The sequence below is a fragment of the Euprymna scolopes genome, chromosome 46, assembly GCF_053919585.1.
Source record: "Euprymna scolopes isolate OS-2025 chromosome 46, ASM5391958v1, whole genome shotgun sequence".
NCBI classification, from domain to species: Eukaryota; Metazoa; Mollusca; class Cephalopoda; order Sepiida; family Sepiolidae; genus Euprymna; species Euprymna scolopes.
Genome location: NC_136527.1, coordinates 38,472,894 through 38,721,507, shown reverse-complemented (window position 1 = coordinate 38,721,507; position 248,614 = coordinate 38,472,894). Strand labels below are relative to the sequence as shown.

Here is a 248,614-nt window from a genome sequence, read left to right as displayed (position 1 = left end):
AACGACACCTCCCAGAGCTTTTATGGTGTCGATCCTTAGAAGTAAGTCAAACCCCAGCAGTTTGACATGCACCACCAACACATCGATTCTGGCAGACACACCTTCATTAGTGGATACAGAGACCACTCTAACACCGCATCACGCATGGGATATTCCACCAATTGTCTTGACATTCACGTTCGTTTTTCTCCAAGACCGGCACTGGTCTGCATATAAAATCCTCCTAGAGCATCCGGTATCAATAAACGCCAAGCATCGCGTCCCGTCAACATGAATGCTTATCACCGGGAGCGTTGTGTTCGGATCTTGGTGGGGAAGGGGATTGGCGTTTATGCATCCTCCCTTTGGTCATTTCCCTAGAAGTTCCGAGCCCAGTGTCCACTCTCACCGCACCAGTAACACCGTGTTCCGCGTTTTCAACAGTCCCTTACAAGGTGGCCTTTAAGGTTGCATTTGAAACAGGTCACACTAACAGGAATATTCTGTGCCCTGTTGTTGGGTGAGCGTGTGGCCGCAACCACGTCCGGATTTTGTTCCCCAGTCGTCATCAAAATTCTCGCTCTAGACATTAGCTCCTATATGGTCAGGGCTTCGATGTTCGGTACCTGTTGAAGAGCAATTGAGATGGCGTCAGGGAAACAAGTGACGAAAGTCAATTTTATGAGTCTCTCTAAGCCATCTCATGTGAATCCAGCCAATCCAACTGCCTAAACATCCACACGTTCGCCTGCCCATCTAACCATAGTTATTTTTCTGTATGCTGCAAATGCGTCGTCGGTAAATGCCTTCTTTAATCGGGCCTAAATCTGGTCTATCTTCTTTTGATCGTCCTCTCCCATTTCCATGTAGAGGGCCAGTGCATTACCTTCCAGATATAAAGGTAGCAGACACGCTACATTATCCACCTGATGAAGTTGTGCGACAAGTCTCACTTTTTCAGCCTCGCTACGTCTCCCTCGCCAAAGAATGTCTTGATAATAGCACTGCTTATCCGTATATTCGCCATAGTCGGGCCAAAATAGCTTAAAGAAAAATGTAGTAGGCAAAAAAAAAAAAAATCAGGAACACAGATAGGAAATAGTCAGTATCGCCCAGCTCTAGAAGAGAGGGATTTCTTGGCTGTAATAGCTGTAGAGAAAAAAGCAGAAAAAAACCTTGATTCCAGTAAAGCAACTAACCCTGACGCCGTTCCAATTATAGTGTTGAAAAAGCTTCAACCAAAATTACCCCCATACTTACAAAACTGTTTAAGCGTTGCCTTAAGGAGAAGTGCTTCCCAACACCCTGGGAAATCTCATCAGTATGCCTTGTATTTAAGAATTCAGGTTATAAGACATCTCCCTCTTAGGACAGACCAATAATCTCCTGTGTGTCATGAGTAGGTTGCTGGAATCCATATTAAATAGAGAAGTAGTCAACTATCTCAGCAGAAATAACCTTCTTAGTGACATGCAATATGGTTTGCGTTCTACCAGGTCTACAGCAGATGTACTAACGGTTATATATCATAGGATTAGAGAATCTTTCGATAAAGGCTTCCTCTAGGCCAATTGCTCCTGACATATAAAAGGCCTTTGATAAGGTATGGTATAAGGACCTATTTCACAAAATTTCCAGCTACGGTATAACTGGAAATGTTTACTCGACCATTAAATCATTTCTCTCTGATAGACTCATTAGAGTAGTGGCTGATGGGCAGAAATCAGAGGCCCTCGGTATTAAGGCTGGAGTCCCTCAGCGGTCTATACTGGGCCCACCTCTCTTCCTGATATACATCAACTATCTCGCCAAACACATAAATCATTCGTTGGCATCTATGCTGATGACACGACCATCTATGGCGGCACATCTAAGGCCGTAAATGAGAAAGTTCTCTGATTTTCAGTGAACGCTACAGTGGGGAAAAGGTGGCTGGTTAATTTTAATGCATCTACAACCAAGCTTCTATATTTACATCATCAATGCTCTGACCCCCATCTGGCATCCATTAAAATAGATGGCTCTCGTTTTTCTTGATAAGCTTTTGGGACTGATCTTTACTCCTGACCTGAAATAGAACACGTACATCAAGTCTGTTGCCAATGAACTCTCTTCCGTCTGTTTCCCACCTGACTAGAACATTGATGTCTCAAGTCCAACATAAACAAATTCCTGATAAACCGCCACCTTAACAAAGTCACTTTATCAATTCTCCAATACTAACTGTGATACTATCCCATTGATTACTGTACACACAATAATCCTTATCCCCAAGTGGTGACCTCCATGTAAAAAATATGAATAGATCGAAATATAAATTGAATACGATTATAAAAATAATAACTAGAAAATCGAAACAAGTAATTGTATCAAGAGAAGAAGCATTTCTATTTAAAAAATTAACAAGGATTAAAGATAGGAATTCATTTGTAACATTATTATATTTTAATGGAATTTGTCTTTCCGTTTCAATTAAATGTCTTTATTCTTTTAGATCATCATGGACACATGTTTCGTCATCTCTAAGTCTTATGATTAAAGACGGAATCTGCAGTTGCTGGCACATAGCTTTCTACCGGTTGCGCTAAAAAACTGCTTGTGCTTTCTACCGGTTGTGCAAAACAAAGAAACTTGAATGAAGCTTTTCATCTTATCCTCTTATCAGAATATTAGCAATGATTATAATAAGTGATTGATGGCCAAAGTCAAGTATATGTTTTGTTCAAGAATTCATTATCCCAGGCATTATCTACTTATTTTGGATAGCAAATTTTATATTATTACTGTGAGAAGTATAACGAGGGTACAAAGAAGGTTGTTTACAGCTGAATTAATTTATTTCTAAGAGGTTAATTCTAAATATGAATTGACCTTGTGTCTAACTTAAGCCATAGAAAGCATATGAACAAATCAGACTTTCGTGGTATTATTTCAATGAAGTGTTTGTTCTGTCCTAGAAGGATGTGCTCGCAGGTAAAACCTTTGAATGTGTGATTTTTCTATTGCAGCATTTATTCAATTTTCGGAAAGATAGATTCCAATTATAAAATATGCAACTCTGTGAGGCATGTGAACAAATGTAGATTATGAAATAGAATTAAATTGTTCTATGTTGTTTGTGCAAACGGTTTTAGCTATATATTAGCTATTTATGATGAATCACATGCAATCACAAAATTATAATCAAAGAGTTTATTAAGGTGATTAAATTTCTTTTTGTGTGTACGGATGAGCATGCTATATTTGAAGATTTCAAAACAAACAACTTAGCATAGTACTTATGTATACTTTGTAGTGGTGATTAATTCCTTTCGTCATTTTCAAATGCAAGTTAGTTCTCACAAGAATTTATTAACTCAAAATATAACTGTTGAAAATTATTTTAAACTAGAAAAACCACACTCTTAATCTTATGTATTGAGAAAGAACGCCTATAACAATTTTGTTAATTCGTATGAATTTTGGTGAGGGTTACAGTCGTACAACTCATGATAACCTGTCGTTAACCTGAAATATACTGAACGTGGCGTGATTAAACCTTTCACTAGATAAACATATAAGAAATGTGTCACATGATATGGCAAAGGAGTATCTCATGTGTTTGAGGATAGAAAAGAGTTTCCAATCTGAATCTGGAAAGAATCTTGAAAGAAGAAACACAAATTTTAATGCCAAATTACGTGAATACATGGGAAAAAATAAAAAAATGAAGAATAAACTATTTAATCCAAAGTTAAATTAATAAAATATTAATTCTAACATTTTGTTAATTTTATTTCACGTTTTCGCTCCCCCACCAAAAGAAAGAAGTTAAGAAATGATTTAATACCAAATGTCATGCCATATTGATGGTGGCTTGGATGCATACGTTTTTACATGATTTAGACACGATAAAAGTGTGTAAGTAGCTCAGTAGAAGTTCACCTCATACAAGGTATTTTCATCGGATGAAAATACATCAATTATTCTAAGTAGAAAGATTCGTTCACATAAATATGAAACTATCCTACAAAATAAAACTACTACACAACTTACTAAGTCAAAACTGTATATGGCTAATCAGTTTACAATTGTTGAATTTTTATCGATATCTGATGCTGCCACAGTAAATGATAATCGAATGTTTTTCAACACTCTTCTTTTATCGTATGATTTGGAAGGAGAAACTGTCGCTGAAAAATGTTGGCAAACAATATAAAATTGATGTTATGACAGGTGTTCAATACATAATGCCCTGGTCTAATTTCTCACAACGAAAATTGCCAGTTATTAGTAGGGCTGTGACAACAGAATATTCTTTCCATTCATTTGAATAGTGAGTATGAATCGTTAATATGTGTTTCTATATAGACTGTGGTTCTTGGTTTATTAGCTGAGTGTAAACGTCGAAATTCAAAATACAACACTATTTCAAGTTAGCTTACACACATGTGTGTAGCACGCCTTGTTCCAACTCGTCCTAATTGAGTATATGTTTTAATCGTTTTTCTTTATGTTAATAATTTTCTCTTAATAAACAAAGTTTTTATTCTCAAAGTTTCATGGCATTATGAAATTCACAAGCAATTTCCTGTTGTTTCATATCATGAAACTTTGAGAATAAAATCTTTGTTTATTTAAAGAAAATTATTAACAAAATAAAATGATTATTTTATTTTGTCTGGTTAGAGAAAAGCCACATACATTACAAAAATATGGGGTTTTGGTTTTTCTTATGTTACTTTGTCATAAAAATCAAAATATACTTGGCTAGCATGTGTGCATGCTTCAAAAGGTCAGTCTTGTAACAAAAAGAGAAAAAAACTAAAACAGTTCTTCAATGGGTTTTATATTAGATGGTCACTTAAGCGACGTAGACTGTCACATTCTTATGCAAATGATAAAGGTGAATAAAAAATGTAAGCAGAGGACGAGTTAGAACAAGGTTTGCTATGTGTGTAGTTGCGTGTAAGTCAACTTGAAATACTGTCATGTTTTGAATTTGAATGTTTTGACAAGAGGGTTTTGAGTTTGTCAGTGGGAAGTTTTCACAACAGAATGTCGAATTGACCTGATAAATTGTTAGTTAAACCATATACTTTAGTTAGTTTGAAGAGATCCTCTTGGAACTCACATGTGATTTTATTACGATATGAATTCATATCCAAGGGCAAATTTATAGACAGTTATTATCCCTGTTATTGCTTCGTTGCAAAAGTTTAGTGTTCCAAGCATTGTGTTAAAAATATTTCTAAGGATTTGTAATGAGGCTAGCTTGTAGATTTCATATAGTTTTTCTTTTGTTTCAATTTTCTTCAAACTTCACAGAAATCCAGGGGCTCCCTACCTACAATAAATCTTCCTTTTTATTCAAGGAACCACAGAATGTTGTTTGTCTCTTAATATAATATATTTCAATCGAGAAATAAAGTCTCATACATTTCAACCGAGAAATCATTTCACCAAATATATTTGTCAGTTTTTAAAATTCTTTTGTCTAATTCAGTTGCTCTTATAATTACTAAAATAGGAATTTTCCGAACATTCCAGCTTTTATTCTATCCTTTTAAGAACAGCGTTAATCAAGCTTTCATTGTGAGCAGTCATTAGAATTCTATCCTGATCATAGTGAAGAAATCCTCTTTAAAGCCAATCTATAAAACCTTCCTTACTTATATAATAATAATAATTCCAGAAAATTGTTAGTTAAACCATATACTTTAGTTAGTTTGAAGAGGTCCTCTTGGAACTCACACGTGATTTTATTACGATATGAATTCATATCCAAGAGCAAATTTATAGACAGTTTTTATCCCTGTTATTGCTTCATTGCAAAAGTTTAGTGTTCTAAGCATTGTGTTAAACATATTTCAATGGATTTGTCATGAGGCTAGCTTGTAGATTTCATATAGTTTTTTTTCTTTTTTTTAATTTTCTTCAAAGTTCTAAGAAATCAAGGGGCTCCCTTCCTACAATAAATTATTTTTATTCAAAGAACCACAGAATGTTGTTTGTCTCTTTTTTAATTTAATACGTTTCAAATCGAGAAATTAATTCTCATACATTTCAACCGAGAAATCATTTCACCAAATGTATTTGTAAGTTTTTAAAATTCTTTTGTCTAATTCAGTTGCTCTTATAATTACTAAAATAGAAATTTTCCAAACATTGCAGCTTTTTTCTATCTTCTTAAAAGCAGTGGTAATCAAGCTTTCATTGTGAGCAGTCATTATAATTCTATCCTGATCATAGTGAAGAAATCCTCTTTAAACCCAATCTATAAAACCTCCCTTACTTATAAAATAATAATAATAATTCCAGAAAAAACTTAGCACATTATTGTTTGGCACATTTTTCAATTTTTTTAATACAATGTGTGGAGTATTTTTAACTATTATTTTGATTTCTGTTAAGTCCAGCATTATTAGGAACGCCCTGTCTGTATTTTCATATGCCTCAACAAATTTCAATCGGATGCAAAAGAAGAACCACATACTTAACAAGAATATGGTTTCTCTCCTGACTGACTCAACAAATGTGATTTAAATGAATGCGGTTTGTCTTCCGTATGTGTTTTCATGTGACAGAACAAATGTGACCTCTGTGCAAAAGAAGAATCACATACTCCACAAGAATGTGGTTTCTCTCCAGTATGTGTTTTCATATGATTCAACAAATTTGACTTCCATGCAAAAGAAGAACCACATACTTCACAAGAATGTGGTTTCTCTCCTGTATGTGTTTTCATATGACTCAACAAATTTGACTTCCATGCAAAAGAAGAACCACATACTTCACAAGAATGTGGTTTCTCTCCCGTATGTGTTTTCATATGACTCAACAAATTTGACTTCCATGCAAAAGAAGAACCACATACTTCACAAGAATGTGGTTTCTCTCCCGTATGTGTTTTCATATGACTCAACAAATGTGACTTCAATGCAAAAGAGGAACCACATACTTCACAAGAATGTGGTTTCTCTCCCGTATGTGTTTTCATATGATTCAACAAGTGTGACTTATCTGCAAAAGAAAAACCACATACTTCACAAGAATGTGGTTTCTCTCCCGTATGTGTTTTCATATGACTCATCAAATTTGACTTATGTACAAAAGAAGAACCACATACTTCACAAGAATGTTGTTTCTCTCCCGTATGTGTTTTCATATGACTCATCAAATTTGACCTCTGCACAAAAGAAGAACCACATACTTCACAAGAATATGGTTTTTCGCCTGTATGTGTTTTTATATGACGCAATAAATGTGACTTCCATGCAAAAGAAGAACCACATACTTCACAAGAATGTTGTTTGTATCTCATGTCTGCTTGCATCTGATTCCACAAAAAGTAGGAATGTAATGAGGTGTGTGATGATAGGCACGCTAATAAATTTGAACTTTGGAAAATTTATATGAAGAAATTCACAATTATTTCAACGATTTTTAAATCAACAATGCAAGAGGTGCTTCTTATCCATTAATGAATTTCTTTTCATTGTTGCAAATTCTGAAAGTATAAAATAAATTTGAAAAATTACATTTTATGTTGTAAAATTCAATTTATTATGTTGGTATTTATTAAAAAATATTCAAACATCTATTAATAATGAAATTAAAAAATAAAATGAGTATAGTTTTATTCAATACAGGTTTGTTTACAAAAGTAATGTGTTTTTATTTTTCAAACTGAAAATAATCACGTTTTTTTATTTTAGAGGTGAGGATTGAGTCTTCATATTATTTGATTCTTCAGAATACTGTTCTCCACTTGGGTGTTATTTTCATAACGTTTCTATGTTACCTCCGATCTTATTTAGGTGTATTTTGTTTAACGTGAGAACCTTTCTCTTGAACTCAAAAATCTTTACACAATTCTGAATAGAACGTTTTAATTAGTACATGAGATTAGCACACTCTCGTATTGGTAGCGATGACGGTAAAAGTTCCTAAGTAATTTTTAATTCTATTTTCAATCTCACTGAGGATAAAAACTTCTCGCGTTCAGTATTATGTAACCTACCACTTAATTTTACCAAGTACTCTAACCATAGCAACATATATTTGCATTACGGGTCCTGGCAGAAAATCCTCATATAAATTTTAAGAACTATTTTGTTTCTAGATGTTATCAGTATTTATTATTTCATATCATATCTATATCTATATATATATATATATATGTTGTGGTGGCAACCACTTATTTGCATATGCGAATAACATAACACTATAAATGGCAAGCCTAGGTTGGCCTTGGTGTGTCATACTCAAATGCCACCAGAAGTGACGCTGAAGAGCGTATATGTCCTCCCACCAAGACTCTCTGACTCGACACCGTCATTTGTACATATTGTAAATATACCTTTTCTTTAATACACTTATTATTGTATTATCTTGTTGTTTGCGTCTTCATTTTATTTCCTTACTAATTATTGTTCAACTTTGCAACCACAACAGTTGGCGACGAGATATGAAGCGTCAAATATAACAGTTTGACGAAGAACTATTTAAAAAAAAAATAGTACAACGCAAAGGTTGGCCATTTTTTTAAGGAATGCAAAGTGTTGACGAGCAAACGGATTTTACGCTAAAGAGAAGTTTCAACTCAAGTGAAAAAAAAAACTCTAACGTGGCAAAAGCGACAATTTACGTCGTTTCTGGGAATCCGACTTGCAAACGAATGTAAAAGTGAATTTTTGTTTTGTCGCTACACGACAAATCTTACTAAAGGACCAACTTGCAAATGAAAAGCGAACTTTGTTCTGTCGCAAAAACGACAGGTCAGACCCGTATTACAAAAAGCAAGGAAGTAACCTACGAAAAAAGTTCACCAGTAGATTCTAATTACTGTTCTCCGTAAACAAAACAACAACTAAAGGACTTTTTAATTAATGTGTTTGTTGACGTCGGTACTAAAAGGAAATACCACAGCTAAAACTAAAATTCAAGGAAATGATTTTTTTTCTTGAAGTTGTCACTGAATAACGGATAATACAGTAAAACGTCACGGTAAAAAAGGTAATCTCAATTTAAGAGGTATTTTAATTACTAAAATACGAGAGAAAAAACACTCAAAGAACTAAATGTACTGCATACATTTATTCAATTGTGACTCGATTAAAAAAAAAAACCCAAACTTTTATTTTGTGGAAAGAGTTACTTATTAGTAAGTGCCTAAAAACGGAAAGTCAATTCCATTTCGTGATTCCAGATAAACCTGTTTTATTTTTTTTTGCAGCGTGACTCGCAAAAAGAATATATTATTGCAAGCAGCGATATTATTATTGAAAACAGGAGCTTACAGCAATTTGCTTTTTTGTTGTAACCCAAACCGGTGTATATGGTACATTGGTACAATATTTTTTTAACTACACGCTACAAAAAAAAAACATGGAAGACTTATCAAAAATGTTCATGCAATTTTTACAAGCACAGGCTGAGCGGGATGAACGCAGACAAGCTACACAAAACGAGCTTTTGCAAACACAACTACAGGCACAGGCTGACCGCGAGGAAAAGAGAGAGGACAGATTATTGAAATGGCAGCAGGAACAAGAAGAAAAGCAGAAAATGGCGCAATTAAAGCAGAAAAAACTGCAATTGGAACAGGAAGAAAGGCATAAGAAACTACAATTGGAATATGAAGAAAGACAAGAGGAACGTTTTGCTAAAACACTGGAACTACTAAAGAGTAATCGAGAAAATGTCGATAGTGTTAATTTCTCCCATACAACTATTTTTAATAGCATGGACACATTTCATTATGTGCCTGAGGAAGAGAAGAATTTTGAAGCATACTACACAAGATACGAGGATGTTTTTCAACTGGACTGTAAAAATTGGCCAAATAGTCAGAAAGTGAGCCTCTTACTCAGAAAATTGGGTACATCAGAACACAGCAAATTCGTAGATTACATATTACCTAAAAAAACTGCGGAATTAGAGTTCATGGAAGCTGTAAAATTACTAAAAGAATTATTTAATCCAAATATATCTCTTTTTCATAAAAGATGGCTGTGCATGAATCTAAGAAAGATGGACAACCAAGATTATTTGACATACGCATCAGTTGTCAATAAAAACTGCGATAATTTTAAGCTTGCAGAACTAACGGTAGAAGATTTTAAATGTCTAATCCTCGCTCAAGGGTTAGTTTCCACGAAAAATGCAGAAATACGCAGACGAGTGTTGTCTAAGCTGGAATCTGAGCAAGATTTAACCCTCCAGAAACTAGCAGAGGACTGTGAAAGGGCCATTACACTAAAAAAGGATTCAAAAAATATAGAAGAATCCGGAGTGGCATATGTAAGAAAAGTTAGAAAACCATACGCACCAACCAAGAACTTTACAAAGAAAAGCAATGGAACGGGATATTCCAAAGATAATAACAATAAATATAGTACAGAATATAACAAGCCTCTTCCTAGATATAACTGTAAGAGATGTGCAGAAAAGCATTGGGAATCAGATTGTCCTTATAAGAAGAAAAAATGCTACATTTGTAAGAAGGTGGGACACAAAAGTGATTGCTGCAGATATAAAGATTACACCAGAAAGAGAGTACAGCAAACAAAATCAAATACAAAATTAGACAAAGATCGGCGAAAATACGTAAAAGTGGAAATATTTAAAACATCAATAAAGTTACAACTCGACTCCGGCTCCGATGTTTCTATAATAAACCTGAATACGTGGAAAAAGTTGGGAAAACCGGCCATGATGAAAACTAGTAAAGCAGCCCGGACGGTAACTGGTGGGGGTATAAAATTTAAGGAGAAGTTGTCCTCCCGATAAAATTGAAAGGGATTTCGAAGAAATTAAAAATATTCGTACTAAAAAATAGTGAAAATCTGTTTGGAATAGATTTAATTGAGAAATTCGGACTATGGGATAAGCCAATCAATACATTCTGTAAAAAATTAGAATGTTTTTCTCCAACAACAGTAAATATAAAAGACGATTTAAAAGAATTATTTCCTGAGGCATTCACGACTAACTTAGGTCGCTGCAATAAATTCAAGGCCTCGTTTGAACTTAAAGAAAACGCCAGCCCAATTTTTAGAAAAAAGCGAAATGTTCCGTTCGCTGGGTTTGAAAAGATTGATAAAGAATTAAATAGATTGGAACAGACGGGAATTCTATCAAAAATAGAACACAGCGAGTGGGCAGCCCCCACCGTATATGTAAAGAAAAAGAATGACGAAGTTAGAGTGTGTGCAGACTTTTCGACCGGGGTCAACTCCCTATTAAAAGATCACCATTACCCCCTACCAAGCCCAGAGGAAATATTCACGAACTTGAATGGGGGTAATATCTTCTCCAAGATAGACTTGAGCGACGTGTATTTGCAAATACCGGTCGAGGAGAATTGCTCAAAAATACTATGCATCAATACGCATAAGGGATTATACAAATCCAACCGATTGTCTTTTGGCATCAAAGTAGCGCCTGCCATCTTTCAGCAAGCGATGGACACCATGCTAAGTGGTATTGAGTGCGCATGTGCATACCTGGACGACATTGTTGTCAGGAGCAAATCCCTAGAAGAACATAAGGAACATTTGAAACAAGTATTTACTCGAATACAAGAATTCGGCTTTAAAGTAAAAGAAAGTAAATGTGACTTTTGTATGAGCGAGATTAAGTATCTTGGACACATAATAAACAAACATGGACGACGTCCAGACCCAGACAGATCTGCGGCAATAAAAAATATGCCAGCACCCGATAATGTAACAAGCTTGCAGAGTTTCTTAGGACTCGCAAATTATTACCAATCTTTTATTGAAGGAATGCATAACTTGCGAGCCCCCTTAAATGATCTGCTTAAAAAGGATACACCGTGGAACTGGACGTAAGAATGTCAAACCGCTTTTGACAAAATAAAGAGCGCACTAACATCCGAATTATTCTTAACGCACTTTGACACAAACTTAAAAATAGTCGTCGCTAGTGATGCCAGCTCCTACGGCTTAGGAGCATGCATTCAACATATTATGCCGGATGGGTCTAGAAAACCAATAGCGCATGCTTCAAGAACGCTGATACCAGCCGAAAGGGCATATTCACAAATCAAAAAAGAAGCATTGAGCATAATCTTTGCCGTGACTAAATTTCACCGATATTTATATGGTAGACAATTCATACTTGAAACCGACCATAAACCGTTAGTCACGATCTATGGATCAAAAAAAGGATTGCCGGTATACACCGCAAATAGATTGCTGCGCTGGGGTACAATACTACTTAATTACGATTTCCAGCTACAACATCTAGCATCAAAAAAGATTTGCCATGCGGATGGACTGTCAAGATTGATACCACAGAAACACAATCTGGAAGAATCAGTCATTGCAGCAATTCGGACAAATGTTGAAGTAAAAAATATGGTAGCAAACATCATTAAGGAACTACCCGTAACTTTGTCGGACATTAAAAGGGAAGCCGAGAAAGACGAATATATAAAGGACATAAATGAGAAAATTATAATGGACACAAAGGTGCAGGAAGTTTTCTCCATATGTGACGATGTGTTACTGTACAGCGAGAGAGTGGTAATACCCAAAACATTGCAGAATAGGATGTTAAGAGATTTCCACACAGGACATCCGGGGATAAATCGAATGAAGTTAGTGAGAAGCTACGTGTACTGGCGTAACATGGACACTGACATAGCAGCAACAATTGATAAATGTAAAGGATGCCAGTTAGCGGCAAAATCTCCACCTATAGTACACAAACCTTGGCCGAAAACCGACCAACCATGGTCGAGAATCCACATGGACTTCGCTGGTCCAGTAGGTGAAAACTATTATTTAATTGTAGTGGATAATTTCACAAAATGGCCGGAGGTAATGCGTTGCAGGAATCCAACAACAAACAACTCAATAGGGTTTCTACACGAGTTGTTTGCAAGATTCGGTGTACCAGACACACTGGTCACTGACAACGGAACGCAGTTCACATCCGCAGAGTTTAAGGAATTTTGCGACACGTTCCAAGTGAAGCACATCACGACTCTGCCGTATCATCCAAGGTCGAACGGCCTCGCGGAAAGGTTCGTGGACACGCTAAAACGAGCGTTAAAGAAATCCATTGGAACACCAACAGAAAAAGCTTTGCAACAATTCTTGCAAGTATATAGGATTACACCACATCCTAGTACACCATCAAACATATCACCAGCTGATCTAATGTTTGCCAGAAAGGTAAAATCAGCGTTTGACAAACTATTGCCAAGGCAGGCAATTATCCAAAACACTACACACACGAGAAGAAAGAAATATAACTCGGGAGATCGAGTATATTTTAAGTGCTACAGAAATAACACATCTTACTGGGAATGTGGAGTAGTGGATAAACGCATTGGTGATTGTTGGTGATTGTACATACATGATTAAAGGTCCACAGAATATACATAAAAGGCACCTAAATCAGATAAAAAAACGTCATATCCAAGATGATGATGATACGACAACAGTCGAAGAGGAGGACACCATAGATATCATATACGAATCTTTTAATTTGGAACCGCCTCAAAATGCACCTGAACCCCGAAGATCAGGTAGGAAAAGAAAAGTGAATGAACCATTAATGGTAAACCCAAAAAGAAAAAGATATTGAAATCTGTGTGACTTCAAATCTTGGGAGGGGGGTGTTGTGGTGGCAACCACTTATTTGCATATGAGAATAACATAACACTATAAATGGTAAGTCTAGGTTGGCCTTGGTGTGTCTTACTCAAATGCCACCAGAAGTGACGCCAAAGAGCGTACATGTCCTCCCACCAAGACTCTCTGACTCGACACCGTCATTTGTACATATTGTAAATATACCTTTTCTTTAATACACTTATTATTGCCTTATCTTGTTTATTTGCGTCTTCATTGTATTTCCTTACTAATTATTGTTCAACTTTGCAACCACAACAATATATATATACATATGGATGTATAGGCAGTTTTTATTACTGAAACAAAAATTAGTATTATTTTATTTAACATTTTAATATTTACATGAGAGAGAACATGAAACAAAAATGTAGTAGGCAAAACAAAAAAAATACAACTAAAAACAGACAGAACAAAAACTCGCTTCTTGCAGACACGTGGGTCAAAACAAGCACAATCTACTCGCCAGAATAACCTACACACACTGTGCAGAATGCCCCCTCTCCTTTCCAGTGTCCTGCCTTTATAGCGGCCGGGAACGACATATTTGCATAATCTCGCGATAGCAGATGCGATTCAATGATAATCACATTGGGTAAGCGCTAATAAAAGCCCATGGACGCCATCTTGGAAATCTCTCTTTCGCTCAACCCAAAACAGACGTATCTGAGGTAAGCTCTATTTCTCATTTTGGTTATTGCTAATTCTGCTACACTCCCCTGATCTCATGATCACAAATGGGGCATGGGGGCAGTCTTCTTTGCCAGGCGCTTTTCAAAGAACTGGAGGCAGCACTTCCTCCCTGTCATCTTCCTCATTACCACCGTTATTACCGCCAGCTGGTTCCATAGGCAGTGTTTTACAATCAGGGCAGGGACAGGGGGGCAGTATTCGTCTTTGTCGGGTACTCCTTCATAAAGGCAAGACAGGTGGTCCCTTTTCTGCTTCTTCTGTATGTGCATTATATGGCTCTTCATCGTCCTGCATCATACTCTCTGCTCGTTCAGAAGATATTTTACTGTCTTCCTCTTCCTCTGATGTAACAACATAATGGCGAGGGCGCAGATCTTTCACATGGCGAGGCACACCGTTCACAAAAATTGATTGAGGGCTGATTACCTTGGTCACCTCACCCTTGCTGAACCTCATGGTACATCGATTTTGCGGTCTTTTGACCCCATGCAATCTCCAACCTGGTAAGAGCTGTCTTTGGGATCTCCTTTACTCGAACTTCATATCGATAAATCCTGTTGGCAGGCGCAGTGAAGGGAGATATGTCGTCTCTTTGTGTGATGTTATACCAGTAGACAGCCTATTGTATGGGACAGCGCATTCTAGCCACTATTTGTTTCACTGTACGGTGACATCGCTCTGCTATGCCATTCCCGGCTGGAGCGTACGCACAATGGAATCGTAAGAGAACTCCCCATTTGCTTTCGTCGTGGTTGGGCAACTTCTCCTGACAAGGTAGGTAGTGCGTCGCACCCCCGGATGTCCACTACCTTTGTGAATAGCCATGATTTGACTCTCATCCAGAACGTCCGTGTGAATCGCGCCTATCACCAGGTCAGGCCCGTTTTTCTCTTTCATTGCCTCAAACCATGTCTGTGGTACTCGTGTCAATCAGTCAGCAATGTTTCGTGCTGAAGGAACTAGCGTCACGTCCACTGTCAGCCCGTACTCTTTCACAAGCTCTTTTAGAGTGCTTAGTCGCCTCCTAATGAGCATCTCGCTTGCTGCTTTGGTGCGCACTCGTGCCTTTCCAGTTAGTGTGTCCGAGACCCAATGGTATACGCAGATAAAATCTGTCTTTATGTGTTACACTTTGATCTGCCACTGTAGAGCCAAATTAATACCTTTCAATACGGCATCCAGTGGCTAAGTATATATGTTGAGAGTCACCTTCAGATCGCAGCCAACATGCATCCTCCAACACAGTTTCATGCATCGACCCATACATTCAGCTCTTTGCCATCCACACACCAATTTCCCCGGACCGGATCGTTCCACTGCACAGATTCCAAGGTTTCGAACATCATACAATGCAGTACGGCATCCCTTGCTTCATCGTCCCAGCCCTTCGTTACCGAACTTACTCTCCTTCTGAGTATTCCACAAGCCGTACGAAGCCAACCGCACACTGGAAAGTGCCCGACAAGTCGACCACACAGGGAAAACATTGTCCGTCGCGTAACAATGCTGGGAGCTTCTGGAATTGCATTTCCTTGCTTCCACCGTAGTTCACTGTGTTCCCTCCAGACCGCCAATCCCAGCACCCGTGCACCGTCCTTCAACTGCTCCGGGTTCTTGCACTCTAACCCAAACTGCGCTAGGTGTTCTCTTACATGGGTCGCGGGTACCATGTCCTCGTTGACAAAAATGTCATTGATATAAGCAGATGCTGCACGGCTTACAACTTCTTCCTAAGACAGTACTTTGCTGACAATTGCTCTCATGATCAGGGGAGCCACATTCAGACGGGTCAGGCAATATTTTTCCCATCAATTTCCAGTCTGGTATGGCCACAGTGTCTCATGGACCCAGACTTGTAGGTATGCTTTCCTGAGGTCCAGTAGAGACACGTTAGCACCTGTTTGTCTCCATTCGTGCAGCTTAGCTGCACAAACATCTGTGTTGGCCGTAAACGCGTCTACGTAATGATTTAGCTCCCGGTAGTCCATTACCGGGCGCACTTTGGCTTTGTTCTGCTGCATCACAGCCATCAGGGGAATTAGGCCTTTGGGAGGTCCCAATTTATCCTCTGGCTATGGCATGAGCCAACCATTAGCTATCCAGGTGCGGAGCTCCTGCATGTATTCTTCACGGATTTCCGCTAGCACTGGGTATTCTGACACTCGATTGTGTAGTCTTTCAGCGGGGTGGTCCTCAGACCACTTCCACGATGTGGTCCACTTTTGGTTTTGATGATCAAAGGTGGCGGTGAAATCTGGTTCATTAATAGAAATGGCTGCGCATTTAATATTTTTCCTGTCGCCCAGCCACACTGATCCTGTAGGGTTGACAACGACACCGCCCAGAGCTTTTATGGCATCGATCCCTAGAAGTAAGTCCAACCCCAGCGGTTTGCAACGCACCACCAACACATCGATTCTGGCAGACACACCTCCGTCAGTGGACACAGAGACCGCTCCAACACTGCAGCACACATGGGACATTCCACCAATCGTTTTGACATCTACGTTCGTTTTTCTCCAAGATCGACACTGATCTGCATGTAAAATAGTCCTAGCGCATCCTGTATCAATAAGCGCCAAACATCGTGTCCCATCAACCTGGATGCTTATCACTGGGAGCGTTGTGCTCGCATCTTGCTGGGGAAGGAGACTGGCGCTTATGCGTCCTCCGTGCTCGTTTCCCGAGCAATTCCGAGCCCAGTGTCCACTCTCACCGCAACGGTAACACCGTGTTTCACATTTTCGACAGTCCTTTGCAAAGTGGCCTTTCATATTTCACTTGAAACAGGTCACATCAACGGGAATATTCTGGGCCCTGTGGTTGTTGGGTGAGCGTGTGGCCGCAACTACGTCCTGATTGTGTTCCCCAGTCGTCGTCAAACTTCTTGCTCTCGACATTAGCTCCTATATGGTCAGGACTTTGATGTTCAGCACCTGTTGAAGAGCAATTGAGATAGCGTCAGGGAAGCCAGTGACGAAAGTCAATTTTGTGAGTCTCTCTAAGCCATCTCCTGTAAATCCGGCCAATCCAACTAACTGCCTGATTTTGTTGGCGTAAACATCCATACGTTCGCCAGCCCATCTAACCATAGTTATTTTTCTGTATACTGCAAATGCGTCGTCGGTAAATGCCTCCTTTAATCGGGCCTCAATCCGGTCTATTTCTCTTTGATCGTCCTCCTCCATTTCCATGTAGAGGGCCAGTGCATCACCTTCCAGATATAAAGGTAGCAGACTCGCTACATCATCCACCTGCTGAAGTTGTGTGACAAGTCTCACTTTTTTCAGCCACGCTACAACATCTCCCTCGCTAGAGAACAGCTTGATAATATCGCTGCTTATCCGCACCTTCGGCATAGTCAGGCCGAAATAGCTTGAATCAAAAATGTAGTAGGCAAAACAAAAAAAAATACAACTAAAAACAGACGGAACAAAAACTCGCTTCTTGCAGACACGTGGGTCGTAACAAGAACAATCTACTCGCCAGAATCACCTACACACAATGTGAAGAACGCCCCCTCTCCTTTCCAGCGTCCTGCCTTTATAGCGACCGGGAACGACATATTTGCATAATATGCAGACGAGAGCAGACGTGATTCAACGATAATCATATTGGGTAAACGCTAATAAAAGCCCATGGACGCCATCTTGGAAATCTCTCTTTCGCTCAACCCAAAACAGACGTATCCGAGGTAAGCTCTATTTCTCATTTTGGTTATTGCTAATTCTGCTACAATTACATATTACTATATATACATATTATTTATTATTAATAGTTCCTTTATCATGTTAAATAATATATAACCTAGCTTACTCTTCATTGTTCTTCTCCATTTATAATTTTTACTTTATTCCATAATGGTAGATGATTTCACTTTTCCATCCATATATATTCTGCCATAACTGATTTTTCAATCTCTCCACATATTACAGCTTTTCAATGTTTTTATAATTTTACTGTTAGTGAATGACATGACTCACATTTGTATAATTTTCCACATTTACATGGAATCTCGTAGTCATGAGTTTTTCATAAGTGGCTTTCCATGAACATGTTTCTGTAGAATTGAATCACTCTTGAATACTATATAATATCTAGCTCTCTAATGGAGTGTTTTCTTAAACTTTCCACCTTATTTTGACATGTATTTTTATCAGTAGCAATACACATGAACGAAAAAGTGCTTTGGATAATCACAGATTCCAAGGGGATTCTGCTAAAATAGTCATATTTTACAAACTGAAGCATTTTAAGTCGTCAATATACCACTGTTTTGTTTTTTCAAACGAATTCATAAATAATAATGAGCAGTATATATTTTTAAAGTTTTAAACAAATAAATTTATAAATAATAATAGACATTATATATTTTAAGAGTTTTAAACAAATAAATTTATAAATAATAATGTACCTTGTATCTTTTAAGAGTTTTAAGCAAATAAATGATAAATAATACTGTACATTATATAATTTAAGAGTTTTAAGCAAATAAATTTATAAATAATAATGTACATTATATGTTTTAAGAGTTTTAAACAAATAAATTTTTAAATAATAACGTACATTATATATTTTAACAGTTTTAAACAAAAAAATTTATAAATAATAATGTACATTATATGTTTTATGAGTTTTAAGCAAATAAATTGATAAATAATAACGTACATTATATAATTTAAGAGTTTTAAACAAATAAATTTATAAATAATAATGTACATTATATATTTTAAGAGATTTAACAAATAAATTTATAAATAATAATGTACATAATATATTTTAAGAGTTTTAAACAAGCAAATTTATAAATAATGTACATTATATGTTTTAAGAGTTTTAAACAAATAAATTGATAAATAAAGATGTCTATTATATATTTTAAGAGTTTTAAACAAATAAATTTATAAAAAATAATGTACATTATATGTTTTATGAGTTTTAAGCAAATAAATTGATAAATAATAACGTACATTATATAATTTAAGAGTTTTAAACAAATAAATTTATAAATAATAATGTACATTATATATTTTAAGAGATTTAACAAATAAATTTATAAATAATAATGTACATAATATATTTTAAGAGTTTTAAACAAGCAAATTTATAAATAATGTACATTATATGTTTTAAGAGTTTTAAACAAATAAATTGATAAATAAAGATGTCTATTATATATTTTAAGAGTTTTAAACAAATAAATTTATAAAAAATAATGTACATTATATGTTTTATGAGTTTTAAGCAAATAAATTGATAAAAAATGTTAACATCATAAAATGACGTTTTCTGTAAAATTTTGTAACAACTCCCCCAATTTCTAAATGCTCGTACTGCGCTGGTATGAAGAATTTTTTCATGAGATTTAGAATCTAGCCAAGAAAAGATGGCACTTTTAATAGTTTCGCCTGTCTGAAATAGATTTGAGCACTCGTTTTTCCGTTGTGTAAAAATAGATTTCAACATGAGTATGGAATTCTTTTGTTTTAATTTTATTTGAACTATCATGTTAAATAAAACAATCTTTTTACTGTTTTAATCTGTTAAAATAATAATTGTATATGGTTTTCTGTTGTGGGAAATAGCAATTAAAAAACATGATATCCGTAAAAAATCGTTTTGATTCTGAGTGTAGACTGTAGCATTAGGAATAGAATCATAACCAGAAGCAGCGATAGCACAGCCACTGTAAAAGGACGTTTTTTGTTGTTGATTTTTATTCCAAATCGATTTTTTTAAATTAAAAATTTGATTATAAAAAATTTTCTTACATGTTTAGTTAGAGCTATTTTGTTATCAAGCATATATATATTTAAAAACGTTGACTACCGGTCAAAATTTTAAATATTGTGTTTTTTGTTTTGAACAACCAAAAATAAGACTGAATGAGCGGTACAAGCACACTATTTTTTTTAATTTTCGTCCTTTTTTCCAATGTTTGCAGCGAATTATTATTGAATAGAAACTAATGTGCCTAATTATAAAAAAAAATGCAAAATCGATATTTAAATATTTGTAGGAGGTCTTCAGTTAAGAAATAAAAATGATAGAAAAAGTCAGGAAATGTAATAAAAAATAAAAAGCAAATTCATTCAAAATTTGTGAACAATTTTTCAGCTTTAACAAAAACTTGTTTTTTTTTAAATATATATATAGGTGGGTAAAAATACTTGATGCTTTTCCAAACGTGGCGTTTTCTGCTAGAGTGACGTCACTTGTTTTAAATGACATTTATTTTGTTTGTTTGTCGTTATTCTTGTATAGTTTCATAATGGGTGTCAAATAGCCTCGTAACAAAAACTCGCTTAATCCTTCGACTAATCCTAGGTATGAGTGGCAAGCCTACTTCTAAAACCTTCAGCCTTTACAATAACGCTAAGTCCAAGTGGTAGAACTCCCCACTAAACAAAATTCTTCGGTAAGCTACATATAAAGGTAAAAAAAGATCTTTCCTTAAAGAAAAGTGCAAATGATTTATCTCCCATAAAAATTAAATTGGTCAGCTGTCCTAAGACGCTAGAATGGTGTTAAATGCGAAATCATTTTACATTAAATTCATGCGAATCCAACCCCCACTCTAAATTCTAAAATTCCTTTTTTCTATCAAATATTCAGGATGTTCACATAATTTCCCTTAGCTCTATCATTAACCCAAAGTCGGAGTGGCAACCTCCACACCGTCTCATAATAGTACAAAGACCCTCTTAAAACCATACATAATCGCCTTTAAAAAAACGCACAGGATTTATCTACCATAAAAAAAAAATCGGTTAACTGCCCTAAAACGCTGGAATGGCTCAAAATGTGAAATCATTTTACATTAAATTCTAAAATAATTTTTATCTTTCATTAAAGTTTTTCAAGGTGTTCACACATAATTGTCAAGAAAAGTAGAATCACATATTTTGGAGTTTTTTTTATTTAAAACTTTTTACACTTAATTTTTTGCTCACTTTTTCATTTTTATTAAAATTTATTTTTAGTTGTATTGTTATCTTGTTCTTTCGTCAGTAGTATGCCATTGCTATAATGGAGAAGAAGCTATTTTTAAATAGAAAAGATGGTTTAAAACTTTTTACACTTAATATTTTGCTCACTTTTTCATTTTTATTAACAAAAATTTATTTTGAGTTGTATTGTTATCTTGTTCTTTCGTCATGAGTATGCCATTGCAGCTATTTTCAAACAGAAAAGACGGTGGCTGCAGAAGGTGGGTTGATGATGTAGAGCATTTAGTGAGGTGGGCAGATGATGAGGTAACAGGTGCAGTGGATGAGGAAAAATTTCAGATAGCTCATGGGGCCTGGTCAAACAATTAATGAACAGACTCATATATAACAATGAAAGATTTAAATGGGCAGAATTGAAAAGGTACTGGGATTCTGTATAGCAGAATAGTCAAATAACAGGTACTGGGATTCTCTATAAAGGGCCTCAGGGATAGGAAGGTGAAGATTGTTGCAATGAACCATGAGCCATAGGATGTTCAAGTGGCTTATCAGAAATCCCTAGCAAAAGTTAATGTAAGCCAGGCGTATGAAGACGAGCCCATGAAAGTTTGTCACATGATAGGGAAGATTCTAGTTGAGGCTATAAATCCAGACGGTCCCCTAAGATATGGAGACATATGTAAAAGAGGAAACCAGGTAGAGAATAGGGAGCTAGGACTTTACTCTAGAGAGAAGGAAAGAGGCAGGTAATTAAGTGTTACTATTTTGTTAAGATTGGCAACAGATTCTGCAAGAAGCATATCCAGGGAAACCAGGGATGCTCCATTCCTGCAATTCCCAGCGAATGAAAAAACGGCATACCAGTGCACATAGTCTGTAACATGGCACATCAAATTCTGTTTTGATTACAATTGAGGGAAAGAATTATAGAACTCTGGCTGATAGGGGCTCAGAGGTGCCAGTAATAAATAGCAGTGTTTTAAAGCACTTAGACAGGAACCTGAACTATGTGATAAAAAATTTAAGAATAGCTAATTAGTCCCCATTAATTGTAGAAGGGCTTGCTCGATTAAGAGTAGGAATAGAATGTTAGTGTTTCCGTCATGACTGCTTTGTTGCAGAGAATCTGAACACATGTGTGATAAAAGCCATGGGTTGCTTAAGAAAAACGAGATGAGGATGTACTTCGATTTAGGTGTTAGTAATAATTAGCAGTGTTTTTAAAGCACTTACAGGAACTTGGACTATGTGATAAAAATGTTTAAGAACAGCTAATGGCTCCCCATTAATTATAGAAGGGCTTGCTCGATTAAGAGTAGGGATAGAAAGTCAGGCTTTCTACCATAATTTCTTTGTTGCAGAGAATCTCAAAACAAATGTGATAAAAGCCGCAAGTGGCTTAAGAGAACTGGGGAGAGGATGTATGTCAATTTAGGTGAAATGATGCAAGCAGATGTAATTGAATGATCGAATAGTCCATGGAGTTTTCTGATTGTGTAAGTAGAAAAGAAGGACGAAAAATAGATAGCCATATAATAGATGTAAAGGCTTTAAATACAGTCATGAAGAAGTTTAGTTAAGTGTTACCGGTCATTGATGACATATTAGCCTTACTTGGGTCGGCAAAATACTTTGTAAACTTAGATCTGAAGTCAAGTTACTCTCAGGTTTAATTAAATAAGAATGATAAAGAAAAGAACTTCATTTACCTGCAACTGAGGTTTATTTCACTTTAACATTATACCATTTGGTCTCGCAAACACCCCAGGATGTTTCAGCAATTAATGTCCATAGTTCTACAGGGACAGAACGATTATGCATTACCATATTTGGATGATATTTTTATATTCTAAGATACGATGGAAAGTCACTTAGATCACATAGATAGGGTACTACTAGTCATTTTACATAAGCAAAACCTCAGGTTGAAAGTGATGTAGTGTGAGATTTTAGGAGAAGTACAGGATCTGGGGTTCAAAGTAAGTGAACAGAGTATATAGCCAGACCTGGAAAAAGTCAAAATCAATAAAATCTCGACTCCAACTACTGTGAGACAAGTCAAGTTTTTCATTGGTATGACGTCATATTATTGTTGATTTATAAAAAAAATAATTTCTGCCTCAAATGATCTATGATATGATCTTTGTTAAAAATAAATTTACTTTTTTATCTCATAATCTTAGTGATATGCAAGAGAGATGGTAGGTGAAATCGTTTTGTTTGAACCAAAATAGTTTTCATTGGATAAGAAAGTTGAGGGCTTATTGCTGTCATATGTTATGTTTTTATCAAATTAGGGAACAAAAGCAGATAAGGAAATTTTTAGATTTAAAGATGCGGATGCAGAACAAAAAGTTCAGAGTGATGGGCGAGATAGTGTATTACTTGTCCCAACCTGACAATGAACTATTGATAGGGTAACATGTACTGTTGCATCCTAAAAAAAAGAGTGTTAGTACAGTACCATGACAATAATAGTTATGGAAAAGACTTTTCATGCTATTAAGCAAAAATATTTCTGGTCGTGTTTATTTAAGGAGGTGAATGAATATGTAGGAAATATATCAAATGTGCAAAACAAGATATCTGAGGAAGCAACAACCTAGGATGCAGAAGTGCGATCAGCCTTCTTTTTATTTCATAAAACTGGTGTTGGCTATTTTGGGCCCTACCAAAGACACTTTTGGGTAACTAGTAGATAGTGACTTTCATGGATATGTATGGAGGTTGGCTGGAGGCTTTTGCGGTTCCTAATAAGAAGGCAGAAACGGTAGTGCATCTGTTGTTGGATAAAATTCTCCCCAGATTCAGAGCACCACCCCAGCTGTTAAAATATAATGTCCGGAAAATATTAACAAAGTCATGAAGAAGGTGTTGAAGGACCTCAACATACATCATGTGATGACGTCATTTTATTACCAAACAAAGAAAGAAGTGGAAAGATTTCATAGGATGATGCATGACAGTTAAGCAAAAAACATCAGGAACAATGAACAGTCATGGGATTTATACATAAACCAAATGTTGGCAGCTGTCAGATTTCATGTGAGTGAAACAACAAAATTATCACCATACTACTTGCTATACAAGAGACATGATCCTGTTAAAAGATAATATATTAATGCCTTGTAGAGTAAACTATGGTGATGAGCAACACAAGATCACTCTAAAAGAGATGCATCAATCTTTTACTTTGATAAGGAATAACATTCAAAAAGTTAGAAAAAAACTGATAGAGAACAAGAATAAGAAAATAAAGTCAGTAGATTTTAAGATTGGAGATCTGGTTTTTTATAAGAACCACCAGAAGGCGCATGTAGAACAACTGTGGGCAACATTGATTGATGAAAGTCCAACAAGTTGGATAGTGATTCAGCCACAGAACAAGCTGATATCTCAATATGGAGAAATGAACATCAACGGGAAAAGCCGTTAATGGATCGTGGAGTCATGACATATAGCATGACATCAAAAATTGCAAATGTTTAGGTTGGGTAAAATCTATATTGCGGATGTCAAAGACAGTAATAGGATCCATTTGAAATGGCCTAGGGTTGGTTCAGAGTTTGGAAGTGGGGAAGAGGAACCAGAGAGAGGGATTCATTAGGTTGGGTAAGATCTATATTCTGTTTTTAATAAATATTCCTTTCTCGGGATTCGTTTTATACGTGACGCTTTGAAAGATGATTTCAGCTAACCATTTTGACAGAGTATGTGAAGCGTTAGGAATGAGTTATGAAAGAACAGATTATGAGAAAGACAAAATAAATTATTTTTTTCTTGTTTATAATCTCAAGCATGGAAGTCATCAAGTGTCATCTACCGATGTTAATTTTAAATTATCAGATGATATTAACCATGCATCAGGTGTTCCCCATATTAAGACATTTAACAAAACAAGAAGAAACTTATTCTGGGAAAGAAAAAATTGAGTTAACAAGACAATAACGAGTTTTCCAAATATTAAGCAATGTAATTCCTTATGTTATGAATGGTGGCCACCACTGGATACATAAATAATTACAGAGCTTAATATCCATACTACTTGTTTACGGCAATTTTAAATGTGATATTCGTTTTCAGCATGCCCGAAAACATATAGAATTCGTCATGGTAAAGATGACTATTAAGGTTGAAAGTAAGTAACAATTTACCAAAACGGCTTTCAGGCAGCCCCTCCCCCAAATATCGCCCTGTGGCCACCAAGCGGGTGCTCATTTTACATTAAATTTATATAGAAATGTGATCCTCACTTTTTGAAAAAAATAATTTCCTCGTGTCATGAAAATTAATTCTCTCCGCCACTTTTGAAGTATTTATTCATTTTCAGCATCCTTAAAAACCTATTAAAGTTGTCATTGTAAAGAATATTTGTAATTTCGAAAGATTTTAGAAATATATCTTTTTATGCTTAAGTCAGTATCATTAATCTATTATTTTATTTTCAATACTTCAACATAAAAAACAACGATCAATGTCTAGAATCTGACTTAAAGCAAAAAAAAATCTTTACAATGAAAACTTTTATAGTTTTTCGGGTGTTCTGAAAATTAATATATACTTAAAAATGGTGCAGAGAATTAGATTTCATTAGGGTCTGCCAAACGATTGTAAAAAATGGACTGCATGTTTCCATCACGTCAGATTTGTGATAAGTATGTGAATTATGGAAACCAGAAGTGACTTAATGATTTTTAAAACCTTTGTTTATCTTCTTCAAACTGCAATTAATAATTAATCTTTGTTATAATTTTGTGATGTTTTAATATTTACACAGTTTCACGATTAATAATGTTATAAACATTTGTTTATTAATTTGAAAAACGGTTTTACTGAATGTTCATTTGCTTACCTACGGGGTTCCATATTTTGTTCACTAAAAAGAGACGAATATGAGGGTGGGTTCTAAAAAATGCATAATATTTGTGCAATAATATTTTCAAATTGCTTTTAATCTGGCGATAAAAAAGCTGACAAGAGTTATGGTTATATTAAAACTTAATATTTAAAAAAATTAAGCACAATTAATTAAAAATCTATGTTGTAACGGAACATTTTGAAATAATGGAGTTTTAATCGTTTTAATCTTTTAAAATTATTTAATTTTTAGTAAGTTTCTTTTTCTTGGCAGTTATACTGATTATAGTATATATTAATTCGAAAAAAAACGCTATTTAAAAAAAACAATAATATTAAATTTATATCATTTATTAATTGCCACTTCAAGGTAATTTTTTGTTCAATATGTGTACTTAAATTTTTTGTTCAATATGTGTATTTACTTTTTTGTTCAATATGTGTATTTAATTTTTTGTTCAATATGTGTATTTAATTTTTTGTTCAATATGTGTATTTAATTTTTTGTTCATATGTGTATTTAATTTTTTGTTCAATATGTGTATTTAATTTTTTGTTCAATATATGTATTTAATTTTTTGTTCAATATGTGTATTTAATTTTTTGTTCAATATGTGTATTTAATTTTTTGTTCAATATGTGTATTTAATTTTTTGTTCAATATGTGTATTTAATTTTTTGTTCAATATGTGTATTTAATTTTTTGTTCAATATGTGTATTTAATTTTTTGTTCAATATGTGTATTTAATTTTTTGTTCAATATGTGTATTTAATTTTTTGTTCAATATGTGTATTTAATTTTTTGTTCAATGTGTATTTAATTTTTTGTTCAATATGTGTATTTAATTTTTTGTTCAATATGCATATTTAATTTTTTGTTCAATATGTGTATTTTATTTTTTGTTCAATTTTTGTGTATTTAAATTTTTTGTTCAATATGTGTATTTAATTTTTTGTTCAATATGTGTATTTAATTTTTTGTTCAATATGTGTATTTAATTTTTTGTTCAATATGTGTATTTAATTTTTTGTTCAATATGTGTATTTAAATTTTTTGTTCAATATGTGTATTTAATTTTTTGTTCAATATGTGTATTTAATTTTTTGTTCAATATGTGTATTAAATTTTTTGTTCAATATGTGTATTTACTTTTTTGTTCAATATGTGTATTTAATTTTTTGTTCAATATGTGTATTTAATTTTTTGTTCAATATGTGTATTAAATTTTTTGTTCAATATGTGTATTTAATTTTTTGTTCAATATGTGTATTTAATTTTTTGTTCGATATGTGTATTTAATTTTTTGTTCAATATGTGTATTTAATTTTTTGTTCAATATGTGTATTTAATTTTTTGTTCAATATGTGTATTTAATTTTTTGTTCAATATGTGTATTTAATTTTTTGTTCAATATGTGTATTTAATTTTTTGTTCAATATGTGTATTTAAATTTTTGTTCAATATGTGTATTTTAATTTTTGTTCAATATGTGTATTTAATTTTTTGTTCAATATGTGTATTAAATTTTTTGTTCAATATGTGTATTTACTTTTTTGTTCAATATGTGTATTTAATTTTTTGTTCAATATGTGTATTAAATTTTTTGTTCAATATGTGTATTTACTTTTTTGTTCAATATGTGTATTTAATTTTTTGTTCAATATGTGTATTTAAATTTTTGTTCAATATGTGTATTTTAATTTTTGTTCAATATGTGTATTTAAGTTTTTGTTCAATATGTGTATTTAAATTTAAAATATTTTTTTTTTACTGATTTGAACTGTTATGCTTCATAATAAACAGAAATTTCGATAGATTTAAATATATTTTTTTCGGATTTCGAAAAAAAAACATAGGGGGTGGACACGCACTAAAAAATATATTTTATGAAAACTGCATTTTATATGTAATTGCAGTCTAAAATGGATAAGTATCGAACATTTCATGAAAATCTGATCATTAGTTGATTTTTGCTAGATTTATTAAACACAGGCATGTTTTCACGTTCGAAATGCTTACTACATTACAATATTTTAAAGCACTAATTATGTAAACACGATTTTCGTCTCGCAATTTCATTTTTTTTCACATGATGAAAAAATTTCATTATTTTCATTTGATGAAAAAATTTCATTATTTTCGTTTGATGAAAAAATTTCATTATTTTCATTTGATGAAAAAATTTCATTATTTTCGTTTGATGAAAAAATTTCATTATTTTCGTTTGATGAAAAAATTTCATTATTTTCATTTGATGAAAAAATTTCATTATTTTCGTTTGATGAAAAAATTTCATTATTTTCGTTTGATGAAAAAATGTAATTGTTTTCGTATGCTGAAAAAATTTCATTTTTTTCGTTTGATGAAATTGAAAACAAAAACAGTCGACAGCGAAATATTTTCAATGATAAATCAACATTTTCATTAGGATTATTCGCTTTTTTTTTGCTTTTTTTTCTGATTTCATGTTTCAATAAAGACACAGGGACATTAAAGAACAATTCTGTACGTGAAAACGCATAAAGAATTGGCCACCACTGATAACGTAAAGAATTACGTATTGACCTTTTTGTTTATGTTTAAGTCAGTATTAAAAACAAAATCTGATAGATTAGTGACCATTCGATAATAATTCGATGAAAAAAAGATGAAAATAAAAAATACACATACGTGCGTGCGCCATGTAGTAATACTTACGCTTTTGTTTTATAATCTGACTTCGGTTAACTTTATCTGCTTTTATAAAGGAAACGATTTTTCAAATGTGATTGATTTTACAAGCTCAACTTGACGTTCAAGATGACGAACGGAAGAGCAAGTTCGCAGAAAAGAAAATTGAAGAGGAAAATAAAAAAGATCATTTCGAAATAGAGCCGATCTATTTGGTGAATATTACGGATAAAATTAATATTATTTTATTTAACATTTTAATATTTACATGAGAGTGAACAGATTACAAGTTTAATTTTTTTAATTAATTCTCTAATTCGTTGCACGTGCAATTTAATGGCGGAAACTCCTACTTTTTAAAGCCATATTTTCGTATTTTTATCTATTTTTTATTTTTATAAAGATTTCCGATCATTTCTTGATTGTGTTTAGAAGATTAATCTTAAGTTAATCTATACGAGAAAAAGATAATTAAAGAGATATTATGTAAAAAATTACAGGTGAAAAAATGTTATAATGAAAATGAAAACTGTTATCACGTCGGCAGAAACTGACAAATTCATCTAAATTAAGAAGTTAATTAAATTCCTTGTAAAACCCAAAAATCCCATTAAGAATAAATACTAGTTTTCTGGGACTATTTCAAAGATAATTAATAAAATAAAAGGTAATTGACAGGTTTCTTAGCGGCTTCCGCAACGAAAAATAGTTCGTCCTAACGCTGTTTCAAGAAGCGGAACTTGATGTAAGAACGGAAACGAAACGAAACTTCTTCCGTTTTTTTTGTTGCAATAATTAGTTTTAATTATTTTCTTCTATGTTTCTTCTATGTTTTCACTTTTCACCGAAACATAAAATAAAGTAGAAAAATATTTTGTAATAAAAAAAAGTATTAGGTGCATTCAAAATAATTAAAAATAACAATTCACCGTTTTTGGGAGTTTTGTTAAGAGAAGCCAACAAATAAAAAAAAGTGACAAAGCAAGATAAGTTACTCTTCTACCTACCTGGATAAGTTATGTATTTTAATGCTTTTATTCGGTTCGATAAGTTACTCTTCTACCTACCTGGATCAATTATGTATTTTAATGCTTTTATTCGGTTCAATAAGTTACTGTTCTACCTACCTGGATAAGTTATGTATTTTAATGTATTTTAATGCTTTTATTCGGTACAAAAATCGCTTATGGCCGCCGCGTTACATTACATGAAACATGCGGAAAAGTATCTTTTCAGTAGCGTGAACATTTGATTTAAGAGTAAATGTATCCATTATAATGCCTCGATAGTTCGAACTGAGTTGTCTCCTTATTCTACAGAACCCACAAATGTCAGCAAGTCCATTATTTTTTAATTTATAAAACAATTGAAATATTATTATATTTTAATTTTTGTATTTTTAAAGATTATAAAAATATTCATTAAATTATGTAATTTTATTTTGTGTTAAAAAAATATTTCTTTTATGAAAATATTCATTTATTTTTTTACCCGATTACTCGATTTATTCTCAAACGTTTTGTACCGATAAATTAAATCACTCCTGCACGTAAAAGTGCATTTTAAATGTGAAATAAAAAGTCAATAAAAATCACTGATTACAATTTATTTATTAAAAAAATAACCGAAACCAATTTATTAATAATTAAAGATAATACTGTGATTGGGATGCATATCCTGTCTGTTTTCATTTTTTTTTCCTACATTTTTTGCGCATCCGTATTTGTCTAAATTATTATTAAAATTAATACCATCTTCTTTTCAATTATTTTCCTGGATTTGAATTAAAAAATATTTTTCCTGGATTAAATAATAATCCATACGCTGATGTCTACACCATCATTCATACAAGAAAAATATTATAATATTGCATTTGAAATTTTTGTGATAATTGTCATCATTAAAATCACATTGAACATTTTTATAATTATATTATTTTTTTGTGAAAATATTGAATGAATACTGCTTATTGCAATGCTCTTGAAATATTAGAAAAATAGTTTTTAATTGTTACTGTGATACTATGAAGGTGAGCCATGATTCACTAAGTGCTGAGGGGGGGGGGACAATAGATATGAAGTGTCATACAAATGTACAAATGAAATAGGGAGCAGCAAACAATGAATTTGTAGGTATTTTTAGATCGAGCCTTTTAGATTTGACAATGACAATACAAGCCTACAGACTTCAAGGGAAGGGCAGCTTCCTGGTGGCCAAGGGGTGGGTGGCGACTTCAGATATGGACGCAGATAAGGCAGTTAGTTGACAACTAGATGCCGTTCGCGGCGGATAGCAGCTTATAACAACAATGGTTGGACAGTTTTCAGAGTTGACTGTGAAACAGAGATAGAGCCGGATTGCGACTAACAGAGAAACATAACATCGATGTGAGAAAAATGACGATCAGGCCATAAGAAACACAGTGAACTAAAAATACCACGGACGGCACATACGACGTTGGGGGTCGACGGTTTGTCACATTACAATGCTTTATTTTATATATAAACGCAAACAAAAATTCATGCGTTATTTTTTTTTATACTTAAAACTTTAACTTTAGCAAAAGTGTTTTTTGTTTACAAAAATTGGCACCACTGTATTGGTTCTCATTGATCAAATAACATGAAAAATAAGTAGCACACAAGTTGTTGTTTTCCGAAGAGAAAAATATTTGAAAACAAGCATCCAAAGAAAGGAATATCCCATCTAGTGTCATCTATGCAAAGGATATGTTCGTAAAAATCACTATGAAAATGTGTGCTGCAACAAAAATAGAAAGAACAACAGCCACAAACATCACCAACATCATGCAGTCATGCACTGAACATGAAGTAGCCGTTTTTTACATCCTATGTGTGAAATCCAACTATATTGAACGCCGACACACATACAAATTTGACCTTGAACCACCATGTCTAAAATCAGCTGTTCAACGTGTGGACCAAACATCATAGTCAATAGTATTTTATCAACATCACGACATAAGTCACCCGTGAGGACTATGAACAACTCTGTTTTGGCCCAACCTTCATATCTCAGCCTAAAACGGCTGTTGTTGCTGCCATGGCTAATCTGGTTATCAAAGTTGCATAGCCAGTATCAAGGTGATCGATCAGTTGGGACTCAGAAATCATTACTCCATTTCTGTCCATGTGTGGATGCACGCTGCCAACAGTAAAGTTATCAACATCTTTGGCGAAAACATACTCCAATTGTGGTGAATGTCAAATACGTTTTGTTTCATGACTCCATTATCCCAGGCATTATCTACTTTTTTTGAATCATAAATATATTAAGCAGGGCGAGGGTACTAAGACGATTGTTTGCAGCTGGATTAATTTAACATTTTAGAGCTAATATAAGCTAATCAGACTTCTGTGGTAGTATTTCAGTGTAGTTTTTGTTCTGTCCCAGTAAGATCTACTCGCAGATAAAACTTCTTGCTGTCAGAGGGCGACTGTTTCTCTTCTATCACAGCATTTTCTTCATTTTTGGAAAGCTAGAAGTTTTAACTATATATTACCTATAAAAGATGATTCACATTCCACCACAAAATTATTACCAATGAGGTTTTTTTAGGGTGATTATTTTTTGGTGTGTATATGGATGGACGTACTATATTTTAGGATTGCAGAATAAACAACTTATCATACTACATACGTATACTTTGTAGTGGTGACTAATTCCTATCGTCATTTCCAAAGGCAAGTTAGTTCTCACAAGAACGTGTTAATTCAAAATATTTCTAACGTTGGACAATAGTTTTAAACTGGAAAAATAACTCTTAATGTTATATATTGGAAGCGTACGTCTCTAACAAATTTGTTAATTTGTATGAATTTGGGCAAAAGTTAGTTGTATATCTCAGAATAATCTGCTGGCAACCAGAAAGATGGCGGGTCAATAACCAGGAAAAGGTCATGGTAAATCAGGGACAATAATTAAATTGACAACAAAACAAAGACGTTAATCGCTTGAAGGCAAGTCAGAAAAACAATGATTTTATAAAAATTTTGTGCATACGAAATTTTGTTGAACATTAAAATGTCGCATTAAGTTAAATTAACCAAGCCTATAAAACTAGTACCCTGTGTAAAAAATCAGATTTCTTCAAATTTCTCAAACTGGTTTGGCCGAAATACCCAAGAACGTGTGCCAAACAACAACCCTCTCTTTGCCTTTTGCCGGAGGAGACAAAGAGGCAAAAAGCAACCATCCATAACTCACATCCTTGCCTTCATCTCACGCTCATATTCTTACAATTTAACGTGTTGGAAAATATTACCGCTCTTTTTGGTTGAATGGGTCGACATAAGGATATCAATGACAAATAGCAGCTGAGAATTCTACCTTCAAACTCCTCGACCTAATATTTGCGGGCAATATGAACTGGAACAAATACATATAGGATATTGCAAAGGCTGCTGCAAAGAAGGTGGATTCCCTCTATTGAGCTAGAAGACTACTCACACCTGAGAGTATGTTGTATCTTTACAAGGCCACCATTTGCCTATGCATGGAGTATTTTTGCCATATCTGGGCTGGTGCATTTAACGCTAATCTCTCCATCTTAGATAAAGTAAAAAAAAAGAGTTGTCAATCTAATCGGTATAACTATATCAACTAAGCTCAAGTCCCTGTCGCATCGCCACAATGTTGCATCACTGTGCCTGTTTTACAAATATTTTAATAGAATGTGTTCTGATCTCACCTCTTCACTATTGATATCCCTAAATGCCAGAAAGCTTTCTATTCTAATAGTTTCTTTCCCTCGAACAACTGGACTTTGGGATTCCCTTCCTGCTGCCTGCTTCTCTGGTTGTACTGATATGCAGAAGTTTAAATGTAACATAAACGAATATTTTGTTAATCTTTCCTAGACATGGCCCCAAATAGTAACCTCGTACGTCCAAGTGGTGATATACTTTGTAAGGGGTGAACATGAGTAAAAAAAATGACAGCAGTTGTTTTTTCTTCTGTTGTTGTTATTTGGATTTTTTAATTTCTTCCCTCGGTGAAACCGATCACTATTCTCCTGTTACCTAACGAGACCTTTCATGCACCGAAGGATCATAGTATAACCATTCTTGCAACACTATATATTTGGACTACTAACTAAATAACGTTGCTTGGGTTGACATGAAGTTCCGTTTGAAATACACCTGTTATACTAAGGATATTAATTATTTTAATCATGAGTAACGTCGATACCCCCACAACAATTTCAAAAATAAATAAACGGATAAAAACGTAAATGTAATCGCCCAAAAATAAGAAGTATGTGATACCCTCTCCACCAGATATTTCGACATAAGGGATACAAAGAGAAGAAACTATTCTCCAGATATTGAGCACTTTTTGTTGGACGTGTGCTAGAAATAAAACTCCTCCCAAATTAAATAAATAAAAAAAACAACTTTAGTTTCAATAAAAATAGTAGCGAGTGCCCGAGTGACAAAAAAAGAAAGAAAAATTAGCCAAGTAGGCAGGCTTGAATTTGAAATACGAATGAAGGGAAAAGGTAATTTGAAAACTATTTGTCAAGATGACTTATGATTTTATGAAAAATAATCTTTATAAACATTTACGCATGTATGACTTGCCGTTGTTTTTTATTTTTGTACCTTTTTCACTGTTTTTTTTTTCAAAAAGGAAATTTTCGATTTGCATTTTTTGTGATTTGGCGCCAGTTTTCGTCTGTAAATAAATAACAACAACTTTTGTTTCAATAAAAATAGCAGCGAGTACCCAAGTGACAAAAAAAAAGAAAAATTAGCCAAGTAGGCAGGCTCGATTCTTAAATACGAATGAAGGGAAAATGTAATTTGAAAATTATTTTGCCAGACGACTTATGATTTTAGGATACTGACAAAATAATGTTTATAAATATTCATGTGTTTTTCATTTTTTGTAAAGACACTTCTTTCAGTTTTATTTTAAAAAAATAAGTAAGCGATATCCTCTCCACCAGATATTTCGACAGAAGGGACACAAAGGGAAGAAACTATTCTCCGGATATGGAGCACTTTTTGTTGCCTGTGCGCTGAAAATAAAACTCCTCCCAAATTAAATAAATAAAAACAAAGGGTGCCAGAGTGACAAAAAAAAAAGAAAAAGATAAATTAACCAAGCAGGCTCGAATCTGAAATACGAATGAAAGGAAAAGGTAATTTGAAAACTATTTTGACCAATGTTCAAAGACGACTTATGATTTTATGAAAAATAATCTTTCTAAATATTTACGTATGCGTGACTTGCCTTTGTTTTTATTTTTTGTACTTTTTTTTCACTGTTTTTCTTTTTTTCATAAATAAAGGAAATTTTCGATTTGCAGTTTTTGTGAAGGGGGACTTTGTTTCTAAAAGTTTGGGTGAAATTTTAGTTCCCAAAGCGGCTAAAGATTCTTTATAGCCGTTTCAAGAATAATAAAAACAAATAAAATCTATTCAATTTATTTTTAAGTTTTTTTTTCTTTTGAATATTAAAAAAAAGCCAAACACTTTCTGTCTAAACGGAATTATTTATTCAAGCTAGAAACTTATTGAGTTAACTAAATTATTTTATTTGTTTTTTTTTATGTTTTAAAGTATCCAGGGGAAATAACTCTATATCCGTTTTTAAAAAGGTCAATATCGGAAATAATAATTGCAAATAAATTAAATTAAATATATTATCAATATAATTGTTAAAGTTGATTAAATAAAAATTTTAAGTAGAATACTTAAAACAATTCTCTCACTAGAAACGTTAACATACCGCTTTTTAGTAAAATTGATTTTCCTTAAGGAAATATGCAAATGAGGTGACCTCTTAATTGAATATTTTGCAAGAATCATACTATAGCAGAGAAATAAACCGAAAACTAAAGAAACGGACCTTTTGTCTATATTAATCAGATTGTGAACAAACAGACAAATAAGTTAAATGCGAATTTATATGTATATATATATATTAGTTAAATGTAAAATGGACTCTGTCAAGTGTCATGCAGTGATCATATGTCTTATTTGAAATCATGCACACCATGAGAAACTTTTGATGAAATTAAGAGAAATGATGTCACATCATATTATCCTTGTAAAACGTTGTCATGAATATATATATATATATATATATATATATATATATATATATATATATATATATATATTTATGACAATGTTTTACAAGGATAATATGATGTGACATATATATATATATTCATGACAACGTTTTACAAGGATAATATGATGTGACATCATTTATATATATATGTATATATATATATATAAATTATATATATATATTATTGACAACGTTTTACAAGGATAATATGATAATATAATAAGACATATGATCACTGCATGACACTTAACAAGGTCCATTTTACATTAAACTAATTTCAAACACTTGTAAATCAGGAACAACAATTAGTTCATAGTTGTAATTTGCTACATGACCCATAGAGATATAAATCATTGCATATGTAACATTTCTTCTAGATCAAACAAACGGAAATGGGTCAGGGTCATTGCGTATGCACGACCCCATATATTAAAAACATTGCACAATAAACATATGAAAACCACAATGATAAAAGGTTAAACGCTTAAGTAGATATTTAGACATGAATACTCGATATAAAATAAACGTTTTATGGAGATGTAGTAAATTTATAAAGTAAAAACACTTAAGACGTGACCTTGGCATAAAATTGTTTTTTTCGTTTTAAAGATTTACATGAAAATAAAACTTTTATTTAAAGAAAATTATTAACATAATCAAAGGATCATATTATTTTCTCTCGTTAGAGATGACATTACAAAGATATGGCTTTGCAGTTTTTTTTATTTTAGTTTGTAGGTGTGCTACCTATGTAGTCTTGTGCAAGTAAACTTGAAAGAGTGCCGAGTTTGGGAGTTGAAAGTTTTGACAAAAGAACATTGAGTTTTGGTATTAAAAGTATTGGCAACAGTGTCGAATGTTTTTGCATATGACACAACACATCTTTATTTTTATGCAAAGAACCACAGCATGTGATGTATCTCTTTTATAATTTTATTCTTTTGCATAAGCTGGTAATGGCGCATTTAAGCGGATTCCAAACATTCAACATTTATCTCATACAATTCAACTGAGCAATCATTTTAAGATTCTAAATATACATTTTTTGTGAATTAAAAAAAATCTCTCTTGCACTTGGTTCATAAGGTATATTTGCCAGGTAGATTTAAAAATTCTAGTCTAATTTCAGTTGCTCCTATAATTACTGCAATAGAGATTTTCTGAAGATTCTGTTTTCTTTTCTGTATTGTGCATAAGACCCTGGTATTTCGTTATTTTTCCCTCTCATTCTGTTTAACCCAATATTATTGAAGACATCACCTTCTACGGCTGTTCCCTTCTCCTTCATGAAATATTTAGACATTGAATCGTATTCCATTGTATAGTAGCCATCCTCTATCAGAACGTGAGAGATCGATGTCAAAAGGCTCACACTATTTCTGTGTGGTACAAACTGCATTTGTCATTGCTGAGATTACTCATCTTCTTAGAAGAATTGCTCATCAAACTTTGATCGTGAGCTATCATTAAAATTATGTCATGATAATAGTGAAGACATCCTCTTTTAAGCCAGTCTATAAAACCTCCCTTACTTATAGTCATGGTTGAATAAATCCAGAAAACACTCGAATAGAGACCAGCCGAGCACTTGCCATGAAAATAACGATAAAACAGAGACAAACTCGCAACATCTCTTCTGTGAGAAAGGTTGCAGAGCAGAGAAAAGGACATCCCCTACAAGGCTACGAAGTCTATTTTGAACTCTATCAAGGCAGGATAAGTCCTTTCTAGCAGCTTCTGCCCAGATGTGGAAATAGTACTCCATCCTTGGACGTACCTGGCTCTTATATAGATAGAGAATTGCATCAGCAGTGAAATATCTACTCGATCGATAGGATACCATCATTTTTCCAGGGGCCTTAGCAATGGAGTTAATGCATGTGTTCTATTTAAGATCAGGAGTAAAGGTCAAGCCCAGAAGCTTGCAAACCATGAGAAACGAGAGCCATTTATTTCAATTGATGCCAAATGGGGATCAGAGCGTTGATGATGTAAAGATAAAAGCTTGACTTTCGATGCATTTAAAGTAACCAGCCACTCCTTTCCCCATTGTACAACGTGATCAAGATCAGAGGAGAGAGAATCGGAGAGAACTTGGTCGTTTACAGTCTTAGATGTGCTACCATAGATAGTAGTGTCATCAGCATAACTGTCTACAAATGATGTAAGGATGTGATTTGGAAGATCATTAATCTAGATCAGGAAGAGAGTTGGGCCCAGGATGGTTCCCTGAGGGACTCCAGCATAAATACTAAGAGCTTCTGATTTCTGCCCATCAACCACTACTCTTATGAACCCATCAGAGAGAAATGATTTAATAATTGAGAAGACATTTCCACCTATACTCTAGCTGGAGATATTGTGAAGTAAACCTTTATGCCATACTCTATCAAAGGCCTTTGATATGTCAAGAGCAATTGCCCTAGAAAGGTAGCCGCTGTCAAGAGATTCGCTAATCCTATGAGATATAACTGTAAACACATCTGCTGTTGATCTAGCAGAATAGAAACCATATTGCATGTCAATAAGAATGTTATATTTTCTGAGATGGCTGATTCTCTATTTAACATAGATTCCAACAACTTACTCATGACGCACAGGAGACTTATTGGCCTGTACTGGGAGGGAGATGAACGATCACCTGAATTCCATAATATGGGGCATACTGATGAGATTTTCCAGGGTGATGGGAAGCAATTCTCCTTAAGACAACGTTTGAACAGTTTTGTAAGGGTGGGCGCTAGTTCCGGTTGAAGTCTTTTGAGTACTATAATTGGAATACAGTCAGGGTCGGTTACTTTACTGGAATCAAGGTTTTTGATTAGGTTGGCAACATCACGTACATATATTTGTATATCACATAGCATGTTTTGCATTGTATAGTAGCCATCCTCTATCAGAACGTGAGAGTTCGATGTCAAAAGGCTCACACTATTTCTGTGTGGTACAAACTGTACTTGTCAATACTGAGATTACTCATCTTAGAAGAATTGCTCATCAAACTTTGATCGTGAGCCGCCATTAAAATTCTGTCATGATAATAGTGAAGACATCCTTTTAAGCCAGCCTATAAAACCTCCCTTACTTATAGTCATGGTTGAATAAATCCAGAAAACACCCGTCACTCTATTGTTTGGCACATTTTTACCATTTTCTCAAATAGAAGTTCTCGTGTATTTTTAAACAATTCTGTGATTTCTGTAGTTGACATGTTTTCTGATTCTGTCATACTGGTCTGGTATACATTTTTGAGGTATGGAAATCATCAGATATGTTTCCCATATGTGTTGTTTTTGCTGGGGATGATGCATTCTACTGGATGCCAAACATTCTGCTATTAGTTTAGTTACTCCAATCGAAGGTCTGTTTAAGATTCTAACCATCCCTGTAAGTGCAATTTTTATTTCTCTTGCACTTGGTTCACTAGGTCTATTTGCCAAATAGTTTTTGAAATTCTTTTTTAATTAGCACGGTTTCTCCTATAATGACTTGTATGATTGATACCTTAAGATTCCAATTTCTTTTTATGTCGTACATAAGTCGTTGGTATTTTGTTATTTTCTCCCTTTCTGTCCTGTTAAGACCAGCATCATTAGGGACGCTTACTTCAACTAGTGTTGCCACTTTCTCCTTCTTGTCATCATTATCATCATCATGACGAGCTTCTTGCCCGGACCAATGTGACTCTTCCTCTCCAGAGTTTACTGTCTTCCATCAACTGCCTTAGATCTTCAGGTTCACAATTGGTGTCATGTGCTATTTGTTGGATGTACGTGTATCTAGGTCATCCTTTACTTGCGCGTCTGTGTTGTGGAGTCCATAGCAATACATCACTCACCAATTTATGCTTGCGCCTGGGATAATGACCAGCAAATCGTAGGCATCTATCTTTGATTGTATTAGATATGGCAGGTAGGTTGCCATAAAGTTGCTGCTTTGTGCGATGATTTTGCCAAGATATATTTAATACTGTTTGTAGCATACAGTTGTATGTGCCAACTAGTTTTCTTTCCAATCTTTTGTTGAGTGTCCAGATTGTAGCACCGTAAACAAGGGCAGACTCTACCACTGCCCTGAAGAACTGCCGTTTCAGTTTGTTAGTCCCAAAGTCCATGCTGATTGCAGCCCATCCAATGCGGCCCATGCTTTTGAGATGCAAATTTCGATATCTCTCTTTGTGGAAACTATGCTATTGCCCAGATACGTAAACTCAGCGACTTCTTTCAGTGTTAATCCAACCAGAGCCCTGATCTCTCCTTTCAGATTGAAAGTCATAAACTTTGTCTTACCCGCATTAATGTGGAGACCAATGTCATTTGCAGACTTTTCTAGCTATTCCCATATCACTATGTCCTCCTGAATTGCCCCATTGTCTATGTATGCAACTGTATGAATTTTATAGTCATAGTGGATAATGTAGGACTTATTTCCAACCGTTCTTTCTACTACATTGGATATTCAGGGTTTTACATATTTTCCAGTAGAGTTATTTCCACACTCCATTGTGCCCCACTGTATACTAGTCTCCATAGTATAATTGTCTCCCATATTTGTTTTCATATGATGCAACAAATTTAACTTCCTTGCAAAAGAACCACATATTCACAAGAATGTATTTTGTCTCATGTATGTGTTATTACATGATTCAACAAGTTGATTTGTGCCCAAAAAGAGAACCACATACTTCACATGAATGTGGGTTATCTCCCATGTGTTTTCATATGATTCAACAAATTTGACTTCCATGCAAAAGATGAACCACATACTTCACAAGCATATGGTTTGTCTCCCGTGTGTGTTGTCATATGATTCAACAAAATTGACTTTTGAGCAAAATAGGAACCACATACTTCACAACAATGTGATTTATCTCCCGTGTGTCTTGTCATATGATTCAACAAAATTGACTTCTGTGCAAAAGAGGAACCACATACTTCACAAGAATGTGGTTTGTCTCCCGTGTGTCTTGTCATATGATACAACAAAGTGGACTTATGTGCAAAAGATGAACCACATACTTTACAAGAATGTGGTTTTTCTCCCGTATGTCTCCTCATATGACGCAACAAATTTGATTTCTGTCCAAACGATGAACCACATTAGTCACAAGAATGTGGTTTGTCTCCCATGTGTGTCGTCATATGACTCAACAAAATTGATTTCCGTGCAAAAGATGAACCACATACTTCACAAGAATGTGGTTTTTCTCCCGTATGTGTCCTCATATGACGCAACAAAGTTGATTTATGTGCAAAAGATGAACCACATACTTCACAAGAATGTGGTTTGTCTCCCGTGTGTGTCCTCATATGACGCAACAAAGTTGATTTCCGTCCAAAAGATGAACCACATACTTCACAAGAATGTGGTTTGTCTCCCGTGTGTGTTGTCATATGCTTCAACAAAGTTGACTTTTGTGCAAAATAGGAACCACATACTTCACAAGAATGCGGTTTGTCTCCCGTGTGTGTTGTCATATGATACAACAAATGGGACTTTTGTGCAAAAGATGAACCACATACTTCACAAGAATGTGGTTTTTCTCCCGTATGTGTCCTCATATGACGCAACAAATTTGATTTCTGTCCAAAAGATGAACCACATACTTCACAAGAATGTGGTTTGTCTCCCTTGTGTGTCCTCATATGACGCAACAAAGTTGATTTCAGTCCAAAAGATGAACCACATACTTCACAAGAATGAGGTTTATCTCCCGTATGTGTTGTCATATGATTCATCAAATTTGCCTTCTGTGCAAAAGACGAACCACATACTTCACAAGAATGAGGTTTGTCTCCCGTGTGTGTTGTCATATGTATCAACAAAGTTGACTTCTGTGCAAAAGATGAACCACATACTTCACAAGAATGCGGCTTGTCTCCCGTGTGTGTGTTCATATGCCTCAACAAAGTTGACTTCCGTGCAAAAGATGAACTACATACTTCACAAGAATGTGGTTTGTCTCCTGTATGTGTTTTCATATGATTCAACAAATGTGACTTCTGTGCAAAAGGAGAACCACATACTTCACAAAAATGTTGTTTTCCTGCCATGTTTTCTTACGTCTGATTCCAGAAAAAAGTATATTCAATGGAGTGAGGCTTATAAATTTTCACTTTCAAAATTTGAAGAAATTTGTTTTACATCATTTTAAATCACCAATAAAGAAATGTTATTCTTTTCATTGTTGTAAATTCTGGAAATATAAAATAAATTATAAAGCAATAAATTTCATGTGGTGAAATTAAATTTCTGATGTTGAAATTTAAAAAATATTTATATTATTATTCATGAAATTTAAAATAAGATTAGTATAATTTCATGCAAACTTGTTCACAAAATTTTGTTGTTTCTTTTTTCAAATATTTTATTAAAAATCTGCATTTTTTAGATGAGGATTTATTATTCATATTATTTTTATTCTTGGCTGTTATTTACACATTTCTATTTTACCTCTGATCTAATTCAGGTATATTTTGTCGAACTTTGAAACCTTTCCTTTTAACTCAGAATTCTGAGTGGAACCCTTTACTTAGTACATGAATAGCACGCTATTGTGTTTTTAGAAATCCAACTCAAAATTCTGTTTTATATCTCAACGATGATTAAACCTTCAATGTGCAGGAGTATGTAACTTACAACCGATTTTTACCAAGTACTATAACCATAGCACCACGGGTTCTAGAAGAAAATCCTAATACGAATTGGAGGAACTATTTTTCCTAGATGTTTTCAATATTTATTACTACACAAAGAGGCGCTAAAAAGAGAGTCTTCACTTGTCATTTTAATACCGGAAATTAAAGCTACATTGAATATAACTGTCTAAACTATTTATATCTATTTTGATTCATCTTTCATTACTATAGAATTTTACCTATTCCTATTTGACTTTTTGCATTTAAATATAATATTAGCACGTTAATGTAAGAAATACAACAGAAACACAATGAACTAGTTTATATTTAGTAGCAGAGTCCTTCTGATATTTATCAGTCTGCAATCTTTTGGGCATTCCTTGAATGAGTCTGAGACAATACTCCGGTGAAAGTCGTACTTTACTTTAATTTTTGTCGAAAGTTCTTTCAGATTTAAAAAGTTTATCATTTCGTGTGTGTTGCTGATGTAATTTTTTATAGGATTGATGGCTGAAGATTGTGCAGGCCAATCCAAATACAGAATATCGTTCTCTCCAAGGAACCTCTTGACATTTCCAATTGTGTTAATGGGAGCATTATCCTGCATGAAGATGTGATTATAAATCAAATTCCAGCCAAAATAGGGTAGGAAATGCTCAGTCATCATAATAATGTTCTCGGGCGAATTAATTCGAAATTTCAAGCGAACTACAGGCCCTGGATCATTGGCATTAATAACGTCCCACACCAAACTGAACCTCCACTAAATTGTAGCATTGAAACTCTTCACCTAGGATTAAATTCTTCATCCTTCCTTTGACTGATGTACTGCCTGTCATCACTGCTTACCCAATTGAACTTGCTTTTATTGCAAAAAAACAATTTCAATAAATATGATCAGCAGACTTGTTGGATTTGAGGAGTCATTTCAAATGTGTTTCTGAGGCTGTGAATCTTGATACCATTGATATTTATCTTATTTATACATTATTTATAATTAATGATTTCCATATTGTATATTGTGTTAAATACAATACCAGGTATGCTTAGTAGTTGATCATTATCCAGATGATGCATTGTTTCCTTAAGTCAGCTTTGTCTATTAAATCCAAATTTGTACAATTTCCCATTTATAAGCACTTCATTCATCATCTAAAAATTCAGAACTGTAATATTGTAATTTGTTTAAGAATCATGATTATTTTTTTAATTTAGTCAAAGCTACCTGTAAGGTTTGTTATTTTGGTCAATGTCTAGAATCTTTCCACCCTGATCTAAACATTTACAATGACAATTTTATAGATCTACTTCAAAAGTGGCACAGAGAAATAGTTTTCCTAATATGAAAAATGTACTTTTTCAAAAAGTGAGGGATCACATTTAAATATAAATTTAACATAAAATGAGCATAAACTTTATGGCAACCTGGGGAGAGGGTGTTATTTTTTTATCTTTGTTTTTTTGAGCGAAAAGTTATTTTTTGTTTTCTCTTCAGATTTCATCTTTCAATAAAAACACGAGAACATTAAAGAACAAAAATTAAATACAATCTGTATACAGATACGTGTCATTCCTTACGTTATCATTGGTGAACATTTTTTTATATGCAAGTGCGGACATATATTTGCAGCAAGCAAGTAGTTGTCACAATAATAAGCAATGTAATTCCTTATATTATCAGTGGTGGGTAATTCTGTATGTGTAAGTGCATACATAAAAAGGAATTCTCTTAACTTTTGAAGTAGATATTTGTTTTCAGCACACCACAAAAAACAAATAATTACAAAATAATCCACTGAAAAAGAATGAAGAATAAAAGACATTTTTTTTTACTTTAAACTTCTGAAAATTTTAAAAAGGAAACGATTTTTCAAATCTTATTGACTTTACAAGCTCAACTTAACATTCAAGATGATGAACGGAAGAGGAAGTTTGCAGAAAACAAAATTTAAGAGGAAAAAGAAAAAAGAAATTATTTCGAAATAGAGTCGAACATGTGAAAAAAAATTTATGATGAAAAATGTGTTTACGGTGGCTACAGAAATTGAAACATAAATATTAGTTTTCTGGGAGTATTTCAAAGATAATTAGTAAAGTCCTAAGATATTGAATTAAAAAAGATACCTTGTTTTTAAATTAACAAATAGCATCATTAACCCCCTTCTTCCAGAAAATTGAGAGTTTAGTAACAGATCTAGCTTCACACAATAAAAAAGAGACAATACATCGCATATAAATCCCAAAAATGTAAGAAAATCCATTTTATGTTACACCTAGAGGGAGAGAGGGGGAAAGCCCAACTTTGGCCGGTCGTTAAATATGCTTAAATATAATATTTTAATAACAGATTTTGTATATATTATTACAAATTCATGATAAAAAAAAGTACTTGGGTGTCATCAGCTAGAATAAAAAAAACTAAACTGAATGTAGAATGGAGTCACTAACTTCTACGTGTGTGAATCTGTGTTCACCCATTTATAATCGGGATATATTTTTAAGACGCCACACAAGACGATTTGAAAATCACCCCTTCTCAGGTACATGCTATTATAAAAAACAACCTAGACACCTCAAAAGCATGTGGACCAGATCTCATCCTGGCTGTGCTATTAAAAAAATGCTCTGCCAAGGTTGCTCCAGTTCTCTCCAAACTTTACAATAAATGTCTTAACAAAATCTTGCTTTCCCGACTGCTGGAAAACCGCTTCTGTGGTACCAGTCTTCAAGAATTCTGGTGAAAGAACTGACCAACTAAATTATCGCTCCATTAGCTTTCTCCTGCTTTTCGCCAAAACATTTGAGTCCTTAGTTAATCAAGCCCTAGTCCAGCACCTAACAGCTACTAAACTCCTGACTGACAAACAATATGGATTCAGGCAAGCCCTTTCAACAGCAGATATTTTAACTGTAGTTTCTGAACGTATATACCATTCACTGAACAAAACAGGGGAGGGTAGAGCGGTAACCCTTTATATATCTAAGGCTTTTGACAGGGTATAGCACGATGGTATTCTAAGGAAAATTAGATCATATGGAATCACTGGAAGAATTCATAATGTAATTAAATCCTTATTAAGTAAGAGAAAAATCCAAGTTGTCCTCGACGGTCGTACATCCAAACAATATGATATAAATGCGGGAGTACCTTAGAGGTCTATACTTGGACCTCTATTATTCCTGATATTTATAAATGACCTCCCTGATAAAATTGCTTCGGAGATGGGTAAATTTGCCGATGACACCACTCTCTATAATAGGTATGAGGGGAAAACAAATGAACACATATCCAAGGAAATGGCAGAAACACAAGAGGATGACCTCCAATATGTAGTGGAATGGGAACAAAAATGGATGGTCACATTCAATGCTGCTAAGACTAAGCTTGTTTCCTTCAATAACTACAAGAAATCTTCTCTACCACCAGTAGCCATGGCCAAGAACACATTGCCTGAAAGTACTTCTTTTAAACTCCTCGGCCTAACGTTTACAGGGTATATGAACTGGAATAGATACATTGAGAGCATTGCCAAGGCTGCTGCAAAGAAGTTTGGCCCCCTCTACCGTGCTAGAAAACTACTTACGCCTGAAAGTATCCTGTACCTCTATAAGGCCACCATTCGCCCATGTATGGAGTAATGTTGTCACATCTGGGCTGGTGCATCTGCAGCTTGTTTCTCGCTCCTGGACAAAAAGAGAGTCGCCAACCTGATAGGTCCTGAACTGTCATCTAGGCTTCAGTCTCTGTCCCATCAATGAGATGTTGCATCCCTCTGCTTGTTTTACAAATACTTTAATGGTGAATGCTCTGACGAACTGCAAACACTCGTATCTCCTTGACGTAATTACCCCCGACAAACCCGACAAGCTACTAAATCTCATCCCTTTACAATAGAGATCCCTAGGTGCAAGAAAGCCTTTTACTCCAATAGTTTCTTCCCCAGAACTGCAGGCCTTTGGAACTCCCTTCCGGGATTCTACTTTCCCAACTGTATTGATATGCAGAAGTTCAAGTGTAATGTGAACAAACATCTTTCTACTCATCTCCCTTTATAATGCCCCTGCAAATTAAGTCCCTGATAGTAGCCCCCTGCTTCAAAGTGGCACTGTGCCTTGGTTGGGGTGAAAATTGAAAAAAAACCCCGAGGTTGCAGGTGCAGGAATCTCTAGATGTCAAAAGTAGTAGAGTATCTGTAGGACCGTTAAAGATACATTTAACCAGATCACCAATTAATAGGTCTCCACCAAGTCACATCCTCACAAACATTAAATAAAAATATAGAAATAACTCCAGAAAATAACGACACTTGACAAAGAACTCAAAATCACTGTATTAAGATGAAATAACATTTATTTACATGTTAGGAATATTAATTCAAATTGTTCAAACGAAAATGTTTAAAATTCCAGGAAACAAGTACTTTCCTGGATATGAAGAAATGCATTCACTTCATGATTTGTTTGTTTTTGGAACGGGGGACTAACTGTTTTTCGTTCAATTATAGGACTTGCATAGTTTTTTAACAGGTGCTTATATAGTTTAATTAACCGTATTAACATAAATAACGTGCCAACATTAACCAAGCAGAAAAAATGTTTATTATTTAACAAAAATTCTGGAGGCGGTGGAGGGGCGGGGGGTGTTTTGGCGGCCCCCCCTCCACCGAAACAGGTTATTTTAAAGGATTTTCCGAGGGTAGAAAGGGGCCCCCAAAAAAATGGGTGATCATTTTACGTTAAATTATTATAGAAAAGTGATCCCCCACTTTTTAAAACTAACATTTCTTCATATCTTCGAAACTACTCGGTTGCCGTAATTTTAAACATTATTTTCGTTTTCGGTGACCCCGAAAACCTCTACGAGTGGTAATTATAAAGGAATTTTCGAGGGTGGAGTAATTCTTCATATTTACCCAAAATATATTTAAATCTATCGAAATTTCTATTTATTATAAAACATAAGAGTAAGTAAAAAAATATTTATTTTTAAAAATTTAAATACACATATTGAATAAAAATTTACCTTGAAGTTGGAATTAAAAAAATGATATCAATTTAATATTATTATGTTTTATTTTTAAATAGCGTTTTTTTCGAAATTTTTCGAATTGCCAAGAAAATAAACTTCATAAAATTTAACTAATTTTTAAAAGATTAAAACGATTAAAATTCCGTTATTTCAAAATTTTCCGTTACAACATAGATTTTTAATGAATTGTGTTTAATTTTTTTTAATATTAAGTTATAAAAAAAGCAAACAGAAATTTATGCGTTATTTTTAATCTAATAAGCCAATAATATGCGATTTTAGTCATCATATCGGTTTCACTGGACACATGTATCCATAAAAATAAAACTGAGTTTTTAAAGAAAAGGAAATAATAAAATCCATTCAATAATTGATATTTTAAAGTTTATTATCCATTTTCATATTAAGTTAAATGAAATGACAAAACATAAGTAAACCACGATAAAATATTTAGTTTAAAATACAAATAACGATTTACTAAACCACGTTTTATTTACTGGATTTTTTTTCCGGCATTCCCCGGAAGTTATTACCTCCCTTAGTAAGTTCGATTTGTTTATATTAAAAAAAAGCAACAAACCAATAAAAAAATTGTTTAAAACACAAAGAGAAAAGATAAGAATCAAGAAGTTATGCGTAAGGAAATGAACAATACAGCTAGAAATATGGGGGACGGACATGTGGGTAAAACAAACAAAAAAATAAACAAAGTCCGTAGTTAAGATGAAATAATATAACATTTTTTAAATAACGTTAAAAGTATTAAAAAGTGTTTTTAAGAAGGAGATATATAATGTTTCTTACCGGAGATGACTTAAAACGGCGAAGGACAACAGAAGATAAAAGACAGTGACATGTGGGTCTAGAGAGGTCGCAATTACGGAACAAAACATCGGTCAACCTGCCGGTGTCGAGTCAGAGGAAACTCAAAGAAAATTGTCCGGCCAAGGGAGATAACTGTTAAAGGGAGATAAGACATGGAATATCATGGAATTATTTTAAAAAGAAAGGTTTTTATAATTATTGTAATTTATTTATATTTAGAAAAAAAAACAAAAAAAACATGTTTTTTTTAATTGAAAAGAGAGTTAGGAGGTAATCTTGGAACTTAACTCTACTGTTTTGTTAAATAACTACTTTTAATGCCAGACCAAGGGAGATAACTGCAGAAGGGACTAAACTAAACGACAAAATACATGCAAGATAGATAGCAATTTAAAAAAGAAATCTACTTTTATGATTATTTTAATTATTTATATTTTAAAAACTATGTTTTTTTTTTAATTGAAAAGAGGGTTTAAGATTTAACCTTGGAACTTAACTCTATTGTTTTGTTAAGTAACTACTTTTAATTGAATTGATTTTGAACTTTAATTTCACTTTAAAAAAATTCGTGTTTTTATGAATATATGTGTGTGTGTATATATATATATATATATATACATATATATATATATATTTATATATATATATATATATATATATATATATATATGTATAAATATAAACATATGTATACTGCTAAATTCTACACTAAGTACAACCGTTTGTCCCATATAACTAATTACTGTAACATCTACAAAGAAACAAAAAAAACCCTCCACCTCAATTTTCCTCTACCCTATCCCATCTTTTACTGCTTTATCCTCTCCCTCCTCCTCACAGAATAACTTATATCTCAAATTTATTTTTAATCCCATTTAACCCTATTCATCCACCATAAAATTATTCACTGTTTTATAATCTGTTGTTCCACTTAGTTAAATTTACCTCATCAATTATAATATTAATTTCTGTCCTGAATATAATTCAATTCTCCATTTCCTCTTTCACTAATATTATTAAGTGCCCGACACCCCATATACTCCACCCCTTGTGTATATATATATATATATATATATATATATATATATATATATATATATATATATATATGTGTATATACTAGACTACCCGTGACCCGTTGGGTAAGTATGTTATATAAGGTATGGAATTATTGTACAAGCGTGACTAGGTGTGCCAGAATTTTGGGTGGATTTTTGACACCCCTAACTCATGCAAAGAGTGATCCGTGCTGAAATAATAACGTAATTTGTAACAATAAAAATAAAATAAAATAATTTTTACAGTAACATTAAAAATCGGTAGCTCGAGAGATTCATTTTTCCTCGAGTTATATCGAATTCATTAATACGGACTTTAGGGGCTTTTTTTATAATGTTACTGTAAAAATTATTTCATTTTTATTTTTATTGTTACAAATTACGATGCTTTCTTTCTATAAAAATAGATTTTTTACTAGTGAAAACCATAACTTTAGTAAAGGTATTTTTTGTTTAAACAAAATAATACATTTGCACTAAGATTTAAATAAAAATAATGAGTTCCTTATATTCCTCGATCAGTATTTTATAAATAGTGAAAATTTAATTAAAATTGGTTAACTCCCTGATTTTTGGTGAATTTTTAAGTAACGGGAGGGATCAAAATGTTTATACATTTTGAGCATCGGCATTCATTTTGCGTGTACTTAATATTGCCTTTAACCTTAATAGCTACCGGTTTTGAAGAACTGTTAAGATTTCTGACCAAATTATGTGCGAAATTGGAAAAGATTATCTCTTTTCGAGGAATCAGATTAGGAGCAACTTTTTGTTGAGCTGGATTTTTTTTTATATAAATTGAAGTTGTGTCTAATATTGCTGGTGTGGTAGACATGTGTCAAAAATCGGATCTTCATTCTGTCAATAGAACTGTTTTATTATTTTATATTTCCACCGAGTTATTACTTTGTTTTAAATGGGCATGCTTGTGTTTTGAACGTATAAAAATATATGGAGGTGTTGTCAAGCGTTCAAACATTTATTGTGCCATCTGAAAACTTTCATTTTTTTTATCTTTTATTGTCTTAACAAGTCGGATATTGTGCCCCAGGGGTCTATCCTTGAACCTCTGTTCCTGATATTCATAAATGACCTCCCCGACAAAATTACTTCTGAGGTGAGTATATATGCTGAGTACACCACACCACACTCTATAACAGGAACAACAGGAAAACAAATGAACACATATCTAAAGAAATGGCAGAAACACTAGCGGATGACCGCCAATCTGTAGTGGAATTGGGACAAAAATGGATGGTCACGTTCAATGCCGCCAAGACTAAATTAGTTTCATTCAATAATTACAAGAAACCTTCTCTACCACCTATAGCGATTGCCAACGACTCTTTATCTGAGAGTATATCTTTCAAACTCCTTGGCCTAACGTTCACAGGAAACATTGAAGGCGTTGCCAGGGCCGCTGCAAGGAAGGTGGTCTCTCTCTATTGTGCCAGAAAACTACTAACACCTGAAAGTATCCTGTACCTCTTTAAGGCCACCATTCGCCCATGTATGGAGTATTGCTGTCATATTTGGGCTGGTGCATCTGCTACTAGTCTCTCGCTCCTTGACAAAGTTAAAAAAAGAGTCGCAAATCTGATAGGCTCTGAACTGGCATCTAAGCTTCAGCCTCTGTCCCATCGACGAAACGTTACATCCCTCTGCCTGTTCTACAAGTATTTTAGTGGTGAATGCTCTAACGAACTGCACACACTTGTGCCCCCACGACGTAAACACCCTCGACAAACCCGACAGGCTGCTCAATCCCACCACACACTGTAGATATCCCTAGATGTAAAAGATCTTTCTACTCCAGTAGTTTCTTCCCTAGAACCGTTAGACTTTGGAATTCCATTCCAGGCTACTGCTTCCCCAACTGTACTGACGTGCAGAAATTCATGTGTAACGTGAACCGACATGTTGCTGCCCAAATCCCTACATTACATAAACTGTTACTACCCCAGTAGTTGTTGCTCCTGATAGTAGCCCCCTACAACAAAGTGGCAATGTCCCTTTTTGGGGGCGAAACTGTAATTTTAAAAAAATATATATTAACACTATATACGATGAATTGTAATGTTATAGAAGGCGTTATTATTTCGTTCTTCCTCTCGTCTGTCGATCCCATCGAAGTGCAGAACAAATAATAGAAATAATTTTAACTTTTTTTGACATTTTTTTTCCTGTGCTTTCCATTATATACGACACATCTTGGCAGAACTGTTACCGGCTGGCGGGAATTCATTGTCGTCTGCTCTCTTTCTCCTACTGTTCATGCCGTCACGTTTCTCCCACTCACAGAATTACATTCCACCACAAAATTATTACCAATGAATTTCTTAGAGTGATTAAATTTCATTTTGTGTGAATGGATGTGTATGCTATATTTGAGTATTGCAGAATAAACAACTTGGCATTGTAACTACGTATACTTTGTAGTGGTGATTAATTCCTATCCTCATTTCCAAAAACAAGTTCTCACAAGTACGTGGTAACTCAAAATATTCCTAACCTTCGAAAATTGTTATAAACTGGGAAATAAACATATATATTGGGACCGTACGCCAGTAACAATTCTGTAAATCTGCATGAACTTGGGCGAGGATTAGAGTCATACATCTCAGTAAAACCTGTTGGCAAATGAGAATATGCCATGCTGCAGGTGACATAATTGAAAATTTTGTTCCCTAGAAAAATGCATAAGAAATGCAAGTTTCACATGACATAATAAATAAGTATCTGACATGTTTGAGGATAGAAGAGAATTTCCAGGAAGTCTGAATCAAGTAGGAAGACAAACAAGATGTCTGGCCGTCTGTGTCTCTCAATTACTGTCCTTAAGACTAACGATGAAAAACTGATTAAGAAGTAATTAGTTAATTTGATATTGGTCTTTCTTTCTGGCTTGTGAAGATATTAGCAGCAACCATTAAAGCATGTATACAAATTAGCAAATTTTCTTTCCTAGAAGGATCTGCACGCAGGTAAGACTTTCTTCTGTGTATAAAGTTTTAACTATATATTAGCTATATAAGATGAATCACATTCCATCACAGAATTATTACCAATGAATTTCTTAGGGAGGGTGAGTAAATTTATTTTTTGTGAATGGATGGATGTGCTATATTTGCGGATTGTAGAATAAACAAGATAGCATAGTATCCACGTATACTTTGTAGCAGTGATTAATTCCTATCTTCATTTCTGAAACAAGTTAGTTCTCACAAGATCGTGTTACCTCAAAATATTCCTAACCTTTGACAATTGGTATAAACTGAAAAAAAAAATACTCTTAATGTTATATATTAGGACCATACGCCTGTAACAATTTTTTTCATTTCGTATGAATTTTGGCAAAGAATTAGTCGTACATCTAAGGATATTCTGTCGGCAAACGAAAATATGTCACTCTACAGGTGACGTGTTTGAAACTTTATAATAAATATGCACGTCACAATGTATTCTTCTCCAACTAATCTAGCAATGGTTATTGTAAGAATATTCATTGGAAAAAAGAAACATTTTTAATGCTAAATTATGTGTACATGGTAAAAACAATGCAGAATAAAACTATTTAATCCAAAATTAAATTAATAAAAATATCTATTCTAACATTTTGTTTAATTTATTTCATGTTTTCGCTCCTTGAAGAAAAGAAAAAGGTTAAGAAATGATTTAACATTTCATGTTGTCATATCACTGGTGACTTGGATGGGCGCATTTACACGACTGGTTTTGTTGATGTTTCCAAGCCAACTGATTTAGACACGAGAAAAGTGTGTAAGGAGGTCAGTAGAATTACATTTCACACAAAGTATTTTCATCTGATAATAATAGGTCAATTATTCTAAGTAGAAAGATTTATTCACAAAAATATAAAATCCCTCCAAAATATAACTACTACAAAACTTACTATCTACATCGAGGCTAATCAGTTTATAATTGTTGACTAGCTTTTGTAGAAGTGCGGAAATTGGGAAATAAAGCTGCATTATCTGGAAAACGTTTTCCTTTCAAAATCATGGTGAGTGTTCTCCATAGGCGTCAGTTGTTGTTCCGATTCCTCTGAAGACATCACATGATTTTAACTTGGCAGAATACATGGATGGGTGGCCATTACCTTTGACAGTGCAGTCGAATCTGACACGCCTGTTTGTCACTGTTCTTAGATCATCTACATCAGAGTTACCTTCTCCTAGATCAATGTATTTACTAAGACGTAAGGTGGATCTCTACCAGTGAATTAATGCAACACCAGATACCAAACTGGAGAATTTTTATGACACGACACAGTAAATACAGCAACCAGCCTTCCCAAATGGTCACTCATCTGGTACTGGCCAGGCTCATCATTGCTTAATATCAGTGATGTGGTGGGAACCGGTGTGTCAACATAATTGTGCTGTATAATAATAAGCTCCTGTAATTGTAGTCATAGAAGAATGCAAGCATTTTTGGATGTGTTGGGTCCAAGTGCTTTCAATACATTAACTGGGATTTCACCATGGCTTATAGTTTCCTCATCAATGACAGATGGAGGGCAACCAGATTTAGGTGCTGCTGCTACAGATTTCATGACATATTGGAATTCACAATGCTAACATTTTGCAAGAATATGATGTGACATCGTTTCTTTTCATTTCATCAAAAGTTTACTGTGGTGTGCGTGATTTCAAATAAAACAACTGATCACTGCATGGAACTTGATAGGCTCCATTTAACACTTATTTCAAACACTTGTAAATCAGGAAGTATTAGTTTGAGTTGTAATTTGTTACATGATCCATATAGATATAAATCCTTGCATATGCCACATTTCTACTAGATCAGAGAAACGGAAGTGGACCAGGGTCATTACTTATTTAACGTCTCTTGTATTTCCAATATTTTGCAGAATAAACATTTTTATGAAAACAATAGTAAAAGGCTAAAACCTAAAGTAGATATTTAGACATGAATACTCCATATAAAATAGACGTTTTATTGAGATGTATTGAATTTAAAAAGAAAAGTGAAAATCTGTTTAAACGTGACTGTGGCATAAAAGCGTGTGTGTACTTTTGGGTGTTTTTTTTTAGATATTTAAATGAGAATAAAAACTTTGTTTTTAAAAGAAAATTCTTAACACAGATTTGAAACACAGTTTTTAAGACAATAATACCAACACACATATAACAAGAATATAGTTTTTAACTTTTTGTAATTTTATTATTTTAATTCTCATTATGGCTGGAACATACTACCAGATGCTATAAAATTACTGTTATGACAGGCGTTCAATACTTAATGCCTTGGTGTAATTTCTCATATAAGCTGATTTCATAGAAATAGAAAATTAATAAAAACAGATGTCAGACATTCACAAAATATCAAACAATACAGAAGAGCTATATTAAAAAAATATTTTCATTTTTTTAAATTTTACTTTGTAGGAAAAGTCGAAACTCACTTGGCTAGCATGTGTGCGTGCTTCAAAGTGTCGTTTGTAAAAAAAGGGGAAAAAGACTAAAATAGTTTCATCCAGTTGGTTTTATGGGTGATTGTCATGAGAGCCATGCAGAATGTCGCCATATAGGAAGACTATGTACGAAAGAGTGTCGAGTTCAATGCAAAGAACCAGAGACTTCACACTAATTTGGTTTTTCCTTTTTATAAATTTATTTTGTTTAAGCTGATGATGGTGAATCCTACTGGATGCCAGGGATTCACCATTCATTTAATAAATTTAAACCTAGCGATCTTATTCAAACTCGGTCTCTTTTTATGGAATTGTTTCAATCTTTCCTTCACTTGGTTCACCAAGTATATTTGCCAGGTAGTTTTTGTCTAATTTCTATGTCGTACATTAGATCCTGTGATTTTGTTACTTTTCCTCTCACTTTGTTTAACTCAGTTTTATTGTGCACATAAACTTCTAAGTTTGCTTCTTTCTCCTTTTGTTGACAGGATTTGTGCAGCATTCAATATTCAACATTTTACAAATCATCATGTTGATATATTTACACATTCAATATTCAACATTTTACAAATCATCATGTCGATATATTTACACATTCAATATTCAACATTTTAAAGATCATCATGTCGATATATTTACACATTCAATATTCAACATTTTACAGATCGTCATGTCGATATATTTACACATTCAATATTCAACATTTTACAGATCATCATATCGATATATTTACACATTCAATATTCAACATTTTACAAATTATCATATCGATATATTTACACATTCAATATTCAACATTTTACAGATCATCATGTCGATATATTTACACATTCAATATTCAACATTTTACAGATTGTCATGTTGATATATTTACACATTCAATATTCAACATTTTACAGATTGTCATGTCGATATATTTACACATTCAATATTCAGCATTTTACAGATCATCATGTTGATATATTTACACATTCAATATTCAACATTTTACAAATCATCATGTCGATATATTTACACATTCAATATTCAACATTTTACAGATCATCACGTCGATATATTTACACATTCAATATTCAACCTTTTACAAATCATCATGTTGATATATTTACACATTCAATATTCAACATTTTACAGATCATCATGTTGATATATGTACACATTCAATATTCAACATTTTACAGATAATCATGTCAATATATTTACACATTCAATATTCAACATTTTACAGATCATCATGTTGATATATTTACACATTCAATATTCAACATTTTACAGATCATCATATCGATATATTTACACATTCAATATTCAACATTTTACAGATAATCATGTCAATATATTTACACATTCAATATTCAACATTTTACAGATCATCATATCGATATATTTACACATTCAATATTCAACATTTTACAGATCATCATGTTGATATATTTACATATTCAATATTCAACATTTTACAAATCATCATGTCGATATATTTACACATTCAATATTCAGCATTTTACAGATTGTCATGTCGATATATTTACACATTCAATATTCAACATTTTACAGATCATCATGTCGATATATTTACACATTAAATATTCAACATTTTACAGATTGTCATGTTGATATATTTACACATTCAATATTCAACATTTTACAGATTGTCATGTCGATATATTTACACATTCAATATTCAACATTTTACAGATCATCATGTTGATATATTTACACATTCAATATTCAACATTTTACAGATCATCATGTTGATATATTTACACATTCAATATTCAACATTTTACAGATCATCATGTTGATATATTTACACATTCAATATTCAACATTTTACAGATCATCATATCGATATATTTACACATTCAATATTCAACATTTTACAGATCATCATGTCGATATATTTACACATTCAATATTCAACATTTTACCGATCATCATGTCGATATATTTACACATTCAATATTACGACATTTTACAGATCATCATGTTGATATATTTACACATTCAATATTCAACATTTTACAGATCATCATATCGATATATTTACACATTCAATATTCAACATTTTACAGATTGTCATGTCGATATATTTACACATTCAATATTCAACATTTTACAGATCATCATGTTGATATATTTACACATTCAATATTCAACATTTTACAGATCATCATGTTGATATATTTACACATTCAATATTCAACATTTTACAGATCATCATGTCGATATATTTACACATTCATTATTCAACATTTTACAGATCATCATGTTGATATATTTACACATTCAATATTCAACATTTTACAGATCATCATGTTGATATATTTACATATTCAATATTCAACATTTTACAGATCATCATATCGATATATTTACACATTCAATATTCAACATTTTACAGATCATCATGTTGATATATTTACACATTCAATATTCAACATTTTACAGATCATCATGTTGATATATTTACACATTCAATATTCAACATTTTACAGATCATCATATCGATATATTTACACATTCAATATTCAACATTTTACAGATTGTCATGTCGATATATTTACACATTCAATATTCAACATTTTACAGATCATCATGTTGATATATTTACACATTCAATATTCAACATTTTACCGATCATCATGTTGATATATTTACACATTCAATATTCAACATTTTACAGATCATCATGTTGATATATTTACACATTCAATATTCAACATTTTACAGATCATCATATCGATATATTTACACATTCAATATTCAACATTTTACAGATCATCATGTTGATATATTTACATATTCAATATTCAACATTTTACAAATCATCATGTCGATATATTTACACATTCAATATTCAGCATTTTACAGATTGTCATGTCGATATATTTACACATTCAATATTCAACATTTTACAGATCATCATGTCGATATATTTACACATTAAATATTCAACATTTTACAGATTGTCATGTTGATATATTTACACATTCAATATTCAACATTTTACAGATTGTCATGTCGATATATTTACACATTCAATATTCAACATTTTACAGATCATCATGTTGATATATTTACACATTCAATATTCAACATTTTACAGATCATCATGTTGATATATTTACACATTCAATATTCAACATTTTACAGATCATCATGTTGATATATTTACACATTCAATATTCAACATTTTACAGATCATCATATCGATATATTTACACATTCAATATTCAACATTTTACAGATCATCATGTCGATATATTTACACATTCAATATTCAACATTTTACCGATCATCATGTCGATATATTTACACATTCAATATTACGACATTTTACAGATCATCATGTTGATATATTTACACATTCAATATTCAACATTTTACAGATCATCATATCGATATATTTACACATTCAATATTCAACATTTTACAGATTGTCATGTCGATATATTTACACATTCAATATTCAACATTTTACAGATCATCATGTTGATATATTTACACATTCAATATTCAACATTTTACAGATCATCATGTTGATATATTTACACATTCAATATTCAACATTTTACAGATCATCATGTCGATATATTTACACATTCATTATTCAACATTTTACAGATCATCATGTTGATATATTTACACATTCAATATTCAACATTTTACAGATCATCATGTTGATATATTTACATATTCAATATTCAACATTTTACAGATCATCATATCGATATATTTACACATTCAATATTCAACATTTTACAGATCATCATGTTGATATATTTACACATTCAATATTCAACATTTTACAGATCATCATGTTGATATATTTACACATTCAATATTCAACATTTTACAGATCATCATATCGATATATTTACACATTCAATATTCAACATTTTACAGATTGTCATGTCGATATATTTACACATTCAATATTCAACATTTTACAGATCATCATGTTGATATATTTACACATTCAATATTCAACATTTTACCGATCATCATGTTGATATATTTACACATTCAATATTCAACATTTTACAGATCATCATGTTGATATATTTACACATTCAATATTCAACATTTTACAGATCATCATATCGATATATTTACACATTCAATATTCAACATTTTACAGATCATCATGTCGATATATTTACACATTCAATATTTCGACATTTTACAGATCATCATGTTGATATATTTACACATTCAATATTCAACATTTTACAGATCATCATGTCGATATATTTACACATTCAATATTCAACATTTTACAGATCATCATGTTGATATATTTACACATTCAATATTCAACATTTTACAGATCATCATGTCGATATATTTACACATTCAATATTAAACATTTTACAAATCATCATGTTGATATATTTACACATTCAATATTCAACATTTTACAAATAATCATGTTGATATATTTACACATTCAATATTCAACATTTTACAAATCATGTCGATATATTTACACATTTAATATTCCACATTTTACAAATAATCATGTTGATATATTTACACATTCAATATTCAACATTTTACAAATCATGTCGATATATTTACACATTCAATATTCAACATTTTACAGAAAATCATGTCGATATATTTACACATTCAATATTCAACATTTTACAGATCGCCATGTCGATATATTTACACATTCAATATTCAACATTTTACAGATCGCCATGTCGATATATTTACACATTAAATATTCAACATTTTACAAATCATCATGTCGATATATTTACACATTAAATATTCAACATTTTACAGATCGCCATGTCGATATATTTACACATTAAATATTCAACATTTTACAGATCGCCATGTCGATATATTTACACATTAAATATTCAACATTGTACAGATCGCCATGTCGATATATTTACACATTCAATATTCAACATTTTACAGATCGCCATGTCGATATATTTACACATTAAATATTCAACATTTTACAGATCGCCATGTCGATATATTTACACATTAAATATTCAACATTTTACGGATCGTCATGTTGATATATTTACACATTTAATATTCAACATTTTACAGATCATCATGTTGATATATTTACACATTCAATATTACGACATTTTACAGATCATCATGTTGATATATTTACACATTCAATATTCAACATTTTACAGAAAATCATGTCGATATATTTACACATTCAATATTCAACATTTTACAGATCGCCATGTCGATATATTTACACATTAAATATTCAACATTTTACAGATCGCCATGTCGATATATTTACACATTCAATATTCAACATTTTACAGATCGCCATGTCGATATATTTACACATTAAATATTCAAGATTTTACAGATCGCCATGTCGATATATTTACACATTAAATATTCAACATTTTACAGATCGCCATGTCGATATATTTACACATTCAATATTCCACATTTTACAGATCGCCATGTCGATATATTTACACATTAAATATTCAACATTTTACAGATCGCCATGTCGATATATTTACACATTCAAAATTCAACATTTTACAAATCATCATGTCGATATATTTACACATTCAATATTCAACATTTTACAAATCATCATGTCGATATATTTACACATTCAATATTACGACATTTTACAGATCATCATGTTGATATATTTACACATTCGATATTCAACATTTTACAAATCATCATGTTGATATATTTACACATTCAATATTCAACATTTTACAGATCATCATGTTGATATATTTACATATTCAATATTCAACATTTTACAAATCATCATGTCGATATATTTACACATTCAATATTCAGCATTTTACAGATTGTCATGTCGATATATTTACACATTCAATATTCAACATTTTACAGATCATCATGTCGATATATTTACACATTAAATATTCAACATTTTACAGATTGTCATGTTGATATATTTACACATTCAATATTCAACATTTTACGGATTGTCATGTCGATATATTTACACATTCAATATTCAACATTTTACAGATCATCATGTTGATATATTTACACATTCAATATTCAACATTTTACAGATCATCATGTTGATATATTTACACATTCAATATTCAACATTTTACAGATCATCATGTTGATATATTTACACATTCAATATTCAACATTTTACAGATCATCATATCGATATATTTACACATTCAATATTCAACATTTTACAGATCATCATGTCGATATATTTACACATTCAATATTCAACATTTTACCGATCATCATGTCGATATATTTACACATTCAATATTACGACATTTTACAGATCATCATGTTGATATATTTACACATTCAATATTCAACATTTTACAGATCATCATATCGATATATTTACACATTCAATATTCAACATTTTACAGATTGTCATGTCGATATATTTACACATTCAATATTCAACATTTTACAGATCATCATGTTGATATATTTACACATTCAATATTCAACATTTTACAGATCATCATGTTGATATATTTACACATTCAATATTCAACATTTTACAGATCATCATGTCGATATATTTACACATTCATTATTCAACATTTTACAGATCATCATGTTGATATATTTACACATTCAATATTCAACATTTTACAGATCATCATGTTGATATATTTACATATTCAATATTCAACATTTTACAGATCATCATATCGATATATTTACACATTCAATATTCAACATTTTACAGATCATCATGTTGATATATTTACACATTCAATATTCAACATTTTACAGATCATCATGTTGATATATTTACACATTCAATATTCAACATTTTACAGATCATCATATCGATATATTTACACATTCAATATTCAACATTTTACAGATTGTCATGTCGATATATTTACACATTCAATATTCAACATTTTACAGATCATCATGTTGATATATTTACACATTCAATATTCAACATTTTACCGATCATCATGTTGATATATTTACACATTCAATATTCAACATTTTACAGATCATCATGTTGATATATTTACACATTCAATATTCAACATTTTACAGATCATCATATCGATATATTTACACATTCAATATTCAACATTTTACAGATCATCATGTTGATATATTTACATATTCAATATTCAACATTTTACAAATCATCATGTCGATATATTTACACATTCAATATTCAGCATTTTACAGATTGTCATGTCGATATATTTACACATTCAATATTCAACATTTTACAGATCATCATGTCGATATATTTACACATTAAATATTCAACATTTTACAGATTGTCATGTTGATATATTTACACATTCAATATTCAACATTTTACAGATTGTCATGTCGATATATTTACACATTCAATATTCAACATTTTACAGATCATCATGTTGATATATTTACACATTCAATATTCAACATTTTACAGATCATCATGTTGATATATTTACACATTCAATATTCAACATTTTACAGATCATCATGTTGATATATTTACACATTCAATATTCAACATTTTACAGATCATCATATCGATATATTTACACATTCAATATTCAACATTTTACAGATCATCATGTCGATATATTTACACATTCAATATTCAACATTTTACCGATCATCATGTCGATATATTTACACATTCAATATTACGACATTTTACAGATCATCATGTTGATATATTTACACATTCAATATTCAACATTTTACAGATCATCATATCGATATATTTACACATTCAATATTCAACATTTTACAGATTGTCATGTCGATATATTTACACATTCAATATTCAACATTTTACAGATCATCATGTTGATATATTTACACATTCAATATTCAACATTTTACAGATCATCATGTTGATATATTTACACATTCAATATTCAACATTTTACAGATCATCATGTCGATATATTTACACATTCATTATTCAACATTTTACAGATCATCATGTTGATATATTTACACATTCAATATTCAACATTTTACAGATCATCATGTTGATATATTTACATATTCAATATTCAACATTTTACAGATCATCATATCGATATATTTACACATTCAATATTCAACATTTTACAGATCATCATGTTGATATATTTACACATTCAATATTCAACATTTTACAGATCATCATGTTGATATATTTACACATTCAATATTCAACATTTTACAGATCATCATATCGATATATTTACACATTCAATATTCAACATTTTACAGATTGTCATGTCGATATATTTACACATTCAATATTCAACATTTTACAGATCATCATGTTGATATATTTACACATTCAATATTCAACATTTTACCGATCATCATGTTGATATATTTACACATTCAATATTCAACATTTTACAGATCATCATGTTGATATATTTACACATTCAATATTCAACATTTTACAGATCATCATATCGATATATTTACACATTCAATATTCAACATTTTACAGATCATCATGTCGATATATTTACACATTCAATATTTCGACATTTTACAGATCATCATGTTGATATATTTACACATTCAATATTCAACATTTTACAGATCATCATGTCGATATATTTACACATTCAATATTCAACATTTTACAGATCATCATGTTGATATATTTACACATTCAATATTCAACATTTTACAGATCATCATGTCGATATATTTACACATTCAATATTAAACATTTTACAAATCATCATGTTGATATATTTACACATTCAATATTCAACATTTTACAAATAATCATGTTGATATATTTACACATTCAATATTCAACATTTTACAAATCATGTCGATATATTTACACATTTAATATTCCACATTTTACAAATAATCATGTTGATATATTTACACATTCAATATTCAACATTTTACAAATCATGTCGATATATTTACACATTCAATATTCAACATTTTACAGAAAATCATGTCGATATATTTACACATTCAATATTCAACATTTTACAGATCGCCATGTCGATATATTTACACATTCAATATTCAACATTTTACAGATCGCCATGTCGATATATTTACACATTAAATATTCAACATTTTACAAATCATCATGTCGATATATTTACACATTAAATATTCAACATTTTACAGATCGCCATGTCGATATATTTACACATTAAATATTCAACATTTTACAGATCGCCATGTCGATATATTTACACATTAAATATTCAACATTGTACAGATCGCCATGTCGATATATTTACACATTCAATATTCAACATTTTACAGATCGCCATGTCGATATATTTACACATTAAATATTCAACATTTTACAGATCGCCATGTCGATATATTTACACATTAAATATTCAACATTTTACAGATCGTCATGTTGATATATTTACACATTTAATATTCAACATTTTACAGATCATCATGTTGATATATTTACACATTCAATATTACGACATTTTACAGATCATCATGTTGATATATTTACACATTCAATATTAAACATTTTACAGAAAATCATGTCGATATATTTACACATTCAATATTCAACATTTTACAGATCGCCATGTCGATATATTTACACATTAAATATTCAACATTTTACAGATCGCCATGTCGATATATTTACACATTCAATATTCAACATTTTACAGATCGCCATGTCGATATATTTACACATTAAATATTCAAGATTTTACAGATCGCCATGTCGATATATTTACATATTAAATATTCAACATTTTACAGATCGCCATGTCGATATATTTACACATTCAATATTCCACATTTTACAGATCGCCATGTCGATATATTTACACATTAAATATTCAACATTTTACAGATCGCCATGTCGATATATTTACACATTCAATATTCAACATTTTACAAATCATCATGTCGATATATTTACACATTCAATATTCAACATTTTACAAATCATCATGTCGATATATTTACACATTCAATATTCAACATTTTACAAATCATCATGTCGATATATTTACACATTCAATATTACGACATTTTACAGATCATCATGTTGATATATTTACACATTCGATATTCAACATTTTACAAATCATCATGTTGATATATTTACACATTCAATATTCAACATTTTACAGATCATCATGTTGATATATTTACATATTCAATATTCAACATTTTACAAATCATCATGTCGATATATTTACACATTCAATATTCAGCATTTTACAGATTGTCATGTCGATATATTTACACATTCAATATTCAACATTTTACAGATCATCATGTCGATATATTTACACATTAAATATTCAACATTTTACAGATTGTCATGTTGATATATTTACACATTCAATATTCAACATTTTACAGATTGTCATGTCGATATATTTACACATTCAATATTCAACATTTTACAGATCATCATGTTGATATATTTACACATTCAATATTCAACATTTTACAGATTGTCATGTCGATATATTTACACATTCAATATTCAACATTTTACAGATCATCATGTTGATATATTTACACATTCAATATTCAACATTTTACAGATCATCATATCGATATATTTACACATTCAATATTCAACATTTTACAGATCATCATGTCGATATATTTACACATTCAATATTCAACATTTTACCGATCATCATGTCGATATATTTACACATTCAATATTACGACATTTTACAGATCATCATGTTGATATATTTACACATTCAATATTCAACATTTTACAGATCATCATATCGATATATTTACACATTCAATATTCAACATTTTACAGATTGTCATGTCGATATATTTACACATTCAATATTCAACATTTTACAGATCATCATGTTGATATATTTACACATTCAATATTCAACATTTTACAGATCATCATGTTGATATATTTACACATTCAATATTCAACATTTTACAGATCATCATGTCGATATATTTACACATTCATTATTCAACATTTTACAGATCATCATGTTGATATATTTACACATTCAATATTCAACATTTTACAGATCATCATGTTGATATATTTACATATTCAATATTCAACATTTTACAGATCATCATATCGATATATTTACACATTCAATATTCAACATTTTACAGATCATCATGTTGATATATTTACACATTCAATATTCAACATTTTACAGATCATCATGTTGATATATTTACACATTCAATATTCAACATTTTACAGATCATCATATCGATATATTTACACATTCAATATTCAACATTTTACAGATTGTCATGTCGATATATTTACACATTCAATATTCAACATTTTACAGATCATCATGTTGATATATTTACACATTCAATATTCAACATTTTACCGATCATCATGTTGATATATTTACACATTCAATATTCAACATTTTACAGATCATCATGTTGATATATTTACACATTCAATATTCAACATTTTACAGATCATCATATCGATATATTTACACATTCAATATTCAACATTTTACAGATCATCATGTTGATATATTTACATATTCAATATTCAACATTTTACAAATCATCATGTCGATATATTTACACATTCAATATTCAGCATTTTACAGATTGTCATGTCGATATATTTACACATTCAATATTCAACATTTTACAGATCATCATGTCGATATATTTACACATTAAATATTCAACATTTTACAGATTGTCATGTTGATATATTTACACATTCAATATTCAACATTTTACAGATTGTCATGTCGATATATTTACACATTCAATATTCAACATTTTACAGATCATCATGTTGATATATTTACACATTCAATATTCAACATTTTACAGATCATCATGTTGATATATTTACACATTCAATATTCAACATTTTACAGATCATCATGTTGATATATTTACACATTCAATATTCAACATTTTACAGATCATCATATCGATATATTTACACATTCAATATTCAACATTTTACAGATCATCATGTCGATATATTTACACATTCAATATTCAACATTTTACCGATCATCATGTCGATATATTTACACATTCAATATTACGACATTTTACAGATCATCATGTTGATATATTTACACATTCAATATTCAACATTTTACAGATCATCATATCGATATATTTACACATTCAATATTCAACATTTTACAGATTGTCATGTCGATATATTTACACATTCAATACTCAACATTTTACAGATCATCATGTTGATATATTTACACATTCAATATTCAACATTTTACAGATCATCATGTTGATATATTTACACATTCAATATTCAACATTTTACAGATCATCATGTCGATATATTTACACATTCATTATTCAACATTTTACAGATCATCATGTTGATATATTTACACATTCAATATTCAACATTTTACAGATCATCATGTTGATATATTTACATATTCAATATTCAACATTTTACAGATCATCATATCGATATATTTACACATTCAATATTCAACATTTTACAGATCATCATGTTGATATATTTATACATTCAATATTCAACATTTTACAGATCATCATGTTGATATATTTACACATTCAATATTCAACATTTTACAGATCATCATATCGATATATTTACACATTCAATATTCAACATTTTACAGATTGTCATGTCGATATATTTACACATTCAATATTCAACATTTTACAGATCATCATGTTGATATATTTACACATTCAATATTCAACATTTTACCGATCATCATGTTGATATATTTACACATTCAATATTCAACATTTTACAGATCATCATGTTGATATATTTACACATTCAATATTCAACATTTTACAGATCATCATATCGATATATTTACACATTCAATATTCAACATTTTACAGATCATCATGTCGATATATTTACACATTCAATATTTCGACATTTTACAGATCATCATGTTGATATATTTACACATTCAATATTCAACATTTTACAGATCATCATGTCGATATATTTACACATTCAATATTCAACATTTTACAGATCATCATGTTGATATATTTACACATTCAATATTCAACATTTTACAGATCATCATGTCGATATATTTACACATTCAATATTAAACATTTTACAAATCATCATGTTGATATATTTACACATTCAATATTCAACATTTTACAAATAATCATGTTGATATATTTACACATTCAATATTCAACATTTTACAAATCATGTCGATATATTTACACATTTAATATTCCACATTTTACAAATAATCATGTTGATATATTTACACATTCAATATTCAACATTTTACAAATCATGTCGATATATTTACACATTCAATATTCAACATTTTACAGAAAATCATGTCGATATATTTACACATTCAATATTCAACATTTTACAGATCGCCATGTCGATATATTTACACATTCAATATTCAACATTTTACAGATCGCCATGTCGATATATTTACACATTAAATATTCAACATTTTACAAATCATCATGTCGATATATTTACACATTAAATATTCAACATTTTACAGATCGCCATGTCGATATATTTACACATTAAATATTCAACATTTTACAGATCGCCATGTCGATATATTTACACATTAAATATTCAACATTGTACAGATCGCCATGTCGATATATTTACACATTCAATATTCAACATTTTACAGATCGCCATGTCGATATATTTACACATTAAATATTCAACATTTTACAGATCGCCATGTCGATATATTTACACATTAAATATTCAACATTTTACAGATCGTCATGTTGATATATTTACACATTTAATATTCAACATTTTACAGATCATCATGTTGATATATTTACACATTCAATATTACGACATTTTACAGATCATCATGTTGATATATTTACACATTCAATATTCAACATTTTACAGAAAATCATGTCGATATATTTACACATTAAATATTCAACATTTTACAGATCGCCATGTCGATATATTTACACATTAAATATTCAACATTTTACAGATCGCCATGTCGATATATTTACACATTCAATATTCAACATTTTACAGATCGCCATGTCGATATATTTACACATTAAATATTCAAGATTTTACAGATCGCCATGTCGATATATTTACACATTAAATATTCAACATTTTACAGATCGCCATGTCGATATATTTACACATTCAATATTCCACATTTTACAGATCGCCATGTCGATATATTTACACATTAAATATTCAACATTTTACAGATCGCCATGTCGATATATTTACACATTCAATATTCAACATTTTACAAATCATCATGTCGATATATTTACACATTCAATATTCAACATTTTACAAATCATCATGTCGATATATTTACACATTCAATATTCAACATTTTACAAATCATCATGTCGATATATTTACACATTCAATATTACGACATTTTACAGATCATCATGTTGATATATTTACACATTCGATATTCAACATTTTACAAATCATCATGTTGATATATTTACACATTCAATATTCAACATTTTACAGATCATCATGTTGATATATTTACACATTCAATATTCAACATTTTACAAATCATCATGTTGATATATTTACACATTCAATATTCAACATTTTACAGATCATCATGTTGATATATTTACACATTCAATATTCAACATTTTACAAATCATGTTGATATATTTACACATTCAATATTCAACATTTTACAAATCATGTCGATATATTTACACATTCAATATTCAACATTTTACAGATCATCATGTTGATATATTTACACATTCAATATTCAACATTATACAGATCATCATGTCGATATATTTACACATTCAATATTCAACATTTTACAAATCGTCATGTCGATATATTTACACATTAAATATTCAACATTTTACAGATCGCCATGTTGATATATTTACACATTCAATATTCAACATTTTACAGATCGTCATGTCGATATATTTACACATTCAATATTCAACATTTTACAGATCATCATGTTGATATATTTACACATTCAATATTCAACATTTTACAGATCATCATGTTGATATATTTACACATTCAATATTCAACATTTTACAGATCTTCATGTCGATATATTTACACATTCAATATTCAACATTTTACAAATCATCATGTCGATATATTTACACATTCAATATTCAACATTTTACAAATCATCATGTCGATATATTTACACATTCAATATTACGACATTTTATAGATCATCATGTTGATATATTTACACATTCAATATTCAACATTTTACAGAAAATCATGTTGATATATTTACACATTCGATATTCAACATTTTACAAATCATCATGTTGATATATTTACACATTCAAAATTCAACATTTTACAGATAATCATGTTGATATATTTACACATTCAATATTCAGCATTTTACAAATCATCATGTTGATATATTTACACATTCAATATTCAACATTTTACAGATCATCATGTCGATATATTTACACATTCAACATTCAACATTTTACAAATCATGTCGATATATTTACACATTTAATATTCAACATTTTACAGATCATCATGTCGATATATTTACACATTCAATATTCAACATTTTACAAATCATCATGTCGATATATTTACACATTCAATATTCAACATTTTACAAATCATCATGTCGATATATTTACACATTCAATATTACGACATTTTATAGATCATCATGTTGATATATTTACACATTCAATATTCAACATTTTACAGAAAATCATATCGATATATTTACACATTCAATATTCAGCATTTTACAAATCATCATGTTGATATATTTACACATTCAATATTTAACATTTTACAGATCATCATGTTGATATATTTACACATTCGATATTCAACATTTTACAAATCATCATGTTGATATATTTACACATTCAATATTCAACATTTTACAGAAAATCATGTTGATATATTTACACATTCAATATTCAGCATTTTACAAATCATCATGTTGATATATTTACACATTCAATATTTAACATTTTACAGATCATCATGTTGATATATTTACACATTCAATATTCAACATTTTACAAATCATCATGTCGATATATTTACACATTCAATATTCAACATTTTACAAATCATCATGTCGATATATTTACACATTCAATATTCAACATTTTACAAATCATGTCGATATATGTACACATTCTATTAGATATCATACTAACTACTTTTGTGTGATACAAATTGCATCTGTCATTGCTGATATCACTCATTCTTAGAAGCATTGGTCATCCAGCTTTCATTGTGAGCTGTCGTTATAATTCTGTCCTCATTATAGTGGATACATCATTATTTAAGCCAGTCTATTCTTATTTATATAGACCTGGCTGAATAAATCTAGAAAATACTATATATACTATTGTTTGGCCCATTTTCTGTAACGGAAGTTCTGAAGTACTTTTAGCGCATATGGGTGATTTCTGTACATGTTCACTGATTGTCATATTTGTAAGACAGTCTTGGAAAAAATAGTTGGCCGGTTTTCTGATAGAGGCTGTCAAGCTGCCTCCTGTTTCGTGGTGTTGGTATACCATGTTGTGGTATGGATATCAGAAGCTCATCAGATATTTTTCCCAATGTAGTAAGATATGACTTCTGTTCAAGCAGCACATAACAAAAATCTAGTTAGCATGTGTTTTTATATGATGCAACCAATTCGATTTCTGTGCAAAAATAACAAAATACTTAACAAGAATGTGGTTTATCTCTTCTGTTTTAGTTTCGTATCACGTTGGTTTTGCTTTGTTTTTCCTGAAAGTGGGGAATTCTACCTGGTGCAAAACATTCTCCCATTAGTTTAGTTACTCCAACCGAGAGATCTTTTTCAGAATCTAACCATCGCTATTGTTTGTATTTCTCTTTCACTTGGTTGACCTACTATATTCGCCAGATAATTTTTGGAATTCTTTTTCATTATCGTGGTTGCTCCTATAATAACTGGTATGATTCATACCTTCTTAAGATTCCAGTTTTTTTCATGTCGTATATGAGTCCTTGGTATTTTATTTTTTCCCTGTGCTCTATTAAGACCAGCATCATTACAGACACTTCAACTAGAGTTGCGACTTTCTCCCTCTGTCAGAGTAAATAACTCCATTTCCTAGGTATGTAGCTGTAGGGCCCCAAAAGGCTGAAAAATGTGCAAAAGAAGAACATATACTTAACAAGAATTTAGTTTCTTTCTTTTTCATTTTTCTTAAACTTTTTCTTCTAGGGGATGGGACATCCAACCAGATGTCTGACATTTACCCCTATTTTAGTGAGTCCAACCAAGAGATCTTTTTGTTAACGAGCATCTCTCCCCCCCTCTGGCTTTCTTACTCTTTCTATTTTCTCTCTCTGTGTCTCTATAAGAGAATAGAGAGGGAGAGAGAGAGAGAGGTGAGTAAACGTGGAGGTAGACACGTTTACCAGAACCAAAGGTCAGCTGACCAAATTACGTATGTGTGACGTGGTTGGCTAGATCTGGGAGATTTGATTTGAGCTTTGAAGAAGACGGACGTTTTTCCGTGGTCTCCCCCTCTTAACTGGGGAGGGGGGAGACGAACGCTGACGTGTGTGAAGAAGAGCCCACACAAGCGATTTCACTTCCACTTCTGCAGAACCTCTGGGGAAAGTGAAATAAAAACTATAAAACAATTTCATCGTCTTGGAGTGATAAATCTTCGTCAAACAGGTATCAAGTCTCCCTCCAGGATGAGAAATTTCCAGATGGTTCAACAGCGAAAAGAAACAGAGGTAGGTTCAGAAATTACATGTCACACACACGATTCCCTTTATGATAATCAAACACACAACCATTTATATTAGAGACAATCACACGGAATCTTTCTTATGTTATATAGAAAACGTAAAATGTGCCCCTAAATGAAGAACTCTATATAACACATTCAAATGTAATGAAAGCTCAATTTGGTACCCCTCAAGGATAACCTCGATGATAACGAATATATAACATTTTCAGGATTCTAGCCGTCCCTTTCAGTGCAATCGTTAGTATTTCACTTGCACTTGGTTCACCGGGTATGCTTGCTATGTACTTTTTAAAGTTCTTTTTCATAAGCCCAGTTGCTCCTATGATGACTGGTATAATTGAAACGTCTTTTAATTTCCAATTTCGTTTCATATCATACATAAGTCCTTGATACTTTGTTATCTTTTCCCTCTAAACTCTGTTAAGCTCTGTATCATTGGGTACACTGACCTCTATTATGGTCGCTTTTTTGTTTGCTCTGTCACAAATCACTATATCTGGTTTAACAGCTGCGTTTTCTAGATATGTAGCAGTAGGGATTATGTAGTCATAGTGAATAGTGTAGTTGTCATTCCCAACTGTTCGTTCGGGTGTCTTTCTATATGTGTCAACAAATTTGACTTCTTTGTAAAAGAAGAACTATATACTTCACATGAATATGGTTTCTCTCCAATATGGGTTTTCATATGACGAAACAAATTTGATTGGCATGCAAAAGAAGAACCACATACTTCACACGAATGTGGTTTCTCTCCTGTATGTGTTCTCATATGATTCAACAAAGTTGACTTCAGTGCAAAAGAAGAACCACATATTTGACAAGAATGTGGTTTCTCTCCTGTATGTGTTTTCATATGACTCCCCAACTGTGACTTCTGTGCAAAAGAGGAACGACATACTTCACAAGAATGTGGTCTCTCCCCCGTATGTGTTTTCATATGCCTCAACAGAGTTGACTTCTGTGCAAAAGAAGAACCACATACTTCACAAGAATGTGGTTTCTCTCCAGTATGTACTTTCATATGCCTCAATAAAGTTGACTTCCATGCAAAAGAAGAACCACAGACTTTACAAGAATGTAGTGTCTCTCGCATATGTGTTTTTATATGATTCAACAAATGTGACTTCCGTACAAAAGAAGAACCGCATACTTCACAAGAATGTGGTTTCTCCCCCGTATGTGTTTTCATATGATTCAACAAAGTTGACTTCCATGTAAAAGAAGAACCACATATTTCACAAGAATGTGGCTTGTCTCCCGTATGTGTTTTCATATGCCTCAACAAAGTTGACTTCCATGCAAAAGAAGAACCACATACTTCACAAGAATATGGTTTCTCTCCCGTATGTATTTTAATATGATCCAACAAAGTTGACTTTCGTGCAAAAGAAGAACCACATATATCACAAATATGGGGTTTCTCTCCCGTATGTATTTTAATATGATTCAACAAATGTGACTTCTGTGCAAAAGAAGAACCACATACTTCACAAGAATGTGGTTTCTCTCCTGTATGTGTTTTCATGTGATTCAACAAATGTGACTTTTGTGCAAAAGAAGAACAACATACTTCACAGAAATGTGGTTTGTCTCCCATGTTTGAATTGAGTGTATGATAATAAGCTGATAAGTTTCAACTTTAGATCATTTCTATGAAGGAATTTAGAATTATTTTCAAACTTTTTCAATCACCAATGAAGAAAGGTACTTCTTCTTTGTTAATGGATTTCTTTTCTTTGTTGCAAATGCTGGAAATATAAAATAAATTTGAAAAAATAAAATCCCTGTGATAAAATTGTATTTATTATGTTGATGTTTATTAAAAATATCCACATTTATTATTAATTAAATTCAAAATTAAATGAGCATAATTTTAGGCAATACTTGTTAGTTAAAATTAAATTGTTTCTATTGTAAAATATTGAAGTAAATTTTTCTCATTTCTTCATTTTAGAGATGAGGATTGATTATTCATATTTGGATTCTCATTTCGTATTGTTAGTGATGGCTGATTAAAAATTCTATGTAATTTGAAATTTTATTTTCAATCTCACTGAGAATTGAAACTTCAACTTAATTGATTGAAACTTTTACGTTGCAAGTAAGGTTAGTGATGTCTGGGTAAAAATTCATTTTTTGACTAGTTATTCTAACAAAGAATAAGGAAAATAAACAAAAATTTTCTGTGAAGGAAAAATGTCCACAAGGAGCTAAGTCGGACACTTCATGAACAATGAAAGTTTAACATGGGTAGACTTGAAGAGGTCCCTAGAGGACTACTATCGAAGACTAGTCAGAAAAAAGGTACTGGGATTCTTTACAGAGGATCTCAGTGATAGGGAGATGAGGACAGTTGTGATGAGACATGAACCACAAGATCTATCAGAAGGCCACAACAAAGGTTAAATAGATGATCTGGCTCGACATAAGGCAGGAGTATGAAGAAAAGCTCATGGAGTATTCTAGTTAAGACTATGGGTCCAGTCAGTCCCCCAAAATACGGAGACAGACGTAAAAAAAAAACCAATTAGAGAGTTAGGTACTAGTATATAAAACTAGAGAAGTAAAGCTGCAGGTAGATAATTAGGTATTAGTTGAGGTGGCCATATACAGAGATTCTGCAGGAAGCATATCCAAGGAAACAGGGGCGTTTCATCCGTGTGATGCCTGATAAATGATACAAGGGTATCAATGCACATAGTTGTTAAAATGGGTGCATCAAACTCCTTTTCAATAAGAATTTAGAGAAAGAATTATAGAGCTCTGGTGGATAGAGGAGCAGAGTTGTCAGTAATAATTTTTTTAAAGCACTTAGACAGGGACCTAACTATGTAATGAAGACCTTAGTTTAAGAACAGCTAATGGGCCCCCATTAATTGTAGAAGGGTCCGTTTGATTAAGATTAGGGATAGGAAGTCTGTCTATCCACAAGGACTTCTTTGTTACACAGAATCTCAACACAAGTGTTATACTAAACTGCAACTTAAGAAAAATGGGTTAGGATATACTTTGATTTAGGAGCAATAAGACTATTTGACGAGTATATCACTCTAGAAGATTATGCCCATCTTTCATCAATAGTTCAGTTAGAACAGAAAATTACATTAAAACACCAGCATCTGCATACATACTTGAGAAGGAGCTGCAAAATAACTAAGTGTAGTGTGACTGGTAACATTATCGAGATTACCATGAATGATGAACAAAAGAGAAAAAATTTGAAGGGAATAAAAGTACCTCAAGAATTCAAGTTGGAAGTTGATATGTTGCTGAAGTAGAATAGAGATTTTTCTTGGACAGAACCAATATGCTGGAGAAGTGTATCAATACTGGAAGGCATGAACTCATACTGAGACGCCTGTATTGAAAACCACTAAAGCAATAAAAGTTGGTACACTTACAGAATAGACAAAATGATGTGGACAGGTGTCATTGAGACAGTGAATAGCCCGTGGAGTTTTCTATTAGTGTTAGTAGAAAAGATTTTGTGTATATTTTCGGGCTTTAAACAAAGTCACAAAGTATGCCTGAGCATTACTGGTCATTGACGATATACTAGCCTTGCAAGGGTCAGCAACCTATTTTGCACATATTCCTTTTCCTTTTTAAAAGGGCTGAGTTTTTTTTCTTCTTCAACATTTCGTTACTAACAGCTATTGCGTTTACTGCTGCTACCTGCTCTTTACTATTTGCTCTTACGTTTATTATTGGCTGTGAAATTAGTTCGGTAAAGCCTAGTAAAGAGGTTTTGCTGTCTTCAGTTCTTTGATAAAACACCACAATGGGTCCGCAAGATATTTCTCAAAAATAGATCTAGATTCAGGGTACGGGCAGCTTAAAGTAAGTAAGGACAATAATAAGAAAACTGAGTTCATCTGCCACCCAGGTTTATTTCAGTTTAACGTGATGCCGTTTGGACATGCAAATGCATCCAGGGTCTTTCAGAAATTGATGTCCATAGTTATACAGGGACAGGAAGATTATGCATAACTGTATTTGGATGATATTTTAGATTCTCAGATACGATCACATAGATAGATATGTAATTTACTTAATTTTCTCAGATACGATGGAAAGTCACTTAGATCACATAGATAGATATATAATTTACTTAATTTTCTCAGATACGATCACATAGATCGATATGTAATTTACTTAATTTTCTCAGATACGATCACATAGATAGATATGTAATTTACTTAATTTTCTCAGATACGATGGAACGTCACTTAGATCACATAGATAGGGTACAAGCCAGTTTACATTTAGTTTGCTTGATGCGGAAATATGCAAGGTTCCAATGGGAAAACACACGCCTAAAAATGAAGCTTGCAGATATTGTTATACTGGCTTATCTTGATCCTGAAAAGGATAACCGACTGTATACAGATGCATCCAATCATGCATTTGAGGAATGTCTGTTGCAAATTTTCTATGATCAGAGGAAGAGTAAAGAGGTTGAAAAACCAATTTACTTGTTATGACAAAGTTAGTGATATGCAGACGAGATGGTCGACTATAGAAAAGGAGCAACACGATACACTACACCCTTAATAAGTTGACTCACTATTTGCATAGTGCAAAGTTTCTTATCTATACTAATCACAGACCTCTAGAATATTTATTCAACTTGCCTATACAGAATAGGAAAATACAGACGTGGGCTTTTTTAGTATGGCTGCATACAACTGCACGATACAGTATTTGAAATGTAAGAAAAATGTTTCTGTGGATCAATTGTCATGCACCGTAGAAATAGATGGTAGTGCAAAGTTCTATCTATTTATTCATAGGGAAACGTGTGACTTACCTAACTAGCACGTGTGCATAATTCAACAGGTCGGTCGTGGAATGAAATTAATGAAGAAAGAAACAAAAATGGCTGCCTTATCTCTTTATATGCCTGCAATGTGATCACCTGATATGCAAATGAGATGCTCCTGGTTGGAGATAAAAGAGGGTTGATTTTTTAGAGGGACGTTCATTTTGAAGTTGGATTTCAAAGAAATAAGTTGAATTAGAAGTTTGTTTGGAGTTGAGAGAAGGTGCGTTACGTATACAGAAGTTTGGAAGTTTGGACAACAGTGTCAACCTTACCCAGGAAATTATTGGTGTGATGGGCGGAAGAAATAACACTCAAGTTATTGAATTATATTATCACAGACTGCTAGAATATTTATTAAACTTGTCTATACAGAATAGGAAAATACAGATGTGGTATTTTTTAGTCTGGTTGGATATAACTGCTTCATACCGTACCTGGAATGGAAGGAAAATGTTTGTGTGGATTCGAGCTGAGACAATGACGTTCCCCGGTAGAAATAGATGGTAGAAATTATTTGGTAGGTGCGATAAACTCAAATCGTTTGGAGCCAAAATAGTTTGCGTCATATAAAAAGGTTGAGGGTTCATCAGTATCACCTGAACCTCCTATGATTTTGAGTGTACATTTAAGAGGAAGAGAAGGAAATTTTTAAATTTAAAGATGCGGATGAAGAATAGTAAATCGTCTAAAATGGAACAAAAATAGTTCACAGTGGTAGACGAAATAGTGTATTATTTGCCGAATCCCAACGATTAACTATTGATTAGGTTATATGTATCGTTGCATCATAGAAAAAGACTGTTAGTGTAGTATGATGACAATAATGGTCACATAGGTTTGAAAAAGACGTTTCACACCAATAAGCAAAAGTATTTCTGTCTGTGTTCATATAAGGAGGTGAATGAATACATAGGCAAATGTATTTCATGCCAAACCAGAAACCTGACAAAACCTATTGTTCTCATCTTAAATGTTATTTTTACAATGTTTGCACGATAACACTCAAGATGAGAACAGTAGTCTTAATAATCCAAATAATACAAAGAATCATTCCTCATCTAAAAAATTCAGAACCGTAATATTGTAATTTGTTTAAGAATCATACTTTTTAATTTAGTTACAGTTATTTTTAAAGTTTGTCGAATGTGTTTTTGAGAGAACTTAAAAAGCACAACATAATAAGTTTCTTTAATTATCAGTATCCTTTAAACAAACGAACAGAAAATTTAATAATTGCATTTCCAAATAAATTAACAGGAAAACCCCTTAGTATACTTACGTGTGTGCACAGTTTCTAATACATTGATCCTTCATATTGAAATCACTCGACGAGAATACAAACACTTAATTTTAAATAAGGAGAATACAATAACTGAATGTCAAGAAAGCTAAAAGAAAAGAAGCTTAATTTGTTAAATTAGGCTTAAAAAGTCGATGTTTCCAAAATGGGGGTTCGATTTATTAGAGTGTTGTATTAGAAACAGAGTACACCTTAAAAATGGTAAAAAATGGTAAATATTGAATTCTTTTTTATATATAATCTGGTAGATTATAGAGCATTAGACTTCGTGGGAAAAAAAGATGACAATAAAAAAACACACAGTGAGAGGGTACAACTTCCATACGTGCATCGTCATCGAGCATTTTTTTCTTTTTTACTTTAAACATATGAATCAGTGAAAAACATTTAAATTTAAAAAATTGAAAAAAGAAAATTGTATAAAAATTTTCTTTTTCTTCAGTAAACAATAAATAAATTGTTTTTGTCCACATCTAAAATCTTTCCAACTCCCCCACAATCTTTACAATGACGACTTGTTGAGGTTTTCAGGAGTTCTGAAAACGATTATATACTTTAAAAATGAGGCAGAGAAATAGTTTTCATGATATAAAAAATTTACTTTTTCAAAAAGTGGGAGATCATTTTTCATTATAAATTTAATGTAAAATGAGCACCCACTTTATGGCCACCTGGAAAGGCGGGCATTTTTGTTTTAATTTTTTTTTTCTTATTTCATGTTTCAATAAAGACACAAGGACATTAAAGAACAAAAAGAAAGAAAAATGTTATCAATTCTGTACGTGAAAACGCATGTATAATTGGCCACCACTGATAACATAAAGAATTACGTATTGACCGTTTTTTTTATGTTTAAGTCAGTATTGAAAACAAAATCTGATAGATTAGTGACCATTCGATAATAATCCGATGAAAAAAAGATGAAAATAAAAAATACACATACGTGCGCCATGTAGTAATACTTACGTTTTTGTTTTATAATCTGCTTTCGATTAACTTTATCTGTTTTTATAAAGGAAACGATTTTTCAAATGTGATTGACTTTACAAACTCAAGTTAACATTCAAGATGACGAACGGAAGAGCAAGTTCGCAGAAAACAAAATTGAAGAGGAAAAATAAAAAAGAAATCATTTCGAAATAGAGCCGATCTATTTGGTGAATATCACGGATAAAATTAGTATTCTTTTATTTAACATTTTAATATTTACATGAGAGAACAGATTACAAGTTTCATCTTTATTAATTCTCTAATTCGTTGCACGTGCAATTTAATGGCGGAAACTGATAGGGTAACATAGATAAGTGAACATGGTTTTGAAAGCCGCTTCATCGTATTTTGTTTTTATTTTATAGAAACAGATTTATTTATTAAACTGATAGATAGAAAGCCGCTTTTTCGTATTTTTATTTATTTATTTTTTTTTTTTAGATTCCTGATTTTTAAAAAATTTATTATTGTGTTTTAAACATTTAAGCCTAAAGTTAATCTGATGCTTATGCAGTTTACCAAACACATTAAAAATGAAGATATTGGTTAACAATAGTTTATCATATTTTTTTTATATAGATTTCCTATTTATTTATCGTGTTAATTTTCTAATTTGTTGCACGTGCTATTTAATAGCGGAAACTGATTGGTGAACATAGTTTTGAAAGCGTGTATCATACTTTTTTAATCGATTTCCGATTATTTTTTTAATTTTTTTTATCGTGTTTTAAAGCTTAAAGTCAATCGATAATCTTGACTGGTTACTTACCATGAGTGTAATTCAGCTCAAGGAAATAATTTACCCTGAATTCCAATTAAGATAGCACAACATCCGACCAGGAATGTAAATATGAATCGAAATGTTTCGTTTTTTTTTCTCAGTTTATTTTATTACCATGAGTGTATTGGGACTAAAGTAAAGTCTTAAGATATTGGATTAAAAAAAAAAATTGTTTGTACAAAAAAAAAGCTTGATTGCCCCCCCCCCCTCCCCCAAGCAGTATAGATCTAGCTTTCCACAATCAAAACAAAAGATAACGTGTCGCTCATAAGTTCTACAAAAGCAAAGCAAAAAAAAAAAAAAAATGTCAGAAAGTCCATTTTATTTTATAACTAGGGCTTTGACAAGAGAATATTTTATCATTGTTTTGACTCTCGAGTATATATCCGACACAGTCAATCGAGAACCACATCCACATCACTCTATCTAAAAACATATAAGATATTAACTGATATATACTTTTTTTTTTTTTTTACAAAGGCATCACCACATTATCAAGGCCCAGAGGCCACTCAAGGATAAGGGTTAAAGAGTGTACAGTAGAAGTTGGTCAATATAGTAATCATTAGTAATGAAAATTTGGTAAATTTAATAACTTATATGGAACGGCTCATCAAGAACTTATTTACTTTAGACTTGAACAAAACCATATTGTAGTCAGCCGGAAAGCAGGAAAACGGAAGACAATTCCACAGGCGTGCAGTTCTAAGAAAGAAGCTTTGTTCATGGAATCTACGTTTAGGTTTAGGCACAGATAAAGAGTGGGGGAAATTATTGATAGTGTTTACAGCTAGACGAGTGTTTCTTGTGAAAGTTTGGCGAGGGGGGACCATAGATTGAAGCTCAGTTGAACACTTTCCATGAAAATAACGATACATCAGAGACAAACTCGCAACATCTCTTCTGTGAGATAGAGGTTGCAAGGAGGAGAAAAGGACATCTCCTACGAGGCTACGAAGTCTATTTTGAACTCTATCAAGGCAGGACAAGTTCTTTCTAGCAGCTCCTGCCCAGATGTGGCAACAGTATTCCATCCTTGGACGTACCTGGCTCTTATATAGATAGAGAATAGCATCAGCAGTGAGATATCTACTGGATCGATAGAAAGATCCCACCATTTTTCCAGCGGCCTTGGCAACAGATTTGATATACGTGTTCCATTTAAGATCAGGAGTAATGGTCAAGCCCAGAAGCTTGTCAAAACTTGAGGCCTCCTGAAGACGAGAGCCATTCATTTCAATTGATGACAAATGTGGATTAGAATGTTGATGATGTAAAGAGAGAAGCTTGGTTTTAGATGCATTAAAAGTAACCAGCCACTCCTTTCCCCATTGTACTACGTGCTAAAGATCAGAGGAGAGAGAATTGGAGAGAACTTGGTCGTTTACTGTCTTAGATGTGGTACCATAAATGGTAGTGTCGTCAGCATAAATGTCTACAAATGATGTAAGGATATGATTTGGAAGATCATTAATGTAGATCAGGAAAAGAGTTGGGCCCAGGATGGATCCCTGAGGGACACCGGCATTAATACTGTGAGCTTCTGATTTTTGCCCCTCAACTACTACTCTTATGAACCTATCAGAAAGAAATGATTTAATAATTGAGAAGACTTTTCCAGCTATACCATAGCTAGCGATCTTATGAAGTAAACCTTTATGCCATACCCTATCAAAGGCTTTAGATATGTCAAGAGCAATTGCCCTAGAAAGATTGCCACCGTCGAGAGATTTGCTAATCCTATGCGATATAACTGTAAGGACATCTGCTGTAGATCTAGCAGAACGGAAACCATATTGAGTGTCACTAAGAAGGTTATTTTTGTTGAGATGTTTGATTACTTCTGTATTTAATACAGATTCTAGCAACTTACTCATGACGCACAGGAGACTTATTGGCCTGTACTGAGAGGGGGATGAGCGATCACCTGAATTCTTAAATACAGGGCATACTGATGAGATTTTCCAGGGAGATGGGAAACTATTCTCCTTAAGACAACGTTTAAACAGTTTTGTAAGTATGGGCGCTAGTTCAGGTTGAAGTTTTTTGAGTACTATAATTGGAATACCATCAGGGCCAGTTGCTTTACTGGAATCAAGGTTTTTGATTAGCTTGGCAACATCACGTACAGATATACGTATATCACATAGCGTGTTTTCTGATACAAGAGGAAATATTGGGGGTTGGCGGTCTTGGTCGCAAAGGGTAGAATTAGCTGCAAAGTTCTTGACAAAGAGTTTGGCTTTGTCTGATGCTGACGAGATTACCTCAGATCCATTGATAATAGTTGGGATGGAGCACACGCTTCTGTTCAGGATTCTGTTTGCTATTTGCCAAAACTGGTGGGAACCAAGCCGCTGCTCAGCTACTTTGGACTTAACAGATTGAGCATACAACTCTCTTGCGTTCCTTATTACTTTCTTACAATGGTTGCTGGCAGTCCTGAAAACGGCTTTAGTTTCCATACATCTATTACGTTTGAAGCAGTGGAAAAAGTGATTTCTGTGCGCAATGGCAGCAGCACATTCTGGAGAGAACCATGGCTGGCTGTTAGGTTTTTGCTGAAACTTTGTAGAGGGTATGAAATGGTCAATACCTACAATTAACCATTCAGTTAGGTCTAATACTATAGAGGACACATCCTTTTTAAACATGGAATGCAGAGGTAGATCAGATATAAATGTACGGAAGCTATCCCAGTCAGCCTTAGTGTATCGATATACTGTACGATGAAGAGGTACGTCTGGGGACTTATTACATTTCATTTTTATCTTAATTGATACAACAGAGTGGTCGGAAGATCCAAGAGGCGACAGAACAGAAACTGAACATAGTTCAGGGCAAGTTGTGAGAAAAAGGTCTAGTAGGCTCGCATACTGGCCGTCATTATCGGGTACACGGGTAGGTTCCTGAACAATCTGAGTGAGGTCATAGGCAATGGAGAAATCATGACAGAACCTCCCCTCATCATCGGTCTTGTTTGAGTGGGTCAACCATTCGACGTTGTGAACATTGAAGTCTCCACATACGTGAATGTTAGCTGAAGGATAAGTAGAAAGGACTTGGTCAATTTTCTCAGATATGCTTTGAAAGATAGTAACTCCGCTGTTGTGGGGGCGATAGAGAGTAAATATAAATGCAGTAGTGTGAGCTAAAGCAACCCGGAAGCACATATAGGGTAAGTTAGGATCTTCCCTGGAGATGTCCCTCCCACATGGAAAGCTATCTTTAATATAGGCACATATTCCATGCCCATGGCGATCTTGGGGGTCAGATTTAGAAGTTAAGTTAGAGTATCCTGTAATTGCAAACTCATCAAGGGAAATAGCCTGTCCAATGCCAGTTTCACTTAAAAATAAAAGGTCTGGTTTAGTCTCCTGTAATTGGGTTTCAACCTCTGGAAGGTTAGAACGTAGACCCCTGATGTTGGAGAAGGAGACATGGTAGTAGGGGTCTACGTTGGAAGTTGGAGAACCGGGTTTAATCGTGTATTTTTTCTTGAAACTTGTCATGATGAAATTTTGGAATTTGTGGACTAGGTCGACAGATTTACTTAGAGCAGGACAGAGAGGGGAAACTAAGAGAGAAAAAGAAACGAAGAAATTTTTTTTTTGTACCACATGATAAGGTAAAGCCGTAACAATTACCCACTAGTATGGCATCGAGAGGCCCCACCAGAAGCTACTGCATGGTCCAGATTCCATTCACCAAATGGCAATACAGCAGCCCCAGTACTTTGCACCTGCTGATAGGACAGCCTCCTTAGTGGTTAATCCAAGGTTCGGGTCCCTGACTATCAGGCGGATAACGTCAGCCCAGACAAAACGTTTACCTCCAGCACCCTTACTAGTGACATGGCTACAAGGATAGACATAGAAACAGAAAATTTCCACCAACTCTGCCAACTGTTCGCGCAAAAATACTGCCAACCTAGAAAACAGCTTTTTCTTCTCCCTTTGTCAGAAAAATCACTCATTTAAAAATGAGGACTGAGGGACAAATAAGAAGAAGCGAGAGTAACAGGAGCTGCCGATAACGCATCCACAATGCGTTTTCTACTCTCCATTAAAAAAAAAAATAAATAAAATAACTATTAAGTATTGTACTTAAAAGTCCAACGGACCTGTTTAAGGGAAAGTATGGTGATAGATTCCCCTCCCACGAACTAAAAATGAGTACAATTAGGTAATCTATTTTTGCAATCAACTCGGTAGATAAATAAACATTTATGGACGAGAAAAAAAAAAAATTAAAGCTAGCATTTAATACAACAGAAATACATAAATTAAATACTGAAATAAAATGTAGTTATTAATATTTGAATCTTAAAATAAAAAGTGCGAATTAGTAGAGAAAATCACTTATCACAACAACGCATTCCGTCTCCATACTAGTGAAGAATTTAACTTTTAATAGCGTTCAGAAGATTTTTTTTAAAAATTAACCGTTAAGAGAAAGCGTGATTTTATTCTGAACTTTAACTAATCACGTTTTAAGCAACTTATGATATAAAACAAAATCGGATGGGGGAGGGGTTCTTCCGAAGTTAGTTGGTGACGTTATAAGTAATTGCGAGATAAGATGGGAGCCAGAAATTAGGGGTGGGGGACTGAAAATGATAATATAATGGATTGATTATACAATATTTAAGATCAACTTGGTAGATAAACATTTATGGACGAGAAAAAAAAATTAAAGCTAGCATTTAATACAACAGAAATACATAAATTAAATACTGAAATAAAATGTAGTTATTAATATTTGAATCTTAAAATAAAAAGTGCGAATTAGTAGAGAAAATCACTTATCACAACAACGCATTCCGTCTCCAAACTAGTGAAGAATTTAACTTTTAATAGCGTTCAGAAGATTTTTTTTAAAAATTAACCGTTAAGAGAAAGCGTGATTTTATTCTGAACTTTAACTAATCACGTTTTAAGCAACTTATGATATAAAACAAAATCGGATGGGGGGGGGGTTCTTCCGAAGTTAGTTGGTGACGTTATAAGTAATTGCGAGATAAGATGGGAGCCAGAAATTAGGGGTGGGGGACTGAAAATGATAATATAATGGATTGATTATACAATATTTAAGATCAACTTGGTAGATAAACATTTATGGACAAGAAAAAAAAAAAAAAAAAAATTAAAGCTAGCATGTCAAACTAATGAAAAGAATATTCTCTTGTCATAGCAATCTTTATAACTAGCAGATGGGAGGTACCCAGCTTTGCCCAGTCGTTAAATACGCTTAAATATGATATTTTAATTTGTCCAGATTTTGTATAGATTATTATAGAGATAATAAAGTCGTGATTTCAAAAGTAAAAAAACAAAAAGTATTTGGGTGTCATCAACTAGAGTCGAAACCAAAATCAAAACTGTAACATTCAAAGCTGGTGACGTTACCACTGTACAAACGTGACATGTATATGAACTGATTAAAAATAAATCACGATTGTATAATTAAGAGGGAAGGACTTCACTCATAAGGGAAAGACAACAAGACACAGTAGTTAGCCTCGATAAGCGACGTACGTGTGTACCTTTATTGGGTCCGCCATGACAGTCTCCTTTTCTCTCTCCTTCCTGGAGAGCTCGGGTTAAGGGTACATAACTCAGTGTTATGTTTACATGTTATTTTTATTTATTTATTTTTTTTTTTATTTTTTTATTTAAAGTCTTTTTATTATTATTATTATTATTATTATTATTATTATTATTATTATTATTATCATCATCATCCAAGCTGGAAGTCCTTAAATCTAGACGGTAATCGTCTGTTACGGATAGGTCTAGACCTAGCTTCAGATCTTTCATTCTGCCCTGTATCTGTCATTTTCAGGGATTCATTCTTTATTTGAGTACCTGGTGTGGAAGGTGGGGTTGGTGTTATTTGTATTTGAGGGTGTTGTTGGCTGTCTGGGCGTACTGGGTTTGAGTTTGTAGGTGACTGTGGGGAATGGATCCTGATTCTGTTTGGTAGGTCATCTGGTAGGGTGTCATCATGAGCCAGGTTGCGGCTATCCGTGCTTATTTTGCGAAGGTAACGGCGGTTTCGGAGTGTGGTTCTTCTGCTGCCATCAACTGATACACGGTATTGTCTGTGGGGGAGAGTTTCAACAATCGTGCCGGTGTTATCCCAGCGCAGTGGTTTGTGTCCATGTTGGTTTTGAATTGACACATGTTCCCCAATTCTTAGTGGATTGAGTTGTTGCCTGTTTTCAGTGTGTTTCATGTTGTTGAGGAAACGCTGGTTAATGGCCCTCTCGCGCATGTCAGCGAGTTCCAACCATTCACGGCGAAATTTTGTGGGGTTTGGTATGTGGTCATTCAGGGGACGAGCGAATAGAAGTTCTGATGGTGACGTACCTATGTCAGGTGGTTGTGTGTTGCGATGGAGTAGCAATGCTTTTGCCACTTCATCCGTATCCAGTGAACCGTTGGGGCTAACATTTGTTGTTAATATCCTCTTCATATGCTTGACAGCTGCCTCAGCTCTGCCATTGCTTTGTGGGATGAATGTACAAAATGTATAACTATTTTTTTCGAATGTGATCCCATAGGACTAATTGAATTGGTGCAAATTCGTAGGAAATGGCTGTAGTGTCACTAACTTGTTCACCCATTCATAATCGGGATCTATCAATATTTGAGACCGAGGTTGCAGGTGCAGGAATCTCTTGAGGTCGAAAGTAGTAGAGTATCCACAGGACCGTTAAAGGTAAATTTAATGAGATTACCGATTAATAGAAGGTTTCCATCAAGGCACATCCTTACATACATAAAATAAAAAATATAGAAATAACTCCAGAAAATAACAACACTTGACAAATAACTCAAAATCAAAGTATTAAGATGAAATAACATTTATTTACGTGTTAGGAATATTAATTCAAATCGTTCCAACTTAATTGTTTTCTTGTAACGAGTGTTCATTATGCAGGCTTAGCTAAAAGAGGATCTCGTGAAGTTTAAGATTACTGATTTTTTATGAACAGAGTGTCACGAATTTAGGAAAACTCGTCCCAGGAAAACTCGTCTCGGGAAAACTCGTCCCAGGAAAACTCGTCTCCGAAAAACTCGTCCCTTTTCGCTAGGTAGGAAAACTGGTCCCTTATTGAATAAATATCGATTGAAAACACATTTTGTGATCGTTCTTGAAGGAGATATTGTTTTTTAAAATAGACTATAGCCCCCATAATATTTTTTTAAAATATTTTTACCTGTTTAATGTTTTTTTTTGTTTTTTTTTTAATAAAATCGATTTTCTAAGTGTCCGTTTTCTATCTAACTGGTTAAGTTCTTAGTGGTTTCACTTCTTTTAAAGCGTTTATTATGTTCATAAACGAGACTGCATTTTTTTTATATTAATATAAAAAGAATTTACTTATTTACTGTTTTTTATAAAAGGGTAAAATCGATTTTTCTACCTCGCCGACTATGTTGTTTAATTTATTTGGAATCGTTTATTCGGTAAAGAAAAAAAAACACAGAAAACAAACAAAAAACATGTCGAGTGTTATGTGAGAACGAGAAATAATGTCCGGTGTATCACATCTTAGGGGTCTTGATAATCGCTAAAAAATAGAAAATTATAGAAATTACTGAGGGAGATTTGGTTTTAAAAAGAAAATAATAAATTTTAATATTTTTAAAATATAATTTAGAGAGAGAGAGAGAGAGAGAGAGTGGGGGGGGGTAAAAACTATATCTCCCTCCGAAAAACAACCAACAAAAAATTAAATTAAAAAGATTCTTGATAAACGATAGCAGAGTTTTCAATAAAATTGATTAATAAATTTATTTAGTGATTACCTTTTCTCTTAATGATTTATTTTAGAATTTTGAAGTAAAAATTTAAAAAAATTAAAAATTAGTTAATGAGAGATTGTTAGCACATAGCATCTCTCGCGCCAAAAAAAATATTTCCTTTTTAATTTATTAGTTAATTTTTGCAAAATTTGACAGGACGACAATAAATGTTGATAACTGATAAAATCATAATTTTAAATAACGCATGAGTGCATTTGGTATGAGAGAAAACAAAAACATAACAACAAAAAAACTATCATAATTAAAAAACCAAAACAAAAAAGTAACTAAGAATCGAATCGCTCCCTGTTTTTTAAATTTTTTGGTTTTGTTTTTTATTATTGTTTTTATGACTCCAAAAAACATCGTTAAAATAAGAACAACAAAAAATTTGTAATTAACTTTGTATGAACATAATAAACGCTTTAAAAGAAGTGAAACCACTAAGAACTTAGCCAGTTAGGTAGAAAACGGACACTTAAACAATCGATTTTATTTAAAAAAAAAACAAAAACACATTGAACAAGTAAAAATATTTTTTAAAAAAATATTATAGGGGCTATAGTCTATTTTAAAAAACAATATCTCCTTCAAGAACGATCATAAAATGTGTTTTCAATCGATATTTATTCAATAAGGGACCAGTTTTCCTACCTAGCGAAAGGGGACGAGTTTTCCGGAGACGAGTTTTCCGGAGACGAGTTTTCCGGGCACCGAGTGTCACACGTGGCTTGAAATGAATGTGATTTTTTTGAAACCATGTAAGCGACATTTTTTTTAGAATTTTTATCATTAAACCACATTAATTTTTGTAATTATATTATTGTTTGTGAAAATATTGAAATGTCTGTGTTCCTGTTCCACTGTTCTACACAAGAAAGCAGTAGTTCAAAATAACATTAAAATGATTAGTTGCTTGTTGATATGAACGTCGCTATCTGATGAAATTTTCTTTAACACCAAAGCCATGAACCTTGAAAAATTCAATCATTCAATAAAAATAAATTTCGAACATTTTTTAAAATTATAAACAGTTAAAAACTGTCAAAGGTAAATAATTGTTTTAATTTTGTAAAACTTAATTTTAATTAATTTCCAAATTTAATAATTTTAATTAATTTTCAAACTTCTATTTTTCCGAAAAAATCGATAAAAATCGTATAAACCGGCAACGTTTTCGACCCAAAATTTAATATATTTTATTTCATCATTTCAGTATATTTTCATATGTAAAACTGGAAATTGGAAAACTGCTTCTGTGGTACCAGTATTCAAGAATTCTGGCGAAAGAACTGACCCATTAAATTATCGCCCTATTAGCCTCCTCCCACTTTTTGCCAAAATATTTGAGACCTTAATTAACCATGCTCTAGTCCAGCACCTTACAGATGCTAAACTTCTGGCCGACCAACAATATGGATTTAGACAAGCCCGTTCCACGGCAGACATCCTCACTGTAATCTCTGAACGCACCATTCACTGGACAAGGCGGGAGAGGGCAGAGTGGTAGCTCTAGATATATCTAAGGCTTTTGACAGGGTATGGCATGAGGGTCTCCTCAGGAAGATTAGATCATACGGTATCACTGGTAGAATACTTAACATAATTAAATCCTTCTTAGATAAGAGAAAAATCCAGGTTGTCCTCGACGGTCGTACATCTAAACAATATGATATAAATGCGGGAGTGCCCTAGGGATCTATCCTTGGACCTCTGCTGTTCCTGATATTCATAAATGACCTCCCCGACAAAATTGCCTCTGAGATGGGTATGTATGCTGATGACACCACACTCTATAGCAAGCACGACAGGAAAATAATGAACATATATCTAAAGTAATGGCAGAAACACTAGAGGATGACCTCCAATCAGTAGTGGAATGGAGACAAAAATGGATGGTCACGTTCAATGCTGCCAAGACAAAACTGGTTTCATTCAATAATTACAAGAAACCTTCGCTACCACCTATAGCAATGGCCAACGACTCTTTATCTGAGAGTACGTCTCTCAAGCTCCTTGGCCTAACGTTCACAGGAAACATGAGTTGGAACAATTACATCGAGAGCATTGCCAGGGCCGCTGCGAGGAAGGTGGGCTCTCTCTACCGTGCTAGAAAACTTCTAACACCCGAAAGTATCCTGTACCTCTATAAGGCCACTATTCGCCCATGTATGGAGTATTGCTGTCATATTTGGGCTGGTGCATCGGCTACTAGTCTCTCGCTCCTTGACAGGGTTCAAAAGAGAGTCGCAAATCTGATAGGCCCTAAACTGGCATCAAAGCTTCAGCCTCTGTCCCATCGTCGAACGGTTGCATCCCTCTGCCTGTTCTACAAGTATTATAATGGTGAATGCTCTGATGAACTGCAAGCACTTGTGCCCCCACGACGTGAACACCCTCGACAGACCCGACAAGCTGCAAAATCCCACCCCCACACTGTAGAGATCCCTAGATGTAAAAGATCTTTCTACTCCAGTAGTTTCTTCCCCAGAACTGCTAGACTTTGGAATTCCATTCCAGGTCACTGCTTCCCCAACTGTACTGACATGCAACGTGAACCAACATCTCGCTGCCCTAATCCCTACATAGTTCCCCTGATAGTAGCCCCCTACACCAAAGTGGCAATGTGCCTTGTTTGGGGTGAAAATGTAATAAAAAATTTTTAAAAAATGTGAAAAACTAAGATGCGAATCCCCGCCCTAAATAAAATTCTGATATGATCACGTGGTGGTGGTGGTGGGGGGCAAAAAAATTTTAATTTTTTTATATTATCTCAGTTCATATATAGTTCGGCTTTTCTTTTTAAAAATAAGTCTGCAAAAAATTAACGAAATTGATTGTTTGATTTTTGATAGAATTTTAAAAATCACGTTATTTTCATTGTAGAAATAACTCGCGGTTCCAATTTTCCTGTTTTTAGATTTTTGTGGAATTCTTTGAAAATTAAACGATTTTACGGAGAATAATAAAATATGAGATTTTTTTAGATTCTTTTTTCTTGATGAGAATACTGTACAAATTACAATGAATCAATTTTATTTTACAAGTTTTTACTATCATTATTGTTATGGTGGGGTCGAAATTTCCGCCTTTATTATGGTCATACCTAGTTTCTAATAAAACGTTTTAGTAACTCGATCCCCAATATTGGAAATATTCTCATATGAATGGATTTTCATCTATTAATCTAAGGTTAATGATATTGTCATATTTATAGGGTGGAACGATAAAATTGTCACACACAAAAAAGTTAACTTTTATTGAAAAAAATCAATTAAGATAACTTGAGTATGTAGTAAAGCTGACTATTCAATGTAGCTGCCTTCAGCCTCAATCACTCGCTCGATACGAATCTGGAACTGGGAGCATGCATTTTCCACAAGCGCCAGCGGGAGCTCAGCAAATATACGGCGGATGGCGGAAATCAGGCTGGGTTTTGTGTTTTGGAAAGTTGAGGTTTCGGGAAGCTGTGGATGTTTCTCGTAAACGACCTCCTGTTTGCTTAGCGTGTAAAATGATAATGTAGAAAATGTCGAAAAGAAGAAAAAACAATTTAAAATAATTTTGTAGGTCGCTGGTTGGTGAACGTATGTCATTAATTTGCATATGTGTTCACACTTGATAACTGTTAAAAGGGACGAATTCTAAAGTATATGAGGGTCGAGTTTTGTGGTTTTTGTTGGACAGTTTGGACGGAGAACGAACGGTGGAAGAAAATATTGAAGACACGAGGAGTTGTTGCAAGTTGAGGAAAGAAAGGGGGAAAAGGACTTTCGTGTGTTGTTTCAACAAGAGGACGTTTTAATAATCGTAACTTTTTCCCTTTTTTTCATTTTATAATCTACCTTTGATCTGTCTATTTTTATTTTATTTTCAAGTGATAAGCAGTGACAACAAAAAATGGACAGATTCGACATTCTTTTAATACTGGAATTTGATGAATCTACTGCTGGGCCGTCTGTTGTCGAATGGGTTGAGAAGGCTGACCCTATTTGCAAATTTTGCAAAATAAAGAAGTCATCAACAGTCATTCCGTTGAGGTTAACTGAAGAGGCCTATGCAGTCTACCAGCAACTCGAGGATGAACCTGACTCGGAAGAAATTAACCAGAGCTTATATACAGCATTTGGTACAGATCCTTTTGTTGCATGACAACAGTTTACTTTGCGGCGACTATGTCCCAATGAAACGGTGGGCGTTTACTCAGCTGATTTACGGAAGTTATCAGCACCGTTTGGTGGTGTCAACGACACATCTTAAGCTGTGCCATTTTTGGTGGGCTGATCTGAGGATGTCAGTAGACTTTTGCAAGTGTCACGTATATAACAACGGACGAGTTATTGGCCCAATGTGAAATATCCTTAAGGAATCAGAACCAATTACAGCAGCAACCGGCACTAGTCGTGCAACATCTAAACCCTATGGAGACAATGTGGATTCCCTCCCAGTTAATGCTATGCGTGAGAGCCCTGTCTGCTAAAAATTTTGGGGCGCTAACCATTTTGCTCAGGAGTGCCGGGGTCAAAGTGGTACGATGAAGGTTTATCCACAAGCACACAGAACACTACAATGTTTTCACTGCAATTATTTGGGGGTCACATATCTCGTAACTGTTCGGGAAACTTAGTCTAGGACAAGATACTGTCGTCACCCTTGCCCCTTGCCAAACAATGAACACAGTGTTGCCTGTTCTCGGTGTCAACATTAATGGTGTGCAATGTTCAGCACTTTGAACTGAGAACATCTCGTGTCTACTAGTTAGCGCAGATCGCTGTCAGAGATGGAGTTTGCAACAAGTGGAGATCATGACCATTAATGGCTTATCCCAAGCATGTTGGGGTATAGGGATTGTCACAATCTGCACTGAGAAAGGTGACACAGCTGAAGTTGATGTCCTGCTGATGCAAGAAAAATCCCTTGGATACGACTTATTATTTGGAATTGACGCCAGAAGAGCTTACGGATGTGTCATGATTAGAGCAGGCGGAGGTATATTGCTTGGAAGAGGGAAAGAAGTGCAGTTTTTCTATGATGTAATCGCCAGATCTGTTATGCAATACTATTCCAGAGTATCCCGTGACTACCAAGAATCGGGCTTCATCTGAAGAACTTAAGACGTGGATTGATAATGGTTGGGTAATACCATACTCACAAGAACGTCTAGGACCACCCAAATGATTAATTCCGCTCATGGCTATTGACCAACCGACTAAACACAAAATTCGACCCGTAATGGATTATCGAGAATTGCATCAGCATGTTGATGCATTTACCGGAAATGCAGATGTGTGCGCTACTAAACTAGGAGAGTGGTGTCAGAAAGGGAGTAATGTAACACTGCTGGATTTGAAGAGAGCCTAACTACAGATTCGGGTCCATAAGTCACTGTGGCCATTTCATACAGTGATAATCAAGGAAAAACGATACTATTTGACACGCTTAGGTTTTGCCCTAAACGTAGTACCTTAATAATGGCGTTAATATCATTAAAACTGTTTTGATGTAAGATGAGACGACAGTGAAATCTACTTCAGCTTACATTGATGACATCTACGTTAATGAAGACATACTATCTACAGATACGGTTAAAATAAAACTGGAATCTTTCGGATTAATCAGCAAGGACCCTACGCACTTGAAGCATGGCGCATATGATCAAAGGAAGTAGTTCAGTGACTTCAGCTCGATATAGGAGGGGGCAATTATTAAAGGGTGCGAAGCCAAGTCTGGGTCTTTTGGAACTTCTAAATAGTTTTTACAGAATAAATCTAAGTTTCACGATATCTATTTTATTAAATTGCTAGAAGGAAGCATAGAATAGTTACGAAAGAACCACCTTACATTGTAAAGAATGGCTTTCAAAATAATAATGTTCCAAAAAATACATAAGTACCGGATTTTTTTTTTCTGAATCGGAACTCCCACAAATTTTAGCCACGAGTCGCCAGAGTGTTATTATATATTATTTATTGTTGGGTATATAAGTACGGGACTGTGGTTTGAGTTGTCCCCCTTTGCAAATTGGCTGTTTGGAGAAATGGAAAACTAGATGGCTCTGGTTGATAGTCAATTTGCATAAGTGGAGAAATGGGCAGCATATAAACGGTACTTTTTTTAGCAGGCGAAGAGCGCAGAGAGTGAAACAACGGTTGGAAGAAGTGACGGTGAATTCTTTTTATGACGGTGAATTATTTTTGGACGTTGAAGAGCTCGACCTTTTGGAAGGAACAGCTGTGGCTTATATATTTTTTTTATTTATTTTTTTCTACTTCACTACAGGGACAAACATACTAAATAAAACCACTGGTGAATTTAGACAAATGTAGGTTTAATGCATTAACATTTTTTTCTTTTAAATGTGGATTTATTTTTCTTTTTACTTTGACTTTCTCATGTTTTCCTTTATGTATTCTTTATGTTGATAAACTTATTGTGTGATTTTTATCTATTTTTTTCTTTTGCAGCCAGATTATCGCTCCCCTTTTGTGAATCCTACTATAAACTGTGCGTAATCTTTCTGCTATGAAATGCATATAAGCAACTCATGTATTAAGCTTATTACCGGATTATATTATTTGTTCATGTTAGGGAAGTTATCATCACAAACATTGCCTCGATCTTACAGAGTGTGGTTGAGTTTATTGCCTTTAACCTTAATAGCAACTTGTTTTGAAGAACTACTAAGTGTCCCGACCAGGCCATATGTATAATTGGACATATTATTACTTTTCAGGTTATCAGATTAGGGTGACCGTTTTTATGAATCTGGATTTTTTTCTAGAAATTGAAGTTGGGTCAAATATTGCTGATGTGGGAAGCATGTAAAACATCGATCTTTGTTTTTGTCAACAAAATTGTTTTATTATTTTACATTTTGCAACCGAGTTATTTCTTTGTTTTACATGTTTTGCATGCTTGTGTTTTGAACGTATATAAACATATGGAAACGTTGTCAAGCGTCTAAACCATTATTTTGTCATCCGAAATCTTTAATTCTTGTACAGTGGCCGTTATCATCTTGCTTTACATAATGATGTGTATGGTATTTACTTCCGGGTATTGCATCATTCTTTTGGAGAGTGGACGTCTTTGGGTCTTACCATCTTAGATGCTATCTGGTTTAAGGGAGTGCCAACAGTACCACCCAGCTTATGACAACGTGATTGTGTGAAATTGGCACTTTTCATATGCATAGATCGAAATATAATTTGAACACAATTATATGAATAATAATTAGAGAATCGAAACAATTGTATTAAGAGAAGAACATTTCTAACTAAAAAAAATTAACTAAGATTAAAAATGAACAAATTCATCTCTGGCAGTTATATTTTAATGGAATTTGTCTTTTCATGTCTATTAAATGTCTTTATTCTGTTGGATATCCAGGGACACATGTTTTGTCATCTCTGTCACATGTATGACTAAGCGTACATGAATTAAGGGCCAAAACTTCAGAATGGGTTAATGAGACGCGTGATTCAGAAAGAGGGATTTAAAGAGTCAGCGTCCACATGGAAGAGCACACTAGCCTAACATAATTGTCTGGGAAGCCCCGTCCATAGACCACAGAAAAGGTTTCTCCTATTATTAGCAATAATTATAATAAGCGATTGGTGAAGGTCAAAGACAAGTATACATTTTGCTTGTAAATCCATTATTCCAGGCATTATCTACTTATTTCGGATCACAAATTTTACATTATTTATTGTGTGAAGTATGGCGATACAAAGGAATTCATAATGAAAATTAAAATTAAAAATTGCGTGTGGAGGCTTAACAAATCACTGTATGGTCAAACGCAAAGCGCCCAGTGTTGGAATACAGTATTTCACGATTATGTTTGAACAAAAATTTAATTAATGACCAACTGACCCGTGTTTATATACCAAAAACAAATGCGATAAATGCTGCTTTTGGTTTTATGGGTCGATGACATTTTAATCGCATCAAATTGTGATATAATGTTGATCGATGTTAAGAACTGATTATATAAAAATTCAAAATCACTGATCTTGGCAAAATATCATGGTTTTGGGGGATAGAATTTACTCATAAGAAAAACTTGTTACGATGAGTCAATTGAGATACATTGACAAAATACTATTAACATTTGAAATCGGAGAGTGCAAGAAACGCTCTAAACCGGTAAAAATGATATTAATACACAGAGAATCCGAAACAATAGACGATAAATTATACCGAGAAATTATAAGAAAGTCTTATTTATTTAATGACTGCTACGAGACCCGACATATGCTACACAGTAACAAAATTATCACAAAAATGTTTTTCCCTTTTCTACACACACACACACACACACACACACACACACATATATATATATATATATATATATATATATATATATATATATATATTGACATTTGAAAAAAATTTAAAAAATGGTTTATTTTTACATGCTCAAATTTTAAGATCCAAATGATTTCTATTTTTGTTATGTATAGTTAAATATTAAAGGTTATATGCATTTTTGCACAGAATTAAAAATGAACGAAAATGATTTCCCTATTATATAAAAAATAGAAGGCGCAATACTTTTTTATTCATAATAGGGTATGGTCCCTCACAGTTGGGAGATTCTACTTATAAACACTGCAGCAAGGAACTGACGAATCAAATTAATTCACGTTCTGATACCAACCAATCAGAAAAATTAATCCTTTTTAGCAACCTTAGAAGAATCTTTTGTTGTTTGGCTCTAAAATCATAAAGTCAGAAACCTATACAAAACAACTGTCTACTGAGAACAACTAATTGTCAGAAACTGTTCTGAAACTAAACATGCTTCCAACTCAAGAGAGTAATACATCTAAGACTAACTTGTCAGCAAACGGAAAAGCTATAGGTGGCGTTTTAATGAAAGTGTCACATGATATGACAAAGAAAGAAGTCTTAATTGGGAAGGAGGACAGGCAAGATGTGTCTGAAAATATAAGAAAAAAAACTCTCGATGTTTGGTCGTCTACATCTCTCAATTTCCATTGTTAAGACTTACTTTGAAGAATTGAATAAAAGTAATTAGTTAATTAGGTATAAGTTTTTTCTCCCATGAACAATTTCTCTTTAAATAAAACATTTGAAAACCAGATAATCTTCATTGTGTTTTACTACATGTATACTTTTTGTTCGTTAAGTTTAATCAAAGAGGTCAAAAACGACAAGTTAGGAACAATAATTAAATCGACTATAAAATAAAGAACTTGATCGATTGAAGGGAATAACACAAGTGAGAAAACACTATGCATTTATAAAAAACTGTATAAACTTTTGTTGAACATTAAAATATTACGTTAAGTCAAATTAAAAAAGCCTATATAACATGTGCCTTTGGTAAGAGGATCAGATTTCTTTATCGCAGTGATAGACCAATGAAAACGTTTGACTCATAATCTTAGCATATCTCAAAATGCATCCTAGAGCAACCGACACATACATGTCATAATCACGTTGCACACCAATTTTCGTTATTTCAGTCAAGTTAAGCAACGTTTAGCATGGTCAGTACAAGATTAGTAACTATTTGGGAATACCAGGCGCTATATATAGAAAGACTAGCAAAAACCTAATGTCGTCATTTCTTCTACGAGGGATATACATGCAAAAGGAGGATGCTTGTAAATTAATATTACCATAAAACTTGTTTTTCTGCTGAACACATTTAGAGTCAATACTGCTTCCACACACTATGATACTCGATGCGGGTTTGCTTTTGGAAAGTCGTCAGCAACCTAGGAATCCATCAGATAATGTAAACAGACCCTGCACTATTTATGAACTTTTCGACGATTTAGTGAATAGTCAAGCATGGATCTTCAAACAACGTCGCCTCATCATGGCTTACAGTTGCCTACTCAATGACAGATGAATAGTAACCAGATGAAGGTGCTGCTGCTACAGACTTCATGACATATGTGAATTTACAATTAGTTCAGAGTTGTAATTTGCCACATGAACCATAGAGATATAAATCATTGCATATGCAACATTTCTACAACAAGAAGTGGGTGAAGGTCATGATTTATTGAACGTCCCTCGTAATTAAAAATAATATTGCACAATAAACATTTTTATGGAAATAAAAATGATAAAATGGGAAAAACTTAAGTAGATATTAAGACATGTATTAAATTTTTAAAAATTATTAAGACATGGATAGGTGATATAAAATGTTTTATTGAGATGTATTAAATTTTTAAAAATTATTAAGACATGGATACGTGATATAAAATGTTTTATTGAGATATATTAATTTTTTAAAAATTATTAAGACATGGATACGTGATATAAAATGTTTTATTGAAATATATTAAATTTTTAAAAATTATTAAGACATGGATACATGATATAAAATGTTTTATTGAGATGTATTACATTTTTAAAAATTATTAAGACATGGATACGTGATATAAAATGTTTTATTGAAATATATTAAATTTTTAAAAATTATTAAGACATGGATAGGTGATATAAAATGTTTTATTGAGATGTATTAAATTTTTAAAAATTATTAAGACATGGATACGTGATATAAAATGTTTTATTGAGATGTATTAAATTTTAAAAAATTATTAAGACATGGATACGTGATATAAAATGTTTTATTGAAATATATTAAATTTTAAAAAATTATTAAGACATGGATACGTGATATAAAATGTTTTATTGAGATGTATTACATTTTTTAAAATTATTAAGACATGGAAACGTGATATAAAATGTTTTATTGAGATGTATTAAATTTTTAAAAATTATTAAGACATGGATAGGTGATATAAAATGTTTTATTGAAATATATTAAATTTTAAAGTAAAGCTTTATTGAGATGTATTAAATTTTAAAATAACAGTAAAAAACTGTGAAGGCGTGATCTCAGCTCTTTTGGATGGTTTTGAAGATTTAAACGAGAATAAAAACTTAGTTTTTAAACTAAAATTATTAACATAATCAAAGTATCGTATTCGTTTCTCACGTTTTTGCATGACAGTTTTTTTTAACACAAGAATGCCCATACACATAACAAAAATATGGTTTTTAACTTTTTAAAATGTTATCATTTAACTTCTTGCTGTGGATGGACGTGTAAGAAGAAGGAATGCTTTATACATAGTCGTGTGCAACTCAACTTGAAAGAGTGTTGAGTTTTAGAGTTTGAAGTTTTCAAACAATAGTGTCGAGTTTTGGAATGGGAAGTTTAACAACAAAGTGTCGAATTTTCCTGAGAAATTGTTAGTTTAACCATACATTTTAGTTAGTTTGAAAAGATTCTTCTGGAACTTACACGTGATTTTATTAGAATATATAGATATTTATAAGTTATTATTTCTGTTATCGCTTCATTGATAAAGTTTGGTTTTCTAGGAATTGTGTGAAAATATTTCTTAAGGTTTTTCATTAAACCAGTTAGTATATTTCACACAGTTTTTCTCTTTTGTTTCAATTTTCAACAGTCGAAGTTCTCAGAAATCAATGAGGCTTACATTTAACTATATGAAATACATAGATATTTGAATGTTCTATAAAAGTTCTTTTGTCTCCCGTATGTTTTTATGACACAACAAATGTGCCTTCTTTGCAAAGAACCACATACGTCAAAGGAATATGGTTTGTCTCTTTTTAATTCATCATTTATCTCATACATTTCCACCGAACAATCATTTTAAGATTCTAACCGTTATATTTGCCAGGTAGTTTTTAAAGTTCTTTTGTCTAATTTATAATTAAAAAAATAAAGATTTTTCAAAGATTCCACTTTTTCAGGTCGTACATAAACCAGGTATTTTATTTTTTACTCTCACTTTTTTAACCCAATATTATTCAAGACATTAACTTCTAAGGTTGTGACTTCCTACTTATTGTCTAATACAATTATGTCAGGTTTTACAGCTCCGGTTACATGCACATAGTTTTAGGAATTGTAGCGGATGAAGTATAAGTGTTGTTCCCATGACTTTCTGCAGCATTCAATATTCAACATGTTATAGATTGTCATGTGGATATATTTACACATTACATTGTATTCCATTGTATAGTAGCCGTCCTCTAGAAGAACCTGACAGCTCGATAGCAAATGACTCACTCGCACTATTTCTGTGTATTTCAAACTTATATAGTCCTGGGTGAATGAATCCAGAAAATACTTGTCACAATATTGTTTAGCCCTTTTTTCCAATTTTCAATAATGGAAGTATTTTAACAACTCTTTTAGGTGCTTTCTGTAGCAGACTTGTTTTTTTTAATTCTGTCATATTTGTAAAATAGGCTTGATTAAAATGGTTGCCCACTTGCATGATAGAGGTTGTTCTGCTCTTGTTTCATAAGACTGGAATACAATGTGGAGGTATCTGTGCAAAAGAAGAACCACATAAGAATCACAAGAAGTTTATTTCCTGTACACAACTGGATGCCAAACATTGTTCCATTGGTTTAGTTCCTCCAACTGCAATTGTTTGTATTTATCTTGTTCTTAGTTCCCCGGATATATTCGCCAGATATTTTTTGAAATTCTTTTTCATAAGCCCAGTTGTTTCTATTATGACTGGTATTATTGAATCATTTGTAAGATTAAATTTTATTTTTTATGTCGTACATAAGTCCTTGATATTTTCATAAGTGATGCTTACTAAAACTAGGGTTATCACTTTTCCCACCTGCATGTGTTTTAATATGATGAAACAAATTGAACTTCCATAAAAAAGTAGAACCACATACTTCACAAGCATGTGGTTTCTCTCACTTTCTTGTTGATTTTTCTTTTTCTTCTAGGGGGTGGGACATCCAACCAGATGTCTAACATTTACCCCTATTTTAGTGAGTCCAACCAAGAGATCTTTTCAGGATTCTAGCCGTCCCTTTCAGTGCAATCGTTTGTATTTCACTTGCACTTGGTTCACCGAGTATGCTTGCTATGTACTTTTTACAGTTCTTTTTCATACGCCAGTTGCTCCTATGACGACTGGTATAATTGAAACGTCTTTTAATTTCCAATTTCGTTTCATGTGTTTTCGTATGACTCTCCAAATGTGAGTTCTGTGCAAAAGAAGAACCACATACTTCACATGAATGTGGTTTGTATCCCATGTGTGTAGTCATATGCCTCAACAAATTTGACCCCTGTAAAAACAAACAAATCCTAAAAAACATAGGGTTTATTTCTCTCTATTTTTTCATTTTTCTTATCATTTTGTTTAAGCCAGGGATGGGGCATCCTACCAGCTGCCAAACATACACCTGCTATTTAAGACACTCCAACCGAGAGATCTTTTTAAGATTCTAACCGTCCCTTTAAGTGCAATTGTTTGAATCTCCTTTGCACTTGGTTTACCTGGTATTATTTCCTGTATGTGTTTGCATATGACACAACAAATTTGACATTGGTGCAAAAGCGGAAGCACATATTTCACAAGAATATTGTGTTTCTCTTTTAATTTTCTTTCTTTGAAGATTGTAATGCTGTGTATGTGGCAGCAAAACCAACTGCCAATATTTCCCTGCCTTATAGAAAAACAAACCGAGAGCTCTTTTTAGTATCCCTGCTAAGAATTTGACTCCCTGCCAAAAACGAAACGCATACTTCACAAGAATGTGTTTTTTTCCATATCTGTTTTATTTGACTTTTGTACAAAAAAACACATATATTACAAGAATAAGGTTTGTCCCCCGTACGTGTTTTCATGTCTCAACAAATGCAATTTCTGTGCAAAAGAACAGCAGACTTAACAAGAATGCGGTTTGTCTGCCGTATGCGTTTGCATATGCCTTGACAAAGTTGACTTCTGTGCAAAAGAAGAACCACATAAGTCACAAGAATATGGTTTGTCTCCCGTATGTGTTGTCATATGCGCCAACAAATGTGCCTTCTGTGCAAACAAAGAACCACATATTTCACAAGAATGTGATTTGTCTCCCGTATGTGTTGACATATGCCTCAACAAATTTGACTTTAGTGCAAAAGAAGAACCACATACTCTACAAGAATGTGGTTTATCTCCTGTATGTGTTAGCATATGCCTCAACAAAGTTGATGTTTGTGCAAAAGAACCACATACTTCACAAGAATGTGGTTTGTCTCCTGTATGTGTTGTCATATGCCTTAACAAAAATGACTTCTGTGCAAAAGAAGAACCACATACTTCACAAGAATATGGTTTATCTCCCGTATGTGTTAGCATATGATGTGAGAAATTTGCCTTCCGTGCAAAAGAAGAACCAAATACTTCACAAGAATGTGGTTTCTCTCCTGTATGTGTTTTCATATGACACCACAAATTTGACTTCACTGCAAAAGAAGAACTACATACTTTACAAGAATGTGGTTTGTCTCCCATATGTGTTCTCATATGCCTCAACAAATTTGACTTCCATGCAAAAGAAGAACCACATACTTTACAAGAATGTGGTTTGTCTCCCGTATGTGTGTTCATATGATCTGACAAATTTGATCTCCGATCAAAAGAAGAACCACATACTTCACAAGAATGTGATTTGTCTCCCATATGTGTGGTCATATGTCTCAACAAATCTGACTTCTGTGCAAAAGACGAAGCACAAATTTCACAAGAATGTGGTTTGTCTGCCATATGTGTTGTATATGTTTCAACAAATGTGACTTTCATGCAAAAATACAATCACATACTTCACAAGGATATAGTTTGTCCCCTGAATGTGTTTTTATAGGATGCAACAAATGTGACTTTTGTGCAAAAGAGCCACATACGTCACAAGAATCTGGTTTGTCTATTTTTCCTTAATTTTCTTATCACTTTGTTTTTTTTGTGTGGATGGAGCATTCTACCGGATGCGAAAATTTTTCTAATTATTTTACTTAGTCCTATTGAGAGGTCCTTTTTAAGATTCTAACCATCTTTTTTGTATATTTTCCTCTAGGTTTACCGGACATATTCGCCAGATAGCTTTTGAAATTCTTTTTCCTTAGCCTTAGTATTATTGATACACTCTTAAGTTTATTCTTATGTCGTACATAAGTCCTTGGTATTTTGTTATTTCACCTCTACCAGATGTTAACGCCAGCGTCATTACGGACACTTACTTCAATTAGGGTTGCCACATTCACTTTCGTGTCCTATATCACTATGTCAGGCTAAATAGCCCCATTTTCTAGCTATGTAACTTAGGAAATTCGAAGTCACAGTGGATAGTGTATGACTTATTTCCAATTTTTCTTTTTGGTAAATGTTCCAAAGATTTGCTACAGGCTTGGATATTCATGTTTTTACAAATTTTGCAGTAAAGATATTTTCCAGTAAATTTTCATATGTTTTTTCACAAATTTGATTTCTATGCAAAAAAAAGAACCATATATTTCACAAGAATATCCTTTATCAGCCATGTTTGATTACATCTGATTCCACAAAATGTATATGCAATGTAGTGTAGGATCAAAGGCAGGTTAGTAAAATTTATATGAAAAAATGTAAAATTATTTTAAACATTTTTGAAATTACCAATGAGGAAAAGTCCTTCTTATCCATTAACTTTTTTTCATTTTTTTTTCATGGCTGCTAATTCTGAAAATATAAAATAAATTTGAAAAATGATATTTCATGTGGTTAAAATGAATTTCTCATGTTGATTTTTATTTAAATATCCAACTCATCTATTATTAATCAAATTCAAAAAAGAAAATTAGTATAGTTTTATGCAATACTGGTCAGTCAACAAAATTATTGTTAATGAAAGCAAGGAATATGAAGATAACTCCATGGGGGTTTGTCCCACGAGGCAGCAGATTCTAGTTAAGGTTATGATCCAGCTAGTCGCCTAAGATATGGAGACAGATGCCAAAGAGGAAACAAAATAGAGAGTAGAGGACTAGGATTTAAAACTAAAGTAAAGAAAAGGCAAGGTAGATAATTAGGTTTTATTGAACAAGGGCGTACCAATGCACATAGAATTGATTAGAATTGATAAAAAATTATAGAGGAGCAGAGGTTTCAGTAAGAAATATGTGATACTAAACCATTACTGGCTTAAGGAAAATGAGGTGAGGATGTACTTTGGTTTAGGAACGATAAAAATATTTGATGAGTATATAGCTCTGGAAGATGATGCCCATATTTAATCAATAGTTATGTCAGCACAGAAAATTATGTTAAAACACCAGCATCTGCATACATGCATTATTTTTATTGGTTTTAGAAATTGCTGTAAGTTTGTAAGTTGTAAGTTTCGATTGCATATAATGAACAATACCAACCAATCATCTTGAGAATGGGTTGCCAAATAGCTAAGTGGCTTGTAACATTACTGCGATTATTATGCTTGATGAACAAAAGAATTATATGTATGAAATGATAAGGGTTTATTGTTTCCCCCTAGCACACTGCTTAGTCATTTTGAACGAATGTCAAATTGAATCTCTTCCGTTTTCCATCATTCTTCTTTAACTTAGTTTTGAAAGTGTAAATAAGATAGCAGACATCAGTTTGGAAGGATCACAGAGCAAAACCGTACATGACAACTTTAAAGTCACCTCGAGTTGGCTCGAGTATGTTTCCAAATATACTGACACTCAATACTTGCAAGTGCCGACTATTTTCCTAATTCATAGGAGCTGATCTGAGTGCTATTGAGTTGGCTTAGAGTATCAATAGCATATCGTATAGAAAATTGGCCCATTATAACAGTGATCAGATCACGCTAGGACTGACCACCAACGTGTATAACGGGTGTCAATTTTAAAGTTTTGTAAAAGTAGTCATGTATTTTAATTAGAACCGAAGAGAATTAGTCAATTTGTATTTTTGATTGCATATTCTTAATTTTCTTTCCCCCATCTTGCTCTTCCTTTTTGAAGAAAGCCATTTAACCTATGCAGAAAGTTGGCTGTGAACAGAGGGAGGAAAGACAAAGAATTTTTGTTAGTTTCTCATGATTTCAATTTGCATTTTTTATTGCATAACATGACATTCAATGAGTAAATTTTAAGGGAATTTTTTACACCCCTAACACAAAAAAGTTGGCTGTGGACAGAGGGAGGGAGGAGAAATCATTTTTGTTAGTTTTTTATGATTTGAGAGGAAATTTTATTTTTGTTGGGAGGAAACCAGAAACCATTTTGATGATTTTGCACATGTCAGAAAATGATCAGCTTCTTCTCATGCTAATCCGAGAAATGATGCCTTTTTAGTACGTTTTTTCTTTCAAAAATCGAAACAAACATGATTGCACAAGTGACTGTCAACCATTTTAGGCTTTCTTTCCTTTCTTTTTTGTTACATGACCAATCCTTTGAAGCACACACACACATGTGAGCCAAATAACTTCCTTTTCATCTATCACAGTTAATGTCCCCAAAATACAAAAAAAATTAATTTTATGTCATCTTCACTTTTCAAAACAGAGTTAAAATTAAAGGGTCCTATCACAATCCCGTAAGTGATTATGGAATCTCCATTATTAAAAGGAAAAATAAAAATAATTTTTCGACATGTAAAAAATATATGTAAAGAAAAAATGTTGTGATTTATTTGTATCATTTGGATTATTTTTACAATGTTTGCACAATAAATAACACTAAAGATGGGAACAGTAGTCTTAATAATCTAAATAATACAAAGAATCATTCCTCATCTAAAAAATTCAGAACCGTAATATTGTAATTTGTTTAAAAATCATGATTATTTTTTAATTTAGTCAAAGTTATTTGTAAGGTTTGTTGAATGTATTTTTGAGAGAACTTAAAAATACAACATAATAAGTTTCTTTAATTAGCAGCATTCTTTAAACAAACGAACAGAAAATTTGATAACTGCATTTCGAAATTAATTCACAGGAAAACTTTTTGGTATACTTAAGCATGTTTCCAAATTAAAACTTTTTGGTATACTTAAGCGTGTACACATTTCGAAATTAATTCACAGGAATACTTTTTGGTATACTTGGGCGTGTACACATTTCGAAATTAATTCACAGGAAAACTTTTTGGTATACTTAGGCGTGTACACATTTCGAAATTAATTCACAGGAAAACTTTTTGGTATACTTAAACGTGTACACATTTCGAAATTAATTCACAGGAAAACTTTTTGGTATACTTAAACGTGTACACAGTTTCAAATACATTTAATTAAAGGAGAAAACAACTAAATATCAAAAACGCTTTTAAAAAATTGGGTGAAAAAAATCGATGTTTCTAAAATGCGGATCGATTTACTATAACTTTGTATTAGAAACAGAACACAACTTAAAAATTGTAAATATTGATTTTTTTTTTTATAATCTGGTGGATTAGAGACAAATATACACTTCCATGCATGTGTCGAGCATTTTTTTTTTACTTGAAACCAGTGAGAATCATTTAAAATTCGTAATTTTTTCATTATAAACTATAAAGTTTTTCTGGTCAATGTCTAGAATCTCCCCCCCCCCCGGAAATCTTTTATGATTACGACTTTTATCATTTTTCGGGGATGCTGAAAATGAATATATGCTTTAACAGTGGTGCAGAGATATAGTTTTCATGATATGAAAAATGTACTTTTTAAAAAGGTAGCAAATGTAATGTAAAATGAGCTTCCAATTATGGCAATCTAGATATTATTATGGAGATAAAAGTTGTTTTTTTTTAAAATTTCATCTTTCAATAAAGCCCAAGGACATTAAAGAATTGAAAAAAGAGAACAATCTATATACAGATACATGCCATTCCTTATGTTATCAGTGGTAACCATTTTTGTATGTGTAAGCATATGCATATTTTTGCTGCAAAGTAGTTTTCTGATTATTAAGCAATGTAATACCTTATGTTATTAGTGGTGGCATATTTTTTACTTTGTGTAATATTCGGAAAACAACTTGTTTGCGACAAAGTTTAATGGGATATTCGTTTTCAGCATACAAAAAACTATAGAAATCGTCACTTTTAAAGTGATTTTAAGGTTGAAAGTAAGTAACAATTTACCAAAACGCCCGCAAAAAAATTATCACTGTGTGGCCTGAAAGTGGGTGCCCATTTAGTGCTAATACACTTATTGATCTGCACTATTTTTTAAATGGATTTTCAAGTTCAATTAAAGTTTTATGATATCTGTTTTTATTAAATTGTAAGGTTTAATATAGAAATTTACAAAATACCCTCTTCTCCCCATGTTAAGAATGGCTTTCTAAAAATAACATTATTTCAGCAGTGATCAATATGTGCACTGCACTACTAGTACCACTCATTATACATTAAATTTATATAAAAAAAGTGATCCCCACTTTTGGAAAAAGTAATTTCCTCATATCATGGAATCTAATTCTCTGCGCCACTCTTAAAGTATGTATTTGTTTTCAGCACACCCGAAAAACTAAAAAAGTTTTCATTGTAAAAACTTTTTTTGTTTGCTTTACGTCAGATTCTAGACATTGATCGTTGTTTTTTATGTTTAAGTATTGAAAACAAAATAATAGATTAATGATAATAATCCACTGAGAAAATTGAAAAAAAAAAGGTGAAAACAAAAACATTAAACAATGAAAAACATTTAAGATTTATAGTTTTTTGGTAGACAAACAACATTAGTTAAAAATATTTAAAATTCATACAATTATTTTTTCTTTGTTAAACGATAAAGAAGTTGGGTTTTTATGTGTAAGTCGATATTGAAAACAAAAACAATCAACATTGAAAAATTTTCAACAATAACATTTTCATTAGGATTATTTGTTTAGTAAATGTAGTTATCTCCCTTACATTTTTAACGCATTCTGCAAATGCACAAAAATCGATACTACTTACGTTTTTTTTTTTATAATCTGCTTTCGATTAACGTTATCTGCTTTTATAAAGGAAACGATTTTTCAAATGTGATTGACTTTACAAGCTCAACTTAACATTCAAGATGACGAACGGAAAAGCAAGTTCGCAGAAAACAAAATTGAAGAGGAAAAATAAAAAAGAAATCATTTCGAAATAGAGCCGATCTATTTGGTGAATATCACGGATAAAATTAATATTATTTTATTTAACATTTTAATATTTACATGAGAGAGAACAGATTATAAGTTTCATCTTTAGTAATTCTCTAATTCGTTGCACGTGCAATTTAATGGCGGAAACTGATAGTTTTGAAAGCCGTATTTTCGTATTTTTATCTATTTATTTATTTTAGATTCCTGATTTTTTTTTTATTGTGTTTGAAACATTTAAGCTTAAAGTTAATCTGGTGCTTGTCCGTTTACTAAATTTAATAGCTATACGGGGGAGAAAAAAATTACACGTGGCGAAAGCTATAATTAAAAAAAAAAGTAGAAATATTTTTTGCAATTATAATTTATTTTTGTGAAAATATTAAATAAACAATGCTTAATTCAATGGTAATATCGGTAGTTCGAGAAATACATATTTCTTCGAGTTGTAATAGAATTCATTAATATGGTCTTTAGGGGCTTTTTTGTAATGTTTCTGAAAACATTGTTTTATTTTATTTTTATTGTTACAAATCACGATGCTTTATTTATATATAAAAAAGCAAAAATAAATCCTTGCGCTTTTTATTTACTACTGAAAACAATAACTTTAGTAAAGGTATTTTTTATTTAAACAAAATAATACATTTCCACTAAGATTTAAATAAAAATAATATTATATTCCGCGACTGAAAATTTCATTTAATTTCCTGATTTTTGGTGAATTTTTAAGTAATGGGAGGAGTAAATGTTTATACATTTTCAGCATCGGCATTCATTTTGCCCGTACATAATACACACACACACACACACACACACACACACACACACACACACACACACACACACACACACACACACACACACACACACACACACACACATTTTTTTTCAGGATTATAAAAGAATTCTTTCGCTAACGTTTACACCATCATTCATAAAAGAAAAAGGATCAAGTAAAGATTAGATATCCCGTAGCAGAAGACAAAGATTGGCGAACATTTCAAGTGACACCGGTTGTTTGATCTTGACATTGGCGGTGGTTGTTTGTAAACACGTCAAATAGCAGACATGTTCGAATGTTCACGAGCAAGATTTTTTAAAAAATGTATTTACAAAACTTTTTAAGTTTTAAAACAAAAAATACATATATTTTGTTGTATTGTGTTTCGTATGGATACGAAACTTCCCAATAGCACTCTCCCTGACGAAGCGCTAGCTCTGTATACCACTCCAGTAGTGTCCGCCATGTTACTTTATAGTGTTGACGTTGGACCCGATGTATCGTTCTTTTGTGCTAATAAAAACCTTATTTAAAGGGTATACAGTATTTGTTTTACTTACAACAATTTTATTAGCACAAAAGGTTAAAAAAAAGTAAAAGATTATAAAAATAGATCGTGCCCTGAGGCTTTCTCGATTGGACATAAACCCTAATTCATCTAATGCCGAGCGAGAATTTAAGCATTGGCTTGCTACGTTCAAATATTTTCTTAGCGGCATTACCCCAGGAAAATCTCAACAAGTTGTCGGTCCTGATAAATTTTATTTCACCGCATATTTTTTAATATGTCAGCGATTGCGGAAATTATGAAGAAGCCTGTCTTAAACTGGAGGAACTCTTTATCAAACCAAAAAATGAGATATATGCACGACATCTACTCGCCACGAGGCGTCAGTAACCGGGAGAAGGTCTGAATGAGTATCTTCAGGTATTACGAGTTTTAGGGACGTCAACGCAGCAATATACGCTAATGAATCGATTTGGGATGCCTTTATTGCCGGAATTCAGTCCCATACCATTTGCCAGCATTTGTTGGAAAATAAAACGCTCGACCTGGACACTATGTTTGACCAGGCCCGAGCGCTGGACAATGCAACGAGGAATATGGAATCGTATTCACCAGAATTATACTGGGAACCAACCGCTGCAGCCCTCGGGAAGGAAGAGACATTGGACTTGGATTTTTATTATAAAAAAGAACTGCAAACCAGTTGCCACCAAGTCAATACGTTATAGCTCAAGTGATAGTAAGTTCATTGCCTCAGAAGTTAAGCGCCTTTTAAAGGATGGGATCATCGAAACCTCAAACTCCTCCTGGAGGGCAAAAGTGGTCGTGGTTAAATCCGATAATCAGAAAAAGAGAATGGTCATTGATTATTCTGAGACTGTGAATAAGTACACACGCCTTGATGCCTACCCCCTGCCCCGGCTGGATGACGTAGTAAATAAGGTTGCTCAGTTTAATGTATTCAGAACAATCGACCTGAAAAATGCGTATCACCAGATCCTCATCAATGAGAATGACAAACCCTTCACTGCTTTTGAAGCTAACTCCGGTTTGTATCAACTCACCCGAACACCCTTTGGGCTTACAAACGGAGTTTCTTTTTTTCAGTGAATTGTCGATGAAATTATTAGTTCTGAGGACTTACATGACACTTTTGGATACCTGGACAAGATTTTCATCTGTGGAAAGGGTCAGAAGCAACACGATGAGAATCTGAGGAAATTTATCAAAGTAACAGAAAAACGGAAAATTACGTACAATAAAGAAAAGTGTGTGTTTTCTGAATGAACTGAGCTCCATGGGTTATATCATTGGACCCAACGGTCAAATTAAACCCGAGAGGTTGAAGCCTTTAAAAGAACTCTCTTATCCAACTGACTGCAAATCACTCAAGCGATCCCTGGGGGTTTTCTCGTATTATTCAAAGTGGATCCGTAGGTATTCTGATAAGATTCCGCCTCTTATTAAGACCAATTTATTTCGCCTTAACCAGGACCCTCGAAATGCATTTGACAGTCTAAAGCTAGATATTGCATCAGCTGTTATAAAAACTATCGACGAGAATGCTCCTCTTGAGTTGGAGACTGATACCTCTGGTTGTACACTTTCTGGAGTCTTCAACCAAAATGGTAGACCCGTTGGTTTTTTCTCACGAACTCTACACGGCTCTGAACTAAACTATCTAGCTGTTGAAAAGGAAGCGGCTGCCATTATAGAAGCAGTTAGATATTGGCGACATTACCTCTTGGGGAAGCACTTCAAACTTATTACATCAGTAAAATTTGTTAACGACCAAAATCACCATAGTCGGATAGAAAATGATAAATTGCTCCATTGGAGATTGGAGCTTTCATGTTTCAATTTCGACATAATCTATCGCCCTGGTGAGAATAATCTTGTAGCTGACGCATTGACACGTGCTTCTTGCGCTACTGTGACTAGTAGCAACAACCCCCTTAATTTGCATCGATCCTTGTGCCATCCTGGGATTACAAGGATGGTCTTCGTAAGGAGCAGAAACCTCTACTCTAAATAAGTATATGTTAGTAGTATTAGTTGATGAATACAGAGTAGTATTAGTTGATGAATACAGCCGCTTTCCATTTGTATACCCTTGTAAAGACACAAGTACCCAGAGTTTACTGCAATCTTGCTCCCACCTGTTTTCTATATTTGGCATGCCCAGCCAAGTTCATTCAGATGACGGGAGTTGTTTCAAAAGTGCTGAGTACAAGAATTATATGCACAACAAAGGATCTCCACCAGCTACAGCACCTCATATCACCCGCAGGGGAATGGTCAAGTAGAGCGAATGAATGGAAAAGTGTGGAGCACTATTACATTAGTATTGGAAGACAAAGGTTTGCCGACTGAACACTGGGAAGCAGACACCCTCCATTCCATTTGGTCTTTAATATCCACAGCCACAAATGAGACACCTCATGAGCGCCTGTTTAAACACGCAAGAAGATCAGTGTCTTGGACAGCGGTACCGTCTTGGATGACCGAATCTGGTTTTGTTTCAATACGGGACACAACCAGTTAACTAAATATGAACCTCTAGTTGATAAGGTTGAACTTCTATATGCTAACCCCCATTACGCCTTTTTTCGATCTAACGAGGGTAGGCAGATGATTGTATCTACACATGACTTGGCCCTGTTGAAAGACTTCCAATTCACCGATCACCCACATGACTCGGAAAACTGTAATGATACACCAGCAGATCAGCAAGAGGAAAATTCATCCTCACCAGTAGAACCACCTGTTTTGCGATGGTCAAAACGTAGTAGAAGACCAGCAGATTAGTTGAATTTCTGATTCTAGAGTTTAGTGAATGTTGATTAAATTTATTTTGCGCATCAGAACTATTAAATTGCACTCCTTGTGCTGGCTGAATTAGTGAATTTTGTACATTGCGAACCTGAACTATTTAACTACATTCCTTGCATTGGTTGTGATCAACCCACCTTCATACACTAATACTTTCTAATTTAATGGAGGGGAGAATGTTGTATTGTGTTTCGTATGGATACGAAACTTCCCAATAGCACTCTCCCTGCCGAAGCACTAGCTCTGTAGTGTCAGCCATGTTACTTGATAGTGTTGACGTTGGACCCGACGCATCGTTCTTTTGTGCTAATAAAAACCTTATTTAAAGTGTATACAGTATTTGTTTTACTTGCAACAATATTGCTGAATTATTGTTTCTAAAGAAAAAATTAAATAACTCTAGCAAATAAACATAAAAAATATATATAAAAAAACGTTTAAAAAATCAAAATTAAGTAACGGGAATGAACATAAAAAATGTAGAAAGAAAGGAGAGTGATTAAACCAACAAAAGAGAATGAGGATATAATCACCAATAATTGAACATCATATGTTCAGGATGATGTTTCTTTCCATTCCTACTCATTTATGATGAAGAAGATTATAAGCAGTCATATTGTCTTCCCAGATGATCTTATAATTTAACAATGTATTCTCAAGGGCTATGGACCTTCTTATGCATAATATAGATATAAAAACATCTATATAGATAAATGCAAAATTGATAGAGCAAAAGCTAAAATAAAAAGAAATTCAATGAAAAACAAAATGAAAATGTGTAGAATCTTCTTTGTATTGGAGTAGATGGGAGGACAGACAAAGACACACTACTCTACAAGGAATCGGTGGAGGAAAATGGAAGTAATACTCTGAGAAAAAGCTAAAGGACCGAAACGCCTTGTATAATCACTAAATGTCACTTGACAATCACAAACGAGACATCAAAGGAGAGTGAATGGTACTGTTCTGACGATGTGGCTGATGTTTTACACAAATTTAAAAGTGTGAGCACTATTAAAGCTGTCCTTGTTGACAATAGAAGGTGCACTTGTTACACTTTTAGAAAAACTTACACCAAAATGAACTTCTATTCAAAACTCTATTTAAACATATAGATGGCACCACAAATGGAAGAACAGACAGGGGCACAGTACTATACAAGGAATCAGTGGAGGAAAATCGAAGTAATATTCTGAAAAAGCCAAAAGACTTGAACACCACTTGACAATGACAAAGGAGACACCAAAGGAGAATGAATATTTGACACACAGGGCTCTTCCTGATAATGGTACTATTCTTGTGGAACAAGTGGCTGATGTTTTACACAAGTTTAAAGTGTCCGCACTATTAAGGCTGTCCTTGTTGACAATGGAAATGTCAATACTTGCTATGAAGGTGGACTTGTTACACTTTTAGAAAAATAGAAAGAAATTTTCACATTATTGCTTGCTCCTTACATAATTTTTTTTCAATTCAAAACTCTATTTAAACATGTAAATTGCACCACAAAAATCCCTACTACATTCAGTGGCCAACTGGGTAAATAATATGCAAATGATTTCCATAATTTACGATGAATATCTTTTTCAACTGTTGGGAATCCATTGGAGTTTCATTTTGGAATGGAAAATATGGAAAGCCTAAGTTGTGACCAAAGATTTCTCTGTGAATATACAGTTGTTATTTATAGAGTTAAGGTGAACCATAGATTTGTATCGTGGAAACTTGGTCCAAAAAAACAGGCAAAATAGTTAACTGGCTATCAGGCTCATGTGTCTATGGACTCGTATGGAGTACTCATAGAATGTTTCAACTAAACTATGTAGTTTGATAAATTTTATTGTTAATGTTTATGCCATTTGTTCGTTTGACATTCAAAAAAATAACAAATTCCAATGGCAATGAATTTTTGTTTATGAAATGATTGACAGAATTAGAAAGCGACTCATTTGCATTACTTTGACAAAAACCAACAAAAAAAGACTGAATAAAATTACAGTGATCAACTTTAAAACTTTCCACTGCACAAATTTAATGGGTTTGTCAGTAAATGGAGTTTGTGAGCCGACACTAACAATATACATTTCTGACAAATAATTACAAAATTCATTATTAACTAATGAAAATCTTGACTTGCCGAATTTTCCTTCACTTTCTCAAGGTGTGGAATGAACAAACGCGTGGTGGGAGGTCGATGGCTGCAGGGGCCAATCACTGATTTGGCGCACCCCCCAACGGCCGAGTGAAGTCGAATATTAACGACGAAGTCGCGAAAAACTGCAGCTAGGGGTCTGGGGGCGCTATGAGCCCCCCAGCAGCGTACGGGGCGGAGCCCCGGAAAATTTTGCCATTTTAAGGCCTCCAGATGCCCCCGTTGATGCATTTTTAGCACTAAAATGCATTACTTTATGCTATAGAATTGCCTTTCTCTCGATTTTTGATGGGCATTCAGGGGGGGGGGGTCATACCATCATTGTCAGACAGTATGCCGGTTAGTACCGTGGTGGTCCCCTCCCCAAGTTTGGAAAATACACTTAGTACAAATGGTACTAACTGTGGCATTCTAGGTGGTCCTTTCTTGCAATTTGAAAATACACTTAGTACAAATGGTACTAACTGTGCCATTCTAGGTGGTCCTTTCTTGCAATTTGAAAATACACTTAGTACAATTGGTACTAACTGCAGGTTTGATGTTCGAAAAATCAAATTTAATCAGTATATTGGGTACCTGTAGCAACATGCAACTAATATTTTTACCAAATATAACAGCTAACTTTTCTTCGGCACAAACTTTATGATTTTGTTGTAGTTACTGCAGTTTTTCGGGACCAACCAGAATAAAATCAGCATATTCATTTATTCATTCATATTCATTCAATTATTATCATATGTGTCCATTAAGTGCAATCCGACTGATGGAGTGGTCAGGCTTTATTTAATAATTATAAAGGTCAATAAAATATTCATGTGAAACTGTTAACCATTATCACCTGTTTGGCACCGAGGGTATGCCCCCCCTGGGGCATTATGGAACAAAAATAATCTTTTATGTGTGGGGGGACAATGCCCCCTTGGAGCCGTGCCTGACCGATGGTATTAACTTCATCCCCCTCCTCTGTCAGCAGTACCCACCATGGTTGGGCGCTGTGGAGAAAATTTTGATCTTCAAAATCCCAGATGGCAGGAAAATGGCCTTCCAGACTTGTTTTTTCCCTTAATCTGCTCCAATAAACAGTGCTAAATTCTAGTATTTGATCATTAAACTTGTTTTAGGACATGTCGAGAAGAAAGGTCAGCTAGAGGAGAGGTCTGGATCGGAGAGCGAGTCACTCACTGTTGTATTACACTAAACATGCAATCCAATATCAACAGCTTAGCAAAATTAATTATTAATGTTGCAATACAGGATGATACAAATCACGTACATAATGAAACGAATTACACAGCAAAACGAATAATGAAAACAACACAACATAGACATCGAAAAAGAACACAACATAGCGAAAGACAGATTAACGCATTTATTGGAGGATCAAAAAGTTATGGAACAAAAACATCATCTAGGGACGTTTTGAGGCACAAATCGATAAACATGGAAGAAACGTGGAAGTAAATGTTCAGGGCAAAAGGGTCATGCCTAGCTCCTTCGACGATTTCCTTCCAAACAGCCTCAGAAATGGAACAAAGTGTTTATTAAGGTCTTTATTTTAAATTTTCTTGGGTCTCCTACAAAGGGTGCGCCCCCTAAAACCCCATTTTGGCGCCCCCCAGAAACCTTGGCTGGGGAAGCCTGGCCCCCCGCCCCCCTGCCACCACGCTAATGATTGCATGCCCCTCTCTATGCACGCACTTCTTCCTGTCTTGGCGGATTCTTTGGTTTTTTCTCTACTTCATACAAATGCTTTCATTCGTTGAGGGTGTTGTGTATTTCTATTTGTTGTAAACATAAACCCCACATGCGACACACTTATACGGCAAACTTATCATACAAAAATCAGTAATTTAAAGCATCGTGCGATTCACACAAAATCCTCACTTCGTTAATCCTTCATTATGAACATTCAACGCATGAAAACAATTATGTTGGAACAATTTAAATTAATATTCCTCACACATTAACCAAATGTTCATTATGTTTTATAAATTTATGGGCATCTTACAATTGGTGACACCGCCATGAATTCGGAATCTGATGGACGCTAAGACGGAATACGGACCTTTCATTTCAATATAACATCGCTAAAATATAGCGACGGCGAACATTTTCTTTATTTAATAAATCATAACTCCGCACACACATACACACATATACACACACGCATTCGCGTATGTGGATTTACAGACCGTTTTTCAAAAAAAAGTCACATGAACTTTAAACCCGCATGCGACACACTTATACAAAAATACAAATTTCAATCCTCGTGCTATTCTCACAAAAGGCTCACTTCATTAATATTAATCCTTCATTATAAACATTCAACGCAAGAAAACAATTATGTTGGAAAAATTTAAATTAATATTCCTCAAACATGAACCAAATGTTTATTATGTTATATAAATTCATGGACATCTTACAATTGGTGACTGCCGTGAATTCGGAATCTGATGCACGCTAAGACAGAATACAGATCACTTCTAAGTCACAATTGATTAAACGAAAGTCGGATTCACAACAAAAGCGCCTCTGTTAAGTTCCCAAAGAAAAGGAGCAAGGTGATAGGAAGCTGGCTCAACGTGGAGCCCAAATCGTGTCTACTCGGGAGACGACACTGGTCAAAGGCTTGCTAACAAAATAATGGAGGTCACAGTGTCAATCTCTCCAGTCGAGCAAACTCCATCTCCGACCATCTCTCTTACTAAGACTGAATGGATGAAGACAATAAGGACGTCTAAGAGATGCTTAAGATCAAGCTAAACTCATACAGGAGTTGAGCAGTCAGATGCGGAATCTAATCACGAGGCAGCATACACCATATTGTCGATAACAGGACGATGTTTGTTGCCGACGTTCTGAGAGTCGAAACAGGTAATCTCGTCGAGAGTAAAGCGATGATACATAAGTATGCTTGTTTCATCGGCGTTATTGCGCAAAATACTGTGAGATACCGAAAGCGCTGTGCATTTACATGAGCATCTAAATCGACAGAAAACAGCACGGTCAGGCGGCACATGTTACTGATACTCCTGGCTGGCTTTGTATGCGTCGCACTTTCTACGTCACTGACAGGAATTAAGGCATACATTTTCTCACCGATACAAGAGCTGAAGTGAGCATTATCCCAAGCAAACTAATTAAGAAACGACACAGACACCGATCTTTTTACAAGCCGCGAACCCCTCTCCTTATTCAAATGCACATTTCGATGAATATTTACGGTGGCAAAACTCACATTCACAATTCTAGGGGATGCTTTTCTACACTGTTTTGTTATACTTGTCGACGTCAAGTGCAGGAGAATAATAGATAACAATAGCAGACTGTCAGTGAAATATGTGAATAATCAGCGAAAAAATGCCCAGTCGTATTAAAAAAAAACACGGAAGACGCATACACTAAAATACTTCGACGTTTAACAAACATTACGCAATACGGACGATACTGTTAAATATGATGTTACACATTATATACAGACTCCAGGTCCGACAGTAAACGCAGGAGAATGCAGACTCCGACCCAATTTCTTAACAGACAGCTAAACAAGAGTTCCAACACATGCTTGATTTAGGCATCATTCATCCATCTCAAAGCAACCGGTCGTCACCGCTCACCATTGTTTCCAAGAAGACATTGGGTTAATTGCACCTTTGTAGGGATTATAATAAAATATTTGTTTTGTGTTAATTAGATGCTTGGTGTGTCCGGTGTCCTTTTGTCCCGTATGCTTCTGTCCAATCTCCTAGCTAGCATTGGCAAAGTTTACAAGATGTTATCGAAAAGTACGCTTACAAAAACAAACTTTTGATAATTTCAAACTCGTAGCCTCAGATGAATTAGACAGTGACAAAATTTATGAACCCAAACCTTTCGCATCATATGCGACAACATGTGTTGATTAATTTCGTCGGTTAATATGTCTGTATTTGTTCAGATGAGTTTGGCATTAAGAGGATTAGTAGATTCAAAACTTTTCACACTCATAAGCGACAACATGTGTTGATTAATTTCGTCTTCGAATACGGTTAATATGTCTGTATTTGTTCAGATGAGTTTGGCATTAAGAGGATTAGTAGATTCAAAACTTTTCACACCCATAAACGACAACATGTGTTGATTAATTTCGTCGGTTAATATGTCTGTATTTGTTCAGATGAGTTTGGCATTAAGAGGATTAGTAGATTAAAAACTTTTCACACCCATAAGCGACAACATGTGTTGATTAATTTCGTCTTCGAATACGGTTAATATGTCTGTATTTGTTCAGATGAATTGAGCATTAAGAGGATTAGTAGATTCAAAACTTTTCACACCCATAAACGACAACATGTGTTGATTAATTTCGTCTTCGAATACGGTTAATATGTCTGTATTTGTTCAGATGAATTGAGCATTAAGAGGATTAGTAGATTCCAAACTTTTCACACCCATAAACGACAACATGTGTTGATTAATTTCGTCTTCGAATACGGTTAATATGTCTGTATTTGTTCAGATGAATTGAGCATTAAGAGGATTAGTAGATTAAAAACTTTTCACACCCATAAACGACAACATGTGTTGATTAATTTCGTCTTCGAATACGGTTAATATGTCTGTATTTGTTCAGATGAATTGAGCATTAAGAGGATTAGTAGATTAAAAACTTTTCACACCCATAAACGACAACATGTGTTGATTAATTTCGTCGGTTAATATGTCTGTATTTGTTCAGATGAGTTTGGCATTAAGAGGATTAGTAGATTAAAAACTTTTCACACCCATAAGCGACAACATGTGTTGATTAATTTCGTCTTCGAATACGGTTAATATGTCTGTATTTGTTCAGATGAATTGAGCATTAAGAGGATTAGTAGATTAAAAACTTTTCACACCCATAAGCGACAACATGTGTTGATTAATTTCGTCTTCGAATACGGTTAATATATCTGTATTTGTTCAGATGAATTGAGCATTAAGAGGATTAGTAGATTCAAAACTTTTCACACCCATAAACGACAACATGTGTTGATTAATTTCGTCTTCGAATACGGTTAATATGTCTGTATTTGTTCAGATGAATTGAGCATTAAGAGGATTAGTAGATTAAAAACTTTTCACACCCATAAACGACAACATGTGTTGATTAATTTCGTCGGTTAATATGTGTGTATTTGTTCAGATGAGTTTGGCATTAAGAGGATTAGTAGATTAAAAACTTTTCACATAAACGACAATATGTGTTGGCTCATTTCTTCTTTGATTTCAGTTTATGTGTCTATTAAAACAAATTTTAAATAAGAGAAGACGGATTTGCATGGCAATATAAAGCAATACAATCTCAAGATACCAACAGGAATTATTTTGGTAAATAATATTTTTGATTCCTTGGGAAATTTAGTTTTCAAGTTTCCCATAAGCAAAGAGGCCACACGAAAGACATTGAAATTTTGCCAATATAAAATGTAAGTGGATTTTTGAACTTATTTTAAAGACCTTCAAAATGTGTTTCATGAATTGAAAATTAATTACTAACATATTTTTGTTTCATGTTTAATTTTTTTATTTTAATGTAATGCGAAAGTTCGAATTATTTTTATTTTGTAAAAGTTTAATACATTTTTTACTAGATAAAATAATTACTTTCTTGTATTTGGTAACATTTATTTATTTTGTATTTGATTTTTCTTTTTTGTGTTCCTTTTTAGTCTAGAAAATTATCCACCAGGCGAGAAGAAATAAACAAAAAAAATCAATTTAAGAATTTAGAGTGGTGGTCATTTTCACATGTAAATTTAATGTAAAATAAACTGCTATATCCGAGCTATTCTAGCGTTTTAGGACAGTTAAGTATAAAGTGATTTTCTTAAAATGTTTTACTTTTTCTATGGAAAAGTTTTTTTTTCTGGAAGTTAAATTTTTACCCACCCCGAACCCGTAAATTAAAATTATTTTCAAAATTGAAAACTTCAGTGGCCACAATAAAAATTGAACTAGGTTTGTAGGAAATATAATAAAAAAAGATTTACCAATTCGATGAGTCGGGCAGCTTGTCATTAAAATAAGCCATCTTGACTAAAGTCGTACGCAAGATGGATGCCGTGAACGGACGTAAAAAAATGGAATGGAATGAAAATTTTTACGAAAAGAAATTAGCAAATCAATGGACTTGCTAATTTCGTTTCGTTAAAATTCTCATTCCATTCATAGCAAGAAAAAACAACTCAACTGCTGATAACAATAATTAAAAAATGCTTTACTTTTTAACTACTGTACTTGTTATATGTAAATAATGAAATGAAATAATGTTTTTCTTTCAACTAGACTGTAGTTTCACATAACATTTTCATAAACAAAAGATACCATAAAAATTAAATTTTATTATCTGCATAATCATCAAAACAATGAAATAAAAACAGAACTTTTTCGTTTTTTACAAAATGGGTGAAACAATAAATAAACAAAATAGGTGAAACAATAAATAAAAACAAATGTTACAAAAGTTAATCTAAGTTACGTTTTTTTACCTAATAGGATTAGTTTTTTCTTGTTTTAATTTATTTTATCTACATTTTTCCACACTATTTTATTCTTAACTAAAACATATTTAAAATTGCTGTGTTGGCTATTCTAGAAAATTACATTCTTTTTTAAATTATTTCCTTTCATTGTTTTTATTTTATTTTTCATTTCATTGTTTTGTTTTGGTAATTATGTAGAAAATTGATAATGAAATTCAACTTGTACGTTTTGTTTATTAAAATGTTATGTGAAACGAGAATCCTTTTTAGAAAACTATAGTTCTATTTCTTAGTTATTTTACTCCATACGTATATGTACATTCATGAGTTTTTATATCTAATTTTAGCCAGGAGTGGCCACGGTTTAGTTGAACATGTGTTACTATATATTACTAGTTGTTAGGTATATATGTACAGGACAAACATACTAAATAAAACCAATGATTAACTTGGATAAATGTCGGTTTATCACATAAACATTTTTTACTTATGTATTTTCCCTTATGTATTCTATATGTTGATAAACTTATTGTGTGATTTTAATCTATTTTTACTGTGCCATTTTTCCTATAAATTCACTTGTGACATTGTATTTGTGTCATTGTTCACTAAATTAAATTTTGAATCCAGATTATCGCCCACTTTTTGTAGCTTTAGGTATCCTACTATAAACTGTACCTAAACTTACTGTGTGATTTTTATCTATTTTTCTTTTGCAGCCAGATTATCGCTCCCCTTTTGTGAATCCTACTATAAACTGTGCCTAACCTTTCTGCTATGATATACATATCAACAACTCATATATTAATTATTAATAACGGAGTATATTATTTGTGCTTGTTAAGCAAACTATCATCGCAAGCATTGTTACAGAGAGAGAGAGAGAGAGAGAGAGAGAGAGAGAGAGAGAGAGAGAGAGAGAGGGGTGAGTAAACGTGGAGGTAAACACGTTTACCAGAACCGAAGGTCAGCTGACCAGATTACGTATATGTGACGTGGTCAGGGTTGGCTAGATCTGGGAGATTTGATTTGGGCTTTGAAGAAGATGGACGGTTTTTCCGTTGTCTCCCCCTCTTAACTGGGGAGGGGGGAGACGAACGCTGACGTGTGTAGAAGAAGAACCCCCACACAGGCAGATTTCACTTCCACCTTCTGCAGGACCTCTGGGGAAAGTGAAATAAAAACTATAAAACCATTTCATCGTCTTGGAGTGATAAATCTTCGTCAAACAGGTATCAAGTCTCCCTCCAGGATGAGAAATTTCCAGATGGTCCGTTTTGAAGAAGCAGAGGTAGGTTCTGAAAATACATGTCACACACACGATTCCCTTTATGATAATCAAACACACAACCATTTATATTAGAGACAATCATATGCACACGGAATCTTTTTTTGATGTTATACACCCAAAAGTAAATGGTGCCTTCAATGATAACCAATATATAACAGCATTGCCCCGATCATACATAGTGTGGTTGAGTTTATTGCCTTTAACTTTAATAGCTACTTGTTTTGAAGAACTGCTAAGAGTACCGGCCAGGCTATTTTCGTAATTGGAACAGATTATCACTTTGCGGAGTATAAGATAAAGGGTGCGTCTTTTGTGAAGCTGGGTTTCTTCTAGAAAGTGAAGTTGTTTCTAATATTGCTGGTATGGGAGGCCTGTAAAAAGAAACGATCTCTGTTCCATCGACAGAACTATTTTATTATTGCAGGTTATTTCGTGATTGAAAGACAAATGCATCAGAAATGCAAGTGTCACGTGATATGGCAAATAAGTATCTCACGTGTTTATGAATAGAAGAGAGTTTAACCAATTTAGCAATTCCCATCCTTCTTAAGAAATAATTAATTAAATATTAGTGTTTTCTACCTAAAAGAATATCCCTTTAAATAAAACATTTAAAAACAACAAATCATTATTGTACTTTACTACACATGTAGTTTTTTGTTTGATGAGTTTAATTAGTAAGAATCGTGGCAAAGGGGCAACACCCACTAGAATATAACGGCAAGTAAGGGACAATAATAAAAATGACTATAAAGTAAAGACCTTAGTTGCTTAAAGGCAAAAACATAAGTGAAGAAAAAACTATGCGTTTATGAAAACTTTTGTTGAACATTAAAATGCTAAATTAAGTTAAGTAAGTTTGAGTAACAGAATCTGATTTCTTCGAATTTCTCAAGCTGGTTGGGCTGAAATACTTAAGAATGTGTCTTGAGTTGGAGACAGTCAAAAAGGAATCTTTAATAACTCGCATACACGCCTTCATCTCATGCACATATTCTTAGACATTAGCAAGAGAACTGAACATATTCACTCACACACTTTTAGATATAAACATGTTTTGTAATAAAATTTCGCTTTCCTCGATTTTTCATTAAAAAAATTCTATTCATCTTTTAATTAGCACTTATAATATGCTAACTGGTTTCATTTATGCATGTCACCAAATGTAAAATAAAAATGTAATAAAAAAATTAAATTAAAAAAAATTAAAGTCTAACATTTTGTACATTTTATTTCACATTTTGTTTATGTAACTATGGATATACAATATGACAAAGGAAAAGAAACGGTTTTGTTGATGTTTCCAAATATTATGTAAGTTATAATAAAATGAGTATAGGCACAATTAGATTAAGACATAAGTGTGTACGTAGCTCAGTGGATGTTCACCAAAGTATTTTCATCAGATAATAGATCAATTATTTTAAGTAAAATGTTTTCTTTACATAAATATAAAACAAGTATAAAAATCTAATTTCTCATATGTTATGACAGCCATTCAATACATAATGTTCTGGTCTAATTTCTCATATAACAACGAAAATAGAACATTTATTAGTTTTTTTTTCTAGATAAGAACATCAGAGTTACACATTTCTCACATCGTTTAATGCATCTCCGGAGACAGTTTTTGCAGATGTAGAAATTCATACATAAGAGGGATATTTGCTGATCTGGCCCCATCTCTTGATTTTGATAGCTTCTTTAATTTTCTAAAAACTGAAGCATTATGTGCTACTGCAATTGTGGTAAACTTTGCCAGGAAATTTCTCATCTCAATTCTGGTAATAGAACAATGCAAGCATGACGTTGCCAACAGCAAGTTGCAGTCTTAAACTTTTTTGGATATAGTCTGTTCAAGTGCTTCCAAGGCATTAACCAGGCTTTAGTGTCTGAATCGCAGTTACAGACCCAAGTTTCATCCTGTGCAATTAGTCTTATTTTTATAGTCCTGGGTGAATAAATCCAGAAAATACTTGTCACGATATTGTTTTGGCCGAATTTTCACATTTTATGTAATGAAACTTTTGGAGTATTTTTAACAACTCTTTTGGTAGCAGACTTGTTATCTATGTCTGTCATATTTGTAAATTAGATTTGATTAAAATGCCTGGACATTTTCGTGATTGAGATAGTTCTGTTGTTCTTGATTCATGAGACTGGTATACAATGTTGAGGTCTCTATAAATTGATTGGTTTTGTGATGGTTGTTGTTCTGCTGGGATTTTTTTGTAATGCACTATACCATTTTGAGGTATGGATTTTGAAAGATCATTAGATATTGTTTCTTCTATGTGTGTTCATATGACGAAACAAATTTGACTTAAATGTAAAAAAAGCACTTCACAATGAAGTGGTTTGTCCCCTGTATGTGTTTTCATATGACACAAATTTGACACTTGTGCAAAAAAGACAATACACTTTACAAAATGTGTTTTTCTCTCTGTTTTAATTTTCTTATCATTGTGTTTTTCCAGAGGATAGGGCATTCTACCAGCTGCCAAATATTCTTTCTTTACTTTAATTACTCAAACCGAAAGATCTTTTTAAGATTCTAACCGTCCCTTGAAGAGCAATTGTTGGTATTTCTTTTGGACTTGGTTCACCAGGTATATTCACCAGATAGTTTTTGAAATTCTTTTTCATTAGCCTCATTGCTCCTATAATGACTAATTTTCTTTTGTATGTGTTTGCATATAACGCAAGAAATATCCCTTCTATGAAAAAAACCCAGATAGTTCACAAGTATGTGGTTTGTCCCATGTGCGTTTTCATATGACACAACAAATTTGACTTCTGTGCAAAAGAAGAACCACATATTTCACAAGAATGTGGTTTATCTCCGGTATGCATTTTCATATGATGCAACAAAGTTGACTTCCATGCAAAAAAAGAACCACATACTTCACAAGAATGTGGTTTCTCTCCCGTATGTGTTTTCACATGACGCGACAAAGCTGACTTCCATGCAAAAGAAGAACCACATACTTCACATGAATGTGGTTTACCTCCCATATGTGTTTTCATATGACTCAACAAATGTGACTTCCGTGCAAAAGAAGACCCACATACTTCACAAGAATATGGTTTATCTCCCGTATGCATTTTCATATGACTCAACAAATGTGCCCTCTGTGCAAAAGAAGAACCACATACTTCACAAGAATGTGGTTTCTCTCCCGTATGTGTTTTCATATGACGCAACAAAGCTGACTTCCATGCAAAAGAAGAACCACATACTTCACAAGAAGATGGTTTCTCTCCCGTATGTGTTTTGATATGACTCAACAAATGTGCCTTCTGTGCAAAAGAAGAACCACATACTTCACAAGAATATGGTTTCTCTCCCGTATGTGTTTTCATATGACACAACAAATTTGATTTCAGTGCAAAAGAAGAACCACATACTTCACAAAAATATGGTTTCTCTCCCGTATGTGTTTTCATATGATACAACAAAGTTGACTTCCAAGCAAAAGAAGAACCACATACTTCACAAGAGTATGGCTTAGCTCTCATGTTTACTTGCATCTTATTCCAGAATGCAATGAAATGTATGATTATAGGCACGCTAATAAATTCAACGTTAGGAAGTTTATATGAAGAACTTTATAATTATTTAAAACCTTTTTAAATCACACATGATGAAAGGTCCTTCTTATCCATTAATGAATTCCTTTTCGTGTTCAAGTTCTGAAAATGTAAAATAAATTTTAGAAAATACATTGAATGTAGTAAAACTGAATTTATTATCTACTGGGGGGTACCCTGCATTACCAGGGTGTTTGGAGGTGTGTGTGGGGGGAGGGGGTAAATCAAAACAAAATGGAAAATAAAGAGGTAATAACTCTGTTTAAATATGCTAAAATAGAACAAAAACCGATGTTAAAACTTCTTTAAAATATCGGAAAAAACAAAAAGAAAATGAATGTGTAAGTGAACGATGTTGAAACTTTTTTTAAAAATCGGAAAAACAAAAAAAAAAGTGATGGAAAAAAAGAATTAAAAAATGGCATAATATAATTTAAAAAAAGCGGAAAAAAACGTGCAATCTAAAGATAACGACGTCGTTTTTTTCTGACTGAACTATGGATGAAATTGGGTTGTTTTTTTTTAATATTTCAGCTAATTCAAGAAAAAACAATTTGGGGGCATGCGTATATGGTAACTTGTCATGAAGGAACATTTTTTTGCTATAGAAAAGTGTACCAGTGAGGGTGAAGGAATTAATGTTTTTTTCCAATTTTTCAATATTTTTAGTTCAAAGAGTCGAGCTTTAAAATGATACAAATCTCGTGAAAATCTGTCGCCTGTCAAAAGTTTTTGCGAGACATACAAACACACACACAAACATTTTGCCTTTTATATATACAGATGTTAACAAAATTAATTTGTTTCTATTTTCGAAGATTTAATTAAAAATCTTTACGTTTCTTTATTTTTGAGATGAGGATTGATTAGTCATATTATTTGGATTCTTCAGAAGATTGATAAGAGAGAAATCTCTTCTAAGGAAAACAACGCTGTTGGAAAATAAAAAAGACGGTGGCGATAGGAGATGGGTGGATCATGTTGAGCAGTATTTAAGCATGACAGGAGCAGTGGATGAGGAAAAATGTCAGATAGCTCTCTTAACCACATGGGGCCTGGTCGAACAATTAATAAACACTCATATTAAACAATGAAAGTTTAACATGGGAAGAATTGAAGAGCTCTTTAGAGAACTACTATAGAATTGTTACAAAGCCTTACAAACATATAGTCGAATTAGTGCACACGACACAGGGAAGGTTCGAAAGGATACATGACAATATATGCATGGATTAGAATAAGACGGTTATGATGAGATTGTTATGGAGGATAAGGACTTGGGCAGAACCGAGAGTGTGGAGATGCATATACATACTGCAATGCATGAGTCCATATTGAAAAAATATTAGCAACAAAAAAGTTGGTAGACTCAGCAATAGAGGAAATAGTGCAGTTAGATGTAATTGAAAGATCGAATAGACTGTTGAGTTTTCTCATAGTGTTACTAGAAAAGGTAATAAAAGATTTTGCATAGATTTTAGGGCTTTAATAAAGTCACAAACAAGTTTGCCTTAGCGTTACCAGTCATTGATGACATATTAGCCTCATTCAGGTTGGCAAATTACTTCTTAAACTTAGATCTGAAATCAGGGTAAACTCATGTTTAATTGAATAACAACGATACGGAAGAAACTTCGTTCACCTGCAACTAGGGTTTATTTCACTTTTATGTGATGCCGTTTGGACTCGCAAACATCCCGGGATGTTCCAGGAATGAATGTCCATAGTTCTACAGGGACAGAAAGATTATGCATTACTGCATTTGGATGATATTTAATATTCTAAGATACGATGTAACGTTAATTAGGGTATTACTAGCCAGCTTACATAAGGACAACGTCAGGTTGAAAGCTATATAGTATGAGGTTTTAGAAGTACAGTATCTGGGGTTCAAAGTAAGTGAACAGGGTATATAGTCAGACCTGGACAAAGTCAAAATCGATAAAATCTTGACTCCAGCTACCATGAGACAATTCAGAGCTTTCGTTGGTATGACGTCATATTATCGGCGATTTATAAAATTTTTCTCAGATTGTCAAGCCGTTAGTTCATCTAATGAGGAAATATACAAGGTCTAATGTGACGACATTTTGTGATTTTGCCTTTATAGCCTAAAACCGAAGCTCACTGATATGGTTATACTGGCTTAACCTGATCCTGAGAAAGACTATAGACTGTATATGGATCCCCCAATCTGTCACAAATAATCTACGATTTGAGAGAGGATAAATATGTTAAAAACAAATTTACATCTTATCCCATAAAGTTAGTGATACGCAGATGAGATGGTACTTGTAAATGTATGTGAGATAATAATGATGATTCCCAGTAGAAAGAGATGATAGGAATTACTATGTGCAATAAACTTTGTTTTGTTTGAGCCAAAATAGTTTGCATTGTATAAGAAGGTTGCATGACCATTCTACGTTGTTGGATTTCTATTAAAGGGAACAAGAGGAAGATAAAATGTTTAGATTTAAAGAGGTGGTTTCAAAAAAAGTTTATAGTGGACAAGATAGTGTATTACTTGTCCCATCTTGACAACAAACTATTGATAAGGTTATATGTACCGTCGCATCTTAAAAAAAGAGTGTTAGTACAGTACCATGACAATAATGGTAGTGGAAAAAAAAATACATGCAAAAATATTTTGGTCGTGTTTATTTAAGGAGGTGAATGAATACATAGGAAATGTATCCTGTGCGAAACCAGAGATCTGAGGAAGCAACAACTTCGAATGCATTAGTGCCATCTGCCTCCTTTTCCTTTCATAAAAATGGCATTGAGTATTTTAGGAGCCTACCCAAAGACACTTTTGGGTAACTAGGAGATAGTGACTTTCATCAATATGTATGTTGGCTGGAGGCTTTTTCGGTTGCTAATAAGAAGGCAGAAACCATGGTGCATCTGTTGTTGGATGAAATTCTCCTCAGATTTGGACACCACCCCAGCTATTAAAAAATAATGGGTCGGAAAATATTAACAAAGTGATGAAGAAAGCATTGGATGACCTAAACATACATCATGTGATGACGTCATTTTATTACCAAACAAAGAAAGAAGTAGAAAGATTTCATAGAATGATGCATGACAGTTAAGCAAAAAAGATCAGAAACAATGAGTTGTCATGGGATTTGAGCAAAAAAGATCAGATACAATGAGTTATTATGGGATATTTAAAAAAGAATGTACACAGAAATCACCACTTATCAAGGCCCGGAGACCACTCGAGGATAAGGTTTAGTGAGTATACATTAGTCAATATACTTATAGGATAGTAAATATAAGTAGTGATAATTTTGTGAATTGGATTACTTAGGAGGATGGTTCATCAAGAACTTGTTTACATCAGACTTGAATACAATCAGATTGTAGATAGCTGGAAAGCAGGCAATTGGAAAAGAGTTCCACAGGCATGCAATTCTAAGAATGAAGCTTTCTTCCTGGAATCCGCATTTAGGTTTAGGCACAGATAAAGAGTGTGTTTTTGTGAAAGTTTGGCAAGGGGGGACCATGGATTGAAGCTCAGCTGAGCATTTGCCATGAAAATAACGATAAAGCAGAAGCAGGCTAACAACGTCTCTTCTGTGGGAAAGAGGTTGCAGGGAAGAGAAAGGTCATCCCCTACAAAGTCTATTTTGAACTCTGTGGTAAGAGTACTCCATCATTGGCCGTTGTTGGCAGCTGTCAGATTTCATGTGAGTGAAACAACAAAATTATCACCATACTACTTGTTCTAAAACAGAGACGTGATGCTGCCATAAGATTATATATTAATGCCTTGTAGAGTATACTATTGTGATGAGCAACATGAGATCGCACTAAAAGAGATGCATCGATCTTTTACTTTGAGGAAGTTAGGAAAAAACTGATAGAGAACAAGAATAAGAAAATAAAGTCAGTAGATTTTAAGATTGGAGATCTGGTTTATTATAAGAACCACCAGAAGGTGCATGTGATTGAACCACAGAACAAACTGATATCCTTACATGAAGGAGTCAACATCAACGGGAGAAGCCGGTAATGGATCGTAGGATCATTACATATAGCATGACATTAAAAATTGCAAATAATTTGGACACAAATTATCTGCTGTATCATTGTTTGCAGATGTCAAAGACAGTACTAGAACAGACAATAATCAGATCGATCTGGAAAGGCCTAGAGTTTGTTCGGAGTTTGGAAGTGGGGAAAAGGAACCAGTGAAAGTGAATTGTTTAGGTTGGGTAAGATCTATATTCTTTTTTTTTTTAAATATTCCTTTCTCGGGGTTCATTTCATACGTGACACTTTGGAAGATGATTTCAGCTAACCATTTTGACAGAGTATGCGAAGCGTTAGGAATGAGTTATGAAAGAAAAGATTATGAGAAAGACAAAAGAAATGAATTTTTTCTTGTTTATAATCTCGAGCATAGAAGTCATTGAGTGTCATCTGCCGATGTTCATTTTAAATTATCAGATGGTATTCAACATGCATCACGTGTTCCCCATATTAAGACATTTAACAAAAGAAAAAAGAAACTTATTCTTGGAAAGAAAAAATTCAGTTAACAAGACGATAACGAGTTTTCCAAATATTAAGCAATGTAATTCCTTATGTTATGAATGGTGGCCACTACTGATAACTGATAATTACTTAGTTTAATATCAATACAACTACTTTTTTTGTGGCAATTTTAAATGTGATATTCGTTTTCATCATACCGAAAACCTATAGAATTCGTCATGGTAAAGACGACTGTTAAGGTTGAAAGTAACAATTTACCAAAACAGCTTTTAGGCAGCCCCTCCCCAAATATCACCATGTGGCCAGAAAGTGGGTGCTCATTTTATATTAAATTTATACAGAAAAGTGATCCTTTTTTGAAAAAATGATTTCCTCATGTCATAAAAACTAATTTTCTGCACCACTTTTGAAGTATTTATTCATTTTCAGCATCTTTGAAAACCTCTAAAAAGTCGTCATTGTAAAGAATATTTATAATTTTGAAAGATTTTAGACATTGACCATTTTTTTATGTTTAAGTCAGTAGTGAAAACAAAATCTGATTTTTTGTAACTTGTGAAACAGTAGGTACCCCCAACGTGCGCCACAGTTTTAACCCCTCTATATCTAACACGATGTAACTGTAATTAATTTATTATTATCATCCTTACTTTTTTACTATTTAAAAGAAGCTTCAAATAAACTAATATTTAAAAAAAATTTTTACAGCTTACAAAAATAATGAAAATGCGAGACAAAAATCGTGTTTACATTTTCGACGCATAAAACAACGTTCCTATGTAGTAACATGTTTTAAGCTGTTGACACACCTATGTTTTAAAAATCTACGAAAAATCAAATAATAGTCATATTTACCTGAAATTTTCGATATTTATTCATTATTAAATAAACTTACATATTAAAAGTAGGTTTCGATAAATATATTAGAGGATTTTTTTAGGTGTTCTACCCCCCCCCCCCATATTTCGTGTTATGAAAACTGAAAAAAATCAATGTAGGTCGATAAAAATTTCAACATTTTTTAAAGATGGAAAGATCAAATAAATAAAAAATAGTTATATATATATATATATATACACATATATATATATATATATATATATATATATATATATATATGTATATAAAATCCCATATGTATATGTATATATATATATACATATATATATATATATATATATATATATATATATATATACATATATAAACAAGGTATATATATATATATACATATATATATATATATATATATATGTATATATACATATATATATATATATGTATATATATATATATGTATATATACATATATATATATATGTATATATATATATATATGTATATATACATATATATATGTATATATACATATATATATATATATGTATATATACATATATATATGTATATATACATATATATATGTATATATACATATATGTATATATACATATATATATATATATATGTATATATACATATATATATATATATATATATGTATATATACATATATATATATATGTATATATACATATATATATATATGTATATATACATATATATATATGTATATATACATATATATATATATATATATATATGTATATATACATATATATATATGTATATATACATATATATATATATATATATATGTATATATACATATATATATATATATATATATATATATATGTATATATACATATATATATATATGTATATATACATATATATATATATATATGTATATATATGTATATATACATATATATATATATATATGTATATATACATATATATATATATATATATATATATATATAAAAAATCCCATAATTTGTTTCACTTACCTCAAAGTTGTAAATAAAATTGGACATAAAATCATAAATATTATGTTAAAAAAAATAAAATGAACAATTTTTCTTGGGTTTTTTTTTTTCTCGGTAACATAATTATTTGAATTACAACAAAAAAAAAAACGAATTCTAAAAAATAATTATTTTTAAAAAACTGTAAATGATATAAAATTCAAATATTACACGATATGAAGTTTAAACCTATTTTTTATATAACAGGTTTCCGATATTAGAAAATATATTCATAATATATGATTCTTGAGATAATAAAAATTGTAAAAGAAAAACAAAAAAATTCGTTTCGATTTATTTAAAATGAGAGAGGTTGAAATCAAAAGGACAAGCATTTGTAGATACATGTCTCAACAGAACAGGTTTAAATTTATTTTATCGTCTGTCTAGTTCATTACTAAAAATCTATTTGCTTTACAAAAAGTAAGTCATATTATTTTTTATACATTTTTATTGTTCATTGTTTTATTATATATTTTATTTATTAAGAAATTTCTGATAAATTTATCGTTTAATGTATAAATTTTGAATTCTTTGCGATCTTTTTTCTTATATCTCCAAATCATTAACACGGACTAGTTGTTTTTCGTAATATATGAGAAATTACTTTTTGTAAACTTATGCACTTATTTTGCCGTTCTAAACTAATAACGACAGTAAAATAACGTTATTTGCAAATAAATTTTATAGTGCTAATGCTTTTCCATAGAAATTACAATAAACACACGAACTGATGACGTCGTGTTTTTTGTTTAGAATGATGACGTAGTCCACAACAGTTTGAAGGTACCTATTAAAAACATAAAATTTATAAAATTATTTTTTTCTTTTTAGTATTGAAAAGAAAAAAACAATCGACAGCGAAAAATTTTCAACGATAAACCAACATTTTCATTAGGATTATTGGAATTTTTTTTCTTTTTTTCTGATTTCATGTTTCAATAAAAACACAGGGAAATTAAAGAACAAAAATCAATAAAAATGTTATCAATTCTGTACGTGAAAACGCATATAGAATTGGCCATAAAGAATTACGTTTTGATCGTTTTTTTTTTGTTGTTGTTTAAGTCAGTATTGAAATCAAAATATGATAGATTAGTGACCATTCGATAATAATCCGATGAAAAAAAGAAAAAAAAAGGATGAAAATAAAAAATACACATACGTGCACCACTGCACCATATAGTAATACTTACGTTTTTGTTTTATAATCTGCTTTCGATTAACTTTATCTGCTTTTATAAAGGAAACGATTTTTCAAATGTGATTGACTTTACAAGCTCAAGTTAACATTCAAGATGACGAACGGAAGAGCAAGTTCGCAGAAAACAAAATTGAAGAGGAAAAAAAAATCATTTCGAAATAGAGCCGATGTATTTGGTGAATATCACGGATAAAATTAATATTATTTTATTTAACATTTTAATATTTACATGAGAGAAAACAGATTACAAGTTTCATCTTTATTAATTCTCTTATTCGTTGCCCGTTAAATTGCTTTAATGGTGGAAACTGATTGTTTTTAAAGCCGCTTTTTCGTATTTTTATTTATTTATTTATTTTATAGATTCCCGATTATTTCTTGATTGTTTTTAAAAGAAATATCTAAAGTTAATCTATACGAGAAAAATTAATTAAAGAGATTAAATGTATCAAGAAGCAGAACTTGAAGTAACAACAAAAACATGAAATCATATCCTTCGGAAACGAAACGAAACTTCTTCCGTTTTATTTATTTTTTTTTAATCCTGCATTCCTGTAATAATTAGTTTTAATTATTTTCTTCTGTATCTTCACTTTTCACCGCAACAAAAAATAAAGTAGAAAAATCTTTTGTAATAAAAAAATATTAGGTGCATTCAAAATAATTAAAAATAACAATTTATCGTTTTGGGGAGTTTTGTTAAGAGACCCCCCCCCAAAAAAAAAGTGGCACAGCAAGATCAGTTACTCTTCTACCTACCTGAATAAGTTATGTATTTTAATGATTTTATTCAGTTCGATAAGTTACTCTTCTATCTACCTGGATAAGTTATGTATTTTAATGCTTTTATTCGGTTCGATAAGTTACTCTTCTACCTACGTGCGTATGTATGTGGTCAGATGCCTTTCCAGGGATAAGGCAGGTTTCAACAATAATTCACAGGAGAACAGTTTATGTCAGAGACGAGACGTCGAAGTGTAGCGAGTTGTTAGACGAACTCGACTCTTCATATGAAGAGGGTATTTAAGGTAAACAAGGAGGTCACGTGATGTGACGGAGTCCTTTTATTTCCTTCTTTCCTCTTCCTCTGTGTTGTACGGGTATGATCCGAATTTACGCACTTGTTTGAGCTAATTTATAATATATAATTTTCTTCCAAGAACTTCGGACGTCTTCGGATCCGTGACGGACGACGCGTATAAGTAATTTCCTCGGGAGTTACTTCCAGGGGGGTTTCTTCGGTTGGATCTTTATGGTCTATACTGTCATCTTGTGTGTTTTCTGTGTCACTGTGCTTGGAAGAGTCCGATTGTTCATCTATTGATGATTCGGATTCGACATGTATGGGACTATCTATTTCGTATTCACTTTCGGTATTGTTTTGATCAATGGTGTGGTAGTTAGGGTGTTGTTCAACTTTGATAATGTCAGACTTCTTCACTTTATATCTTTTTCCCCGAAATTGTTTATCTGTAAACTTTTATACAGTACAATACTGATCTTCAACTTCCATCACCATATATTTGTTGCGAGCATTGGTTTTAACTCTATCTTGGTATAGATAGACGATCTCTCCAACTTTAGTATCGGTTTTTATTTCGGTAGTTCTGCCTCGGCCCTTATATTTAGCTGAGGATTCATGTCTTTTTAATCTATTTCGGTGTTTCTCTTCAATCAGGCTTTTGTATTCTATTGGTAGTTTTTCTCCTGTGATTTGGTCTCTCATTGTCCAAATTTCTAATGAAGAGTAGCCATTTTCTCTGAATCTGCTGTTCATATTGGAAATTATTATGGCCAATTCAGTGTCTGTTATTTTGCCACCATTTGGTTTCAATTTGCATAGTTCTGTATGAAATTCTGATATTGAACGTTCACTAATAGGGTTTTTGTTAATGTTCTTTATTTCTCCAACCTCTATTTTAATATGGAACGATTCCAGTGAACTAGCGGTGAGTAGGGCTTGAAATCCCGAAGCGCCATCGACCCTGATTTTTACTTCATCTCCTGACGGGGGACGGAATCTTGATATGGTGGTGATTAGGCCATCCTTAAGAGATTGACTGCTCTCCGATAGTAATAATGTTGCCTGTGTCAAGGAAGAAACATTTTCTCGAACTAATAATATCAGTTGTCCTTCACGTTTGATGACATCACTAGCGTACCAGCTCCCAATTTTGTCAGGTGGTTTTGTTGACGATTGATTTTTGAACTGACTTGGTACCTGCTTTAGTGATACGCAAGTGTGGCAACTATCTACGGTGCGATTGATGGCTTTATCTGTATCCAGTGCATGGAATCCCATATTAAAGATTTGTTTTAACCGATGTTTACTGGCGTGTTGGAGTTGTAAATGTAGAGCGACCAAAAGTCCATCTAATACCCCTTGGGGAATGACGATTCTTTGTCTAGCAGGCCGTAAGGCTTCTTCCCGCATAACTATGATTAACCCATCTGCAGGGGCTGATGAGAGTTTACAATGTTGTAAATACCTTTTAATTGTGGTTAACCCTTTCTTCTTTTTAGATGGAGTTCTGCCATTGCGTAGTAGCCGATATACTTGTTGTAAGTCTGGACAGTCTTGTTGAGCTTGAATCCACGTATTGCGAGTCATGTATGGGATAGGAGAGTGACCAGCTAGTATGTCTTTTACGGTGACTTCTCTAACCACGGATTCCTCTAGGGCACTGATGAATTTACAGATTTGGCATTTTCCTTCGCAATGGATAGGATTTCGGCTGGCGTAATCCGATATATTATTTTTACCTGGTAAATGGGATAATTTGACAGGATATCGAGATATGACACTGAGGAACGTCGTGACTCTGGAGCTTGCGGAGAATGCGCCGCGTTGGAGTTTTTCATATGCTTGTACACAGGGTCGGCTATCCGTGAGTACTTCGGTGATGTTTTCTGATTGAATTATATATGGGCTGAAGTGTTTGATAGCCGACGCTATGCCCAAAGCTTCCAACTCACAAGCTAGCCAACCTGCTTGGTTGGATGTTTTACGAGCGTTGAATAGACCTGCGAGGTGGGGTTTGTTTCCTCTTAATACGAAAAGGGATGCCGCTAAGCCAGCAGAGGTTGTAGCTGCATCCGTGATTATCTGTAGTTGGTCCTCTCTTCTAGGTAAGGTTAGGATTTTGGCTTGTTTAAGGTGTTCTTTGGCTTTGAGGAATGTGTCTTCCAGATCTGATGTCCATTTGATTCTGTCGTTTGACGAGCCCATTGCGCAGACTTTATCTAGAGGTGCTAAAAAATCTGAATGTTTAGGTATAACTTTACTTAGGAATTTGTAAGATCCTATGAATGATCTCATTTCTTTGATGGTTTCAGGGAGATTGCAGGCAGCCAAGGTATTTAGACGATGACTTGTAGCTTGGAGGGTTCCATTGGTCCATCGCCAACCCAGAATTTCTGTCGATGTTGGACAGCAAACCGTTTTAGATGGGGATAACTTCAAGTTATTCTTATGTAGTGTTTGTAATACTTCTTCCCATACGTTGTTAAGTTCCCGGGGTGTGTTGGCCCCGACATATAGGTCATCAGCCAATTTTACCACCGATCCTTTTATCATTAGATCGCCTAGGACTTTGGACATTAATTGTTCTAAAGCTGATTCAGAGCCTGGAAGACCCATCACCGCTCTGGTATAAACATATACACCACGGAATGGTGTACAGATGCCGACATATTTCATTGATGATTTGGCCAAGGGTATTTGAAAGTATGCTTGACTTAAGTCAGTTTTAATTAAGAATTTAAACTGAGCAATATGTCTTATGATGTCATCTACTTTGGGCATGAGAGCAGGTTGTGGTTTGGTGTACTGGCTCAGTTCAGTGAATGCAGTCACTAACCGAAAGCCTCCTGAAGGTTTGGTAACAAGGAATGAAGGGTTTACATATTCCGCTGTGATGTTTATGTCTTCTGGGCGTACGCAGACACCTTGTTCGTATAGTTCATCAATCTTGGTTTGGAGTCGCTCTAGATTTGTCCGGTTATATAATGGAATGCGTCCCTTTCTTTGTGGTGGTAGAGATACGGCAACATTAATCCTGTGTTGGAAATTTCCTGATCTTGCATTGTAGCATCCGATTACCGGTGAAAATACCTGATTATATTTCTTATTTGTCGTGAAGAAGATGGTCTTTTCTTCCTGGCTAAGGATGTTCGAGGGGTCCACAGAAATTTCTGCTGACCTGTCCGTTTGTTTGGAATCATTGGTAAGAATTATTGGAGTCGGTTTCAAAGTATCACTGGATAGTGATAATTGGGTCGTGTGGCGTATCTGACATACTTGCTCATGGCGTTTGATGAGTATGGGTATGGTGGACTTGTTGGTGAGCGTTATTATATCATGATCCGGTTTCACTAGATCACATTGGATCCATTCATCCTGATTGTTATTGCATCTAGGTTCTGCTGAAACTATTTTATCCTGGTATTCAGGTGGTATCGATAAGGCAACGCTGGAACCAGGTAGTAGGCAGGTCTGTCGTGGGACGCGCAATATAGTTGCTGCTTTAACATTAGCGTGTCTTTTTATATTGAGGTATTTGAAATCACAGCAATCACCGAGGTAAACGTGGTTGGTGTTTGCGTGAAGGTAAACGTCATTCCTGTCCATAAATGGCATGCCACCCAGAATGGCACAGTTCAGGTCCTTAACTACAAGTCCGTCGAAGCGAAAGCAGTGGGCTTGATTTGTGATTGGACACCTTCTCGAAACATTGAAGTGTACTTCCCCTTCTATTTCCATGGGGAGACACCGTCCGCCATGTTAGCTTTGTGGATGGTGGGCAGGATATTTAGTTTTAGACGTCTCGCCTCGCTTTTCCTAATTAAATTAGTTTCCACACCGGTGTCCAGTATAATGATCGAGTTTTCTTTGTTTGTTTCTACTTCCATACACGGTGATGATACAATATCTACCTTGTTGATTTTGGGGTTCTGAGGTTGTTTAACTCGGACCATCCTACTGTTGGGTTCGTGGTACTCGAAGTCTTCGTCTTCTTCAGATTCCGATAAGATTTCAATATCAGTAATTTTAGATCGAAGAAATCTTCTATCTGATGTTGGCATAAAAGGGCAGTTTTGGAAGTAGTGAGTCTCTGCACCTGGTCTGTTTGCTGCATCGCAGAGGCAACATTTCGGTCTTTTTGTCAGGCGACCTCTCTGGTTCCCAGATCTTCTACTTCTGTTGATGGAAGAGTATGCTATATTCCCTTCTCTGTCCCCTATTTCTTGTAATAGGGATGGTATAGCATCACTGATCTCCGCCCTAATAGAATATAGAGTGGAGTCCCTTAGAGTGATCGCGAATCTTTGTTTAACAATGGATGGTAGTTCTCGATGGATTGCATCAAGCCAGATCATCACATTGATGTTCTGTAATGTAGGGGTTAGGCATTCATCATTTTCTAATTTTGATCCGCAATGTTTAATGGCTGAAGATTTTGTAATCAAGCTGTCTTCCATAAATGAGTAGCATCTTTCCCAGAGAGCCTCTCTTGTTTCATTGGCGCCACATTTAAATTTAAACATGTTCATTATGGTCGTACCGGATTTACGACAATCATAGTATTGACGGAGTCTATCAAAGATTTCGTCAATACTGTGCGCCTCTTCTTTTACGGGTATTATTATACAAACACCGTGACAGCGTTAGGGTTAGGGTTAGGGTTAGGGTTAGGGTTAGGGGGTTAGGGTTAGGGTTAGGGTTAATTCGCTGTCACGGTGTTTGTATAATATTACCCTTTTACGAAGGTACTACTAACAACAGGGGCATGGATGCTTATAAAGCCGAGTAGTACTTTTAGGTTAATGGCTTTTTTTTCCGCCAAGAATCTTTTCCTATTAACCTCTTGTTCATCGGTTATGAAGCCTCTGTGGGGGATGTCACTTGCGACACTGCACCAGGTTTTAAGGTCCTCCAAATAGCGTTCGAATTTATCTTCATTTGAGATATGGTATAATAACTGCTCACACCAGGCTTCGAGCGAGCCTCTTGATTCGTGTTCAGTGAGGATTCTTTGTTTAGTGCTGAAGGCAGACATCCTTTTATTTTAATTTTAATTTAAAAGTTTCCAAATTAATCACCGTGAAATTGAACAAGTTGAAAAAATAGCCGTAGAAAACTTTAATCAAAGAACAGGGTGGAGACTTTTTTTTTTTTTTTTACTCACTCAAAGGTGTGTTGTTATAAGAACAACAACATATAATTAAATTGTAAAAATTCAATTTCTTTAGAAAAAATAAACGAAAAATAAAAGTTCAAATTTCTAATAATCTTTGCTGTAATATGAGTGAGAGTAAAAATTGTTGTTTTTTTGTTGTTACTTTCGTCCTTTCAATAGTTTAAAAGTTTAGTAAAGAAACTTTTGAATTAACAAATGGCATCCGTTATTTTCTATCAATATCTGAAAGAAAATAAAAGTGAAGAAACAGTCTGATTAAATTAATTCTTTAAGCTTTAAGGTAAGATTCGTTCGGCAAGAACATACGTATGTATGTTATGTTACTAATAGAAATGTGGGGTGTTTTTTTTTTTTTTTTTGTAGAAATGTCAAGGGGGAAAAGTGTAAAAATTCAATTTCTTTTAGAAAAAATAAACGAAAATAAAAGTTCAGATTTCTAATAATCTTTGCTGTAATATGAGTGGGAGTAAAAATTGTTTTTTTTTTTTGTTGTTTTTTTTTTGTAGAAAGTCTTACCGTACACCGACCCCTAGTCAATGGGCACTTATTTGCTTCCGTTTGTAAAACGTATTATTGAGGGAGGCTGAATTCTTTTGAATTTTTGGCCGCTGCCACCACATATGTATGTGGTCAGATGCCTTTCCGGGGATAAGGCAGGTTTCAACAATAATTCACAGGAGAACAGTTTATGTCAGAGACGAGACGTCGAAGTGTAGCGAGTTGTTAGACGAACTCGACTCTTCATATGAAGAGGGTATTTAAGGTAAACAAGGAGGTCACGTGATGTGACGCTGGATAAGTTATGTATTTTAATGTTTTTATTCGGTTCGATAAGTTACTCTTCTACCTACCTGGATAAGTTATATTTTAATGCTTTTATTCGGTTCGATAAGTTACTCTTCTACCTACCTGGATAAGTTTTGTATTTTAATGTTTTTATTTGGTTCGATAAGTTACTCTTCTACCTACCTGGATAAGTTATGTGTTTTAATGCTTTTATTTGGTTCGCTAAGTTACTATTCTACCTACCTGAATAAGTTATGTATTTTAATGTATTTTAATGCTTTTGTTGCAGGGCCGGTTGTCTAGGGGCAATCGACCCAACAACCAACTAGGTAGACTCAGGCAAAAAGTAAACAGCAAAGAAGCAAAGAAGGATGATAGACACAGGTTGTTTTGTTAAAGACGTGTGTTCGCCTTTTATTTATAAAGGAAATGAAAAATCGAATGACCTGGATGCTGGTCGTCGGGAAGGTTGCACGTCACTGGAGGCTAAGGTCTGGATGTCTGGAACAGGTACTGTAGATGTAGCGTGGTTCATGGTTGCTGCTCACTAGGTCTGTAACAATCAGTTGGATGTCAAGGCGATCTGGAATGGACACTGAGAATGGTGGGGGTCAGTGTTAAGGAACGGACGACACTGAGAACGGAAGATCAGTGTTAAAGAATAGACGACACTGACAACAGAAGGGTGAGTGTTAAGGAGTGGACGGTCGATAGGGAGCCAGGTGCGAGCGAGGTTGTAGGCCGGAGGAGTGAGGTGCAGGAAAAAGTTGCAGGAGGAAGCTGGGGGCACCAAGGGATGGAAAACTGCAGGAGTGAGCTGGAGGCGCTTTAGCAAGCTGGATGCGCTGGAGACTGGACGTGAATTTCGCTGCTAGTGGGTCTCAGGAGGCAAATGTGGTTTGAACTGCTACTGCTGGAATCCTTCGGTGCTGGCAGATTTGATCAGCATGACTGGTAGCATCAGTCGCTGCTCCCCGAGTGAGTTCCCCTGACATGGCCAAAACAAGCTGGATTCATTTGGCTAGCGTTATGTTGGTGAGGTCGGTCCCAATGAAACAAACAAACGACTCTAATTAATTCTAGAACGAAATTTATGCAATCAAAAGTAGATTGTGAGTTTGTTGATTTCATTTAAATTTATTTAGTCTAAAGGGTAAAAAGTCAATTGTCTGTTTTATTGGTGTTTTGTTGATGCATGTTTATGTGTTTCACTCGTGCTTAGCCAAACGTTTCACTCGTGTTTGGCCGAACATTTCATTCATGTTTAGCTGATAAGGGAATGAGCGGGACAAAGAAACAAAGATTATCGTTATCAAATAATAATAGATTTATGTCTTGGCATGGTTGCTTAAGGATGATTGGTGAGTGCAAGTGGGTCTGCACAATTGTTCGTCAGTCTTCAAGTGAGTCTGCAGAGTGTGGTTGAAAGTGATGTGTGAGTGCAAGTGTGTCTGCACTTTCTTAGTCTGCAAGTGTGTCTGCAGAGTGATGAGGTTGAATGTGCTGAGATGTGTGCAAGTGAGTCTGCACGAACTTAGTCTGTAGTGCGCCTGAGGAATCAAAGTGATGAGGTTGAATGTGCTGAGTGATGCGCAAGTGAGTCTGCACGTGTTGATTGTATGGTTGGTGTTATGGAGATAATAATCAAAATTGGTAGTACACTATGATCGAAGTCAGTTTCACAAGATTTTTTTTCTGTAATGGTGTTGGTGTGGGTTGTTCAAGTTGATTGCATCGTTCGAGTCGACTGGGTCTCTGGTGTGTTGAATGCATCATCGAACGGCCAGTTGTTGAGTTTTTTAATGTGCGTATTGCAGCTTAACTCTTCTTTCATAGCAGTTGTTGGTAATGTCTGTGAACTTTTGTGTTTGATAGATGTTCGTGAGGGTTTGTTTCTTTAATCAGTTGTCGGAGAGAGTTGGCAGGCCTTGAAGGCTGCTGCTGATGCTTGCAGAGCTTAACTTTTTACATCTTGTATGAAGTCAAAAGCTCGATGTTGAGTTTGTGTTCAGTCAGTTGAACTGTTTGACTGTGGTTGGTTGGTCAAGTCTGGGTGGAATGTCATCTTCTTCAAAAAACAGCTGCGGTCTGCGTCCAAGGATGATGTGGGCTTTATTGTAATCTTCCTCGCCTACCGCTCCCTTCTGCATGTGTCTTAGTATCATGTCGGGTTCGTTTGTATTGTCAGCCATCTTCTCTGCCAGCTGTTTGCCCATGTCAAACATCATGTCGGGGTCACCACTTGTTGCAGGGCCGGTCTTCCAGAGACAATCGACCCAACAACCAACAAGGTAGACACCGGCAAAAAGTAAACAGTAAAAAAAGCAAAGGAGGATGACAGCCAGGTTGTTTGGTTAAAGACGAGGGTTTGCTTTTTATTTGTACAGGAAACGAAAAATCGAAGGACCTGGATGCTGGTCGCCAGGAAGGTTGCACATCACTGGAGGCTAAGGTCTGGAGATCTGGAACAGGTACTCTAGATGTAGCGTGGTTCAGAGTTGTTCTCTGGGTCTGGAATGATCAGCTGAACATCAAGGCGATCCGGAATGGACGGTGGACACTGAGAACATAGGGGTCAGTGTTAAGGAGCGGACGACACTGAGAACGGAGGATCAGTGTTAAGGAGTAGATGGTCGGTAGGGAGCCAGATGTGAGCGACGTTGCAGGCTGGAGGAGCGAGGTGCAGGGAAAAGCTGCAGGAGAAAGCTGGAGGCACCAAGGACTGGAAAGTTGCAGGAGTGAGCTGGAGGTGCTGGAGACTGGAAGTGAAGTTTGCTGTTGGTGTGTGTCAGGAGGCAACTGCTGCTGCTGCTGCTGCTGCTAGAATCCTTCGGCACTGGCAGATTCGATTGACATGACTGGTAGCGTCAGTCGCTTGGCCAAAACGAGCTGTATCCATTTGGCCAACATTATGTTAGTGAGGTCGGTCCCAATTAAACAAACAAACAACTCTAATTAAATCTAGAACAAAATTTATGCAATCCAAAGTAGATTGTGAGTTTGTTGATTAATTTCGTCTAAAGGGTAAAAAGTCAATTTCCTGTTTTATTGGTGTTTTGTTGATATATGTTCATGCGTTTCACTTGTGCTTAGCTGAACGTTTCATTCGTGTTTTGCTGAACGTTTGACTCGTGTTTAGTCGAACGTGTTACCCGTATTTAGCTTGTAAGGGAAGGAGTGGGGCAACGAAAGAAATAAGAAAAAATGGAGGCGGTGATTTTGAAACTGTGACACTTTTATTCGCTACAAAAATCGCCTATGGCCACCATGTTATATTTTATGAAACATGCGGATGAGTATCTTTTCAGTAGCGTGAAAATTTGATTTTATTTATTATAAGGCCTCAATAGTTAGAACTGAGTTGTCTCCTCATTTATTAAATGTATAATAGATGTTCGAGTACTTGTACAGTTTAATCAAGACATTAAAAAAATGAAAATATTGAAAAAGTTTAAATTGTACGTATCCGTTATGGAATGTCATTCTCTGGAAAAAAAAATTGCACTTAATTTCATCAAGTAGTTTTCGGGTTTGTTTTACTGTACACATAGATTCGAAAAAGTTGTCACAAAACAAATATATAACAAATAAATGTTATCAAAGGCAAGATAAGTTACTTTTCTACCTAACTGGATATGTTTTTAGTGTTTATATTTAATGTAACATGTTTATTCAGCTCGAAAAACATATTGTGTTTACCGATGTATTGGAAAACTTAAAATGGCAGCCGACTCTGTCTTTGAAGCACTAAGTTTGGGAAAATGAGTTATAAATAATGAAAAAAAAAACCCAGACAAAATACTGTTATAAACTCGCTCAATATATGTTACCGTGACATAGGGTGACATATATTCGGCGGGGTTTTAACCGTATTTGACTGTGGTTTTTTTTTTATAACTCCTTTTCCCAACCTTACCGTCTCAGAGAGAGAGAGAGAGAGAGAGAGAGAGAGAGAGAGAGAGAGAGAGAGAGAGAGAGAGAGAGTCGGCCGCCATTTTGAGTTTTCCAATACATCGGTAAACACTGTATGTTTTTCGAGCTGAATAAACATGTGACATTAAATATAAACACTAAAAACATATCCAGTTGGGTAGAAAAGTAACTTATCTTGCCTTTGATAACGTTTATTTGTTCTATATTTGTTTTGTGACAACTTTTTCGAATCTATGTGTACAGTAAAACAAACCCTAGTTTTCTTTAAAATTGTACGGGCAATGAATTAGAAAATTAGGAAGAAAAATAGGAAATCTATTTTAAAAAATGATAAACTATTGTTCACCAATATCTTCATTTTTAATGTGTTTGGTAAACTGCAGTAGAATCAGATTAACTTTAGGCTTAAATATTTCAAACATAATAAAAAAAAATCAGGAATCTAAAATAAATAAATAAAAATACGAAAAGGCGGCTTTAAAAACTATCAGTTTCCACCATTAAAGCAATTTAACGGGAAACGAATTAGAGAAATAATGAAGATGAAACTTGTAATCTGTTCTCTCTCATGTAAATATTAAAATGTTAAATAAAATAATACTAATTTTATCCGTGAGATTCACCAAATTTATTGGCTCTGTTTCGAAATAATTTATTTTTTTATTTTTCCTCTTCAATTTTGTTTTCTGCGAACTTGTTCTCCCGTTCGTCATCTTGAATGTTAAGTTGAGCTTGTAAAGTCAATCACATTTGAAAAATCGTTTCCTTTATAAAAGCAGATAAAGTTAACCGAAAGCAGATTATAAAACAAAAAAACGTAAGTATTACTACATGCCGCACGTATGTGTATTTTTATGTTCACCTTTTTTCATCGGATTATTATCGAATGGTCACTAATCTATCAGATTTTGTTTTCAATACTGACTTAAACATAAAAAACGGTCAATACGTAATTCTTTATGTTATCATTGGTGGCCAATTCTGTATGCGTTCTCACGTACAGAATTGATAACATTTTTATTGATTTTTGTTCTTTAATGTCCCTGTGTCTTTATTGAAAAATGAATTCAGAAAAAAACATCAAAAAAAAAAATGTCCGCCTTACTAAGTGTCCATAAAGTGGGTGCTCATTTTACGTTTAATTTATAATGAAAAGTTATCCCCCATTTTTTGAAAAAGTAATTTTTTATATCATGAAAACTATTTCCCTGCACCACTTTTAAAGTATATAATCGTTTTCAGAACTGAAAACTCTAAAAAGTCGTCATTGTAAAGATTTTTTTGAGGATTGGAAGATTCTTGACGTGGACCAAAACAACCTATTTATTGTTTACTAAAGAAAAAGAAAAATTTTATAATTTTTTCTTTTTTAAATTTTAAATTTAAATGTTTTTCACTGATTCATATGTTTAAAAAAAAATGCTTGATATACGTATGGAAGCAATACCCTCCCACTGTGTATATTTTTTATTGTCATCTTTTTTATTTTATCTTTTTTCAACGAAGTCTAATGCTCAGTAATCTACCAGATTCTATATAAAAAAGAATTCAATATTTACCATTTTTAAGGTGTACTCTAGTTAATCGAACCCCCATTTTTGAAACATCGACTTTTTTAGCCAAATTTCACGAATTAAGCTTTTATTTTTAGCCTTCTTGACATTCAGTTATTGTTTTCTTATATTTTTTAAATTAAGTGTTTGTATTCTCGTCGAGTGGTTTCAATATGAAGGATCGATGTATTAGAAACTGTGTACACACGTAAGTATACCAAAGAGTTTTCCTGTTAATTTATTTAAAAATGCAGTTATCAAATTTTCTGTTCGTTTGTTTAAAGAATGCTGATAATTAAATAAACTTTTTAGATTGTATTTTTAAGTTCTCTCAAAAATACATTCAACACGCCTTACAAATAACTTTGACTAAATTAAAAAAAATAATCATGATTCTTAAACAAAGTACAATTTTTTTTAGATGAGGAATGATTCTTTGTATTATTTAGATTATTAAGACTACTGTTCTCATCTTGAGTGTTATTTATTGTGCAAACACTGTAAAAATAACACTTGTTGAAAATTTGATTTTGTTTTTACTCCCAATATTTACTTACCGGATTGTGATAGTACACTTTAACTTTAATTCTGTTTTGGAAAGGTATGACGATATAAAATTAAACTACTTTTTATTTTGTTGAACATTAACTGTGATAGATTAAAAGGTTGGAGTTATTATTAATAGGGCTTTCATAAGTGGATATAATGAATTTGTGTAAGGAAAATCAACTTACTTGGCTAGCATGTGTGTGTGCTTCAAAGTGTTGGTTGTGTAACAAAAAAAGAAAGGTTAAAATGGTAGTTGGTTTTATTGTTGACGTGTTACTATGTATGTTGTGTTTGTTGTGTAACGGACTATTGTCATCAGGTCTTTAATGTCTATTATAGATGCCCATGATTCTTCTAGGTGTTGGTGTGTGCTTGCATGTCAACATATGTACATATATAACATAACATGACGTCATACCTGTTTCTGCTAATTCTCAGGTTTGTCATACGTCCTTGGGGATCTCGGATCTGTTTAAAGGAATGCTTCAAGACAGGACCCAAGACGGTGTAGGATTTTATATCTTTGGATTGGGGATTTCTTCTATGCTTTCATTTTAAGACTTCTCCTTCACAAGGGTAAACCATTTAATCCCATCTGTCTTTCTCATCGTTTCTAATCTAACTTCAGCTATGCTTGCACAAACTGGAACACATAAATTTTAATCGAAAATGACTTGAAATCTCTGTTGTCAACTCATCGCTAGATAGATAATTATATAGGCAGATAGATAGATACAGAAATAATTAGATAAACAGATAGATCAACAGATAATTTTCTGCTTCTGCCTTGCTATTCTCTAACAGACGGCCACTTGTGCAATACAGACTCATTATTTCTATGCAAATGAAATGGGTGAATAAAAACGTTTGTGAAACAAACAGAAGAACAAGTTGGATAAAGGATGCTATGTGCGTAGTCATGTGCAAGTCAACTTGAAAGAGTGTTGAGTTTTGAGTTGGAAGTTTTGACAATAGAGTGTAGAGTTTTGGAGTGTGATGTTTTGACAACAGTTTCAAGTTTTAAAGTTGGAAGTTTTTGACATCTGTATCGAATTCACCCGAGAAATTGTTAGTTTAACAATAAATTACTAATTTATATTTATCTGCTGAAAGGATTGTAGTATAGAAAGACTCATTCTAACATTAAAAAAACAACTTTATTAATTTTATTCGTTAGTAAAAATTTAGAAAATGATTGTAGTTTAGAGTTATTATTAATGGGGCTTTCATAAATGAATGTTCTGAATTTGTGTCGGGAAAATTGTAACTGACTTGGCTTGCATGTGTGTGTGTACTTCAAAGAGTTGTTTGTGTAACAAAATAATAAAGGAAAGAAAAGCTAAAATGGCAAAACTGTTGGTTTTTATTTTTGATGGTCAATTGTGCAATGCAGACGTCGCCATTTCTATGCCAATGAAATGAGTTAGTAGAAATGGCCTTTTATTTAGTAAGCTAGAAGAGAAGCAATCAGCACAGCTTATAAACCAAAAATTCAAAATCTCAAACTGTGAAGTGTCAGTGCTGCTTCTATAGAAACAATAGTTTCCACCTAGCCTTGAGGTACTGCTTTTGGGTTATGGCTCAGTAATAAAGCAACTGGCACAGTCACTGGGATCTTGGTTTCGAATCTCACTGATCATTTATAGAGATGAGACTATGTAATGTGGCTCTTACAGTCTGACAATGCCATTACATTTCAAAAAATCAGGCCTGCACATTGTCTGGTACTATCGCAGGAACAAAAAATAAGGAAGGACATTAAAATATGACTCCGCATTTTATAAGTGCATACAAAAGCATTTATTCCAGTAATTTCCAACAACACACTTTACTGTGTTTCAAAATATCACTTTGGTGTCGAACATGTCTCTCAGAAATATCCTTTTATGCATGTGTCTTTTTCATCACATTCCTTTCCATTTTTTTCAAACATGTAACGCATTTTATCTCCCACTGCAGATGAGTCAAAACCCGTCCAGTTGCTTTCTTTTTGTATCAAGTTCTGTCCTTTTTCCGCCCTTTTCTTCTCTTTTCCAGGACGTCAGCGTTGGGCACACTTTCTTTATTTGCATATGTGCTAAGATGGTTGCTGCTTATATTTTTTTCACTAGTGAGCTATCCAGCTGCTGATTTTCTCACACATATACCATGCAGGTTGTATTACAAGAACGTGTTTGTGGATAGTGTAATTATATATGTAGCATTTAAAGGAAATTTAAATATTATATCTCTTGTTTCTTTCATAATTTATTTCAGCTGCTAAGACTATTCTGAGATTATTTCAGTTTTTCAATAAGTATGATTAAGTTGCATTGTTAATTCTTTTTGATATTTATTATTATTGCTGTTACTCTCCCTTTTGCTATTGTTATGGACTTTTATGTTTCTTTTGGTTATGACTGAAGGTAGGTTATGATTAAAAGAACCTTCTTTCTTTAAGATCCCTAGCCATTTATTTGTTATGAAATTTGGATGTGTTTGAAATGTTACCTATGATAATCATCTGGGAGGATATAAGCAAGTAAACTTTTAATCTCTTTCCTCATTTTGAGGACAAAGAAGATCAACTCTTAGTGAATGTCACTTGTTAGTTCTATTTGGATATAGGACATCTTACTTTTCATCGGTCGCTAAAAAACATCATTTCTCATAGTAACATATTTGCTGACACATGTGAAATATTTCAACTGCAAAATCATCAGAATGGTTTTCTGTCCAAAAAACTTCCCCTCAAATGATATGAGAAATTCCTTCTCTTCCTCCCCTCTAGTTCATATGAGAAATTCCTTTTTTTCCTCCACTCTAGTTCATATGAGAAATTCCTTCTCTTCCTCCCCTCTAGTTCTCTTTGGATATAAGCCACCTTATTTCCATCCTTCCCTCTTTCCACAGCCAACTTTATGCCTACATAGGTAAAAGAACATAAGAAAGAAGAGAAAATTAAAGATATGCAATCAAAAATTGAACAGTCCTATAGTGATATGATCACTGTTAAAAGGAGCCAATATTCTATGGGATTTGTTATTGATATTCTTTACCAACTCAATAGCATTCAGATTACCTTGTATGAATGAGGAAGGCTTGATTGTCGGCTGTTAATATATTCAGAAACATACTTTGCTCCAGTTGACTTTAAATGTGTCATGTCGAGGAACTTGATTTATATTAAGCTTAGGTGCATGTTATTTACAGTTTTCTTTGTAATCCTTCCAAACTGATGTCTGCCACTTTATTTATATTTGCAAAACTGATTAAGTTAATCAAGAATGATGAAAGTCAGAAAAGATTTATTCAATTTGATATTCAAAATGACTGAGAAGTGTGCTAGGGGGAAACGGACAATCCTTATCATGTTCATTCATTGTTACAACATTTTTCATTTACAACAGAAAAAATCGTTTTTTGTATAAAAGAAACCTTTTTTCTGTTTCTTTACTTCAAATTCAGCACTCGACATCCTTCTCATTTTCCAAAAAATATTCATGTGTATTTTTTCTTTCCCCAGTCTCAACGCTCTCTAGCGTCCCATCAATTTAACAAAACATAAATAATATCGAATATTATAAACGTTTAAAATTACATTTCATGGGACACTTTCCCCTACATTATGATATGCGTGTATTTTTTTCTTTTTGCATTTACTTTTTCTTTACTTTTTTCATTTACATGAAGATAAAATATTCATTTACATCAACATAACCATATTCAGATTTGATAAAACAAAGCTGCAGTCAAATACAAATATCAATCGTATATAGAATTTATCGACTCGTTTCTGTCTTGTTTACTTAAGTCATTACAGTTTTATTCAAAATGACTTAAAAATGTGCTAGGGGGAAACGGACAATCCTTATCATGTTCATTCATTACAACATTTTTCATTTACAACAGAAAATAAAAATCGTTTCTTTACTACATCAAATTCAACACTCGACATCTTTCTCATTTTCCAAAAAATATCCATGTGTATTTTTTTTGTTCCCCCAGTCTCAACGCTCTCTAGCGTCCCATCAATTTACAGTTTTTTTCATAATTAAACAAAACAATAATTACAATACAAAAATAAATACAATAATAAAACTGTCCAACAATGAAAATCAGTATAAAATGCATATTATGAGTCTGCGATTCCTTTGTTAATTATATAAATCAACAAAACACTATAACAAAACATAATATCGAACATTATACAACGTTTGAAATTAAATTTCATGGGACTCTTTCCTCTACATTATGATATGCGTGTATTTTTTCTTTTTCTTTTTGCATTTACTTTTTTCTTTATTTTTTTCATTTACATGAACATAACCATATTCCGATTTGATACAACAAAAGCTGCATTCAAATACAAATATCAATCGTATATATAATTTATCGACTCGCTTCTGTCTTGTTAACTGACGTCATTACAGTATTATTTCTTTATTTTTGTTTCCAAATATAATTTGTTTTTTCTTTTGTCAAATGTCTTAATACGGGAAACACCCAATGACTGGTCATTGACCCTTTTCACTTACCTATCTTAATGAATGGTGGAAACACGAATGAGTAGGATTACAAGTTGGTTTTTCTTTTGTACATAATTGTTATTTTATCAACTTGTATGAAAAGAGGTTTGTAAAAGATGCCTACAAACTCTTTGAATTATGCAAATACTATCATTAGTTCAAAAGTTATGAGAATTTTAAGTGGCAAAATTTATGCTTTTCCGTGGACATTTTTCTTTATTAAAAAATGGACTAAATTATGGACCTAAACATTTCAAGAAATTCGATTTATTTTTCAAGCAATTTGGTACTCTTATGTAAAAGTATGTGCTCTTTCTGATTATGCAGTCAAATCTGATGTATCTCTTTACCATAACCCATGAATTATAAATTCAGATGTACAAATTTTAATTTTTTTAACTCACGCATGGTATCATACAGTTGTTCTATTCATAAACAAAACTATTATAGTGTTATTTGAATATAGCATTATTGAGAGCAGACATTTTCCTGCCTCATCACCAAAGGAGAGCTTAATCTGGGTATAGCCATTGAAGAGCTTTCATGGCCGGTATTTACTACTTTCCTCAAAAAAAAAAAAAATGAGTAGATATGAATTAATCTCTGAAATAAATCGAAGAAAATTTTTCATATAGATTTTGGATTTCTGTAAAAGATGAAATTCCCATAGTCAACCAGAACTTATGCATTTTGGGACAAGTCCAATTTTCAATTTTGTAAATCCTATCTATCTGGCCCAAAATATACCCCTATTTTCTGAGATGCAACCAAATATCGTACTCTACATGAATCCTTGATGTAGCTTTCACAATACCAGGATACCAGGAATCCTAATAAGCAACAACTATATATTCACCAGTTGATGGTAATTTTTGTCATTTCTATTCAGTTGTTTTGCTGAAAATTCAACTATGTAAACAAAGAAATAAAACGGTAATGTTTTACCTCGTTTCCACCTTAACATTTAAAATGGTTACTTTTATATGTTTTGGGGTATGCTGAAAACGAATATCGCATTTAAATTTTCAGCAAAAAAGTAATTTTCCGGATAAGCAATGTCATTTCTTATGCTATTGCTGGTGGCCATCTTGGTACACGCGAGTGCACAAACCTAACCCAGAGAAACGCATGTACCAAGATAGCCACCAGCAATAACATAATTAATGACATTGCTTAATATCCGGAAAGTTAATTATTTGCGGAAATTTCAAGTGCAATATTCGTTTTCAGCATACCCGAAAACCTTAAAAGATAGTCATTTTAAAGAAAAATGTCAAGTTGGAAACCAGGTAAAAATTTACTAAATGTATCACAATTAAATTCTTTATCGAACCGCCCAATTATTGTTATTATTATTATCATTAATATTATTATTATTATTATTATTATTATTATTATTTAGGTATCTTTAGTTAAAAAAACGGGTGTGTTTTACAGATTCGAAAAAATAGTCTTGACGGTGAGTTAAAAATAAATTCAAGTTTCACAATATAATTAAGAATGTGTTTCTAAATAATAACATTATTATTTCAGCATGGTAGCATAAGTGCACAAGTACCTTTTATTTGTAATATATTTGTTTATTTTTTGTTTGTTTTTTTTACCACTAAAAAACAAACGCACATATTTAGTACATTTTGTTGTTTTTTAACGCTTTTAGTACATGTGTACTAAAAGCGTTAAAAACAACAAAATAGTATTGTTTGGAAATCAAATTTGAAAAACTTGATAATCATTTTTTAAATTGATGAACACAGAATAAAAAACTGAAACTTTTTCTGCTTTCGTTTTGAAAGCAGAAAAAACAGTTTTTTTATTTTTAAGAGAATACAAACTTGTTAATATGCTGACAGCGATTGTTAGCGGATAGCGAGCTGTTATCTTTAAGTGATTTGAATTTCTATAAAAGGTAGCACATTAGGTATGTAATATTGCCGATGTCCACGAAAATACAGCATATGCTTGTAATGCCAAAATTATATTCATTTAATTTGAATTTCATTATTAAGAAATGTATATTTATAAAAATTAACATAACCAATACAATTTAACTAAATTAACTGTATTTTTAAAATTTTATATTTTCAGAATTTGCAACAATGAAAACAAATATATTAAGGGAGAAGAAGGACCTTACGTCATTGGTGATTTAAATCAGTTTATGATAATATAATTTCTTCATATGAATTTAAAGTCGAAATTTATTAGTGTATCTCATCAGACTATCCATTGCATATATATTTTGTGGAATTAAATGCGAGCAAACATGGGCGACAAACCTCATTCTTGTGAAGTATGTGGTTATCCATTTGCACGGAAATCTAATTTGTTAAGTCATATGACTACACACACGGGAGAGAAACCACATATTTGTGAAGTATGTGGTTCTTCTTTTGCACGGAAGTCATATTTGGTGAGTCATATGAAAACACATACGGGAGAGAAACCATATTCTTGTGAAGTATGTGGTTCTTCTTTTGCACAGAAGTCAACTTTGTTGATTCATATGAAAATACATACGGGAGAGAAACCTCATTCTTGTGAAGTATGTGGTTCTTCTTTTGCATTGAAGTCAAATTTAATGACTCATATGAAAACACATACTGGAGACAAACCACATTCTTGTGAAGTATGTGGTTCTTCTTTTGCATCGAAGTCAACTTTGTTGCGTCATATGAAAACACATACGGGAGAAAAACCACATTCTTGTGACGCATGTGGTTCCTCTTTTGCACAGAAGTCTACTTTGTTGCGTCATATTAAAACACATACAGGAGAGAAACCCCATTTTTGTAAAATATGTGGTTCTTCTTTTGCTGAAAAGTCAACTTTGTTGCATCATATGAAAACACATACAGGAGACAAACCACATTCTTGTGAAGTATGTGGTTCTTCTTTTGCATGGAAGTCAACGTTGTTGCATCATATGAACACACATACGGGACACAAACCACATTCTTGTGATGTATGTGGTTCTTCTTTTGCACAGAAGTCAACTTTGTTAACTCATATGAGAACACATACGGGAGACAAACCACATTCTTGTGATGTATGTGGCTCTTCTTTTGCACAGAAGTCAACTTTGTTAACTCATATGAGAACACATACGGGAGAGAAACCACATTCTTGTAAAGTATGTGGCTCCTCTTTTGCACAGAAAATACATTTGTTGCGTCATATGAAAACACATACGGGAGACAAGCCACATTCTTGTGAAATATGTGGTTCTTCCTTTGCACAGAAGTCAAATTTGTATAAACATATGAAAACACATAAGGGAGAGAAACCGTATTCTTGTGAAGTATGTGGTTCTTCTTTTACATGGAAGTCAAATTTAATGACTCATATCAAAATACATACAGGAGACAAACCACTTTCTTGTGAAGTGTGTAGTTCTTCTTTTGCATTGAAGTCAACTTTGTTGACTCATATTAAAACACATACGGGAGAAAAAACACATTTTTGGTAAGTATGTGGTTCCTCTTTTGCACAAAAGTCAAATTTGTTGCATCATATGAAAACGCATACAAGAGACAAGGCACATTCATGTGAAATATGTGGTTCTGCCTTTTCACAGGAGTTAAATTTGTTAAGTCATATGAATATACATACGGAAAAACATAGTGATATGGGACAAGAAGGAGAATGTAGCAACCCAAGTTGAAGTAAGTGAAACAGAGCAGAGAGGAAGAAAATAACAAAATACCAAGGACTTATGCACGACATGAAAAGAAACTTGAATCTTTTGGCGGTATCAATTATACCAGTCATTATAGAAGCAAGCCGGCTAATGAAAAAGAATTTCAAAATCTATCTGGCAAGTATAACCGGTGAACAAAGTGCAAAAGAAATACAAACAATAGCACTTAAAGGGATTGTTAGAATCTTAAAAAGATCTCTCAGTTGGAGTAACTAAACTAATGGGAGAATGTTTGGCATCTGTTAGAATGCCCCATCCCCAGGAAAAACAAAGTGATAAGAAAATCAAAACAAGAGAGACAAACAACATTCTTGTGAAGTACGTGGTGTCTTTGGACAGAAGTCTTATTTATTGCATCATATTGTAACACATATGGGAAATAATATCTGATGATCTTCCAAAATCCATACCTCAAAATTGTATACCAGCATTATGAAGCAAGAGCCAGTAGGACAACCTCTATCACATAGCAAACTATTTTGCACAAGACCGTCTTACAAATATGATAGAATCAGAAACAAGTCCGCTACAAAAATCACGAAAACGAGTCTTTAGCTTTCATTACAGAAAATTGAATAAATAAGCCAGACAATAGCATGACATTTTTTTTTCTGGATTTCTTCACTCAGAACTTTATAAATAAGGAAGGCTTTATAGACATTATAGCGCCACTATTATCAGGAAAGTTTTGTGGCCAATGCTTCTAAGATGAACCATCTAAGAATGACAAGTGTAGTTTGTGCAACAGAAAAGTTAGTTTGAGCCATTTGACATTTGCTAGAAATACAATGGATTGTGTAAATATATCCACATCATCTGTAAAATGTTGAATATTGAATGCTGCAGCAAGTTCTGGGAACAACAGTTGGATATATCATACACCATCGACTATAACACTTGGATTTCTACAGCTACATACTTAGAAAATGGAGTTTTTTACATTTTAATATCATGTATGACAATAGATAGAACTGCATTTAACTATACAGTATAACACTTAAATACGGCATTAAAAATTAGTAACAACATACAGTACAGTATAAACAAAATACAGCACCGTCTATAATGCACATGTATATAATCAAATAACATAACACCATAAGTCAGGACAAATACCGTAACTAGGGTCTGAAAAAACATTGTATTCCACATCATAACCTGGAAAAAATGCTATCTCCCAGGTTTCTACTGCAGCTTTATAAAATCCAGTATCTGAAACCGAAATGACAATTTCTTAAAGCTATTACGGCATCTTATGAAATATTTAAATGCTTGCAAATGTGACGTAATACAATTTAGCAATTTGAGGTGATTTTTCTTACAGACATCACATTATTTGATCCCTGTTGTAATTAATTAGAAAATGCCTCCGTTTGAGTGATATGCTTTACAAATGTTTGAACTATTGATCCATTTCCTCTAATATGTAATCCAGTTGAGCATTTTGTCCATCTCGATATGTGAATGTACAGTTGACATAGATCAGATCATTTTCTATTATAAAGTGTCCCATGTGTCCCCCGATTTTATTTGACATTTGATGATATGCAAATTTTCGGCGTTTGTTCCTGCCTAACTGTGCATTGAAGTTGCCAGCGATAATAATAATATTATGTTTTGGAATAGATATGATGAGAAATGAAGGAAATGTTTAAACGAAAACGGAGCTATTAAAGCTGTCTATTAAACAGAGGGAGAAAAAATAACGAAATACCAGGGTTTTATGTACGACATAGAAAAGAGACTAATTTTTAGAAAATCTGTATACAAGTAATTATAAGAGGAACTTAAATTAGACAAAATAATTTAAAAAAGTACCTGGCAAATATACCTTGTGTACCAAGTACAAGAGAGATTTGCATAGAAGGAACATCAGTTGTTTCATGCAAAAATATACTGAGTACAAAAGAAATTGAAGCGAACATACAAATATTTATATATCTCTTTCGAGTGTGATCCCCAGGTAAGGAGACCTTTGATTTCTGAGTACTTCGACTTATCAGGTTAATTCAACACTCCGTTTTTAAAAACTTCCAATTAAAAAATTCAACATTCTGTTATGAAAACTTGCAACACCAAAACTTTACACTTTGTTTTCAAAATGTCGAAATCCACAAGATACCCTTGTAACTCCAAATCTTGACATTCTGTTGTCAAAACTATTAACTCCACAAGTCGACATTTTCTTGTCAAAACTATTAACTCCAAAAGTTAATATTCTGTTATCAAAACTGTTACATCCACAAGCCGACATTAACTCCAAAACTCGACATTCTGTTGTCAAAATGTCGAAGTCCAAAACTCACTACATTTCAAGTTTATTGCATACATACGCAGCACATGTTCTTTTAACTCGCCCTCTATTCTGTATGCGTATTTTTAAAAATTCTTTGGAGTAGAAATGGCGACATTCTGCATCATTGTTATGATCGTTACCTGTAAAACCAATTGGGCGTAACGATTTTAGGCTTTCTTTCTATTTTTTGTTACACAACCGACCCTTTAAAGCATGCATACATACTAGTTAAGTAAGTTTCAATTTTCACTACAAAGAAAAACTAAAAAGCTACATTTTTATAATGTATGTGACTCTTCTCTGACGAGAAAAATAATATGATCCCTTGATTTAGTTTATAGTTTTCTTTAAATAAACAAATTTTTTTCCTCATGTAAATTTTCAAAATGAAAGAACATTCAACTTTTATGCTGAGATCATAAGTTTTGATTTTCTCTACAAAGTAAAATAAGAAAAACTGAAAATATTTTTGAAATGTAGGTCTTCTGTTTATATGAAAACAGCTTAAGACAAACATGCGAACACACAATTGTACTGTTTTGAGATTTTGTGAATGTCTGACATCTGATAGTATGTTCTATTCGCAAATGATAAAATTTTGAAAAAAATTAAAAACCATATTTTGGTATTCTTGTTATATGTGTGTGTTTTGGTATTCTTGTTATGTGTGTGTGCTAGTATACTTGTTATGTGTGTGTGTGTTATATTCTTATTATATGTGTGTGTTGGTATTGTGTTAAAAATTTCTGTTACTTATGCAAAAACGAAATAATCTGATGGATTTTCTCACAACTTTCCCGAAGCAAAAAACGCGTCGATTACCATACTGTCCCCAAGCAACATTCACTCTATGTGTGTTAAACTGGTATCCACATATACAGGAGGAAATATATGTAAACTATAAAAATCAAGAGGTTGGGCCGGATCAGCAAATATTCGCCCTGCAAAATATTACACCGATGCACAACACACTTGTTTGAGATCAGAATTGCAGACGTCTATGAAATCCTTTGCCATGCACTTACTCTGCATCACCTTGTACCATCCGATTTTCACATTTTGAAGCCAGGAAATTGTTTTTGAAAGGAAAGCGTTTTCCAGATTATGCAGCTTGATTTCTAATTTTTTGCATTTTCTACAAAATCTATCTCCAGAGATGCATTAAACGATGCAAGAAATGTGTAACTCTGTGATGTTTTTATCTAGAAACACAAACTAATAAGTGGCAATTTTTGTTGTTCTACTTATATTAGAAATTAGACTGTGGCATTATCATTTACTGTTGCAGCATCAGGACATCGATAAAAAATCAACAATTATAAACTGATGAGCCGTATACAACCTCGGCATAGATTATTTTATATTTATGTTAAATCTTTCTACTTAGAATTATCGATCGATTATTATTGGATTAAACTACTTTGTATGGGATGTACTTCTACTTAGTTACTTACAACTTCTCTCATGTCTAAATCATTTAAGCGTGCCCAACCAAGTCACCAGCGATATAACATTTGGTGTTAAATCATTTCTTAAACTCTTTTGTTAAAGTAGCGTAAACATGTAATAAATTGAACAAAATGTTAAAATAAACATTTTTATTATTTTAACTAAAGTTAACAAAATTGTGTTTTTTTCATTGACTATTGCTAGATTAGTTTAAGAAGAACACATTGTGATGTACATTTTTATCATAAAGGAAATAAATTTAACATTAATGAATATTACGGTCACCAGTTAGAAAGTGCTAATTAAAACATCAGAATTTTTAAATGAAAATTTGAGGAAAAGATGTTTATATCTAAAATTTTATAAGGATATAATAGTTATTTTACAAAAGCCGCGTTTGATGCAGAAAGCAAAGTAATAACAATGCTTAGATATGTATAAGTAAATATTTTCATAGTGTGAATAATATACACATATAAGTAATATATTTATGTGAGTGCATGGCACTGTGTATGTGTGTTGATTTACCTTGCTGTCATTCTCGTGATTGTTCAGCCTGAAGGTGTATGTGAGTTATTGAAGATTCATTTTCGGCCCAACAAGCTTGAGAAATTTGCAGAAATCTGATTGTCTTACCCGAGGTACTAGTTATATATGATTGGCTAATTTTAATGTAACATTTTAATTTTCAACACCTGTGTATGTGTGTTGGATTTACCTTGTTCTTTTTAGTTTGTGTATAGCGTATATAGTTGTAATTATTTCTGTTCCTCAGATTCTCGCTAATGTGTAAGAATATATGCATTAGCTAAAGGCATGTATGTAAGTTATTAAAGATTCATTTTCGCCTCTTTTCCTCCTCCAGTGCCGAGAAAGGGTTATTGTTTGGCATACATTTTGGGTATTTCGGCCCAACAAGCTTGAAATATTAGCAGAAATCTGATTGTCTTACCCAACGTACGAGTTATATAGACTTATTTTTTTTTACCTTAATACATTTTCATAAACTGTTTGTTTTAATGTTCAACAAAAGTTTGTAAACGGTCTTTTTTTCTCACTTTTTTGCCTTCAAGCGATCGATTTGATTTTTGTTTTATAGTCGATTTGATTATTGTGCTTTACTTTCACTATTCTAGTGATTGTTGACCCTTGACCCTCACTGTAACTAAATCTAATTAAACTCCCTTCTATCCTCAAACACACAAGATACTTCTTTGCCATATCATGTGACAATTGCATATCCTATGTGTTTATCTACGGAATGAAACTTTAAATACCGCCACCTGCAGCACGGCATATTTCGTTTGTCAACAGGTTATCCTGACATGTACGACTCTAATCCTTGCTTTATTGTACATGAATTAACAAAATTGTTATGGAGGTACGGTTCCAATACATAACAATTAGAGTGAAAGTTTTCTAGTTTAAAACAATTATAAACGGTTATGAATATTTTGAGTTAACACATTCTTGCAAGAACTAACTTGGTTTGGAAATTACGGTAGGAATTTATCACCACCATAAAGTATACGTAGGGAGTATGCCAAGTTTCTTCTCTAATCCTCAAATATAGCACGCCCATCCATACACCAGATAAAATTTAGTCACCCTAATAAACTCATTGGTAATAATTTTATGGTGGAATGTGATTCATCGTTTACTGTCCCAAGGATGCGCTTGTTTAGAAACATACGATCCTTAAGCAGTTAGCATAAACGCGTACTAGCAATCAAAACTCTGAAGACAGGAAATCCCATAAACAGGTTTATTGAAGGTAGATACGGTAAAAAAACTGAAAAAAAAAACATTGTTCAGAATACAAAGAGAAAAAGTCCCGAATGAAGTTATAAAAGGGCTGAATCGGGGAGTTGTATGTGTAAAGTTCGTAGTTAAAATGAAATAAATAAAAAATAACATTAAGGAAGTAAAATGTGTCTTTAAGAAGGGGGAAAATAATGTTTCTTACCAGAGATGACTTAAAACAGAGAAGGATAATGAGAGATAACAAACCTATCCAGTTAAAAGGCAAAACACCGGTCAATCTGCCAGGGTTGAGTCAGGGGAAACTCTATAAGAAAAATGTCCGGCCAAGGGAGATAACTGTTTAAGGAACAAAACTGAGAGACATAACATATAGTTAAAACCTTCTAAGCTTTCACAAAGGACAGAACATGAAATACTGCCACAAAATGATGATTTGTTTATATGCATTCTATGGCATACGTTAAACACAAGGTTAATTAATATTCTGAATTAAGCATTCAAAAATTAAGCTTTGAAAATGTCAAATTAATCCAGCTGTAAACAGCTTTCTTAGTTCTATCGGAAGATTCCTAGCAATAAGTTGTATAAAATTTGTAATCCAAAATAAGTAGATAGTTCCTGGAATAATCGATTCATGAAACATAGTTAACTTTGACCTTTACCAATCGCTTATTATAATTATTGCTAATAGCCTGAGAAACCTCCACCATGGAATATGGACGGTGCTTCACAGGCATGTTTTGCAGGCTAGCATGTTTTTCCACTTGGGCACATACATTTTGAATCCCTCTTTCCAACTCCCGTGTCTCATTAACACTTTGTGTGAAAGATGATAAGATGAAGGCTTCAATCAAGTTTCTATCACTGTCACAATCTCAGTTTTTTTAATCTATGTACGTTTAGCCAACCATAAGACTTAGAGATGAAAAAACATGTCAAATCAATACATTTAATTGAAATTTTTAGTAAGAAATGTTTCTCCTAACACAATTATTTGTTTCGATTTTCTAATTATTATTTTTATAATTTTATTTAATTTATATTTCGATCTACTCAAACGAGAATTTCCAATTTCACACAATTATGTTGTCATTACCTGGTTGTAACCTGGCAGCAATTAAGACGATAAGGTTGTAACCTGACAGCAATTAAGACGATAAGGTTGTAACCTGACAGCAATTAAGACGATAAGGTGGTAACCTGATAGCAATTAAGACGATAAGGTTATAATCTGACAGCAATTAAGACGATAAGGTTATAACTTGACAGCAATTAAGACGATAAGGTTGTAATCTGACAGCAATTAAGACGATAAGGTTGTAATCTGACAGCAATTAAGACGATAAGGTGCAAAGATATCCACTCTTCAAAAGAATGGTGAAATACCCGGAAATAAAGACCATACAACATTATCTAAAGCAAAGTGAAAACAGCCATTTTACAAAATTAATTCTATTCAAAACCTTGTTAAGACAATAAAAAATAAAGAATGAAAGTTTTCGGATGACAAAATAATTGTTTGAACGCTTGACAACGTCTCCATATACGTTCAAAACACAAGTATGCCCATGTAAAACAAAGTAATAATTCGGTGGCAATATAAAATAATACAACAGTTCTGTTGACAAAACGAAGGTCAGAGTTTTTACACATGTCTACCACACCAGCAATATTAGACACAACTTCAATGTATATAAATAATTCAGCTTCACAAAAAGTTACCCCTAATCTAATTCATCGAAAAGAGGTAATCTGTTCCAATTACGTGCATAGCCTGGTCGGAAATCTTTGTGAGAGCCTTTCCTAATCTCACACAAAAACACGCATGGGATCACATCGGGATCACCAATTTGTTAGTTTTAACTAAACAAAAAATATATGAATAAACACAATTGCCCAATTACGTTTACACATTTATTATACACTGACAAACATTTAAACAACAACAAAACACAATACAATAGCGAAAGTTCGATAAGACTGGTGGAAAAGTTCGATAAGACTGGTGTAAAAAGTTCTTAGGGCTCACCTCGTGGTGGAAAAAAGGTTCTCCTCTTCTTGAGAGGAAAAGGCAACACGTCTGCCCGTGACCAAAGGGGAAAAACAACAAGCGTTAGAGCAGGGGCAGATTGCTCCTCCCCGGTGTAATTTTTAGTCCCCTACGTCTTATCAGTTCTTCAAAACTGGTAGCTATTAAGGTTAAATACAACATATATTCGCCAGCCAGCTATCTTACAGCTGCTGCTGATTTTCTCACACATGCTCTGTTACACTGCTGCAGAAAAAGTTTTCCCTATTGTTCCGATAATTTGTAAAATGTAAACAAACATGAAAATATATACATATGCATACATATAAAAATATATACATATGCATACATATAAAATATATACATATGCATACATATAAAAATATATACATATGCATACATATAAAATATATACATATGTATACTTATAAAATATATACATATGCATACATATAAAAATATATACACATGCATTTATATAAAAATATATACATATGCACACATATAAAAATATATAAACTTAATAGAATTTTATATAGAAATAAATATTTTATTTTACTTCATTCTTATTGTTTTAATTTGTAAGAAAAGATCATTTTCAACTTGGACTCTTGTGTATTAGTGAAGAATATTTTTTCAATTAAAAGTGTCGGAATTTTATTTTTTTCAAGGACCTCGCCATTAACAGTGCAAAGGGAAAGGATGGGGGTGTCAGCATTTTAACCAACTTGTAAAATTCTCTTAACCCCTTACCCCTCCTCATCTTTATCTCTCTCATTCTCTCTCTCTTTCTCTCCCCTTTTATGTCATTTTCCTTTAAGTCCTCACAGACATTTTATCTCTCCCCTCTCTCTGTTAATGCCTTTCCTTTCCCTTTTTTCTTGGTAGCCATCAGCATTGCTTAACGCTGAATGGTTGGGCTGTGAAGGGAATTCGAGAAAATTTTTTTTCCGCCATTTTTAAAGGAGACATCGGACAGTGAAGTCCTGTTTTTTTTTTTTTTTAATTCCGTCGGGCCCATCGACCTAAAATACTGAGGGTGGAAGGCCTTTGAGAGGTTGAAATTGCTGTGTCAAAAAACACCATTTATTGAAGACGGAACCCCTTTCCGAGAAATGAGACCGACGAAGGAGCGTGACAGAGCCTGTCACTAAGAATAAATAGCAAGACTTCACTTTTCAGAGAAAAGGAGAATTATTTTCGAAGAAGAGAAAGAGAAGCCAACCCTTTCAGAGAGAGAGGAGAAAAAACAAAAAGAAAAAGAAACCTATCAGAGATAGGAAAAATTATTTCTGGGGAAACTGAAGAAAAGATAACCCCTTTTTCAGAGAGCTTTACTTTTGAAGGTTTTGTTTGTTTAAAGAAAAAGAGGAAGAGAAGAGGAGAGAAATAAAAACTTTGAAAGAACTTTAAGGAAAATAAGAGAAAAGAACGTTTTTGTTGAAAGACTGAAAAAAGAATATGTGTTTTTATTTCAGCCTTTCTGTCAAGTAAGGGTTCTTTTTTATTTGTATTATTTTTTATTTCATATTTTTCACCTGTATAAAATACAAATTTCCATAAGTATTGAAGACCTCTCAGTGTTGATGACATGCTGAAAATATTGGAACTTAACTGAATACAATGCGTAATCGCAACTTTCGTGGTAAAGAAACATCTTTTAAGTACCACTGCTAAGGAAGCAATTATTAATATAAAATACAGTCATTGCTTATTCATCAAACCTATTTTTCTGCTCTTATTTACTTATACTGCGTCCTTCTTTTTGGAAATCACAGTTTATCATTAAATATAAGACCTATACTGGCCACAATTTTATTGTTACTGGGTTATTTTATTAAGATAATTTGGCAGAAATGTTTTTCTTGTTGTCTGCTTAAAACGGAAAATACTTGCCTCCAAGACCCCTGCCGGTGTCTGTTTTGCATCAAAACATTACGAACACTTGTCTCCTAATCCCTGTATATCTATATTGTATATTAATTGCTCTTCTCCCCAGGCTTGAGAGTTTTTTTGTTTTTTTTTAGCGTTCGGTACTAAACAATATGAGGCTGACCTTTTAAAAATCGATAAATACTAAATATTTATAGAATTTTATTGCTAAGGCATGCATTAGCTTAACCTATATTTATACTCTATAGAATAAATACCTATTTGCCATAGTTTGGGGTCCAGATCTTTATTAACTAGCTAACTACATTTCTTTCACTTAGATGGGAAACGTACTGGTGATTATCTTTACATGGAAACCAACACCTAACCGCATTTCGAAACACACTCTAACCCTCATACTATAATTTTCCAATTAGCCACAAATCCCAAAACCATATTTGATCTTTTTTTGTAGAAATTGAGTTCAAATCTACAACTCATACTCATTCATAACTCCTTTCAAAACGTAACCACATCTTCCAATCTTATCCCTATTCTGAGGAGTGTAACTTCAAAACAGATACTAATTCTTTGATACTAACTCTATTAATCCTAACTATCAATGCGAGGGCATAAAAATACCTGGCCTTGAAACAAGGCGCGGGGAAATCCTCTCGGTGCTGATGGACCCGTAGATCTGATCAGATCATCCATCTAGGTGAAGGAAAACTCTGATTTGTAGACCTGTGCCACTGACCTTGTGGGAGTTGAAAACTCTCGCCCTTTAACTCAGAAGAGCGACCTAGCTACGTCACTTCCTGTTTCTCATATTTCACCCTCTTTTCGGCTGAACGCTCACTCAGTCAACATGTGACAAACACCGCCCCGGTGGAGCCATGAGCCACCACTGCGTTCCTGACTAGCCAGTTAACCGCAAGTAACGTTACTCATCTTTCACTGAACTATTATTCTTCCTACCACTTCCTATCACTCTTTTCTGTATATTTATGCAATAAATTGAATTTCTTTCGCTGACATATAACGGTATATTTTCGTCTTCATTATGCGACCTTTTGTCTTTTCAATTCCTCTACCATTAAATACATCCATCCACCATTACACACATGGAGACGGGATCGTCTATCATCACTGGTAGACTCCTGACGTAATCTTTTTCAAAATGGTGACTTAACGAACATTCTCATAAAAGTTTAACAATCAACATTCCATAAACATTTTTAAAACGTCCTTACTGTCGCAAATGTAATATGCCGTTACATCGTTAAATAATCAGCAAAATATACTCAAAAAAGAAAGAAAAAAAAAACAAACCAAAAAGCACAATTTCCCCCCAAAAAAAAGAAAAAAGGAGAAAAAACTTTTTCGTTGCATTTTCAATGTTATGTCTAAACACACGTGCGTCAATTATCTGTCGTCCGCCATCTTTTTTTCTTACTACTCGTGGACAGATAAATGTAAACAAATCACCTCGAAAAAAAACTTTTTTTCGTCGCAGACTAAATAATAATAATAATAATAATAATAATAATAATAATAATAATAATAATAATAATAAAAGAGAACAATAAGTTTTATCTATATTCAGGCACTTAAAAAATATAGGCATTTTATTCTCTTCACATTTTTATGACCAACCGTATTTTTGAACAATGTCTGTTAAAATTTCGACGATACCAACGGACTATTATTTTCACGAACATTTCGATTTTTCTCGCAAACGATGCACATTTCCGTTATAATCCAATCGAGAAAATAATTTTAATGACGTCCTGAATATAACGTGCTCCCTGAAATATTCTTAGACGTTCTTTTCGCGTCATTTGACTCAAACTTTGTTATTCTGTTCTCCGTCATAATCGAAGCAAAATATGACCCCGAGAACCTGAAAGGTCAAATTTTCCTGTTGCCTTCATTCTTAATAATCAGTTTGTTCAAGAAAACTATTTTCTGAGGACGAGTTCTTGTTTACCTTAGCCGAGAAACACTTTCACAGGATATCAACCTTTTTTAGCAACAAACGCAACAATCCACACAAAGATGTTCACCAAACACTGTACACTCCTGGATTTCACAACGATTCACATCACCTCACCGAAGTTCTCCAGCTAACATGAGTAAGCTGCATCATGCACACTGATACACTCATCCTAGACGTTTCAGACCGTACCGAATCACTGAGTACGCCCGAGCACCTGAACAACTTTGACACCGCTCTCTACGGACGGATAAACTTCCGCGGAGACCCACTTGTGGCCGTAAGTGTGTAATCGACACATTTGCGACCAACGCGAACCAACTTCAACCCACCGTGCTGACCCTTGCACACGCTTCATAGACTCCATGGCAACACTTGCACTCAAACACATAACGTCATTCCTGTGACAATTCCACAGTTGTACAAGTTTGAACACTTTTTTTCTGATATTCTTTAACATCGCAACTCTATCTTTTCACTCTGTTACTTAATAAATAAATAAAAATTCTTCCTCGCTCTCTACACAGTGGACACACACGCAAACATATATATGCATGCTTTTTCTCCAATTTTCTTTTCTCTAGCTTCCAGCTAACTAGGAAGGGAGTATTGTGGGAGTTGAAAACTCTCGCCCTTTAACCGTGGCCTTCGTTATAAAGATGGCCGGCCAGCTGAAAAAATGACGTCATCGCCGAGGTCCCAACAAGCAATATATGTGGAACTCTTAGACTGTCAATAATGAAAAGTAATCTTTACAGACAAACTTAGGATGATAATATTGAATTAAATTATAGTTACATCGTGTTAAATACAGGGGGAGCACGTTAAAACTACTTTGCTGAATGGAGATGGTGTAAAATCTTTTTTTTTTTACTGCATTATAATTCTTTATCGTTCGGAAATGTAAATACTGTCAATTTTTGTCCTTTACGATAATTTCCTCTGCAATTTGGAACGATGCACCGTGAAGGCATTTTAATAAAAAAAGAAATATTACACTGACTTCAAGACATTACGGTGACTACCGGTGACAAGCAACTAAGGGACTATCCGTGATGACGTCAGCAGATTTAATTATTGTTGCCCACCGGCCATCTTGTCTTTTAAGACGGTCTTGCTTTAACTCAGAAGAGCGACCTAGCTACGTCACTTCCTGTTTCTCATATTTCACCCTCTTTTCAGCTGAACGCTCAACCAGTCAACATGTGACAAACACCGCTCCGGTGGAGCCATGAGCCACCACCGCGTTCCTGACTAGCCAGTCAACCGCAAGTAACGTTACTCATCTTTCACTGAACTATTATTCTTCCTATCACTCTTTCCTGTATATTTATACAATAAAATTGCATTTGTTTCCTTGATATATAAGGGTATATTTTCGTCTTCATTATGCGACCTTTTTTCTTTTCAATTCCTCTACCATTAAATACATCCATCCACCATTACACACATCGAGACGGGATCGTCTATTATCACTGCAGACCGTCCTGTCTCCAACAACCTCATACGTCTTGACATAAAACGGGCGAGGGAGGCCTCCTCAGTCATGGGCGACAACCTCCCTGGAGTTGATTACTTGATCAAATCACTGGTCTGTAAACCTAAATTGCTTAAGGAGTAGATAGGCTCTGCCTTATCGCCCGGCTTCCATACTCCTTCTTTGCCTATTAGCCAGGAGCAGAGGTGCGGCTGCAGGAACTCATTAGAGGCGCCCAGTGCACCTAATCAGAAATTATGAAATAAAATGAAATGACAGTTCAATCCAAAAAAAAAAAAAACGTTCAAACCAGACACATACTCAAACAATTCGCCCCCTCCCTTGAGGCTTGCATTAACAAATACCCGAGGACTTAGACCTAACTTAATTATGTAGAATCATTTCTCCTAGCAAACTCCCCGGATATATAAGCACTAAGTGAAACTAACTTGCACTCATCCATCCCATCTAACATCTTTAAAATGTCTGGTTAACTATCACGATTATTCTTTGAGTGAAAACAAAGTTCAAAATCGTTTTAATTAAGAGTAGTTTACTTAACAAAACAGTAGACTCAAGTTTAAAGATACAACCGTCTTTTCAATTAAAAAAAACATTTTTTAAATATAAATAAATGATAATAATTATAAAAGATGTTTTTTATTTATTTTTTATTTAGCATTTTATTTTATTTTGCATTTATTATTATTACGGTGGTACCGTGTTCGGACTCCAGCTAGGCTCTGAGACATAGTTGCTGATTCTCTGTTTTGAATGGTTCTTTTCACTGCCTTCGTTCAGGATTGAACTCAGCACACTACTAATAATAAAGGGTTGGGTTCGAGACTCCTAACAAACGGTTCCCCAGTTCGATACAAAACGGCTGAAACGTTGTGACTATAACAACCAAGATGAGAAAGTCAGTCCGACAACCTCAATATATATATATATATATATATATATATATATATATATATATATATATATATATATATATATATATATATATATATATATATGTATGTATATATATGTATATATATATGTACACATATATATATATGTATATATATATAAATATGTACATATATATATATAAATATGTACATATATATACATATTTATATATATATATATAAATATGTACATATGTATATATGTACAAATATGTACACATATATATGTATATATATATATATAAATATGTACATATATATATAAATATGTACATATATATACATATTTATATATATATATATATATATATATATATATATATGTACATGTGTACATATATATACATATTTATGTATATATATATATATAAATATGTACATATATATATATATGTATATATATATACATATATATACATATTTATATATACATATTTATATATATATATACATATATATATACATATTTATATATATACATTTATATATACATATTTATATATATATATATAAATATATATATATATATAAATATATATACATATTTATATATATATACATTTATATATACATATTTATATATATACATATATATATATATATATATATATATATATATATATATATATATATATATATAAATATATAAATATAGGCAAGACTGGAGTTTAGGTGGAAAAATAATCTCGAACCCTTTATCACATAAAAGGAACTAATTTCCCTAATCACCGGTATGTCAATAATATATAAACAATATTGGTATTTCAGAAGTTGATTTTGAAAACAACTTTAAAAAAAACAAAACTTTTTATATTGCTTTTAATTAAAATAAAAAAGGTTTTCGTAGGTTACAATTACGAAAAGTTCTATTCATATTTAAATGAATTTATTTGTTCCGTGTTGTTTTTTTTTTTTTGTTTTTTTACACAATGAATACCATTTTTAATGAAGGTACTAGTGCAGAGATTGATCCGCGCTATTTTTTAAATCGTATTTCCAAGTTTAATTAAAGTTTTATGATATGTTTTTTTTATTCAATTGTAAGGTTGAAGTATAGAATATGTACAAAACACTCTCCCCTCCCCATATTAAGAATAGCTTTTTAAATATAACGTTATTATTTACGTCCGGATCGCTCTAATGATAAACAATACATAAATAGAAATAATAAATTATCAGACTTTTTAAAGTTTAAGTTCAAACAATATTTTTTTAATTAAAAATTGAATCGCGTGATTATTATTAAATTACGTGAGTAGTTATAAACGATACAAATTAATATTAAACACGCGGAATCTCTTGCAATTTATTATTTCTCTATTTCAAATTTAAATTTATTAATTATAAAACCTTCCGTACTTATGTATTTTTGTTACCGTGCTAAAAAAAAAAAGGTGCTTAAGATATCGTGGAATCGTGAAAAAAAGATCGTGAAACGTTTTGAAATAAATAAGTAAAAAGTTGGGCTTCTTTAAGTTGTTTTCAAAAACAACTTCTGAAATACCTATATTATTGACATAGTAACGTACCGGTGATTAGCGAACTTAGTTCCTTTTATGTGATAAAGGGTTCGAGATTATTTTTCCACCTAAACTCCAGTCTTGCCTATATATATATAATATATATATATATATATATATATATATATATATATATATATATATATATATATATATATATATATATATATATATAATCAGAAATACACGATTATTCTTTGAATGAAAACAAAGTTCAAAATCGATTTAATTAAGAGTAGTAGTTTACTTAACAAAACAGTAGACTTAAGTTTAAAGATACAACCGTCCGTTTTTTCAATAAAAAAGAAACATATTTTTAAAATATAAATAAATGACAATAATTATAAAAGATTTTTTTTGTGTGTCATTTTTAAATAGTTGTCTATTTTGCACGTATTATGCCTCTTAGTTTAGTCCCTTCAACAGGTAACTTCCTTGGCCGGACATTTTATTCTTATAGAGTTTCCCCTGACTCGACACCGGCAGGTTGACCGGTGCTTTGTTCCCTAATTGTAGTCATCATCCTTTCTAGTCGCACATGTCGCTGTCTTTTATCTTCAGTTGTCCGCTGTTTTAAGTCATCCCCGGTAAGAAACATTATATATCTCCTTCTTAAAGACACTTTTAAAAAATATTTTTAACATTATTTTTGTATATATTATTTCATCTTAACTACGAACTTTGTTTTTCTTTACCCACATGCCCGACCCTCTTACTTCTAACTGTGTTGTTCATTTCCTTACGCATACGACTCACCATTCCGACTTTTATAACTTTTCGATTCTTATCTTTTCTTTTTGTGTTCTCAACAATGTTTTTTTTTGTTTTTTTTTTACCGTACGAACTAGGGGAGATAATAACTTCCGGTGAATGCCGGAAAAATATCCAGTAAATAAAACGTCGTTTAGTACATCGTTATTTGTATTTTCAACTAAATATTTTATCGTGGTTTATTTATTTATTTTTTGTCATTTCATTTAACTTAATATGAAAATGGATAATAAACTTTAAAATATCAATTATTGAATGGATTTTATTATTTCCTTTTCTTTAAAAACTCAGTTTTATTTTTATGGATACATGTGGCCAGTGACACCGATATGATGCCTAAAATCGCAAATTATTGTCTTTTTAACTTAAAAATAATGCATGAATTTCTGTTTGCTTTTTTATATAAAATAAAACATCGTAGATATTAACAATTTAAAATATTTTTAATATTTCAAGAACATTAGGCTAAGCAATATTCATTCAATATTTTCACAAAAATAATATTAAAAATATTTAATGTGGGATTAATGACAACAATTATCACATAAATTTCAATTACATGGTTTAACGACTATTTTTCTCTCAGAAAATATTCACATTCATTTGAAGCCACGTGTGCCACTCTGTTCATAAAAATCAGGAATCTTAAGCTTCATGTTATTCTCACGAGATCCTCATTTAACTAAGCCTGCATAATGAACACTCGTTACAAGAAAATATTTATGTTTGAACGATTTGAATTAATATTCCTAACACGTAAATAAATGCTATTTCATTTTAATACTCGAATGAAGTCGCATTGACCGAATGACAATCAAATGACTACTACCTGGCCCAAGGCATGTTCAATATATAACCAAGGCATGTTCAATATATAACCAAGGCATGTTCAATATATAACCAAGGCATGTTCAATATATAACCAAGGCATGTTCAATATATTACCAAGGCATGTTCAATATATAACCAAGGCATGTTCAATATATTACCAAGGACCAGTCACCCACCATTTCTCCCCGTAACAACGTAAAATGGCAGAGTCAAAAATGCCTCAGGGTAGAACCGACCTTCTCGGACCTCCACCCCTCTTCCAAGCATTGGAACCTTTATTTTTTCCACATGTGAGGATGAGCCTTGATGGAAATCTTGTATTAATCAGTGATCTCGTTAAATTTACTTTTAACGGTCCTGCAGATACTTTACTACTTTTAATATCAAGAGATGCCTGCACCTGCAACCCTGGCCCTAAAAGTTGATCCTCATTATGCACAGGTGAACACAGTCACACATGTAGACTCCACCGTCAGTTTTTACAAATTAACATCACTTTCATGAGTTCTATAGGGTCAGAATAAAAAAAATTGTTATACATTTTGTAAATTCATCTTAGTTTATTTTTAATCAGTTCATATGCATGTTACGTTTGTACAGTGGTAACGTCACCAGCTTTGAATGTTACAGTTTTGTTTTGGTTTCGATTCTAGCTGATGACACCCGAATATGTTTTTTTATTACTTTTGGCATTATGACTCTAGAACTTATCCGCGATGCATTCTCTTGCTTTGATTGTGTGAAGCTAGGTCTGTTACTGAACTCTCGCTTGGGGGGGGTAGCTAATTAACTTTTTCTTTGGTTTGCTGGGCTGCCTGAAAGCCGTTTTGGTAAATTGTTATTTACTTTCCACCTTAACAATCATCTTTAACTGTACAACTTCAATAGGTTTTCGGGTATGCTGAAAACGAATATCGTTTTAAATTTGCTGCAGAAAAGTATCTGAATATTAAACAATTTAATTGTTTGTTATATTTGTGGCCAATTAAGTGTTCACTTGCACATACAGAATTGGCCACCACTGATAACATAAGGAATTACATTGCTTAATATTTGGAAAACTACTAGCGCACTTGCACATACAAAAATGTTCGTCTCTGGTAACATAAGGAATGATACGTATCTGGATACATATTATTCTTCATTTTTGTTCTTTAATGTCTTTGTGTCTTTATTGAAAGAGGAAATAAGAAAAGAAAACAAAAAATACTTTTCGCCCAAAAACAAAGGCAAAACTGAACAGAAAGTGAGTGCTCATTTTACGTTTAATTTATATTTAAATGTTATGCCTCACTTTTTGAAAGAGTAAATTTTTCATATCATGAAAACTATTTCTCTGCATCATTTTTTGAAATATGTATTCGTTTTCAGCACCCTTGAAAACTTATAAAAGTCGTCATTGTTAAGGGTTTTGGGGGGTTTGGAAAGATTTAATAAATTAAAAAATAATTATGATTCTCAAACAATTTACAATATAAAGGTTCTGAATTTTTTTAGATGAGGAATGATTATTTATATTATTTAGGTTATTAAGACTACTGTTCTCATCTTGAGTGTTATTTATTATGCAAACATTGTAAAAATAATACTTGTTATTTATTATGCAAACATTGTTAAAATAATACTTGTTATTTATTATGCAAACATTGTAAAAAAACATTTGTCGAATATTTACTTACAGATTATTTAGATTATTAAGACTATTGTTCTTATCTTGAGTGTTATTTATTCTGCGAACATTGTAAAAAAACACTTGTCGAATATTTACTTACTGATTGTGATAGTACACTTTAACTTTAATTCTGTTTTGAAAAGTAAAGATGACATAAAATTAAACTATTTCGTATTTTGGGAACATTAACTGTGATAGATGAAAATATTGGAATTATTATTAATGGGGCTTTTATAAGTGGATGAACTGCATTTGTCATGTGCTCAGCTTCACTGACAAATGGCCTTTTAATTGGTAAGCTAGAAAGGAAGTTGACTTTTAGCAGCAACCTTCACAGCTTACAAACCAAATATTCAAAATCTCAAACCCTGAGGTCTCAGTACTGTTGCTATAAAATAATAATTTCCACCTAAACTTGAGCCATTGCTTTTGTATAAAAATAACTGAATAATTTCAATTATCACAAATAAAATAAAAATGGAATTAATCCCTCACTGGTTATTGTAGGGTTTATGGCTCAGTAGTAGAGCACCTGGTAAAGTCACTCGGATTTTGGTTTTGGATCTCACCGATCAATTATAGAGATGAAGATGTAATGTAGCTCTTGCACTCGAACCATACATAAAAAAACTTGGACCTACACATTGTCTGGTACCATCACAGGAACAAAAGAGTGAATCAAGGACATTAAAATAAGATTTAACATTTTTTTACGTGGATACAAAAGCATTTATTCCAGTAATTTCCAACAACGTACATCACTATGTTTAAAAACATCACTCCCGCATCGGACATATCTGTGAGAAATGCCCTTTTTGTATGTGTCATTTTCCTCGCCTGCGTTTCCACTTTTTCGATCATGCAGCACATTTTTTTCTCTCACAGCATATGAGTCAAAACACGTCTGATTGCTGCCTTTTCTCATCATGTGCTGTCCTTTTTACTGCCTTTTCTCTTCTTCTTCCTATGATATCAGTGTGTGCACACTTGCTTTATTTGCATATGTGCTAAGACAGAGGCTGCGCATATTTTCACCAGTCAGCTATCCTACAGCCGCTGCTGATTTTCTCAAATTAGCACCATGCACGTTATATTACAAGAACATGTGTTTTTGAATAGATGAATTATACATGCAGCATTTAAATAAAATCTCAGTATTATATCTCTAATTTCTTTCATAATTTACTTCAGCTGGTAAGACTCTTCTAGAAAGTTGTTTATTTTGAAAGTTGTTTAAAAAAAACTAATATTATTTTATTTTTTCAATCATTAATTTTTCTTGGTGTTGGATTGTGTGCTTCATTTTTAATTCTTTTTGTTATTTATTATTATTATTATTTTATTATATACTTTTTGTAAGGAGCTGTTAACCCCCATCATGTTATTTGTGTGAACTTTTATTTTTCTTTCGACTATGAGTAAAAGAACCTGTGTATCTATCTTCTAGATCTCTAGCCGTGTGTTTGTTATGAAGTTTGGATACGTTTCAAATGTTATCTATGATAATCATCTGGTAGGATGTAAGCAAGAAAACTTTTCATCCCCTTCCTCAAGATTAAAGAGGATAAGTAGAGTAGAGGTGCTTGTTAGTTCTATTTAGATATAGGACACCTTACTTTCATCGTTTGGCAAAAGGACATCATTTCTCAGATTAGCACGAGAAAATGTTGATCATTTCACAAGGAGGAGAGGTGCTTGTTAGTTCTATTTAGATATTTGATTGTCACATTTTGAGGTCAGAGAAGATAAACTCGTAGTCATTCGATTTAGATAGGCACCGCCAAAACTGGGGGGGGGGGCAGGTCAGTACTTTTTGACGGACCGTCTTTTTAAAAATCTACCAAAAATCAGGTAATTATCCGATCAATACGAAATTTTCAGCGATTATTAGGAAAAGAATGAACTTTATAACAGTGTACGTATTTTTCATAAACGATATTTATATATATATTTTTTTTGCTTACAAAACCCCCCTTGTTTTGAAGTGGGAACAAATATGCTTAAAATAATCATCTGAAACTGAACAAAACATATTGTGTTGTTGTAAGGGACAGAATTATAGATTTAAAAAAAATTGTGTGCATACCTTATTTTGACGTCTGAATATCAGAACTTCGATTGTGTTTAATTATCCCGCTTTTGAGTTTTGAAGTGTGAAATTCGGTGAATATGTTAAGTAAAATAATTAATTTAAGTTAAGCAAAACAAAAAAAAAAGTTTTAATATTTATACGAAAAAAGCCATTTTAAAATTTTTGATAAATAAATTAACAAGTTTTTTTTAGCGAGCCGAATAATGCATGACCATTATTAAACAGGGCATGCTTTGAAGAAGCGATACAAAAAAAATTCGATAAATATTGTGCCCTTTGTGTTAAAAATAGCATCATTTTTTTCGATCTCGTTTGAAAACGTTTGCCGCCTTTCGACTACGGTGGACCAAACGCGCTGAAATAATTTTTTTTATTCTGCTTTAAATTGCCCCCCCATTTTGGGGAGCCTGGCCCCCACACACATACACATTTAAAACCAAACTCATACAAATGGTCACCCATCTGGTACTGGCCAGCCTCAGCTTAATAATACATTGAAATTTTCGTCACTGAAAAATAAGTTTTTTTGGCCTGTTTGGTCTTCCATAGTTTTCTTCTTATTAAAAGAAAACGTAAATAGAGTCGATCTGAACTCTACGTCGACGCAAAATATCTAGTTACCTATATGAATAAATGAAATTATTTGAAATTCAGGTACTTATATTATAATATTTTTGCATATTCTCTTAGAAAATCATCCTAAATCTTAGACAATAAATAAATAAATTAATTATTTCAAAACCCCTTTTTTTTAAATATATAAGTACGTTTTTTGCGCAAGACAAAAAATGTCAATTGTTAACTTTTTGGGAAAATTTAACATTTAAAATTGAATTAAAAATAGTAGAAAAAGTTTTACATTATTCTGTTTTCTATATGATAAAATTCAGGGTTTTATCTTTCTGGAAAAAAAAAGTTACTCAGAAATAATGGATTTTAATAAATGTAATTTAGTTTAAAAAAACAACAACAACTTGATTTTGCGGCCATTTTTGGCGGTGCCTAGATTTAGATATAGGGCAACTTTCATCGGTTACTAAAAGAGGCGTCCTTTCAGAGTAGCATGAAAAAAAGCTGATCATTTCTTGACATATTTCACCTATAATCATATAAAACTAACAAAAATTCCTTCTTTTCTCAACCTGCATAGGTAAAAATCTCCTCTGTCCATATAGGAATAACAAGCGAAAGAAGTGACAAGTTATGCAATCAAAAATCCAAATTGAACAATTCTCCTGACCAGTATTGGTCTTAGTGATAAGGCTTTGATTTTAGTCTAAGAGTATATGAAACGTGCTACAAGAGGAAAATGTTGGTTCCTTTCATATTTCACCTCTCTTAGCCATCCAAATTATGTGATTAAAAACAAGAAAATACATTAAGACGGTTCTAATTAAAATACATGACTACTTTTACAAAACGTTTAAATTAACATCCACTGTGTGTATCTGTGGTCAGTCCTGGAGTCATATAATCACTGTTAAAATGGGCCAATATTCTGTGAGATATGCTATTGATATTCTTAACTAGTATGGATTGAGCCATACATATGCGATGTTGATTGCTGGCTGAGTGTACGCTTTTTTCTTCCTTTGCCTTTTCTCTGGGCTATATATGTGACCTGCTTTTTGCAAGTGTGCTCATCTTCAACAATTGCATGCGTCAAATAGTTTACCTTTCTGCCACTGACGATGTCAATACTGAAAACCTAACCCAATCTTTCCATGTATTTGCTACAAGTTTTCATGTGTGGCTTTGTGTGTGTGTGCACTTTAAACATACGACATCCCTCTCCTCTCTTTTAAAAAATATTCGCATATATATTTTTTCTATTCTCTCTTTGTTTCAACGCTCTCTTGCGTCTCATCAAATTACACATCTTTTTTCACAATTCAACAAAACACTTATTACAATACAAAACAAATACAATAATGAAACTATCCAACAATCAGAATCAGTATAAAATATATACATATTCTTTTTCAAATCAACAAGACACAATTATAACACAAAATAACCAACAACAAACATTGTACAACATTAAAAATCAGTGGCAAATGTATTCCATAGGTCACTTACCCTTTTAGTATATGCGAAAATCATTTTTTTTCCATTTTGTCTTTATTCTTTTTTTATTATTTACATCAACGTAACTGCAATTCCGGCAAAAAGAAAGTCCGCACTGGTAAGTTTTGCAAAAACTGCAAATTTAAGCTAAATGTAATGTGTTTGTTTAAACAACCTATACCACATTTGATTCGCCTTTTATTCCTCTATAATTTTACCTGTTCATATTTGACATTTAATTGAAATATTCTAGTGTTCACGTCTATTCAACAAAATAACTTCAAATTGAGGAGGCAAATAGAAAGTCCGCAGCAACAAATTCGCTTAAAACAAGCTTAAATTATCGCCCTTACATCAGTTTAAAATAGTCACCAACAGGCAATCAACAGGCAACAAAGCATCGTAATTTTTGTTGCTTCAGATTATACATAATAACATTTAGTCCATATGCCAAGACTTTTTCTTAGTGATCGTCAAGAGGTCATTAATAGCCACCTTTCTGGTTTATCCAATCGAGCTCATTAATCTCCACCTTTCTGGTAAGTTTTTAAAAAACTGCAAATGGCAATCGAGAAATCAGCCGCAGATTGAAATGTGATGAGAAAATGGCACAAAAGACTGTGCAAAACACCAAAACACCGGCAGTGTGTGTTATGCCCCTAAATCTGGTTGCACTAGAGTTACTTCTAACAATAAAGACAATGCTATCAATATCTGCAGCCTAAGAAACAGATTTGAAACGGCTCCCCAAATCCAACAACAGCGCAGTCTTGTTAAAAAGTGGTCTCTTTCTATTGTTAAGAACAGATAAAAGGAATTTAATTTGCGTGGATATGTAGCAAGACGCAAGCCAATGATTTCTGTAAAGGACAGAAAGTGCCGTCTGGACTTCGTCAGATGCAATGAAGATCGTGACTCTTCATATTGGTCAAATGTGCTTCTTAGCGACGAAAGCAAGTTCAATATGTCAGGCAGTGATGGTAGGCAGTACGTCCGTCTGAGGAAAGACGAAGAATTTCATCCTAGATGCTCAGTTTCAATGCTGCAACATTTTGGAGGTTTAATGTTGGTGTAGGGCATTATAAGTACCAATGGTCCAGGGCCTATAGTTCGATTGCAAGGTCGATGTAATTCGACCAAGTACATTAATATGGTGACTGAGCATTCTCTATCCTACTTTGGCCGAAATTTGGATGATAATCCCATCTTTATGCAAGACAATGCTCCCATTTATACAGTGTCAATGTTAAGAGGTTTCTGGAAGAGCATGATATTCCATGTTTGGATTAGCTTGCACAATCTCCAGACCTCAATCATATCGAAAACGTATGGCATTACATTCAACAACAGTATGCAATAATAAAATTTTAAATTTTGGAAAACTTTGGACAAAAATTAAAGAAAAGTAGGAAGCCCTTTCCCCGGAGTATTGCTGCAGTCTAATTCCAGGAATTCCAAAAAGATTGCAGGCTGTCAAACTGCAGAAGGGCTATGATAATAAATATTAACATTCATATTATTCATTGTATTGTATTTGCGTTGCATTAATGTCCCAAAGTTACATTAAAATAACAGTTTTCCATTGTGCGGACTTTCTTTTTGCCTCCTCAATTTGAAGTTATTTCTTAAATTGATGTGAACACTAGAATTAAAAGTTAATAAAATTAATTTAGCTTAAATTTGCAGTTTTTGAAAAAATTGCAAGTGCGGACTTTCCTTTTGCCGCCTGTGTATAATTCATAAATTCCTGCTTGAAAAAAATGATCTCGTTTTTCTTTAAGCTGCAGTCTGTATGAATATTAATCGTATAAACAATTTTTCTATCTTGTTAACTTAAGTCATTACAGTTTTTATTCATTTTTTTTCTAAAAAGTGTTTTTCTTGGTTTAACCCTTTTGTCGGTTCTGTCAATTTTGGAACCAAAAATATTGAATTCTGTTACTTATCATGAAAATGCTTTAAGATAGGAAAATAAAATGAAATATTCTCAATTTTACCTAGGAAACTGTCTGTCTTTCACTTATAGAATGTCGTTAAGCCCTATATGTCCTTATTCATTAAGAAATGGTATGCTTTGAAGCATTCTTTTTAACGTAGTGTGACTCCACATTCATGACACCAAGTTGTAATCCTTGTGCATTTGAAGTCTTCATCTCAGTTATTGTTATTGGTCTAACAACAATAATGTTGCCTATTGTCTTAGTGTAAAGACATGTTGTTTTACCATGTGCTTCATTCATATGTATGTAACTTACACCCGCATTGAAAAATGGTACGGTCTGGTGATTTATTGATGAGTGAAGTAGTTGACCTTGTCGCTGTAGAAGTAGTTGGAATTGGAGTCCAGGTTAGTCCACAGTGGGCAGAGAATTTTTTTTAAAACAGAATATAGATCTTACCCAACTTGAATAATTCCCTCTCACATGTTCCTTTTCCCCACTTACAAACTCCAAACCTACTCTAAGCCTTTTCAAATGGATCTCATTATCGCTTGTGACATCCAAGTGATGCAAATAAGAGATAACTCGAAGTCATACAACGTGTTAATAGTCTCATCTCCATCAATAGTATGTCAGACTCTTCATCCGGCTTTCCTGTTGATGTCAACTCTTTCGTATTGTGATATACTGCTCTACATACTCCATCCACCTCCTGTAGTTGCAATAACACTGTTTTTCTCTTATCGATCTAATTACTGATATTGATGATGCCCAGCTAAATATAAATATAAATATGTTGCCAGTATCAAAGCGTCAATTCTCACAATGTATATTATGAAAAGAAAGTAACAATCTGTTTCCTACAACACTGAACAAAAGAATTTCAAATTATGTAGGAGTTTTGAATGGAACCCATTGTTTAGTAGCTCTTGTGTTGTTGTGATGACTGGAACAATTGTCAAAACAACAAACTCTTTACAAATTATACTTATACTTAAAAAAAACGATTCAATCCCAGAAAACTACGCAAAGAAGTAGTCTAATCACGTATCCTGATAGGAAACGCCTACAAAACTTATTCTTATATACTAAAAAGTAAAGAACCTCCCAAATGTATACCAGGTCACAAACCTTATATAGTGGAAAACCATTTACTTGACTGCTATGATCTCACAAAATTTAATCAGCACTACTAAAAGGCCACAAACTTATAAGAACTGTTCGAAAAAAACCTAAAACTATTCTAAATTTCCTAGAAAGAGTAAACCTTACCATAAAATATAAATGCTATCAAATAAAAAAATATTCCAAAACATTACTTGAATAAACCCAGCGAAAATCGACTCCGAAAGTATCAGAAAACTTTAAACCTTATATACAGCATTAAATGACTCAAAGAATGACCTAAATAATGTTGATATGCTGGTTAAACAAACAAACAAGCATCAGAATTTTGTATAGATTTCTGTGCTCAAGATTCCCAAGTTCGACAAAATACACTTGAATAAAATCGGAGGTAACACAGAAACGTTGTGAAAATGACACCTAAGATGAGAACAGCATTGTGAAGAATCCAAATAATATGAATAATCAATCCTCATCTCTAAAATGAAGAAAGGTAAAGATTTTAAGTTAAATATTTGAAAATAGAAACAAATTAAGTTTGTTAACAAACAAACCAGTATAGTAATAATAAGTATTGATTAAATAATTTCTTTTGAATTTCATGAAAAATAAATTTATAAGATAATAAATAATGAATAATACATTCAATTTTACAAATGAAATATATTTTTCAAATTTATTTTATATTTTCAGAATTTGCAACACTGAAAAGAAATCCATCAATGGATAAGAAGGACCTTACGTCATTGGTGATTTAAATAAGTTTATAATAATAAAATTTCTTCATATAAATTTTCTAAAGTTGAGATTTATTAGCGTATCTCATCATACTATCCATTGCATATAATTTTTGTGGAAGTACATGCGAAAAAACATGGGAGACAAACCACATTCTTGTGAAGTATGTGGTTATTCTTTTGCACGGAAGTCACATTTGTTGCGTCATATGAACACACATACAGGAGAAAAACCACATTCTTGTGAAGTATGTGGCTCTTCTTTTGCACAGAAGTCAACTTTGTCGAATCACATGACAACACATATGGGAGACAAACCACATCATTGTGAAGTATGTGGTTCTTATTTTGCACAAAAGTCAACTTTGTTGGATCATATGAACAGACATACGGGAGAAAAACCACATTCTTGTGAAGTATGCGGTTCTTCTTTTGCACAAAAATCAACTTTGTGGAAACATATCAAAACTCACACAAAAGACAAACCATATTCTTGTAAAGTGTGTGCTTTTTCCTTTGCATTGAAGTCAAATTTGTGGAGTCATATGAAAATACATACGGGAGATAAACCCCATCTTTGTGAAGTATGTGGTTCTTCTTTTTTACGGAATTCAAATTTGTTGCGTCATATGAAAACACACACGGGAGACAAACCATATTCTTGTCAAGTATGTGATTCTTCTTTTGCAGAAAAGTCAAATTTGTTGCATCATATGAAAACACACACGGGGGAGAAACCACATCCTTGTGAAATATGTGGTTCTTCTTTTGCACAGAAATCAAATCTGTTGCATCATATGATAACACATAAAGGAGACAAACCACATTCATGTGAAGTATGGGGTTCTTCTTTTGCACAGGAGTAAAATTTGTTGCATCATATAGAAAACAAATTTAGGAGACAATCCACATTCTTGTGAAGTATGTGGTTATTCTTTTACATGGAAGTCAACTTTATTGATTCGTATGACAACACATACAAGAGACAAACCACATTCTTGTGAAGTATGTGGTTCTTCTTTTGCACCGAATCAACTTTGTTGCATGTCTGCTAACACATATGGAAAACAATGTCTTATGACCTTCCAATATCAATACCTCAGAATGGTATACATGTATCACGAAACAACAATTAAAGAAAATTGGATAAATGAGCCAAACCACAGTGTAGCGAGTTTTTTCCGGGTTTATTCCCCAGGAATATATAAATTAGAAAGGTTTTATAGACTGGCTTAAAAGAGGATAGCTCCAACAATATCAGGACAGAATTATAGTGATTGCTTCCTATCAAACCTTGATGACTACAAGTGTAGTTTGTACGGCAGTTGTCAGGTTCTGCTATTATATAATGGAATACGATGGAATGCGTAAATATATGACAATATGTCAAATGTTGAATGTTGTAACAAGTCTTTGGAACAGCAGTTATACATTTCATACACAATATACTTTGGCTCCGATAACAACAAATACGTTTCTAGGCTAAACAGAGAAGAGGAAAAATGAAATATCAGGGTTTTACATACGATATAGGAGAAAGGTAAATACCTGGTATCTGGTAGGATGTGCCATCACCAGCCTAAAAAAACTAATTAAAATAGAGACAACCACATTCCTGTGTTTATGTGTTTCTTTGCATAGAAGGAATTTGTTGTGGCATATGCAAAAAACATAGTAAAGACAAAGAACATCAATAAAACATTCAAATATCTATGTATCTCATATATGAACCCCAGATAGGGAGCCCCTTGATTTCTGAGAATTTTGACTGAGGAAAATTGAAATAAAAGAGACGAAAGTATATGAAATATACTAACTGGCCTTATGAAAGATTTAAACACAATTCCTAAAAGACAAAACCTTATCAATTATGCGATAACAGAGATCTTTTTTACAAGGTAGTCACCACTTTTCAAGGCCCGGAAGCCACTCGAGGATAAGGGTTATTGTATGTACAGTAGATTAGTTTTAGAGATCTGATAAAGTGTCTTACTTAAGGAGGTGGTTCATCAGGAATTTGTTCACATTTGACTTGAAGACATCCAGATTGTAGTCAGATGGGAAACAGGAAACCGGAACAGAGTTCCACAGGCGTGCACTTCTAAGAAAGAAGCTTTGTTCATTGAATCTACGTTTTGATTTTGGCACAGACAAGGAGTGGGGAAAATTTTGACAGTGGTTTCAGCTAGCCGGGTGTTTTTCGTGAAAGACTGGCGAGGGGAGACCAGAGATTGGAGTTCAGACGAGCACCTGCCATGGTAGTAACGATAAAACAAAGAGAGGCTCGCAAATGGCATCACCCACTAGGCCACGAAGCCTATTTTGTACTGTGTCAAGGCAGGATAGGCTATTTTAGCAGCCAGTGCCCAGATGTGGCAGCAGTATTCCAACCTTGGACGTACTTGGCTTTTATACATATGGACAATTGCATCAGGGGTGAGATATCTTCTGTAGCGGAAGAAGGATCCTACCATTTTTCCAGCTATCTTGGAAACTGACGATGTACGTATTCCATTTCAGGTCAGGAGTAAAGTTTAGCCCAGAAGCTTATCAAAACATGGAGATTCCCTTAGACGAGATCAACCCATACCTATTGATGCCACATGGGGATCAGATCATTGATGATGTAAAGATAGGAGCTTGGTTTTAGATGCATTAAAAGTAACCAGCCACCTCCTCTGTACCACGCACTCAAGATCAGAGGAGAGAGAATCTGAGAGAACTTTGTCATTTACATCCTTTGATGTGTTGCCATAGATGGTCGTATCATCCGTATAGATATCAACGAATGATTTAAGTATGTGTTTTGGGAGATCATTGATGTATATCAGAAAGAGAATTGGGCCTAGGATGGACCCTTGAGGAACTCCTGCATTAATATTGATGGCCTCTGATTTCTGCCCATCAATTACTACTCTTATGATTCTATCAGAGAGAAATGATTTTATGATTGAGAAAACATTTCCAGTTATACCGTAACTGGAAATCTTGTTAAGTAGGCCCTTATGCCATACCTTATCGAAGGCCTTTGATATGTCAAGATCAATTGCCCTAGAGAGGGAGCCTTTTTTCAAGAGATTCGCTTATCCTATGAGATATAACAGCATATCTGCTGTAGATCTGGCAGAACGGAAACCATATTGCATGTCACTAAGAAGGTTATTTCTTCTGAGGTGTTTGACTACTTCTCTATTTAATATGGATTCCAGCAGCTTACTCATGACACACTGGGACTTATTGGTCTGTACTGAGAGGGAAAGGACTTATCACATGAGTTCTTAAATACAGGGTATACTAATGAGGTTTTCCAGGGTGTTCGGAAGCACTTCTCTTTAAGGCAACGCTCAAAGAGTTTTGTACGTATGGGAGCAAGTTCTAGTTGAAGCTTTTTCAGCACAATCATTGGAATGCCGTCAAGTCCAGTTGCTTTACTGGAATCAAAGTTCTTGATTAGCCCATTAAAACATTTTATATCACGTATGCATGTCTTAATAATTTTTTTCAAAATCCTAATAAATATTTACACACAATTTCTATCCATGTCTTAATAATTTTTTAAAATTTAATACATCTCAATAAAATATTTTATATCACGTATCCCTGTCTTAATAATTATTTAAAATTTAATACATCTCAATAAAACATTTTATATCACGTATCCCTGTCTTAATAATTATTTAAAATTTAATACATCTCAATAAAACATTTTATATCACGTATCCCTGTCTTAATAATTATTTAAAATTTAATACATCTCAAAATATTTTATATCACGTATCCCTGTCTTAATAATTTTTTAAAATTTAATACATCTCAATAAAATATTTTATATCACGTATCCCTGTCTTAATAATTATTTAAAATTTAATACATCTCAATAAAATATTTTATATCACGTATCCCTGTCTTAATAATTATTTAAAATTTAATACATCTCAATAAAACATTTTATATCACGTATCCGTGTCTTAATTTTTTAAAATTTAATACATCTCAATAAAACATTTTATATCACGTATCCCTGTCTTAATAATTATTTAAAATTTAATACATCTCAATAAAATATTTTATATCAGGTATCCCTGTCTTAATAATTATTTAAAATTTAATACATCTCAATAAAACATTTTATATCACGTATCCCTGTCTTAATAATTATTTAAAATTTAATACATCTCAATAAAACATTTTATATCACGTATCCCTGTCTTAATAATTATTTAAAATTTAATACATCTCAAAAAAATATTTTACATCACGTATCCCTGTCTTAATAATTTTTTAAAATTTAATACATCTCAATAAAGCATTTTATATCACGTATCCCTGTCTTAATAATTTTTTAAAATGTAATACATCTCAATAAAACATTTTATATCACGTATCCCTGTCTTAATAATTTTTTAAAATTTAATACATCTTAATAAAACATTTTATATCACGTATCCCTGTCTTAATAATTTTTTAAAATTTAATACATCTCAATAAAACATTTTATATCACGTATCCCTGTCTTAATAATTATTTAAAATTTAATACATCTCAATAAAACATTTAATATCACGTATCCATGTCTTAATAATTATTTAAAATTTAATACATCTCAATAAAACATTTTATATCACGTATCCATGTCTTAATAATTATTTAAAATTTAATACATCTCAATAAAACATTTAATATCACGTATCCATGTCTTAATAATTTTTTAAAATTTAATACATCTCAATAAAACATTTTATATCACGTATCCATGTCTTAATAATTATTTAAAATTTAATACATCTCAATAAAACATTTTATATCACGTATCCCTGTCTTAATAATTATTTAAAATTTAATACATCTCAATAAAACATTTTATATCACGTATCCCTGTCTTAATAATTTTTTAAAATTTAATACATCTCAATAAAACATTTTATATCACGTATCCATGTCTTAATAATTTTTTAAAATTTAATACATCTCAATAAAACATTTTATATCACGTATCCCTGTCTTAATAATTTTTTAAAATTTAATACATCTCAATAAAACATTTTATATCACGTATCCCTGTCTTAATAATTTTTTAAAATGTAATACATCTCAATAAAACATTTTATATCACGTATCCCTGTCTTAATAATTTTTTAAAATTTAATACATCTTAATAAAACATTTTATATCACGTATCCCTGTCTTAATAATTTTTTAAAATTTAATACATCTCAATAAAACATTTTATATCACGTATCCCTGTCTTAAAAATTATTTAAAATTTAATACATCTCAATAAAACATTTAATATCAAGTATCCATGTCTTAATAATTTTTTAAAATTTAATACATCTCAATAAAACATTTTATATCACGTATCCATGTCTTAATAATTATTTAAAATTTAATACATCTCAATAAAACATTTTATATCACGTATCCCTGTCTTAATAATTTTTTAAAATTTAATACATCTCAAAATATTTTATATCACGTATCCCTGTCTTAATAATTATTTAAAATTTTAATACATCTCAATAAAACATTTTATATCACGTATCCCTGTCTTAATAATTATTTAAAATTTAATACATCTCAATAAAATATTTTATATCACGTATCCCTGTCTTAATAATTATTTAAAATTTAATACATCTCAATAAAATACTTTATATCACGTATCCGTGTCTTAATTTTTTAAAATTTAATACATCTCAATAAAACATTTTATATCACGTATCCCTGTCTTAATAATTATTTAAAATTTAATACATCTCAATAAAATATTTTATATCACGTATCCCTGTCTTAATAATTATTTAAAATTTAATACATCTCAATAAAACATTTTATATCACGTATCCCTGTCTTAATAATTATTTAAAATTTAATACATCTCAATAAAACATTTTATATCACGTATCCCTGTCTTAATAATTATTTAAAATTTAATACATCTCAATAAAATATTTTACAGCACGTATCCCTGTCTTAATAATTATTTAAAATTTAATACATCTCAATAAAATATTTTATATCACGTATCCCTGTCTTAATAATTATTAAAATTTTAATACATCTCAATAAAACATTTTATATCACGTATCCCTGTCTTAATAATTATTTAAAATTTAATACATCTCAATAAAATATTTTATATGACGTATCCATGTCTTAATTTTTTAAAATTTAATACATCTCAATAAAACATTTTATATCACGTATCCATGTCTTAATAATTATTTAAAATTTGATACATCTTAATAAAACTTGTTATATTACGTATCCCTGTCTTAATAATTATTTAAAATTTAATACGTCTCAATAAAATATTTTATATCACGTATCCCTGTCTTAATAATTATTTAAAATTTAATACATCTCAATAAAACATTTTATATCACGTATCCCTGTCTTAATAATTTTTTAAAATTTAATACATCTCAATAAAACATTTAATATCACGTATCCATGTCTTAATAATTTTTTAAAATTTAATACATCTCAATAAAACATTTTATATCACGTATCCCTGTCTTAATAATTTTTTAAAATTTAATACATCTCAATAAAACATTTTATATCACGTATCCCTGTCTTAATAATTTTTTAAAATGTAATACAGCTCAATAAAACATTTTATATCACGTATCCCTGTCTTAATAATTATTTAAAAGTGTAATACATCTCAATAAAACATTTGATATCACGTATCCATGTCTTAACAATGTTTTAAAATGTAATACATCTCAATAAATTTTTTATATCATGTATCCCTGTCTTAATAATTTTTTAAAATTTAATACATCTCAATAAAACATTTTATATCACGTATCCCTGTCTTAATAATGTTTTAAAATGTAATACATCTCAATAAAACATTTTATATCACGTATCCCTGTCTTAATATTTATTTAAAATTTAATACATCTTAATAAAACATTTTATATCACGTATCCCTGTCTTAATAATTGTTTAAAATTTTATACATCTCAATAAAACATTTTATATCACGTATCCCTGTCTTAATAATTATTTAAAATTTAATACATCTCAATAAAACATTTAATATCACGTATCCCTGTCTTAATAATTTTTTAAAATTTAATACATCTCAATAAAACATTTAATATCACGTATCCCTGTCTTAATAATTTTTTAAAATTTAATACATCTCAATAAAACATTTTATATCACGTATCCATGTCTTAATAATTATTTAAAATTTAATACATCTCTATAAAACATTTTATATCACGTATCCATGTCTTAATAATTATTTAAAATTTAATACATCTCAATAAAACATTTTATATCACGTATCCCTGTCTTAATAATTATTTAAAATTTAATACATCTCAATAAAATATTTTATATCACGTATCCCTGTCTTAATAATTATTTAAAATTTAATACATCTCAATAAAACATTTTATATCACGTATCCATGTCTTAATAATTTTTTAAAATTTTATACATCTCAATAAAAACATTTATATCACGTATCCCTGTCTTAATAATTATTTAAAATTTAATACATCTCAATAAAACATTTTATATCACGTATCCCTGTCTTAATAATTATTTAAAATTTAATACATCTCAATAAAAGATTTTATATCACGTATCCCTGTCTTAATAATTATTTAAAATTTAATACATCTCAATAAAACATTTTATATCACGTATCCATGTCTTAATAATTTTTTAAAATTTTATACATCTCAATAAAACATTTTATATCACGTATCCCTGTCTTAATAAGTTTTAAAAATTTAATACATCTCAATAAAACATTTTATATCACGTATCCCTGTCTTAATAATTATTTAAAATTTAATACATCTCAATAAAAGATTTTATATCACGTATCCCTGTCTTAATAATTATTTAAAATTTAATACATCTCAATAAAATATTTTATATCACGTATCCCTGTCTTAATAATTATTTAAAATTTTATACATCTCAATAAAACATTTTATATCACGTATCCGTGTCTTAATTTTTTAAAATTTAATACATCTCAATAAAAACATTTATATCACGTATCCCTGTCTTAATAATTATTTAAAATTTAATACATCTCAATAAAACATTTTATATCACGTATCCCTGTCTTAATAATTATTTAAAATTTAATACATCTCAAAAAAATATTTTACATCACGTATCCCTGTCTTAATAATTTTTTAAAATTTAATACATCTCAATAAAGCATTTTATATCACGTATCCCTGTCTTAATAATTATTTAAAATGTAATACATCTCAATAAAACATTTTATATCACGTATCCCTGTCTTAATAATTTTTTAAAATTTAATACATCTTAATAAAACATTTTATATCACGTATCCATGTCTTAATAATTTTTTAAAATTTAATACATCTCAATAAAACATTTTATATCACGTATCCCTGTCTTAATAATTATTTAAAATTTAATACATCTCAACAAAACATTTAATATCACGTATCCATGTCTTAATAATTATTTAAAATTTAATACATCTCAATAAAACATTTTATATCACGTATCCATGTCTTAATAATTATTTAAAATTTAATACATCTCAATAAAACATTTAATATCACGTATCCATGTCTTAATAATTTTTTAAAATTTAATACATCTCAATAAAACATTTTATATCACGTATCCATGTCTTAATAATTATTTAAAATTTAATACATCTCAATAAAACATTTTATATCACGTATCCCTGTCTTAATAATTATTTAAAATTTAATACATCTCAATAAAACATTTTATATCACGTATCCCTGTCTTAATAATTTTTTAAAATTTAATACATCTCAATAATACATTTTATATCACGTATCCCTGTCTTAATAATTTTTTAAAATTTAATACATCTCAATAAAACATTTTATATCACGTATCCCTGTCTTAATAATTTTTAAAAATTTAATACATCTCAATAAAACATTTTATATCACGTATCCCTGTCTTAATAATTTTTTAAAATGTAATACATCTCAATAAAACATTTTATATCACGTATCCCTGTCTTAATAATTTTTTAAAATTTAATACATCTTAATAAAACATTTTATATCACGTATCCCTGTCTTAATAATTTTTTAAAATTTAATACATCTCAATAAAACATTTTATATCACGTATCCCTGTCTTAAAAATTATTTAAAATTTAATACATCTCAATAAAACATTTAATATCAAGTATCCATGTCTTAATAATTTTTTAAAATTTAATACATCTCAATAAAACATTTTATATCACGTATCCATGTCTTAATAATTATTTAAAATTTAATACATCTCAATAAAACATTTTATATCACGTATCCCTGTCTTAATAATTATTTAAAATTTAATACATCTCAAAATATTTTATATCACGTATCCCTGTCTTAATAATTATTTAAAATTTAATACATTTCAATAAAACATTTTATATCACGTATCCCTGTCTTAATAATTATTTAAAATTTAATACATCTCAATAAAATATTTTTTATCACGTATCCCTGTCTTAATAATTATTTAAAATTTAATACATCTCAATAAAACATTTTATATCACGTATCCGTGTCTTAATTTTTTAAAATTTAATACATCTCAATAAAACATTTTATATCACGTATCCCTGTCTTAATAATTATTTAAAATTTAATACATCTCAATAAAATATTTTATATCACGTATCCCTGTCTTAATAATTATTTAAAATTTAATACATCTCAATAAAATATTTTTTATCACGTATCCCTGTCTTAATAATTATTTAAAATTTAATACATCTCAATAAAACATTTTATATCACGTATCCGTGTCTTAATTTTTTAAAATTTAATACATCTCAATAAAACATTTTATATCACGTATCCCTGTCTTAATAATTATTTAAAATTTAATACATCTCAATAAAATATTTTATATCACGTATCCCTGTCTTAATAATTATTTAAAATTTAATACATCTCAATAAAACATTTTATATCACGTATCCCTGTCTTAATAATTATTTAAAATTTAATACATCTCAATAAAACATTTTATATCACGTATCCCTGTCTTAATAATTATTTAAAATTTAATACATCTCAATAAAATATTTTACATCACGTATCCCTGTCTTAATAATTATTTAAAATTTAATACATCTCAATAAAATATTTTATATCACGTATCCCTGTCTTAATAATTATTAAAATTTAATACATCTCAATAAAACATTTTACATCACGTATCCCTGTCTTAATAATTATTTAAAATTTTATACATCTCAATAAAATATTTTATATGACGTATCCATGTCTTAATTTTTGAAAATTTAATACATCTCAATAAAACATTTTATATCACGTATCCATGTCTTAATAATTATTTAAAATTTGATACATCTTAATAAAACTTGTTATATCACGTATCCCTGTCTTAATAATTATTTAAAATTTAATACGTCTCAATAAAATATTTTATATCACGTATCCCTGTCTTAATAATTATTTAAAATTTAATACATCTCAATAAAACATTTTATATCACGTATCCCTGTCTTAATAATTTTTTAAAATTTAATACATCACAATAAAACATTTAATATCACGTATCCATGTCTTAATAATTTTTTAAAATTTAATACATCTCAATAAAACATTTTATATAACGTATCCCTGTCTTAATAATTTTTTAAAATTTAATACATCTCAATAAAACATTTTATATCACGTATCCCTGTCTTAATAATTTTTTAAAATGTAATACAGCTCAATAAAACATTTTATATCACGTATCCCTGTCTTAATAATTATTTAAAATTTAATACATCTCAATAAAACATTTGATATCACGTATCCATGTCTTAACAATGTTTTAAAATGTAATACATCTCAATAAATTTTTTATATCATGTATCCCTGTCTTAATAATTTTTTAAAATTTAATACATCTCAATAAAACATTTTATATCACGTATCCCTGTCTTAATAATGTTTTAAAATGTAATACATCTCAATAAAACATTTTATATCACGTATCCCTGTCTTAATATTTATTTAAAATGTAATACATCTTAATAAAACATTTTATATCACGTATCCCTGTCTTAATAATTGTTTAAAATTTAATACATCTCAATAAAACATTTTATATCACGTATCCCTGTCTTAATAATTATTTAAAATTTAATACATCTCAATAAAACATTTAATATCACGTATCCCTGTTTAATAATTTTTTAAAATTTAATACATCTCAATAAAACATTTTATATCACGTATCCATGTCTTAATAATTATTTAAAATTTAATACATCTCTATAAAACATTTTATATCACGTATCCATGTCTTAATAATTATTTAAAATTTAATACATCTCAATAAAATATTTTATATCACGTATCCCTGTCTTAATAATTATTTAAAATTTAATACATCTCAATAAAATATTTTATATCACGTATCCCTGTCTTAATAATTTTTTAAAATTTAATACATCTCAATAAAACATTTTATATCACGTATTCATGTCTTAATAATTTTTTAAAATTTAATACATCTCAATAAAAAAATTTATATCACGTATCCCTGTCTTAATAATTATTTAAAATTTAATACATCTCAATAAAACATTTTATATCACGTATCCCTGTCTTAATAATTATTTAAAATTTAATACATCTCAATAAAAGATTGTATATCACGTATCCCTGTCTTAATAATTATTTAAAATTTAATACATCTCAATAAAACATTTTATATCACGTATCCATGTCTTAATAATTTTTTAAAATTTTATACATCTCAATAAAACATTTTATATCACGTATCCCTGTCTTAATAAGTTTTGAAAATTTAATACATCTCAATAAAACATTTTATATCACGTATCCCTGTCTTAATAATTATTTAAAATTTAATACATCTCAATAAAACATTTTATATCACGTATCCCTGTCTTAATAATTTTTTAAAATTTAATACATATCAATAAAAGATTTTATATCACGTATCCATGTCTTAATAATTTTTTAAAATTTAATACATCTCAATAAAACATTTTATATCACGTATCCCTGTCTTAATAATTATTTAAAATTTAATACATCTCAATAAAACATTTTATATCACGTATCCCTGTCTTAATAATTATTTAAAAGTGTAATACATCTCAATAAAACATTTGATATCACGTATCCATGTCTTAATAATTTTTTAAAATTTAATACATCTCAATAAAATATTTTATATCACGTATCCCTGTCGTAATAATTATTTAAAATTTAATACATTTCAATAAAACATTTTATATCACGTATCCATGTCTTAATAATTTTTTAAAATTTAATACATCTCAATAAAACATTTTATATCACGTATCCCTGTCTTAATAATTATTTAAAATTTAATACATCTCAATAAAACATTTTATATCACGTATCCCTGTCTTAATAATTATTTAAAATTTAATACATCTCAATAAAACATTTTATATCACGTATCCCTGTCTTAATAATTATTTAAAATTTAATACATCTCAATAAAACATTTTATATCACGTATCCCTGTCTTAATAATTATTTAAAATTTAATACATCTCAATAAAACATTTTATATCACGTATCCCTGTCTTAATAATTTTTTAAAATTTAATACATCTCAATAAAACATTTTATATCACGTATCCCTGTCTTAATAATTATTTAAAATTTAATACATCTTAATAAAACATTTAATATCACGTATCCCTGTCTTTATAATTTTTTAAAATTTAATAGATCTCAATAAAACATTTTATATCACGTATCCCTGTCTTAATAATTATTTCAAATTTAATACATCTCAATAAAACATTTAATATCACGTATCCATGTCTTAATAATTATTTAAAATTTAATACATCTCAATAAAACATTTGATATCACGTATCCATGTCTTAATAATTTTTTAAAATTTTATACATCTCAATAAAACATTTTATATCACGTATCCCTGTCTTAATAAGTTTTAAAAATTTAATACATCTCAATAAAACATTTTATATCACGTATCCCTGTCTTAATAATTATTTAAAATTTAATACATCTCAATAAAACATTTTATATCACGTATCCCTGTCTTAATAATTATTTAAAATTTAATACATCTCAATAAAAGATTTTATATCACGTATCCCTGTCTTAATAATTATTTAAAAGTGTAATACATCTCAATAAAACATTTTATATCACGTATCCATGTCTTAATTATTTTTTAAAATTTAATACATCTCAATAAAATATTTTATATCACGTATCCCTGTCGTAATAATTATTTAAAATTTAATACATCTCAATAAAACATTTTATATCACGTATCCATGTCTTAATAATTTTTTAAAATTTAATACATCTCAATAAAACATTTTATATCACGTATCCATGATTTAATAATTATTTAAAATTTAATACATCTCAATAAAACATTTTATATCACGTATCCCTGTCTTAATAATTATTTAAAATTTAATACATCTCAATAAAACATTTTATATCACGTATCCCTGTCTTAATAATTATTTAAAATTTAATACATCTCAATAAAACATTTTATATCACGTATCCCTGTCTTAATAATTATTTAAAATTTAATACATCTCAATAAACATTTTATATAACGTATCCCTGTCTTAATAATTTTTTAAAATTTAATACATCTCAATAAAGCATTTTATATCACGTATCCCTGTCTTAATAATTTTTTAAAATGTAATACATCTCAATAAAACATTTTATATCACGTATCCCTGTCTTAATAATTTTTTAAAATTTAATACATCTTAATAAAACATTTTATATCACGTATCCCTGTCTTAATAATTTTTTAAAATTTAATACATCTCAATAAAACATTTTATATCACGTATCCCTGTCTTAATAATTATTTAAAATTTAATACATCTCAATAAAACATTTAATATCACGTATCCATGTCTTAATAATTATTTAAAATTTAATACATCTCAATAAAAGATTTTATATCACGTATCCCTGTCTTAATAATTATTTAAAATTTAATATATCTCAATAAAACATTTGATATCACGTATCCATGTCTTAATACTTTTTAAAATTTTATACATCTCAATAAAACATTTTATATAACGTATCCCTGTCTTAACAAGTTTTTAAAATTTAATACATCTCAATAAAACATTTTATATCACGTATCCCTGTCTTAATAATTATTTAAAATTTAATACATCTCAAAAAAACATTTTATATCACGTATCCCTGTCTTAATAATTTTTTAAAATTTAATACATATCAATAAAATATTTTATATCACGTATCCATGTCTTAATAATTTTTTAAAATTTAATACATCTCAATAAAACATTTTATATCACGTATCCCTGTCTTAATAATTTTTTAAAATGTAATACATCTCAATAAAACATTTTATATCACGTATCCCTGTCTTAATAATTTTTTAAAATTTAATACATCTTAATAAAACATTTTATATCACGTATCCCTGTCTTAATAATTTTTTAAAATTTAATACATCTCAATAAAACATTTTATATCACGTATCCCTGTCTTAATAATTATTTAAAATTTAATACATCTCAATAAAACATTTTATATCACGTATCAGTGTCTTAATTTTTTAAAATTTAATACATCTCAATAAAACATTTTATATCAGGTATCCATGTCTTAATAATTATTTAAAATTTGATACATCTTAATAAAACTTGTTATATCACGTATCCCTGTCTTAATAATTATTTAAAATTTAATACGTCTCAATAAAATATTTTATATCACGTATCCCTGTCTTAATAATTATTTAAAATTTAATACATCTCAATAAAACATTTTATATCACGTATCCCTGTCTTAATAATTTTTTAAAATTTAATACATCTCAATAAAACATTTAATATCACGTATCCATGTCTTAATAATATTTTAAAATTTAATACATCTCAATAAAACATTTTATATCACGTATCCCTGTCTTAATAATTTTTTAAAATTTAATACATCTCAATAAAACATTTTATATCACGTATCCCTGTCTTAATAATTTTTTAAAATGTAATACAGCTCAATAAAACATTTTATATCACGTATCCCTGTCTTAATAATTATTTAAAATTTAATACATCTCAATAAAACATTTAATATCACGTATCCATGTCTTAATAATTATTTAAAATTTAATACATCTCAATAAAAGATTTTATATCACGTATCCCTGTCTTAATAATTATTTAAAATTTAATACATCCCAATAAAACATTTGATATCACGTATCCATGTCTTAATAATTTTTTAAAATTTTATACATCTCAATAAAACATTTTATATAACGTATCCCTGTCTTAATAAGTTTTTAAAATTTAATACATCTCAATAAAACATTTTATATCACGTATCCCTGTCTTAATAATTATTTAAAATTTAATACATCTCAAAAAAACATTTTATATCACGTATCCCTGTCTTAATATTTTTTTAAAATTTAATACATATCAATAAAATATTTTATATCACGTATCCATGTCTTAATAATTTTTTAAAATTTAATACATCTCAATAAAACATTTTATATCACGTATCCCTGTCTTAATAATTATTTAAAATTTAATACATCTCAATAAAACATTTTATATCACGTATCCCTGTCTTAATAATTATTTAAAAGTGTAATACATCTCAATAAAACATTTGATATCACGTATCCATGTCTTAATTATTTTTTAAAATTTAATACATCTCAATAAAATATTTTATATCACGTATCCCTGTCGTAATAATTATTTAAAATTTAATACATCTCAATAAAACATTTTATATCACGTATCCATGTCTTAATAATTTTTTAAAATTTAATACATCTCAATAAAGCATTTTATATCACGTATCCCTGTCTTAATAATTTTTTAAAATGTAATACATCTCAATAAAACATTTTATATCACGTATCCCTGTCTTAATAATTTTTTAAAATTTAATACATATCAATAAAATATTTTATATCACGTATCCATGTCTTAATAATTTTTTAAAATTTAATACATCTCAATAAAACATTTTATATCACGTATCCCTGTCTTAATAATTTTTTAAAATGTAATACATCTCAATAAAACATTTTATATCACGTATCCCTGTCTTAATAATTTTTTAAAATTTAATACATCTTAATAAAACATTTTATATCACGTATCCCTGTCTTAATAATTTTTTAAAATTTAATACATCTCAATAAAACATTTTATATCACGTATCCCTGTCTTAAAAATTATTTAAAATTTAATACATCTCAATAAAACATTTTATATCAAGTATCCATGTCTTAATAATTTTTTAAAATTTAATACATCTCAATAAAACATTTTATATCACGTATCCATGTCTTAATAATTATTTAAAATTTAATACATCTCAATAAAACATTTTATATCACGTATCCCTGTCTTAATAATTATTTAAAATTTAATACATCTCAAAATATTTTATATCACGTATCCCTGTCTTAATAATTATTTAAAATTTAATACATCTCAATAAAACATTTTATATCACGTATCCCTGTCTTAATAATTATTTAAAATTTAATACATCTCAATAAAATATTTTATATCACGTATCCCTGTCTTAATAATTATTTAAAATTTAATACATCTCAATAAAACATTTTATATCACGTATCCGTGTCTTAATTTTTTAAAATTTAATACATCTCAATAAAACATTTTATATCACGTATCCCTGTCTTAATAATTATTTAAAATTTAATACATCTCAATAAAATATTTTATATCACGTATCCCTGTCTTAATAATTATTTAAAATTTAATACATCTCAATAAAACATTTTATATCACGTCTCCCTGTCTTAATAATTATTTAAAATTTAATACATCTCAATAAAACATTTTATATCACGTATCCCTGTCTTAATAATTATTTAAAATTTAATACATCTCAATAAAATATTTTACATCACGTATCCCTGTCTTAATAATTATTTAAAATTTAATACATCTCAATAAAATATTTTATATCACGTATCCCTGTCTTAATAATTATTTAAAATTTAATACATCTCAATAAAACATTTTATATCACGTATCCCTGTCTTAATAATTTTTTAAAATTTAATACATATCAATAAAATATTTTATATCACGTATCCATGTCTTAATAATTTTTTAAAATTTAATACATCTCAATAAAACATTTTATATCACGTATCCCTGTCTTAATAATTTTTTAAAATGTAATACATCTCAATAAAACATTTTATATCACGTATCCCTGTCTTAATAATTTTTTAAAATTTAATACATCTTAATAAAACATTTTATATCACGTATCCCTGTCTTAATAATTTTTTAAAATTTAATACATCTCAATAAAACATTTTATATCACGTATCCCTGTCTTAAAAATTATTTAAAATTTAATACATCTCAATAAAACATTTAATATCAAGTATCCATGTCTTAATAATTTTTTAAAATTTAATACATCTCAATAAAACATTTTATATCACGTATCCATGTCTTAATAATTATTTAAAATTTAATACATCTCAATAAAACATTTTATATCACGTATCCCTGTCTTAATAATTATTTAAAATTTAATACATCTCAAAATATTTTATATCACGTATCCCTGTCTTAATAATTATTTAAAATTTAATACATCTCAATAAAACATTTTATATCACGTATCCCTGTCTTAATAATTATTTAAAATTTAATACATCTCAATAAAATATTTTATATCACGTATCCCTGTCTTAATAATTATTTAAAATTTAATACATCTCAATAAAACATTTTATATCACGTATCCGTGTCTTAATTTTTTAAAATTTAATACATCTCAATAAAACATTTTATATCACGTATCCCTGTCTTAATAATTATTTAAAATTTAATACATCTCAATAAAATATTTTATATCACGTATCCCTGTCTTAATAATTATTTAAAATTTAATACATCTCAATAAAACATTTTATATCACGTCTCCTTGTCTTAATAATTATTTAAAATTTAATACATCTCAATAAAACATTTTATATCACGTATCCCTGTCTTAATAATTATTTAAAATTTAATACATCTCAATAAAATATTTTACATCACGTATCCCTGTCTTAATAATTATTTAAAATTTAATACATCTCAATAAAATATTTTATATCACGTATCCCTGTCTTAATAATTATTTAAAATTTAATACATCTCAATAAAACATTTTATATCACGTATCAGTGTCTTAATTTTTTAAAATTTAATACATCTCAATAAAACATTTTATATCAGGTATCCATGTCTTAATAATTATTTAAAATTTGATACATCTTAATAAAACATTTTATATCACGTATCCCTGTCTTAATAATTATTTAAAATTTAATACGTCTCAATAAAATATTTTATATCACGTATCCCTGTCTTAATAATTATTTAAAATTTAATACATCTCAATAAAACATTTTATATCACGTATCCCTGTCTTAATAATTTTTTAAAATTTAATACATCTCAATAAAACATTTAATATCACGTATCCATGTCTTAATAATATTTTAAAATTTAATACATCTCAATAAAACATTTTATATCACGTATCCCTGTCTTAATAATTTTTTAAAATTTAATACATCTCAATAAAACATTTTATATCACGTATCCCTGTCTTAATAATTTTTTAAAATGTAATACAGCTCAATAAAACATTTTATATCACGTATCCCTGTCTTAATAATTATTTAAAATTTAATACATCTCAATAAAACATTTAATATCACGTATCCATGTCTTAATAATTATTTAAAATTTAATACATCTCAATAAAAGATTTTATATCACGTATCCCTGTCTTAATAATTATTTAAAATTTAATACATCTCAATAAAACATTTGATATCACGTATCCATGTCTTAATAATTTTTTAAAATTTTATACATCTCAATAAAACATTTTATATAACGTATCCCTGTCTTAATAAGTTTTTAAAATTTAATACATCTCAATAAAACATTTTATATCACGTATCCCTGTCTTAATAATTATTTAAAATTTAATACATCTCAAAAAAACATTTTATATCACGTATCCCTGTCTTAATAATTTTTTAAAATTTAATACATATCAATAAAATATTTTATATCACGTATCCATGTCTTAATAATTTTTTAAAATTTAATACATCTCAATAAAACATTTTATATCACGTATCCCTGTCTTAATAATTATTTAAAATTTAATACATCTCAATAAAACATTTTATATCACGTATCCCTGTCTTAATAATTATTTAAAAGTGTAATACATCTCAATAAAACATTTGATATCACGTATCCATGTCTTAATTATTTTTTAAAATTTAATACATCTCAATAAAATATTTTATATCACGTATCCTTGTCGTAATAATTATTTAAAATTTAATACATCTCAATAAAACATTTTATATCACGTATCCATGTCTTAATAATTTTTTAAAATTTAATACATCTCAATAAAGCATTTTATATCACGTATCCCTGTCTTAATAATTTTTTAAAATGTAATACATCTCAATAAAACATTTTATATCACGTATCCCTGTCTTAATAATTTTTTAAAATTTAATACATCTTAATAAAACATTTTATATCACGTATCCCTGTCTTAATAATTTTTTAAAATTTAATATATCTCAATAAAACATTTTATATCACGTATCCCTGTCTTAATAATTTTTTAAAATTTAATACATCTCAATAAAACATTTTATATCACGTATCCCTGTCTTAATAATTATTGAAAATTTAATACATCTCAATAAAACATTTAATATCACGTATCCATGTCTTAATAATTATTTAAAATTTAATACATCTCAATAAAACATTTTATATCACGTATCCATGTCTTAATAATTATTTAAAATTTAATACATCTCAATAAAACATTTAATATCACGTATCCATGTCTTAATAATTTTTTAAAATTTAATACATCTCAATAAAACATTTTATATCACGTATCCATGTCTTAATAATTATTTAAAATTTAATACATCTCAATAAAACATTTTATATCACGTATCCCTGTCTTAATAATTATTTAAAATTTAATACATCTCAATAAAACATTTTATATCACGTATCCCTGTCTTAATAATTATTTAAAATTTAATACATCTCAATAAAACATTTTTTATGACGTATCCATGTCTTAATAATTTTTTAAAATTTAATACATCTCAATAAAACATTTTATATCACGTATCCCTGTCTTAATAATTTTTAAAAATTTAATACATCTCAATAAAACATTTTATATCATGTATCCCTGTCTTAATAATTATTTAAAATTTAATACATCTCAATAAAACATTTTATATCACGTATCCCTGTCTTAATAATTTTTTAAAATTTAATACATATCAATAAAACATTTTATATCACGTATCCATGTCTTAATAATTTTTTAAAATTTAATACATCTCAATAAAACATTTTATATCACGTATCCCTGTCTTAATAATTATTTAAAATTTAATACATCTCAATAAAACATTTAATATCACGTATCCCTGTCTTAATAATTATTTAAAAGTGTAATACATCTCAATAAAACATTTGATATCACGTATCCATGTCTTAATAATTTTTTAAAATTTAATACATCTCAATAAAATATTTTATATCACGTATCCCTGTCGTAATAATTATTTAAAATTTAATACATCTCAATAAAACATTTTATATCACGTATCCATGTCTTAATAATTTTTTAAAATTTAATACATCTCAATAAAACATTTTATATCACGTATCCCTGTCTTAAAAATTATTTAAAATTTAATACATCTCAATAAAACATTTAATATCAAGTATCCATGTCTTAATAATTTTTTAAAATGTAATACATCTCAATAAAACATTTTATATCACGTATCCATGTCTTAATAATTATTTAAAATTTAATACATCTCAATAAAACATTTTATATCACGTATCCCTGTCTTAATAATTATTTAAAATTTAATACATCTCAAAATATTTTATATCACGTATCCCTGTCTTAATAATTATTTAAAATTAAATACATCTCAATAAAACATTTTATATCACGTATCCCTGTCTTAATAATTATTTAAAATTTAATACATCTCAATAAAATATTTTATATCACGTATCCCTGTCTTAATAATTATTTAAAATTTAATACATCTCAATAAAACATTTTATATCACGTATCCGTGTCTTAATTTTTTAAAATTTAATACATCTCAATAAAACATTTTATATCACGTATCCCTGTCTTAATAATTATTTAAAATTTAATACATCTCAATAAAATATTTTATATCACGTATCCCTGTCTTAATAATTATTTAAAATTTAATACATCTCAATAAAACATTTTATATCACGTCTCCCTGTCTTAATAATTATGTAAAATTTAATACATCTCAATAAAACATTTTATATCACGTATCCCTGTCTTAATAATTATTTAAAATTTAATACATCTCAATAAAATATTTTACATCACGTATCCCTGTCTTAATAATTATTTAAAATTTAATACATCTCAATAAAATATTTTATATCACGTAAACCTGTCTTAATAATTATTAAAATTTTAATACATCTCAATAAAACATTTTACATCACGTATATCTGTCTTAATAATTATTTAAAATTTAATACATCTCAATAAAATATTTTATATGACGTATCCATGTCTTAATTTTTTAAAATTTAATACATCTCAATAAAACATTTTATATCACGTATCCATGTCTTAATAATTATTTAAAATTTGATACATCTTAATAAAACTTGTTATATCACGTATCCCTGTCTTAATAATTATTTAAAATTTAATACGTCTCAATAAAATATTTTATATCACGTATCCCTGTCTTAATAATTATTTAAAATTTAATACATCTCAATAAAACATTTTATATCACGTATCCCTGTCTTAATAATTATTTAAAATTTAATACATCTCAATAAAACATTTAATATCACGTATCCATGTCTTAATAATATTTTAAAATTTAATACATCTCAATAAAACATTTTATATCACGTATCCCTGTCTTAATAATTTTTTAAAATTTAATACATCTCAATAAAACATTTTATATCACGTATCCCTGTCTTAATAATTTTTTAAAATGTAATACAGCTCAATAAAACATTTTATATCACGTATCCCTGTCTTAATAATTATTTAAAATTTAATACATCTCAATAAAACATTTAATATCACGTATCCATGTCTTAATAATTATTTAAAATTTAATACATCTCAATAAAAGATTTTATATCACGTATCCCTGTCTTAATAATTATTTAAAATTTAATACATCTCAATAAAACATTTGATATCACGTATCCATGTCTTAATAATTTTTTAAAATTTTATACATCTCAATAAAACATTTTATATAACGTATCCCTGTCTTAATAAGTTTTTAAAATTTAATACATCTCAATAAAACATTTTATATCACGTATCCCTGTCTTAATAATTATTTAAAATTTAATACATCTCAAAAAAACATTTTATATCACGTATCCCTGTCTTAATAATTTTTTAAAATTTAATACATATCAATAAAATATTTTATATCACGTATCCATGTCTTAATAATTTTTTAAAATTTAATACATCTCAATAAAAGATTTTATATCACGTATCCCTGTCTTAATAATTATTTAAAATTTAATACATCTCAATAAAACATTTTATATCACGTATCCCTGTCTTAATAATTATTTAAAAGTGTAATACATCTCAATAAAACATTTGATATCACGTATCCATGTCTTAATTATTTTTTAAAATTTAATACATCTCAATAAAATATTTTATATCACGTATCCCTGTCGTAATAATTATTTAAAATTTAATACATCTCAATAAAACATTTTATATCACGTATCCATGTCTTAATAATTTTTTAAAATTTAATACATCTCAATAAAGCATTTTATATCACGTATCCCTGTCTTAATAATTTTTTAAAATGTAATACATCTCAATAAAACATTTTATATCACGTATCCCTGTCTTAATAATTTTTTAAAATTTAATACATCTTAATAAAACATTTTATATCACGTATCCCTGTCTTAATAATTTTTTAAAATTTAATACATCTCAATAAAACATTTTATATCACGTATCCCTGTCTTAATAATTTTTTAAAATTTAATACATCTCAATAAAACATTTTATATCACGTATCCCTGTCTTAATAATTATTTAAAATTTAATACATCTCAATAAAACATTTAATATCACGTATCCATGTCTTAATAATTATTTAAAATTTAATACATCTCAATAAAACATTTTATATCACGTATCCATGTCTTAATAATTATTTAAAATTTAATACATCTCAATAAAACATTTAATATCACGTATCCATGTCTTAATAATTTTTTAAAATTTAATACATCTCAATAAAACATTTTATATCACGTATCCATGTCTTAATAATTATTTAAAATTTAATACATCTCAATAAAACATTTTATATCACGTATCCCTGTCTTAATAATTATTTAAAATTTAATACATCTCAATAAAACATTTTATATCACGTATCCCTGTCTTAATAATTTTTTAAAATTTAATACATCTCAATAAAACATTTTATATCACGTATCCATGTCTTAATAATTTTTTAAAATTTAATACATCTCAATAAAACATTTTATATCACGTTTCCATGTCTTAATAATTTTTAAAAATTTAATACATCTCAATAAAACATATTATATCACGTATCCCTGTCTTAATAATTATTTAAAATTTAATACATCTCAATAAAACATTTTATATTACGTATCCCTGTCTTAATAATTTTTTAAAATTTAATACATATCAATAAAACATTTTATATCACGTATCCATGTCTTAATAATTTTTTAAAATTTAATACATCTCAATAAAACATTTTATATCACGTATCCCTGTCTTAATAATTATTTAAAATTTAATACATCTCAATAAAACATTTAATATCACGTATCCATGTCTTAATAATTTTTTAAAATTTAATACATCTCAATAAAACATTTTATATCACGTATCCCTGTCTTAATAATTATTTAAAATTTAATACATCTCAATAAAACATTTTATATCACGTATCCCTGTCTTAATAATTATTTAAAATTTAATACATCTCAATAAAAAAATGTTATATCACGTATCCATGTCTTAGTAATTTTTTAAAATTTAATACATCTCAATAAAACATTTTATATAACGTATCCCTGTCTTAATAATTTTTTAAAATTTGATACATCTCAATAAAACATTTTATATCACGTATCCCTGTCTTAATAATTTTTTAAAATGTAATACATCTCAATAAAACATTTTATATCACGTATCCCTGTCTTAATAATTTTTTAAAATTTAATACATCTTAATAAAACATTTTATATCACGTATCCCTGTCTTAATAATTTTTTAAAATTTAATACATCTCAATAAAACATTTTATATCACGTATCCCTGTCTTAATAATTATTTAAAATTTAATACATCTCAATAAAACATTTAATATCACGTATCCATGTCTTAATAATTTTTTAAAATTTAATACATCTCAATAAAACATTTTATATCACGTATCCATGTCTTAATAATTATTTAAAAGTGTAATACATCTCAATAAAACATTTTATATCACGTATCCATGTCTTAATAATTTTTTAAAATTTAATACATCTCAATAAAATATTTTATATCACGTATCCCTGTCTTAATAATTATTTAAAATTTAATACATCTCAATAAAACATTTTATATGACGTTTCCATGTCTTAATAATTTTTAAAAGTGTAATACATCTCAATAAAACGTCTATTTTATATCACGTATCCATGTATTAATATCTACTTAAGGTTTTACCATTTGTTCATTTTTGTTTCCATAAAAAATGTTTATTGTGCAATTTTTTTTTAATTACGAGGGACCCAGACTCTCTTCTGTTTGTCTGATCCAGTAAAAATGTTGCATTTGCAATTATTCATATCTCTATGGGTCATGTGGCAAATTACAACTCTCAACTAATTGTAAATTCCCATATGTCATGAAGTCTGTAGCAGCAGCACATACATCTGGTTGCTTTTCATCTGTCATTGATTATGCAACTGTAAGCAATGATGAGGATACGTTTTTTGAAGATCCATGCTTGACTATTCACCAAATCGCCGAAAAGTTTATGAATAGTGCAGAGTCTATTGAAATCATCTGATGAATTCCTAGGTTGCTGCCGACTTTCCAAAAGCAAACACGCATCGAGTATCATAGTGTGTGGAAACAGTATTCACTCTAAATGTGTTTAACTGGCTTCAGCCGAAAAACAAGTTTTATTGTAATATTAATTTACAAGCATCCTCCATTTGCATGTATATTCCCATATGTTAAAATGACGACATTAGGTTTTTGCTAGTCTTTCTATATATAGCGCCTGGTATTCCCAAATAGTTACTAATCTTGTACTGACCATGCTAAACGTTGCTTAGCTTGAGTGAAATAACGAAAACTGGTGTGCAACGTTATTATGACTTGTAAGTGTTGATAGCTTTAGGATGCATTTTGAGATATGCTAAGATTATGAGTCAAACGTTTTCAAAAGACTGACTATTGTGGTGTTTCTCACTGAGAACGCAAACGCCGAGTTTGTTTTAAGACTTTATTCAGCCGAGAGCCGACCGCAAGTATCTACATGCTGTCTCTTTATGCACCGCCCCTTTTTGCCGGTGTTCCCCCTGTTATCGTCCCCTGTGTACCTACGTACATTACATCTCCCCCAAAAAGAAAGGTGCATTTATCATGGAAAAAGGTCAGGGTAGACTGCCCTTGTGACCCTTTTGTGGTCGAGGATTATTCTGCCTCAGTATGTGACCATTGAAATCCCCCTTTGTTAAGTTAAGAAAAAATAAAAGGTAATTGTTCAATCTTTAGTCAATCTGGACTAAAACGATTCGGTGGTCTTATTGTACGGCTCGATCGTCGTTGCAGGGCTAGTGGGGTATGCTCACTCACTTCTCTATCTGGCTGCTCATAATCGGACGAATTCTCATGTGTCAATGGAGTCTGTGGATGTGTGTTATTTTCTGTTGCCATATCTGTTCTGTACAAATACTGCTTGGTCTTCATCAAATGAACGCATCTGGGCAGATTTGTCATGGTGAAACTTTTGACATTCTTGGTTGTTATATACAACACGAGGTGGCGGGCTTTATACGATCCAGATTGGTGCGCAATCTTTGCTTCATCAACAACTCTGTCGAGGTAGATCCCGTTGTTGTGTGAGGCCTTGTCCGGTATGTCAGCAGAAAACGGGATATCTTTGTTTCCAGAGTTTCTCCCGACATTTTTTTAATACCGTTTTTAACCAGCCCAACTGAGCGTTCGGCTAGACCATTTGATGACTGATGATGTGGACTGACAACTTGTGTCTAATATCATTCCGTTTCATGAACTTTGCAAATTCTGAACTGGTGAAGCATGGGCCATTATCACTGACAACAATGTGCGGGAGACCATGTGTAGCAAAACAGCGCCTCAACCTTTCAATTGTTGTGGCTGAAGTAGCCGCACTTGTGGTATAATCAACCCATTTTGAGTGTGCATCCGTAATGACAAGCAGGTATTGGCCATTGTAATCGGCATCATCAATCCTGGGGATAGGGTACGGAGGGTGCCATGAACTTTTACTTGTCCAGACGAACGCGGAGACCAGCTTCTGAGAGTTTCCCTAACACTCGGTCAAGGGTGATCAAGTGTTCCGCGTCTGATGATCCTGTAATTAGTATGTCGTCCTGATAGCATACGGCATGTGGTTCATTTGCCAACAAATTGTCCATACAGTGTTGATAGATACCAGGAGCTGATTTTACTCCAAAACTGAGGCGGTTGAACCTGTAGAGACCCCGTGGTGTATTGATTGTAAGGTACTGCTTTGAGTTTTCCTCTAACGGAACCTGCAAGAACGCTGATGTCAAGTCAAGCTTGGTGAATTTCTTTCAATTTTGCATGCAAATCATCAATCCTGGGGATATGGTACTGGTCGAGATTTGAACATTTGTTTATTGTAGTTTTATAATCTCCAAACAACCATATTGTTTGGTCAGTTTTGATAACTGCTACTATAGGGGCAGCCCATTCTGAGTACTGTACTGGTTCGATAATACCCAGAGACTCTAGTCGATCCAGCTCCTTATCAACCTTTTCACGCAATGCAAAGGGCACGTGTCGAGCCTTGCAGAATATGGGCTTTGTTTTCGGGTCAACACTAAGTTTTGCTGTGAAACCCTTCAGTGCGCCCAATTCATCCTTGAAAACATCGGGGTATTTTGCAATAATGTCTTCAATTGCAGGTGTAGCATTTACTGCTTTCAGCTGATGGATGCGTTTCCAGCTGAGTTGCACTACTCGTAACCAGTTTCTACCAAGAAGTGCAGGGCCAGAACCAGGAACAATCACTAATGTCAGACGAAACTGTCGGCCATCATAGTCTACCGACACTTGACACGTACCACACGGCGTGATATTTTTTCCCGTGTAGGTTGCTAGTTTCTGTGACATAGGCTTAAGTACCGGCTTATCAGGTTCACACCATAGTTTTTCAAATGCATTGCGGCTGATCAATGAAAGAGCAGCTCCGGTGTCGATCTCCATCTCGACATTGCGACCATTTATGCCCACCAACACCATCAGGGGCTCGGTTTTGCTATTTGCTGGCAGGTTAAACAGGCTATGCACCGAGTCGCTGCCTGTATCTTCGTCTACTGGTTCTTCACTGGTGACCTTGTGGGTTTTACGATTTCCAGCTCTATCGTTGTACTTCCGGGTCAAACAGGCTGGCGAAATGTGACCGGTTTTGTGACAAAAATTACACGTTGCCTCTTTCAAACGACAGGAGTTGGGGTGATGTTTTCCGTTACATCGGAAACATGGTCTTTGTTTTTGCCTCCGTAGTGGAGTAGGCCGTTCAACCTGGTTGACTTTCGTCTGTATTGTAAAATTGGACGTTGAACAGGCTGCCATGTCACTAACATTCCTGTCTGCACTTTCCATGGCAAGAGCTATCTGTCGAGCATAAGGAAATGTTAGTTTCCTCTCGGAAAGCAGTCGTCGACGGATTCGGTCATCCATCAATCCAACAACGAGCAAATCTCTCAACATCTCTTCTATCGTAATTTTTTTTTTAAATGAGCAATAAAATCCGAAATGGACTGACCTGGTTGTTGGCGGCACATGTAAAAGTTGAATCGCTCAACAATTACGGACGGTGTTGGGTTGCAGTGCTCTTTTCACGAGAGCGAGAGTTCCTCATAACTTTTGTCTCTTAAGCTGTGCGGCGTAACGAGATCCTTCAGCAGAGAAAATGTTTCACCACCACAAACAGAAAGAAGGACGGCGTTTTTCTTTCCTGGATCTTGTATTCCGTTAGCCTCGAAATAATACTCCAATCTTTCTGAGTATGTGTCCCAATCACCTCCACTCGGCGAGAATTCGTCGAGTTTACCATAAGACGTCATGTTTTTAAAATGCGTGTGTGCAGGTAGAAATATGTCGCTGTTTAATTTCTATTAAACGTCATGTTTTTAAAATGCGTGTGTGCAGGTAGAAATATGTCGCTGTTTAATTTCTATTAAACGTCATGTTTTTAAAATGCGTGTGTGCAGGTAGAAATATGTCGCTGTTTAATTTCTATTAAACGCGATGTTTTTCGGAGAAAAAGTTTAAATAACTTTCCCCTTTATGAGAAATGATCTCATCCTCGTCGCCATGTGGTGTTTCTCACTGAGAACGAAAACGCCGAGTTTGTTTTAAGACTTTATTCAGTCGACCGCAAGTATCTACATGCTTTTCTACACCCCCGTTTGTCGGTGTTCCCCCTGTTATCGTCCCCTGTGTACCTACGTACATTACAGGGGGTTTCGTCTAATAGAGTAGCAGGAGTTACAGGAAGGTCGACTTTACTAGTCTTAGCATGATTTCTAACATATACTGGAGCCGGTTTTGTCCAAGACGGTATCAAGAGGGGGATTTACGGCTATATTTGAGTAGCGTGTCATGAGAATTCATATTAGTGACAGTGCAAGGTAGCGATCTAATTGAGTGAAGAGTGTCAGGTCTTTCCAATTGGACAGGTTCATGTTGCTCGAGTGTAAGGTTGTTTGGATGGCCTTCCATAAAATTCCATTGAGTTTCTCAACCTGCACATTACCTTCAGGGTGATATCTACGAGTTTTCGAGATAGCAATACGTTTCTGGGGTAAGTAATCTCTTATTTCACCAGTAAAAAAGTCTGCAGCCCTATCAGTATGTATCATAGTAGACATACAACAACTTGAAAATAGCTGGATTAGACAGCAGATAATGGTTTTGCTTGTCATGTCTTTACAGGGGAAGGCAAAACGAAAGCAAAAATACTCATAAATTATGATGAGTATTTCTTACTATGCGAAGAAGTAGGTAGTTGACCTTTGAAGTCAATGTTTAATCGTTGAAAAGGTAGAATAGCCTGTGCGAGTGTTGCTTTGTTACAACTGGCAAATTTAGGCTTTAGATATTGGCATGATGAACAAGAGTCAGTTATATTTTTAACTTGTTCCAAGAGTATGTGAGATTCCTTGATCTGATGAAGTGGTTGGGCCGTGTAACACCAGAATGGCATAGTCTAACATGCAAATCGCGAAGGTCTTGTAGAGTGTGAGTTAGAGCAGAGATGTAAGAGAATGTGTCAGCAGCTGCATCTTCCATTCCCCGATGCTAAATTTGAACTGTATATCCTACTGTTGTCAAACATGAAACTAATGCTTTTTTGGTCCGTAAAGACTTTGAAGTGTCTTCCGAGTAAAATGTGTTGCCACGTTTACAAAGTTTCGACAATAGCAGCAGCTTCCTTTTCAATAACATGATTTTTAATTTCGTTCGGGTTTAGCGTCCATAAAGATAATGCAACAGGTCGACCTTGTTGGTTTATTGTAGCAGCTATGCAGTAATTACTTGCATCTGTTTCTAATTCAAATTCCTTATCCGGGTCAACTGTTATTAGTCTAGCATTTTTAGATCAGTCTTCAACGTTTGAAAAGAGTTTAAGACAGATGGGGATAGTGGAAACTTTTTGATGTGGTTGAATAGCAGTATTTTATCAGAGAAGTTTTGTATGAATACAAGAGCATTCCAATTACTCGTTTTTGAGATGCGAGATTTAGAGGTGGTGACTTTTCGATGATTTGTTTCAGATTTTGGTAGTCAGGTGCAATTTAATTGTTTTGGATTGTGTAATCAAGTAAAGTGATTGAGGTTTCTGAAATGACGATTTTACTTTGGTTCAGCGTGATTTTGTATGTTTTTGCGACATCATAAAATATTTTGTATGTTTTTGCGACATCATAAAATATTTTGTATGTTTTTGCGACATCATAAAATATTTGGCGTTTGTAGTTGTGCTCTTTTTTATCCTTCCTGCATATTGTGACATTGTCTACGTAGACAAAGATGTCTATGAAATTCTCCTTCTCTATAATGTTATCGATACAGGCCGAGTGTTAAGATATTACACCATGCTACATCGTCAATCATTTTATTGATGTTAAGCATGGGATAGGCGTCAAGTTCTGTAAATCTATTTATGTTATCACTGTAGTCGACGACCATTCTTTTTTGTGATTTTCGTTTGAGGTCAATAGAACTTGAGCTCACCAAGGAGATATAGAGGACTCTATTATGACTTCTCGCAACATCCTGGTAGTTTCCTTTCTTATTAATTTGTTGTCAGCAATAGTGTGATGACGAGCTTTGGTGCATTAGGAGTTGTACGTGGAAAGAGATGAGAAAAAAGAGGAGAAGGGATCAGACCATTGCATAGATATCTTGTAGTGTATGTATATAGGTAATGTCGAGAGCTGTTATCGTGCTGTTATAGTCCATAACATCTCATTATTTCATAGATCGCTGCTGAAATAGAGTTGATTAAGACAAAGAAGTTTTGCGAGTTATTTTCAATTTCGTCATTGTTTGCGGTACGTATATAGTTTTTGAAGGTTAGTTTCCAGTGTTTGTATACTTTCTCTGAATTCAGAGTAATGGATTCCACGGCAAATATGTCAGGTGTAGTAGTTTATCCATTTCTTTGTTTTTCTTTAATTTGAAGTTGATAAAATTGTAGTGATGTGTAAAGAAGAATGAAGTAAGAAAAAACAGGAAAACGTTTGATAAAAGTTTTATTAACTTAAAATTAATACACGTGTTATGACTATAATCGAGTTTAGATGGTGGAACAGCTACTTCCGGCCAAGGGGGATAATTACAATATTTATTATAGCTAAGGAAGCAAGGGTAATTTAAAAAATAAATAAATAAATATTAATATCATTTATTTAAGAAATTACAATATATTTTTTAAATATTATTCCTCAAGTAAGTAAATTACAATTCAAAAATTGGGGTCCTTTTTTTTTACCAGGGTTAGAGAGTATTTTGCCAATCTTTTTTATAGGAATATGTCGGATTATCCATGTATATAATCAGAAATTAACGATAAAGTTTTGTTTTTTAAGAAAAATGAAAATAAATTTCGAAATCGATTAAATTAAAAGTATTGTTTAATTATCAAATAGTCAAGTTTTTCTATGAAATATATATACACACACATCTTCTATCTATCTATCTATCTATCTATCTATCTATCTATCTATCTATATATATATATATATATATATATATATATATATAGAGAGAGAGAGAGAGAGAGATGTTGTTTGTTTTTGTTTTAGCGATACGTTTTTGAATGAATTCAATTATTTACGAAAGTGCATACATATAAACTCTACTGTTTTGTTAAGTAAACCACTTTTAATTTAATATATATATATATATATATATATATATATATATATATATATATATATATATATATATATATACATACATATATATAAATATATATATATATATATATATATATATATATATATATATATATATATATATATATATATATATATATAACGAAAGCGATTTCGAACTTTATTTTCACTTTTAAAATATTTGTTCCATCAGAAAATAGACGAATATTTTAAAAGTGAAAATTAGGTTTGAAATCGATTTCATTACAAATAGCTTACTTACAAAACAGTAAAGTTCCAAGATTAACTGTTAAATCGTCTTTTTAATAATTTTTTTTTTTTGAATACAAATAAATTATAGTAATTATAAAAGTGTGTGTGTGTTTTTTAACAGCTATTTTGTATGAATTATGCCCCTTAGTTTAGCCCTTTCAACAGTATTCAACATTTTTTTTTCTTATAGAATTTCCCCTGACTCGACACCGGCAGCTCGACCGGTGTTTTTCTTTATGTGTAATTGTAGTCATCAGCCTTTCTAGACCCACATGTCTTTGTCTTTTATCTTCTATTGTCCTTCGTCGTTTTAAGCATCTCCGGTAAGAAACATTATTATATCTCCTTAACGTTTTTTATTATTTCATCTTAACTACTAACTTTGTTTATTTTCTTTACCCACATGTCCGACCCCCTTACTTCTAGTTGTGTTGTTCATTTCTTTACGCAAACGACTCCCTATTCAGCCTTTTATAACTTCTCGTTTTGTGTGTGTGTTTTTCTCTCACTTTTCTTTCTTTTTTTTTTTTTTTTGACGTGTTAATTACGCATACGACTTCCTGATTCTTATCTTTTGTCTTTGTGTTTTTAACAATGGATTTTTTTTTTGTTTTTCTTTCATTGTTTTTTTTTTTTTTACCGTATCTACTCTCAATATGAGTGCGTTAATCAAAAGGGTTAAAAATAGAAACAAATCGAACTTACAAGGGAAGATAATAACTTCCGGTGAATGCCGGAAAAATATCCAGTAAATAAAACGTCGTTTAGTAAATCGTTATTTGTATTTTAAACTAAATATTTTATCGTGGTTTAATTATTTATATTTCTTGTCATTTCATTTAACTTAATATGAAAATGGATAATAAACTTTAAAATATTAATTATTAAATGGATTTTATTATTTCTTCTTCTTTAAAAACTCAGTTTTATTTTTATGGACACATGTGTCCAGTGACATCGATATGATGACTAAAATCGCAAATTATTGTCTTTTTAAATGAAAAAAAAAAAACGCATGAATTTCTGTTTGCTTTTTTATATAAAAAATAAAACATTGGAGATGTTAACAATTAAAAATGTTTTTAATATTTCAGTAACATTACGATAAGCAGTATTCATTCAATATTTAAAAAAAAATAATATCAAAAAATATTTAATGTGGTTTTAATGGTAAAAATTATCACAAAAATTTCGATTACATGGTTTAATGACTGTTTTTCTCTAAAAAAATATTCACCTTCATTTCAAGCCATGTGTAGCACTCTGTTCATAAAAATCAGTAATCTTAAACTTCATGCGATTCCCACGAGATCCTCATTTAGCCAAGCAAGTACGTGACAAGAAAACATTTACGTTTGAACAATTTGAATTAATATTCCTAACACGTATAAAAATAAATGTTGTTTCATCTTAATACATTGATTTTGAGTTTTTTCTCATGTGTCGTTATTTTCCGAAGTTATTTCTCTATTTTTATTTTATGTATGTGAGGATGCGCCTTGGTGGAAACCTTCTATTAATCTGTGATCTTATTAAATTTACTTTTAACAGTTTTGCAGATGCTCTACTACCTTTGATTTCAAGAGATTCCTGCACTTGCAACCTTGATCCTTAAAATTGATAGATGCTGATTATGAATGGTGAACAAAGAGTCACACACGTAGAAGTTAACTTTAGACTTTAATCTTTCAAAACACATTGAAGAAATAATCGGAAATACATAAAAATATGATAAGTCGGCTTTCTAAACTATGTTCACCTGTTATCAGTTTCCGGCATTAAATTGCATGTGCCACGAATTAGAGAATTAATAAGGATGAAGCTTGTACTATTTTCTTTCTCATGTAAATATTAAAATATTTAATAAAATTGAATATTAATTTTATCCGTAATGATATTCACCAAATAGATCGGCTCTATTTTGAAATTATTATTTTTTTAATTTTCCTCTTTAATTTTATTTTCTGCGAACTTGCTCTTCCGTTCGTCATCTTGAATGTTAAGTTGAGCTTGTAAAGTCAATCAAATTTGAAAAATCGTTTCCTTTATAAAATCAGATAAAGTTAATCGAAAGCAGATTATAAAACAAAAACGTAAGTATTACTAGATGGCGCACGTATTTGTATTTTTTATTTTCATCTTTTTTTCATCGGGTTATTATCGAATGATCACTAATCTATCAGATTTTGTTTTCAATATTAAACATTTAAAAAAAATGTAATTCGGTGCTTTTGCACTTATTGAACCGTGCTATTTTATATAGTATTTTCGAGTTATTTTTAAAAACCTTTGTTTATCTTCTTCAAACTGCAATTAATAATTAATCTTTGTTATAATTTTATTTTCTGCGAAATTGCTCTTTCGTTCATCATATTGAATGTTAACTTGAGCTTGTAAAGTCAATCACATTTGAAAAATCGTTTCCTTTATAAAAGCAGATAAAGTTAATCGAAAGCAGATTATAAAACAAAAACGTAAGTATTACTACATGAAATTGGTATCGAATTTTGCGCATTTTTAGAATACGTTAAAATTGTAAGGGAGATAACTACTTTTACTAAATGAATAATCCTAATGTTGATTTATCATTGAATACTTTTTGATGTCGATTGCTTTTTGTTTTTAATATTGACTTAAACATAAAAAACTTTTCGTCGTTTACCAAAAAAAAAATAATTTTATAAATTTTATGTATTTTTAATTGTTTCATGAGTTTAAAGTAAAAAGTTTTATCTTTTGTTTTTTTCATTTTTTTCAGCGTATTATTTTATAGTTTTTCAGGTGTGCTTAAAACGAATATATACTTCAAAAGTGACGCAGAAAATTACTTTTCATGAGGAAATTACTTTTTCAAAAAGTGGGAATCAGTTTTTTTCGAAAATTCTCCAACAATAAAGTAGGCAGATCAGAGTTGGGCTGGGGACCACCTTTGCAAAATTTTGCAGGATCGCAACCCCAGCTCTGATCAGAAGTCAAGAAACACGAGGCGAGGAGACCAACCTGTGCGTCTGTACTCTTATTATCGGCAATAAATAATGTCCACTGAAAGTTTCCGTCATCTAAGCAGACCCTGTCACAATCCTTTAAATAGTTAGTAACAGTCATTCATATGCAAAAACTTCCATCAGAAGCAGTAGATATAAGCACGAGTCAAACGTCACCGGTTTTTAGTCCGATCATCAACCTCCTCAAGTCAAGTGAGTTTAACTTTTGTTCCTCACATTTTCTATATAAATGTTATGTAAAATAAGAAACCACTTTCTGGACACATGGTGATAAGTTTTTTATTTATTTTGTTGGCCTGCCTGAAAGCCATTTTGGTTAATTGTTATTTATTTTTCACCTTAACTTTAATATTACAACTTCTTTAGGTTTTCGAATATCACATTTAAATTTGCTGCAAACGAAAATGGTCACTACTGATAACATAAGGAATTACACGTATTTATATACATATTATACTTTATTTTTGTTCTTAAATATCCTTGTGTCTTTATTGAAAGAGGAAATCAGAAAAGAAAACGAAAAATATTTTTCGCCCCAAAACAAAGGAAAAAATTGCCCCATTCCCTAGGTGGCCATAAAGTGGGTGCTCATTTACGTTTTATTCATATTTAAATCTGATCCTTCACTCTTTTAAAAAGTAAATTTTTAATATCATGAAAACTATTTCTCTGCACCAGTTTTTGAAGTACATATTCGTTTTCTGCACTCTCCAAAAAATTTATAAAAGTTGTCATTGTAAAGGATTGCGGGGGGGGGGTTGGAAAGATCATTAAACGAAGCAATAAACCTTAAAAACATAATCATGACTCTTAAACAAATTACAATATTACGTTTTTAGATTAGGAATGATTCTTTGTATGATTTAGATTATTAAGACTACTGGTCTCATCTTGAGTGTTATTTATTATGCAAACATTGTTAAAATAACACTTGTTATTTATTATGCAAACATTGTTAAAATAACACTTGTTATTTATTATGCAAACATTGTTAAAATAACACTTGTTATTTATTATGCAAATATTGTTAAAATAACACTTGTCGAATATTTACTTACAGATTATGATAGTACACTTTAAATTTAATTCTTTTTTGAAAAGTAAAGACGACATAAAATTAAACTATTTCGTATTTTGGGGAGCATTAACTGTGATAGATGAAAATATTGGGATTATTATTAATGGGGCTTTCATAAGTGGATGAACTGCATTTGTCATGTGCTCAGCTTGACTGAGAAATGACCTTTTATTTACGTTTCCACTTTTTCGACCATATTTTTCTCTCACGGCATATGAGTTAAAATACGTCTGACTGCTGTCGTTTAAATTGTGTCTTATCCTTTTTTCTGCCTTTTTCTCTTCTCTTTCCCATGACATCAGTATACGCACACTTGCTTTATTTGCATATGTACTAAGATGGCGACTGCTTATATTTTCACTAGCCAGCTATCCTACAGCTGCTTCTGATGTTATTCAAGTGTTATTTTTATTATGCAAACATAATAAAAATAACACTTGAATAACATTTACTTACTTGATTGTGATAGTACACTTTAACTTTAATTCGGTTTTGAAAAGTAAAGGTGACATAAAATTACATTATTTCGTATTTTGCAGGACATTAACTGTGATAGATGAAAAGATTGAAATTATTATTAATGGGCTTTCATAAGAAATGGCCTTTTATTTGGTAAGCTAGAAAGGAAGTTAACTTCTAGCAGTAATCTGCACAGCTTACACACCAAATATTCAAAGTCACTGGCATTTTGGTTTCGAATCTTACTGATCAGTTATAGAGATGAGAGTATGTAATGAAGCTCTTGCACTCGAACCATGCATTTAAAAAAAAACTCGCATCTGCACATAATCTGATACCATCACAGGAACAAATTTAGAAGGAAAGACATAAAATATGATTATTTTAGGTGAATACACAAGCATTTAATCCAGTGATTTCCAACAACACTCTTGACTATGTTTAAAAATATATCACTTGCATGTTGTACATCTCTGTCAGAAATGCCCTTTTTGTATTTGTCATTTTCATCACCTGCGTTACAACTTTTTTGACCATGCAGCACATTTTGCCTCACTGCATATGAGTCAAAACACGTCTGATTGCTGTCTTTTCTCATCGTGTCCTTTTTTCTGCTTTTTTCTCTTCTCCTTCCCATGAAATCAGCATATGCACACTTGCTTTATTTGCATATGTGCTAAGACGGCAGCTGCTTATATTTTCAGTAGTTAGCAAACCTACGGCTGCGTCTGATTTTCTCACAGTAGTATCTCTAATTTCTTTCATAATTTATTTCAGCTGGTAAGACCCTTCTGGAAATTTGCTTAATCCAGGGATTTTGAAAGTTATTTAAAAACTGAGATTATTTTAGTTTTTCAATAAGTGTGATTCATTATTAATTTTTCTTGGTGTTATTTATTACTACTGCTGTCACTCCCCCTTTGCTATTGTTATGGACTTTTATTTTTCTTCTGGTTATGATTGAAGGAAGGCTTGTGTCCATGGAAATTAAGTAAGGAATCGTTATCCCTCTCTTCTTATTTGTATGAACTTTTATTTTTCTTTCGACTATGAGTAAAAGAACCTGTGTATCTAACTTTTAGATTCATAGCCATGTGTTTGTTATGAAATTTGGATACGTTTCAAATGTTACCTATGATAATTTCCTGGGAGGATGTAAACATGTAAAATTTTCATCCTCGGCCTCATCTTGAGGTCAAAGAGGATAAACTCCTAGTGATTGTCACAAGGAGGAGACGTGCTTATTAATTCTATTTGGATATAGGCCAACTTATTTTCATTGGTCGCTAAAAGGACATCATTTCTCAGAGTAGCATGAAAAAAAGCTTATCAATAACTGACATATATGAAAGATTGCAACTGAAAAATTCCCTACAATCATATGAAACTAACAAAAATTCCTTCTCTTCTTTACCTATAAAAGCGCTTCGTCTATATATGAAGAACAAGAGAGAGAAAAGACGGTTAAGGATATGCAATAAAAAAATTTACACACACTGTGGGCTATTGTAGTCAGTTGTAGAGTGATATGATCACTGTTAAAATGGGCCAATATTCTATGAGATATGTTATTGATATTCTTAGCTAGTATGGATTGAACAACACATGTGCAATGTTGATTGCTGGCGAAGTGTAAACTTCTTTAATTTTTGCCTTTTCCTCTGGGCTATATATGTGACCTGCTTTTTGCAAGTGGGCTCATCTTCAATAGCTGCACGCGTCAAATAGTTAACTTTTCTACCACTGACAATATCAATACTGACAAACAGACCCCCATCGTTCTATGCGTTTGTTATGAGCTGTCATGTGTTGCTTTGTGTGCATATTCAACACACGACATCCCTCCCCTCTCTATTTTGCAAAAAAAACTATTTACATATATTTTTTTTACATTCCCTCTCCGTCTCAACGCTCTCTAGCGTCTCATCAATTCACCCTTGTTTTTGTCACAATTCAACAAAACAATTATTGCAATACAAAACAAATATAATAAGGAAACTGTCCAACAATCAGAATCAGTATAATATATATATATATATATATATATTCTTTTTAAAAAAATATATATATTCTTTTTAAAAAAATATATATATTCTTTTTAAAAAAATATATATTCTTTTTAAAATATATATATATTCTTTTAAAAAATATATATATATTCTTTTTAAAATATATACATATTCTTTTGAAAATATATATATATTCTTTTTAAAATCAACAAAACAAAACAACCAACAACAAACAGTGTACAATGTTTAAAATCAGTGTCGAATGTATTCCAGAGGTCAATTACCCTTTCAGTATGATAGGTGCATATTATTATTTTTTTTTCATTTGTGTTTTTATTATTTTTTACATCAATATAACAATATTTTTTTCTTTCATTTTGTCTTTATGGGATGAAGTATAAATTATAGATTGGAGAAGAACGGTGAAGATCAAGCTGGCTTTAGAATCCAGTGCATAAATATAATATAGAGTAATAAATAGTGAATACATCTAAAAACAAATAAATTCCTACTCGTATTGTCTGCTAGAATCTGGGCTGCTATGGTTAGAGTACTTAGTAAAATTCAGTTGTAAGTTACATACTCCTGAACGTTGAAGTTTCAATCCTCAGTGAGATGGAAAATAGGATTTCAAATTATCTAATGGCACCCTTTGTTTAAAACATGAGAGTAGCATGCTCTTGTGTTGTTTACGATGACTGGAACAATTGCCAAACAATAAACTCTTCCAAATTATACCTATACTTAAAAAAAACTACTAAATCCCAGAAAATCCTACAACAAAGTAGCCTTATCACATAACCGGATAGGAGACACCTACATAACTCATTCTACATACTAAAAAGTGAAGAACCTCTCAACAGTATACTGTGTAACAAACCTTATACAGTGAAACACCTTTTACTTGATTACTATGACCTCACACACATCCGTCAACACTACTACAAGGAAACAAACTTAAAAGAACTCTTCAAAAAAGAAAGCCCCAAAACTTTTCTAAATTTCCTAAAAAGAGCAAACCTTTACAATAAAATATAAATGCCATAAAATAACAAACTATTCCAAAATATTACCCGAATATACCAGTGAAAATCGACTTCGAAAACAATTTAAAACCGTATTAAATGACCCAAAGAATGTTGATAGACTTCAGAAGTATAAAAAAATTTAAAATAATATATACAGGATTAATTGACCCCGAAAAGGTCGATATGCTGGTTTAACAAAAAAATAAACATCAGAATTTTATATAGATTTGTGCGTTCAAAAAAAAGATTCCAAGTTCAACAAAATACACCTGAATGAGATCGGAAGAAATAGAAACATTGTGAAAATAACACCCAAGATGAATCAAAATAAAATGATTAATCAATCTTCTTCTCTAAAAATAAAGAATGTAAAAAAATGTAGTTAAATATTTGAAAATAGAAACAAATTAACAAACCAGTATTGATTAAAACTATACACATTTTGTTTTGAATTTCATTAATAATAAATTTATATTTATGAAAATTAACATAAAAAATTCAATTTCACTAAATTTTCATATTTATTTTATATTTCCAGAATTTGTGCAATGAAAACAACTTCATTAAAGCATCAGAAGGAAATTTCGTCATTGGAATTTATTTTTGTGGAATTATATGCAAGCAAACATGGGAGACAAACCTCATTCTTGTGAAGTATGTGGTTATTCATTTGCATGGAAGTCACATTTGCTTTCTCATATGAAAACACATACGGGAGAGAAACCACATTGTTGTGAAGTATGTGGTTCTTCTTTTGCACAGAAGATAACTTTGTTGAATCATATGAAAATACATACAGGAGAGAAACCACATTCTTGTGAAATATGTGGTTTTTCTTTTGCACATAAGTCAACTTTGTTGTATCATATGAAAACACATACAGGAGAGAAACCATATCTTTGTGAAGTATGCGGCTCTTCATATGCACGGAAGTCAAATTTGTTTAATCATATGAAAAAACATACAGGAGACAAACAGCATTCTTGTGAAATATGTAGTTATTCATTTGCACAAAAGTTACATTTATTTCGTCATATGAAAACACATACGGGAGAGAAACCACATTCATGTGAAGTATGTAGTTCTTCTTTTGTGGAGAAGTCAAGTTTGTTGAGTCATATGAAAACACATACGGGAGAGAAACCACATTATTGTGAAGTATGTGGTTCTTCTTTTGCATGGAAGTCAAATTTGTTGAGTCATATGAAAACACATACGGGAGAGAAACCACATTCTTGTGAAGTATGTGGTTCTTCCTATGCATGGAAGTCAAGTTTGTTGAGTCATGTAAAAATACATACTGGAGAGAAACCACACACTTGTGACGTATGTGGTTCTTCTTTTGCATGGAAGACAAATTTATTGACTCATATGAGAAAACATACGGGTGAGAAACCATATTATTGTGAATTATGTGGCTCCTCTTTTGCACAGAGGTCACATTTGTTGAGTCATATGAAAACACATACAGGAGGCAAGCCACATTCATGTAAAATTTGTAGTTCTTCTTTTGCACAGAAGTCAAATTTGTTAAGTCATATGAAAACACATACGGAAGCCTTACATAGTGATATGGGACTAGAAGGAGAATGTGGCAACCCTAGTTGAAATAAGCATCCTTGATGATGCTGGCTCTAACAGATCAGAGAGGGAGAAAATACCAAAATACTAAGGACTTATGTACGACATGAAAAGAAACTGGAATCTTAAGAAGGTATCAATCATACCAGTCATTATAGAAGCAACCATGCTAATGAAAAAGAATTTCAAAAACTATCTGGCGAATATACCCCATGAACCAAGTGCAAAAGAAATACAAATGATAGCACTTAAAAGGACGGTTAGGATCGTAAAAACGATCTCTTGGTTGGAGTAACTAAAATCATGGGAGAATGTTTGGCATTCGGTAGAATGCCCCCTCCCCAGGAAAATCCAAAGAAAAGAGACAAACCACATTCTTTTGAAGTACCTGGTTCTTTTTGACAGAGGTCATATTTATTGCATCATATGCTAACACATATGGGAAACAATATCTGATGATCTTCCATAATAAGATAAAGGATCTCAGCATGACAAGTGTAGTTTGTGCAACAGAGAAGTTAGTTTGAGCCATTTGACATTTGCTAGAGTATGGCTACTATACAATGAAATAAAATGGATTGTGTAAATATATCCACATCATCTGTAAAATGTTGAATATTGAATGCTGCAGCAAGTCCTGGGAACAACAGTTGGACATATCATACACCATCGACTATGACTCTACGATTCCTACAGCCACGTGCTTAGAAAACGGAGGAATTAAAGCTGCAGCAAGTCCTGGGAACAACAGTTGGACATATACACCATCGACTGTAACTCCTACGGCTATTATTAAAGCTGACATAATAAAATGAGACAAGGAGAAAGAATCAACGTTAGAACTTAATTTCCCCTTTATTCACTACATTATTTTTCAGAAATCGCGACTTCCTATGTTTTATGCATGACATAGAAAAAGAAATATTATTTGGTTAAACAAAGTGACAAAAAATATAACGAAATATCAGGGTTTTATGTACGACATAGAAAATAAACTGTAATCTTTAGAAAATCTGTATTCCAGTAATTATAGGAGGAACTTAAATAAGACAAAAGAATTTTAAAAATATACTTGATGAACCAAGAGAGATTTGTATAAAAGGAACATTTGTTGTGTCATATGCAAAATATACTGAATACAAAAGAACTTGAATAGAACATGCAAGTATCTATATATCTCTTATAGAGTTTAAGCGTGTACTGTTTTTAAAACTTCCAATTCAAAAAGTCAACATTCTGTTATGAAAACTGTCAACTCCAAAAGTTACACTTTGTTTGCAAAATGTCCAAATCCACAAGACACCCTGTTATTAAAATTTTAATTCCACAAGTCGACATTTTGTTGTCAAAACTATTACATCCACAAGCAGACATTCTGTTGTAAAAACTATTAACTCCAAAACGTGTCATTATGTTGTCAAATCGTTCAACTCCAAAACTCAATACTTTTCAAGTTTACTTGTACATGCCTACATACGTAACACATTTCTTTTAACTCGTCCTCTATTCTTTACATGTCTTTTCTTTTAGTTCACCTGTTTCTTTAGCATACAAATGGCGACATTCTGCATCGCTGCCATGACCGTTATCCATAAAACCTATTGGGTGTAAAGATTTTGGGCTTTCTTTCTATTTTTTGTTGCATAACCGACCCTTTGAAGCATGCACATATGCTAAGTAAGTTTCGATTTTCAATACAGAGTAAAATAAGAAAAACAAAAAAAGCCATAGTTTTGTAATGTATGTGTTTTTTTTTCTCAGGAGAGAACATAATATGATCGTTTGATTTTCTTTAAATAAACAAATTTGTTATTATGTAAATCTTTAAAATGAAAGAACACACAACTTTTATGCCGAGATCACGTCTTAACAGTTTTTATGAAATCAGCTTTAGACAAACATGTAAACAACCATGTTAGTCCTTTTTTCTACTTTTTGTTACACAACTGACCCTTTGAAGAATGCACACATGCAAGCCAAGTAAGTTTTTATTTCCCTACAAAGTAAAATAAGAAAAACTGTAAATATTTTTGTAATGTAGCTCTTCTGTTTATATGAAATCACTTTAGACAAACATGCGAACACACAAGTGTACTGTTTTGAGATTTTGTGTATGTCTGGCATCTGGTAATATGTTCCATTTTCAAATGATTTGAAAAATTAAAAACCATATTTTGTTATTGTTATATGTGTGTGTGTGTTTGTATTGTTATATGTGTGTGTTGGTATTATTGTTATATGTGTGTGTGTTTGTATTTTGTTATATGTGTGTTTTGGTATTGTGTTAAAATCTGTGCTACTTTCTCGTGCAAAAACGATAGAAAAGAATATGGTTTTTTGATTATGTCTAGCATCTGGTAGTTTGTTTCCATTCACAAATAATAAAATTTTGATAGAAAAGAATTCGATACTTTGCTTATGTTCATAATTTACTTTTAAAAACAAAGTTTTTATTCTCGTGTAAATCTTTAAAGCCACCCAAAAGAACATACAGCCTTTTTGCTGAGTTCGTCTTTTTGTTATTTTTAAAATGTAATACATCTCAATAAAACGTTTTTACAGGTTTTCAAATTTGAATACATCTCAATAAAACGTTTTAAGTTTTGTTATTTTTTCAAATTTAATACATCTCAATAAAACGTTTTAACAGTTTTTAAATTATTTTAAAATGTAACACATCTCAATGAAACATTTTAAAAGTGTTTTATTTTTTTTAAATTTGAATACATTTCAATAAAGTTATTTTATATCAAGTATTTGTGTCTAAATATCTACTTAAGGTTTTAGCCTTTTATCATTGTTGTTTTCATAAACTGTTTATATGTTTATTGTGCATGATTTTTTAAATAAAAAGAATCTTCAATAAGTAATGACCTTGACTAACTTCCGTTGTCTGGTCTAGTAGACATTTTGCATATGCAATGATTTATATCTCTATGGGTCATGTATCAAATTACAAATCTGAACTAAATTATGACCATGACCTACTTCCATCTGTCTTACCTAGTAGAAATTTTGCATATACAAAGAATCTACAATAAGTAATGACCTTGACCTACTTCCATTTGCCTGATCAAGTGGGAATATGGCGTATACAATGATTTATATCTCTATGGAGTATGTGGCAAATTACAACTCTGAACAAATTGTTGTTCCTGATTTACAAGTGTTTGAAATAAGTTAAATGGAGCCTGTCAATTGTCATGCAGTGATCAGTTGTCTTATTTGAAATCATGCACACCACACGAAACTTTTGATGAAATTGAAAGAAACAATGTCACATATTTTTGTAAAACGTTGTCATTGTTAATTCCAACATGTCATGAAATCTGTAGCAGCAGCACCTAGATGATGCAACTCTTAGCCATGTTGAGGCTACTTTTTTGAAGATCCATAAATGCTTTACATAATGCAAGAAATGTGTAACTCTGTGATGTTCTCATCTAGAAAAACAAACTAATAACTGTGGCAATTTTTGTTGTTCTACTTATATTAGAAATTAGATTGTTGCATTATCATGTACTGTTGCAGCATCAGGATATCGAGAAAAAATCAACAATTATAAATTGATTAGCCATATATAACTTCGACATAGATAGTAATTTGTGTAGCAGTTATAGTTTGTGGGATTGTTTTATATTTACGTGAACGAATTATTCTACTTAGAATTATTGATCAATTATTATTGGATTAAAATACTTTATATGGGGTGTACTGCTACTTAGTTACTTACAACTTTTCTCATGTCTTAATATTTAAACGTGCCCACCCAAATCACCAGCGATATAATATTTGGTGTTAAATCATTTCTTAAACTCTTTTGTTTAATTAGCGAAAACATGAAATAAAATGAACAAAATGTTAGAATACATATTTTCATTATTTTAACTAAAGTAAACAAAATTGTGTTTTTTCAATGACTATTGCTAGATTAGTTTAGGAAGAATAATTAGTGACGTACATTTTCATTATAAAGGAAATAAATTAAACATTAATGAATATTACGGCCACCAATTAGCAAGTGCTAATTAATACATAAGCAGAACTTTTAATGAATAATTGAGGAAAACCTGTTTATATCAATTTTCTAAGGATATAAAAGTTATTTTCAAACAGTGAGCGTTTTTTTATTAAAAGTCGTGTTTGATACAGAAAGCCAAGTAATCACAAAGCTTAGAAATGTATAAGTCAATATGTTTATAGTGTGAATAAAATGTACATATATGTAATAAACGTATGTGAATGTGCATGTATAAGTCTATATGTTCATAGTGTGAATAATATGTACCTATATGTAATATACGTATGTGAATGTGCATGTATAAGTCAATATGTTCATAGTGTGAATAAAATGTACATATATGTAATAAACGTATGTGAATGTGCATGTACAAGTCAATATGTTCATAGTGTGAATAAAATGTACATATATGTAATAAACGTATGTGGATGTGCATGTATAAGTCAATATGTTCATAGTGTGAATAATATGTACCTATATGTAATATATGTATGTGAATGTGCATGTATAAGTCAATATGTTCATAGTGTGAATAATATGTACCTATATGTAATATACGTATGTGAATGTGCATGTATAAGTCAATATGTTCATAGTGTGAATAATATGTACCTATATGTAATATACGTATGTGAATGTGCATGTATAAGTCAATATGTTCATAGTGTGAATAATATGCAAATATATGTAATATACGTATGTGAATGTATAAGTCAATATGTTCATAGTGTGAATAAAATGCACATATATGTAATATACGTATGTGAATGTATATGTATAAGTCAATATGTTCATAGTGTGAATAAAATGCACATATATGTAATATACGTATGTGAATGTGCATGTATAAGTCAATATGTTCATAGTGTGAATAATATGCAAATATATGTAATATACGTATGTGAATGTATAAGTCAATATGTTCATAGTGTGAATAAAATGCACATATATGTAATATACGTATGTGAATGTGCATGTATAAGTCAATATGTTCATAGTGTGAATAAAATGTACATATATGTAATAAACGTATGTGAATGTGCATGTATAAGTCAATATGTTCATAGTGTGAATAAAATGCAAATATATGTAATATACGTATGTGAATGTATAAGTCAATATGTTCATAGTGTGAATAAAATGCATATATATGTAATATACGTATGTGAATGTATATGTATAAGTCAATATGTTCATAGTGTGAATAAAATGCACATATATGTAATATATGTATGTGAATGTGAATGTATAAGTCAATATGTTCATAGTGTGAATAAAATGCACATATATGTAATATACGTATATGTGAATGTGCATGTATAAGTCAATATGTTCATAGTGTGAATAAAATGCACATATATGTAATATACGTATGTGAATGTGCATGTATAAGTCAATATGTTTATAGTGTGAATAAAATGCACGTATATGTAATATATTTATGTGAATGTGCATGTATAAGTCAATATGTTCATAGTGTGAATAAAATGCACATATATGTAATAAACGTATGAGAATGTGCATGTATAAGTCAATATGTTCATAGTGTGAATAAAATGCACATATATGTAATAAACGTATGTGAATGTGCATGTATAAGTCAATATGTTTATAGTGTGAATAAAATGCACGTATATGTAATATATTTATGTGAATGTGCATGTATAAGTCAATATGTTTATAGTGTGAATAAAATGCACATATATGTAATATATGTATGTGAATGTGCATGTATAAGTCAATATGTTCATAGTGTGAATAAAATGCACATATATGTAATATATGTATGTGAATGCATGACATTATGTATGTGTGTTGGTTTAACTTGTTCTTTTTAGCTCGTGTATAGCTGTGTGTTGCAATTATTTTTGTTCCTCAGACTCTCGATAATGTGTAAGAATATGTACATGAGATGAAGTGCAGAGAGATGGTTGTTGTTTGGCACAAATTCTTGAGTATTTCGGTTCGACAAGCTTGAGAAATTTGCAGAAATACGATTGTCTTACCCAAGGTACTAGTTATATAGGCTTGGTTAATATAATTTAATGTAACTTTTTAATGTTCAACAAAAGTTTGTAAACAGTCTTTTCATAAATGGATTGTTTTTCTCACTTGCGTTTTCGCCTTCAAGCTATTAACATTTTTGTTTTATAGTCGATTTGATTATTGTGCCTCACTTGCCGTCATATTCTCGTGATTGTTGACCCTTGACCCTTATTGTAATTAGATTAAGTTAACAAACAAAAACAACACGTGTAGTAAAGCACAATAAAGATCTGCTTATTTAAGAAGTTTTATTTAAAGAGAAATTGTTCATGGGAGGAAAGACCAATGTCTAATTAATTACTTCTTGATCAGTTTTTCTAAGTTATTTCAAACAATGGAAATTGTAGACGACCAGACATCTTGCCTGTCTTGCTTCCCGATTCAGACTGTCCGGAAACCCTCTACTATCCTAAAATGCGTAAGATACTTCTTTGCCATATCATGTGACAATTGCATTTCTTATGTGTTTATCTATGAAACAAAACTCTAAATCACGTCACCTGCAGCACAGCATATTTTTTTGTCGACATGTTATCCTGACATGTACGACTTTAACCCTTGCTAAAACGTATAGGAATCAATAAAATTGTTATGGAGGTTCCAATATATATAACAATTAGAGTTTAATTTTTCTAGTTTAAAACAATTGTCGAAGGGCATGAATATTTTGAGTTAACACGTTCTTGCGAGAACTAACTTGTTTTTGGAAATGATGATAGGGATTTATCACCACTACAAAGTATACATAAGTAGTATGCTAAGTTTCTTCTTTAATCCTCAAATATAGCACGCCCATCCATACACCAAATAAAATTTAATCACCCTAAAACTCATTGGTAATAATTTTATGGCGGAATGTGATTCATCGTTTATAACTAATATACAGTATACACTTTCTAGCTTTCAAAAAGGCAGATACAACACACATTACACTGAAATACTACCACAGAAGTATGATTTGTTTATATGCATTCTACGGCATGAATTCAACACGAGATCAATTCATATTCAGAATTAAGCAATATTCTAAAATTAAAAAATCCGAAAAATGTCAAATTAATCAAGCTGCAAACAACTTTCTTAGTTCTATCGAAAGACGTCAGTTGATAATGCCTGGGATAATGGATTCATGAAACATAATGGAAAGACGTCACGCAATAAGTAATATATTTGTGATCCAAAATAAGTTGATAATGCCTGGGATAATGGATTCATGAAACATAATCGAAAGACGTCACGCAATAAGTAATATATTTGTGATCCGAAATAATTGATAATGCCTGGGATAATGGATTCATGAAACATAATGGAAAGACGTCACGCAATAAGTAATATATTTGTGATCCGAAATAATTGATAATGCCTGGGATAATGGATTCATGAAACATAATGGAAAGACGTCACGCAATAAGTAATATATTTGTGATCCGAAATAATTGATAATGCCTGGGATAATGGACCCATGAAACATAATCGAAAGACGTCACGCAATAAGTAATATATTTGTGATCCGAAATAAGTTGATAATGCCTAGGATAATGGATTCATGAAACATAATCGAAAGACGTCACGCAATAAGTAATATATTTGTGATCCGAAATAAGTTGATAATGCCTGGGATAATGGATTCATGAAACAATTAACTTTACCTTTACCAATTGCTAATTATAATTATTGCTAATACTCCGAGAAATGCGGATGGGGCTTCACACGAATGTTTTGCAGGCTATCGTGCTTTTCCACTCACGTGTCTCATTAATCCGTCGTGTGAAAGAGGATAAGATGAAGGTGTCAATCAAGTTTCTCTCCCCGTCACAAACAGTTTCATCGAACACTATGGACCAACAACTGAATCGCAGTTTTTTTTTAATCTATGTACACTTAGCCACACATGAGACTTAGAGATGTCGAAACATGTGTCTGTGGATATCTAACAGAATAAAGACATTTAATTGAAATGGAAAGACAAATTCCATTAAAATATAATAATGCTACAGATGAATTTCTATCTTCAATCCTTGTTAATTTTTAGTTAGAAATGTTTCTCTTAATACAATTATTTGTTTCGATTTTCTAATTATTATTATTTTTATAATCTTATTCAATTCATATTTCGATCTACATATGAGAATTGCCAATTTCACACAATTATGATGTTAGAGCCTGGGTTGTAACCTGACAGCAATTAAGACGATAAGGTGCAAAGACATTCACTCTTCAAAAGAATGATGAAATACCCGGAAGTAAAGACCATACGACATTATCTAAAGCAACATCAAAACGGCCATTTTACAAAATTAATTAATTCTATTCAAAAACTTGTCAAGATAATAAAAGATAGAAATGAAAGTTTTCGGATGGTACAATAATTGTGTGAACGCTTGACAACGCCTCCATATATTTATATACGTTCAAAACACGAGCATGTAATAACTAATAATAAAAGAAATAACTCGGGGGCTATATGAAATAAAACAGTTTTATCGACAGAACGAAGATCGGATTTTTGACACATGTCTACCAGCTACCACACCAGCAATAGTAGACACAACTTCAATTTATATAAAAAAAAATCCAGCTTCACAAGAAGTTGCCTCCTAATCTGATTTCCCCAAAACAACCTATGTTGTATTGTGTTTCGTATGGATACGAAACGTCCCAATATCACTCTCCCTGATGAAGCGCTAGCTCTGTATACTACTCCAATAGTGTCAGCATGTTATTTTATAGTGCTTACCTTGGACCTGACGTATCGTTCTCTTATGCTAATAAAAAACTTATTTAAAGGGTATTCAGTATTTGTTTTACGTACAACAATTTTATTAGCATAAAAGGGTAAAAAAACGTAAAAGATTTTAAAATGGATCGTGCCCTGAACAGTGGCGTACCTATGTAAAATGGCGCCCATGGCAAAGTTTGAATGTGCGCCCCTTCTTAATAATTTATACCTTAGATATACCTAACCTACAAAATATTATAATACAGGCACAATTTTAACGAAAGATAAACCATGAAATGAATGTTTTAATAAAGTAATTATATGGTTATTCTTGCTTTAAGAAATAAAATTCTAAATTATCCAAAAAGAAAGGACTACAACATACTTCATTTATTTTTATTATGAAGAAATTGAAGGATAACAAACATACCACAATAAACCTCAATAAATCCGGCCTTTTTTGTTTCAATAATAACATTCTAAAATAACACTTTTCGTGCCTTTATGGAAGCAAATTCGTCTATGATTTTATCAAAGTTAGTTTTCTCTAATTATTCCCTTTCTATACTCATCAAAGCTAGATCACACAATCTGTCCTGACTCATTTAGGCTCGGAGACATGAAAGAATTAGTTTCAGTTTACTGAAACTTCGCTCGCAGCTTGCAATAGATACTGCCATTGTCAACATTATTTGCAAATCAATTCGAAGATTGGGAAATACGCTCTCATCACCATATTCAACTATGAATGTCAGAAGGTCTTCAGGACGCGATAACTTTAAGTTGGTACGACTTGATATCAACATTTTGCAATCAATAATCTCCTCATATAATTGCTTGCCATCTATGTCTGAACTGTACACAGCTCCTAAATATTCACACATAGACTCTAATTGTTCACAGTCAGATGATTCAGGATCGTAACAAAGGCCTTGGACATCCAACAGAAAGCCAAATTTGGAATCGATGTCAAATAACCGGGAGAATCGATCATCCATCTCTTTGTGCAGGCGGTCTAGAGCTCCCTTCCTGACTCGTTTCATTTCATCTGTTCTTGATAACCCGGTATCTCGTGCATCAGCCATTCTTGTTTTTCCCCTTGTCCTTCTTTTGATTTCAACGCCCCATTTTTCACAAAGGTTCTTGCCATCTGCCAAGCATGCATCAACTAAATTTTCTCTTGCATCATTGAAATGATCTCTTAGGCCTTTTATGTCTAGGGCAGCATTGTGAAAATTCATTGTCTTGTCTTGCAATCGTTTTTGCACTCTATCTATTGGCGTAAGTATTTTGTGCCAAAAACCCAACAATGTTAGAAACTCGTATGTTAGTATGCGATTTACTAGTTGTTTAGCGTCACTCTGGGTATCAATTGTTTGGCTGACATCTTCTATCATGCTGTCTAGTACATCAACGATTTTGTCAAGATACATTTGTACAGGCTTCACTGCTTCTGTTCTAGAACTCCAACGGCTTTCTGCTTCAGCCTTTAAAACCAGTGGGACAGCATCTTTTAATTTCTCCCACCGCTGTGTGGAACGGGAAAAGAAGCCATACAATGAGTCAATAACTCCAAAGAACGAGACCATTTCTGTGTCTTGCCTGGCTGCCTGAACACCTACAAGGTTAAGTGAATGGTTATCACAATTTACAAACACTGCCAGCTTGTTTTTTTTTCATTTATTCTTTGCTGCACACCACTTCTGTGAACCGCCATCACAACAGCATTGTCATAACATTGTGACCGACAATCTTCTATCTTCATCTGGTCTTTCTCCAGTTGTTGCATGATAACTTCAAAGCTTGCAGCATCCTTCTGACGTATATGGAGAAAACCCAGAAAGGACTCTCAAACACAAACTGTTTTCTTTTCAAAATCAATATCCACAAACCTTACAACTTCTGAAATCTGCTCACGATGTGCCTGGTCCGGGGTTGAGTCGAATAGAAGACCATAATACTTAGCTTTTTTAATGTTGTCTAGTAAATTCTAGCGAACGGTAGATGCCATAATATGAATAAATTCATTCTGAACACCTGGGGAAATATAAGATAATGCGTAAGGATGACTTTCAATAAGAGCGAGGTGCTCTCGCATCACAGGATCAAAGACGGCAAGAAATTTCATTAAACCAAGGAAATTACCCACATTTGAGTTACCATCTGCCTGAAGTGATTCCCTGTGTCCTCGCAAAGCAAGGTTCTGTTTTGTCAAGTATTTGATACCGTGTAATATTCTCATGAGAATGTCACGCCATTTCTGCTTTTCTTTTTAAATTTGTAACTGGAGTTCTACGTCAAGAATCCTTTTTTTTTCAGTCAGATTTCTTTCCAGTTCTTTCCACAGTGTAAAACACTCTCGATGATTTTTAGCATTTTCATGAACGGTCATCCTTTCAGGTGCTTTCCACTGACTAAATCCACCCTCCTGCTGCAATGTGGATTGATGCTCTGATCGGGAATAGAGCAGGCAGCGGATGCAATATGCAGACTTTTTGGAAGGCGAATACACTAGCCAAGAGCGAGTCACCTCCTCGCCATTTGCTAATTTTCATTATAACTTTTTTTTTTTTGTAAAAATACATATTTTCTTTTGGAGAATAACTTTAGGCTTTAATCACCATCAAAATCAAAAACTAATGGGAAAATTATGAAAAATTAGGACGAAGTAAAGAATAGATACCCCGTAGCAGACGACGCCGCCTGGCGGTGCCAGGCGCACAATTCAACTAACACCGGTGATTCGACCTTGACATTGGCACAAGCACATGGCGTCGGTTGTTTTTAAACACGTCAAATAGCAAACATGCTCGAATATTCACCAGCATTTTTTTAAAAATATATTTACAAAACCTTTGAAAATTTAAAAGAAAAAGTATATATTTACAAAACATTTTTTGAAAATAAGTAACAAAACGAACGTATTTAAATAAAAGATATTTAAATAAACGGGTGTCTCTTTCTGTTTTGGATTTTTGCGACCAAGATTGATTTTTATGTACCGTGTTTTGGGGGTTCTGTGCTGTGTGCGTTTTTAAGACAATTCAATATTTATTCTTTAAAACATTAACTTCAGCGACAATTAATATATTTTCAAAATAATATTTTTAAATATTACATTTTTACGAATATTCGCGAGCAAGATTTTTTTAAAAATAAAAGATATTTCAATAAATGGGTGTCTTTCTTTCTGAGTGTGTGTTTAATATATTTACAGAACTTTTTAATAACTATTTTATTCTTTTTATCAAACAAAAATAAAACTTTTATAATGACATATATATTATGGACTGTTTCGAAATTTTAAAATTAAAGTTAGTTTTATTTAAAAAAAAAAGACGAGGTGTTTTTTTTTCAATTAAATTATAAACTTTATTTGAACTTTCAACAAACTTTTACAGACATAAAAATAGACTTTATAGATATTTTTTAATTTTTAAAAAATATATTTAACGAAAAGTTTTTTTTTATCATTTCATTGTTGAATAAAATTTCAAAGTAATAAATGGTGACAAAAATCGAAAAGAAAAAACACCTCGTCTTTTTTTTTGTTTTAAATAAAACTTTAATTTTAAAATTTCGATGTTTGAAAAACAGTCCATAATATATATTTCATTCTAAAAGTTCTATTTTTGTGTGATAAAAAAGAATAAAACAGTTAATAAATAATAAATGAAAAAATAGAAAACAACAGTCCATTAAGTTCAAATAAAAACTGTTTGAATAAAACTTATAAAAAAAGGTTCATTCTATACGGTTTTGGCCATTTCTTTTTTGCGCGTTTTTAATACAATTCAATATTTATTTACATTTACTTTATCCATTTGTTACAGTATTTAAAACAAAATGGTCTAAATATTAATTTCTTTTAATACCTCGTAAAATTTTGGCTTTTTCGACTTTTGGATTTTTTTTTGTCATTTAATAAATTGATCACGTGATGGTATCATGAGATTAAATCAAAATTCAATATTTAAAAATATTATTTAAAAAAATATATTAATTGTCGGTAAAGTTAATGTTTTAAAGAAAGAATAATTAAATAAATACTGAATTGTATTAAAAAACACAGAAAAAAAAAGAATTATAAAACACTTTACATAAAAATCAATCTTTAGCACAAAAATCCGCGAAACATAATCATTATTCTAAGGTTTATCTTCAAAAGTTTGTAAATATATTTAAAAAAAAATTGCTGGCGAATATTCGAGCATGTTTGCTATTTGACGTGTTTACAAACAACCGACGCCGTGTGCTTGTGCCAATGTCAAGGTCGAATCACCGGTGTTAGTTGAATTGTGCGCTTGGCACCGCCAGGCGGCGTCGTCTGCTACGGGGTATCTATTCTTTACTTCGTCCAAAAATTATAATAACCTTCATAACCAAAACAATAATTATTTTAGCATGCAGATTGAGAGATGAGTTTTGCATTTAAATTTAACATAAAATTGATTTCCCATACCATGACCATTCTTACTTTTAAAGCAATTAACAATTTTTTTTCTCCAGATATTATTACAAATTAATATGCTCACGGTCACTTATATTTCTATAGTAGCAGATGAATGGATGCAATGTAGCTTGATTTTTATTCCAGTGGAATCTTTAAGCCACATCTTGCAAAATAAATGAATAATTCTCAAAAATGCCCAGTATTTATTTCCGATAACAAATTTATTGGTGCTCATGCAGAATGCGGACCATGATATTTTTTGATAAGATCAAGTTTAATTTACAACATTTTTGTTTATTTAATTGTTAGGTGGAAGAAGAAAAGTTATAAAATGTCATCTCCTCCTCATTTAAAAAAAATGAATTTCTAAATAACATTATTTCAGCACGGCTTATATTTTGCATACATACCAAATTTATTTTATTAACTATCCGAAAATACTTAAATAACTAAGAAATATTTTAAATTAAATTTACATGTGAATAAATTCTAAAAGAATTGATATATTTCTTTGTCAAGTTTTTCAATGTGTTCATGTGTAATCTTTTAAAATAAAATGTACAATACCACTTTTGTTTATGAGAGAGAATTTTACTGAAAACTTATTTTAAAATAAATAAATAAATAATAATAATAATAATAATAATAATCATATAAATAGTAGTTTTATATAGTAAAAATATCTACTTAAATTCTACATTTAGATTAAAATATAACTTACATTTTTATGGTGACTAACAAAATTTCAATCTTCTAGTCTGTATTTGTGGGTCTTGTCAGTTCCAAGACAAACTCAACTGGCAAAACGGTTTCAGTAAAATTAATTTTTATTGCTTTTTATCTTCACCCATCCCCCTGTTATATATTTAGAACTTGGTTTTACAAACCAGTAAACAGAGAGCAGCATCAACCAATAAATAGCCAGCAGCTTAAAAACCAAAGTTAAGACCTTTTAGCACCGTCTTGTTAGATTTGTCAATGCTGAAGGACTGGATAGAAATCAAAAGGTCATGTTTATGGCTGTTTTTTTCCTACACAGCTAAAATAAATCCACATCATATATTTGTTATTAGGTTTTATTAGCTTAAAAATAAATATTCCTCATTTTATCTTTTAGTACCAGCTATGGAAAAGTTTAACATTTTTTTTTCAGAATCGTTTTTGAAATTGGAAATTCGGCTAATAATTTAGATCATTTTAGGTCACTTTTATTATTTTGGAATTTCTTAAGAATTTTATAGGGTTACTCTCAAGGACATCCCTGAAAAAAATTATTTTGTAAATTTATGATTTTTTGACACTATATGATAGGTTAGAAATATTCAGGAAGCTGGAAGATCGGAGCAAAAAATCGCATTTTCAGGAAGATATAGACGAAAGTTTTAAAAGTTGGATCAAAATACCGTGGTATTTTGAGGATTAAAAAGTTTCTGAAGAAGTTTTCTAATAAAAATTGTTGGATTGCGATAGTACTAAAAGTTTAAGATTTTTACCATCCTATTACTAGTTTCTTATTTAAAAAAAAATAGCATAGTTTTATCATAACTTGGTGTTTCCAACCCTTATCAATTAATTTTGAAGACTATAGGCCTGTGAAATTGTTGAAATTGTTATCAGAACTTTTTAGTATCTGGCTTACATGCAAATTTATTCCAAAATTAAGGTGTGATGTCAGTTTAGCAAATGTCTAAATTAATTATTACATCTAATAGGGGAGGGATTATTTTTCATTATCATCGAAAATAGACCCAACTTTCAACAGAAACTGTGAGTGAACGGAACAATAACTTTTTACCATTTGTGGTCCAGAGGTAATTTATTGTGTCTAGAAAAAATATATGAAAAAAAAAAATGCATTACCATATCAGCCACACCCTTTTTTATTGGATTTTGGTGCATGTGGGTAAAAAATCCAAAAACCCTTAATATCTCTATAAGGATTCACTTTTTTAGCAAATATGATGCCATTTTTGGATTCCTTGGGTCAAAATACTTACCTGTGCAAATTTTCAGAGCCACACGATCTTTCAATCAGAAAATATTCAAAGAAATGACATCACAAAATTTATCCCAGGCGCCACATTATGCAGCAAAAACGAACACAAAAAATGCTCTAAATCGGAAACCGCTTGGAATTAGATGCTCAAATTTTCAGGATTTCTTAGTTGCAATATTGTCTACCTGCACTGAAAATTAGCCAAATCTGAGGGTATGGGTGTAAAGCCCTGGATGATTTGACATGGAATGCATAAAAAAGGGTGGTGGCCTTCCGTTTATTCCGGTTTGAATATATCGGAATTACGCAGAAAAACTCGCTCCAGTAATTACGCATATGTTCAAATTTTAATTTTTGTCAAGCAATTCTTGCGCCCATGTCAGAGTGGCGCCCATGGCACGGGCCATGCCTGCCATACCCTAGATACGCCACTGGTTATATGGGACAAATGGTTGTACTTAGTGTAGAATTCAGCAGTATAAATATGAACATATTTATACATATGTTGGTATACACATGCACATATGTACACACACACACACACACACACACACACACACACACACACACACACACACACACATATATATGATCATAAATACACGAATATTTTTAAGTGAAAAAAATTTCGAAATCGAATAAAAGTAGTTTATTTAACAAAACAGTAGAGTTAACTTCCAAAATTAACTCTTAAATCGTCTTTTCAATTAAAAAAACATTTTTTTAAATATAAATAAATTACTTATAAAATAATTATAATAGTTTTTTTTTTAATAGTTGTCTATTTTGCATGTATTATGCCCCTTAGTCCACTGTATTATGTCCCTTCAACAGTTATCTCCCTTGGCCGGACATTTTTCTTATAGAGTTTCCCCTGATTCGACACCGGCTGGTTGACCGGTGTTTTGTTTCCTAATTGTACCTATTTACTATGCCTGCCCACGGGATAGAGTTAGACACTAGGGTCGTTTTTTAGCAGCCTTTCTAGCCTACATGTCTCTGTCTTTTATCTTCTGTTGCCCTTCGCAGTTTTAAGCCATCTCCGGTAAGAAACATTATATATCTCCTTTTTAAATACACTTTATAATATTTTTAACGTTATTTTTTAAAAAATTATTTCATCTTAACTACGAACTTTGTTTATTTTCTTTACCCACATGTCCGACCCCCTTACTTCTAGTTGTGTTGTTCATTTCCTTACGCATACGACTCCCCATTCAACCTTTTATAACTTCTTGTTTCTTATCTTTTCTCTTTGTGTTCTCAACAATGTTTTTTGTTTGTTTGTTTTGTTATTTCAGTTTTTACTATTATGCGTTTGTTAATTAAAAGGATTAAAATATAAACACATCGAACATTGATAGTTCCCGATTGTGACACAACTTCTTCCATGAGTTCTATAGCGTCAGAATTTAACATTCATCTTAGTTTATTTTTAATCAGTTCATATACATGTTACGTTTGTACAGTGGTAACGTCACCAGCTTTGAATGTTACAGTTTTGATTTTGGTTTCGATTCTAGCTGGTGACACTCAAATACGTTTTTTATTACTTTTGACATAACGACACTTTAATCATATATATATATATATATATATATATATATATATATATATATATATATATATATATATATATATATATATATATATATATATATATATATACGAAATCTGGACAAATTTAAAATATCACATTTAAGCATATTTGACGACTGGGCAAAGCCAAGCGCCTTCCCCTTCCCCCGCTAGGTGTAAAATATAATCGACTTTCTTACATTTTGGGGCTTCTATAGAACTTATGTGCGACGCATTGTCTCTTGTTTTGATTGTGTGAAGCTTAGTCCGTTACTAAACTCGGAGAACCGGCTAATTAAACTATATATATATATATTTTTAATCTTAATTACCAATCTTTAATAATTATCCTAGAATAATAAAACTATCTTTTTTTAAATTCAATATCTTAAGACTTTACTTTAATAATTATTCTAGAAGCCGATGTGAAAGCATTTTTCATTATAAACCTTTTAACGTGTATATTTTTTTTTCTTATATAGAGATTAACTTTGAGCTTTAATTTTAAATAAAGAGATAATCAAAAATCTATAAAATCTATTAAAAAATATGATAAAATGGCTTCTAAACTGTGGTCATCTATCAGTTTCCGCCATAAAATAGCACGTACCATGCAACAGATTAGAGAATTAATAAAGCTGAAGCTTGGTCTAGATTCTCTCATGTAAATATTAAAATGTTAAATAAAACTAATTCCATCCATTTTTTCCCGTATAGATATTAATTTAGGCACGTCCAATATAGTTCGTTTTCCATATCTTAATTTTTAATGTGTTTGGTAAACTGTACAAACTGCAGATTAACTTTAGGCTTAAATTTTTCAAACACAATGAAAAAATAATCAGGAATCTATAATCATATAGGAAATCTGGACAAATTTAACAAATTTAAAATATCATATTTAAGCATATTAAACGACTGAGGAAAACCAGACGCCCCCTCTCCCGCTAGGTATAAAATAAAATAGACTTTCTTACATTTTGGGGCTTTTGTAGGAATTATGCGCAACACGTTGTCTCTTGTTTTTATTGTGCGAAGCTAGATCTGTTACAAAACACTCACTTTTCGGGGGAGAGGCTAATAAAATTATCTTTTTTATAATTCAATATCGTGTAATCTTACTTGGGAATGGGGGGCCTAATAAAACTATGATTTTTTTTTTAAATTCAATATCTTAAGACTTTACTAATTATCTTTGAAACCACAGTGAAAACACTTTTCATTATAAACTTTTTTCACGTGTAATTTTTTCCAATATAGCGACTTTAGACTTAAATCTTCCAAACACAATCAAGAAATAATTAGAAATACATAAAAAATATGATAAGCCGGTTTTCTATCAGTTGCCTCCATTAAATCCATGCAACGAATTAGAAAATTAATAAAGATGAAACTTGTAATCTGTTCTCTCTCATGTAAATATTAAAATGTTAAATAAAATAATACTAATTTTATCCGTGATATTCACCAAATAGATCGGCTCTATGTCGAAATGATTTATTTTTTATTTTTCTTCCTCAGTTTTGTTTTCTGCGAACTTTTTCTTCCGTTCGTCATCTTGAATGTTAACTTGAGCTTGTAAAGTCAATCACATTTGAAAAATCGTTTCCTTTATAAAAGCAGATAAAGTTTATCGAAAGCAGATTATAAAACAAAAACATAAGTATTACTACATGAATTTAGTATCGATTTTTGCGCATTTGCAGAATACGTTAAAAAATAAGAGAGATAACTACATTTACTAAGCCAATAATCCTAATGAAAATGTTGCTTTATCATTGAAAATTTTTCACTGTCGATAGTTTCTTGTTTTCAATAAATTTAAACGTAAAAACAACTTTATCGTTTGTCTCTTGTTTTTAGAGTGCAAAGCTAGATCTGTTACTAAACTCTCGCTTGGGGGGGGCTAATAAAATTTTTTTTTGATTTTTTAATTCAATATCTTGAGACTTTACTAATTATCTTTGAAGCTGCTGTAAAAACATTTTTCATTATAAACTTTTTTCACGTGTAATTTTTTCCAATATACAGATTTGCTTTAGACTTTAATCTTTCAAACACAATCAACGCATAATCAGAAAGACATATAAAATATAAGACATCTTTCTATACTATGTTCACCAATCAGTTTCCGCCATTAAATTGCAACGAATTAGGGAATTAATAAAGATGCAACTTGTAATCTGTTCTCTCTCATGTAAATATTAAAATGTTAAATAAAATAATACTAATTTTATCCGTGATATTCACCAAATAAATCGACCCTATTTCGAAATGATTTATTTTTTTATTTTTTCTCTTCAATTTTGTTTTCTGCAAACTTGCTCTTCCGTTCGTCATCTTGAATGTTAAGTTGAGCTTGTAAAGTCAATCACATTTTAAAAATCGTTTCCTTTATAAAATCAGATAAAGTTACTCGAAAGCAGATTATAAAACAAAAACGTAAGTATTACTACATGGCGCACATATGTGTATTTTTTTATTTCGTCTTTACTGCATGAATTTAGTATCGATTTTTCGCATTTGCAGAATACGTTAAAAATGTAAAAGAGATAACTATATTTACTAAGCGAATAATCTAATAATCCTAATGAAAGTGTTGATTTATTGTTGAAAATGTTTTGCTGTTGATTGTTTTTTGTTTTACATACGGACTTAAACATAAGAAACAATTTCTTATCGTTTACAAAAGAAAAAAATAATTTTAGAAATTTTAAATGTTTTTAACTGTTTCACAATTTAAAGTAAAAAAACGGCTTGTTTTTAATTTTTTTTCAGCAAATTGTTTTATAGTTTTTTCGGGTGTGCAAAAAATGAATATATACTTCAAAACTGGCGGAGAAAATTATTTTCATGATATGAGGAAATTACTTTTTCAAAAAGTGGGGATCAGTTTTCTATACAAATTTAATGTAAAATAAGCACTTAGTTTCTGGTCACATGGTGATAATTTTTTTAATTGTTTTGTTGGCCGTTTTGGTTAATTGTTATTCACTTTCCACCATAACAATCATCTTTAAGATTAAAACTCTGATAGGTTTTTGGATATGCTGAAAACGCATATCGTATTTGAATTTGCTGCAAACATTTAGGTATCTGGATATTAAACAATGAAATTGTTATCAGTGGTGGCCAATTAAGTATGCACTTACACGTACAGAATTGGCTACCACTGATAGCATAATGATTTACATTGCTTAATATATGGAAAACGACACTATTTCGTATTTTTGAGGGACATTAACTGTGATAGAGTAAAAGATTGGAATTATTATTAATGGGTTTCCATAAGTGGGTGTTCTGCGTTTGTCATGTGCTTAGCTTGACTGAGAAATGGAGTTTTATTTGGTAAGCTGGAAGGGGGGTTACCTTCTAGAACCAATCATCACAGCTTACAAACCAAATATGCAAAGTCACGGGGATTTTGGTTTCGAATCACACTGATCAGTTATAGAGATGAGAATATGTAATGTAGCTCTTGATCTCGAACCATGCATTTAAAAAACTCGGACCTGCACATTGTCTGATACAATCGCAGGAACAAAGTAAGAAGGAAAGACATTAAAATATGATTTAGCATTTTTTAGATGGATACAAAAGCACAAAAGCATTTATTCCAGTAATTTCCCACAATGCACTTCACTGTTTATAAATATCACTCCCGCACTATGTGTTTTTGGATAGTTGAATTATATATGCAGCATTAAAATAAAATCTGAGTATTATATCTCTAATTTCTTTCATAATTTCTTTCAGCTGGTAAGACCCTTCTGGAAAGTTTTTTAATCCAGTTATTTTGAAAGTTAAACAAAAACTGAGATTATTTTAGTTTTTTAATTAGTGTGATTCATTATTAATTTTCAATAAGTGTGATTCATTATTAATTTTTCTTGGTGTTGAATTGTATGTTTTATTGTAAATTCTTCTTGATATTTATTACTACTGCTGTTATTCTCCCTTTGCTATTGTTATGGATTTTTATTTTTCTTCTGGTTGTGACTGAAGGAAGGCTTGTGTCTATGGAAGTTTAGTAAAAAACTGTAATTTTCCTCTTGTTATTTGTATTAACTTTTATTTTTATTATTATGAGTAAAAGAACCTGTATATCTCTCTTTTAGATCCCTAGCCATGTGTTTGTTATTTTAATTTTTCAATCATTAATTTTTCTTGGTGTTGGATTGTATGTTTTATAGTTAATTTTTCTTGTTATTTATTACTACTGCTGTTACTCCTCCTTTGCTATTGTTATGGACTTTTATTTTTCTTTCGACTATGAGTAAAAGAACCTGTGTATCTATTAGATCCCTAGCCATGTGTTTGCTATGACATTTGGATACTTTCAAATGTTACCTATGATAATCATCTGGGAGGATTTAAACAAGCACACTTTTCGTCCTCTTCCTCATCTTCAAGTCAGAGAGGATAAACTGCTAGTGATTCTATTTGGATATAGGACTACATACTTTAATTGGTTGCTAAAAGGACGTCATTTCTCAGAGTGGCATGAAAAAAGCTTATCATTTCCTGACATATTGTCACTACAACTATATGAAACTAACATAAATTCCTTCTTTATTTTCCAATATTTTTCTCCATTTCCCCTCCTTCTCAACGCTCTTTTCGTTTTCTCACAATTCAACAAAACAATTATTACAACGCAAAATAAATACAATAATGAAACTGTCCAACAATCAGAATCAGTATAATATATATATATATATATACATATTCTTTTTCAAATCAACAAAAAACAATTATAAAACAAAATAACCAACAACAAACATTGTACAATATTTAAAATCAGTGTCGAATGTATTCCATAGGTCACTTACCCTTTCAGTATGAAATGTGCATATCATTGTTTCTTTTTCATTTTTGCCATTATTCTTTTTTATTTACATCAACATAACCATATTCATAAATTTTTGCTTTAAAAAAATTATCTCTTTTTATTCAAGCTGCAATCTGTACGAATATTAATTTTCCATCTCGTTTCTATCTTGTGATTTACGTCATTACAGTTTTGTTAATATTTTTTTCTTTCTAAGGATAATTTTTCTTTTATTTCTTTCTTGATAACTTTAGTCATTACAGTTTTATTATTAATATTGTTTTTTTCTTTCTAAGAATAAGTTTTTTTCTTTTATTTAACCCAATTTAATTCAAATTTATTGAATTCTGTTACTTATCATGAAAATGCTTTAAGATACGAAAATAAAATTAAACATTTCCATTTTACCTCTAGTAAACTGTCTTGCTTTTACTTTCCAAGTTATATGATGCCACATAGGGTTAACATCATTAAAAGACTCTCATAACACAACAATAATAATATATAGTATCTTTAAATATGTAGCCAGTATCCAAACTTTAATTCCCACAATGTATATTATGTAAAGAAAGTAACAATATGTTTCCTACAAAAGCAATATGTACTAATAACAATACATATCAAAAATCGCCCCTGAATGCTGATGTCATGTCATGTGGATAACAGTTTGTACACCATACATGAACGACTTGTTGGAAAAAATGGAAATAATTTGTAATTTATAAAACATCAGGATAGTATTCAAGAGTGGTTCGACTCTCCCGAACATGCTGTCCAAATGAAAAAAATCATGACAAAGATATTCCATATAAATGTGGAAAATTATACAAATGTGAGCCATGTCATTCATTAACAGTAAAATTAGAAAAACATTGAAAAGCTGTAATATGTGGAAATATATAAAAATCAGTTATGGCGGAATATATATGGATGAAAAAGGGAAACTATTTACCTTTAACGGATAAAGTAAAAATTATACATGAAGAACAGTGAACACCAATCTGACTTATTAAAATAGTAAAAATCAGTGTAAAATTACGTCTTAATCCTCAGTAACATTGAAAAAGAATTTAAAATTATGTAGAACTTTTGAATAAAACACTTCCAAATGATACCTATACTTAACACCTTTCTAAATCCCAGAAAATCATGCAAAAAGAAGCAGTCTTATCACATATCTTGATAGTGCACACGTAAATAACTCACTCCTACATAGTAAAAAGTGAAGAAACTCTCTAATGTATACCATGTTACAAACCTTACTTGACTGCTATGACCTCACACAAATCCGTCAATACTACTACAAGGCCACAAACTTAAAAGAACTTTCCAAAAAAGAAAACCCTTAAAACATATAACATTTCCTAAAAAGAGCAAACCTTTATCATAAAATATAAATGCCATCAAATAACAAACTATTTCAAAAATAAATCGAATACATAGAAAAGTTGTGAAAATAACCAAGAACCTGAAAAATCCAAATAATATGACTAATCAATCCTCTTCTCTAAAATAAATAAATGTAACCTTTACCATAAAATATAAATGCCATCAAATAACAAACTATTCCAAAACATTACTCGAATATACCCAACTACAATCGACTCCAAAAGTATCAAAAAATTTAAAACCTTATATACAGCATAGATTTACACAAAGAAGATCGATATGCTGGTTAAAGAAAGAAACAAATATCAGAATTTTGTATAGATTTCTGCGTCCAGGAGAAAAATTACTAAATTCGACAAATTACATCTGAATAAGACCGGAAGTAACATAGAAACGTGGTTAAAATAACATCCAAGGTGGGAAGAATCCAAATAATATAAATAATCAATCCACATCTCTAAAATGAATGAATGTAATAAATTTTAGTTAAATATTTGAAAATAGATTTAATTTTGTTAGCAAACCAGTATTGATTAAAATTATTTGAATTTCATGAATAATATATTTATATTTATAATAATCTACAAAATAAATTCAATTTTACCAAATTAAATGTATGTTTAAATTTATTCTATATTTTCAGAATTTGCAACGATGAAAGAACTCCATTAATGCATCAGAAGGACCATTCATCATTGATGATTTCAATAATTTTATAATAATAAAGTTTTTCATATAAACTTTCTAAAGTCGAAATTTATTAGCATTTCTCGTCATACTATCCAGTGCATATAATTTTTGTGGAATTGGATGCAAGCAAACATGGGAGACAAACCTCATTCTTGTGAATTATGTGGGTATTCATTTGCATGGAAATCTAATTTGTTCCGTCATATGAAAACACATACAGGAGAGAAACCATATTCTTGTGAAGTATGTGGATCTTCTTCTGCACAAAAGTCAAGTTTGTTGAGTCATATGAAAACACATACAGGAGACAAACCACATTCCTGTGAAGTATGTGGTTCTTCTTTTGCACGAAAGTCACATTTGTTGCGTCATATGAAAACACATACAGGAGACAAGCCACATTCCTGTGAAGTATGTGGTTATTCTTTTGCAGAGAAGTTAACTTTGTTGAATCATATGAAAACACATACAGGAGACAAACCACATTCCTGCGAATTATGTGGTTCTGCTTTTGCACAAAAGTCAGGTTTGTTGCATCATATGAACATACATACAGGAGACAAACCATATTTATGTGAAATATGTGGTTCTTTTTTTGGACAGAAGTCAAGTTTGTTGAGTCATATGAAAACGCATACAGGAGAGAAACCACATTCTTGTGAAGTATGTGGCTCTTCCTTTGCACAGAAGTCACATTTGTCGAGTCATATGAAAACACATACGGGAGACAAACCGTATTCATGTGAAATATGTGGTTCTTCTTTTGCATGGAACTCAAATTTGTTGCATCATATGAAAACACATACAGGTGACAAACCATATTCATGTGAAATATGTGGTTCTTGTTTTGCTTGGAAATCAACTTTGTTGCATCATATAAAAATACATACAGGAGGCAGATCATAATCATGTGAAATATTTTGTTCTTCTTTTGCGTGGCAATCAAGTTTTTTGGTTCATATGAAGACACATATAAAGATCAAGGCTTGATGACCAATGTTTTTAAAAAGATAAGTGGTCTCGGCAATAACAACAAGAAGTAGAGAGTGTGACATCCAGTTGTAAAGTTATGTTAGGGACGGCTATTATACCATGCAAAACAATGGAGTGTGTAAATATCTCCACTGGAAAATCTGTAAAAACCTGAATATCCAATGTAATAGCAAATCCTGGGAACATGTTTACCAGAAAGAACAGTTGGAAATAAGTCATACACCATCCACTATTACTACAAATGTTCTACAGCTACATACCTATAAAATGTATCTAGTAAGCCTGACATAGTGATATGGGACAAGAAGGAGGATGTGGAAAACCTAGTTAATGTAAGTGTCCCTAATGATGTTGGCCTTAACAGAACAGGGAGGGAAAAATACCAAAATACCAAGAACTTATGTACGACATGAAAAGAAACTGGAATCTTTAGAAGGTATCAATCATACCAGTGATTTTAGGCGCAACCGGGTTAATGAAAAATAATTTAAAAACTATCTGGCGAATATACCCGGTGAACCATGTGCCAAAGAAATACAAATAATAGTACTTAAAGGGATGGTTAGAATCTTAAAAGATCTCTCGGTTGGAGTAACTAAACTGATGGTAGAATATTTGGCATCCAGTAGAATGCCCGACCCCCAGCAAAAGCAAAGACATAAAATTACAACAAAAGAGACAATCCACATTCTTGTGAAGTATGTGGTTCCTTTAGACAGAAGTCAGATTTATTGCATCATATGCTAGCACATATGGGAAACAATATTTGATGATCTTTCAAAAGCCATACCTCAAAATAGTATACCAGAGCAAGTAAGACAACTTCTCTCAAATAGTCAGTCAACTATTTTGCACAAGACCGTCTTACAAATATGCCAGAATCAGAAAACAAGTCTACTATAGAAATCACTAAAACTAATCTTTAAAAAGACTCCAGACCTTTCATTACAGAAAATTGGACAGATGAGCCAAAAAATACCATGACAAATATTTTCTGGAGTTATTCATTCAGAACTTTATAAATAAGGAAAGCTTTATAGACTGGTTTAAAAGATGATAGCGCCACTATTATAAGGAAAGAATTATAATGACTGCTCACGATCAAAGTTTCATGCCCAATGCTTCTAAGATGAAGGATCTCAGCATGACAAGTGTAGTTTGTGCAATGGAGAAATTAGTTTGAGCCATTTGACATTTGCTA

The 248,614-nt window shown here is 31.6% G+C and overlaps 1 long non-coding RNA gene across 2 annotated transcripts; it reads right to left on the bottom strand.

Annotated features, from left to right (window-relative positions):
• Positions 1-6,073: 6,073 nt before the first annotated feature.
• Positions 6,074-133,641, bottom strand: LOC145270765 (uncharacterized). Of its 2 annotated transcripts, none has more exons than XR_013865555.1 (3): positions 133,546-133,641; positions 22,981-23,067; positions 6,074-7,468 (listed from the first exon to the last, which is right to left on the bottom strand). It is a non-coding gene; the product is annotated as an uncharacterized LOC145270765 (long non-coding RNA). The 2 variants fall into 2 exon arrangements; XR_013865554.1 differs by lacking the exon at positions 133,546-133,641 and adding an exon at positions 79,755-79,850.
• Between the last annotated feature and the right edge of the window lie 114,973 nt (positions 133,642-248,614).